The 288,358-nt window shown below is 43.7% G+C and overlaps 2 protein-coding genes and 1 pseudogene across 4 annotated transcripts; all 3 read left to right on the plus strand.

The window, feature by feature from the left end:
• Positions 1-29,785: 29,785 nt before the first annotated feature.
• On the plus strand, positions 29,786-40,454 carry LOC311133445 (histone-lysine N-methyltransferase SETMAR-like; annotated as a pseudogene). Its single transcript has 3 exons — positions 29,786-29,924; positions 34,874-34,920; positions 39,703-40,454. The product of its transcript is annotated as a histone-lysine N-methyltransferase SETMAR-like (transcript).
• Positions 40,455-65,527: 25,073 nt separating this feature from the next.
• On the plus strand, positions 65,528-217,836 carry LOC311134159 (inositol 1,4,5-trisphosphate-gated calcium channel ITPR1-like; the record flags this gene model as incomplete). Its single annotated transcript, XM_084167769.1, has 58 exons — positions 65,528-65,619; positions 72,421-72,491; positions 96,111-96,226; positions 96,755-96,841; positions 99,125-99,283; positions 100,891-100,989; positions 102,605-102,688; positions 102,802-102,948; positions 105,787-105,882; positions 108,172-108,216; positions 109,808-109,962; positions 116,909-117,008; positions 117,101-117,261; positions 117,563-117,704; positions 120,914-121,072; positions 121,214-121,386; positions 123,980-124,099; positions 124,351-124,545; positions 124,726-124,977; positions 125,068-125,209; positions 125,306-125,492; positions 125,677-125,867; positions 126,075-126,207; positions 126,453-126,507; positions 126,614-126,779; positions 126,996-127,160; positions 127,266-127,337; positions 127,486-127,623; positions 127,827-127,952; positions 128,066-128,266; positions 128,404-128,655; positions 128,854-128,979; positions 129,296-129,424; positions 130,846-130,966; positions 132,025-132,209; positions 135,765-135,913; positions 137,046-137,199; positions 146,770-146,817; positions 147,428-147,563; positions 152,753-152,940; positions 171,055-171,244; positions 171,495-171,769; positions 172,677-172,877; positions 177,717-177,827; positions 179,701-179,796; positions 179,910-180,047; positions 181,054-181,152; positions 181,794-181,986; positions 185,265-185,387; positions 193,810-193,985; positions 194,410-194,574; positions 194,666-194,855; positions 195,082-195,174; positions 198,935-199,083; positions 199,774-199,939; positions 207,854-208,014; positions 214,501-214,662; positions 216,365-217,836. 58 exons carry the CDS (start codon positions 65,528-65,530, stop codon positions 216,452-216,454), a joined length of 8,295 nt encoding a protein of 2,764 aa, XP_084023895.1. The 3' UTR covers positions 216,455-217,836.
• A 6,267-nt stretch (positions 217,837-224,103) lies between these two features.
• On the plus strand, positions 224,104-228,841 carry LOC311133172 (class E basic helix-loop-helix protein 40-like). Of its 2 annotated transcripts, none has more exons than XM_084166614.1 (5): positions 224,104-224,503; positions 224,633-224,696; positions 224,838-224,945; positions 225,686-225,809; positions 225,971-228,841. In XM_084166614.1, the coding sequence occupies exons 1-5, from the start codon at positions 224,427-224,429 to the stop codon at positions 226,825-226,827; spliced, it is 1,230 nt and encodes a 409-aa protein (XP_084022740.1). In that variant the 5' UTR covers positions 224,104-224,426; the 3' UTR covers positions 226,828-228,841. The 2 variants fall into 2 exon arrangements, with proteins under 2 accessions (XP_084022740.1, XP_084022741.1); XM_084166615.1 differs by having other exon boundaries at positions 224,437-224,524.
• The last annotated feature ends 59,517 nt before the right edge of the window (positions 228,842-288,358 follow it).

The following is a 288,358-nucleotide window of genomic DNA, read 5'->3' on the forward strand; positions in this document are numbered from 1 at the left end:
TGGCTCCCTAACTAACGTTATTTCATTCTCTGTTATAAACTCATTCTCAGACTCGGAGCTACTCCCGTTAAATTCAGCCATTTTTGGGATTTCCAAATTTTTCTCTCCTGCCAGTGACCCAAAAATGCCAAAATGGCGATTTACAGTTACAGTTAGCTGGCATTCTAAATCCTAGTGTTTCCATTCCCCTTTAATTCTAGGCATCATGCCCCTGTGTAAGCCATGCTTTTGGAGGAGTGTGGAAAAAGCTACATGGGTCAAAGTCAGGACAAGCATTTACTGAGAGTAGTTGTGATTTCATTGGGTTGGATTTTTCTTAAAATTCATGGTGCGATAGATAAACGCCCATGCACAGGTTGGCTGTGTCTGTGTTTCTGAAAATACAGTGAATCATTTTCATTTGTCAAATCTGACAGAATGGGGTTACCCCTAAAACCATGGCACCAAATGGAGATCAAATTTAAAGAGATTCATTTGGCAAGGCTCTGGAGCAATAACTGAAACCAGATTAAGCAATCCCAAATTACTGAAACATGAGCCTAATACTGTCTGTTGGCACAGTGTGTGGGAATGCAGCTGGAGATTTGTCATATTCATGTTCCAGCCCAGAGCATGTTCTAGGTGGCTGGTGTGTCCGTGCTGGTGTCTGGGCTCTTTTTACTGCTCCGCTGGAGTGTGAAGCTGGCAGCAGTGCAGCCGTCCAGAGCTGAGGTGACCTTCCGTTTCCCCCTGACTCCTGACTCACAGCCCAGCTATCAGCTCTCTCCCAACAGGTCCATTGCCTGCGGTGCCTGCTGAGAGAAATGAATCAAAAAGTTGATCTTTCTGCACAGCACGAGGAGAAAGCCAAGGCCTGCGCCAGGACCTGACATGTTCTATTAGACCAGCTCACTTAACAAAGGTAGCTCCTTCTTTAAGATGCAGGAATTAACTTACAATAGGCCCATATTTGTTCAGCAGCATTCAGTACATACTAAAGAGAAACTGAGTTCAAATGACGCATTTTGTCATAGAGGTACACCTCTACAAATGCTGACTTTGGCCAATGTATTATTATTTGCAAGGGAAGAAGGCTGCTTCTTTTTCTTCTTTTTTTTCTTTTTTTTCTAATATTTTCTTTTTCATTTTCTTACATAGTTTTTTTTATGGAATACCTTTATTGAGAGGTGTCTACTGTATGAATGTAGCCATAGCCAGGGTGGAGGAAGTCACAGCGAGCATGAGAAATCACTCAGCAACAACTGCTGTGGTTTTCTCAAAAATAAATTTTCAGCCAAGACAAAAGGTTATGCAAATACAATATTGTATGATTAACATAAAACACATTTTATTAAGCTCTTAGTCATTCCATTTGTTTTGGCCATAAAGTTAGCAATAAAAATGTCAGCTCAAATAATGGCTGGGATTTGCCATAAATTGAATAGTTGTGCCTTATGCTAAAAATAATGGAATCTTGAGCGACAGAGCAATTATACTCCTTTATATCTGAATGAGGCTTTTATGCATAACAGATATGAATCATGATTTCTGTCATAATCTAAATAATGTCAACGATTGTAAGCCAATAAAAGCAGGCACTGTGAATGAATCTTACTCGAGATCCATTGGAAAAGTTATTTTATATCTTTATTAGCATCCCAAAATGCCTCACTCTGAATAAACTAATGACGGCACATTACAAATTCCTAGACACACAATGTCACTTTTAACAGTAAAACTGGTGACATTTTCCTCCATTTAGTCGTAAGGTTCTCTTTCTCAAGTGGCCTGCCTGTCACCACCAGTGCAGGGGGGTTGTTACCATGGCAACATTGATTTATCTTTGTCTCCCCTTGGGGGTTTAGGCAGATTTTATTTACAGGCTGCTGATATTGTTGCTAAATAAGGCCAATAATGCTTATTGAATTACTGATGCATTGATATTGAACACAATTATCTTGTCCATGTGAAGAGTTTGTGAAGGAATGGGCTTTGATTTAATACTCATCAGATGGATATAGAGTGGAACACAGGAGACAGAGATGAAGGACTCACAACAAAAGACCCAGAAGCTCTGCAGAGCAAAGAGTTGTAGGCAGAGACAGCTAAATTGTCCCTCAAATTGCTGTGATAAGAGAGAACACTTTTCTGAGCATTGCACTGCAGTTTCCATGGAATCATTTAGGGGTCTTCCTGTGTCTACAGCTGGAAATGTGATGGTCACTACTCATGCTAGTGTAATGGAGGTGGTTCCAGACTGAAGTTGCATTTGCTTGTTTCCTTCATTTGTATGACATGATTTCATCCCCGACCCAGAGTGCAATGAGATGTCCTGCGGAGAGAGAACCTGTCAACTTGTCATCTCTACCCTCCCCCATCTCTCTCTCTCTCTCTCCTACTCCTCAATGTTCAATCTCTCTATCTCTCTCTTTCTCTCTCTACTCCTCAATCTCTCTCTCTTTCTTTCTTTCTCTCTCGCTCTCTCTCTCTCTCCCTCTCCCTCTCTCTGTCTCTTTAGACGTTGTAAAAGATAAAGGGGATAGAAAGTTAATATTTTCTCAAAAGCAGCTAATATAAATGAGCTTAATATAAATGACTGCTTATTTGTATGCCTAAAGTACATTCCCAGGGTAGAAGTGATCTAATCTGAGTGTTCTATATTCTCTTGGTTGTGTCTGTTGACTGATGTTGTTCTAGTTCTGCCCACTTATAGGTCTCTGCAGTGATGCACCCTTTGTTGTGTTGATTGGTGGTAAACTAGTTATTGAATTAAGAGCTCAGTGAAAGGACCCAATCTACTTTATTTCAGCATTGGTAATCATCTGTTCAATGCATAATAAATCGGGTGGACTGATTGTACTGTTGTTTTGTTTTCTCCCAGGGCCTCATTAAAAGATTCAGTTGGCTTGAAGTGCAGGGTGTGTTAGTCTCACTGTGAGAGTAGCTTTCAATTTATCAACTTTTCATCTATACACAGTTCTATTGCAAGTTTGGTTGGAATTAATTCCACTCCAACGAAGTGTGGTGAGGTGCAACTAAGCAAGACATGCAACAGTTTAAATGTGTTGTATCGATGGCACAATTAAGCAAAAAGGCCCAAAGAGGTGTGGTATATGGCCAATATACCACTGCTAAGGGCTGTTCTTAGGCACGACACAACGTGGTTACCAACGTAATTAGAACAATATAAACATTTTTTTCCCATACCCATGGTATATTATCTGATATACCACAGCTTTCAGCCAATCAGCATCCAGGACACAAACGACCCACTTTATAATATATATTAAACACAGATGAGAGTGTGACTGGTAAATCTGTGTGTACACAGGTTTCTACTTGGCTGTAAAACTGCCAGTTCTAGGAGGAAAAAGCTATCAATCCCCCTCCAATTATACCCTAGACTACCACTTCATAGACTGTCTTCCTCTCTTACTGCCCTGCAATATTTATGGGCCTGAGGATACGATCAAAGATGATCCCACTCCATCACTCTTCTGATGCCCTAATTTCTGAGAGAAATTGATCTCCCCATTGTGTGTGAAAGTGCAGTGGTGGAAAAAGTACCCAATTGTCATACCTTAATAGAAAATGACTAAAGTAAAAGTGATAGTCACACAGTGAAATCCTACTTGAGTAAAAGTCTGAAAGTATTTGGTTTTAAATATACTTAAGTATCAAAAGTAAATGTAATTGCTAAATATACTTAAGTATCAAAAGTAAAAGTATAAATCATTTCAAATTCCTTATATTAAGCAAACCAGAAGGCACCATTTTTTTTACGGATAGCCAGGTGCACGCTCCAACACTCAGACATAATTTACTAACGAAGCATGTGTTTGGTGAGTCCGCCAGATCAGAGGCAGTAGGGATGACCAGGTATGCTCTCTTGATAAGTGTGTGAATTAGACCATTTTCCTGTTCTGCTAAGCATTCAAAATGTAATTAGTAAAGTAAAGTACAAATACCCCCAAAAACGACTTAAGTAATACTTTCAAGAATTTTTACTTAAGTACTTTACACCACAGTGAAAGTGTGTGTGTTAGTGTGTACCTGAATGCATGTGCATATGTGTGTGTATGCACTTACAGGCCCTAGTTTTTGCAACCTTAGCCAATATCCTTACTACTGTCAGCATCTTTTTGCCTGATGTTATTTCACTTCTGAGTATTCTGAGCAATAAAAAAATGGGTCACAAAACATCTTATCATTTCTAATCCATGTATTTTAATGTAAACGTCTCTATGTGCTTACACTTTTAGATTAAGGTACTTTCTAACTGGACTTATAGCCCAAGGCACAACAATTAGGTAACTGTCAAGAGTTGCTGTAGGTAGGTGTGGTGTGGAATCAGGCGCAGGACGCAGAAGTTAAGTCCAAACAAAGACTTTAGTAGATCACACAAAATAATCCAAGAACAGCCCGGAGGCGAGAAAAGCGCGCACAGGCGTAAGCAAACGGGCGCACTAAACATGTGCGTAAATCTCTCCTAAAAACAACAAGGAGGCAAGCTACAAAATAGCGCACCAAAATAGGTAGCGCAGCAACACGACAAGGAAACAATTACACACAACACCTAACTAACAACAAGGAACTAAATAGGGTGCTTAATGAGACATAACACAAAACAGGTGTGACAAACAGACAAAACCAATCAAACAAGAAACATAGAACGGTGGCAGCTAGTACTCCGGAGACGACGACCGCCGAAACCTGCCCGAACAAGGAGGAGGGGCCGCCTCGGCCGAAACCGTGACAGTACCCCTCCCTTGACGCGCGGCACCAGCCGTGCGCCGCCCCCGGCCTCGGGGACGACCAGGAGGACGCGGAGCAGGGCGCGTAGGATGACCACGATGGAATTCGGTCAGCAGGGACGGATCCAGAATGTCCCTCCTCGGCACCCAGCACCGCTCCTCCGGACCGTACCCCTCCCACTCCACGAGATATTGGAGACCCCCCATCCGGCGTCTCGAATCCAGGATGGTCCGAACAGTGTACGCCGGAGCCCCCTCGATGTCCAACGGGGGCGGAGGAGTCTCCTCAATCTCAAAGTCCTGGAGTGAACCAGCTACCACCGGCCTGAGGAGAGACACATGGAACGAGGGGTTAATATTCTTGTAATCAATGGGCAGTTGTAACCTGTAACACACCTCGTTCAATCTCCTCAGGACTTTAAAAGGCCCCACAAACTGCCGACCCAGCTTCCGGCAGGGCAGGCAGAGGGGCAGGTTTCTGGTTGAGAGCCAGACTCGATCTCCAGGTGCGTACACTGGCCCCTCACTGCGGTGTAGGTCGGCGCTCGTCTTCTGTCGACGGATGGCTCGCTGCAGATGGACGTGTGCAGCGTTCCACGTCTCCTCCGAGCGCCGCACCCACTCATCCACAGCAGGGGCCTCGATCTGGCTCTCATGCCAAGGTGCTAGAACCGGCTGGTACCCTAACACACACTGGAAAGGGGTTAGTCTAGTGGAGGAGTGGCGGAGAGAGTTCTGTGCCATCTCGGCCCAGGGCACATATCTCGCCCACTCCTCCGGCCGGCCCTGACAATATGACCTCAGAAACCTACCCACATCCTGGTTGACTCGTTCGACCTGCCCATTACTCTCCGGGTGGTAACCCGAGGTAAGGCTCACCGAGACCCCCAACCGTTCCATAAAGGCTCTCCAGACTCTGGAGGTAAACTGGGGGCCTCGATCGGACACTATATCCTCGGGTACCCCGTAATGCCGGAAGACGTGAGTAAATGGAGCCTCAGCGGTCTGTAGGGCAGTAGGAAGACCCGGCATGGGAAGGAGACGACAGGCCTTCGAGAACCGATCCACAACGACCAGGATGGTGGTATTCCCTTGTGAGGAGGGAAGGTCGGTAACAAAATCCACCGAGAGGTGAGACCAGGGTCGTTGTGGAACGGGCAGGGGTTGTAATTTACCCCTGGGCAAGTGTCTGGGCGCCTTACACTGGGCACACACTGAGCAGGAGGAGACATAAACCCTCACATCCCTGGCTAACGTTGGCCACCAGTACTTCGTACTAAGGCAGTGCACTGTCCGGCCAATACCTGGATGTCCAGAGGAGGGTGACGTGTGAGCCCAATAAATCAGCCGATCCCGGACCTCGAGCGGGACGTACGTCCGACCCACCGGACACTGTGGAGGGCTAGGGTCGGTGCGTAATGCCCGCTCGATCTCCGCATCGACCTCCCACACCACCGGTGCCACCAGACAAGACTCCGGTAGTATGGGAATGGGCTCCACGCACCTCTCCTCCGTGTCATACCGCCGGGACAGGGCATCTGCCTTCCCGTTCTGGGACCCAGGGATGTAAGTGATCTTGAACACAAACCGGGCGAGAAACATAGTCCATCGAGCCTGGCGAGGATTCAGTCTCCTAGCTGCCCGAATGTATTCCAGGTTACGGTGGTCGGTCAGAATGAGGAAAGGGTGTTGAGCCCCCTCAAGCCAATGCCTCCACACCTTTAGGGCCTGTACTACGGCTAACAGCTCCCTGTCCCCTACGTCATAATTCCGCTCCGCCGGACTGAGCTTCTTAGAATAAAAGGCACAGGGGCGGAGCTTAGGTGGTGTGCCGGACCGTTGTGAAAGAACTGCCCCGATACCGGCCTCAGACGCGTCCACCTCTACTTGGAAGGGTAAAGCGGGATCCGGGTGCGCCAGCACCGGAGCCGAGGTAAACAGGTCCTTCAGTCTCCCAAAGGCCCTGTCCGCCTCAGCCGACCACTGCAAGCGCACCGGACCCCCCTTCAGAAGAGACGTTATGGGAGCTGCCACCTGTCCAAAACCCCGGATAAACCTCCGGTAGTAATTCGCAAAACCCAAGAACCGCTGCACCTCTTTAACTGTAGTTGGGGTTTGCCAATTACGCACGGCAGACACTCGGTCCACCTCCATTCTCACCCCTGACGCAGACAACTGGTAACCCAAAAAGGAAACTGACTCCTCATTTCTCGGCTTTGACATACAGGTCATGCTCCAACAGTCTCCTCAATACCCTGCGCACCAGGGCTACATGCTCGGCCCGAGTAGAACTGTACACAAGAATATAATCTATGTACACCACTACTCCCTGCGCCTGCATGTCCCGGAAAATCTCATCTACAAACGATTGGAAGACTGATGGAGCATTCATTAACCCATATGGCATGACGAGATACTCGTAATGGCCGGAGGTAGTACTAAATGCTGTCTTCCACTCATCGCCCTCCCTAATGCGCACCAAGCTATATGCGCTCCTGAGGTCCAATTTTGTGAAGAACCGTGCCCCGTGTAATGACTCCGTCATGGTCGCAATCAGCGGGAGTGGATAACTATATTTCACAGTCACCTGATTGAGACCGCGGTAATCAAAACACGGACGCAAACCTCCATCCTTTTTCTTCACAAAAAAGAAGCTCGAGGACGCGGGAGAAGTGGAAGGCCGTATGTATCCCTGTCTCAGAGACTCGGCAATGTAAGTCTCCATTGCCCTTTTCTCCTCCTGTGACAAAGGATACACATGGCTCCGCGGGAGCGCAGCTCCTATCTGGAGGTCTATCGCACAATCCCCCTGTCTATGAGGCGGCAACCGTGCCGCTCTGGTCTTACTAAACACGAGTGCCAAATCCTCATAACAGGCGGAATGTGCAGTGCTGGCATCTGGTTCGGGCTCTCCACCGAGGTCGCCCCTACGGAAACACCCAGACATAGCCCCTCACACTGAGCAGACCACCCTTTAAGAGCCTTCTCTCGCCACGAAATCGTAGGATCATGGGTAATCAACCAGGGAAGCCCCAGTACCACCGGATACGCAGGAGAGTCGATCAGATAGAGTTGAATCGTCTCCTCATGACCCCCCTGCGTCATCATCCTAAGTGGCGCCGTGACCTCCCTAATCAACCCAGATCCTAACGGACGACTATCTAAGGCATGTACAGGGAAGGGCTTATCGACTGGAAGGAGGGGAATCCCTAACTTAACACAGAATTTACGATCTACAAAATTCCCAGCTGCGCCTGAATCGACTAGCGCCTTATGCTGGGAACGAGGTGCAACCTGTGGGAAACAAACAGGTAATGTAATGTGTACGACAGAAAGCTCTGGGTAAGTAGGGTGCCTACTCACCTGGGAGGACTCCCCAATGTGTGACCTGCCATCTCCTTCACCAGGGGACCCTCCCCAGCACCTAGCCGCGGTGTGCCCTCCGCGGCCACAGTTGGTGCAGGAGACTGCCCCCCTCGGGCTCCTTCCTCTCCTCCCTCTAGCGCCAGCACCTCCAAGCTCCATCGGGCTCGGCTCGGAGGCGCTGGAGGGTGGAATGGGAGGCCCCCACCTGGGACGTCCGCGGGTCGCGAGCAGGGTGTCCAGCCGAATGGCCATGTCCACCAACTGGTCAAATGTTAGTGTAGTATCCCTGCACGCTAACTCTCTGCGGACGTCCTCCCGAAGGCTACATCTAAAGTGGTCTATGAGGGCCCTCTCATTCCACCCTGCATCTGCCGCCAGAGTCCGGAACTCCAGCGCAAACTCTTGAGCGCTCCTCATCCCCTGTCGGAGGTAGAATAGACGCTCCCCCGCCGCCTTCCCCTCTGGTGGATGGTCGAAGACAGCACGGAAGCGGCGGGAGAACTCCGCATAGGTGACTGTGGCGGCGTCTATTCCCCTCCATTCGGCGTTGGCCCACTCCAACGCCTTGCCGGTGAGACAGGAGATGAGGGCGGAAACGCTCTCGTATCCCGAGGGCGCCGGGTGTATGGTGGCAAGGTAGAGCTCCACTTGTAATAGGAACCCCTGACACCCGGCAGCAGTGCCGTCGTACGCCCTCGGGAGCGAGAGCCGAATCCCACTGGGTTCCGGTAGTTGGACGGGCGGGCTGTCCGATGGTGATGGTGCGATAGGTGGGGGTGTGGGTACCCCGCTTGTCTCCCATCGATGGAGGGTGTTCATGACGCGGTCCAAGGCGTGCCCGATCTGGTTGATTCGATCCTCTTGACCACGAAGACGCTCCTCCATGATGTCGGTGGGTGCTCCTGCTGATTCCATATGTGGTGTGTAATTCTGTCAAGAGTTGCTGTAGGTAGGTGTGGTGTGGAATCAGGCGCAGGACGCAGAAGTTAAGTCCAAACAAAGACTTTAGTAGATCACACAAAATAATCCAAGAACAGCCCGGAGGCGAGAAAAGCGCGCACAGGCGTAAGCAAACGGGCGCACTAAACATGTGCGTAAATCTCTCCTAAAAACAACAAGGAGGCAAGCTACAAAATAGCGCACCAAAATAGGTAGCGCAGCAACACGACAAGGAAACAATTACACACAACACCTAACTAACAACAAGGAACTAAATAGGGTGCTTAATGAGACATAACACAAAACAGGTGTGACAAACAGACAAAACCAATCAAACAAGAAACATAGAACGGTGGCAGCTAGTACTCCGGAGACGACGACCGCCGAAACCTGCCCGAACAAGGAGGAGGGGCCGCCTCGGCCGAAACCGTGACAGTAACTCAAGAGTGAAGACATACAGTTGAAGTCGGAAGTTTACATACACTTAGGTTGGAGTCATTAAACTCGTTTTTCAACCACTCCACAAACTTCTTGTTAACAAACTATAGTTTTGGCAAGTCGGTTATGACATCTACTTTGTGCATGATACTAAGTAGATGGGCTCCCGAGTGGCGCAACGGTCTAAGGTACTGCATCTCAGTGCTTGAGGCGTCACTACAGACCTCCTGGTTCGATTCCAGGCTGTATCACAACCGTAAAAGTACAGTAAAACATAACCTGAAAGGCCGCTCAACAAGGAAGAAGCCACTGCTCCAAAACCGCCATAAAACAGCCAGACTACGGTTTGCAACTGCACATGGGGACAAAGATCGTACTTTTTGGAGAAATGTCCTCTGGTCTGATGAAACAAAAATAGAACTGTTTGGCCATAATGACCATTGTTATGTTTGGAGGAAAAAGGGGGTTGCTTGCAAGCCGAAGAACACCATCCCAACTGTGAAGCACGGGGGTGGCAGCATCATGCTGTGGGGGTGCTTTGCTGCAGGAGGGACTGGTGCACTTCACAAAATAGATGGCATCATGAGGAAGAAAGGTTATGTGGATATATTGAAGCAACATCTCAAGACATCAGTCAGGAAGTTAAAGCTTGGTCGCAAATGGGTCTTCCAAATGGACAATGACCCCAAGCATTCTTCCAAAGTTGTGGCAAAATGGCTTAAGGACAACAAAGTCAAGATATTGGAGTGGCCATCACAAAGCCATGACCTCAATCCTATAGAACATTTGTGGGCAGAACTGAAAAAGTGTGTGTGAGCAAGGAGGCCTACAAACTTGATTCAGTTACACCAGCTTTGTCAGGAGGGATAGGCCAAAATTCACCCAACTTATTGAGGGAAGCTTGTGGAAGGCTACCCGAAACGTTTGACCCAAGTTAAACAATTTAAAGGCAATGCTACCAAATACTAATTGAGTGTATGTAAACTTCTAACCCACTGGGAATGTGATGAAATAAATAAAAGCTGAAATAAATCATTCTCTCCACTATTATTCTGACATTTCACATTCTTAAAATAAAGTGGTGATCCTAACTGACCTAAGACAAGGAATTTCTGCTAGGATTAAATGTAAGGAATTGTGAAAAACTGAGTTTAAATGTATTTGGCTAAGGTGTATGTAAACTTCCGACTTCAACTGTACCTGACCGCCGAGGAAAAGTATTCACAGACACAATGCTGCAGTATAAAGGCCAGGTTACATGTTGAAGGTTGTAACTCTCTCCTTATAGAGATTATTTTATCATGTGTGAATATTGTCTCCTGTGAGGCTTTGCAGTTAATTTTTTGTTTATCTGAAAAACAGTTTAGCTTAATTACATTGATTTGAGCCAAGGGCCATGCTCATTATGTTTTCAATTTTAATATGGAACAAATGGTAATTGCATTGCTTGTGATAAAAACAGGTCAGAAGCGTTTCTCATTGTACTCCAAAACCGCCATAAAACAGCGTTTAGACTACGGTTTGCAACTGCACATGGGGACAAAGATCGTACTTTTTGGAGAAAGTCCTCTGCTCTGATGAAACAAAAATAGAACTGTTTGGCCATAATGACCATTGTTATGTTTGGAGGAAAAAGGGGGTTGCTTGCAAGCCGAAGAACACCATCCCAACTGTGAAGCACGGGGGTGGCAGCATCATGCTGTGGGGGTGCTTTGATGCAGGAGGGACTGGTGCACTTCACAAAATAGATGGCATCATGAGGAAGAAAGATTATGTGGATATATTGAAGCAACATCTCAAGACATCAGTCAGGAAGTTAAAGCTTGGTCGCATATGGTCTTCCAAATGGACAATGACCCCAAGCATACTTCCAAAGTTGTGGCAAAATGGCTTAAGGACAACAAAGTCAAGGTATTGGAGTGGCCATCACAAAGCCCTGACCTCAACCCAATAGAACATTTGTGGGCAGAACTGAAAAAGCGTGTGTGAGCAAGGAGGCCTACAAACTTGATTCAGTTACACCAGCTTTGTCAGGAGGAATGGGCCAAAATTCACCCAACTTATTGAGGGAAGCTTGTGGAAGGCTACCCGAAACGTTTGACCCAAGTTAAACAATTTAAAGGCAATGCTACCAAATACTAATTGTGTGTATGTAAACGTTTAACCCACTGGGAATGTGATTAAATAAATAAAAGCTTAAATAAATCATTCTCTCTACTATTATTCTGACATTTCACATTCTTAAAATAAAGTGGTGATCCTAACTGACCTAAGACAGGGAATTTTTACTAGGATTAAATGTCAGGAATTGTGAAAAACTGAGTTTAAATGTATTTGGCTAAGGTGTATGTAAACTTCCGACTTCAACTGTACCTGACCGCCGAGGAAAAGTATTCACAGACACAATGCTGCAGTATAAAGGCCAGGTTACATGTTGAATGTTGTAACTCTCTCCTTATAGAGATTATTTTATCATGTGTGAATATTGTCTCCTGTGAGGCTTTGCAGTTTCTTTTTTGTTTATCTGAAAAACAGTTTAGCTTAATTACAGTTTTACAGTACAGCATGTGATGACATTGAGAATATTCCACTTGAGTAATACTCTGTATATATTGCAAAGTTGCATATCATCATTCATTAATTATGTTCTAGACTAGACAGACATTGGTGCAAAAGATGATTAATGGAATATGATATCCTTAACTGGGTTTCCTAACCTATGTAAGTGTTGATAGTCCCCTCTGTGGACTGTGGTGAGATATTGATTCAGCAGACAGCATCTGTGGGTGCTCTTCATAGCCATGTGGCTAAGATAGAGCAGTTTTGTGAAAAGAGGTCATATCAGCAGGTGTACAATACATGTACAATACAGAGTACAGCAGGGTTGTTTCCCTTTGTTAGCAGACCAAGAGAACTGCCTATAAGATCTTGACCAATATGGTCTCAGAACAGTTCATTTTCTGTTGCATTCAGGAACAAGCATGTAACTCAAAATATCGTCTGTCAATTATCCAACACTCACTTGTTGATTGCTCACTGATCTGACGGTCTTCCATGAATGTCAGTTTCTCCACTGAGGGTTTCAGCACCATGGACAGCAGCCCTGAAGATTCCACATACTGTACGTTAGCTAAGTTGGGAGGGAGAAAGTGAAATAAAAAGAGAATCTCTCTGGGTGTTTTCACTGCAGAGCTCAGAAAAGTGGTATATTACTAATTGCTGTGCTCAAATAGCAGAGCCCTCTACCAGAGCGGTGATGTGCACCTATTTTGGTGTCTGGTGGGAATGTTATACCCCAAAAGCACTCAAAGCCACTTCTTATGCTCATATTTTTTTTCAGTACAGATACAAGGTTCCTAAAACAATAAAATCATTATTGTTAATTTATGGCTAAATATATGTTGTTCCTGGTATTTCAACTTCCACCACAGGAGTAGACTCTGCACTGAGCTCCTCCGAGGCAGGAAGTATCAGTGGGAAACTAAAAGGCCTGAACATGATTGTGGAAAAGCAGCTATTGACCCAGTGAGGCCTCTGTGCCGTGAAAGTACTTACCAGAAGAAAATCAATCCTCTGAACATCAAAATTATGTTTTAATAGGAAATCAAAACTTCTCAATCTTTACTGCAAATAAGTGAATTAGATCAATGTGACATTAATGATACACACTGCCCACCAGGGCCAGCTCCAGGCATAAGTGACATTAGCAGTCGCTTAGGGCCCCTGGCCGCTAGGGGGCCCCCAACCACCTTTTAGAAACTCAGTTGGGGTCTCAACTTACTATTGAGAGTAAGAATAGTGCAATTTAGAAATTTTGGTTGAGCATCATTCAGCAGTTTTTCTCTTGTTATGTCAGTCACTGACCGTCACTCAATTAGCCATAAACTTGTAGTAATCATGGTCGAATACCGTGTCCTGTGTCCTGACCTCCAACTGAGCAAGAGGATAAATACATTAGAGTATCTAGTTTGAGAAACAGGTTCCTCACAGGTCCTCAACTGGCAGCTTCATGAAATAGTACCTGTAAAACACCAGTCTCAACGTCAACAGTGAAGAGGCGACTCTGGGATGCTGACCTTCCAGGCAGAGTTGCAAAGAAAAAGCCACATCTCAGACTGCCGATCTTAATCTTTTATTTTTATTGGCCAGTCTGACATATTACTTTTTCTTTGCAACTCTGCCTAGAAGGTCAGCATCCCGGAGTCGCCTTTTCACTGTTGACTATTTAATGAAGCTGCCAGTTGAGGACCTGTGAGGCGTCTCCGGGAAACTAGACACTCTAATGTATTTGTCCTCTTGCTCAGTTGTGCACCGGGGCCTCCCACTCCTCTTTCTATTCTGGTTAGAGCCAGTTTACGCTGTTCTGTGAAGGGAGTAGTTGTACGAGATCTTCAGTTTCTTGGCAATTTCTCGCATGGAATAGCCTTCATTTCTCAGAACAAGAATAGACTGATGAGTTTCAGAAGAAAGTTATTTGTTTCTGGCCATTTTGAGCCTGTAATCGAACCCACAATTGCTGATGCTCCAGATACTCAACTAGTCTCAAGAAGGCCAGCTGTATTGCTTCTTTAATCAGCACAACAGTTTTCAGCTGTGCTAACATAATTGAAAAAAGGGTTTTCTAATTATCAATTAGCCTTGGATTAGCAAACACAACGTGCCATTGGAACACAGGACTGATGGTTTCTGATAATGGGCCTCTGTACGCCTATGTAGATATTCTGTTTCCAGCTACAATAGCCATTTACAACATTAACAATGTCTACACTGTATTTCTGATCAATTTGATGTTATTTTAATGGACAGAAAAATTGCTTTTCTTGAAATGTAGTGTAAATAATTTCTGGATCTTTCTTATATCTCTCAGATATAGGAAAGACACTGTAAATTACACATTCTGTTAACATCTGACTCCAGAGTCATCTGTTCTTGCAATTTGTAGTCTATGACATTTCAGATTTAGATAGGATAATTTATCACATAGTAGTTTGGATGTAGTGAACTACACTGCTCAAAAAAATAAAGGGAACACTTAAACAACACAATGTAACTCCAAGTCAATAACACTTCTGTGAAATCAAACTGTCCACTTAGGAAGCAACACTGATTGACAATACATTTCACATGCTGTTGTGCAAATGGAATAGACAACAGGTGGAAATTATAGGCAATTAGCAAGACACCCCCAATAAAGAAGTGGTTCTGCAGGTGGTGACAACAGACCACTTCTCAGTTCCTATGCTTCCTGGCTGATGTTTTGGTCACTTTTGAATGCTGGCGGTGCTTTCACTCTAGTGGTAGCATGAGACGGAGTCTACAACCCACACAAGTGGCTCAGGTAGTGCAGCTCATCCAGGATGGCACATCAATGCGAGCTGTGGCAAGAAGGATTGCAGTGTCTGTCAGCGTAGTGTCCAGAGCATGGAGGCGCTACCAGGAGACAGGCCAGTACATCAGGAGACGTGGAGGAGGCCGTAGGAGGGCAACAACCCAGCAGCAGGACCGCTACCTCCGCCTTTGTGCGGAGGAGCAGGAGGAGCACTGCCAGAGCCCTGCAAAATGACCTCCAGCAGGCCACAAATGTGCATGTGTCTGCTCAAACGGTCAGAAACAGACTCCATGAGGGTGGTATGAGGGCCCGACGTCCACAGGTGGGGGTTGTGCTTACAGCCCAACACCGTGCAGGACGTCTGGCATTTGCCAGAGAACACCAAAATTGGCAAATTCGCCACTGGCGCCCTGTGCTCTTCACAGATGAAAGCAGGTTCACACTGAGCACATGTGACAGACGTGACAGAGTCTGGAGACGCCGTGGAGAACGCTCTGCTGCCTGCAACATCCTCCAGCATGACCGGTTTGGCGGTGGGTCAGTCATGGTGTGGGGTGGCATTTCTTTGGGGGGCCGCACAGCCCTCCATGTGCTCGCCAGAGGTAGCCTGACTGCCATTAGGTACCGAGATGAGATCCTCAGACCCCTTGTGAGACCATATGCTGGTGCGGTTGGCCCTGGGTTCCTCCTAATGCAAGACAATGCTAGACCTCATGTGGCTGGAGTGTGTCAGCAGTTCCTGCAAGAGGAAGGCATTGATGCTATGGACTGGCCCGCCCATTCCCCAGACCTGAATCCAATTGAGCACATCTGGGACATCATGTCTCGCTCCATCCACCAACGCCACGTTGGACCACAGACTGTCCAGGAGTTGCGGATGCTTTAGTCCAGGTCTGGGAGGAGATCCCTCAGGAGACCATCCGCCACCTCATCAGGAGCATGCCCAGGCATTGTAGGGAGGTCATACAGGCACGTGGAGGCCACACACACTACTGAGCCTCATTTTGACTTGTTTTAAGGACATTACATCAAAGTTGGATCAGCCTGTAGTGTGGTTTTCCACTTTAATTTTGAGGGTGACTCCAAATCCAGACCTCCATGGGTTGATCAATTTGATTTCCATTGATAATTTTTGTGTGATTTTGTTGTCAGCACATTAAACTATGTAAAGAAAAAAGTATTTAATAAGATTTTCATTTTTTCAGATCTAGGATGTGTTGTTTAAGTGTTACCTTTATTTTTTTGAGCAGTGTACTTTTTCAAAGTAACTTTAGTTAAGTAAACTAGACAATATTTTTCTCAAGTAGAAAATATAGATTTTTTTTATTTTTTTATAATTAAAGAGCAGCAGTAAAATAAAATAACAGTAGGGAGGCTATATACAGGGGGTACTGGTACAGAGTCAATGTGTGTGGGCACAGGTTAGTCGAGGTAAGTGAGGTAATATGTACATGTGGGTAGAGTTAAAATGACTATGCATAGATAATAAACAGAGTAGCAGCAGCGTAAAAGATAGTCCCGGTAGCCATGATTAGCTGTTCAGGAGTCTTATGGCTTGGGGGTAGAAGCTGTTAAGAAGCCTTTTGGATCTAGACTTGGTGCTCCAGTCCCGCTTGCCGTGCGGTAGCAGAGAAAACAGTCTATGACTAGGGTGGCTGGAGTCTTTGACAATTTTGAGGGCCTTCCTCTGACACCGCATGGTATTGAGGTCCTGGATGGCAGGAAGCTTGGCCCCAGTGATGTACTGGGCCGTACGCACTACCCTCTGTAGTGACTTGCGGTCGGAGGCCGAGCAGTTGCCATACCAGACGGTGATGCAACCAGTCAGGATGCTCTCGATGGTGCAGCTGTATAACTTTTTGAGGATCTGAGGACCCATGCAAATCTTTTCAGTCTCCTGAGGGGGAATAGGCTTTGTCGTGCCCTCTTCATGACTGTCTTGGTGTTTTTGGACCATGATAGTTTGTTGGTGATGTGGACACCAAGGAACTTGAAGCTCTCAACCTGTTCCACTACAGCCTCGTCAATGAGAATGGGGGCGTGCTCAGTCCTCTTTATTTTTCCTGTAGTCCACAATCCTCTCCTTTGTTTTGATCACGTTGAGGGAGAGGTTGTTATCCTGGCACCACACGGCCAGGACTCTGACCTCCTCCCTATAGGCTGTCTCGTTGTTGTTGGTGATCAGGCCCACCACTGTTGTGTCGTCGGCAAACTTAATAATGGTGTTGGAGTCGTGCCTGGCCATGCAGTCATGGGTGAACAGGGAGTACAGGAGGGGACTGAGCACGCACACCAGAGGGGCCCCCGTGTTGAGGATCAGCGTGGCAGATGTGTTGTTACCTACCCTTACCACCTGGGGGCGGCCAGTCAGGAAGTCCAGGATCCAGTTGCAGAGGGAGGTGTTTAGTTCCAGGGTCCTTAGCTTAGTGATGAGCTTTGAGGGCACTATGGTGTTGAACGCTGAGCTGTAGTCAATGAATAGCATTCTCGCGTAGGTGTTCCTCTTATCCAGGTGGGAAAGGGTAGTGTGGAGTGCAATAGAGACTTCATCATCTGTGGATCTGTTGGGGCGGTATGCAAATTGGAGTGGGTCTAGGGTTTCTGGGATAATGGTCAATCCACCGCATTCGCCTATGTCGCACTTCCGCATCTGCGGTGAAAGGTCATCTAGCTAGAGCGCTGTTTGTCAGACCATGAGACATCCCGAAAATCGTCCTTCTCACAAAATCGTCTGTAGGGTCTGAATGGTTTTACAAACTATGATGACCCCTCTATGGAAAGATGAGACTCTCAAGAACACGATGGTGTTATCCATTTTCCTCTACTACCCCACAATCGTCTTGGGACTCGTCTGAAGTTGGTACAGCCGATCTGCCTAAAACAAATTAATAATGGATTTCTCTGTGATGGTGTACATTCAATGGATTTATTAAAATAGATGTCAACCCACATCGGCCCACCTCTACTCCACTCCTAACCTTGCCAGCATGTGCACGGGAGCTATAAAAGGCTTATCCCGGTAAGAATGTGTTAAAAATGGGACTGTATGAATTGGGCTCTAAAAAACATTGGCAGATTTTTTTGGGGCAGGCAACATACCGCAGGGTCTGTCTGTAAAGGGTATCATAGACAGTAGCTAGGTTAACATCCAATTGGCGACAGATTTTCTAAAATCCGCATAAAGAAAATATGCGCATTTTCCCACCAGTGGTGTGTTTCCACCAAACTGACTTGTTGCAGATAAAGAATCAACTCTACCGATTGTTTGGTCACAAAAACTGTTGCATTAAATAGTAAATGTGCCTAGTCTGGTCTCGACACATGCGCTCTAGCCAACAGCTGGCAGATACAGTGTGGGTAGGCTTTGCAGGTAGGCTAGTCTACATGATGAGATTATCATGGATAAGAGCGAGAATACTTTTATTTGTCAAACGTCAGTCAAGCATCGATCATCATGTCACCAGAATAAGACCCTCAACATGTATTGTAAAGGAACATCAAGCTCATACCGTGCACTTCACCACCCTGTGAAGTTCATCATAAGTTATTTAATCTGTAGCCTAATAAACTGCATGGTTTCCCGAGTCATAGTGGGAGGACCACACAACATGTCATCATGTGACTCCAAGTTTACTTCGATATGATGGTTATTATATCAATATATGCACATAAAGGCCTTTTCACCGCCATTTCGCGCATAAAAAGATCCCACCATATCCAACGAACAAATTATCTGTCTGCATTTATAACATTTTACCGAAACTTCCTGTTTCCATCACAGCTGTCGTGATTTTTTTATATATGGTATTACTTTACTCGCATAATAGCTGTGGATGGAAAAGTGGTTGCAGAGGTTAAATAGCAAGCTTCTACAGGGTCTGTAGTCAGTTACATTTTGTCCTGGGTCTGTGTTTTACCAGGTGATTGAGGTGAAGAGAGCCACTGGTGGGATGTCACTCTTTCCTTGACATCACCGCTGCTCTATCCCCGAGAAATGACAAATATCACCATTTGTCACCGCCACTTTTTATGACTTCAGTGCATCAATCTGGCTATAAAATGTGTCTGGAAAACATCTAAACATCATAATAACAAGTCATAGTTATCTTTTCAACTGCCAGTGATTTAGAGATGTCAGTGTTACTGTAAACAGAAATAAGACTACGGAGAGCAAAACAGTTGCTATAGGGCTCCATTATGGGGGAAACCATAGAACCTCTCTAAGGTATTTAACATCATGTTCAGTTGAGAATGCTGCTATACAAGACTTTATTCAAAGGATTGACTCCATTGCCATCCCACCTTGACGTTAGTAAGCAAAGTCAATATTTATTTAAAACAATGTTAAGGTCAAACACTTCAAAATGAGGAAATAGACTATTTTGTCTCCATAACTCAGCAAGCCTCTGGTAAGACAGTGCAGAGAGGTTACTATATCTGTAACATGGATTTTGAACCATAGCATGTCACTTCAGTGGAGAGGGAGGGAAAGTTTGTCAATGTGTCATGCTACAGTATCTCTACATCTGAAATGTGTTTACCCACATGAAAAAATAGCACAGATTACTATAGAATACTATAGTACTTACTATAGAATTCTATAGAATTCTGTAGTAAACTGTAGAATACTATACTATACTCTGTAGTATCCCCCTCAATCGTGTAGTGCTTACTATATAATTTTGTAGTATACTGTAGTATACTGTAGAATACTACACTACCCTCAATCATGTGTAGTACTTACTATAACATTTTGTAGTATACTGTAGAATACTACAGTAATGTCCACAAAAACACTACAGTGTCCGCAAAAACACAACCATTTTTTAAACTATAGTAATACTACAGTATTTAATTTACATATACCCCACCCATTCCTATCACCCATATCCCAGCTCCTGGCTCCATGGCAAACAGATGCTTTTAAAAGGAGCCCCATTCTCCAAAAGAATGGCAAATCGCCATTGAAGGCAGGATGCCAGTGACAGACCACAGAGGCAAATAATAATCAAAGGCCTATCAACCTCCATCACCTCAGAGAAAATCAAAGAGGAACTACAAAATCAAGGAGTTGCCACACAAAGAATCAACAGGATCACCAGCAGGAGGACCGAACAACCTACTACCTTTGACAGGGTCCACCTAGCCCGGCCTGCTACTTTAAAAAAATTGTTATTCATGGTTTCTTTCATTACATGGTAGAAAAAACCCATACCCCTGTCCATGTTACACAATGTTTTAACTGCCAGCTTTTTAAACATACTGCACAGAATTGCACTTACCCCACCAAGTGTGTGAGATATTGAGGAGAACACTCACACAAAATGTGCACCAAAGAAAAGCATGATGCCAAACCTACCTACCTGGCCTTGGTAGGCCCCAATCAAGCCTCTCAGTCCAGCCTCAGCCCCAGCCCCAAAACCAGGCCCGACCTGTCCAGAGGGCACTGACCCAATGCGCTGACCTCCAGAATGAACTCCTTGGCCTATGCAAGGATCCCCGAGCTGACTAGGTGAAAAATCTGTCGATGTGCCCTTGAGCAAGGCACTTAACCCTAATTGCTCCTGTAAGTCGCTCTGGATAAGAGCGTCTGCAAAAAAAAAAAAGAGAAAATAAAAAAAGAGATGACTCCCTGTACAGATCAATCTTGAAGAGTCTGGAGAAGCACCTCAATATTTTGCACTTTACTGCCTGAGCACATATTTTTTAACAGATTCGAAACACTTTTAACCGTTCCTAATTCCTAATTTTTTATATTTTACACATTAATGTCAGGGAACTCCGGGCCAACAGAGAACTTTCAACAGCTTTTAACTGAGAAAGATGTCCATGCTGCTTCTGTTAATGAAATGTTTTTATCACCCAACGTGGACTTCTCTTTACAAGGATTTGATATCCTTAGGAGGGACCCAGGGTCACAGGGGAGGAGTGGCTCTCCTGATTAAGAGTTCTCTCTCCTTCAATGAAACCTCCATTATATTAATACCAAATCAATTAAAGCTAAACTAATTCATCATAACCAGAGTCAGGTTGACCAACAGAACAAGCCTGACACCAGCCTCCATCTACTGCCCTCCTGGAATCATCCCCTCCCCCCATCTCTTCCACCACCTCCTCCAGCAAGACAAAGTCATCATTATGGGAGATTTCAATGCCAAACACCTTTCTTTCAACAGCAAATCTACCAACCCGGCAGGGATAAGGACCCCACTCCATCCTGGATCAGAATGACCTTGTCTCAACATCAAATAACTTCACTGACACACTGGACCTCTGTTTCTACACCCACAAGCTTGCTGTCAAGGGAACCATGTTCTTGGTATGTGGAGATGTAGAAAGTAACCACTCACCAATACTCACTTCTCTCTCCCTCCATACCCAACCTGCAAGAAAAATTAAGAAATATGATTACGAAACAGCGAACTGGCAAAAATATAGAGACATAGTATCCACCAACAACTCTGACCTACCCCCCCGTGACCCTGAACCCACCTCCCTGGACCAGAGAGCGGTGGAGCTGTGCCAGATTATCTTTGCTGCCAGAGAGTCTTCTGTCAAACCCCAAAGCCAGTGCAAATGTCCCAAATCTCTTCCCCCTCACCTCATCCAGCTGAAACGGAAGGCATGTAGAGAGTACATGAAGTACAGATCTGAGGAGACAAAAATAAGAGTTAACCACTAGGACAGATTGTATTAAAAAAAACTAAACACAGATCCAAACCCAAAAACCTTCTGGCAAAAAGTGGAAATGTTAAAGCAAACAAGTAAACACGATGGGAAGATTGTGAAAAAGGGCAGTTAAAGGTCTAACTTATAGTATTTAAAGACCACCCACTGATCTACAGCAAGTCCATTCCTGTCCTCCAGACCCCCTAATTGACCTAGAGTGGAAGGCAATTGTTGACCGCCAAGTTAACATCCCCACCTCCCTATAAAGTCGAGCATCCCCACCTGATCTTAGCCATCCTCTCCTGACACTGGTCTCCCTACCTGAGCTAAAAGCACATCTCAAAAAGTGCAAGGTAAAGGCTGATGGAGAGGATACCATTGACAACCGATTGCTTAAAGAATCACCTCCATTCCTTAGTCAAATCTCTGACCTGCTCACCCTCTGCCTTCACACAGGCCATTTCCCCAAACCCTGGAAATCAGCCTTGGTTACCATGATCCCCAAACCCAACAAAGACCCCCATCAACCAGCCAATTATCCTCCTAAACGGTCTAGGCAAGCTCCTGGAGAGGGTCTTGGCCGACAGGCTTCAGAAACATTTTGATCAGTGGTGGTCGGTGACGTTTAAGATGAGGGAGGATGATAATTTATTTTATGAGAATGGCCTTATTTCTATGACAATATTGGATGACTGTCATTCACATTCCATTCACCCAGCTCAATATAACTTTGATAGGTTTAGGCTACTATATGATACTCTAATTTTCATTGTACCCATCATGAGGTTGCTACAACCTAGCCTATGAATGAAAATGTACAACGTAGGTGCACAGATAAGAGAATTTTGAGTAATCAAGGTGACAGACAGTGACATATTCATTACCGCCTTGCACACTCTTGCCTGCATCTAGCTGATCTAGGGTGTAATCATTAGTCAAACAGTTGCAAATGAGAGTTTCTATTGGACAAATTAATGTTTATCCCTGTTTCGTTCCGTTTGCTTCCGTTTGCGAAATGTTTTTCTTCAGAATCGGCAGAATGAATACACCACTGATAACACGCAAACAGTTAACTTTCATAATAGCCACATAAAAACAGCATGATCACTTTGCTCGTTGTATATATAATTCCTTATCGCAACTATCTACGCGCTCCCCTCCTCTCACCATTTCCCTTCGCTTGTGCACATCAGTGCACACTCATCAGCTGTCTGTGACCAGGTGAAAAAAACTTTCCAAGCCAAACCTTCATATCATGACCGCTAACCACTACACACAGCCTACATCATTGTCACATCATAGTCAACTAGAACTACTAGAACTAAAGCGTTAGTAAACCCGCTACAATCATGCAGTACAGTGTGCGAAAGCATTTTAGCAGTTACATCGGCGGGCCCCAGTGGCAATAAATTAATAAAACCAAAAGCTTACCTGTAGCTCAGTTGGTAGAGCATGGCGCTTGCAATGCCAGGGTTGTGGGTTCGTTTCCCACGGGGGGCCAGTATGAAAAAATTAATGCACTCACTAACTGTAAGTCGCTCTGGTTAAGAGCGTCTGCTAAATTACTAAAATGTAAAATGATAATGTGCAGGAAAAAAGGAGGTGCAGACCCCAGAACAGCCATCAGAGTATACCAAAGCTATATCAGGCCCCTGTTCGAGTATGCTGCCCCAGCCTGGTGCAATGCTGCTCCCAGACAAATATCTAAGTTCCAGACAGTCCAAAATCAGGCTCCCTAAACACACAAATAATCAATACTCACACAAACTGGCAGGGCTAATGACCACAGAGGAGGGGATGGCTGTTCTTGGTCGGCTGAAAATACATATTTGAAACCGATGATTCAAGAGGAACAACAAAACCCTCCAAGAATTGTATCAAGTTTTAACAAATTCATCCAATTATTGTGTTATTACCATTTCATAACTTTTATCCACTTTTAAAACTCATTTTACACCTACTGGTATTTTATCCATAACATTTTAAGTGGATTAAACACATTTTTACCCCCTAGAGTGTAAGTCTGGGGGGCGGGTTCTACTAAGCTAACATATTAAATTGTTTTAAGATGGTCATACCAAGGATCATTAAGCTATTTGATTCTGAATTATAGGACCCCTTTAGGTATAACAAAAATATCTTAGAAATATATATATATTTGATGTAACTTTGAATTTAGCTTTGAATTTGGCCTTACTGCCCATAGAAACACATTGAATAACAGATTCATACTTGGAAAAGCAGATAGTCAAAAAATACATCTAAAGGAAATTTGTTTTGAAGTGTCTGTCCTGTATCTAAGCGATATAAGAAAGATCAGGAAATTATTTGTTAGTTTTTTTTTTACCCATATTTAACACCTTTTTTAGGCACTAAGCTACTTCCATATATATGTCCATATTTTTTTTTACTGGTACTGGGCTACCTTCAGACGTGTCTTGAAGCAAAACAACCGACATGTTAAGTGTTCGGGAGAGTCTCACCTTTCCATAGAGGGGTGATATTAGTTTGTAGCCCAAACTGTTTGGACACTACAGACAGAAGTTGGTAGATAGGCAGTACCGACTTCAGACGAGTCCCATGGGGTTGGTAGAACATCAACAGTTGTGAGGCAAAAACAACTGACATGTACGTGTTTGTAAGAGTCTCATCTTTCCACAGAGGAGTCATGATAGCATGTAGTCCAAACCGTTCGGACGCAACATACGTTTTCATGAGAAGACAAACACCGGTGTACTACTAAGCAATATGGAATTGTTTTAAGAATGTCATACCAAGGATCATTTTGCTGTTTGATTTTGAGTTTTAAGACCCCTTATGATCCCCCAACCCAAACGCTTAACCTAAACCGGGTCCGTATCCTATTCCCTACACCCCAAACCTAAACCCTTACCCTAATCCGGGTTCGTAATCCCTATCCTATCCCTCCCACCTCTTTTTATTTGTATCTTATTTGTTTTTCTTCTTTAGGCTACATTTAATTATCCGATAAAGTCTGTTTTAACTAAAATCAAGTCACAGAAGACAAAAGGAGAACTCCAACCCCCCTCCCCCTTGTCCCTTGCCAAACCTCACTCTCCACTGGACAGACACTGAGAAGAGGGGTAGAAAAGGGCAGGAAGCCCTGAGTTATCCCTACAAGGCCCAAGTCTCTTTACTTTACTTACTCCAAGTTATAGAAAAGAGCAGAAGCAGTTTAGCAGTGAATTCGATCCGTTCAGACTCCAGTCCTACCTACCTACAGGTTATGGAAAATGTCATTTTTTTTGTATTTGACCAGTAGGTTTTCTCATGGAGAAAGACCCCACTTCTATGTCAAAGATAATACAACAAAAACACTATAGTAAATACAGTAACGTCTGCAAAACACTACAGTAATTACTATAGAATATGTACAGTATATACTATAGTTTTTTAAACTATAGTAATAATACTGTATTTATATTATAGTAAACTGTCAATACTACAGTATACTACAGTCATGTCTGCAAAAGAGCAGTAAGAGCGTCTCCTAAATGACTAAAATGTAAATGTAAGTCCGCAAAAACACTACAGTGAATACTATAGTATATACTGTGCCTTCGGGAAGTATTCAGACCCCTTGACTTTTTCACATTTTGTTATGTTACAGCCTTATTCTAAAATGTATTAAATAAATAAAAATCCTTAGTAATCTACACACAATACCCCATAATGACAAAGTTTTTCAGCGGCAGGGACTGGGAGACTAGTCAGGATCGGGGCAAAGATGAACGGAGCAAAGTACAGAGAGATCCTTGATGAAAACCTGCTCCAAAGTGCTCAGGACCTCAGACTGGGGCGAAGGTTCACTTTCCAACAGGACAATGACCCTAAGCACACAGCCAAGACAACGCAGGAGTGGCTTCGGGACAAGTCTCTGAATGTCATTGAGTGGCCCAGCTAGGACCCGGACTTGAACCCGATCGAACATCTCTGGAGAGACCTGAAAATAGCTGTGCAGCAACGCTCCCCATCCAACCTGACAGAGCTTGAGAGGATCTGCAGAGAATAATGGGAGAAACTCCCCAAATACAGGTGTGCCAAGCTTGTAGCGTCATACCCAAGAAGACTTGAGGCTGTAATCGCTGCCAAAGGTGCTTCAACAAAGTACTGAGTAAATATTTGTAATAAATTAGCAAACATTTCTAAAAACCTGTTTATGCTTTGTCATTATGGGGTATTGTGTGTAGATTGATGAGGGAAAAAACAATGAAATCAATTTTAGAATAAGACTAACCTAACAAAATGTGAAAGGGTCAAGGGGTCTGAATACTTTCCGAAGGTACTGTAAATATATTAATACTACAGTATTTATATCATAGTATACTATAGTACTTTTTCATGTGGGTACTTATACTTTCTTTGTTTCTTTGTTTTCTTTTTTTAGCTTTACTTTCCCCATTTTTGCTTGTTTGGCAACCTCCCTAATGTTTTTTCCAGAAGCTGTGTCCCTCTTTGTTTCATTGGCAGTAGGTCCATGGCCTTTGATGAACTATGAGAACCATGATGGCAGGCCCCTTTGAGAGGCCTGGGGAATTGGCACGGGGAGAGTCCTAGTAATCAAGCCCACTCAGGCTAACGAAGGGAGACGGGGGGAGCATTTGAAATGTTCTTTGTTCTCCAAAGTCAAATTAGACAGTGAGCAGCATGCCACCAAGCAACTTTCCTTTCTAGCTGAGAGCAGCATCACTGGCAATTTGAAGAGAAGCCAATAAACACAGGAGCAGAGAGAGCACTGGGGTGTTGTTGATAGTTTCCCCAAAGGACGTGGTCTATCATGCTTTTGGTTCATTGGCTGTCCAACCAATTGTCTTCTGTGTTGTTGTCTTCTCATTAAATCCAAAAGACAAAGTAGTTAATTAAAGATCCCCCAACAAGCTCTGTCATTAAGAGAACAGGAGGAAAGGGATGTGCTTCATGAGAGCCACACATTGTCAAGTCATATTAATCATGTAGAGACCCTCATTGAGAAAAACAAGCTGGTACTTCTGGTACATTTTGGAACCGTTTTCCAACTGGGAAATCCAATCAAAAACACATTCCCTCTTACGCATATTTTTCTTCCTCTTTTGTATTGGATAGCAAACTTCCATTGGTAAATGTAATATATTTGTGTAGACTTTGTTTGAGTTTACAGCACTGGGGGAATCCAGAGAGACACTTCAAGCTGTGTGTGGGTAGAATGTAATATAGTCTAGCTAAATCCTATTTAATCCTGTACTGTTTGCTTATTTTCAGCAGACAGGGAGGCAGGGGCACGCAGTAAGAGGACAAAGTGCTGATGGGAGATGTCATTTTTAATATATTTGTATTTTCCTGACTGGACAGACTTGCGCTCATCGATACATTAATCATCATTGCATGACAGCCATCAATACTCTACCCGGAGCTCTACCCATATCTAAAGTTAGTTTCCCTAAAAGATAAATGTTGTTGTTGAGCATCCAGTGTCCTCTTTAATGCCCTAACTGCAATACTTCTGCTTACAGTAGAATCCAGTAGAATTCAAAATGACAAAATGAGTTTTTGCACAAGGACATTGTAAAGGAAAGAGGATAGGGGGTATTCTCAGAGGAAGATGACAAAGGGTCAGTTGTGTGTGCAGCTGAAATGCCAGCCAGCAATGTGACCTCTACCCATCTGCTTCCTTCCGCCACCTGAGAATAAGCCTCTGTATCTATTACTGTATATATGAGAACATGAAAACAACATCATACCATATTACAGGTTGAGCTGAAAACTGCCAAAATGTCCCCTGACAATAAATCACTTTCTAACAAAACATCTGACTAGAAATATGAAATGTGCATCCTGCCCAACATCTATGCCTTTATACAAAAAGCTAACTTGAAGGAAATCCTGATGACGACGTTGTTTGTTTGAAGGACAGTATCCTCCCAGCAATATCACACGATATTGGTAAGGAAAGGATAGTGACTGAGGGAGATCCACACATGAAAAAATACAACTGTTTACTATAGAATACTACATTACTTACTATAGAATTCTGTAGTAAACTGTAGTATATTGTAGAATACTATAGTAAAAACTACAGTATTATTGGCAACAACAAAAAAAACACTGTAGTAAATAGTACAGTAATGTCAGCAAAAACACTGCAGTCCGCAAAAGCACTACACTTTTATTTTACTATAGTAAATACTACAGTATATAATTTGCATATGCCCATTCCTCTCCCCATGTCCCAATTTGTGCCACCCATAAGTGAAAAACCTACATGCCAAGTAGAGACCATATTTTGTTACATACAGGTTACCGAGTGGCGCAGCGGTCTAAGGCACTGCATCTCAGTGCTTGAGGCGTCACTACAGACCCCCTGGTTCGATTCCAGACTGTATCACAACCGGCCAATAGGGCGGCGCACAATTGGCCCATCGTCGTCCTGGCTTGGCCGGTGTAGGCTGTCATTGTAAATAAGAATTTGTTCTTAACTGACTTGCCTAGTTAAATAAAGGTTAATAGAAAAGAGCAGAAGCTCTGAACTATCCGTTCAGACCCCAGTCTTACCTACCTACAGGTTGTGAAACATTTGCTCTTTTAGTATTTCTCCAGTAGGTTTCCTCACGGAGAAAGCCTCCACTTCTATGTCAAAGATAATAAAACAGAAACACTATAGTAAATACTACAATAATATCTGCAAAAACACTACTGTAAATACTACAGTATATTGCAGTCTGCAAAAAACTACAGTAAATACTACAGTATACTACAATATGCAAAAACACTACATTGATTACTGTAGTATATACCACAGTTTTCTTTTACTTCAGTATTTATACTATAGTTAACAGTAAATACTACAGTATACTCCAATATACTACAATAAATACTACATTTTAGTCTGCAAAAACACTACAGTATATACTATAATATTTTTTAGTATGGTATGGTTTCCTTCTCCATTTCCTTTCCCCTCCCCATGGGTCTAAGGAACAGATGGAGCACGGTGCTTCCAAAGCCCCATCATTACAGGATGGATTATGTCACTGGCAGGAGGCTTCCATTGTTGTCCATTTGGTGTATCGTTATCTCCAAGGTAACAGGGGTGGCTTCCAAAGCTACATTGTGCCAGGCGTCCCCCTGTTGGAGTGGAAGAGAGGGTCCTCGCTCCATACTCACGGGTGTGAAAGGCTGCTGTCCACCTCACTCTCTAGCTGGGTTCCACTTCCAACAATGCTTGTTTGTGCTCTTATGATGTGGGAACCAAAGGACACTGTCACCTCATATGGCCATGTTTTTTATTTGGTCTACACTACCTGAATTCTAATGTCTCATACACACACACACACACACACACACACACACACACACACACACACACACACACACACACACACACACCCACACACACACACACTTTTCTTTTTATCATGAGTCAGTGATTCATTACATGATGTTCTGGCTGTAAGTGGTTCTCTTTGTAAAGTCTCATAGTGCCACCTACTGCAAAAATTGCAGAAGTGCGACTGTGTTCTTTTGCTAGAAGGCCGCTAGGCGGCGACATTGTAAAACATTCATCATAGACTCTCAGTAAGTCTCTCTTCTTGGACTGTTGTAGTGCCCTTTCTATGTTGACATTGGGCGTGTTCAAGCGGATGTTGGACACCGCCTTTCAAAGTGTGTTGCATTATGGGTATAAAAATGGTCTGACTTGTGACAACATGTCAACTGCATGACCTTTACAACACAATGTGATCAAAGGTCATGAACTTTTGACTGCAGTCGACTGGACAGTTCTGCAGTTTCTACTCACCAACTGCAACTTGAAGTCGGAACCAAAGCATTGTGGAAGACAACCTTCTTCTGTTTTTTTGGAAGCAAAAGGCACTACATGCTCATAAATGGTTGATGTTGCCACCAATCATTGGTTATTATCAATGCATGTTTACTGTTTTGGGTGGATGACTATTTAGAGTTTAAATACGTCTTTATCCTTACTTTTTTTTTTATCCCAGCCCCTGTCCCCTATGAGGCCTTTTGCCTTTTGGTAGGCCGTCATTGTAAATAAGAATTTGTTCTTAACTGACTTGCCTAGTTAAATAAAATAAAATAAAATCTAATTACATGTGATCCAAATGTCTAACATAAATAAATGAAATATCCTACTTGTGACAATGTATTTATCTAGATGTTACTGTAATGTTGTGTCCCATGTAATAGCCTACAATGTGTCTTGTCTGTCATATTGTTGTCATCAAACAAATTCAATTTAGGAGGGACTTAAGGGTAGGCCTTGTCAAAGAGGTGTTGCTTTAGGTGGGACTGAAAGATGGTGATGGACTCAGAGTCACAGATGGCTGGAGGGAGGGAGTACCAGAGCCTAGGAGCAAACCTGGAGAAGGCCCTGTCGCCGAAGCTCTGGAGCATCGACCTGGGGATGACAAGGTTGCCTGCTGTGGTGGAACAGAGTGCGTGTGTTGGTTGGTAGGTGAGAAGAAGGTCTGAGAGGTAAAGGGGGAGGGGCAAGGTGGTGAAGGTGCTTTGTAGGTCAGAAGGAGGATTTTGTAATCAATGCGTTGGGAGACAGAGAGCCAGGGAAGTTCACACATGACAGGAGCCGGGCTGCAGAGTTTTGAACCATTTGGAGCTTATGGAGGGAGCTTGAGTTGATCCCAAGAGTAGTGAGTTGCAGTAGTCAAGACGGGAGGAGATTAATGCATGTATGAGCGTTTCAGTGGCAGGACGGGAGAGGGAGGAGCTGACATTGGCAATGTTGCGGAGGTGAAGAATGAGGATTTGACAGTCTGTCTTATGTGGTGGTCAAAGGAGAGGGTGGAGTCCAGGATGACACCAAGGTTGTGTTTGTGGGGGAGGGAGAGACAGTGGTGTCGTCAATGGTGAGGGTGAGGTTGCCAGCTTTGGTGAGGGTGGATTTGGTGCCTATGAGGAGGAGTTCCGTTCTTTCACTGAGTTTGAGGAAGTTTTTTTGCATTCATGTTTTTATTGCAGAGGCAGGATTCAATGTGGGTCAGAGGTGGGTTGAGGAGGGATTTGGTGCTGATGTAGAACTGGGTGTCATCGGCATAGCAGTGAAAGGGGATGCAACTGTGATGGGGATCATATTTCGGACTTCCTTGAGTGCCCTGCTAGGGTGAAAGAGGTTGAGGTGTCAAGGATCAGGGTTGCACAGCAGATCTCTTATGTGGAGACGGTGAAGAGAGTTGAAGGGGCAACAGACCACAGTGCTGAAGAAGATATGGCGGTGGATGCACCACAACCAGTTGCAAATGTTTTCCGTCAATCAAGTGATCTGGATACACTCATTGTGAAGAAGGTGGATTTTGTAGCATTTATAGCCACAGTTATTAATTGTATTGCACGTGTCCAAGAAGTCCAAGAAGCTGAACATCATTATACTGTATCTGCAACCAAGAGGTTTATGGGGCTCCAAGACTTCACGGCAAAAGCACTGCAAAGACTACTGACGCCAGAAAATGTCCCGCCCTCACAGGATCCTTCTGAGTCTGTGTAGGGACCTGATTAGAGTTTTGGATTTTAACAGAAAAGCAGGTTGATTTTGTTTTAGTTAAAATTTATTTTTTATAGTTTGTATGAATCTTTTTTTTACTCCACATTATTTCCTTTTTGGGATATTTAATATCCACCCGCACAGTAGGTGGCAGAATGCACATCCAATTGTTGCGAACGCCATTATACCAAAGAAGAAGAAGACGAAGACTTGCTGTCAGTGCATATGTACCGCCTCAACTTTACTTGTCGACTTCCATCTACAGTCGGCTACTTTTGCTTACCACTCAAACACGCCCATGATGTTCATACATACAGTACCAGTCAAATGTTTGGACACACCTACTCATTCAAGGGTTTTTCTTCATTCTTACTATTTTCAACATTGTAGAATAATAGTGAAGACAACAACACTATGAAATAACACATATGGAATCATGCAGTAAACAAAAAAGTGTTAAACAAATCAAAATATATTTTAGATTTTAGATTCTTCAAAGTAGCCACCCTTTGCCTTGATGACAGCTTTGCACACTCTTAGCATTCTCTCAACCAGCTTCACCTGGAATGCTTTTCCAACAGTCTTGAAGGAGTTCCCACATATGCTGAGCACTTGGCTGCTTTTCCTTCACTCTGCGGTCCAACTCATCCCAAAGCATCTCAATTGGGTTGAGGTCAGGTGATTGTGGAGGCCAGGTCAACTGATGCAGCACTCCATCACTCTCCTTCTTGGTCAAATAGCCCTTACACAGCCTGGAGGTGTGTTGGGTCATTGTCCTGTTGAAAACAAATTATAGTCCCACTAAGCGCAAACCAGATGGGATGGCGTATCTCTGCAGAATGCTGTGGAAGCCATGCTGGTTCAGTGTGCCTTGAATTCTATATAAATCACAGACAGTGTCAGCAGCAAAGCACCCCCACACCATAACACCTCCTCCTCCATGCTTCAAGGTGGGAGCCACACATGTGGAGATCATCCGTTCACCTACTCTGCATTTCACAAAGACACGGCAGTTGGAACCAATAATCTCCAATTTGGACTCATCAGACCAAAGGACAGATTTCCACCGGTCTAATGTCCATTGCTCTTGTTTCTTGGCCCATGTAAGTCTCTTCTTATTATTGGTGTCCTTTACGTTTACATTTTAGTCATTTAGCAGACGCTTTAGTAGTGGTTTCTTTGCAGCAATTCGACCATGAAGGCCTGATTCACACAGTCTCCTCTGAACAGTTGATGTTGAGTTGTGTCTGTTACTTGAACTCTGTGAATCATTTATTTGGGCTGCAATTTCTGAGGTGCAGTTAACTCTAATGAACTTATCCTCTGCAGCAGAGGTAACTCTGGGTCTTCCTTTCCTGTGGCGGTCCTCATGAGAGCCAGGTTCATCATAGCGCTTGATGGTTTTTGCAACTGCACTTGAAGAAACTTTCAAAGTTCTTGACATTTTCCGGATTGACTGACCTTCATGTCTTAAAGTAATGATGGACTGTCGTTTCTCTTTGCTTATTTGAACTGTCCTTGCCATAATATGGACTTGGTCTTTTACCAAATAGGGCTATCTTCTGTATACCACCCCTACCTTGTCACAACACAACTGATTGGCTCAAACGCATTAAGGAAAGATATTCCACAAATTAACTTTTAAGAAGGCGCACCTGTTAATTGAAATGCATTCCAGGTGACTACCTCATGAAGCTGGTTGAGAGAATGCCAAGAGTGTGCAAAGCTGTCATCAAGGCAAAGGGTGGCTGCTTTGAAGAATCTCAAAAATAACATATATTTTGATTTGTTTAACATTCTTTTGGTTACTACATGATTCCATATGTGTTATTTCATATTTTTGATGTCTTCACTATTATTCTACAATGTAGAAAATAGTAAAAATAAAGAAAAACCCTGGAATGAGTAGGTGTGTCCAAAGTAGGTTTCCATCCAATTGCCAACAGATATTCATGTGAATATCCTAAAATCTGCATAAATAAAATAGGCGCATTTTACCAGAGATGTGTTTCCATCAAATTTATGTGTTGCGGATAGAAGTCTGTGCGTGATGACATAGTGCACATCAAAATATATTTGACGGTTAAATTCCTATGTACCGAATAAAAAATACAAATACATTTTCTTTAACTCTACAGATGGTTTTCTCACAAAAAATGTGGTGTTACAGTGGCTTGCGAAAGTATTCACCCCCCTTGGCATTTTTCCTATTTTGTTGCCTTACAACCTGGAATTAAAATGGATTTTGGGGTTTTTTGTATCATTTGATTTACACAACATGCCTACCACTTTGAAGATGGTACATCTTTTTTTGTGTGAAACAAACAAGAAATAAGACAAAAAAAACAGAAAACTGGAGCGTGTATAACTATTAACCCCCCGAAAGTCAATACTTTGTAGAGCCACCCTTTGCAGTAATTACAGCTGCAAGTCTCTAGGGGTATGTCTCTATAAGCTTGGCACATCTAGCCACTGGGATTTTTGCCCATTCTTCAAGGCAAAACTGCTCCAGCTCCTTCAAGTTGGATGGGTTCCGCTGGTGTACAGCACTCTTTAATTCATACTACGGATTCTGAATTGGATTGAGGTCTGGGCTTTGACTAGGCCATTCCAAGACATTTAAATGTTTCCCCTTTCCCCTTAAACCACTTGAGTGTTGCTTTAGCAGTATGCTTAGGGTCATTGTCCTGCTGGAGGGTGAACCTCTGTCCCAGTCACAAATCTCTGGAAGACTGAAACAGTTTTCCCTCAATAATTTCTCTGTATTTAGTGCCATCCATCATTCCTTCAATTCAGACCAGTTTCCCAGTCCCTGCCAATGAAAAACATTGTTCTCGGGTGATGAGAGGTGTTGGGTTTGCGCCAGACATAGCATTTTCCTTGATGGCCAAAAAGCTCAATTTTAGTCTCATCTGACCAGAGTACCTTCTTCCATATGTTTGGGGAATCTCCCACATGCCTTTTGGCAAACACCAAATGTATTTGCTTATTTTTTCTTTAAGCAATGGCTTTTTTTCTGTCCACTGTTCCGTAAAGCCCAGCTCTGTGGAGTGTACAGTTTAAAGTGGTCCTATGGACAGATACTCCAATCTCTGCTGTGGAGCTTTGCAGCTCCTTCAGGGTTATCTTTGGTCTCTTTGTTGCCTGGTCCGTGAGTTTTGGTGGGCGGCCCTCTCTTGGCAGGTTTGTTGTGGTGCCATATTCTTTCCATTTTTTAATAATGAATTTAATGGTGCTCCATGGGATGTTCAAAGTTTCTGATATTTTGTTTATAACCCAACCCTGATTTGTACTTCTCCACAACTTTGTCTCTGACCTGTTTGGAGAGCTCCTTGGTCTTCATAGTGCCACTTGCTTGGTGGTGCCCCTTGCTTAGTGGTGTTGCAGGCTCTGGGGTCTTTCAGAACAGGTGTATATATACTGAGATCATGTGACAGATCACGTGACACTTAGATTGCACACAGGTGGACTTTATTTAACTAATTATATGACTTCTGAAGATAATTGGTTGTACCAGATTTTATTCAGGGGCTTTATAGTAAAGGGGTTGATTACATATACTGTAAACGCAGCACTTTCCCGTTATTTTTTCTGTAGATTTTTTTTTAACACTTAATTGTTTTTATTTCACTTCACCAATTTGCACTATTTTGTGTATATCCATTACATGAAATCCAAATAAAAATCCATTTAAATTACAGGTTGTAATGCAACAAAATATGAAAAACGCCAAGGGAAATGAATACTTTTGCAAGGCACTGTATATAGCGAGTGTGCCTACTCTGGCACGTGGGCTCTAGCCAATAACTCGCATATACAGTGTGGGCATAGCCTACATACATGATATTATTATGGACAAAATCGAGATTATTTTTATTTGTATTCCAGTTTTACTAAAGGGTAATGTCAGCAAAGAACAATATCCTGCATTTCAGGTAATTCACTTTATTGTAGCTAGCTAGTTGGTAGCTGACTGGTTAGCCCATACCAGCAAGCAGAAACAATAACCTGTACGTTTGTCACATCTATAATTGTTTATATGGATAAAGCATAGCTGCTTGGCCTATGCTGCATTGTGATAGGCTACTAAAACTATTGGTACTTCTTGCATTGGTACGTGTAAACAATTTTCTGTGATGCGAGCAAGGTTGAAGTAAATGAAAAAGCAGTTTTCTTTCTATTCAAGCGGAATAACAAAGGTGCAGCAAGTAGAATTAGCTTCTTCTTCGCAATAAAACAAAAGTCATAAATCTCTACAATCAAGGACCTGTTAAAAAATAAATGATCTGCTGCCCTTCCACAACAATTTAAATACCAGATAAAGTTAAAACCATTGAGGCCACAGTACACATAACAAACAATAATTCCCCTTTGTAATGATTTCTCAATTAATCTCACACACAGGCTGCCAAAATAAAGGAAACACACTTGTGTAAATGAGGGATACAACCAGTGGAGGCTGCTAAGGGGAGGATGGCTCATAATAATGGTTGGAATAGCGCAAATGGAATGGCATCAAACACATGGAAACTATTCCACTGATTCCGCTCCAGACATTACCACGCGCCCGTCCTCCCCAATTAAGGTGCCACCAACCTCCTGTGGATACAACGTATATTGAAAGCATGTGCTTCCACACAGGTGTGGTTCCTGAGTTAATTAAGCAATTAACATCCCATCATGCTTACGGTCATGGATAAAAATGCCCAGTTGCCCATTATTCTGGCTATCATGGCTAGAAGAAGAGATCTCAGTGAGTCTCAAAGGTTGATGTCCACGCCCCCGCATAAATCTAATTAGCATATTTTAAAAATTCCCATACAAATCTGTCAGTTTAAACTAGAGATACACTACATGACCAAAAGTATGTAAACACTTGCTCGTCGAACATCTCATTCCAAAATCATGGGCATTAATATGGAGTTGGTACCACCTTTGCTGCTATAACAGCCTCCACTCTTCTGGGAAGGCTTTCCATTAGATGTAGGAACATTGCTGCGGGGACTTGCTTCCATTCAGCCACAAGAGCATTAGTGAGGTCGGGCACTGATGTTGGGCAATTAGGCCTGGCTCGCAGTCGGCGTTCCAATTCATCCCAAAGGTGTTCGATGGGGTTGAGGTCAGGGCTCTGTGCAAGCCAGTCAAGTTCTTCCACACAGATCTCGATAAACCATTTCTGTATGGACCTTGCTTTGTGCACGGGGGCATTGTCATTCTGAAACAGGAAAGGGCCTTCCCCAAACTGTTGCCACAAAGTTGGAAGCACAGAATCGTCTAGAATGTAATTGTATGTTGTAGTGTTAAGATTTCCCTTCACTGGAACTAAGGGGCCTAGCCCGAACCTTGAAAAACAGCCCCAGACCATTATTCCTCCTCCACCAAACTTTACAGTTGCCACTATGCATTGGGGCAGGTAGCGTTCTCCTGGCATCCGCCAAACCCAGATTCGTCCGTCAGACTGCCAGATGGTGAAGCTTGATTCATCACTCCAGAGAACACGTTTCCAGTGCTCCAGAGTCCAATGGCGGTGAGTTTTACGCCACTCCAGCCGGCACTTGGCTTTGCGCATGGTTATCTTTGGTTTGTGTGTGGCTGCCCGGTCATGGAAACCCATTTCATGAAGCTCCCAAAGAACAGTTCTTGTTGCTCCCAGAGGCAGTTTGGAACTCAGTAGTGAGTGTTGCAACCGAGGACAGACGTTTTTTATACCCTACACACTTCAGCATTTGCTGGTCCCGTTCTGTGAACTTGTGTGGCCTCGCACTTCCCAATTGAGCCTTTGATGCTCCTAGACGTTTCCACTTCACAATAACAGCATTTACAGTTGACCGGGGCAGCTCTAGCACGGCAGAAATGTGACGAACTGACTTGTTGGAAAGGTGGCATCCTATGACGGTGCCACGTTGAAAGTCACTGAGCTCTTCAGTAAGGCCATTCTACTGCTTTTATATATATTTTTTATACTTCAAGGGGTCTTAAACTTCAAAGTCAAATAGCAAAATGATCCTTGGTATGCCCTTCTTAAAACAATTCCATATAGTTTAGTAGAACCCCCCGCTCCAGATTCTGGAGTGGCACCTTGGACGGCATTTTCCACCACCATCAACAAAACACCAAATGATGCAATTTCTCGTGGAATAATGGTGTCGCATCCCTCCAATAGAGTTCCAGACACTTGTAGAATCTATGCCAAGGCGCATTGAAGCTGTTCTGTGTCACACCCTGGCTCTGGGACTCTATATGTTGAGCCAGGGTGTGTTCTTTCTGTTGTGTTTATTTCTATGTTGGCCAGAGTGACTCCCAATCAGAGGCAACGAGTGTCAGCTGTCGTTGGTTGTCTCTGATTGGGAGCCATATTTAAACTGTCTGTTTTCCCTTTGTGTTTGTGGGTTCTTGTTCCGTGTTGGTCATTGTTACCGTGGACTTCACGAGTCGTTTCTTGTTTATTATCACTAAAGATAATAAAGTTTAAACATGTTCGTTCATCACGCTGCGCCTTGGTCTATTCCCTACGACGATCGTGACAGAAGAACCCACCTTACAAGGACCAAGCAGCGTGTCCAGGGGCAGATCTTGGACTGGACATGGGAGGAAGCGCCGGGAAAGGAGATGGAGAGGTTGGCGATGGCCCAGGTGGGCAAATCGTGGTCCTGGGAGGACATACTCGGGGGCAAGGGACCTTGGGCTAGGATTAAGGCCCTGGCGAGAGAGGAGCAGCGGCGTCAGCAGTGTCATCGTCGGACGGACGAGAGGCAACCCCAAAAAATGTTTAGGGGGGGGCACACGGCATGGGCGGCTGGGCAGCAGGAGGCTGCCACAGGGCGATTTGGAGAGGAGGCCACCGGGTTAGGGGGGCCAAAAGGCAGGTTGGCGGAGCCTGGATGGAGAGCGGAACCAACTTCCCGTACTCAGGCATGGCAGCATGGGACGGGGCAGGTTCCGCGGTATGCGGAGCGGCGTACTGTGCCACGAGCGGTCCGTCATAGTCCTGTACGTCCTGTGCGAGCACCCCGCACGTGTCATGCGAAGGGGGGTATGCAGCCAGGACGGAGTGTGCCGGCTCAACGCTCGTGGTCTCCAATGCCTCTCCGCGGTCCCGGATATCCTGCTCCAGTGTCACGTGCTGTTATGCCAGTACGGGTACACAGCCCTGTACGTCCTGTGCGGATGCCTCACACAGAGTGTGTGAGGGTAGGCATTCAGCCAGGACGGGTTGTGGCCACTCTTCACTCCAGGTCTCCTATCCGTCTCCACAGCCCGGTTCGGCCTGTCCCTGCTCCACGCACCAAGCCTACGGTGTGCGTCGCCAGCCCGGTCCGGCCTGTCCCTACTCCACGCACCAAGCCAGGGGTGCGAGTCGTCAGCCCGGTCCGGCCTGTTCCTACTCCACGCACCAAGCCAGGGGTGCGCATCGTCAACCCGGTCCGGCCCGTTCCGGCTCCACGCACCAAGCCAGGGGTGCGCGTCGCCAGCCCGGCCCGGCTTGTTCCTGCTACTCGCACTAAGCCAGGGGTGCGAGTCGTCAGCCTGGTAAGGCCCGTTCCTCCTCCACGCACCAAGCCAGGGGTGCGCGTCGTCAGCCTGGTAAGGCCCGTTCCTCCTCCACGCACCAAGCCAGGGGTGCGCGTCGTCAGTCCAGCACAACCCGTGCCTGGGTCACCGGTGCCTGGTAAGGTACCGGTCAACTGCTCCACTACGGAGCTGAAGCTAACCGCTCCTGCTGCGTCCAGTTCAGCTCCAGCCAGCGGGGCCAGACTGGACCAGGGGCGCTATGGGGGGTTTATTGGAGGGTGGTGGGCAAGGCCGGAGCCAGAACCGCCGCCGAGGAGAAATGCCCACCCAGCCCTCCCCTGTTTTGTTCAAGTTGAGGCGCGGTCGCAGTCCGCGCCTTTAGTGGGGGGGGGGGTACTGTCACACCCTGGCTCTGGGACTCTATATGTTGAGCCAGGGTGTGTTCTTTCTGTTGTGTTTATTTCTATGTTGGCCAGAGTGACTCCCAATCAGAGGCAACGAGTGTCAGCTGTCGTTGGTTGTCTCTGATTGGGAGCCATATTTAAACTGTCTGTTTTCCCTTTGTGTTTGTGGGTTCTTGTTCCGTGTTGGTCATTGTTACCGTGGACTTCACGAGTCGTTTCTTGTTTTGTTTATTGTTGTCTATTATCACTAAAGATAATAAAGTTTAAACATGTTCGTTCATCACGCTGCGCCTTGGTCTATTCCCTACGACGATCGTGACATTCTGGAGGGTTATGGTGGACACTATGTTGGTGTTTCCTATATTTTGGCAGTGACCTGTAGATCCTCATTCAGGCTGTCTAAACTATTTTCTGCCAGCTGGTGGCAGCACAATATCATCTCTTGACATCATTTAGACATTCTGGATGAAATAGAGAGAATCCAAAATAGGCTCACTTCTAAAGCTGCGGAACTGCCCCACTTTACAATTTTCTTACACGTCTTTCTCTTTGAGGATTTGCACCACTGCTTACTAAAAGAAGCATAGCTATGCTGGATTGGATGCTATTAGGGATTTAAAAAAAACATAACTTCTATGTGGGATTGAAGATGATTTTACTCTGTAACTATCTCCTCTAACCAAGTTAAATCCTCCAGCGCCAATACCTTGACTGGTTGTTATTATTCTTTTTTTATTGGTCTGATTACCTTTGTGTCTTATAAAACTTCAGTCCCCTTTTCATCTGTCTCTTTGGTTTCAGTATTCTCCAGAGAACGTCCAGGGGCCAGGATGTGACATAGACCCCAGTGTGGTGATTCTTCCACGCCCACTCCTGCCTGACAGAGAGCTGCTCCTGCCTGCAGACATACGGACAGACATACGACAGCCATTGCTGTCTCCAGGACCAGAGGGATACAGAACATTTTTACGCAGGCCTGTGTTTGAGTGTAATGCCTTGTGTGGCTGTAGTGAGGCCTGGAGCTCAACTTGTGTGTCTACCCCACAGAGGACAGGGGCTTGGGGGTGCAAGCACTGGAGCCCATCCACTGTGGGACCTTTGTGTGTGAGTACGCTGGGAAAGTGATCGGCTTTGAGGAGGCCAGGCGCAGAGAGCTTGCTCAGGGGCCTGAGGATAACAACTACATCATTGCTGTGCGGGAGTATGCTGGAAAGGGACCAGTCAGTGACAACTTTGTGGACCCTGCTGTGGTTGGGAATGTGGGGCGTTTTCTGAACCACTCCTGCCAGCCCAACCTGTTCATGGTGCCTGTCCGGGTGCACTCCCTGGTGCCCAGTCTGGCCCTGTTCGCTGGCAGGGACATCACCCCTCAGGAGCTCACATTCGACTATTCAGGGGGCTATAGCAATACACCCTCTGTGGAGAGGTTGGTTCAGAGTGACCCTGGGACAGAGGCCAGTGGGACAGATACCCTCCAGAGGAAAACATGCCACTGTGGTACCTAGAACTGTGCCCAATTCCTGCCACTGGACATATCTGTTCTCAACAATTAGATAGAGGATTGTGTTTATTTATATAATGTCTATAACTTGATGTTTTGTAACTTAAAGTGATCATGTTGTACTGGAAACAAGATACATTTTGCACTTTTATTTTGGTCGAATCCAACTCTCCCATTCTAATGTACTTGTTATTTTATTAAATGTAAATCCTGCACCCAGTGTGTCAGTTCTGTGCTAACAGCATCATCCATAATTGAAGATAAAGATGGATCTGTATGACACATCAGTTGCTCCACCTACACAGTCTGCTGGTGTAGTCATCCGGTGCGTACCAGTGAGGCATCCATCTGGATTAAAGGGGCAATCTGGGATTGCTCCATTTTGTACTCATATAACCATTGATTCTTGAGTAATATAACTTATAAATGCCTCATGAGCTTAGTTCAACTTTCGTACCCCATCAGAACCCAAAATATACGCTTGTTATACTGTAATTCTAAACAAGCACTGCTTCAAAACATGGTTAAAATCTCATCGATGGTCAGTCCTTGCATCCATAGCTCTGTCTATGAATTTGAGAGTGGTTACATTTTTCCAGCCCATCCCTCAGCTGTTTACCAGAACGGTGACCGCTTTGTTGTTTTTCAAATCCTGGATTGACCCTTTTATGATGACCCCCACTGTTCTGTCAGACTGCCCACTATCTCACTGTCCCCAACTCCTCTGTTGGATGGCATCACTGATCTCATATAGAGATCCAGCATTTCTGTCACAAAGTATAAACTCCATTTGTGTTGAGCAGACCAGCTAAAAGCTCTCTCTGTCAGAGAGTACTTGTGCTATGTGGGGCACGTCCCACCAGACCTAGCTATCAAAACACTTCAGTTCCCAAGTCTCATCGTGCCCTGCCTGGCCTATAAGCCCTCGCCCGACATCTCACCGACAGCATATTAATCTACCAGATCTTTATATCAACTGTCTGATATTGACTACAGTAAATGACGGGTCTGGCTTTTTAGTGGTATGTATTATACCAGGGTTTCCCAATTATTATTATTTTTGCCATAGCACTACACAGCTGATTCAAATAATCAAAGCTTGATGATTAGTTGGTCATTTGAGTCAGCTGTGTAGTGTTAAGGGGGGAAAAAAAATTGCACCCAGGGGTGGCCCCAGGACCGAGTTTGGGAAACCCTGTATTATACAAATCATGTGTGCTCATAGATTGGCTGAAAATGTTGTATGCAAAGACATTTCTGTGTCAATAGAGATTATCCCCACATCCATTTAACCTTCAAAGATATAGAGCATAGAAGTCATGGGTATCTTGTCTTCATCCCTCAACTTTAATATTCTCTCTGTATTATTTCAACACAGTGCCCCCCTTGAAGGTATCTTCAGCTTTTCATTGGAGCCAAATCTCCAGAGCTGTGAGCCATTAAGAAGGGCTGGAGGGTATTTCAATATAGTAACGGGTCTTATTCCCCTGCCACGGGAGGGGCCACTGTGTCCCGCTTTACTGTGACCATACTTAAATGAGGCCTCTCTCCTCTCAAATTGCCCCACTTCGAGTCTAGACCCGCTTTCATACCAGCTGCTTATTAATATCTACATCTGGGTTAATTAGTACAGATACCGTGGCGTGTTCCGTCCAGAAATGAGACCAGCGCTCCAGTCACATTGTGGGGCGTGGGGAGAGCAGCGCGGCTCAACCGCTGGGTGCACTCATTTTACTTCACCCAGGGCAAAGTGTGGGCGGAATTGGCACATTTTAGACCATCCTATTCGTCCTAAAGTGAAATCCCTGCCCAGCTGGGGCACAAGCAAGGCGAGCTTAAAGAACGCACCCATCCTCTCTAGCATGGTGGGGAGATGGAAGGCCTCAGCCAGTGTCAGAGAGAGAGATGAACTATAAAGGATGTTATGCATCAACCTACATTTTCTCAGCTCCATGATGAGGGTTCTCTTTGCTCTATATGTTTAGTTTGTTATGTTTGGTTCTGGTTGACCATGGCAACGCTTCTGCTGCCATCCCACTCCTATCAGAGGTGGCACAGTATATCAAACACCTGTGACCACTGACATTTGTCTTTAATCAAGGTAGAGGTCAGGTTGGTCTGTGACAGCAGGTGACAGCAATTCTTTCATGAGGAAGCATTTTTCTTTCACCTGAGTAACTCTGTGTCCAAGTGTTCCAGCCAAGGTCGAAGTAGAGACCAAATCCTGTTTGTAATACATGATTTATGTAGTTTTGTGAGTAAGCAAGCGACCCCTTAAATCCCTATGGCAACAGAATGTGTGTACAGTAGGTGATTGGACAGCAGGGTTGTGTGCATGGTGCAGGGCAGGCAGGCAGTTTTCCTCACACACTGTTCAGGACTGGAGCTGGAACTGAGTGCCTCATTCCCAGGACAGTCACCTAGCAACCAGCACTTAACCACATGAGGTGAACTTCCTTCTGGTGATTACAGTGGGCAGCTGCTACAGCACAGCCTTGGTCACAGTCACACTAGTCGCAACACTTAAGATGGACAGATATTGATTGTAGACTAGAGTATGATATGCTGTCCATCTATGCTAGGACTACAACATGAGTAATACCTGTACCATTTCTTTTTTACCTCAAGAAAAATGTGTACTGGCAAATGTTTTGCTCAATATGTCTTCTAAAATTAGTGCGTCATAGCCTTGAACTTTTTCTTGTCCTAGAGACATATACAGTGTTAGATACTGGATATTGATTGATCTAGTTCATCATGAATCATTTTGAGAGTTTAGGTCATTATTATTTCAAATGAGAAAGATTATCAAAATAATAACTTGACTGGCCATAGTAAGCTCCATACGTATAATCAGTGGAACATTGAAGCCAGTATGGTGGTGCTTTCTTTTGTGTGTGTCCACTGACACAATCTATCAACCTGCAGCTCTAGGCTACAACTTAACTGGGCATTACAGTGCCTGTTCCACTGTGATGCTAGGTACATAAAAGGCTGCTAATACCATTTTAACATGATAGAGACAACAAGTAGTGGGAGTATAGAGTCTATTTCAGAATGACTGACTAGTGTAGAAATAAGGTCTGGCAGCCTGTCATTACCGAAGTGGAGCACCTCTCTAATGAGGGAACAGATGTCATTGCCACCGAACTTGGGGCCAAAAAGAAAAAATCCAGTCAACACGGATAAAAGAGATCTGTTGGGGCCACATCTCATTTCAAGGAAATTGTTCCAATAGTGTTATGGCTTTTTCAGGGCTTTAGAGTTGTTTTGTAGCTTTTTCTATTGAGACATTTGACAATATTGTGTATCATTGAACCAAACCCCCTACCTGAACCTGCAAACCCATTGGTGTTTTCTTTCTAAGCTGTAACAATCCTATTACCAATGTTCTCTCTCACCACTATAGTCAGTGACAATCTCTGATAATACAACATGTTTGGTGATTCAATGGAACATCGTTGTCTGATTTTTGCACACATTAATTTGAGTTGAATTGTCATCTGTTTATTCATGGGAACATATGAACAGTGGGACAGTATGGCAGATACGTACATGTGTAGTATGTATAAACATGGAAGTGAAAGCATGTCAGTGAAGCTGTAGCTCTGTCCAAAGGGATTACCTGCTGTTAAAGGGGATTACTGAAAGGGGGTTAAAGGGGGTTCTGTGGGTTAAATAGGTGAGTTCATCATCACCCTTGCATGGCTCTCTGGACGTTCTCCTTGTTCAAGGGAGGGGCTCCTTGGTACAGTCTTCACACTCTTGAAATGTGGATCATTAAATGTAATTGAATCGAACACCACCTGGTAGACAATTTGTTCTGGTACATCTCTATTATGCTGAAATTAAGAGATTAGTTAGTGTTTTGGTCTACAAAACGCTGCATTATGAATGGATGGTATGACAATACATATTATGAGCAGAATGAATATCCTGTGATATCAAGCATGTAATCATCCCTCCTTGAAGTGATGGGTTTTGTATTTCCTTTGACCAAAGATGCAACTAAATTCTAAATTCCTGCAACGAATAATGTGTAGAAAAAGATATGAACATCATTTTTCACACTTTGAGAGCAGCAATAGAAGTAATAGCACCAACCACTAGGCCTAATTAGAATGTCTCTGTAGCTGGTTTAATAAGCACATTTCCATAGGGATAGCAAGGCCATTATAATGGCATAATTGTATTTTATTTTTAGTGAGGAAGAACTCTACCCTGTAGGGCACAGCACCAGTTCCTGTTCTTTTGACAGCAGGACCCAAATGAAACTGAAACCTAGACACACTACTTTGAAGAGAGGAGAGGGCAGTGATCTTCATGAGAAAATGCTGTGTCAATAGACATTTTGTCTGTCTGAAGGCTGCTGTCCTACGACACACTAGCCAACAGCATTTGAAACATCAGATTTTATCAATGGGTGCATTCTACTTAATCTGGCATTTATTTTTACATTTCCGGCTTGGTTGATGGGATGCAAATGAAAGGAGGACAGGGAGGAGAGGAAGTTGCTTTTAGAGTGCTCAGTACTCCCATGCAAGCAAGGCTTCTACTGTACTGTAGAGGGGGGCACTTCTGAGATAAATAAACCAACCAGCCATGAGTGTTCTTCCTCTCTGTCTCACTGGGATCTGATCCACAAATGGAAGGATATATAGTGGGTTACTGACCTTGAAACGAGATACACTTTGAAAAACAGAACGCTTGACCCAGCTTTCATATACAGTAACTTACTGTAGAACAGTGGTCACCAACCTTTTCTGCGTCAAGATCACTTTCTGAGTCAAAATCTACTGCTTAATTAAAAATAAAGCATGGCTTAAAATAGATAAGCTTATGCACATTAAACAATTTAAAACAGTTCTGTAGCAATGAGGTTTGTGCAGTGGGCTATAGGCCAAATAGATTATACAGTGCCTTCAGAAAGTATTCAGACCCCTTGACTTTTTCCACATTTTGTTACGTTACAGCCTTATTCTAATATGGATTTTTTTTTAACTAATCCTTAGCAATCTACACACAATACCCCATAATGACAAAGTAAAAACCGGTTTTTAAATATATTTGCAAATGTATACAAAATAAAAAACAGAAATACCTTATTTACATAAGTATTCAGACCCTTTGCTATGAGACTCGAAATTGAGCTCAGGTGCATCCTGTTTCCATTGATCATCCTTGAGATGTTTCTACAACTTGATTGGAGTCCACCTGTGGTAAATTCTATTGATTGGACATGATTTGGAAAGGCACACACCTGTCTATATAAGGTCCCACAGTTGACAGTGCATATCAGAGAAAAAACCAAGACATGAGGTCGAAGGAATTGTCAATAGAGCTCAGAGAAATGATTGTGTCGAGGCACAGATCTGGGGAAGGGTACCAAAGAAATTCTGCAACATTGAAGGTCCCCATCATTCTTAAATGGAAGAAGTTTGGAACCCCGAAGACTCTTCCTAGAGCTGGCCTCCCGGGAGGTGACCAAGAACCCGATGGTCACTCTAACAGAGCTCTAGAGTTCCTCTGTGTAGATGGGAGAACCTTCCAGAAGGACAACCATCTCTGCAGCGCTCCACCAATTAGGCCTTTATGGTAGAGTGGCCAGACGGAAGCCACTCCTCAGTAAAAGGAACATGACAGCCCACCTGGAGTTTGCCAAAAGGCACCTAAAGACTCTCAGACCATGAGAAACAAGATTCTCTGGTCTGATGAAACCAAGATTGAACACTTTGGCCTGAATGCCAAGCGTCACGTCTGGAGGAAACCTGGCACCATCCCTACGTTGAAGCATGGTGGTGGCAGCATCATGCTGTGGGGATGTTTTTCAGCAGCAGGGACTGGGAGACTAGTCAGGATCGAGGAAAAGATGAACGGAGCAAAGTATAGAGAGATCCTTGATGAAAACCTGCTCCAGAGTGCTCAGGACCTCACACTGGGCCGAAAGTTCACCTTCCAGCAGGGCAACGACCCTAAGCACACAGCCAAGACAACACAGGAGTGGCTTCGGGACAAGTCTCTGAATGTCCTTGAGTGGCCCAGCCAGAGCCCGGACTTGAACCCGATCGAACATCTCTGGAGAGACCTTAAAATAGCTTTGCAGCGACGCTCCCCATCCAACCTGATAGAGAGAGGATCTGCAGAGAAGAATGGGAGAAACTCCCCAAATACAGGTGTCCCAAGCTTGTAGCGTCAAGAAGACTCAATGTTGTAATCGCTGCCAAAGGTGCTTCCACAAAGTACTGTGTAAAGGGTCTGAATACTTGTGTAAATGTGATATTTCAGTTTTTTTGTTGTAATAAATTTGCAAAAATTTCAAAACCTGTTTTTGCTTTGTCATTATGGTGTATTGTGTGTAGATTGATGAGGGAAAAAACAATTTAATTAATTTTAGAATAAGGCTGTAACGTAACAAAGTGTGGAAAATGTCAAGGGGTCTGAATACTTTCTGAATGCACTGTAACTGCATATTGGCAATGCTTGAATTGCCCTGTCAATGTTGTTCTTCTCAGACCATTTTGAAATTATATTTGAAAAAATCAGGTATATGGTCACACAGGTAATACACTATATATACAAAAGTATATGGACACCCCTTCAAATGAGTGGATTTGGCTATTTCATTCACACCGTTGCTGACAGGTGTTTAAAATCGAGTACACCGCCATGCAATCTCCATAGACAAACACTGGCAGTAGAATGGCCTTACTGAAGAGCTCATCATCTGTCCTCGGTTTCAACACTCACTACCGAGTTCCAAGCAACATCAGCAAGAACTGTTCGTCGGGAGCTTCGTGAAATGGGTTTCCATGGCCGAGCAGCCACACACAAGCTTAAGATCACCATGCGCAATGCCAAGCGTCGGCTGGTGTGGTGTATGAATGAACAGAGTATTTGTGTTCTGATTACTATATTTATACTCAATATGCTCTAACTTAATGCTTGAGTTTTTAGTCATTTGGCCTTTTGTGGCATGCAGTTCTAATTTGTAAGTCGCTCTGGATAAGAGCGTCTGCTAAATGACTTAAATGTAAATGTAAATGTAAAGCTCAACGCCATTGGACTCTGGAGCAGTGGAAATGCATTCTCTGGAGTGATGAATCACGCTTCACCATCTGGCAGTCTGACGGACAAATCTGGATTTGGCGGATGCCAGGAGAACGCTACCTGCCCCAATGTATAGTGCCAACTGTAAAGTTTGGTGGAGGAGGAATGATGGTCTGGGGCAGTTTTTTATAGTTCGGGCTAGGCCTCTTAGTTCCACTTAAGGGAAATCTTATCAATACAGCATATAATGACATTGTCAATGATTCTGTGCTTCCAACTCTGTGGCAACAGTTTGGGGAAGGCTCTTTCCTGTTTCAGCATGACAATACCCCCTTGCACAAAGCGAGGTCCATACATAAATGGTTTATCGAGATCTGTGTGGAAGAACTTGACTGGCCTGCATAGAGCCCCGACCTCAACCCCATCGAACACCTTTAGGATGAATTGGAACGCCGACTGCGAGCTAGGCCTAATCGCCTAACATCAGGGCTCGACCTCACTAATGCGCTTGTGGCTGAATGGAAGTGAGTCCCCGCAGCATGTTCTAACATCTAGTGGAATGCCTTCCCAGAAGAGTGGAGGCAGTTATAGCAGCAAAGGGGGGACCAACTCCATATTAATGCTCATGATTTTGGAATGAGATGTTCAATGAGCAGGTGTCCACATACTTTTGGTCATGTAGTGTATCATTTGTTGTATTATTTGTGAGGCACAGCTGAATTAGCATAGTAATGTTTTTTTGTTTTTTTGCTGGACTGATGGCCTGCATCTGATGGTCAATTTAAGGCGAGGGAGCAGCGATGAGGCAGCCTTACACCCGACTCACCGTCCCTCCGTTCACCCTCCTTCCGCTGAGAAAAGGGGGACACTGATTTTTTTGCTGTATTCGTTGAGTCTCTCTTTAAGTCTTACAGTATCAACTTTGCTGTGCGTTCGAGGTTTCTTTTTAAAGTCTATGGCTCGAGGAAACTGTACAGACACGATCTGAGCTATCTGATTGGCCAGCGGTAGGCCTATAGGTGCGCTTGATTTGCTCTCTGGGCCTGCTGGGTAGGTGGAGTTCTACCTTCAGACACATGAAATGGTTAAAAATTGGAAAACTTTGCCATCCCGGCGCTAGGGCTGCTGAGTGCAAGTGCACTTATTGGCAACAGCGCAAAACACATTTTAAGAAAAAGGAACGCAAGGCTTTTTTCGTTGGGTTTTTTACAGAAATGTTTGATGATTGACTAGGAATGCATTGGATCAATTATGATCGACTGGTTGGTGAACACTGCTGTAGAAGAAGGGAGCATAGTGTTAACCCATAAGAGTCTAAGCCCTGTCTAAGCCGGGAGTGGAGGGGGGGGGGGGGGTGTATGGAATTGATTTAAGGTCATACCAAGGATCGTTTTGCTATTTGATTTGGAATTTTAAGACCCCTTGAAGTATCCCAAAAATATATAAAACTATGATTTGATGAAAACCCACACAAAAGCATTGCATAACATTCACTACATGGAGGGGGAGGGGACAATGCTAATAGTACGGGTAGCCATTTGATTAGCTGTTGGGGGTAGAAGCTGTTAAGAAGCCTTTTGGACCTAGACTTGGCGCTCCGGTACCGCTTGCTGTGCGGTAGCAGAGTGAACAGTCTATGACTAGGGTGGCTGGAGTCTTTGACAATTTTGAGGGCCTTCCTCTGACACCGCCTGGTATAGAGGTCCTGGATGGCAGGAAGCTTGGCCCCAGTGATGTACTGGGCTGTACGGAATACCCTCTGTTGTGCCTTGCGGTCGGAGGCCGAGCAGTTGCCATACCTGACGGTGATGCAAGCAGTCAGGATGCTCTCGATGGTGCAGTTGTATAACTTTTTGAGGATCTGAGGACCCATGCAAATCTTTTCAGTCTCCAGAGGGGGAATAGGCTTTGTCGTGCCCTCTTCACGACTGTCTTGGTGTGTTTGGACCATGATAGTTTGTTGTTGATGTGGACACCAAGGAACTTGAAGCTCTCAACCTGCTCCACTACAGCCCCGTTGATGAGAATGGGGGCGTGCCCGGTCCTCTTTTACCTGTAGTTCACAATCATCTCCTTTGTCTTGATCACGTTGAGGGAGAGGTTGTTATCCTGACACCACACGGCCAGGTCTCTGACCTCCTCCCTATAGGCTGTCTCATCGTTGTCGATCAGGCCTACCACTGTTGTGTCGTCTGCAAACTTAATGATGGTGTTGGAGTCGTGCCTGGCCATGCAGTCATGGGTGAACAGGGAGTACAGGAGGGGACAGAGCACGCACCCCTGAGGGGCCCCCGTGTTGAAGATTAGCTTGGCAGATGTGTTGTTACCTACCCTTACCACCTGCGGGGCGGCCCGTCAGGAAGTCTAGGATCCAGTTGCAGAGGAAGGTGTTTAGTCCCAGGGTCCTTAGCTTAGTGATGAGCTTTGAGGGCACTACGGTGTTGAACGCTGAGCTGTAGTCAATTAATAGTATTCTCACATAGGTGTTCCTTTTGTCCATGTGGGAAAGGGCAGTGTGGAGTGCAATAGAGATTGCATAATCTGTGGATCTGTTGGGGTGGTATGCAAATTGGAGGGGTTCTAGGGTTTCTGGGATAATGGTGTTGATGTGACCCATGACCAGCCTTTCAAAGCACTTCATGGCTACAGATGTGAGTGCTACGGGTCGGTAGTCATTTAGGCAGGTTACCTTAGTGTCCTTTGGCACAGGGATTATGGTGGTATGCATGAAACATGTTGGCAGCCAGGGACAGGCTGAAAATGTCAGTGAAGACACTTGCCAGCTGGTCAGCGCATGCTCGGAGTACACGTCCTGGTAATCCTTCTGGCCCTGCAGCCTTGTGAATGTTGACCTGTTTAAAGGTCTTACTCACATTGGCTACGGAGAGCGTGATCACACAGTCGTGCATGCTTCAGTGTTGCTTAACTCGATGCGAGCATAGAAGTACTTTAGCTCGTCTGGTAGGCTCGTGTCACTGGGCAGCTTGCGGCTGTGCTTCCCTTTGAAGTCTGTAATAGTTTGCAAGCTCTGCCACATTTCTTAAAGCGTCCGGGTTAGAGTCCCGCTCCTTGAAAGCGGCAGCTCTACCTTTTAGCTCAGTGCGGATGGTTGGGATATGTACGAACGGTCACTGTGGGGACGACATCATCGATGCACTTATTGATGAAGCCAGTGACTGATGTGGTGTACTCCTCAATGCCATTTTGAACATATACCCGGAACATATTTCAGTCTGTGCTAGCAAAACACAGTGTTGCCAACTAATTTTCAGGGGAAGTTGCTAGAAGCAGGTAGATTTGTTGCTAAAAGTTGCTAAATCTCGTTGTGATGTCATTGTGTGATGACGTCATTACGTAAAACTGCATCATTACGTAGAATACACAATAACGTTACTCAAATTGACTGGCCATCTCGGCGACAAATATGATTTGACATTTGTTAGTTTAGATTAGTTTGTTTATTATCACATATTTTTAAATTTGTAAAAGTAATATAAACACAACACATTTGATATGATCAGATTTTTTTTTTTAAACATAACACATTGAATTATTGAACAATTACATTTTATTTATTTTCTTATTAACTAGTAAACCTAAACAATTATAGTTTTAAGCAGTGTATTTGTAGTAAGTTAACATGCTACCTAACTGATCTACAATTATAGGTACAAGCTAATAACAAGGTATATGTGTTATCTTATTGAACAAGCAATTTAACTCAAATAATGATGTGTGCACTAGGCATATCGCTCCATCTCGCTCCAGGTTGTTGTGCTGCTTGGCTGGCCTGCTGCTGCCTGTGCACAAGCTGAGCGCCTGCTGCTGACGTCACTCACAATGCACTTTTGCAGCCAGGCACGTGTGTTGTGACTGAGTGTGTGACAGAGAAAATCGTTTTTGTGTCATTTAGAGGGAAAATGCGTGCATTTTAGCATTTGAGTCAATTTTCAAAGGTTGCTAAAAGTTCCAAATATATTTTTTTAAAGTAGCTCAATTTGTTGCTAGGTGGTGTTTGAAAAAGAAGTTGCCAGGGTAGTCTGAAAAGTTGCTATATCTAGCAACAAAATTACTAAGTTGGCATCACTGGGAAAACAGTGCTGTAGCTTTGTCACGTTCGTTTAAAGAGGGGTCGGACCAAGGCACAGCGTGATATGCGTACATGTTTATTAACGATAAACACACGACAAAACAACAAAGGAAACGAAACGTGAAGTCCAAAGGTACAACACAACAAACCTTACACGGAACAAGAACCCACAACTAGACAGGGCCAAAAGGCTGCCTAAGTATGATTCCCAATCAGAGACAACGAGCAACAGCTACCTCTGATTGGGAACCACACCGGCCAACATAGAAATACAAATCTAGAATATTCACACCCTGACCAAACTAGCTAGAGTTCTGTAGGCCAGGGCGTGACAGTACCCCCCCCCCCCCCCAAAGGTGCGGACTCCGGCCGCACAAACCTGACTGAATAGGGGAGGGTCCGGGTGGGCTTCCAGCCTCGGTGGCGGCTCCGGCGTGGAGCCGCTGCCCGGAGCTGGCTTGGGCACCGGTGGGGCGGACTGCTCTGGCTCCAGAGTGGAGCTGCTGACCGGAGCTGGATCAGGCACCGGTGGAGCGGACTGCTCTGGCTCCAGAGTGGAGCCGCTGACCGGTGCCGGACCAGGCACCGGTGGAACGGGCACGGGCCGTGCCGGACTGGCAACGCGCACCATTGGCTTGGTGCGAGGAGCAGGAACAGGCCGGGCTGGACTGGCGACGCGCACCACCGGCTTGGTGCGAGGAGCAGGAACAGGCCGGGCCGGACTGGGAACACACACCACTGGCTTGGTGCGAGGAGCAGGAACAAGCCGGGCCGGACTAGGAACACGCACCACTGGCTTGGTGCGAGGAGCAGGAACAGTCCGGGCCGGACTGGGAACGCACACCACTGGCTTGGTGCGGGGAGCAGGTACGGGGCGTACCGGACTGGGAACCGGCGCTGGAGGTCTATGACTGTCTCCGTCCTTTACACTCCGCACCCCGTCCTCCTCCAGTGAGGACTCCTCCTTGAGCCCCCACGAGTGCAGTGGTCGGGGTTCCTCTGTGTCGCTCCCCGACCACCCTTTTAGCCCCCCCCCCAAAAAAAAATATTGGGGCTGTCTCTCCTTCTCCACCCTGATCCCTTTCAGGGCCTCCATCTGCCTTGCCAGATCCTCTCTTATCTCCCGCCAAGTCCATACTCTCTGCTCCTCCACCTGTGTCCAGGGTGTCTGCTGCTCCTGGGCACGCTGCTTGGTCCTCGTTTGGTGGGTTCTTCTGTCACGTTCGTTTAAAGAGGGGTCGGACCAAGGCGCAGCGTGATATGCGTACATGTTTATTAATGATAAACACACGACAAAACAACAAAGGAAACGAAACGTGAAGTCCAAAGGTACAACACAACAAACCTTACACGAAACAAGAACCCACAACTGGACAGTGCCAAAAGGCTGCCTAAGTATGATTCCCAATCAGAGACAATGAGCAACAGCTGCCTCTGATTGGGAACCACACCGGCCAACATAGAAATACAAATCTAGAATATTCACAACCTGACCAAACTAGCTAGAGTTCTGTAGGCCAGGGCGTGACAAGCTTAGTATCTGCGTCATCTGACCACTTCTTTATTGATCGAGTCACTGGTGCTTCCTGCTTTAGTTTTTGCTTGTATGGAGGAATCAGGAGGATAGAGTTATGGTCAGATTTGCCAAATGGAGGGTGAGGGAGAGCTTTGTACGCGTCTCTGTGTGTGGAGTAAAGGTGGTCTAGAGTTTTATTTCCTCTGGTTGCACATTTAACATGCTGGTAGAAATTAGGTAAAACGGATTTAAGTTTCCCTGCATTAAAGTCCCCGGCCACTAGGAGCGCTACCTCTGGATGAGTGTTTTCCTGTTTGCTTATGGCCTTATACAGCTCATTGAGTGCGGTCTCAGTGCCAGCATTGGTTTGTGGTGGTAAATAGACAGCTACGAAAAATATAGATGAAAACTCTCTTGGTAAATAGTGTGGTCTACAGCTTGTCGTGAGATACTCTACCTCAGGCAAGCAAAACCTTGAGACTTCCTTAATATTAGATTTCGTGCACCAGCTGTTGTTTACAAATATACACATACCGCCACCCCTTGTCTTACCGGAGGCAGCTGTTCTATCTTGCCGATGCAGCGTATATCCCGCCAGTTGTATGTTATCCATGTCATCTTTCAGCCACAACTCGGTCAAACATAAGATATTACAGTGTTTAATGTCCCGTTGGTAGGATATCTGTGATCGTATTTAGTCTATTTTGTTATCCAATGATGGCACGTTGGCTAATAGGACTGATGGAAGAGGCAGATTAGCCATTCGCCGTCGGATCCTTACAAGGCACCCCGACCTACGTCCCTGATATCTCTGTCTCTTTCTCATGCGAATGACGGGGATTTGGGCCTTGTCGGGTGTCTGAAGAAAATCCTTCGCGTCCGACTGGTTAAAGAAAAAATCTTCGTCCAGTATGAAGTGAGTAATCGCTGTCCTGATATCCAGAAGCTCTTTTCGGTCATAAGAGAAGGTGGCAGAAACATTATGTACAAAATAAGTTACAAATAACACGAAAAAACACACACAATAGTACAATTAGTTAGGAGCCCGTAAAATGGCAGCCATCTCCTCCGGCGCCATTCTCTCTCTTCAGATGAGTGTTATGAGGCCTGTGGACGTCCTAGAGCAAATCAACTGACATGAATGTGCTTGTGAGAGTCTCACCTTTACACAGAGGGGCCAAACCGTTTGGATGCTATAGACGATTTTGTGAGAAGACCAATTTTCGGGATGGCTCATGGTCTAACAAACACCGCTGTAGCTCTGTCACCTTTCACTGCAGATGCAGAAGTGTTACATAGGCGGATGTGGTTGATTGAGACGCATCCAATGCAAAAAAATAGATACAGTGCATTCGGAAAGTATTCAGACCCCTTGACTTTTTCCACATTTTGTGACGTTACATACAGCCTTATTCTAAAATTGATTCAATTGTTTTTTTTCCTCATCAATCTGCACACAATACCCCATAATGACAAAGCAAAAACAGGTTTTTAGAAAATGTTGCTAATCTATAAAAAAAAAAAAAAATGAAATATCACATTTACATTAATATTCAGACCCCTTACTCAGTACTTTGTTGAAGCACCTTTGGCAGCGATTACAGTCTCGAGTCTTCTTGGGTATAACGCTACAAGCTTGGCACACCTGCATTTGGGGAGTTTCTCTCATTCCTCTCTGCAGATCCTCTCAAGATCTGTCAGGTTGGATGGGGAGCGTTGCTGCACAGCTATTTTCAGGTCTCTCCAGAGATGTTCGAACGGGTTCAAGTCTGGGCTCTGGCTGGGCCACTCAAGGACATTCAGAGACTTGTCCCGAAGATACTCCTGAGTTGTCTTGGCTGTGAGCTTAGGGTCGTTGTCCTGTTGGAAGGTTAACCTTTGTCCCAGTCTGAGGTCCTGAGTGCTCTGGAGCAGGTTTTTATCAAGGATCTCTCTGTACTGTGCTCTGTTAATCTTTCCCTCGATCCTGACTAGTCTCCCAGTCCCTGCTGCTGAAAAACATCCCCACAGCATGATGCTGCCTCCATCATAATTCATTGTAGGGATGGTGCCAGGTTTCCTCCAGACATGACGCTTGGCATTTAGGCCAAAGAGTTCACCGTTTACTGAGGAGTGTCTTCTGTCTGGCCACTCTACCATAAAGGCCTGATTGGTGGAGTGCTGCAGAGATGGTTGTCCTTCTGGAAGGTTCTCCCATCTCCACAGAATAGCTCTAGAGCTCTGTCAGAGTGACCATCAGGTTCTTGGTCACCTCCCTGACCAAGGCCCTTCTCCCCCGATTGCTCAGTTTGCCGGGCGGCCAGCTCTAGGAAGACTTCTTCTATTTAAGAATGTTGGCAGCCACTGTGTTCTTGGGGACCTTCAATTAATTTGTAAACATTTCTAGAAACGTAATTCCACTTTGACATTATGGGATAATGGGTGTAGGCCAGTGACACAAAATCAAAATTGTATCTATTTTAAATTCAGGCTGTAGCACAACAAAATGTGGAAAAAGTCAACAGTGTGATTGAATCACTGTATTCATAATGCAATAGCTGCACAGATAATCCCAGATTTTGTAATTGAGTTTTCCCCCGCTATAATTTTTTTAGAAATCAATACTAAGATAAGATTAAAGACTGGGCCCACACAGAAGTAGCAACCCTGAGACTCTGACATGGCTTGTGAATCAAGAAAACCATCTATGTTTACACCCACACAACATTGGCAGAGGAATGGCGTCAGGCCGGAAAAATCAGACACACACATTGGTTTTGAAACCGCAAACACACACACACACACACTCACACACACATACAAACATTCACAAACACATTTACATTTTACATTTGAGTCATTTAGCAGACTGCACAGTCACTCAAATCTCTGATACACACACCCACACATGGGCAATGCATTTTGTCATCCTACTTTCTGTTTAACCTTCCGTACATGAAGTAGTTTTTTTAGTTTTTTCTATGTGAGAACAGAAAGGAATGGAAATGCTATCAGAAACAGACACATGTCCCAAAGGCCATATCCACAACAAGCCAGACTGTCAGTGTCTATGTTGTCACAATTGCTCGGCTACCTGTCTATGAACCGCTGTTTGGTCTCAATTAGTTGTTTTCATTTAGATGTGTAGGCCTACTGTGGGAAGAATACGCCTCCCTACTGAGCACAAACTGGTTGAATCAACATTGTTTCAACATAATTTGTCAATGTTGTGACAATACATTGGATTTGCAAAAAGTAATCAAAATCAAATCAAATCAAATTGTATTCGTCACATGCGCCGAATACAACAGGTGCAGACCTTATCGTGAAATGCTCACTTACAAGCCCTTAACCAACAATGCAGTTTTAAGACAAATAAAAGTTATGAAAAGATTTACTAAATAAAATAAAAAACACAATAAAATAACAATAACAAGGCTATATACAAGGGGTACCGGTACCGAGTCATTGTGCAGGGGTACAGGTTAGTTGAGGTAATTGAGGTAATATGTAGGTAGGGGTAAAGTGACTATGCATAGATAATAAACTGCGAGTAGCAGCAGCGTAAAACAAAAAGGGGGGGGGGGGGGGGGTCAATGCAAATAGTCCAGGTACCCATTGATTAACTTTTCAGCAGTCTTATGGCTTGTGGGTAGAAGCTCTTAAGGAGCCTTTTGGACCTGGACTTGGCACTCCGGTACCGCTTGCCGTGTTGTAGCAGAGAGAACAGTCTATGACTAGGGTGGCTGGAGTCTTTGTCAATTTTTTGGGTCTTTCTCTGACACCGCCTGGTATAGAGGTCCTGTTGTTTTGAGGATGACATTTCAAACACAGAATTATATCATCATGGTAACCAATTTTCAACATAGATAAACCTTATGTAAAATATGTTGAATTTCTGCCTTTGAAACAACGTCAGATCTTCAACGTTATATCCATTATCAGAAAAAAATTAATAATAATATGCTGGGCAGCACCTCATGCTGGAGTGTTGATCTATCTAGCACTATCCATTTGGTCTCCCATTCAGGGTTTTAGCCAAGCCCTGTTTAGCTTTGATATTTGTCACTGACTACTACCAATGTGCTATCGTGAGAATGATTGTTGAGAGATCTTGTAATAACTAAATAGATTCACTGTTGCTATCGAAGTAATTCCAAAGGGAAGGTTTAACAGAACAAATGAAATGTAACCATACTTTATAAGTCATATACCGTATCATCAATGATACTATTTAGGTCTACAGCTATTGTTTCAATTCAACCCAGGGATCAACTAAAAATAAACAATACATATAGTCCCAGGGATTCAAGCTTTGGTTGAGGTTCAAATGTAATCTTCATGTTAATTAATAATTCATATGTTGGATTCACATCTACATCTCAACCAAAAATCTAAGTTAAGGAAAAGGACTAAATCAACTAGTCCTATTCTTTCATTTAGATTTTTGGTTGAGATGGAGACAAGTCCCCTGTAGCTCAGTTGGTAGAGCATGGCGCTGGCAACGCCAGGGTTGTGGGTTCGAAGAAGAAGATGAAGATGAAGATAAACACTTGACAAAACAACAAAAGCAACATAACGTGAAGTCCTGTGGGCTATACTCACAACAAGCCAACCCAGAACACAAACACGAGTCAAGATCCCACAACTAAGGTAGGCAACCAGGCTACCTAAGTATGATCCCCAATCAGAGACAACGAGCGACAGCTGCCTCTGATTGGGAATCACACCCGGCCAAACATAGAAATACACATACTAGATCCTAAACATAGAATCTAATAACATAGATCTCAAACTGAACTCACACCCTGACCCAACCAACAAGAGTTCTCTAGGTCAGGGCGTGACACAGATTTCCATGTTGAAATGACATGGTGTGCCCAGTGGGTCTGGATGAAACAGACACTACCAAATAGACCTATTCCTTGGTATGCGCATAACCATTGGACTCTGATTAGACAGAGAAAACAGACAATACTATGATTGCCTTGATATGAAGGCCTTACTGAACAACAACACTGCAATTGCTTCCTTGATTATTGGTGCTTAAAGCTGCAATATGTAACTTTTTGGGCAAACCTAAAGAATTCACATAGAAATCTGAGTTATTGATCTGACATTCTCATTGAAAGCAAAGATTCGGTCTTCTCACGAAAACGTGAGCGGTTTGACAAACTATTATGACCACTCTATGGAAAGGGGAGACTCTCATGAACACAATGGTGTTCTCCATTTTGCTCTACATCCCCCACAAGAGACACGGGACCCGTCTGAAGGTAACCAGTACCGGTTAAAGATTTTTCTGGAATTATGAAGGTAGTTTTGTGCCTATCCAAAAAAAGGGGTTAAAGAACAACAAATATTTCCTGAGCTTTCTTATATCTCCTAGATATAAGACAAACACTTCAAAACCTTGTTTCTTAAGATACATTTTTTGACTGTCTTTTTTGCGATTTATGAATATGTTATTCAATGCATTTCTCTGGGCTATAGTAGTAAAGGCCAAATTCAATATTTTATCAAATATATTTTTACATATCTTTTTTTATACCTACAATTAGAACTCAAATAGCTAAATGACTATGTTTTATAAAGGGATTATTTATGGAGCTACTAAATGCCTCCAAGAACTGGTGTTCTGCCACACCCATATTGCCTTCAGTTGCGATGCCCAGTAATAAATCCTACAATTTTGCAAACAAAGACCACCCTTTGAATACGGTCTGCATAATGTATTGAGTTTAACTCTGGGGGGGCTACCTCTCCATAACAATTTAGAAATCAGAGTGTTCATTTGTCTGAAAAAAGTGTTTAGGCAGAGACATGGTAGAGTTTGGAACAGATACAAAAATGTTGGAAAATATTCATTTTGATGCAATTAACACATCCAATTAGTGAAATTGGTAAATCACACCACCTATCTAGTTCTTCCACAGCCTTTTTAAGTAATGGCACATCATTTACTTTATAGGTGTTAGCCATTTCTGTGGGAATTTGCAATCCTCCAGGGTTGATTTAAGATTGATAATGGAAAGCAAGTACAGTAGTGGTTAGATTGACTCACTCACAGCTTAGACTTTTAAGAATTAAAGAACCTCTCAATGACTAAGGTACACTTGCCAGGAATAAATCTAACTGTATTGACATAGAGACAATAGCAATTTATGAAAGTGCCACTCAGCCACTCAGTTTGGTAGTGTTGTAGGCATAGAAGAATATGAAGTGAAACCCAGATGGTACTCAGTATACATAACAAACTGAAAACTCATGATGATTTTTGTCAGACGTAATTGACTTTATATTGAACTGAAGTCTGGACTCTGGATACTAGTAGGGAAGGAAGAGAAAATGCATATTGGAAAACATAGTGGTGTAAGGAATTTTTCACAGGGATGTAATCCGTTGTAGGCACAGAGTATTTGTGTTGACAGACAGCAATGAGCTGAGACTAAGCTCTCACATGGGGATCATGTCCAACTCCTGTATGATTTACAAAGGTCAGTCAAGTCATGAGAAATACTTAAGGGGGAAATGATAATAGGTGGACCAAGTGTGACCAACTTTGATTATTTCTGCGATGACTAATACATTTGTATTATGCAGTGTAGCAACTCGAGTACACTCTGCAGTGTACGAAGAGACAGCAGCTACTTGGGTCCCTTCAGGACTATTACTCTTATCATGCCTACAACTGTATCAAAGAGACGTTGTGTTGCATGACACTCCAAATGAATTTGGTGGAGGTTAACAGCATTAATACATGAGTCACACTGATCAAAGTGACGCTACAGTAAGGTCTACCACAAAGGGTTTAAATTACCTTCGAAGCATCAGCTACAACGTTTATATATCGTAGCGATCTGCCAACATTTACATCTCAAAGGCTTCTCAAAGGCCTCCTTATTGTGCACTAAGCGAAAGCAGAGTGTGAGGTGGGTGAATGTAGGAGGGAACTGCTCTCATATGGTAATAGATTCACTTGCACTCTCACAGATGCTGGACCTTAATCATTATCCCTTTAGAACCTACAGTTTTCAAATTAGCATGCTCTATGAACAAGATTTGAAGATACTGAGCCGTGTGTGTGTACGCATGTGTGTGTGCGTGCATGCGTGAGTGCATGCACGCGTGTGTGTGCGTGTTTGTGCTTAAATACATGGTAATATTATAGTAATGGAAATATCACAGGCCAGATGAGAAAAGGGACCTAAGTGGTGTGATAGTTCATTCTATGTCAAAATGCTGACGTAAACAACAAATACACCTTACCCTGAAGACATCAATATTAAGAAAACTTGAAGGACAATTTTAAAAGCTTTTCAACTGATATTTTTTGTGGGCTACTGAATTCCAGTGGGAGGTAAAACAATCTCAAACAGTGATATTTGCTGTTTATTAAGTAATCTCAAAGTTATTTTTATTAGAAAATCAACAGGTGTTTAAGTGGGGTCTGGAAACAGTCAGGGGAACACTTCAATTAATTAAATTCATCTGGGAAGTGTTTTAGTGGCTTCAATGTTGCATGGATGCTATTTAATGTTTAAGCCGGAGTACATTGATGAGTCTGTGTTCCAATTCCAGCAGTAAAAAAAATTGGAAAGACAAGATTTTAATGGGGCAAATGAAAATAAACTAGATCACTCACACTAGGTCAGAGTTACAAAACTTCAAATCAAAGACATAGTTTATTTGCTAGTTGAAAGAGAGAGGACAGAAACTAAATGAGTGTACCATAACCAAATGTACGTTCATGTCTTTGGTTGTTGATGTTCATTGTCCACAATAGCTGAAGGTTCACTTCAAAACACATGATGTGAGTTGCAGCATGTGTACAATACAGTTTAATCTTCAGGATATTCCATCCAGGGCTAGCAATAATTATATTTTCCTGTGTGAACAACAGCCTAGAGGGAATAGACCATGCAGGCTCAATTGTTGAGGTGTCTGACCCGTCTGAGTCCTATTCAGAAAATCTAATTGATTGAAGAGTTTGTGACAGTGGTGTTTTTGACAGCAGGTTGTCCACCCAATGACTGGGGTTCTCTCATTTCCTTTCTAAGACTGACATGCACAGCATGAGGCCTCACTATAAGGGAGAGTGCATGTTTTGGACATTTCTGTTTTGGACATGGCAACCAAACTATTATACACAGTTATATCCTATAAAAAAGTTTATAATAGTAGGCCTAATACACTTTTAAGCAAAACATTATCAACACAGCAATAGTAAAACAGCTCTACACATAAGTCTATCACTATAGGCATATCATCAACTTCCAAACTTCAATATTGATATCAATATCATACAATGGATCCCAGTTCCATAGACTGGATAAGAGCAGGTCAATGGTGCATAAGTACATTTTTTTTCATTGAAACAACATTTCCCAAACATCACTGCTGCACTATATCTATATATATATCTATATCTCTATATATATATCTCTCTCTCTCTCTATATATATATATATATATTAGCGAAAGGGGCGTTTCTTCAAAGCGCATGTGGAGGGGGTAAGAAGCGGATTGCGGCTGAGGACAATTTCAGCTGTCAGAGACGCGGTGTTCTAACTGGAGTTTCAGCCGGCTATCATGGAATTAAATGAGGACATCGCCATAGAAATTCACGTTTGCTGATCCAGCCTGAATCGCTTCTATTTTCGTTGCATTCTTCCTTTTGTGAAGGTAAAGTCCTATGCACATCCTCATCCTGTAACCTAGTTTTGAGAGGAACATCTTCATCAAACATCAATTGTCAAGGAAGTACAGCACGGCTAACCCACAAGTTGTAGCCTACCTCGATATATCCTTAGTAGGCTACGGCTTCTAGTTTTTATTGCATTGCATTGCATTTCAAGTTCCCCAAAATGGGCATGTATCGTAGAATTTAACCTGACTGTTTTAGACTCAAAGTGACATGTCAGATGTGGGCAATACTGATACGATGTAACCAAGCGGTAAATGTGTAGTTTACGCGACTCCGTTGCATTTGACAGCTTCACTCAGGATGTAATAATGTAGCCTAGAAAGCAAGCAAAGACTGACAACGTAGCCTAACAATGTAATGACAATGTATCAATTTAGTAATTGTCAAACAAATCTAATGTTTGGGATTAGTGTTATTGTCAAACAAATCTAATGTTTGGGATTAGTGTTAGTGTAAATGTAGGATTAGTGTAATTTTTTATCTATATTGATTCATTTTGTTTCATCCTGATGATTCAGAAGCCTATCCCAGGCAATTGTTACCTACATCAATGACAGCATAGGTAAACAAACCATGCAAGAGTAAAATAGAATTGTCAGATGGTTGTTTCTGATGGAGTCAGTTAGACCTATTGCTACATTCTAGATGGCTACAGTATTTGCTTCTGTTTGGATGAGGTTTGAATTGGGGATGTTGATGAGGTGCACTGCCTCTATGTTTACAGGCAAGTGTTTCTCACTGGGGATTTGGGCAGGAATGATTATTACTAATGGATAGGCCTGCAGGCATTTGTAGGTTTTTCAAAGTGTTCCATAAAGATGAGTGAGCTTGTGAATGTAGAGTTTTAAAATAGGCCTATATTTTCTTTGAGTGTTTGTTCATGTAGCCTCTGTAGCCTATCACTCACTTACATTTACATTTACATTTTAGTCATTTAGCAGACACTCTTATCCAGAGCGACTTACAGTTAGTGAATGCATACATTTTTCATACACTTCCCGGCAACCTGCATGAGCTGTGTTGGTTGTTGAACACTATCATTTGAAACCATTTATGATCAAGTCAAATTGACCTAAAAAAAAAAATGATGTACAGGAGGACCTCTGCCCTGTGGCTACAGAGAATTTGAGTGTGTCACCATTTCCAATTAAATGACTACTGTAATGGACTATCATCCCATGCAAAAGCCCAGGGATATGTAAATGTTCAACAGATAATTAATGCCAAGACAATTTAGATTAGACCAGCTTTAGTTCAGAGGTTATATGGTGTCTTGTAGTGCATGGTATAAGAAAGTTCACCCATTAATTGAATCCAATGTGTTTTCTTGTTCAGGTTTGTTCATTTGTACGTAGCATCGAATTCCAAACTGTCAGTCAGGGGTTCTCAGCAGAAGTGGTACAGTGTCACTGCAATCAGTATGCAGTGGCTTTGGCCCTGTGCTTTGACCTGTTTTCCTCAGGGCCGCATTCATTGGTACACGCTGTTTCTATAATGATTTCAATCACTTTCTGACTGCACCCCTTTTGATTTGAACGAAACCTTCCATACATGTTTGCCCATGGTAGAAGTGGTCAGAAAGTTAGATTTTGGACCTGAATACTCAAACAATCAGGAGATAGAGACACCCAAAGTTTACCCATTTTACATACCCCACCCCACAATGAGACATCCATGTCTTCATCACGTCAAATATCTAAATACGTGTAAACTCAGATTCATCTCATTTTCACATGTTGTAGCTTAGACTTTATTTTACATCACCCGAGGTGTTTGTGTTATGCCCGCCGACGGTTGAGACACAGCATGCTCTTGGATACAGGGTGGGTGTCATTTCAATCATAGAAACAGAATTCAGAGAATGGACCTATCCCTTCAGACCACTGCAATTTAGCTGGTACTCAATTGAAATTGAAATTGAATTGAAATTGTAACTTCCAATTACTACCAAAAAGATGGCGGTCCACCCACCGTCGAATATCAACTTCAATAGGAATGTCTATTCTATTATCTATATTTCTATGATTTCAATAGGTTTCCTATGGAAGATTGTCCGTTTCATTTAAAACAATAGATATTCCCACTCAAGTCAACATTCTATCATGTGTGGACCTCCAACCAGTTTTGTGGTAGCACTTGAAAGTTTACATTTTAATTGTATTCGCATTTTAGTACGTTTATCAGCCACATGACACCCACCCTGTATTCAATAGTATGCTGTGTCTCAACCGATGTAAAATAGGGTCTAAGCTACATACACTGAGCGTACAAAACATTAAAGACACCTGCTCTTTCCATGACATAGACTGACCAGATTAATCCAAGTGAAAGCTATGATCCCTTATTGATGTCACTTGTTAAATCCACTTCAATCAGTGTAGATGAAGGGGAGGATACAGGTTAAAGAAGGATTTTTAAGCTTTGTGACAATTGAGACATGGATTGTGTATGTGTGCCATTCATAGGTTGAATGGGCAAGACAAAACATTTAAGAAGGGGTATGTTGGTAGGTGCCAGGCGCATCAGTTTGTGTGTGTCAAGAACTACAACGCTGCTGGGTTTTTCACACTCAACAGTTTCCCGTGTGTATCAAGAATGGTCCACCACCCAACGGACATCCAGCCAACTTGACACAACTGTTGGAAGTATTGGAGTCAACATGGGCCAACATCCCTGTGGGACGCTTTCGACACCTTGTAGTGTCCATGCCCGATGAATTGAGGCTGTTCTGAGGGCAAAAGGGGGTGAAATTCAATATTAGGAATGTGTTCCTAATGTTTTGTACACTCAGTGTATTTGAACATGAAAAAAATAGTTATTCACGTGTTTTTGAGTAATTGACGTTAAAGGATTTTTTCTATATCTAGCAATTATAAAATAGTTTGCCAACCCTTTTTGTGAGCTTTCAAATAATATAAAACTGAACCGTGATGAAGACATTGATGTCTCATGGTAGGGTCAAATTTGAGCACCTCTATCTCCTGAATGTTTTGGCATTCCGATCCAAAAAGTCACTTTCTGACCACTTCTACCATGGGCAAACATGTATGGAAGGTTTCGTTGGAATCAAAAGGGGTGCAGTCAGAAAGTGATTGAATTAATATGGAACGACCCTTATTCAATTATTGCTCTGTACGGTATTGTGTGTGAGAGACTTGGCTGTGTTGACGCTCTTCGCTAGCCTATGTCTACACACAAATACACACAGCATGCACCAAACTGTAATGTTTGATTGTTTAATATGTAAACATGGGCCATATCTTGGCATACAATAGCATTGCTTACTTCAAATTCTCCCAACTGTACAAATCCAACATCCCACAGGAATGACAGTCCTATCAAGTTCTGTTGATCCAGTCAAGTTCCAGACGTGCAAACTGCCTGAGTACATTCCTCTAGTCTATAATTCTACCTTGATTAAACAAGGTGGAATTGCTGAATAATTTCTAGATTAATAATTATTCCATGCTGGAGTTATTTAATTGCGCTACTATAAGACATCCTATAGGGGTAAATGTTTGTAATATGTGAATACGTATCCAATCGCAAACATGTTTGTGAACACTTTACCTTATGTTGCCATTATACCTATGTAACTACACATAGTTACTATAAGTAACAATGTTGTAGTTACACAGTAATAGTGGTATAGGTTATTTATTGCATAATATAACATGAAATATTATGTATTTATCAGGGTAAATGACTGTACATCTGTGTGGTTTATTTGTCATGCTAACTCTTGTCTGTTCCATCTTTTCCAGGCACAGTCCTGGGTGAGGCAACATGTCAGACAAGATGTCCAGTTTCCTCCACATAGGGGACATCTGCTCCCTCTATGCGGAGGGCTCTACCAGTGGATTTATCAGCACTTTAGGGTACGTCTGTCTTCCTACTGTTATACTGCTGCATATGAATCCAATCCCTCTCAACTTGAATTCTCATCAAAACCCCACTGATATTCATCACAAGCGTTCTCTATTATTGAATATGTGCATGCTCATAGACTCATGTCTGTCACAGTACAGTACACATCCAAGATCAGACACCGGTCTGTGCACATGTACGCATGCACATACACAGACAGATCCAGGTACCAGTGAAATTATTAACCTTATTGGTGTTTGAAGCCAGGGAGACAGCTGGAACTGCAGCCAAGGTGATAACGTAGAATAATGGAGGGGTTTATTTAACGGCTTAGTCTGAGTCATGGCTTTTACTTCACAAGCTTTAATTATGTTTGCTCCCCCAATGTTATTAGCTAAATAAACCTGTGCTAATTCCATTGTTATTAAAGAAACACAGTTTCATACTGGTTTCAGCTGACGTGGTGAAGTGTATAATAAGAACAGCTAGATTGCAGAATGCTTGTCATTCTGGTGATACTGTTCTATGCCCTTAGAACACGCTTTGATAAATGGCAAGGCAGAGAGTGTTTGGAACTGGAGTGTGAGAGGCAGAGAGGGGTCACATACACTTTTGGAGTCCAGCTGATGCAGTATAGCAGTGGAAAGTGAGGGTGTTATTAGCAAATAAGAGAGTGAGATGGAGGAAAAAGGGAAACAGTAGGAAAGGTGAGTGTCAGGAAAGAGAGGGATGGGGTTGAGCGAGGAACATGTTATACTGAACGGGATAGTGTCAATGGGACACGATGCAGGTGATGTCATATTGTGGGAGGTTTATAGGATGTGTTGGCTCTCTTTCTCTCCCAAGTTGTACCATTAGTAAACCCTGAAATGATGGGCCTAAGTGGCTTAAATTATTTTGCTTCCTGTGTTTGAATATAAATATTGAGAGCTTATGCAATGAACTTTAAAATAAAAAATGCTGATACCCATTTATCAGAGAGAATCAGAGAGTATTTTCACGCCTCAACTATCATCACGGCCACAGTTGAGGGTTGAGGGTTTAGGGAGATCATTGACTGAACCGTGACTGGATTCACAAAAGGCTGATGGACTTGACAACACTTCTGGAAGGTATTAAATTATTTCAGCCTCTAGTTCTCTGGCGTCAGAGCAGCTTGACTGCCTCCTGTTCCTCCTCCATTTTCTGCTCCTGCCTTTTTGTTGTTCTTTTCCCTCAGTGATAATGAACACGGCATCTGTGTTGCCCTTTCCAATCTTAGCCTCCTTGTTTAGCAATCTTAATCATACCTCGTCACTATCTGGCCCTTGAGTCCGTTTCTGCCGTAACATTGACTCTTAACAGCGTAATTAAACTGTGTTGCTCCTTGCTGAAACAAGCAACGTGTTGTAGCAAACAAGGCTTTAGTTGCCTAGACACTAGTGGTGGGGAGTCCACTCAAAATAATAGATTCCTCGATTCCTTGCCCGTCGACTCCCATTTCTGGGTGTCAAGCTAGGAATCGACTCCTAAGATTCAGTAGTTTTGCAATGGAGGAGACGAGTAGTTGCCGTAGGCTACTTCAGAGAACACAGCAAAGAAAGGGTGAGCTAGCGAGGGAGAGAGAGGGGAGGGGCACAGCCAGGCATAGGTAGGCAGTAGTGATGGGCATTCCGAGTCTTTTCGGTGAGCCGGCTCATTTGGCTCCGTTCACGTAAAAGAGTCGGCTCATTTGGAAAAGGGTTAGGGTGAGTTTAAATGCATTTTTTTTTTTTTACTTGTGACATTAATTTGACAATAGCTAGATCCCTTCTAGCGATGATCGTAAACTCATGGGTACACTCGCAATGGCTGCCTGGTATTGTGATGTAATAATTTCCATGATAATGTAGAATGTACATTCAAATGATGTTAACTGATGTGGCTCATGCAATGGAATATATGTTTTGTAATGTCAGTTAAATTGAATCAACAAATCACAGCCCATATTTTACTTCCTGCTTTGCTCCTATGGGAACACTCATTGTCTCAAATCAGATTGGGTCATTCTAATGCGACACGCAGTTGCCAGAAGCCATCTGTCTAACCAAACGTGGAACTCATCTCTAAAAATCGAGATTTTGCTCATCTGCCATTTATTTTTATTTTTTTATTCATCCTTTTTTTATTCTGAAAATTATAGTAATTTATTAAACTTTTATAGCACTTTTCATTAGACAGAATCTCAAAGCGCTTGTTAAGCAAAATAAACAAGTTATTTAAAAATAAGGATAGGCTACAACAGTAGCTAGATCAAGTCTGTTTGAAAGCCTCTTGAAGCCTCCAGCAGATGGACAGCCACAGTCATGAGAGGATCGGGAAGCGCATAGCTAGATGGTCACGCCATCAAAAAAATCACTCCACTCTCCGTAGCCATGACGCACTGGCTACAATGGCAAACCATGCTCGATCAGCTGAGCAAACTTGCCCCAGCTAGCAGCCTAGTGCTAGCTTGTTTGAATGGCCATTACGGTAGCTAGTTTGCCAGCTTGTTGATGAACTTGTACGACACCAAAGTTTTGGGACTGTTCTTAGAAATCAGCATGTATCTTACTTGCTACTTTGTAACATTTGGCCAACATGAGAACGTTTCAGTTAGAGCAGTCAGCTGTGCTGCAGAACTCCGCACACTAATCATGGCAGAACAAACTGCCTTATCATGAAAGCTAATTTGTGCTATTAGCTAGAATTTCACTACACTAACTAGCTAGCTAGCTAGAGGGAGTATTCAGCATTGAGTGTGTGAACTGACGTTTCATATGGATTGATTTGAGACTGGTTCAGCCAGTAAGCAGACACTAGCTAGCAAATTTCCATGCACATTTCGATTTTAATAAATCCAGATTCTAAAACCACAAAACACCTTAGCTAGGACTTGTATACTATTCCAGGTATTCCTTAAAGAGGTAGGGTTTCAAGTGTCTCTGGAAGGTGGTCATTGACTCCGCTGTCCTGGCGTCGTGGGGGAGCTTGTTCCACCATTGGGGTGCCAGGGCAGCGAATAGCTTTGACTGGGCTGAGCGGGAACTGTGCTACCGTAGAGGTAGGGGGGCTAGCAGGCCAGAGGTGGATGAACGTAGTGCCCTCGTTTGGGCCTGAAGGTAAGGAGGTGCCGTTCCCCTCACAGCTCCGTAGGCAAGCGCCATGGTCTTGTAGTAGATACGAGTCTCAACTGGAAGCCAGTGGAGTGTGCGGAGGAGTGGGGTGACATGAGAGAACTTGGGAAGGTTGAACACCAGACAGGCTGCAGCGTTCTGGATGAGTTGTAGGGGTTTAATGGCACAATGGCCAAACGGGAGATGACAAGTGCCTGGAATAGGACCTGTGCCGCTTTCTGTGTAAGGTAGGGTCGTACTCTACGAATGTTGTAGAGCATGAACCTGCAGGATTGGGTCACCGCTTTGATGTTAGCGGAGAACAACAGGGTGTTGTCCAGGGTCACGACAAGGTTCTATGCCATCATTGACTTGAATGGGGATGTCCGTTCTATTCATTATATTTCTATGGCAGCACATGCAGTCAGGAGCGGAGGAGAGGAGAAAATATGCATCTAAAAACGTTATTCGAACTGTTATTATGATGACCGCTGTCATTTGGCTGGTCATTACTGTCATCCAAAATTCCATGACTGTCACAGCCCTACTTGACAGTGCTCATTTGTCAAGTTGCCCACCTTGCACTGTTCTGCCTGGTAATCACTTTTTTTTATAGCAACAGCAGGCAGTAGGCTGTGATGCTGTTGGTTGTCTCTGTGTATCATACTGACCACTGAGAGACAGCTGTATAATGAGCCACCTGGTCTGCAGCTGGTTTAGAGAGGACTGTTCTGTTCACTACTGTACTGGGGGCCTATAGTCTTTGCTGGGCTGGCTTCATCCTGGAACACAAAGCAAGACTGAAGCCCTTTGCTGATTTTACATATCCATCATTACACCTCTTTACAGGCTCAATTCAAAGTTTATTGGCTGCGTACACCGATTTGCAGATGTTATCGCAGGTGCAGCGAAATGCTTTTGTTTCTAGCTGCAACAGTGCAGTAATCCCTAGCAATACAAAACAATACACACATAATCCAGAATGAGCAATCAGAAAGATCTCTGCATTCAAATCAATCAGAACAATCAGAACGATCTCTGCATTCAAATCTAGTTAAATTACATCTTGCAGGTGTCATTAATGCAGATAGGCCTGAATCTATCCATTATCAGCACAATGCAGTTCATCCATGTGATACATGGACAAGATATTAGTCATTTGATATGTAAAACAAATACAACTATCGTAACCCCATTCATTTCCCTTGGGGAGATACTTACAGTGTGTTTTTATCTAAACATAAGAATGTCCTACAGTACAATACATAACCTACACACTGCATGGGCTATAAAAGGAAAATGCTGACTGGACTGGATCCAGAACCCCATGGAGGTGTCATATTTATATTTCAGACTACCTGCCAAGCATCCTGTGTTTTGCAGCCAGTAGTAAATTTAACAGAGCTATTAAGAAATTGATTTTCATGGGTCTTATAACTGTGTAGTTACACTAATTACTACAGTAACAACATTGTGGTTACATATTATTTTATTAAGTGCTTTGTAATTGCAAAATAAGGGAGTTGAGCTTGTTTTGCTATTACACAAGTAGAATATGCCTCTTGTGTAATAAAAAAAAACCCACTCAACTTCATTATTATTAGTTACAAAAATATTAGCCTATGTAACATGTCAATACAATGTTGTGACTAGTGTAATTACAGCTACAGAGGACCACATAGAGGACCACATAGAGGACCTATGTGGTCCTCTGTAGCTCAGCTGGTAGAGCACGGTGCTTGTAACGCCAAGGTAGTGGGTTCGATCCCCGGGACCACCCATACACAAAAAAAATTATGCACGCATGACTGTAAGTCGCTTTGGATAAAAGCGTCTGCTAAATGGCATATTATATTATTATTATATTATTAAAATGTTAGATTCTAATAGTGTAAATGCTTCAGCAGATTTCTCCAAGAATGAGGATCAATACTAAGCCTAATTCTGATTCTTGCATTGCTGCACCAAAATAGGAATCAAACGGAGAGTGCTCGATGAATGCCAATCACAGATGTTCAGGTGTTCAGATTCAAGTGCCTCAATATTAATTCAGCTGTGTTGGTTTTCATAAGGTTCATAAGGCTCAATGGATTTAGATGTTTCGGAGTTAAGTGTGAATAGGCATGTAATAAGAACTATTATTAGTAATAATAAGGGAAAAAAACTGCTCTTGAAACCATGAGGTTTAACGGCCTAAAAGCTTTATTCATAGGCAAAGACCCAATCCTTTGATATTTCACCAGCTTCTCCCAAACCAAATATTTATTTTCATAATAACCCCTCAAATATACACATTTAAGCCAGGAATCTCAGCCGAAGCTGTTTTTGCTCTGTTTATTTTTAGCTTAGAAGGTTTGGCTTAGGTCTGAGTGAGCAGACTGGCGTAGTATTGCTGTGAATGCCCTTACAGCAGGTAGTGGGTGAAACAGCTCACATCCACTGTTTAGACGGTTTGATCTCAGGCCTTTGTGTCCTTATAGGTCTCAATGTGCAGCCTCCAGAGAGGGCAGCTGGATGCCTCTATTCTGCTTGGCCAAAGTTGGGCATACTGAGTTTGACGGCTCCCACAGCAATCTGCCCTCTACAACTCTTGACCAATATTCCTTTTGTTGATACGATGAAGTAGTGGTATTATGCACTGTGATGATGATTGGTGACACATGCAGGAATAGCCTGGATCAAAATGAATGTCATAATGATGAGTGAAAGAGACAGGTTTATAATAAAGATGAAGATTAAAGGGGCAATCTGCAGTTGCTACATCCATTTTTGCAATTATAAATTATGTATACCCATTGATTCTTAAAGAATATAACTTAAAGCTTAGTTCAACTGTCGTACCCCATCAGAACCCAATATATAAGCTTGTTTTACTCCAATGTTTGTAAACAATGTAAATGTAAACAAACACTGTATAGCCTCAAAACATAGTTAAAACTGTAATTTTAATGTCATGGATGAGTTGTCCATGGATGGTCAATCCTTGCATCCAGTCAGTCCTTGCGTTTGTTACCAAATATTGGTGAGCCTGTGCGCCAGTGGCAGCAGTGGCATCACCCAAGTGGGTACTGCACAAATGGTAGTGCTGGAGGAGCATGGAGAGGACGTTGGGCACAGTGAGGTGCGCTGCTGAGACTGCGGACCTATCTGTCTTTAACCACCTGGCTGTGACTGAGTTTCTCCCTCCTCCATCGATGTTTCTTCTACTCTGCTTCGCTCACCATCCAAAGTGCTTGAACTGAACAACCCTCCATGACCCATCCATCAGACTTCTGAACATGCTTGATTAGCTACCGAACACATTTATTGATTTACTTTGATTTCTTGGTGTGTACGCAATTCAGCTTTTAGCTGCCATGTATACTGAAATAAAACTTAACTCAACATCCATAGCTCTGTCTAAGAATTTGAATGTGGTTACATTTCTCCTGTCCTATCCCTCAGCCTTTTACCAAAACAGTGGTGGGGTGCCCAGCTTTGTTATTGTTTCATCTGCAAATTTCCCCTTTAAAGTATTGAGCGACTCAACATCATTGTTTGTACTGTGTGTATACACGTGCATCAGTAGCATCCACTGCTGAGAATGAAAATTGTGGCTGATGTTATCATTTGTCTGTTTCTGGAGGCTAGATTGATGTGTAGTCAGAGAGATGAATGTTCTGAGTGTTTGACAGCTGTCATTTCTCCTCCTGTCCCCAGGCTTGTGGATGACCGCTGTGTGGTACAGCCAGACACAGGGGACCTTAACAACCCACCCAAGAAGTTCCGAGGTAAGGACTATCACTCTGTTCAGTGTGCTGTTCAAATGCAAGCATTCAACCAATATTGTTGGATCAAACAATCAGCAAGTTAAGGCATTGCTTCATGTGACCTTTTTTCACTGTAGTGTGCTCTATCAGTCCAAATCAAATTATAATTTTATTTGTCACATGCTTTGTAAACAACAGGTGTAGACTAACAGTGAAATGCTTCCCAACAATGCAGAGATATTTTTATTTTATAATAGCAAAATATTAACACGGGGAATAAATATACAATGAGGAACGATAACTTGGCTATATACACAGGGTACCAGTACAGAGTGGATGTGCAGGGGTACGAGTTAACTGAGGTAGATATGTACATATAGGTAGGGATAAAGTGAATAGGCAACAGGATAGATAATAAACAGTAGGAGCAGCGTATGTGATGAGTCAAAGAGTTAGTTCGGGTAGCAATTTTTTTACTATTTCACTATCTATACTGAACAGAAATATAAACGCAACATGCAAAGTGTTGGTCCCATGTTTCATGAGCTGAAATATAAGATCCCCAAAATGTTCCATACTCACAAATAGCTCATTTCTCTCAAATGTTATGCACACATTTGTTTATATCCCTGTTAGTGAACATTTCTCCTTTGCCAAGATAATCCATCCACCTGACAGGTGTGGCATCTCAAGAAGCTGAATAAACAGCATGATCATTACACAGGTACACCTTGTGCTGGGGACAATAAAAGGCCTCTCTAAAATGTGCAGTTTTGTCACAATGCCACATATGTCTCAAGTTTTCAGGGAGCGTGCAATTAACATGCTAACTGCAGGAATGTCCACCAGAGCTGTTGCCAGAGAATGGAATATTAATGTCTCTACCATAAACCGCCTCCTACGTCGTTTTAGAGAATTTGGCAGTGCGTCCAACCGGCCTCACAACCGTAGACCACATGTAACCATGCCAGCCCAGGACCTCCACATCCGGTTTCTTCAGCTGCGGGATCGTCTGAAACCAGCCACCCAGACAGCTGATGAAACTGTGGGTTTGCACAACCGAATAATTTCTGAACAAACTGTCAGAAACCGTCTCAGGGAAGCTCATCTGCGTTCTCGTCGTCCTCACCAGGGTCTTGACCTGACTGCAGTTCGACGTCGATCGGACTTCAGTGGGCAAATGCTCACCTTTGATGACCACTGGCACGCTGGAGAAATGTGCTCTTCACGGATGAATCCCGGTTTCGACTGTACCAGCGTGTATGGTGTCATGTGGACGAACGGTTTGCTGATGTCAACGTTGTGAACAGAGTGCCCAATGGTGGCGGTGGGGTTATGGAATGGGCATGGCAGGCATAAGCTACGGACAATGAACACAATTGCATTTTATCAATGGCAATTTGAATGCACAGAGATACTATGACGAGATCCTGAGGCCCATTGTCGTGCCATTCATCCACCGCCATCACCTCATTTTTCAGCATGATAATGCACAGCCCCATGTCGCAAAGATCTGTACACAATTCCTGGAAGCTGAAAATGTCCCATTTCTTCCATGGCCTGCATACTTACCAGACATATCACCCGTTAAGCATGTTTGGGATCCTCTGGATAGACGTTTACGACAGCGTGTTCCAGTTCCCGCCAATATCCAGCAACTTCGCACAGCCATTGAAGAGGAGTGGGACAACATTCCACAGGCTACAATCAACAGCCTGATCAACTCTATGCGAATGAGATGTGTTGCTCTGCATGAGGCAAATGGTGGTCACACCAGATACTGACTGGTTTTCTGACCCAAGCCCCTACCTTATTTTTAAGGTATTTGTGACCAAACGATGCATATCTGTATTCTCAGTCATGTGACATCCATAGATTAGGGCCTAATGAATTTATTCAATTGACTGATTTCCTTATATGAACTGTAACTCAGTAAAATCCTTTAAATTGTTGCATGTTGCACTTATATTTTTGTTCAGTGTATTTATCAGTCTTATGGCTTGGGGCTAGAAGCTGTTAAGGTTCCTGTCGGTTCCAGATTTGGTGCACCGGTACATGCGGTAGCAGAGAGTCTATGACTTGGGTGTTTTTATGGCCTTCCTCTGACACCGCCTTGTATAGAGGTCCTGGATGGCAGGGAGCTCGGCCCCAGTGATGTACTGGGCCGTACGCGCTACCCTCTTTAGCGCCTTGCGGTCTGATGCCAAGTAGTTGCCATACCAACAAGTGATGCAGCCGGTCTAGGTGCTCTTAGCGGTGCAGCTGTATAACTTTTTGAGGATCTGAGGGCCCATGCTGAATCTTTTCAGCCTCCTGAGGGGGAAGAGGCATTGTCGTGACTTCTTCACAACTGTGTTGGAGTGTGTGGACCATGATCATTCCCTAGTGAAATGGACACCGAGGAACTTGAAGCTCTCGGCCCGTTCCATTACAGCCCTGTAGAAATGGATGGGAGTGTCCTCTGCCCTCTGTTTCCTGTAGTCCCCGATCAGCACCTTTGTCTTGCTGACGTTGAGGGAGAGGTTGTTGCCCTGGCACCACACTGCCAGGTCACTGACCTCCTCCTTATAGGCTGTCTCATCATCGTCGGTGCTCAGGCCAACCACTGTCATGTCGTCAGCAAACTTAATGATGGTGTTGGAGTTGTGCGCTGCCACGCAGTTGTGGGTGAACAGGGAGTATAGGAGGGGACTAAGCACGCACCCCAGAGGGGCCCCCGTGTTGAGGGTGAGCGTGGTTGATGTGTTGTTGCCTACCCTCACCACCTGGGGACGGCCCGTCAGGAAGTCCAGGATCCAGTTGCAGAGAGAGGTGTTCAGTCCCAGGGTCCTTAGCTTAGTGATGAGCTTGGAGGGCACTATGCTATTGAACGCTGCAATAGTCAATGAACAGCATTCTCACGTAGGTGTTCCTGTTGTCCAGGTGGGAGAGGGCAGTGTGGAGTGCAATAGTGTGGAGTGGATCTGTTGGGGCAGTATGTGAATTGGAGTGGGTCCAGGGTGTCTGGGATGGTGGTGTTAATATTAGCCTTTCAAACCATTTCTAGCTACAGATGTGAGTGCTACAGGGCGATAGTCATTTAGACAGGTTACCTTGGTGTTCTTGGGCACACTATGGTGGTCTGCTTTAAACGTAGGTATTACAGACTGGGTCAAGGAGAGGTTGAAAATGTTGCCAGATCGTCAGCGCATATTCTGGGTACGTGTCCTGGTAATTCGTCTGGCCCCACGGCCTTGTGAATGTTAACCTGTTTAAAGGTCTTACTCACATCGGGTACGGAGAGCGAGATCCCTAAGTCGCCTGGAACAGCCTGTGGTCTCATGCATAGTTACCGGAAGTGTGCATAGAAGGAATTTAGCTCGTCTTGTAGGCTCGCGTCACTGGGCAGCTCACATCTGGGTTTCCCTGTGTAATTCCGTGAAAGTTTGCAAGCCCTGCTACATCCTCCGAGCGTCAGAGCCGGCATAGTAGGATTCGATCTTAGTCCTGTATTGACGTTTTGACTGTTTGAAGGGTCATCGGAGGTCATAGCGGGATTTCTTATAATAGTCAGGATTAGTGTCCCACTCCTTGAACACGGTAGCTCTAACCTTTAGCTCAGTGTGGATGTTGCCTGTAATCTATGGCTTCTGGTTGGGATATATACAGTTGAAGTTGGAAGTTTACATACGCCTTAGCCAAATACATTTAAACTCAGTTTTTCACAATTCCTGACATTTAATCCTAGTAAAAATTCCCTGTCATAGGTCAGTTAGGATCACCATTTTATTTTAAGAATGTGAAATGTCAGAATAATAGTAGAGAGAATGATTTATTTCAGCTTTTATTTCTTTCATCACATTCCCAGTGGGTCAGAGGTTTACATACACTTTGCGACCAAGCTTTAACTTCCTGACTGATGTCTTGAGATGTTGCTTCAATATATCCACATAATTTACCTTCCTCATGATGCCATCTATTTAGTGAAGTGCACCAGTCCCTCCTGCAGCAAAGCACCCCCGCAGCATGATGCTGCCACCCTTGTGCTTCACGGTTGGGATGGTGTTCTTCGGCTTGCATCCACCTTTTTCCTCCAAATATAACGATGGTCATTATGGCCAAACAGTTCTATTTTTGTTTCATCAGAGCAGAGGACTTTTCCCCAAAAAGTACGATCTTTGTCCCCATGTGCAGTTGCAAACCGTAGTCTGGCTTTTTTTATGGTGGTTTTGGAACAGTGGCTTCTTCCTTGCTTGCAGCCTTTCAAGTTATGTCGATATAGGACTTGTTTTACTGTGGATATAGATAATTTTGTACCTGTTTCCTCCAGTATCTTCACAAGGTCCTTTGCTGTTGTTCTGGGATTGATTTGCACTTTTCGCACCAAATACGTTCATCTCTAGGAGACAGAATGCGTCTCCTTCCTGAGTGGTATGACGGCTGCGTGGTCCCATGGTGTTTATACTTGTGTATTATTGTTTGTACAGATGAACGTGGTACCTTCAGGCATTTGGAAATTGCTCCCAAGGATGAACCAGACTTGTGGAGGTCTACAAATATTTTTCTGAGGTCTTGGCTGATTTCTTTTGATTTTCCCATGATGTCAAGCAAAGAGGCACTGAGTTTGAAGGTAGGCCTTGAAATACATCCACAGGTACACCTCCAATTGACTCAAATGATGTCAATTAGCCTATCAGAAGCTTCTAAAGCCATGACATAATTTTCTGGAATTTTCCAAGCTGTTTAAAGGCACAGTCAACTTAGTGTATATAAACTTCTGACCCACTGGAATTGTGATACAGTGAATTATAAGTGAAATAATCTGTCTCTAAACAATTGTTGGAAAATTACTTGTGTCATGCACAAAGTAGATAATAATAATTGGTCATTTAGCAGACGCTCTTATCCAGAGCGACTTACAGGAGCAATTAGGGTTAAGTGCCTTGCTCAAGGGCACATCGACAGATGTTTCACCTAGTGGGCTCGGGGATTAGAACTAGCGACCTTTCGGTTACTGGCACAATGCTCTTAACCACTAAGCTACCTGCCGCCCATAGATGTCCTAACCGACTTGCCAAAACTATAGTTTGTTAACAAGACATTTGTGGAGTGGTTGAAAAACTAGTTTTAATGACTCCAACCTAAGTGTATGTAAACTTCCGACTTCAACTATACGTAAGGTCAATGTTGGGATGACTTCATCGATGCACTTATTAATGAAGCAGGTGACTGATGTGGTAAACTCCTCAATGTTATAGGATGAATCCAGGAACATATTCCAGTCTGTGCTATCGGAACAGTCTTATAGTGTAGCATCCGCTTCATCGGACCACTTCCGTATTGAGCACTGGTACTTTCGGTTTGAGTTTACAGACCACTTCCGTATTGAGCACTGGTACTTCCATTTTGAATTTTTGCTTGTAAGTAGGAATCAGGATGATAGAGTTATGGTCAGATTTGCCAAATGGTAGGCGAGGGAGAGCTTTGTATGCGTTTCTGTGTGTGGAGTAAAGGTGATCTAGAGTTATTTCGCTCTAGTTGCACAGGTGACATGCTGGAATAAATTGAGCACGCCCCCTGTGCTCTGATAACATTACACTGGACATGATGTCAGCCTGAAAAAGCTGTGTAGAGTCTCTTCTCTGAAGCCATCATTACATGGGGATTATAACTAAGTACTGTATGTTTAACCCAGTGGTTTGTACTCCATTTAACCATTAGATCAGTAGTTGACACTGAGGAGATGTAAAAGGTATTTTGAGACATGGAAATGTGACCCCTGCTCCTTTGTTATGAAATTTGAACTGGTGTCTTTGTGGAAATGAAGCTGTACTGAAGCTACTTAACCTTGCGTTCACCTGCCACCCTCAGCCCCTGACTGAAATGTGGCACTAGGCTACATAACAGTACAGTTAGTACACCACAATGTGTCACCTAGTGAGAGGCCTGTATCCTGTGTTGACTCTGAGGGGAAAGTATGTTTAACTCTGATGCCCTTTGTTCTTTTACCACTAAAACTCAATGTGAATTTTCCTCTATATTATTCTTATTATTTTATATGGCAGTGGCAGCATTTAGAAATTAAGATTTGTGCAAATGTATCATATGTCTTTGGACTGTAAAACATTCTGTGAAGCGATTGATGGCAAAGTGCCACATTTCTTATAGTTATTGAGGCTGACGTGTAGAACTAGCCAAATGCAGTCCATTTCCTGCAAATGTAAGCAGTATGGATTACGCTAGGACATCTCTCAGAGCTAAGTGTTCAGAGACTGTCTAGAAGTCTTAAACATGATTGTGTGTGAGTAAAATATACTATTTTCTGGCAGTTTCTCAAGGCATTCGGGATTCTTCTACTACAAGTTATGAGTCATGCTTTTGATCAATGTTTGACATTAATGAACACAGCCCAGGGGTTCTTGCATTAGATCAGATTGATCTTCATACATCTTTCATGACAAGTCTGATAGACTTCACTGTTAATTTACACATTTCCATCAACAGGTGAGCACTCAGTTAATATAGATTGATGCAGTAGTGTGGGTGATGCATCCCACTGGGTGTTAGACTCCAATGTGTTTCCAGGGTTTGGTTTTGCTCTCAGTAATGTTGTCTGTGAAGTCACAAAATGTTTGGTGGTTTTGAGGCCCATTTGTGATAGCCAAAAGCAACCCCTGGTGTCTTGGTTCCAATGCAAACCCTTCTTCCCAGCTTGCTGTTATTGGGGTTTGGATTTGAGCACGCTGAGGCAGTAACAAAAATAGTTTTTTTGTGATTTTGTTAACTTTGCTTTCACTGTAACTAGAGCTTCATATCTTCAGAGGCATCTTAATCCATGAACAACAACACTGTCCTCAAAGAAAACACTTTGGTACATCTACGAGTGTGTTTTGATGGCACTGCTGTTTTAAACCCTACCACATTTCATACTTGGATGTTCTGGAATTCACCTTTTATTGCTTTAACATGTCAAATGCTACGTGTTTGTTGTTTAATCATTCAACAACATCAAATAGTCGGGAGGACTCGGAACAATTACTGTGATTAGAGAAGTGAAAGTACATTGGGACTCGTGCCTTCACTGGGGTTCGTCATAAATTGCCATGGGTGCCAATCCTATTGCCATAGAAATGGCATATTGACCTTTCCCAGGTGGAGATTTCAACAGTGGATGAAGTATGCTACAAAATATCTAATTTTAGCGCATGTTGAACACATTGGCTTTGTGCGTAGCGCAAATGCTGAATTTCATAATTTATTGTATATTGGTAGACTACATAATAAGATAATAGACTACACTCTCATTTACAGTAGCACTTTGATTAAAACTACATTAGGTTATTTTGGAGAAAATTATATCTACCAGGCAGCTATGGATTTGTATGATTGGTTGGGGGATATATCAAGGTTCTGTTTTGAGCTTTATTCTCAGACGTGGCGAAAATATGTAACTAGTCACATTTTATGTCAACCTCCACTAACTCAAAACCATACAGCCTAGATGTTATTGGGACTTTAAGACTGATCAGTGATGTGTCAGACAGTAAAGCACGTGTAGTGTTTACAGTAGAAGCCTCCCTCCATCTCAAGGTCAGTGCAGCAGGATGATTCTGGCATCAGCAGGGAGGGCCATCTGGGAGTGGTTGTGAGACTCCTGCTGATGGGCTCCTGGAGGCGCTGGCTGCATACTGTCTCTGTCTCTGTCTCTAATGGAGCCCTTTTCAAATGAGCACAAGGCCTTGGCAGGCCTCCAGAGCAGACCTTTGTAAATCAATTTTTGAGTGAAATGACGTGATTGCCAATGTGAGTTACATTTACTCTAATCAAGGTCATGGACATTTAATTGACCTTTTTATCCCTGAAAATGATGAGCCCCACTTTACTTTATATAGCACTTCATTGTCACACAAATCACTCTCTATTTGTGACCGACCGGCTCGATTTGGTCTTATGTAGCAAAATGAAATGATGTTTTTTACATTGGATAACAGTAGAGACTCAGAGCTAGAAAATGATATATCATACAGTACAGTTGAGGAACAATGGGAAAGTAATTCTGCTTTGAAAGTTGATAAACTTGTAACCCCACTTTTGAGAAAATGGCCCTTGAATGTTTTGGTACACCTACTGGAGAGCTCTTCTTTGTCTACACCCATTCACCATCGTTCACACCCTCTTAAGCCCCACCCATCTCTTTAAGGATTCACGTGAGGCCATGTGCTATATAGAGTGAGTACGGTAGTGTACTAAACAACCAAAGATTTCAAGACTAAAGGCTGGTTTATACTACGTCTATCGACATGTCTGTAGACAGTTGTCGCAGTGACATCATGAACATTCTATTGTCGTCCGACATCTAACTTGTCGTTGTCGTTATGAAAAAGTATAAACACAAAAACAACAGGCTGCATGAAATCAGCAGCCTGGTGGTCCAAAACCCATCCATTTAAAAATGTCAATCTAGCAAACCACGCAACTAAAAGCAACTTTCTAAACAATGTTTTGGGTAGTTTCTAGCTTGTTAGCTAGCTAGATGATGCTGAGTTAGCTGGCTAGCCAATTCAAATAATGACCATATCATATAGCTGACAACGTCTTAACTTTAGCTAATTTGTATTCGCTATTACAGGAAAATAAACTCACAACAAGATCATTATTTACAAGTTAATGGCGAGTTAATTACAAAAAATGGCTTATAGCTGTGAGTGTGACGAAATAAAAGCAGGGCATTCTACCGGAGATTTTTAGAACTTGGACACTGTCTCGTTGGCCTAACGTTATATCCTAAATTGACTTTGGTGCAGGTCATGTTGTTCTTCACATTACCGTCTCTGGTAAACACACACTATATCAAATAAAATCTATGTTTATTTGTCACATGCACAGGATACAGAAGGTATAAACGGTACACTGAAACTGTCTTTTGTTTAGACATGTAGCTAGCTAGCTAGCTAGCTAGCTAAACAATGAACCATAATCCCAACTCATAACATTACTACCCTGCATGAATCTGCTGGTAGCTAAAGCTAACCAACTAGCTAGGTTCAATGTTAGCTAGCTAACACTAGGCTATAACTAGCAATGCAAATGGATCGGAGATCAAATAATATTACTACACAGATCATACACGTAACGTTTGCTAGCGAGCCACCTAGCTAATGTTAGCTAGCCAGCTAACAGTATGCTTTAACTTGCAATGAAAATGACTTACTGATATGAAAATGTAGCTAGCTAGACTCTCTTATCCATATACATAGCTGAACACATCTCCCTCTATGTCATGGATGCCATGGTTGCCCTTAGTTTGAAGATGTGATCCGGAGACAGGTGTTTTATACAACATCCTTCTTCTGTGTGTTCCCTCCGCATTATTTGCAATGAAACGCCAGAATTTTCTCCATTCCCTTAGCTTACTCTGCTTCCATCGGGCATTCCACTGATTTCAAAACTCGGTCCTCCAGAGAGTGGAGAGCATTAGCAACACTTATGCAGTTCTTTGCAATATCTTTAAAAATAGCTGCGTTAGAAAGGATGACCTACACATACCAAGCAGCTCATGTTATAGACAGAAGCGTGCTACATGGCAGACCAATCCAAACTCATCTCTTGGCATGTCATGGCTAGTGTGAAGGTTCCTGTCTTTTCCCGTGGCTAAACCAACTAGGCTCATAATTTTGCAATTGTATTCGTATTTACAGATGGCATCCAAGTTTGTTATTAAGGCTCATGAAAGTTCACATGTTCCAGAAGGCATTTCTGCCAAAAAACACATTTAGAAAAAAAATAACAAATACGTTTAAATGCCTCTCCTGTAAAGTAATGACGCTCGACATATGCCTAGTTTCCTGAAACTAGTCACATGTTATGTCAACCTTCAGGTTCAGTGGTGACAAAATGAAGAGGTACTGTGTAATGAAACACACTACAACTACTCTTGTACAGTGCATTCGGAAAGTATTCAGACCTCTTGACTTTTTCCACATTTTGTTACGTTACAACCGTATTCTGAAATTGATGAAATTACTTTTCCCCCCTCATAAATCTACACACAATACCCCATAATGACAAAGAAAAAAATTGTTTTTAGATTTTTTTGCAAATGTATAAAAAAATTAAAACAAAAATACCTTATTTACATAAGTATTCAGACCCTTTGCTTTGCTATGAGACTCGAAATTGAGCTCAGGTGCATCCTGTTTCCATTGATCATCCTTGAGATGTTTCTACAACTAGATTGACATGATTTGGAAAGGCACAAACCTATCTATATAAAGCCCCACAGTTGACAGTGCATGTCAGAGCAAAAACCAAGCCATGAGGTCGAAGGAATTGTCCGTAGAGCTTCGAGACAGGATTGTGTCGAGGCACAGATCTGGGGAGGGTACAAAAAAATTCTGCAACATTGAAGGTCCCCAAGAACTCAGTGGCCTCCATCATTCTTAAATGGAAGAAGTTTGGAACAACCAAGACTCTTCCTAGAGCTGGCCGCCCAGCCAAACTGAGCAATCAGGGGAGAAGGGCCTTTGTCAGGGAGGTGACCAAGAAACCGATGGTCACTTTTACAGAGCTCCAGAGTTCCTCTGTGGAGATGGGAGAGCGTTCCAGAAGGACAACCATCTCTGCAGCACTCCACCAATCAGGCCTTTATGGTAGATTGGCCAGACGGAAGCCACTCCTCAGTAAAAGGCACATGACAACATTCTTGGAGTTTACAAAAAGGCACCTAAATGGCTCTCAGACCGTGAGAAACAAGATTCTCTGGTCTGATGAAACCAAGATTGAACTCTTTGGCCTGAATGCCAAGCGTCACGTCTGGTGGAAACCTGGCACCATCCCTACGGTGAAGCATGGTGGTGGCAGCATCATGCTGTAGGGATGTTTTTCAGCGGCAGGGACTGGGAGACTAGTCAGGATCGAGGCAAAGATGAACGGAGCTAAGTACAGAGAGATCCTTGATGAAAACCTGCTCCAGAGCGCTCAGGACCTCAGACTGGGTCGAAGGTTCACCTTCCAACAGGACAACGACCCTAAGCACACAGCCAAGACAATGCAGGAGTGGCTTCGGGACAAGTCTTGGAATGTCCTTGAGTGGCCCGCCAGAGCCCGGACTTGAACCCGATTGAACATCTCTGGAGAGACCTGAAAATAGCTGTGCAGCTACGTTCCCCATCCAACCTGAAAGAGCTTGAGAGGATCTGCAGAGAAAAATGGGAGAAACTCCCCAAATACAGGTGTGCCAAGCTTGTAGAATCATACCCAAGAAGACTTGAGGCTGTAATCACTACCAAAGGTTCTTCAACAAAGTACTGAGTAAGGGGTCTGAATACTTATGTAAATGTGATATTTCAGTTTTTGCTTTGTCATTGTGGACTATTGTGTGTAGATTGATGAGGGGGGAAAAAACAATTGAATCAATTTTAGATTAAGGCTGTAACGTAACAAAATGTGGAAAAAGTCAAGGGGTCTGAATACTTTCCTAATGCACTCTCCATCTGGATTTCAAAGATCACCTGCACTGTAGCACAATGGAAGATGATTGAATGTAAAGAGTCAATTTATTGGTTAGTTTGAGGTTAGTTGTGTGTTTTGCTGTATGGATTGTTTTGTTTGTTTTTGGTGCAGGAGCTCAAGATAATTTGATGGACAGTGTCAACTCCTTCTTGTCAAGCAGCTGTCCAGTCTCCTGCTAGAGACTCAGCAGACTGCACCATCCATGCATCAGGTTTCAGGCCTCTAACAGGACTGACCCATATATGTCACTGCTTAGTATTGAGCTAAAAGAGGAATCAAAAGCTGGCAGCATTGTACCTTTCTATTGTCTTTGTAGAATCTTACTATATGTTTTTTGTGCTGCTGTTGTTAATTTTCTGGCCTTTCATTCTCTTTTTTGACTGAGAATAGGCCTTTATTACGTCCGTCTTTAGCCACGATTCAGTGTAGTGTTTCTGCTCAATGGCTTGCGTTGTCAAGATAGTGAGCTGTTTTTGTTGTGGTTTGCATGACTGTTGTTTCAGTACCCCTGCCATCCAGGACCTCTATACCAGGTGGTGTCAGAGGAAGGCCCTCAAAATTGTCAAAGACTCCAGCCACCCTAGTCATAGACTGTTCTCTCTGCTACCGCACGGCAAGCGGTACCGGAGTGCCAAGTCTAGGTCCAAAAGACTTCTCAACAGCTTCTACCCCCAAGCCATAAGACTCCTGAACAGCTAATCATGGCTACCCAGACTATTTGCACTGCCCCCCCCCCACCCCATCCTTTTTCCTTTTTACGCTGCTGCTACTCTGTTAATTATTTATGCATAGTCACTTTAACTCTACCCACATGTACATATTACCTCAACTACCTCAACTAGCCGGTGCCCCCGCACATTGACTCTGCAACGGTACCCCCCTGTATATATAGCCTCCCTACTGTCACTTTATTTTACTTCTGCTCTTTTTTTTCTCAACACTTTTTTTGTTGTTGTTTTATTTTTACTTTTTTTGTTAAAAATAAATGCACTGTTGGTTAAGGGCTGTAAGTCAGCATTTCACTGTAATGTCTGCACCTGTTGTATTCGGCGCATGTGACCAATACAATTTGATTTGATTTGATTTGAAATAGCCACAGTAGACATGAACAATATTGGACAATCGTCTATTGAATCATCTAGGCTTGGATGGATGAACCTTAGTTGCAGCAATGGGACTGACTAAAGTTATCTGGACTGATGTTGTTTTGGGCGGTTATACTGTAGGTCACAGGAGTTTTTGTCTGAGGGGTAGGCCTACAAGAGTGTTGGTAGACATTGGCTGCAGTGTCCATTCCTATATCCTTATTTGGCAATGCTGTCTAACTGGCGAAAAATGAAGAGGAAGGAAGAATTCTGCTTTTAGGAAAGAGAGCAAATCTCAGATGCACTTAATTAGGGACTAGGCTACCTACTTTAACTTTTTAGTTGTCTTGATCCTGCCCTCCCTGCTTGTTGGTTGCTCTAAACATCTGTCCTAAATGTTAATATTTTTTCTCTTTGTCGGAAATAGAGCACAAGGTCGGTCCTGCACTGGTGAACTGCTTCCCCCTCGACTTTTCCCACCATGTCCAGCTTTGTCTTGTGATTTTGTATTGTAATAATATGCTATGGTGTTTGATGAGATGCAAGACCAGGCGGTTCATTTTATTTTAGCAAGACCTGTGCAAAGTGTGTTCATGCCAGGAAAACCGTATGCTGATTTCCTGGAACCAAACCAGACCTTACATCTCTGACATACAGAAGCACACTCATTCAGGGAGCAGCACTCAGCGCTTGGTTGGAGATTGATTAATACTCAACTGTGATACTGTGAGAAGGACAGTACTAGTGTTTGTAGAGTGAGCTCATCCTTCTAGAAACTATCATCATTGGCCAGTGGAATGAGATAGCCATGTTTATGGAAGTTAACTCGGTGTACCATATCTCTTTTTGAAGGAGCAAAAGTTCAGGGGCATTATCTTGTGAATTTATAACTGACATATGCAAATTATAAGCAAAGCCCTGCTCTAGACCTTGTGACATGTCATTAACAAAAATTTGATTCTACATTCAATAGGTTCTCCCCACCAAAGCATGCTACCTAACAATACACTGTTTTAATCAATTCAAATTAATGCGCCTGAGAAAAGTGGGCACCCCACTTTGCAGGCAGCTGGTTACTGACACACTCACTGCATGGCTGCTCGACAGTTCCCTTCAGTTTTTTCTACTCAACTAGCTAGCTAAAGAAATAACTGAACTTTAGTTAGCGAAAAGATACAAAAAACGTGAAAAGACAGCTAGGTATAGGCCTACTGCTGTTGTTTTTTAAGTCTGATGACCCACAAGTGTCGAAACAAATGGGGAAAGATGAAAGCCTCATTCAGCAGGTACTCTTAGCTAGCTAGCTGTACCAGTTTTAGCTGGCTAGCTAGCATTTTTTCACTGTGCTTGCTAGCTCAGTAACATTATATTGAAGCCAGTCACTTAATAAAATCGGGAAAGAATCTGTTACCAAAGTACAGTTGTTCCTCGAGTGCTGAAGAACTTTTCAAGCTGTAATTTCTCCAAAATACGAAATAAACAACTGTTAAGCAGGCGTTTGTTTACTGCCATACTAGCTCTGGGCCTGGTTTCCCGATAGCGATGGACGAGTGTTTTAATCACATTTATTTATAAAGCCCTTTTTTTACATCAGCAGATGTCACAAAGTGCTTAAACAGAAACCCAGCCTCAAACCCCAAAAAGCAACTAATGCAGATGTAGAACCATGGTGGCTATGAAAAACTCCCTAGAAAGGCAGGAGCTTAGGAAGAAACCTAGAGAGGAACCAGGCTCTGAGGGGTGGCCAGTCCTCCTCTGGCTGTGATGGGTGGAGATTATAAGAGTACATGGCCATTAAGGCCAGATAGTTCTTCAAGATGTTCAAACGTTCATAGATGACCAACAGGGTCAAATAATAATCACAGTGGTTGTAGAGGGTGCAACAGGTCAGTACCTCCAGGAGTAAATGTCATTTGGCTTTCCATAGCCGAGCATTCAGAGGTCGAGACAGCAGGTGTGTGAGAGAGAGAGAGAGAGAGAGAGAGAGAGAGAGAGAGAGAGAGAGAGAGAGAGAGAGAGAGAGAGAGAGAGAGAGTTGAAACAGCAGGTCCGGGACAAGGTAGCACATCCGGTGAACAGGTCAGGGTTCCATAGCCGCAGGCAGAACAGTTGAAGCTGGAGCAGCAGCATGACCAGGTGGACTGTGGACAGCCAGGAGTCATCAGGCCAATTAGTCCTGAGGCATGGTCCTAGAGCTCAGGTCCTTCGGGAGTGGAGGGAGAGAGGGAGAATTAGTGGGAGCATACTTAAATTCACACAGGACACCAGATACGACAGGAGAATTACACCAGATGTAACAGACTGACCCTAGGGAAAGGGTGGTGGGGTTGGAAAGTAATAAAGGGGAATATATGAACAAAACAAAAAAGATATGTATGTATGTGTGTATATGTGTATATGTATGTATGTATGTACAGTGAGGGAAAAAAGTATTTGATCCCCTGCTGATTTTGTACGTTTGCCCACTGACAAAGAAATGATCAATCTATAATATTAATGGTATGTTTATTTGAACAGTGAGAGACAGAATAACAACAACAAAAATCCAGAAAAATGCATGTAAAATTTTTTATGAATTAATTTGCATTTTAAAGAGGGAAATAGGTATTTGACCCCTCTGCAAAACATTACTTAGTACTTGGTGGCAAAACCCTTGTTGGCAATCACAGAGGTCAGACGTTTCTTGTAGTTGGCCACCAGGTTTGCACACATTTTACATTTACATTTTAGTCATTTAGCAGACGCTCTTATCCAGAGCGACTTACAGGAGCAATTAGGGTTAAGTGCCTTGCTCAAGGGCACATTTACGTCATTTAGCAGACGCTCTTATCCAGAGCGACTCACAAATTGGTGCATTCACCCTATAGCCAGTGGGATAACCACTTTACACAACCACTTTACACATCTCAGGAGGGATTTTGTCCCACTCCTCTTTGCAGATCTTCTCTGGCCCCGTCCATCGTCCCTTTGATGCGGTGAAGTTATCCTGTCCCCTTAGCAGAAAAACACCCCCAAAGCATAATGTTTCCACCTCCATGTTTGACGGTGGGGATGGTGTTCTTGGGGTCATAGGCAGCATTCCTCCTCCTCCAAACACGGCGAGTTGAGTTGATGCCAAAGAGCTCCATTTTGGTCTCATCTGACCACAACACTTTCACCCAGTTCTCCTCTGAATCATTCAGATGTTCATTGGCAAACTTCAGACGGGCCTGTATATGTGCTTTCTTGAGCAGGGGGACCTTGCGGGCGCTGCAGGATTTCAGTCCTTCACGGCGTAGTGTGTTACCAATTGTTTTCTTGGTGACTATGGTCCCAGCTGCCTTGAGATCATTGACAAGATCCTCCCGTGTAGTTCTGGTCTGTTTCCTCACCATTCTCATGATCATTGCAACTCCACGAGGTGAGATCTTGCATGGAGCCCCAGGCCGAGGGAGATTGACAGTTATTTTGTGATTCTTCCATTTGCGAATACTCGCACCAACTGTTGTCACCTTTTCACCAAGCTGCTTGGCGATGGTCTTGTAGCCCATTCCAGCCTTGTGTAGGTCTACAATCTTGTCCCTGACATCCTTGGAGAGCTCTTTGGTCTTGGCCATGGTGGAGAGTTTGGAATCTGATTGATTGATTGCTTCTGTGGACAGGTGTCTTTTATACAGGTAACAAGCTGAGATTAGGAGCACTCCCTTTAAGAGTGTGCACCTAATCTTAGCTCGTTATTTGTATAAAAGACACCTGGGAGCCAGAAATCTTTCTGATTGAGAGGGGGTCAAATACTTATTTCCCTCATTAAAATGCAAATCAATTTATAAAATTTTTGACATGCGTTTTTCTGGATTTTTGTTGTTGTTATTCTGTCTCTCACTGTTAAAATAAACCTACCATTAAAATGATAGACTGATCATGTCTTTGTCAGTGGGCAAATGTACAAAATCAGCAGGGGATCAAATACTTTTTTCCCTCACTGTATATATATATATATATATATATATATATACACAGTGTGGAGAACAAGTATTTGATACACTGCCGATTTTGCAGGTTTTCCTACTTACAAAGCATGTAGAGGTCTGTAATTTTTATCATAGGTACACTTGAACTGTGAGAGACGGAATCTAAAACAAAAATTCAGAAAATCACATTATATGATTTTTAAGTAATTAATTTGCATTTTATTGCATGACATAAGTATTTGATCACCTACCAACCAGTAAGAATTCCGTCTCTCACAGACCTGTTAGTTTTTCTTTAAGAAGCCCTCCTGTTCTCCACTCATTACCTGTATTAACTGCTCCTGTTTGAACTCGTTATCTGTATAAAAGACACCTGTCCACACACTCAATCAAATAGACTCCAACCTCTCCACAATGACCAAGACCAGAGAGCTGTGTAAGGACATCATGGATAAAATTGTAGATAGCACAAGGCTGGGATGGGCTACAGGACAATAGGCAAGCAGCTTGGTGAGAAGGCAACAACTGTTGGCGCAATTATTAGAAAATGGAAGAAGTTCAAGATGACGGTCAATCAACCTCGGTCTGGGGCTCCATGCAAGATCTCACCTCGTGGGGCATCAATGATCATGAGGAAGGTGAGGGATCAGCCCAGAACTACACGGCAGGACCTGGTCAATGACCTGAAGAGAGCTGGGACCACAGTCTCAAAGAAAACCATTAGTAACACACTACGCCGTCATGGATTAAAATCCTGCAGCGCACGCAAGGTCCCCCTGCTCAAGCCAGCGCATGTCCAGGCCCGTCTGAAGTTTGCCAATGACCATCTGGATGATCCAGAGGAGGAATGGGAGAAGGTCATGTGGTCTGATGAGACAAAAATAGAGCTTTTTGGTCTAAACTCCACTCGCCGTGTTTGGAGGAAGAAGAAGGATGAGTACAATCCCAAGAACACCATCCCAACCGTGAAGCATGGAGGTGGAAACGTCATTCTTTGGGGATGCTTTTCTGCAAAGGGAACAGGACGACTGCACCGTATTGAGGAGAGGATGGATGGGGCCATGTATCGAGAGATCTTGGCCAACAACCTCCTTCCCTCAGTAAGAGCATTGAAGATGGGTCGTGGCTGGGTATTCCAGCATGACAACGACCCGAAACACACAGCCAGGGCCACTAAGGAGTGGCTCCGTAAGAAGCATCTCAAGGTCCTGGAGTGGCCTAGCCAGTCTCCAGACCTGAACCCAATAGAAAATCTTTGGAGGGAGCTGAAAGTCCGTATTGCCCAGCGACAGCCCCGAAACCTGAAGGATCTGGAGAAGGTCTGTATGGAGGAGTGGGCCAAAATCCCTGCTGCAGTGTGTGCAAACCTGGTCAAGACCTACAGGAAACGTATGATCTCTGTAATTGCAAACAAAGGTTTCTGTACCAAATATTAAGTTCTGCTTTTCTGATGTATCAAATACTTATGTCATGCAATAAAATGCAAATTAATTACTTAAAAATCATACAATGTGATTTTCTGGATTTTTGTATTAGATTCCGTCTCTCACAGTTGAAGTGTACCTATGATAAAAATTACAGACCTCTACATGCTTTGTAAGTAGGAAAACCTGCAAAATCGGCAGTGTATCAAATACTTTTTCTCCCCACTGTATATATATATATATATATATATATATATATATATATATATATATATACACACATACATATACACATATACATACACACACATACACATACATACACATACATATAAAAAAACATGGGGGATTGGAAGTGATGCAGACAATTACATTGATGGAAGTTACAATCTATCTGCAATATTAAGCTGATCTACCCCCTAAAAAAAACAAAAAAAAAACAGACTGACCCTAGCCCCCCGGCACATAGACTATTGCAGCATAGATACTGGAGGTTGAGACGGGGGGGGGGGGGGGGGGGGGGTCGGGGAACACTGATGCCCCGTCTGACGATACCCCCTGACAGGGCCAACCAGGCAGGACATAACCCCACCCACTTTGCCAAAGCACAGCCCCCACATCGCTAGAGGGATATCAACAGACCACCAACTTACTACCCTGAGACAACGCTGAGTATAGCCCACAAAGATCTCCTCCACCGCACGAGCCCGAGGGGGCGCAAAACCGGACAGGAAGATCACGTCAGTGACTCAACCCACTCAAGTGATGCACCCCTCCTAGGGACGGCATGGAAGAGCACTAGTAAGCCAGTGACTCAGCCCCCGTAATAGGGTCAGAGGCAGAAAATCCCAGTGGAGTGAGGGGAGCCGGCCAGGCAGAGACAGCAAGGGCGGTTCGTCGCTCCAGTTTCTTGCCGTTCACCTTCGCACCCCTGGGCCAGACTACACTCAATCATAGGACCTACTGAAGAGATGAGTCATCAGTAAAGACTTGAAGGTCGAGACCGAGTCTGCGTCACTCACATAGCCCTATTTTTAAAAACATTTCCAGGTCAAGGTTTGGCTTTTTCAGGAGATGCTTTATTACCCCACTTTTAGTGAGTTTGGTACACATCCGGAGGATAGGGAGCCATTTATTATGTTCAACATAGGAGGGCCAATCACAAGAAGGAGCTCTTTCAGTAGGTTAGTTGGAATAGGGTCCAGTATGCAGCTGGAAGGTTTAGAGGCTATGACTATTTTCGTGAATGTGTCGAGAGATACAGGATGAAAACCTTGAGTGTCTCCATTGATCCTATGTCCTGGCAATTCTGTGCAGACTCAGGATAACTGAGCTTTGGAGAAATACGCAGATTCAAAGAGGAGTCCGTAATTTGCTTTCTAATGATCATTATCTTTTTGTCGAAGAAGTTCATGAATTCATCACTGCTGAAGTGAAAGCCATCCTCTCTTGGGGAATGCTGCTTTTTAGTTAGTTTTGCGACGGTATAAATTGGGGGGGGGGGCTCGGGTATTTTCTGTATACCAGGGAGCTAATTTCTTGTGAGAAATGTCTTTTGTTTTTAGGGGTGCGACTGCATCTAGGGTATTACGAAAGGTTAAATTTAGGTCCCCAATTAGGTGGTTAACCGATTTTTATACTCTGACGTCCTTGAGTAGGTGGAGGGAGTCTGGAAGGGCATCTAGGGATCTTTGGGTTGTCCGAGAATTTATAGCGCGGCTTTTGATAATCCTTGGTTGGGGTCTGAGCCAAACATAATAAAATGGTGGTCTGATAGTCCAGGATTAGAGCCACAATATTTATTCCACGGGACAATACTAGATAAATAATAATAATATGCCATTTAGCAGACGCTTTTATTCAAAGCGACTTACAGTCATGCGTGCATACATTTTTTTTTTGGGGTATGGGTGGTCCCGGGGATCGAACCCACTACAGTTGGACAAAAACCAACTGAGTCGATGATGGCTCCGAAAGCCTTTTGGAGTGGGTCTGTGGACTTTTCCATGTGGATATTAAAGTAACCAAAAATTTGAATATTGTCTGCCATGACTACAAGGTCCGATAGGAATTCAGAAAACTCAGTGACGAACGCTGTATACGGCCCAGGAGGCCTGTAAACAGTAGCTATAAAAAGTGATTGAGTAGGCTGCATAGATTATCAACACCATTATCCCAGAAACCCTAGACCCACTCCAATTTGCATACCGCCCCAACAGATCCACAGATGATGCAATCTCTATTGCACTCCACACTGCCCTTTCCCACCTGGACAATAGGAACACCTACGTGAGAATGCTATTCATTGACTACAGCTCAGCATTCTACATCATAGTGCCCTCAATGCTCATCACTAAGCTAAGGATCCTGGGACTAAACACCTCCCTCTGCAACTGGATCCTGGACTTCCTGACCGGCCGCCCCCAGGTAGTAAGGGTAGGTAACAACACATCTGCCACGCTGATCCTCAACACGGGGGCCCCTCAGGGGTGCGTGCTCAGTCCCCTCCTGTACTCCCTGTTCACACATGACTGCATGGCCAGGCATGACTCCAACACCATCATTAAGTTTGCCGACGACACAACAGTGGTAGGCCTGATCACAGACAACGATGAGACAGCCTATAGGGAGGAGGTCAGAGACCTGGCCGTGTGTTGCCAGAAAAATAACCTCTCCCTCAACGTGACCAAGAGAAAGGAGATGATTATGGACTATAGGGGAAAAAAAGAGGAATGAGCACGCCCCCATTCTCATCGACTGGGCTGTAGTGGAACAGGTTGAGAGCTTCAAGTTCCTTGGTGTCCACATCACCAACGAACTATCATGGTCCAAACACACCAAGACAGTCGTGAAGAGGGCACGACAAAGCCTATTCCCCCTCAGGAGACTGAAAAGATTTGGCATGGGTCCTCAGATCCTCAAAATGTTCTACAGCTGCACCATTGAGAGCATCCTGACTGGTTGCATCACCGCTTGGTATGGCAACTGCTCGGCCTCCGACCGCAAGGCAGTACAGAGGGTAGTGCGTACGGCCCAGTACATCACTGGGGCCAAGCTTCCTGCCATCCAGGACCTCTATACCAGGCGGTGTCAGAGGAAGGCCTTCAAAATTGTCAAAGACTCCTGCCACCCTAGTCATAGACTGTTCTCTCTGCTACCGCACGGCAAGCGGTACCGGAGCGCCAAGTCTAGGTCCAAAAGGCTTCACAACAGCTTCTACCCCCAAGCCATAAGACTACTGAACAGCTAATCATGGCTACCCGGACTATTTGCACCCCCACCCCATCTTTTTACGCTGCTGCTACTCTGTTAATTATTTATGCATAGTCACTTTAACTCTACCCACATGTACATGTTACCTCAACTACCTCAACTAGCCGGTGCCCCCGCACATTGACTCTGCACCGGTACCCCCCTGTATATAGCGTCCTTACTGTTATTTTATTTCACTTCTGCTCTTTTCTTCTCAACACTTTTTTTTTTTTTTTTTTTTTTTAAACTTTTTTATTAAGGAATAAATGCATTGTTAGTTAAGGGCTGTAAGTAAGCATTTCACGGTAATGTCTACACCTGTTGTATTCAGCGCATGTGGCAAATACAATTTGATTTGATTTGATTTCATGACTAGAACCTCAAAAGACTAAAACACAGTAATTTTTGAATGTTGGGGAAATTGAAATTTGCTGTCGCAAATGTTAGCAACACCTCCACCTTTGTGGGATATGGTCACCCTTCAAGACTTTTGGAAAAGCATTCCAGGTGAAGCTGTTTGAGAGAATGCCAAGAGTGTGCAAAGCTGTCATCAAGACAAAGGGTGGCTTTTTAAGGAATCTCAGATATAAAATATAATTAGATTTGTTGAACACTTTTTTGGTTACTACATGATTCCATATGTGTTATTTCATAATTTTGATGTCTTCACTATTATTCTATAGTAATAGTAAAAATAAATAAAAATCCTTCGATGAGTAGGTGTTCTAGTGAACTACTTTGTTAAAGGCAATGTCAGAAGTTCCTTCTGGAACTGAAGCTCTAGTGTGCTGTGGGCATCTATTGCAAATTTCAAGGTTCCAGGGTTATTGGGATTCCAGAGAAATTACTCTGAGATTGGTCAGTAATGGATATGGATGTAGAACAATTGAGCTCTTGTGTGGTTCCTAACAGGCCTGGTCTGGCTACTGTTCCCCCTGCACAGTGAGAGGATAGCATTCTCTCGCAGGGTTTTACTGGCATTGCATTTGAAGTATAGCACAGTCTATTGAGGGCAATTCAAGTGATGACCTGAAGTGATGACATGACCAAGTGCTATGGCATCAGTATGTTTCAACCTTATGTTCCTCAGTGTCCTCATGGGGATTCAAAGTTTGTGTGGGATGGAGCAGTGTACTCATCTTCACCCCACCTCTCCAGCCTTTCACAGGCCTCATCACTCCTCCAGGTAGCCACAGCAACAGGACTGAGACTCCATGCAACATCTCAGTGTGTCTGAGCACTGTACAGAGGAAAAGTGTACCAGGCTAAATCCTAAGATCCCTGTTGAGTATTAATAGCCCTGTTAAGCTATTTAAAAGGACTGGTTTCCATGGAGCTTTAGCCCAGCGTTTTAAACCTCACTTCTTCCTCTCTGATGTGGGATTGGTACATTGCAACAGTAATTGCTTTGGTGTCATGTCTGACACTTAGTGTGTTTCGCTAGGAAATATTACCCACTGCTAGGACGACTCATTCCTGTCAGTGATAGACTGTCTCTGATTGTATTCATACACTTCTCAGAGAGCTGTGGATGAAAGGAGAAGGCAATGGTATTTGAAGAATGTTGCCTGTTGACCCGTTTATAATCTGATAATCACAGTCAGGCAGAGCATGCTGTAGTTAATGTGACTGTGACAATTATGTACTAAGTCTTACATATATATTAGTACATTATTATATTATTTAGTACAGTGGGCCTGCTGTGTAAAATACCATTTATTTGATCTAAACCAGCATTGTTTTAAGCATTTCAATGGCCTGTTTTATGTTGATTCCTGTCTCAGTTCCTCAGTGTTTGCCTTGTGGGTTGTGTACTACTGTACTCTGCCATTTCCTGTACAGTTTGCCAACTGTTGTTAAAAAAAGAAAAACCACAACCCTTCCTTCCTACTGTGTAACATTTGCATACACCCCTCCCCATTCTGTCCTCCTATCCTAATTCCCCTAACCTGGTCTTCTTCACTCCCTAAACCCACTTCCTCTCCCTCTCTCATTTACCTACCCCTCTCTCCTACTGTCCCTGGCTCTCTCCTCTCACCCTCCTCCTGTGCTTATCCATCCCACTCTTCCCTCTCCCCCACCATGCATCCCATGACAGCTAATCCTTGGACGCTGTGGCGTTCGTCGGACGAGTTTTGTGGTGGCGCTTGGTACTCACTGGAACGGCTATTTTTACACGTCACAGATAATCAGGTCCCCCATTGTGCCTCGCAGGTAGCCAGCCTCGGAACTGGAGGAGGAACTAGGGTTTTCTGTCAGGACTCCCCGTCATCCTGTTGTATTGATTTAGAGATAGTCATGCCCTTGTTATAGTGACAACTCCTCCATGCCCTTTTGGTAACTATTCCCACCGCTTTATTCATCATGCACTCGATGTTATGGATTTGATGATAAATCAGCACCTCTTTTCTCTGACTCCTTCTCTGTTCCTCTTTCCAGACTGCCTTTTCAAACTGTGCCCCATGAACAGGTACTCTGCACAGAAACAGTTCTGGAAGGCAGCAAAACCAGGGGGAAACAGCACCACTGACACAGTACTCCTGAACAAACTCCACGTGAGTACCCTCATCGCACTGGTTTCTATTCCTTGTTCTCTAACACAACTGCTTCCCATTCTGCCTACTGGTTCTAATCTGCATGCGTTGCCATGTTGTTGAGGTCGAGAAAATCATTACAAGTGAGACACTCACTTTTATTACACGCCATAAACCCAGATCGGTATTTCATAAAGAACTGCATCTTATTCTGAATGTGTTTTTGGAGCACTAAATCTAAAGACATGGACAGACCGGTAGGATTGTCGAGCGTCTCCCGGCCGAGAGTACTTCGCACCTCTGAACAGAGTGCTGGCCGTGATTTGCAAACCAAGTGCAAACCGATTCTACATGTAGAAACAAGCGAAAATGACGGCCGATAGTTACCAACGGTGGGTGGTCCCATTAAACACACCGCGTAGACAGCAAGCGAATGAACAGCGAATAACCGGCCCCGTACTGTGCAGACCGACAATTGGTCTGGTGAGTTTTCTCTTTCATTTGTGGCTATTGTATTGTCTGACATAATATTTTATCCCTATGTTTCAGCATGCTGCTGATCTGGAGAAGAAACAGAATGAATCTGAGAACCGAAAACTGCTAGGAACTGTAATCCAATACGGAAATGTCATTCAGGTATGACCAGGAAGAGTAGGGGTGATGTGGAGATTGAGTTTGGTAAAGCCATAACATGACAGTGTCATTAAGGTTAGTGAAGAGCCTGGAGCAGAGGCAATACAGCTCCTCCATAAATGCAGCCAATTATCATCCAGGCATTATCATTCTCTGCATATTTGACCAAAAGTCTACTACACAGAAGTTAGATGATCAGGTCACAGGGAAACAGGTCTAATGGACCACTAGAAGTAGATGTGCTCTATAGTAGGGGAGAGTGGGGTAAGTTGTGCCAAAGGGGTAAGATGAGCCACCCTTGTTTCTAGGAAACCATACAAAAAATTAATAATTTGACCAAATATTTAGGAAGAGGTCATCATTTCATGGAGTCTGTAAAGGAGCCATTATTGTGAAGGAGACATTATTGCATGGAACTCCGTTCCATCACCTATTGCTCAAATAAACAACAAACCTGGTTTCAAAAAACAGTTAAAGCAACACCTCACGGCACAACACCTCTCCCCTATTTGACCTAGATAGTTTGTGTGTATGTATTGATACGTAGGCTACGTGTGCCTTTAAAAAAAATGTATGTAGTTCTGTCCTTGAGCTGTTCTTGTCTATTAATGTTCTGTATTATGTCATGTTTCATGTTTTGTGTGGACCCCAGGAAGAGTAGCTGCTGCTTTTGCAACAGCGAATGGGGATCCTAATAAAATACCAAATACCAAACCACATGGAAAAAGTGGAAAGCAAGTCAAATGAATTTATTGTGTTAGAGGTTTAATGATGCTTGTATCTAAACCAAGGTAGATATATATATATATATATATATTTGTGTATTCTAATCATCAGTTGGGGTCTCTATAAGCTTCAATATGAGTTCCTAAACCTAGCATGAAAGTGTATCCTTGTAGCTGTGGGGGCTAATATAGTCAAAATGTTTGCCTTGGGGTAAGTTGAGCCGATGGAAGTTCAGCATATTGAAGTGTTTTCTTCCCAGGTGTAATGCAAGGCATTATCCTGGGATATGAGGTAACAACAGGGCCTGGAATATGTTAAAAGTGTTTAAAAAAGTACAAAGTGTTTGTTAGGTATTAAGCCTGTGTTAAAAGATGCTTAAAATTATTAAAATACAAAAAAGTGATTGTGTTGAATTGTCTTTGGGAAATAAAGATAGACATGGTTTAAGAAGGTAGTAGTAATATTTAATTCAGTACAGAAATGTTTAGGCGGCTTAACTTACCATGTCGCGCAGCTCAACCTACCACATACCCGGGGTAAGTTGTGCCAAGATACCACTTTGGGGGGGGGGGGGGGTGCACAACATCCTGAAATATATGTAGATATCTTTGTTAGAAAGAATACAATTTTTTCTTTGACGGAGTGATGCTGAATGTAATAATGGCTCAACTTACCCCACTCTTCCCTATGTCAGTTGGTGTCAAGTGACAGACCCATGGTATTAGTGATATCTATAATCTAAAAAGGCAAAACACCTGCATATATTTTAGGACAGCTATCTCCTGAACAATGGTGCTCATGCTTTCAGAACTGTATTTGAGGAAGTTGTACAGTAGGCCTATGGGGTTTATGAGTTTTAGGGGGGTGATGTCAGGAAAGGTATTGAGGGCAGTAGGGTACAGCTGTGCACCTCTGCCAGTGTTTGATATTTAACACGGTCTTACTACACTAGTAAGTGGTTAGCTACAGCACTTGAGAGCATGCATTGTAAATGCATAGATCTGTAATTGTCTGAGACATTTTGAACTACTAGTTTTTTCAGTCCCTGCTTTCTCCCTCAAAACAAACAATCACAATCAGAAAGGTTGGTTAAGGTCTAGTCTCACAGTACCAGTCGTCATTGAATACTTGTTTGAGGCGGCGAGGCTGGTTGAGGTCAATAGAGTAAACATGCCTGATTTATTTATTCAATGAAATTATGGAGCAAAGAAGGCCATGAGACATATATCTGAACAAGTGCCTTGGAGTATTATTTATATATATATATATATATATATATATATATATAATACTCCAAGGCACTTGTTCAGATATATGTATATATATTTAAAATAATTATCCAGGGGGAGAAAATGGGCCAGAAAGTGTGATATTTTCACATGGCACATTCCTTTGGGGATATCTAGGAATGGCCACTGTGCCAATATTTGACATCTAACTAAATCTCTCCCTGTAGATATACTCCATAATAGACTCAGACTGTGACATGCTTCTGTAAATTATTATGTTTACATGCACGTATGAGTTTGTAACTGTGTCTGTTGTTTGCCACTGTTCCAGCTGTTGCATTTGAAAAGCAATAAGTACCTGACGGTGAATAAGCGACTCCCTGCCCTGTTGGAGAAGAATGCTATGAGGGTGACGCTGGACTCTGCAGGCAACGAGGGCTCCTGGTTTTACATTCAGCCCTTCTACAAACTGCGCTCCCTGGGAGACAGTGTGAGTGTCTAGCCCAGGGTTGGCTGTAGTGTGGGTCAAAGGTCAGATAGGAAGTCTTGTCATGTCTCTATAGAACAACGGTAAAGCCCAGACAACAGCCTTTCCTCTCAAGAGCAAGACGTGATGCTCATTGATTGTTGTGATTCTTAGCTATCGGTAATGTTCTCTCCAGGTTTCAATTTCTTAATTGGTGGATATTTCTAGCATTTTAGCATTTAACCGTTCAGGCTAGCTGGTCAAAGTTGTATTGTCAGTAGGCATCTAGATAAAGAGTGATCAAGCCTACCAGGTAAAGATCTCACTGAAAATTCACCTGATGAGTCTGGCACACAAGATTCTTAAAGCTCCTGGCATCAGTGGCCACAGCAAAAATCATTACCACCAGGATCTCTCGGACAGCACTCCTCTGTTAACGCTTGATGCCGCTTAAGCATCAAGCGTTGGTGTAAAGAATTGACAAGTTGTACGATTACACTAATATATCATTACCTATTTTGACATTGTGATGGCCTTAGGGTGTGTACTAGTTCAATTGCAAGTAGGCTACAGTAGGTAAGTTCATCATCATTAGCTTTAGCCATTAGGGTATTTCTGGTTGAATGATTCCTGTGCTGATGAGATGGTCCAGTGTGCCACCTAGTGGTTGGTAGACAACATGGTCTGATGTGAACAAGTCGACCAATGTGTTATCATATTTGCCTGGTGTTACATAGCACCAGGCACTAGTTAAAACAACATTAAGAGGATAGTGGTTGTTGACAAGAATTAACTATGCAGTGGCAGTGCTCATATTAATATAATAGTTTAATATAATAGTTTGATTAAAACGTTTACATGCTTTGCAAGAAGACCGATTCCCCTAATAATCCTGTTTACATGGACACATCTGAAATCAGGCTACCTGATGGAACTCTGAAAATGCCAATCACCATTCAATATAAACGTTCTACCACTGTGAACATGTTATTTTTGGGAAGCATATTTGATTCTAAGTTCGAACATATAAAGTTTGTATGTGAAAACTACTTCTAAGATGCATACATTCAGTTATTCCGAACTCACTTCACTCGTGCAAAAGAGGGAGGCTCGCTCGGCTGGTGCTAGCACATGCGCAGCTCAAATACACCGCTGGAACGCCGATTAAGGTGTTTACATGTCCTAATAATTTCGGAAGAATGCTCAGAAAACCAGGTGTTTTAATCAGCGTATGCTTACTTAGATTTTGACTTCACGCCAATTAAGATAAGCAGAGTAAGGTGTTTAGATGACTATTGCATAATCAGCCTACTGCCATAATCAGTTTAATATTGAATTATTAGTGTGCATGTAGAAATATAATAATAATAATAAAATGCCATTTAGCAGACGCTTTTATCCAAAGCGACTTACAGTCATGCGTGCATACATTTTTGTGTATGGGTGGTCCATACTCAATGACACACAATCAGACTGTCTTTCTGTTTGTTGTGCCTCTGTGTCCATGTCTCTGTGTGTTTCTGTGTGTTCATGTGTGTTTGTGTGTGAGCATGTGTGGCGGTGAGATTCTGTGTAGTTGATTATACTCTGTGTGTATAATAATGCTATTGATTGCTCCCCGGTCTGTCTAGGTGGTGATTGGAGACAAGGTGGTCCTTAACCCTGTGAACGCTGGACAGCCCCTTCATGCCAGCAGCCATCAACTGGTGGACAACCCAGGATGCAATGAGGTAGAGTACATGTTTCATCTTGTGGAACAGAATCCATATTGGGAAAGTCTCTATTGTTTAATTAATCAAGGTGTCCCTGCACATTTCACTTCCTCGAGTAGTGCAGGTTTTAACCATGCTGAGAACTGTGCTTTGTAATTGTTCATTCTGTCCTCTCTAAGATGAGGAAACACATTCATTAGTTCCTGTCTTATTCTTGTTGCATACTGTATTTACTAATCATCCTTGCTATATGTGAAGATTGGAGTGTAAAACGGCCATATTGTCTCAAATTAATGAAGTGATGGTTATTTATGCTAGTCCCTACTCCACTCTTAAAGCTCAACAGCCGTAAAGACAAATGACTGCGATAAAGGGCAGTGTAAAAACATTAGGAACACCATCCTATTATTGAGTTGCACTCCCTTCTGCCCTCAGAACAGCCTGAATCCGTCAGGGCGTGGACTCTACAAGGTGTCAAAAGCGTTCCACAGGGATGCTGGCCCATGTTGACTCCAATGCTTCCCACAGTTGTGTTTAGTTGGCTGGATTTCCTTTGGTTGGTGGACCAGTCTTGAGACACACGGGAAACTATTGAGCTTGAAAAACCCAGCAGCATTGCAGTTCTTAAAATGCTCAAACCGGTGCTCCTGGCACCTACTACCATACCCCGTTCAAAGGCACTTACATTTGTTGTCTAGCCCATTCACCATCTGAATGGCACACAAACACAATCCATGTCTCAATTGTCTCAAGGCTTAAAAATCCTTCTTTAACCTGTCTCCTCCCCTTCATCTATACTGATTGAAGTAGATTTAACAAGTGACATCAATAAGGGATTATAGCTTTCACCTGGTTTCACCTGGTTAATCTGTCATGGAAAGAGCAGGTGTCCCTAATGTTTTGTACATTCAGTGCATAATTACTGTGCTCCTCCATACTTTTGTATATGTAGTGTATATGATATAGCCTGTCAAGATTATATGTTGCATGAATTCACAATGGAAATACAATGAAATTGAAGAATTACTGAATTATTACTCTCACAATTTCACACATTTTCAACATATAATTTCCCCATTCTCTAGGCTACGCTTGACAAGCAGTTCCCTCATTCCACCACTTGGCACTGTGCGTACACATGGTCATGGCTGTGCGTAAATTTACACACACTCTCAAGCAAAAGTTCCTATTTTTAAATCTCCCCGTTCAAAGACACTTAAATATGTTGTCTTGCCCATTCACCATCTGAATAACATATATACACAATCCATGTCTCAATTGTCTCAAGACTTAAAAATCCTTCTTTAACCTGTCTCCTCCCCTTCATATACACGGATTGAAGTAGATTTAACAAGTGACATCAATAAGGGATCATATCTTTCACCTGGCTTCACCTGGTTAATCTGTCATGGAAAGAGCAGGTGTTCCTAATGTTTTGTACATTCAGTGCATAATTACTGTGCTCCTCCATCCCTGCAAGCCTGTACAAACCCACATGCACAAAAACTTTTTGATGTCACTTTAAGACAAACTTGATGATGTGAATAAACGTCTTTATGTCAACCGTATAACCGAGAATTAAACCAAGTCTTTCCTGACACAACTCACACATGCTTATCCTTTTGTTTTTCAGGTGAACTCTGTAAACTGCAACACAAGTTGGAAAGTAGTTTTGTTCATGAAATGGAGTGACAACAAGGAAACCATTCTTAAAGGGGTAGGTACTCTGATTAGTTGATTGAAATGTATTGGACATAATAACACATTAAACAGGGTAGATGGCTCTCCTGCCCTCATTTTACGGACTGGTGTCTGTGTTTGTGTTGCCAGGGTGACGTTGTTCGGCTGTTCCATGCAGAGCAGGAGAAGTTCCTGACATGTGACGACTTCAAGAAGAAGGAGTACGTCTTTCTCAGGACTACAGGACGCCAGTCCGCCACCTCCGCCACAAGCAGCAAGGCCTTGTGGGAAGTGGAGGTGAGCATAGGACAATGAGATATTAGATACATGGTGTAATTCATGGTACACAATCACATATGACACTGATATTTAAGGACATGGTTACGCGATAACTTTGCATTGCCATGACATTCTGTAGGTTGTTCCAAAGCTAATTACCCTGAATAACTCCTGGGGCCTAATTTATCAATTTTGCGGAGAAACTATTCTAAAATACTACTTACAAACATAATTTAGAATGTTCATACGCAAAGAAAGTGTGATTTATCAAACAATCCTACGAGCATCATACGCACATCGGTAGGAGATCACCATTGATAAATACCAATATTGTTCTCAGCCTCAGTGCTCGTGCACAACCTTGGCTATTTTCATTACGAAACGCCCCTAATTAACCATATATGGTCAAAATCATCCCTTTAAAGCCTATGGGAAATATACAACACCCTGCCATGATATACAATGGTGCAACCAAAAAAAAGCTACGAAAAATTATACTTTTTCGATACTGAAATAGAGGTGTTAGTGTCAGAGGTTGAGTACAACCAAAAGGTTTTATTAGGCTCGCTCAGTTGTGGCTTGATCAGTAAAAATACAAACATACAGTAGCGACAAAGAGAGGACCATTAGGATAATTGAAGTTGCTTTAGCAATGGCAAATATACTTCAAATGAGTAGGCAACACTCACCGATAAGCCATCTATCCTCAACAGCTCCCTCCTGTAGGTGTATAGGCCAACATTGCTGTTCTGAAGAATGAGCGAGTTGTGCGTTCCACCTGGCCACCACATTCAGCAGTGTCTTTCGCGCATCACATAACCTATCACCTGCACATTAAGAGAGTGGAAGCCTTTTCCATAGTTGAACTCATTTTGGGATGGGGCTTTTATTGCTCTGTTGGTATTTGGGAGCCCATTGATTGCAATGAAACCCCTCTTGACTTTAAACTGTTGTGCGATGGTGTATGCATTCAAAACATTGGTTCATCGTGAGCTGTGAGATGCTGATCGGCAAGCTCCCTGCTGAAAAGTGCCTGTTCCCAAAAACCTGAGGGTCCTTGCAAAAATCCAATAAGATCTGTTGTGGGAAACGATATCTGATGAGCCAATCTGTACTTTCTGCAAAAAGATCCCACCTGTCACTAAAAACGTGCTCTCTGCGAAATTAATGTGCCGGTAATTAAACAAACTACTGTACTTTATATGGATTATTATCTTAACAAAATGCACTGATGTGGTCAAATTACACTACATGACCAAGAGTATGTGGACACCTGCTCGTCGAACATTCCAAAATCATGGGCATTAATATGGAGTTGGTCCACCCTTTGCTGCTATAACAGCCTCAACTCTTCTGGGAAGGCTTTCTACTAGATGTTGGAACATTGCTGCGGGGACATGCTTCCATTCAGCCACAAGAGCATTAGTGAGGTCGGGCACTGATGTTGGATGATTAGGCCTGGCTCGCAGTTGGAGTTCCAATTCATCCCAAAGGTGTTCGATGGGGTTGAGGTCAGGGCTCTGTGCAGGCCAGTCAAGTTCTTCCACACCGATCTCGATAAACCATTTGTGTATGGACCTCGCTTTGTGCAAAGGGGCACTGTCATGCTGAAACAGGAAAGGGCCTTCCCCAAACTGTTGCCACAAAGTTGGAAGCACAGAATCATCTAAAATGTAATTGTATGCTGTAGCGTTAAGATTTCCCTTCACTGGAACTAAACGACCTAGCCCGAACCATGAAAAACAGCCCCAGACCAATATTTCTCCTCCACCAAACTTTACAGTTGGCACTATGCATTCGGGCAGGTAGCGTTTTTCTGGCATCCGCCAAACCCAGATTCATCCGTTGGACTGCCAGATGGTGAAGCAGAACGCGTTTCCGCTGCTCCAGAGTCCAATTGCGGCGAGCTTTACACAACTCCAGCCGACGCTTGGTGTTAGGCTTGTGTGCAGCTGCTCGGCCATGGAAACCCTTTTCATGAAGCTCCCGACAAACAGTTATTGTGCTGACATTGCTTCCAGAGGCAGTTTGGAACTCGATAGTGAGTGTTGCAACCGAGGACAGATGATTTTTACGTGCTTCAGCACCCGGCGGTCCCGTTCTGTGAGCTTGTGTGGCCTACCACTTTGCGGCTGAGCCGTTGTTGCTCCTAGACTTTTCCATTTCACAGTAACATAACTTACAGTTGTCCGGGGCAGCTCTAGCAGTGCAGAAATTTGACTGTGCCACGTTGAAAGTCACTGAGCTCTTCAATAAGGCCATTCTTCTGCCAATGTTTGTCTATGGAGATTGCATGGCTGTGAGCTCGATGTTATACACCTGTCAGCAACGGTTGTGGCTAAAATAGCCGAATCCACTAAATTGAAGGGGTGTCCACATACTTTTGTATATGTCGTGTATATGATATAGCCTGTCAAGATACTATGTTGCATGAATTCACAATGGAAATACAATGAAATCGAAGAATGATTGAATTATTACTCTCACAATTTCACACATTTTCAACATATAATTTCCCCATTCTCTAGGTTACGCTTGACAAGCAGTTCCCTCATTCCACCACTTGGCACTGTGCGTACACATGGTCATGGCTGTGCGTAAATTTACACACACTCTCAAGCAAAAGTTCCTATTTTTTAATCTCACACTTTGTGTGGAAATGATCCCACGCATGGTTTACGCACATGTTTGTGCCTACGCATGATTGATAAATGAGGCCCCTGGGATGGAGAGAACCAGGTGAAACCATGTGGGTCGTCCTGCATCTTATAAGATGTTTTTACTTGTATGTTATCAGTCCAGACGTTGTCCAGACAGCTGTTTCTCATGCTGTCAGGTTTTTCATTCTTCTATCAGGTGGTCCACCATGACCCTTGTCGGGGCGGGGCTGGCTACTGGAACAGCCTGTTCAGGTTCAAACACCTTGCCACAGGATCATACCTGGCTGCTGAGGTGAGTCCTCTCACACCGACTGGAATCATATTACATGGTAGTCTACCAACCAAGCACTTGCATGGCTCAATTGATTCATACCTGGGAGCAGTGGCGATTTTTGCATGTAAATCTTGGTGGGGCAAACAAACAAAAAAAAGTTGGATGCATTCCAGCAAAGCCACAACACAACACTAAACAATACATTAATTGTTCTTTAACAGTGACAAATTGTGCCCACAAACTGTTAGGGCCTACATAAAGCTGTCCCAACAGCAGAGTCCAAACAGCAGTCCCAACATCTTACCACTGCTACACCTGGCGATCAGTGGAGCCTTGTCTGGCAGCGAAACAGTTCATTCAGCCTCATTTACTGCCTTTTAAAAAAACATAGCTGATATGGCTGACTTGCTTAAACAAATGTGGTTTCTAATGACAATTGATATGTACAAGCTATGGCATAAGGGGACGACAAGCGGAAAAGAGGCAATCCGTAATTTTGATTAAGACATTAATGAGCGAGCTAGGACGGACAGGCAATATAACTATTTGTTTAGCACTTTTGAAATATACAGCGACAGAATTCAGAACATGGTCCGTTTTTACAGGTGTTCTCCCTGTACACCAAGTCAGAACCGTAGGATAAATAAAGGGGGCATATAAGCAGGCTGCATGTGCACCACCAAGTCAGAACAGTGGCTGAAATTGAGAGGGGAAAATAGATCAAATTATTAGGGTGAGGCACATGGGCTACTAACAGTTTACTACACAACATACACTTAGTATTACTTTCTTAGCTACAGTATACATATCTCCCTGGCATATTACATCATTTATGCAGCAGCATACAATACCTTTTTGGACTCACCTTGTGCTGTGCTCACTTGAACAGGAAGGTGGCGCGATGGTCCTTCGTGGGGAAATTTTGTCATCAAAGTCTGGCATTCTCTGTATTTATGGTGCTTTCAAGATAACTGGGAACTCTGAAAAAAACAAAGTCGAATCATGATGACGTCAGTGATCTTCAGGTCGTAGCTCTAGTAAGAGGCCCGAGTTCCGGATTTACAATTCCGAGTTGGATGATCGTTCAAAACATATTTTCCCAGTCGGACCTAATTTTTTCCAGAGTTCCCAGTTGTCTTGAACTCACTAAAGTCAAGTTTTCGCAGTTCCGAGTTATGTTCTTTTGAGCGCGGCACAAATCATGCTTAATTGACAGCATGGTCAATGTTGAATGTTTATCATTTTAAATTTGGAAAGGAGACCCATATTCCCAGACTTGAGACCACACAGCCACTCCACTGAATAGCAGGCTAGTGATTGTTTTGCAATGCTTGCAGTTAGCCACTGATTCCTTCCAAATCACTCATTGTTGAATTTGCGATTTCCGACTTGTTGTGTAATGTTTATGGCAAATGGCCGATGAGCACCGATACGTTTTATCTATAATTTCTCTTCATTATATATTTTCATATGACAAGGATTAAAAAGGATTTGCCAGTAGATTGTCGACTTGATTCATGATGATGACTGCTAGCTAAGATTTTGAAAGTATGATGTTGACATGATCAGTCCAATCAAAGCTACTGTAGATATAACGTGATTTGAGGTCATTTTATCCGTGGCCAATGACCTTGAGCCTTCTTGGATGGGCACTTCTAATGTAACTCTATGGCAGCACCCATCCAGCTTGAATTTATGAGCTCTACCCGTAGACTTGGCGGTGACGTAGTGTCCCCATGAGTGACAGAACACTGAGCCAATCACGGCGCAACTAGAGAACATTACCAACACCTACGCTCAGTATTTTCCGCTGGCTGCCCCACCACCACAGAAAGCACTGAGCTAGGCTGAAACACCTGCATTTTGGAGCTGCCTTACTCAAGAAAGCAAAAAAAAGAGACCATGTTTGTATGCGGCTTTATTAATTTATATATTTTTTTACATTGTTACAAACTGATATGTGACACGTATTAATGCCAAAATAACATGCGAAACAGGCAAACCCCCCAAATTATTATTATTATTATGATTATATATATATTTTTCTTTGTGCAAAAAATGTGGGCCTCAAAACAGGTGGGGCTCTGGGGCCCTGAATGACGGGTCGCCACTGCCTGGGAGTATAATGTGTACAATCATCTTGCAGTGCTTCATTATGCGATCTGAAAGTCCTAACGACGTGTCTTGATTAAGTTTAAGTTGGACCTGATCTACTTTATATTCACTTATAAGAGGAATATGTATTGCCTCTTGCTTCCTCACATGTTGGAGTTAAGTATCCCATTCTGGTTCTTGATATTTTTTCAGGTGAATCCCGACTATGAGGAAGAATGTCCTGAGCCCAGATCCTCAGTAAGTCAACCAGAGACTCCTCTATGTCTGTGTTTCATGTCTGAGCTGTGTTTGCTCTGTCTGGCCCTATCTACTGCTGCTGATCTAAACTTTCAACTCTGTGGTGGATCTTGTTTTCCTCTCCAGGTGGTGGATTTTGTTCCCTTTAACTTCCAGGTACTGTGTCTGTCCTTGTGTGTTTCATCCTCTCAAATACTTCATTGATGAATTGAGGGATTCTTTAACTATGATTTAATAGCCAATTCACCCTCTTGAAGAGAACTAAACGAAATCTCTGTCTGACTTCCTTAATTCGGGTCTCTCCATTCAAGCCACTGTTTGTGTGTAGTGTGTTTGAGTAGTTCTTATGAAAACCATTCTCTATTACCATAACATTTGAAGCTATTTCTGTATATTCTGAAAGGAGAGTGTCTACTTGTAATAGGTTTACAAATGCAATGGCATTGGCAGTTGTGGTAGATCGCCACTGGATGTAATCATACCATATTCTCTGTGTATGTTACTGGAGCTCAGCCATAGATGGCAGTAGAACACCATCTATTACTCTGTGTGGAGTGTGTCTATGAAGGGGAATATGCCAAAGAACATGATCTTCTGGGGTAGAATCCAGGGTCTGTCTTCTTTCCATAGTTTGATTCAGTTTCCTTCACTTATTGTATTACATTCATAAAAACTCACTTATTATATAAGCCCTTAGCCTAGCCGAGTGGCACAGCGGTCTAAGGCACTGAGACGTCACTAGAGACATCACTACAGACCCGGGTTCGATCCCAGGCTGTATCACAACCGGCCGTGATCGGGAGTCCCATAGGGCGGCGCACAATTGGCCCAACGTCGTTAGGGGAGAGTTTGGCCGGGGGGGCTTTACAAGTAGGCCGTCATTGTAAATAAGAATTTGTTCTTAACTGACTTGCCTAGTTAAATAAAGGTTAAATAAAAGATGAGTGGTTCCCAAACTTTTTCCATCGGGGGGGGCCCTCCTTCCATCATTGGGGAACATCATGCAAATGTTTTTATTTATAGATTTATAGATCATGTAAATCTAGATGCATTCTGAATTGAATTAGCCTTTAGATCAGTCAACTTGACAGGATGAGTCAACAACACATTAGCTCTTCTAAAAGTGGAAAAGGTCTCTGAGTTGGCGTAACTCCCATCTCAATATAACTTCTTGCTCAGTCCTCTGAATGGTACTGATGAGTACAGCTAATACAAGGAGAGATGTGTGGGTGGGTGTATTTGTCTTGGGGGAAGGATGGAAAGAATAATGATTAACTTTCCTTACTGGACTGTAAAGCTGGAAATTAGAAAATCTCTTTGACTGCAGTAACCCAAACAATGTTGCAATGCTTTAACATCTTAATGTGATCCACTGATATAGCACTGATGAAGTTATTGTTGCCATGCATAAGTCTAACTACTGTATAAACCGATTAGAGGAAACATATCTGAAACATCTTCATGCCTCTCAGCCTCATCAGTGTTACACACAGTCAAAGTAATATCGCAGCATTATTGAAATGATGAACTGAACTGCTGTGTTGGGACTTCAATATGAACTAACAGTGTCCTCTCTATACTGTACCTCCAGTTGGACTCGGACCATGAGGCCCTGAGAGCGCGTTTGCGAACCCCCCAGGAAAGGGTCATGTACCAACTGGTGTCCGTTCCTGATGGCATGGACATCTCCTCCATCTTTGAGCTGGACCCTACCACCCTGAGAGGGGGGGACTCCCTAGTGCCCAGGTACACAGCCAAATATCACACCTATCCACACATGCTATACATGCTATGATCTGTCTTTAATCACATGTTCAAACAACCTGGTCTAAATAGCACAGGCAATGCTTGATGCAAATCTGTCTGGTGCCCTCTTTATCCCCACGTGATCACCCCCACAGGGACGATTTTGTCTCCTGTCTTGTGCCGTCAGGTTATTAGGGAGTGGTCCAGGGTTAGTTGGGGTCAGTGGAAGGAGTGGGCAGGACTCTGCTTCCTCCTGTAGCGGCCATGTTACAGGCTGCTGCTGCTGACAGTCACGTGTTGTTGACTGGATGGGGCACCCACCGTGACATATGAAACTGCTCTTCGCATCTTCATAGAGACAGAGAAGGGACCTCAGGGTTGTCTAATCATGCAGCCTAGTTAGTCTGAGAAACCAAAGAGCAGCTTTTACAGTTCAGAGAAGACCATTTCAGGGCTATTGTGGGATAGCAAAAGAAATGTCAAATTGTTTGTTCTTTGATCTGAATAGAAGGTTTGCAGGACAGCTTAGCTCAGTGGTGCACATGATGCAATTTTTTGTTTTCAAAGTGATTCATATTTCTAAGATATCTCACCATCTACCACAGAAATGTGCTGTTATGTGTTCACAAAATCAATCAGAACTCTGACCTTGCTGAGGTGATACCGGACATTGGCCATTCACTTTCTGTGTGTGTGTGTTGTAGGAGGGAGTCAAGTTTGTTTTCTACTAGCTAATAATAGTCAGGAAAGTCCCGGTATGATTTGAAGCAGGAAACCATGGTGATGGGGCAGACTGCAGCACTGCAGGCTAGTTGCAACATGTCTTGATCTAGCCACGTTCCCGTCCCCTAACTAAATACAGAAGCCAGATGTTGAATAGCCATCCATCCGCCCCCACACAGAAAACACACCATCATATTTCCCATGAAGTAAACTGCTCTTTCAGACGCCTACTTCCAAATACATCGGAATTATCAGGTCCTGTCCATATACTACTGCATGTATGGACATCAGACAATGTGATATTAAGGTGTGCTCGATCGAATGTATTTATAAAGCCCTTTTTGCATCAGCAGATGTCACAAAGTGTTTATAAAGAAATCCAGCCTAGAACCACATGTTTTCTCATGTTATATACTGCTAAATTAAAGGAAACACCAACATAAAGTGTCTTAATAGGACGTTGGGCCACCACGAGCCAGAACAGCTTCAATGCACCTTGACATAGATTCTGGAACTCTATTGACTGAGACACACACACACTAGTGTGAGTAAAGATGACTAGCTCTCTCATGTGCGCAACAAGGCATAGATTGCTGACATACCATATGTCTATATTTACCTTTGCTGGGTTCCTTCCTCTTCACCTTTACTGACTGTATCATGTGCAATGGGGGTGTTTGCTAAAATAACAATAGTGTGGTTGTTTCTGCCACCAGCATCACATCAGATAAGGCCAGCGCCTCTCCCCATAGTGTCAAAGCTTGCATTGTGTAACGTTGTCAGGTGCGTGCCTGCCTTCTGGCTACTATTGGCTGCAACCTCGCCCTCGGCTCCTCCTCCCATCCCTCCTTACCTGAAATAACCCATGTTTTCCAGGATACGGGCAGGCAGGCTGGGCTTTAGGTGTGAGTCATTAGAGTGAGCATGGTGGATGGTCTACACAAAGGTAAGCCTGTTAGTCTAATGGGTCATTACGCAACCAGGCCAAGAATACAGCCAGTGTCTGGTGTACTGTCTGTGCCTACGGCCAGAGAAGGTGGACACCAGAGTATGTGAGCGGAGCTGAAGGGAGCGAGGAGCGGAGAGTGCTCAATTTGACTGGAGCACGGAGCGAGATTCCCAAAGGCTGGAGTGTCGGCCTTCTCGCCCCCGCTCCAATTTCACTCCAATAGTGCTCCAGTAGTGCTCACTTCACCAGCTCAGGGCATGACCGGCCCAGCATGCATTTGCAGTCTACTTGTGTGCTGCTATAGCCCCTTGCTTAAGCTACTGTCATGAAGTTTGCTAAATATTTTCATAAAGAGATTGATAAAACACACAAGTGCAACATCAAGGTGACTTACAAAGATGAGGACCAAGAGCAAGGGAGGGAGTGCGGTGATGTAGTGTCCACAACTAAATAATCATTGTGGAATCTGAAAAGACACATATCCCGAAATCATGATGGTGTAGCCTACTTACTACGTGCACATGCTAAAAGAAAGGAACGAGGTGGGTAGCTAATTAAGTGTCATTTATCAACCAAAAATCACATCTCTTAAAAGTTTCTTTCATTTTTGTTCTATTATCTATACAATAGGCCATCAGTGATTTTGGCCCAATAGGCCTGGCATATTCCAACTTTCAAGGAGCTTTCTGTTTTCATTGGGTTAGGCATATATATATATATATATATATATATATATATATATATATATATATATACACACAGTGCCTTTGGAAAGTATTCAGACCCCTTGACCTTTTCCACATGTTGTTATGTTACAGCCTTGTTCTGAAATTGATGAAATTGTTTTTTTCCCTCATCAATCTACACACAATACCCCATAATGACAAAGCAAAAACAGGTTTTTAGACATTTTTGCTAATTTATTCCAAATTAAAAACGGAAATATTACATTTATGTAAGTTTTCAGACCCTTTACTCAGTACTCTGTTGAAGCACCTTTGGCAGCGATTACAGCATTGAGTCTTCTTGGGTATGACGCTACAAGCTTGGCACATCTGTATTTGGGGAGTTTCTCCCATTCTTCTCTGCTGATCCTCTCAAGCTCTGTCAGGTTGGATGGGGAGCATTGCTGCACAGCTATTTTCAGGTCTCTCCAGAGATGTTCGATCGGGTTCAAGTCCGGGCTCTGGCTGGGCCACTCAAGGACATTCAGAGACTTGTCCCGAAGCCACTCCTGCGTTGTCTTGGCTGTGTGCTTAGGGTCGCTGTCCTGTTGGAAGGTGATCCTTCGCCCCAGTCTGAGGTCCTGAGCGCTCTCTAGCAGGTTTTCATCAAGGATCTCTCTGTACTTTGCTCCATTCATATTTTCCTCGATCCTGAATAGTCTCCCAGTCCCTGTTGATGAAAAACATCCCCACAGCATGATGCTGCCACCACCATGCTTCACCGTAGGGATGGTGCCAGGTTTCCTCCAGATGTGGCGCTTGGCATTCAGGCCAAAGAGTTGAATCTTGGTTTCATCAGACCAGAGAATCTTGTTTCTCATGGTCTGAGAGTGCTTTAGGTGCCTTTTGGCAAACTCCAAGCGGGCTGTCATGTGCCTTTTACTGAGGAGTGGCTTCCATCTGGCCACTCTACCATAAAGGCCTGATTGGTGGAGTGCTGCAGAGATGGTTTTCCTTTTGGAAGGTTCTCCCATCTACACAGAGGAACTCTAAAGTTCTGTCAAAGTGACCATCGGGTTTTTGGTCACCTCCCTGACCAAGGCCCTTCTCTCCCGATTTCTCAGTTTGTCCGGGCGGCCAGCTCTAGGAAGAGTCTTGGTGGTTCCAAACTTCTTCCATTTAAGAATGATGGAGGCCACTGTGTTCTTGGGGACCTTCAATGCTGCAGACATTTTTTGATACTGTTCCCCAGATCTGTGCCGCACACAATCCTCTCAGAGCTCTACAGACAATTCCTTCGACCTCATGGCTTGGTTTTTGCTCTGACATGCACTGTCAACTGTGGGATCTTATATAGACAGGTGTGTGCCTTTCCAAATCATGTCCAATCAATTTAATTTACCAAAGATGGACTCCAATCAAGTTGAAGAAACATCTCAAGGATGATCAATGGAAACAGGATGCAGCTGAGCTCAATTTCGATTCTCATAGCAAAGGGTCTGAATACTTATGTAAATAAGGTATTTCTGTTATTTATTTTTAATACATTTGCAAAATTTACTAAAAACCTGTTTTTGCTTTGTCATTATGGGGTATTGTGTGTATATTTCTGAGGATCTTTTTTTATTTCATCAATTTTAGAATACGTTTGTAATGGAACAACATGTGTAAAAAGTCAAGGGGTCTGAGTACTTTCCGAAGGCACTGTATATAAGAAAAGCTCTGCATCCCTGCCCAGCCTGGCAAGAGTGGCCAAAAGGGTGTTTAGCATCCCCAGTAGCTCTGCAAGTGTGGAGAGGATATTCTCCGCTGCTGGCCTGCTCTCCCTGCACCATCACATGAGCCTGAAGCCACAGACTCTGGCCAAACTGTTGTTTCTAAAAATGAATTCAAAGGCACTGTAGACTGAGCTTAATTTGTATTTAATTCTAAGTAAGTCACAGGCTATATGTGCAATTTATAGACTATAATGATTTAACACAACAAAATGTTGTTTAAATGCTGCGCTCCTAATGTGCCTGACTCCCTACCAGCCTAGTGTGTCGTACTCGCAAATACTTCACAATGTATTTCTTTGTAGGCTATAGCCTTGAAATAATTGAAATAATTCATTTCTTATATGCTGTTTAATATGACATGTAGCATATTTGAAATTTTGAGCTTTTAATTAAAATCATATGGTTTGGTTTCAATACTTCAATACCAAATGGTAGGTCCAGGTAGTCACAAAAATAGATGGGTGTTGGTTAAATTGTGATTTCAATGAAAGGAGCGAATTTGAAGTAGAATTTTTCCCCCTGTGAGCGCAGAGCAGTTTTTAGCGGAGCGGTTGGAAACACCGCTCCATGAGCGATGTGCAGGATTTCCGACTGCTCAACTCCGCTCACATACTCTGGTGGACACACATAGAGCCCGACCAATATATTGTTTCACCAATATAATCAGGCCTTATTGGCATTTTACCGATATATAATTCCAACGTAATTCGATAAATAGGATGCAAAAACCTTCTACAGACCTAGCCTGGTTTCAAATCTGCATGTGCTTCAGGGAAGAGAACAGAGTAGCCAGAAGATTCCGACCCTACCGTTACGCTTGTTTACCCAGACCTGCACTGGGGTCGGAACGCCATCATGGTTAGATTAAGACACAGCAGAGCCGGCGCAAAATATGGGTCGGAAAAACTACCTCAATGCAGGGATGGGATATACCACTGTACTCCAAATGTTACCTTTATCCAAACTGATACACCGGGAAGATTGAAATACTGCTATTTTTTCCAGAAAACTGCCCTTTTCGTCCCCGTGCTAGGTAGCAGTAGCAACAGCACATCGTGTTGAACAACAAAGAAGCTGATTAGCTGGCACTGCTGTTTTGGCACACAAAACATAAAAGTATTTGTATTTTGGAACTAGATTTTCATACATCTTGTTTGAGGACGTTACAGCAAGTCATCACACCCACTAGCGGTGAGAGACCACTCTAAACATCATTACCATTATCATATATATATATATATATATGCTCATAGCGAGTGAGCGAGCATCGTTTGGGGGAGAGGCACACAGTGCTGTCTTCTCTCTTTTGTATTGGATAACTCCTCATGTTAGAGCAATGACAGTGTTGTTGTTATTGTAGGGGTCACTACTAGGGGGTCACTACTGTACTGACTCAGCCATCTATGACCATGCAGAGTGACCATGCATGCTTGTACAGTTGAAGTCGGAAGTTTACATACACTTAGGTTGGAGTCATTAAAACTTGTTTTTCAACCACTCCACAAATGTCTTGTTAACAATATATAGTTTTGGCAAGTCGGTTAGGACATCTACTTTGTGCATGACACAAGTAATTTTCCAACAATTGTTTAGAGACAGATTATTTCACTTATAATTCACTGTATCACAATTCCAGTGGGTCAGAAGTTTACATACACTAAGTTGACTGTGCCTTTAAACAGCTTGGAAAATTCCAGAAAATGATGTCATGGCTTTAGAAGCTTCTGATAGGCTAATTGACATCATTTGAGTCAATTGGAGGTGTACCTGTGGATGAATTTCAAGGCCTACCTTCAAACTAAGTGCCTCTTTGCTTGACATCATGGGAAAATCAAAGGAAATCAGCCAAGACCTCAGAAAAATATTTGTAGACCTCCACAAGTCTGGTTCATCATTGGGAGCAATTTCCAAATGCCTGAAGGTACCACGTTCATCTGTACAAACAATAGTATGCAAGTATAAACACCATGGGACCACGCAGCTGTCATACCGCTCAGGAAGGAGACGGTCTGATGAAACAAAAATAGCCCCAGATCGAGGGAGATTATCAGTGGTCTTGTATGTCTTCCATTTCCTAATAATTGCTCCCACAGTTGATTTCTTCAAACCAAGCTGCTTACCTATTGCAGATTCAGTCTTCCCAGCCTGGTGCAGGTCCACAATTTTGTTTCTGGTGTCCTTTGACAGCTCTTTGGTCTTGGCCATATTGGAGTTTGGAGTGTGACTGTTTGAGGTTGTGGACAGGTGTCTTTTATACTGATAACACGTTCAAACAGGTGCCATTAATACAGGTAACGAGTGGAGGACAGAGGAGCCTCTTAAAGAAGAAGTTACAGGTCTGTGAGAGCCAGAAATCTTGCTTGTTTGTAGGTGACCAAATACTTATTTTCCATCAAAAGAAAAAAAATCTCATTTTGTCTGTCATAGTTGACGTGTACCTATGATGAAAATTACAGGCCTCTCTCATCTTTTTAAGTGGGAGAACTTGCACAATTGGTGGCTGACTAAATACTTTTCCCCCCCACTGTAATAGGACAGCAATATTTGCCCATCCAAGTTGACAGAGCATAACAGAGTAAACACAGCTGGTATTCCCCAGTAATCCCAAATACTTCTGCAAACAATATAAATATTTAAATAAAGCTCACTTTTCTAGGCTACTGTAAGGTTGACACTGGAAAAAATAATCTGAAGAATTACAATCCACAAACATGATTTAGCATTATAAAAGGCCTCTTAGAAGAATTCTCATAGAGGTAACTAGTATAGTGGACTGTTGTTGTTTTCTGTATTGGTGCAGTCCTCTGAGTTGCTCTGTCCTGTTCCCTCAGGAACTCTTTCGTGAGGCTCCGGCACCTCTGCACCAACACATGGGTCCACAGTACCAACAACCCCATTGACAAGGAGGAGGAGAAGCCTGTCATGTTACGGGTGAGTGGTTGGGAAGGATACTAGTGTGTGACCTTTGGTCGGACTTGTAAAATCTATTTATTGAAAGTATGTTTTACACGTCGTTCTTTTAGATTGGCACATCAGCGGTTAAAGAAGACAAAGAGGCCTTTGCCATAGTGCCTGTCCCCCCAGCGGAAGTCAGAGACTTAGACTTGGCCAACGATGCCAGTAAAGTGTTGGCATCCATTGCTGGCAAACTGGAGAAGGGCACTATAACACAGAATGAGAGGAGGTAAAGTGTGTGTTTGAAACAGATGCCGGCAGTAACCTTTGACCTACTGTATTACATTGTCGTAAATATCTGGTAGATTGAAAGTAATTTAAGAAGATTGCTGTTAACATTTGGTAGAACTATTATTTTTCATGTTGAGAAGTGTCATCATTTAAGGTCCACCAGGTATTCCATAGTTTTTCTCTTTTTAGCTATTGTTGCTGGCTCCTCTCTCTGGAGAGGCTGGCTGTAGGAGTTGGTGTTATCTGGGATCCTGGTGGAACCATTCATTCCTCCTTGGCCCTGTATCTCTGGTCTCCAGGTTTGTCACTAAGCTTCTGGAGGACCTGGTCTTCTTTGTGTGTGACATCCCCAACACTGGCCAGGATGTACTGGAGATCATGGTCAACAAGCCCAACCGAGAGAGACAGAAACTCATGAGGGAGCAGAACATCCTCAAACAGGTACAGCTCATTGTACTCAGCTATTGTATGCAGTAATCATGTGCCTAAGAACCAGATTTATATTGTTAGCACTGAGCCAGTGTGCCCGAGGAGGAAGTCCGCTGTGTGCAGCTCACCCTGCACTAACATAAAGAACATGAGCACATCTACTGCTGCTAAGCTTCCCAGTAAAGCAATAAAAACAAGTAAGCATCCCAGAAGAAAAGTGCTCGAAATAGCCCACGTTAACATATGTAGTTTAAGGAACAAGGTTAATGAAATCAATAATTTGCTAGTAACAGATGACATTGATATTTTGACTATCTCTGAAACTCACTTAGATAATACCTTTGATGATACAGTGATAGCAAGGTTATAACATTTACAGAAAAGATAGAAATGCCAATGGTGGAGGTGTTGCTGTTTATATTCAGAACCACATTCCTGTGAAGATTAGAGAGGATCTCATGTTAAATACTCTCTCACCTAAAGCCCATTCTGGTGGGAAGCTGCTATAGACCACCAAGTGCTAACAGTCAGTATCTGGATAACATGTGTGAAATGCTTGATAATGTATGTGATATCAATAGAGAGGTATACATTCTGGGTGATTTAAATATTGACTGGCTTTCATCAGGCTGCCCACTAAAGAGAAAGCTTCAAACTGTAACCAGTGCCTGCAACCTGGTTCAGGTTATCAGTCAACCTACCAGGGTAGTTACAAACAATACAGGAATTAAATCATCAATATGTATTGATCATATCTTTACTAATGCTGCAGAAATTTGTTTGAAAGCAGTATCCATATCCATTGGATGTAGTGATCACAATATAGTAGCCATATCTAGGAAAACCAAATTCCAAAGGCTGGGCCTAATATTGTGTATACAGTCAGTTTTGTAGTGATTCCTATGTTGTTGATGTAAGGAATATATGTTGGTCCGTGGTGTGTAATGAGGAGCAAACAGACACTGCACTTGACACATTTATGAAATTGCTTATTCCAGTTACTAATAAGCATGCACCCATTAAGAAAATGACTGTAAAAACGGTTAAATCCCTGTGGATTGATGAGGAATTGAAAAATTGTATGGTTGAGAGGTGTGAGGCAAAAGGAATGGAAAATAAGTCTGGCTGCACAACCGATTGGCAAACTTATTGCAAATTGAGAAATCATGATACTAAACTGAATAAAAAGAAGAAGGAACTACACTATGAAACAAAGATAAATGACATAAAGAATGAAATTAAAATGCTTTGGATTACCTTAGATTACATTTTGGGAAAAAGGTAAACTCAGCTCCATCATTCATTGAATCAGATGGCTCATTCATCACCAACCCAACTGATATTTTCAACTACTTTAATTATTTTTCGGCAAGATTAGCAAACTTAGGAAAGACATGCCATCAACAATCGCTGACACTACACATCCAAGTATATCTGACCAAATTATGAAAGATAAGTATTGTAATTTTGAATTCCGTAAAGTGAGTGTGGAAGAGGTGAACAAATTATTGTTGTCTATCAACAATGACAAGCCACCGGGGTCTGACAACTTGGATGGAAAATTACTGAGAATAATAGCAGACGATATTGCCACTCCTATTTGCCATATTTTCAATTTAAGCCTACTAGAATGTGTGTGCCCTCAGGCCTGGAGGGAAGCAAAAGTCATTCCGCTACCTAAGAATAGTAAAGCCCCCTTTACTGGCTCAAATAGCCGACCAATCAGCCTGTTACCAACCCTTAGTAAACTATTGGAAAAAATGGTGTTTGACCAGATACAATGCTATTTTACATTAAACAAATTGACAACAAACTTTCAGCATGCTTATAGAGAAGGACATTCAACAAGCACAGCACTTACACAAATTACTGATGATTGACTGAGAGAAATTGATGATAAAATATTGTGGGGGCTGTTTTGTTAGACTTCAGTGTGGCTTTTTACATTATCGATCATAGTCTGCTACTGGAAAAACGTATGTGTTATGGCTTTACTCCACCTGCTATATTGTGGATACAGAGTTACCTGTCTAACAGAACACAGAGGGTGTTCTTTAATGGAAGCCTCTCCAACATAATCCAGGTAGAATCAGGAATTCCCCAGGGCAGCTGTCTAGGCCCATTACTATTTTCAATCTTTACTAATGACTTGCCGCTGGCTTTGAGTAAAGCCAGTGTCTATGTATATGGATGACTCAACACTATACATGTCAGCTACTACAGCGACTGAAATGACTGCAACACTTAACCAAAGTTGTAGTTAGTTTCAGAGTGGGTGGCAAGGAATAAGTTAGTCCTAAATATTTCTAAAACTAAAAGCATTGTATTTGGGACAAATCATTCACTAAACCCTATACCTCAACTATATCATGTAATAAATAATGTGGAAATTGAGCAAGTTGAGGTGACTAAACTGCTTGGAGTAACCCTGGATTGTAAACTGTCATGGTCAAAACATATTGATACAACAGTAGTTAAGATGGGGAGAAGTATGTCCATAATAAAGCGCTGCTCTACCTTTTTAACAGCACTATCAACAAGGCAGGTCCTACATGCTCTAGTTTTGTCACACCTGGACTACTGTACAGTCGTGTGGTCAGGTGCCACAAAAAAGGACTCAGACCAGGGCAGCACGGCTGGCCCTTGGATGTACACAGAGAGATAATATTAATAATATGCATGTCAATCTCTCCTGGCTCAAAGTGGAGGAGATATTGACTTAATCACTACTTGTATTTATGAGAGGTATTGACATGTTGAATGCACCGAGCTATCTGTTTGAACTAATGGTGCACAGCTCGGTCACCCATGCATACCCCACAAGACATGCCACCAGAGGTCTCTTCACAGTCCCCAAGTCAAGAACAGACTATGGGAGGCGCACAGTACTACATAGAGCCATGACTACATGGAACTCTATTCCAAATCAAGTAACTGATGCAAGTAGTAAAATTAGATTAAAAAAACTGATTAAAAAAACACCTTATGGAACAGCGGGGACTGTGAAGAAACACAAACATAGGCGCAGAAACATGCATATACGCACTATACACATACGTACACATGGATTTTGTACTGTAGATATGTGGTAGTACTCAGCAGTAGTATCATATACTTTGGGCCTGGGGTACTTATGAGGGTCAATGTTAAGTTGACCTCTCCACATTGTCAATTTGAGTGTCACAATTTAAATTATATATGAAATCCATATCCCTCTTTAGATTTTCAAACTTCTCCAAGCCCCGTTCACAGACAGTGGGGATGGTCCCATGCTGCGATTGGAAGAGCTTGGTGACCAGCGCCACGCCCCCTTCAGGCACATCTGCAGGCTCTGCTACCGGGTATTACGGCACTCCCAACAAGACTACAGGAAGAACCAGGTTGGTGGGCAGAACTGATTGATTGCATCGATCAACTCAGACACACAGATGCAGAAATGTGCTAGCTAAAAGGCTAAATGTACTTAACCTGTTAGTTGTATATTAGAATGTTCCTGACCCTCACTAACTCCTCCTCTACAGGAGTACATAGCCAAGCAGTTCCGCTTCATGCAGAAGCAGATAGGCTACGACGTTCTGGCTGAGGACACGATAACGGCCCTGCTCCACAACAACCGCAAGCTTCTGGAAAAACACATCACGGCCGCAGAGATCGACACCTTTGTCACCCTTGTCAGGAAGAACCGGGAACCCAGGTGAGACCAAGAGAACGGGGCGATAGGATGGGGGCATGCCATGGGCCTGATTCAGAAGGTCGTCTGTGGATGGAGGTTTGTTTGTACAGCACCAGCCAGGGAATGTAGTAGATGTAGATGTATTCAAATGTATGCATGAGGGTATCAGAGGATGGGATTGTGTTGGACCCTGGCACTGGAGGTAATTGCTGTCATTAGTGCTGTCAAGCTCCAGTCTTGTGCTGCTGGTGATATGAGAACCATGCTGATCCAAGGGTCTGGATAAAGGGGGCTTTTACTGGGGTCTGATGGAGCTGGGAGGGGGACTGGGACTGGAGCCTTCTGTTTCCAGCAGCACAGGGCTGTAGCAGGTCACTGAGCCTGAATAAGCCTACTCTGGGAGCCTGTAGTGTGGCTACTGGCTAGTGCACTGTTGTAGGCCCTGTAGTTTCAAGTTTCAATGTCACATGCACAAGTACAGTGAAATGCCTTTCTAAACCCAACAATGCAATAATCAAGAACAATGTATTACTAGAAAAAAAAATAGAATAAGAAATATGAAATACACAATGAAATAAGTAAGTAAGCATACTATATACAGGAAATATTTAAAAGTCAGTTCCAAAACCATATTTACATGTGCAGGGATACTGGAGTGATGGAGGTAGATATGTATAGGGGTAAGGGGACTAGGCAGCAGGATATAACATAAACAGAGTAGCAGCAGCTTGTATGTGAGTGGGTGTGCGGGTGTGTAGAGTCAGTATAAATGTATGTGCATATTATGTGTGAGTGAGAAAATTATGGAGTGAGTGTTTGTGTGTGTGTTGGAGGACAGTGTGTGTAGAGCCCTGTTAGTGTGCATAGAGAAAGTGCAAAGATTGAAATAAAAGGTAAATAAAGATAAAAGGTTAACTCATATAGTCTGTGTAGCTATTTTGTTAGCTATTTATCAGTCGTGTTTCTTGGGGATAGAAGCTGTTCAAGAGCCTGTTGGTGTCAGGCTTGATGCACCGGTACCTCTTGCCTTTGCGGCAGCAGAGAAAATAGTCTATGGCTTGGGTGGTTGGAGTCTTTGATGATTTTCAGGGCCTTCTTTTCACACCGCCTGATATAGAGGTCACTGGATGGCAGGGAGCTCGGCCCAGTGATGTACTGGGCTGTCCGCACAACTCTCTGTAGCGCCATGCGATCGAGGGCAATGCTATTGCCATACCAAGCTGTGATGCAGCCAGTCAATATGCTCACAATGGTACAGCTGTAGAACGTTTTGAGGATTTGAGGGCCCATGCCAAACTTTTTCAACCTCCTGGGGGAAAAGAGTCACTGTCACGCTTTCTTCACGACAGTGCATGTGTGTTTGGACCATATTAAGTGTTTAGTGATTTGGATACCGAGGAACTTGAAGCTGTCTACCTTTTCCGCCCACCCATTTCCTGTAGTCCACGATAAGCTCCTTGGTCTTGCTGACGTTGAGGGAGAGGTTGTTGCTCCGGCACCACACTGCCAGGTCACTGACCTCCTCCCTGTAGGCTGACTCATCGTCGCCAGTGATCAGGCCTAGCACCGTTGTTTCATGAGCGAACTTGATAATGATGTTGGAGTTGTTCGTGGGCACACAGTCGTGGGCGAACAAGGGAGTACAGGAGGGGACTAAACACACACCCTGTGGGGCCACTGTGTTAAGGGTCAGCGTGGCGGAGGAGATGTTGCCTACCCTCACCACCTGGGGTCGGCCCATCAGGAAGTCCAGGCTCCAGTTGCAGAGGGAGGTGTTCAGACCCAGAGTCCTAAGCTTGATGACGAGCTTGGAGGGGACAATGGTGTTGAACACTGAGCTGTAGTCAATGAACAACATTCTCACATAGGTTTTCCTCTTATCTAGGTGGATGAGGGCAGTGTGGAGAAATTGAGATTGTGTCGTCTATGGATCTGTTGGGGTGGTATGCAAATTGGAGTGGGTCTAGGGTGGCTGGGATGGTGGAGTTAATGTATACCATAACCAGCCTCTCTAAGCACTTCATGATTACAGAAGTGAGTGCTACAGGGCGTTTGTCATTGTGACATGAAGCCTTAGAGTTGCTGAGTACGTGCCCTGGAATACCATCGGGGCCCGCTGCCTTGCAGGTGTTGACCTGATTAAAGACCCTTCTCACGTCGGCCTCAGAGAGCGAGATCACCCAATCCTCTGGGTCTGTGACGGCCCTCACACCCGGCTCAATGTTGTTGTTGTCAAAGGTGCATTAAATGCATTGAGTTTATCTGGTAGAGAGGCATTGTTGGGCAGATCCCGGTTGGATCTTCCTTTGTAATCCGTAATGGACTGTAGCCCCTGCCACATGCAGCGGGCGGCGGCGCCTTTGTATTAAGATTCGACCTTATTCCTATATTGTCCTTTTGCTCATTTGATGACTCTGTGGAGGTCATAGTGGGACTACTTATTCCTGTCTTCGGCCGTAGCATCAGGGTTGTCTACGATAGCTCTGTGTGCGGAAGCCCTTTTCTTCAGTTTAGTGCCAACCTCTGTGTTAATCCAGTGCAGTGGTGTAGGCCTCCTCCCTGGCAGCTGGGCCTGTATGTTGACCATCCCCTTGTATTTGACCCTTATCTCCAGGTTTCTGGACTACCTGTCTGACCTGTGCGTGTCCATGAACAAGTCCATCCCAGTGACTCAGGAGCTCATCTGTAATGCCGTGCTGGACCCTTCCAACGCCGACATCCTCATCGAGACTAAGTAACCCCCCCCCTCCCTCCCCCCAATGTGATGATCATCACTTGTTTTAACCCTAGCACTAAAAACATGAGCGTGGGTGTGTGCATGTGTTTGAACATAATACTGATGCTTTCCAATTAGATTGGCTCAAATAGTGTTATTAGAAATGCTGTTGATTATGAAAACAAAGACTGATGTGTGTTTCATTATTCATTATTTTCTGCAGTTACTTTGCACTATGTTGACTGTCTGTTTTATTTGCCGCCGACCAGGCTAGTGCTGTCACGCTTTGAGATTGAGGCTGTAACAATGGGGGAGACTCCCATAGAGACGGAGGAGGACGAGGAGGAGGTGTGGCTCTTCTGGAGGGACAACTGCAAGGAGATCAGGAGCAAGAGTGTCAGAGAGCTGGCCCAGGATGCCAAGGAGGGCCAGAAGGAGGACCAGGAGGTGGTCAGCTACTACAGGTCAGGGATAAGTGCCTTAAAGGCTTCAGAATGAGTTAAAGTTGGATAGTGGGTGCTATGAAATGTTTGGATATACAGTATGTAAAAGCATATGGGACAGTTTGATTGTCTATGTACGTAGCCTGCTTTCAGACTAAAACCCTGTCCAGATGTTAAAGTATGCTCCTCTCCCCTCTGCAGGTACCAGCTGAATCTGTTTGCGCGGATGTGTCTGGACCGTCAGTACCTGGCCATCAATAAGATCTCTGGCCAGCTGGACGTGGACCTGATCCTGCGTTGCATGTCTGACGAGGACTTGCCCTACGACCTCAGGGCATCCTTCTGCCGCATGATGCTGCACATGCATGTGGACCGCGACCCCCAGGAACAGGTCACGCCAGTCAAGTACGCCCGCCTCTGGTCCGAGATCCCCTCCCAGATCGCCATCGACGAGTGAGTGGGGTTTACGGGTTATTAGAGTCCTATCAGAGATATTCTGCGTTACCTGAGCCTTTTCACAAGAATGTTCTCTCACTTTCTAAGCTACGACAATGATGGGACCACCAGAGATGAGATCAAAGAGAGGTTCTGCCTGACCATGGAGTTTGTGGAGAACTACCTGATGTCTGTGGTGTCTCAGAACATCCCCTTTGACGACAGAGAGAAAAACAAGCTCACCTTTGAGGTAGGTTTCCCTGGAAACATAACAAAGTGTCAAACAGAGAAAATGTATAATATGGAGAATTATCTCACCTCTGTTTTCACTTTTCTCTATTAAAAGGTAGTGAACCTGGCAAGGAACCTCATTTACTTTGGCTTCTACAACTTCAGTGACCTGCTGCGACTGACTAAGATCTTATTGAACATATTGGACTGTGTTCATGTCAGCACCATTTACCCCATTACCAAGCTGGAGAAGGGAGAGGAAAAACAAGGTGAACACCCGACTTCTTCCTGTCTGTCAATTGGTATTGGCTGTTACTGATGTACTGTAATTGAGGTGCGCTCTCTCGCTCTCAATACCCTTCCCTTATATGAGGAATCATGTTGGAGTTCATTAGGTTTGGTTAATGTGTTGTGTGTGAGTAAGCACCCCAGTTCAACTCTGAGGTGTGTGTGTATTTTTGTGTGTTTGTGTGGGCGTGTCCACAGGCAGTAATGTGATGAAGTCTATCCACGGGGTGGGGGAGCTGATGACCCAGGTGGTCCTCCGAGGGGGGGGCTTCCTCCCAGTCACCCCCACCCACCAGCCGGAGGAGGGTGTGGTCAAGACCCAGACAGAGCCGGAGAGGGAGGACATCATGGTGATGGACACCAAGCTCAAGATCATCGAGATCCTCCAGGTAACTCCTGCCCCTGTCATCTGGCCTTTCATATAGATTGTCCGTTGTTGTATCCAAATATCTTGGCTTTGATTTCCCATAGTATCAAATACAAATGTATACAAAATCTAGAATGAGGACATATTTTTCTCAGTATGATTATTCTTAGTGGTGAGCTCTAAAGCCTGTTGTTTTAACTAACTGATGTGCTCTGTTCCTGCCCACTAGTTCATTCTGAATGTGCGGCTGGACTACAGGATCTCCTGCCTGCTCTGTATCTTCAAGCGGGAGTTTGATGAGAGTAACCCTCAGGGTGATAATACACCATCTAGTGCTAGTCAGGATGGAAATAATATGACAGGTCAGCATACTGAAAACCGAAGCCTTGCCTTTTTGTCTTACTGCTTTTACCCTCAAGCTACAGACACTACAGAAATAACAGACACTACAGACATAACAGATGCCACATGTCCTTATACCCTTAGTATTTGTATTTTTAAAAAAAAATCTGATATTTATCAAGTTCGTTTGTGGTGTCGAAGGTTTCTGAAGTATAGCCTTCAAACGGGCTTCACAAGAATGTAAATGCTTCGTTTGTTTTGTTAGGTGCTCTAGATTTTGAGAACATAGAAGAGCAGGCAGAGGCAATCTTTGGAGGAAGGTAAACCTCTCATTTTAAAACAATGCAGTGTCAGTCTCCATAAAATGACTGTTTAATACTGGAATACTCAGTCCCCAGTGTCTGAGCCTGGTGTGTTGTTCTGCAGTGAGAAGATCACCCCTCTGGACCTGGATGACCATGGAGGGAGGACCTTCCTGAGGGTGCTACTGCACCTCACGATGCATGACTACCCTCCCCTGGTGTCAGGGGCCCTCCACCTGCTCTTCAGACACTTCAGCCAGAGACAGGAAGTCCTCATGGCCTTCAAACAGGTAGGCCTCCAACCAAACCCACAGGTCCCACAGCCACAAGAACACACAGGTCCACTGTATCATTTCTCCTCACACTCAAGAATCGTATCTTCAGTTAGAAAGTCATTAAATGAATGAGCATTAAAGTCATTTGATTACAAGGCAATTAAAGTCCTAGCTTGCTGTGAAGATTAAACTTAAGTCTAAACTGAGGTATATCCCTTCCTCTTCCCTTAGGTCCAGCTCTTGGTGACCAGCCAAGATGTGGATAACTACAAGCAGATCAAGTCAGACTTGGACCAGCTGCGCTCCATCGTGGAGAAGTCGGAGCTGTGGGTGTACAAGAGGCAGGGGGACGATGACGGAGGGGACGGACCCTCAGAGTCCGACCATAAAAAGAAGGTATTGCTTCAAAACTTCCCAACGGTTATAGTACATCTGAAGGCTTTTTTTGAATGCTTCATATGAATATGAACAAGCTCTCATTCGAACTCTGTCCATGTGCAGGGGGATTCAGGCAGCTCAGACAAAAAGAAGGAGGAAAGCAACAGCAGTTACAACTACAGGGTTATGAAGGAGGTACCATCTTCTTCTTCATTTTCTCTAATCTTTGAGTTGGCGGTGTAAGGAGTCATTGCCTTCACTCTTTTTTAAGATGCTGTCAGTCATTAGATATGTATAAGGCAGACAGTCTCTGAGCCCCTTCTCTCTTCCCCTGTGTGTTCAGATCCTGCTGCGGCTCAGTAAGCTGTGTGTCCAGGAGGGCGCATCAGGGAAGAAGAGTAAGAAGCAGCAGCAGAGACTACTGAGGAACATGGGGGCCCACAGTGTGGTGCTGGAGCTACTGCAGATCCCCTATGAGAAGGTACTGGAGAATATGATGGGTTAGACCTATACTCTCAACATATCCCTTTATAGACTGACCAAAAAGGCATGAAGCAAACACTAGAGCATTTATGCTATATAGTTGTACATAGGCTTGGTCAACAATTTCATTTGTGGAAGGTTTGAATGAAAACTGCAGCTCTTGGGTTGTGTGGCTGCCTGTACTTGTGATGAACACTCCAGGGCGAGGACGTCCGCATGCAGGAGATCATGAAGCTGGCTCATGAGTTCCTCCAGAACTTCTGTGCAGGGAATCAGCAGAACCAGATCCTGCTGCACAAGCACATCAACCTATTCCTCAACCCAGGGGTGAGTGGACCTTCCTGGGGAAAGGGTTAGGGCTGGGAGGGACCAGTGGTACTCCATCCTACCCATACCAATAAGTCCACTAGTTTGATGCTTCTATTTCTCGTTCTCTTCAGATTCTGGAGGCAGTCACCATGCAACACATTTTCATGAATAACTTCCAGCTGTGCAGTGAGATCAACGAGCGCGTGGTGCAGCACTTTATCCACTGCACCGAGACGCACGGCCGCCATGTCCAGTATCTCAAATTCCTTCAAACCATCGTCAAAGCCGAGAACAAGTTCATCAAGAAGTGTCAGGACACCGTCATGGCTGAGGTGGGATACCATAATAATTACAGGGCACACATGATTCTAATGCAAATGAAACTATGCATTTCCGTAATATAAACACGCAATATCTATATCATGTGTCAGCAGCATCTGATAAGTGTGTCTGTCTTCCTCCTGCTCAGCTGGTGAACTCGGGCGAGGATGTGCTGGTGTTCTACAATGACCGTGCGTCCTTCCAGACCCTGGTCACGATGATGCGGTCGGAGCGGGACCGTATGGATGAGAACAGCGCTCTGAGGTACCACATCCACCTGGTAGAGCTACTGGCTGTCTGCACCGAGGGAAAGAACGTCTACACTGAGATCAAGTGTAACTCTCTGCTGCCTCTGGACGACATAGTGAGGGTGGTCACCCACGAGGACTGCATCCCTGAGGTGAGTGATTGACCGAAGAGCTTAAAGGCAAACAGTGGTAGTCTATTGAATTGATAAAGACCCTGGTGTACATGTTGTATTCATGTGACTCATTTGAACATTTGCTTCTTGAAGCAAGTTAAATGGCCATTCTGGGCTCTTGAGATAGTTATGTACTTAGGCACCTATGAAGTTGTTAATTCCTAACTTTTTCTCCAGGTGAAGATAGCCTACATCAACTTCCTGAACCACTGCTATGTGGACACAGAGGTGGAGATGAAGGAGATCTACACTAGCAACCACATGTGGAAGCTCTTTGAGAACTTCCTGGTGGACATATGCAGGGTAAACAAACACGCATCACCTCTCTTCCATATCTGATGGCTAGTCAACAGACATGCAGGTGACATGTTACTGAGACCTTGTTGATAGACTACTGAGCATTCTACAGGGAGACTCTCAAAACAAAGTTAGCCTTGTATGTTCTCCTGGGAGTGTTCTGCTGAGAGGCAGTGTACGATCACAGCGTGGATTAATGATATTCTATCCTCCTTCCTGTGAGGATGCAGGAAGTGTGATCCAGTGAATGCTCACCCATTATCCACATCTGTCTGGTAAATGAGTCAGGCTAACCTTGGTTATCCATGTCTGCTGTCTGTAGGTGTGCAACAACACCAGTGACAGGAAGCATGCAGACACGGTTCTGGAGGGTTATGTGACAGAGACCGTCATGAGCATCGTCACCACCTTCTTCAGCTCGCCCTTCTCTGACCAGAGCACCAGTCTGCAGGTAACTATTACCATCATAATACACAACATGGCTAAATCTAAGCAGTTGAATGGTGGATATTCTACGCTGTTGGGTGAAATATGGTCATCAATCACTTTCTGTTGATAGTGATCTGTGTTAACTTATCGTTTTCTATTGTGCATTAATTAATTCCTCGTCTGTGTGGAAGAAACATTATCCCCAAAGGCTCTACACTGTCAGTTAACGTAATATACAACATTTTGCTTCAAATAGGTGGCACGTCAGTTGTATGTAAGTATGGGTAAAAATCCCACTGTGGTTGGTTTCCCATCCCCTGGGTGTGTTCCTTACCAGGAGTCATAGAGTAGCCAGACATTTCCTCACTGACTGGTCTTCACAGAACTGAGTCAGCACCTTCCAAGAATTATTCACAAATGCTGGTGTGCTCAAATGCTTTAGAATCCTCTCCTCAGTTCCTTCCTAGATCTTTAGGCTTCTTTTCGCAAGATACCTGGGATGTGGTTGCTGGGATGTGGTTGCAAACGTCACGTAACGGATGGCAATCACTCTGTAGCCTACTATAAATGGTTGGGATGTATGACGTGTGGAGGAGTGCCCCACTGCTTTTCTTGGAAGACTTGTCCACTTTTCTTGGAAGACTTGTTTTTCTGGGTTTTGCAATCACTCCTGGAGTTGTCTAGTAATACCAATTCCTGTAAGGAACTGGGTTTGTTGTTTAGACTTTATTAGGTTTAGTTTCTCTTGTAGTCATTTCCACATCCTTTCCAACCCCTTCCTCCACAATCCCACATCCCATTAGACTCAATACACCAATTGATGTGAACCGCCTAATGATATTCATTCCCTTCTCTCCCATGACAGGCAAGCATTTTGGGAAAGATAACTGAGGTATACAGTATGTTGTGCTGTAGTTTTGTGTGCAGCTGGTTCACAGGGTGTTGTTTGGTCCTGGTGGTAGCTGTGATACTGTATGTATTAGACACTGGTCTAGTAGGCCTGGTTGGGACGTGAGCTGATTCTGGTGATAACCAACAGGCGTACTAGAAGTGTTAGACCCTCTTACGTACTGTAGGTGTATGTTACAGCACCTTTACAGTACATACAGTTAAAGGTTAGAGGATTGTACGGGCAAACAGGAGAAAACGCTTTGAAACGTAAATAAACGTTCAGATAATACTTTCTCGGTTTCAAAGGTTTTCTCTGGTTTCTTCATGCTGAACATGACTCAGTTTGTGTCTGTTGGGGAAACTGGGTTCTAGGAATATGGTCTGTGATAAACCACAAAAGCCTTTGTTGATCACTGCTGGGGATTTTAGCTTTGGTTAATGTGCAGCCTCTGACTTGTCTTTTGACGTCTTTTCTCCTCTCATATCTACTGTCTTTACTTCCTGTCTGCCTGTCTCTCTCTCTCTCTCTCTCTCTCTCTCGCTTTCTCTTAGACTCGTCAGCCGGTGTTTGTACAGCTCCTGCAGGGGGTGTTCAGGGTATACCATTGTAACTGGCTCAACCCCACTCAGAAGGCCTCCGTTGAGGCCTGTATCAAGGTGCTGTCTGACGTGGGTAAGATACCTGCAATTGGCCTCAACCTGTTGCCCAAACACTGTCTTGTTTGCAATATTTGCATGGAGCTGACCCTGCAGATAGCACTACTGGGTGATCTGAAAAGTCATAGTCAATCGATCAATAATATAATAATACTTTTAGCAAATATGTTTATTTTCAATTCACAAACTGTAGAAACAATGATGATAGAAAGGTTCAGAACTTTTGTAAAACATCACAGTACAGTTGAAAAATATGTGGCAAATAGAAATCCAATATGGATGGTGTTAAGAGATAGATGGGAGGTGTTGAATGGAGCCGAAGGATGGGACTAATAACAACAACTAATAACAACAAGATAACTAGTGTAAGACATGCTGTGTCCATAATAAGGATATAGGTTATATATTGTGAGCTTTTGTGAAAGAGCACAGTTAGAAAGATATGGCATATAGAAGCATACCAGATGGACATCATGAAAATGATGGGAGGAAGTTCAGGAGTAAAAACAAACAAAATATAATTATTGACTGTGTCCATAAAATGTATATAGTTAGTATAAGCATGAAGTAGAGGCCTAAGCATTGTTGTTCTCTAGTTTATTCCAATTAGGGAGGGGATGGTGGGGTTGGAAAGTAATAAAGGTAAATATATATATATATTTTTTTTTAAAGGATATGTATGTATGTATGTATGTATGTGTATATATATGTGTATGTGTATATATATATATATATATATATATATATATATATATATATATATATATGCGAGAAAAATAATAATAATAACATATGGGGGATTGGAAGTGATGCAGACAATTACACTGATGGAAGTTTCAATCTATCTGCAATATTAAAGCTCATCTACCCCTAAAAAATAAATAAATACAAAATAAAATAATAAACACTGTCTTGATAAAGTCAGAGAAATACATCTTCTTTGTAGTCACAAGCCAAAGAGCTCATTTTATCTGTCATCTACAAGAAAAAAATAAACATCTTTCAAAAAGTTTTTAAACTATTGGAAACAAGCATCCCTCTTAGGTTTGTTTCCTACTATTTCATTTCACACAGCCAAGAGCAGAGCCATCGCGATCCCAGTGGACCTGGACAGCCAGGTGAACAACCTGTTTGTCAAGTCCAACAACGTGGTCACCAAGTCCATCCTGAGCTGGAGACTCTCCGCCAAGAACGCCCCCAGGAGGGACTCCAACACCACCGTGTCCGTTAGCTACAGAAACATTATAGAAAGGCTGCAGGTGAGGATTCAGGAATACAGTGCCTTCAGAAAGTATTCACACCCCTTGACTTTTTCCATATTTTGTTGTGTTACAGCCTCAATTTAAAATTGATTAAATTTATATTTTTGTCACTGGCCTACACACAATACCCCATAATGTCAAAGTGGAATTATGTTTTTAGAACATTTTACAAATTAATAAAAAATGAAAAGCTGAAATGTCTTGAGTCAATACAGTCAGAGAAAAAAGTATTTGATCCCCTGCTGATTTTGGACATTTGCCCACTGAGAAAGAAATGATCAGTCTATAATTTTTATGGTAGGTTTATTTGAACAGTGAGAGAACGAATAACAAAAAAAAAAAAACGCATTTAAAAAATGTTATAAATTGATATGCATTTTAATGAGGGAAATAAGTATTTGACCCCGTCTCAATCAGAAAGATTTCTGTCTCCCAGGTGTCTTTTATACAGGTAACGAGCTGAGATTAGGAGCACAATCTTAAAGGGAGTGCTCCTAATCTCAGTTTGTTACCTGTATAAAAGACACCTGTCCACAGAAGCAATCAATCAGATTCCAAACTCTCCACCATGGCCAAGACCAAAGAGCTCTCCAAGGATGTCAGGGCCAAGATTGTAGACCTACACAAGGCTGGAATGGGCTACAAGACCATCGTCAAGCAGCTTGGTGAGAAGGTGACAACAGTTGGTGTGATTATTCGCAAATGGAAGAAACACAAAATAACTGTCAATCTCCCTCGGCCTGGGGCTCCATGCAAGATCTCACCTTGTGGAGTTGCAATGATCATGAGAACGGTGAGGAATCAGCCCAGAACTGGGACCATAGTCACCAAGAAAACAATTGGTAACACACTACGCCGTGAAGGACTGAAATCCTGCAGCGCCAGCAAGGTCCCCCTGCTCAAGAAACCACATATACAGGCCCGTCCGAAGTTTGCCAATGAATATCTGAATGATTCATAGGAGAACTTGGTGAAACTGTTGTGGTCAGATGAGACCAAAATCGAGCTCTTTGGCATCAACTCCACTCATCGTGTTTGGAGGAGGAGGAATGCTGCCTATGACCCCAAGAACACCATCCCCACCGTCAAACATGGAGGTGGAAACATTATGCTTTGGGGGTGTTTTTCTGCTAAGGGGACAGGACAACTTCACCGCATCAAAGGGACGATGGACGGGGCCATGTACCGTCAAATCTTAGTTGAAAACCTCCTTCCCTCAGCCAGAGCATTGAAAATGGGTCGTGGATGGGTATTCCAGCATGACAATGACCCAAAACACATGGCCAAGGCAACAAAGGAGTGGCTAAAGAAGAAGCACATGAAGGTCATGGAGTGGCCTAGCCAGTCTCCAGACCTTAATCCCATAGAAAATCTGTGGAGGGAGCTGAAGGTTCGCGTTGCCAAACGTCAGCCTCGAAACCTTAATGACTTGGAGAAGATCTGCAAAGAGGAGTGGGACAAAATCCCTCCTGAGATGTGTGCAAACCTGGTGGCCAACTACAAGAAACGTCTGACCTCTGTGATTGCCAACAAGGGTTTTGCCACCAAGTACTAAGTCATGTTTTGCAGAGGGGTCAAATACTTATTTCCTTCATTAAAATGCAAATCAATTTATAACATTTTTGACATGCGTTTTTTCTGGATTTTTTTGTTGTTATTCTGTCTCTCATTGTTCAAATAAACCTACCATTAAAATTATAGACTGATCATGTCTTTGTCAGTGGGCAAACTTACAAAATCAGCAGGGGATCAAATACTTAATTTCCTCACTGTATGTATTCAACCCCTTTGTTATGGCAAGCCTAAATAGGTTCAGGAGCAGAAATTTGCTTAACAAGTCACATAATATGTTGCATGGAGTCACTCTGTGTGTAATAATAGTGTTTAACAATAATTTTTTTATGACTTTCTCCTCTCTGTACCCCACACACACAATTATCTTTAAGGTCCCTCAGTCGAGCAGTGAATTTCAAACACAGATTTAACCACAAAAACCAGCGAGGTTTTCCAATGCCTCGCAAAGAAGGGCACCTTCAGACATTGAATATCCCTTTGAGCATGGTGAAGTTATTAATTACACTTTGGAAGGTGTATCAATACACCCAGTCACTACAAAGATACAGGCGTCCTTCCTAACTCAGTTGCTGGAGAGGAAGGAAACTGCTCAGGGATTTCACCATGAGGCCAATGTTGACTTTAAAACAGTGTCAGAGTTTAATGGATGTGATAGGAGAAAACTGAGGATGGATCAACAACATTGTAGTTACTCCACAATACTGACCTAAATGACAGAGTGAAAAGAAGGAAGCCTGTATAGAATAAACATATTCCAAAACATGTATCCTGTTTGTAATAAGGCACTAAAGTAAAACTTCAAAAAATTTGGCAAAGCAATTAACTTTATGTCCTGAATACAAAACATTATGTTTGGGGCAAATCCAACACAACACATCACTGAGTACCGCACTTCATATTTTCAAGAATTGTGGTGGCTGCATCATGTTATGGGTATGATTGTCATCGGCAAGGGCTAGGGACTTTTTTCTAGGATGAAAATAAACGGAATAGAGCTAAGCACAGGCAAAATCCTAGAGGAAAACCTGGGAGACAAATTCACCTTTCACCAGGACAATAACCTAAAACACAAGGCCAAATATTCACTAGAGTTGCTTACCAAGATGACATTGAATGTTCCTGAGTGGCCTAGTTACAGTTTTGACTTAAATCGGCTTGAATAATTATGGCAAGAATTGAAAATAGCTGTGATGAATTGACCAGTTCCCAGAAACATAATTAATGGAACTGTATTAGTAAGGAATGACCTGTAATCCTCCAAGAACCTGTGGTCCTCTGTAGCTCAATTGGTAGAGCATGGTGCTTGTAACGCCAGGGTAGTGGGTTCGATCCCCGGGACCACCCATATGTAAAAATGTATGCACACATGACTGTAAGTCGCTTTGGATAAAAGCGTCTGCTAAATGGCATATTATTATATTATTAAAGAAAGCTAACGTAGTGTGTGTTGCAATTTCTTTGCACCCACCACACTGTATACAGTAACTCTACCAGAATCCCTCCCTCCTTCCCTCCTACACAAGACAATGTCTACATCAACACACAGTATGACGCAACCGCAGCAGTTTGCATATTTCCATTGAATTTATCATGACTCTGACTCATGGGGATATTGAGCGGGGGTGAGGGGAGTTGGATTGGACTGGTCTGTTTTGGAGGTTTTTGGTAAACCATGGTCTACTTCTGCTTTTATACATTTTCCCAGTGAGCAGTCTGAGACAATAAGGTCACAAAGTTCACCATACTGTTTTTCAGTTTTGTCAGCTTCCCTGTGCCCTGTTTGGGCGTGACTTCAACTGTAGGGGCTGGCATCCAGGCCCCAATCTCATACAGTTCAGTTGGGCTTAATCTAGACCTACCCCTAGTGTAACACTCAGTGTGCCAATGCTCTGAGTGTGCCTGTGCCCTGTCTGTGACATATCTCTGTTCTGTTACCTCTCTAACCATGCCTGTCCTCTGCATTGCTCTATATTTTAGGACATAGTGTCGGCTCTAGAGGACCGTCTGCGTCCTTTGGTCCAGGCTGAGCTGTCTGTCTTGGTGGACGTGCTGCATCGCCCAGAGCTACTCTTTCCTGAGAACACAGACGCCCGCAGGAAGTGTGAGAGCGGTGGCTTCATTTCCAAGTATGACTCCAGTACCCACCCACCCCCTTGACACGTTGACTAACAATGGAAGTGACTCTTGCCATGTCCAGTGATGAACCACAGTCTGCAATCTTCTTAGAAATGGAGCAATTTCTTTCCACAGCAGTTGTAAACCAAATGAGGTTTTAGCCACTAGAAAATGATCTAGCTGTGGTTTAACTAGGAATGCTGCACAGACTCCTGATACTGTCTCAGTGTTGAGGAATGCATTGCGTTAACTTGATGCAGCTCTTTCATACTATACCTGCTGTACTGTAACTAGAGTTGGGACACTTATCCCCTACAAGTGTACAGTAACAGAATCCGTCATTGAGCAGGGCGTGCTGCTCAAAACATGCTACTGTAGTGACCCAGGGCTTTGTTTTCACATGTCCTACCCTGAGCCTAATGGAGCTCTGGCTCCCTCACACAGGGCTCCCTCCCTCCCTGTTTTACACAGGCCAGGCCACTCCTGTGTCTGTTGTGTTTGATAAGGCCTGACATTGGATTACAGGGCATGAGGGCGGGCGTCTGGGCTCTTTGAACAGGTGACGGGTCAGGGATTAGCCTACTGTAAAGGACCGCAGGCAGGGGGGATTCATGTGTGGAGTAGCACGTGAGACACCACAAGTTCACACTGATTCAGGACAATGACTTACAGTTCAAAGGTAATACAATACAGTACAGTACTAACTGCAATATGTAGAATACAATGGGACCTTTATGGAAAGCCTGTATGCTGGGAAGAGATTGGGTCTAATGGTTTTCATTGAAGCGTTCAGCACTTGAGTCATACACATGATTGATCATTTGGACTGAAACGCTCCTATCAATGAATACAAGTAAAACACAGCACCTGATCTGAGCTGATTGACAGCACCTCTAAGACTCATGTGAGGTCAATCTCTACCCCAAACATTTATACCCAATAATGAATTAAGCCAATCAATTAGGATATGTCAAGCAGACATAATATGATCTCTTAACTACACAAGCTTAACAGTAAATACTGTAGGGGAGGCTCTCTGAAATCAGGGTTTGTTACCACTGAAGTGTTTTTTGGGGGGTGTACAGTTCTGTACAGTGCAGTATGTGTGATCCACCTCTCCTCCTGTCCCTGTCCTCTGCCCAGGCTGATTAAACACACCAAGCAGCTACTGGAGGAGAATGAGGAGCGGCTGTGTATCAAGGTGCTTCAGACTCTGAGGGAGATGATGACCAAAGACCGTGGCTATGGGGAGAAGGTAATGTGGCCCTCTTCACCACCTTCTCACAATACTCCCCTGGTTCTCTCTACACTGGGTTTTATCATGAGGAAAAACCGAGTGCTGCTGGGAGGCCTGGTATTCTGTAGCTCTTTACAGAGGTCAGTGCAGATGTCAGAGGTTAAGAGCAAAGATGGAGCTGGAGGTTGTTTTCCTATGCTGCCCTTTGCCTTCCCCTCAGATGATACTGGTAGTACATTATGTCTGTGATGGATGGGATGAGTCTTTTGGTTTGGTTTAAAACCTACAGTAGCAGCTGCCCTTCTGCAGGAATAAGATTCCAAGGGTGTGTGTATATGGTATCCTCAGTGCTATTCATAATCGCACACTCAGACACACAAATAAACCACAACGGATTAATGTCCATCTGAAAATGACTTGTCTATGTTTGGTGGTTGGGGACAGTTCCGGTATACATTAACCAGCATGCTGTAATTGAACTTAAACACTAATACACCATTAACACTAATACAGCATTTACTGTATGAGCTGTCAATGACTGTCTGTGCTAATCTCTGATTAATGGCCTTGGTTCTCTCTGCTTTCTGTTCTGTTGTTACAGACCAATCCATTGCTTTGAAATGCAGTAACCTGTGTGTTTTTACTAACTGACTGACTGACATGGTCTGTGTTTCTTACCAACTGTTTGTCTGGTTTCAGCTACCTCCCCTCCTCCTAACCCAGCTCTACTAACTCTGCCTGTGTACTCTTCTCTTCCAGCACATTGCCTTTGATGATGAGATGGATGTGGCTGAGGTTGATCATTTTCCTTCTTTCGTTTGGTTTCTGCCTCGTACTAGTCGTGTGGTGTAGATAGATGTGCCTGTGCTAGTAGTTTTGCTGTCTTGTTATGTGCTGCTGACTTCAGAGTAGCTGCTAGTTTCCGTGTGTGTTACTGTGCCACTAGCATGCTAAGCACTTTCTGGTGTCGCCCACTTGGCATACTCCTATGTGTCTGTATTATCGTCAGATCTGGGTTCAAAATACTCTGACTCAAATACACTTCCATGCATTTAACCCAGGTATTGGAAAATAGTATTTGAAACAAGTATTTGAAAATACTGTCAAATACAATTTGGCAGACTATTTGGTTTTTACAACTAACCATACAAATACTCAAATAAAAGTACTTGTTTTGGGCTGTGTATTTGAAAATAATCAAATACACCGAAAAAGTATTTTAAATGCCAGATGGTTCGTTCCAAGAAAAAAGTGCCTTTTGTGTCCCTTCGATATTTTAAGTAGTACTTGTGCACCAATATTGCAATTTAAAAGCCTGTTATATTAAATGAAGTGCCCTTTTTAATATAGACCACATGGAGAATTCAATAAATCTGATAGTTAATATGAAAAAGATTTGCTGAAGTGCCAAAATTCTACATTTTGACATGCCCCTCTGTGCACCCTCTGTGATTTCTAGGATTTTAACCCACTTAACCCCAAAATGTCTCCAAGTTTTCACCATCATTGTAAAGCCTTAATTATTTTGTTGCTTTGACAAAGTCATATCTGAAGAATTATTATTTATTTCATGTGATTAGTGATTAATTTACGTCTGTCCCTCATTTTACGGTAAACACTGTCACGTGAACTGAACTCTCGTTTTAATATGATGAAACTATTCCTTTTTTTTTTTTTTTTTACAAAAGAAACACTGAACATATAACAATCAAATCATAGTGTAGAAGCAGGTTTTCTGGTGTTTTGAGGTAGAAATGTGAGTGGGGTCGAGCATAACACATCAACCCTGTTACCGATAGATAGGCTACAGATGTTTTAACAATAAAAAAAAGTGTGTGAAGTTTGCATTCAATTGCCCCTCTCTGTTGTACACAACAAGCTTCCATTCACCCTGTCACAAGGGGATTTATGGATGATTTAAAATGAAATCGTCAACCCTGTTACTTTATTTGACACTTACTATAGTAATTTTTTTTATTTAACCTCTTGAGATGGAAAGTGTTTTTTATTAAGTTTAACATGTAAAAATTAGGTAAACAGGACATAAACATTAGGTGAAATCATTTTCTTTATTTTAAGTTAGACTACTCAAAAGGCACCCAATTAGTGGAACGACCCAGATACAGAAATGCACATGTATTTGAATGCAGGTCTGATTGTAGTCGTCTGCTTGAAGTTGAATTGCTGGTCTTTGTGTACATAGATCCACATGATCTATTATACGAGTCAGAACAGATGTAGCTGGTTAGTGAAACTGTTATTTCAGACTGGAATTGCATATTAGGAATCTGGTATTTTTGGAAACAGTGCACACAGACCATGATGGCAGACCACAAGGGGGGAGGGGAGGAGGTGTCAGGGTGTTGATCATACCCAGACTCTATTTGGATGGTGGTCAGAGGGACAGGGACGGGTGGTTCCCCCTAAATTCCCCACCACCATTACCACAGCAGGTGTGTGAGTATTTATACACATGGAGCTATCCCTTAAATGTAGTGGCAGAAACCAGATCATACCATCATCCATAGAGGGTAAGGGGGTTGGTGTGTGCAGGTGTGCTTGCAACTGTATATGTACATTCAGGACTGTGTTTGTATGTCTGTGTCTGCCCTAGAGGAAGTGGACCCTGCATATATCCTCTTTTTTACCTTTCATCTTGTACTTTATCCGTCTGTTAAGGGACTTTCAGAGAGGTTGGGGCCAGTGCCATATGGGAGGGGCTAACTTCTTACTTAGAAGTGTTTATAGTTCCTGGATGTTGCGCAACAGTTAATATTACCCTTATCAATGTCAAAGCACCAGACTACAGTACACCCCATTCTAAAGCATACATTGAGAGGGTATGGCATATAAGAGCACAGCTTTCAACCATAGATTGTATCGTTTTTTTAACCTTTGGAAAATATAATTTAGTATACGTTTCAGTATTACTGTAGTTAACGTTTTGGTCACAACAACATTATCTACTCACAACTTCAAGCACTTGATTTATTTTACAGTAAATGAGCACAAGAAAGTAATGAGTTACTTTAGGGTGTGAAACTTCATTTCTGAAAAAAGGAATGAAAACAAGAGGGAGATAATTGAATTGAGATAAGAAGAAAATGTGAACATAGATATCAGACTGAGTGGCTGTTTGTTCTTCACTGGTTGTCCTTTTCTTGTGGCAACAGGTCACACATCTTGCTGCTGTGATGACACACTGTGGTTTTTTACCCAGTAGATAAGGGAGTTTATCAAAATTGGGTTTGTTTTCAAATTCTTTGTGGATCTCTGTAATCTGAGAGAAATACAGTTGAAGTCGGAAGTTTACATACACTTAGGTTGGAGTCATTAAAACTCATTTTTCAACCACTCCACAAATTTCTTGTTAACAAACTATAGTTTTGGCAAGTCGGTTAGGACATCTACTTTGTGCATGACACAAGTAATTTTTCCAACAATTGTTTACAAACAGATTATTTTGCTTATAATTCACTGTATCACAATTCCAGTGGGTCAGAAGTTTACATACACTAAGTTGACTGTGCCTTTAAACAGCTTGGAAAATTCCAGACAATGATGTCATGACTTTAGAAGCTTCTGATAGGCTAATTGATATCATTTGAGTCAATTGGAGGTGTACCTGTGGATGTATTTCAAGGCCTACCTTCAAACCCAGTGCTTCTTTGCTTGACATCATGGGAAAATCAAAAGAAATCAGCCAAGACCTCAGAAAACAAATTGTAGACCTCCACAAATCTGGTTCATCCTTGGGAGCAATTTCCAAACGTCTGAATGTACCACGTTCATCTGTATAAACAATAGTACGCAAGTATAAACACCTTGGGACCACGCAGCCATCATACCGCTCAGGAAGGCGACACGTTTTGTCTCCTAGAAATGAATGTACTTTAATGCGAAAAGTGCAAATCAATCCCAGAAAAACAATAAAGGACCTTGTGAAGAAGCTGGAGGAAACAAGTATAAAGTATCTATATCCACAGTAAAACGAGTCCTATATCGATATAACCTGAAAGGCCGCTCAGCAAGGAAGAAGCCACTGCTCCAAAACCGCCATAAAAAAGCAACTGCACATGGGGACAAAGATCATACTTTATGGAGAAATGTCCTCTGGTCTGATGAAACAAAAATAGAACTGTTTGGCCATAATGACCATCGTTATGTTTGGAGGAAAAAGGGGTGCTTGCAAGCCGAAGAACACCATCCCAACCATGAAGCACGGAGGTGGCAGCATCATGCTGTGAGGGTGCTTTGCTGCAGGAGGGACTGGTGCACTTCACAAAATAGATGGCATCATGAGGAAGGTAGAGCACGGCGCTTGTAACGCCAAGGTAGTGGGTTCGATCCCCGGGACCACCCATACACAAAAATGTATGCACGCATGACTGTAAGTCGCTTTGGATAAAAGCGTCTGCTAAATGGCATATTATTATGAGGAAGGAAAATTATGTGGATATATTGAAGCAACATCTCAAGACATCAGTCAGGAAGTTAAAGCTTGGTTGCAAATGGGTCTACAAACCTGACTCAGTTACACCATGTCTGTCAGGAGGAATGGGCCAAAATTCACCCAACTTATTGTGGGAAGCTGGTGGAAGGCTACCTGAAACGTTTGATCCAAGTTAAACAATTTAAAGGCAATGCTACCAAATACTAATTGAGTATATGTAAACTTCTGACCAACTGGGAATGTTATGAAAGAAATAAAAGCTGAAATAAATCATTCTCTACTATTATTCTGACATTTCACATTCTTAAAATGAAGTGGTGATCCTAACTGACCTAAGATGGAATTTTTACTAGGATTAAATGTCAGGAATTGTGAAAAACATTGTTTAAATGTATTTGGCTATGTTGTATGTAAACTTCCGACTTCAACTGTATGTGTCTCTAATATGGTCATACATTTGGCAGGAGGTTAGGAAGTGTAGCTCAGTTTCCACCTCATTTTGTGGGCAGTGTGCACATAGCCTGTCTCTTGAGAGCCAGGTCTGCCTACGGTGGTCTTTCTCAATAGCAAGGCTATGCTCCCTGAGTCTGTACATAGTCAAAGCTTTCCTTAAGTTTGGGTCAGTCACAGTGGTCAGGTATTCTGCCACTGTGTACTCTCTGTTTAGGGCCAAATAGAATTCTAGTTTGCTCATTTTTTTTGTTAATTCTTTCCAATGTGTCAAGTAATTCTCTTTTTGTTTTCTCATGATTCGGTTGGGTCTAATTGTGTTGTTGTTGTTGTCCTGGGGCTCTGTGGGGTCTGTTTGTTTTTGTGAACAGAGCCCCAGGACCAGCTTACTTAGGGGACTGTTCTCCAAGTTCATCTCTCTGTAGGTGATGGCTTTGTTATGGAAGGTTTGGGAATCGCTTCATTTTAAGTGGTTATAGAATTGGATTTTCTGGATGTTGATAATTAGCAGGTATTGGCCTACTTCTGCTCTTCATGCATTATTTTGTGTTTTTCGTTGTACACTGAGGATATTTTTGCAGAATTCTGCATGCAGAGGCTCAATTTGGTGTTTGTCCCATTTTGAGAATTCTTGGTTGGTGAGTGGACCCCAGACCTCATAACCATAAAGGGCAATGGGTTCTATAACTGATTCAAGTATTTTTAGCCAGATCCTAATTGGTATGTCAAATGTTATGTTTCTTTTGATGGCATAGAAGGCCCTGTTCTCTCTCGTTCTCTCTCTCTCTCTCTCTCTCTCTCTCTCTCTCTCTCTCTCTCTCTCTCTCTCTCTCTCTCTCTCTCTCTCTCTCTCTCTCCATTCCTCCCTCTACTCCTCCTTCCCTCCCTCCATGTGGTATCCAGTGTTGGAAATCCCCAGCTGCTTCCCCTCCCAAAAACAATCCCTGACACTCCCTCCTAAAATGGGAGTGAACAGATAGACTGCTTCTTTGTTGCTTCAACGCCCCCTCCCCGTTATAGTGTCTGAAGAATGTACACACACACCCCACCCACACATCCGGCACGTGCATGGACCCAGGAGGGCCCTACTGTGGGATGCAGTGTCCCAGACCCCAGGCTGATCCAAAGCCCACACTTCCCCTCTGCGGCAGAAACAGCAGCAGCAGCAGCACTGAGCTGTCTGTCAGTTAGCCCTGTGTTAAGCCTGCTGCACTGCTCGGCATGCCAGCTCCTCTGTGGCGTCCCATCACTACAGGAGAGCTCTGCCATACAGTACAGTACTCTCCCTATTAATATGGGAAGCACAGGGTGCTGTAGGTCTGACCGTGTGTGTTGGTGTCGGTGTGTGTGCGTTTGTGTCGGGGGTGGGCGGGATAATGTAATAGGGTCAGCAGAAAGCAGAGATAATATGGCTTTAGGTTGCCGATATGTTGTGTGCTGACCTGTGGGAGGGGGAGGGTTATGCAATAGAGATTATTTCTATGCAGGAGAGAGCACGACAGTCTGTTTGTCTGCAGCATGTCTCTCTCTTGCTTCTTCGCCTCGCTGTGTGTGTCCGTGCCAGCAGATCTGTATCATCTCATTATCCCTGGCAAACTCTCTCTCTCCCTCTCTCTATTTATATCTCTCTACCAATCTTTTTCCTCCCTGTTAGTCTCTCCCTGTTCTCTCCTCTCATGGCCGTTCTGCATCCCACAGTGCTGGTGTCCTCTGCCTCAGCGTTTCCCTGCTTGTCCTCAGCTATACTCAGAGCTGCTGCAGTGTGAGTGAGGCAATTTCAGGGTACCCTGATTGTTTCTCTGATCCCCTCCAACAGGGGAAACTATAGGCATTTTTGCTGGCCATGCAGCTCTGTCCCAGGTTCCCTGCAGCCTGCCTTCGTCCTGCACGGTACTTGGGCTCCCGCCAGCTCTCAGGCAGCGGTTACGTAAGAGCTAGCAAATTTTTCCCCCCCTGAAATTCACTCTCCACTGATGTGTCCTTCAGAAGTAATTGGCAATAAAAGTGTGTCGAAGCTGTTTACTGAGAGACTGGCAGCGCCTCGTGTTGGGCGGCGCTGGGGCGGGCAAGGGAGTGGGGGAGGGCAGTGGAGCCAGGGTGGGGGGGAGGCACTGCACAGCCTGTTAACTGTTTCAGGCCTGCCACTGATGTAATGGTGTCAGACAAGAACAAAATAAATACATCATCTCTCTGTCCTCCCACCTTTATCCCCCTTTATCTCCTATGATTATCTTCCTCTGCTGTTGCTGGGGTGCCTATGACAGTCACTGTCACTAGGAGAGAGGCCAGGCAGGTTATATAATAAGGAGAAGGAAGGGGTGCTGTGATTCTGACTCCAGACCCATGAGGCACACCCTAAAATAAGTGCAGAGACAGGTGGAACCTCCATGGGGGAGTCGTCTCATCTTTCCACTGCTGAAATGTGGTGGTAACTTCCATAAAGATGACCTTATGTTTGGCCCTGTATCGCAGTGGAGTAGTGATTCACTATATAGTTGACGTCATACAGTCTGAGAAAACGTACAAGTGGAACCAATGTTGGCAGTCATGGGTCCAGCTGTGTCCAGGGCTGATGCCAGCAGTTCCATGGGAAAAGCATGGGTGACCCCAGCGTTCAGATCCCTGGGACACATGGAAGACAAATCAGGTCAGATAAGGCCCATAATGATTGTCATGCTCCACCACTGAAATGTTGACAGATAGGAAACCCACAGAAAAGTAATTTTATGATGTTGTGCCTTAATTGAATTAGACAAGTGAATCAGGGTTAAAACCTTTGAGCCTTGTTTGCATGCATCCTTTTTCCTGTGGAAATTGATGTTTTACGTAAACGGGCCAGATAAGGTGAGATTCTTGTCTAGTCTCACAATCACTCAGAGTCAGCGTGACTGCGTTACTGAGGCAGAGTCAACTCCACTGTGGTCTGTCTGTGTGTCTCTCTGCCATTTCACTTTGCACCATTTAAATGTATCACATCCGTCTGTCTGTCTCTCTTCCTAAAGGTCATTTTTAACAAGGTGTTCAGGCAAGTGTTTCATTTCAGCAGAAAATAAAATGTCTCTCTTTTCTTTTGGGGCATTTTGCCAAACATTGAGTATGAGCAACATCAAACAAGTCAGTGTCAGCTGAGGTTTTTTAATGTATTCATACATTTTTGTTTTTATTTGCATGTATTATTAGGCACTGTATCACTAATAGGCCTACTTGTAGTAGTCTGGTTTGTCCCTTGAAACTCCTTAGTCCTTCATTTTAGGACCTGCAATTTCTAATCTGCTCACATGAACAACTAAACAGTCAATTCATTGTCCTATGTCAAGGTGTTCATTTTGCTATGTAAGCAACTGTGAGAAAGCATGGGCAACCCCATGAAGGCATGTGAACACAGAGAGCGTATAATAGTGATGTTTGATTATATAACACAGACAAATGCTCCAACAGCATAGAGACTTCAGATAAGGGTGTGTTTGTTGTCCCCTTTCTTCTCCGTGGCTGGCTTTGAGTCATGCACTTTTATTGCTGTCGGGCACATGACGGGCCAACCGATCAACTGTAACCAGCCAGACATACAAGGAGGTCCTTGGTGAAGCGGGCATGGCCTTGCATTGATCTGTTTGCACTGTGAGGCAAGTGACCTGAGAGCTGCCTGAGGTTAATTTGCCCACTGACTGTGGTCTAACCCAGACCTTGACTAACCAGACCTTTTATCTATCTATCTATCTATCCAATCAGCTGGCCCCTCTGCCGGCTGAGCCTGAAGTCCCCGCTGCAGATGTGAGTTCAACACCCATATTGGCCTAGGCCTCATCACTCTAATATGGGTTGTTGTAAAATATAGATCAACTGAGTCATCCATCCTCCCCACTCATCTAGATGGAAAGTCAAATCCTTCCCCACGTCTTCCCCTTATCAGGGCCCACTCACCAAAACACAATGTTTCCCACTGTGGATTTTTAATTATGATGTGAACCGACCCATGTTTGTCCCGTTTCCCTCCCTCCATTCATCCCTCTGTAGGTTTTTGAGTGAAGTCCAGTTTCCTGACCTTCTTTCTGCTGGGTTTTGGAACAGTGTGCTGGGTGTTTTTACATGGCAGATGGGAACATGGGTTTACACTGTGTCAGTAGCGGTAGAAGCACACTGCACTGACTCCATTATGCCATCTAGAAAGGGCTGGGTTTTTCTCATGGTTTGAGTTGCGTTTTTTGCCCCTTGCAGCCGGTTGCTCCCTTATGTAATTAACATGGTTTCATTTGTGCTGCAACTGCAAAGTAACAAGGGTGTCACTCTGAGCCATACAGTTTTTCAGTTGAAATAACCCAATATCAAAGGTGTGAGCAGCAAAGTTTAAGCCTTGTTTTAAAATTGTTAACATAAAAGTTTAAAATGAGAAGTGATTATGAGATGGTAAAGTTAATGGGAGGGTTTTAAATAAATTGCCTTTTATTTCTGGCAGCAAGCCACCTTGTTATTGCATTTTTTCAGACTTCTCTAACAGGTGCTTAAAACTTTATTTTCACTAAGCCTTGCATGATTCAGTTGCTACCCCACATCCACCCCAACACACCACCCACCTTCCTATGTTAACTGCATGATGTCATTTGGCTCAGTTCCCTGCATGTAATGAAAGTGACTGATGTGCACAGTATTAACACCCCTCTTTTTTTTTCTCCCTAATTTACTTTTTAAAATGTCTTTGATTTACTTCTGCTAACTCACCTCACCCTCAGGAGCTTGATCCCAACCAGCCCCAGAAGCAACTGGAGGACCAGAGAAGGGTAGGTACAGTCAAGTACGGTCTGATCCCGTCCGTTCCGGTGTCCGCCACCCTGCTCTCTCTGGCCCACCACGGCTGGCTGTCCTGATGCACTGATGCACCACTCTGCCCTGCAGCCATTCTGTTTCCACAGCATGCCCACCTACTCACAGAGTTATCTCCCTACTAACTAACTGGCCACTGGGTGTGGGTGTCAATGGGTTTCAGGAGGAATATAGGGAAATTATATGTACTGTATATGAGTTGATCCATTCAGAGGCTCATGCAATACTGCAGTTTGGATGAATGATGGTGCAACAGTGTAAATATCTAGGTAACAGGAGGTTGGGCTGTAGTACACCCAAGGGAGGGTCCAGGTATGAGGCCTCTAAGCATCTGGGTGCTGTGAGATATGAGTTATGAGAGGGGTCAGTTCTTTGGGCTAGTGGATGTCCTTTGAACAGGCCCGCTCAGCAGGGCGATGGAGGGAGACTGTCTTTTGAGACTCACTGTATGAGGTGCCAGGCCCAATCAGAGTTGAGGTATTCTAAGCTGATAACACTGATGTTGGGAGTCCTTATCTCATGATGATGATGTAGGCTCCATCCTCTGACATCACCTCTCTCCAATAGGGTGAAGCTCTGAGGCAGATTCTGGTGAATCGTTACTATGGGAACATCAAGCCTGGGGCCAGAAGAGACAGTGTGACGACGTTCAGCAATGGTCCTGTCCCCCCTGGAACAGAAGGGAAACCTCGAGCAGGTACCTGTCTGTCTCTGTATCTCTGTCTCTCTGTATACGTTTGTCTGGACTGGCTGAGTATCTCAATACCTCAAAGTTTCAAATTAGGGTGATGAGTCATGGTTGGTCTCTTCTCCATGCCTGGAAGGAATGAGTTCCTTCCTGTTCACGCTCCTGCCTCAAATCAAATCAAATGTAATTTGTTGCATGCTTTGTAAACAACAAGTGTAGACTAACAGTGAAATGCTTACTTACGTGCCCTTCCCAACAATGCAGAGAGACATTTTGAAAAATTATAGAAAAAAATAATAAAACACAAGGAATAAATACACAATGAGTAATGATAACGTGGCTATATACACGGGGTACCAGTACCAAGTCTATGTGCAGGGGTACGAGGTTATTGAGGTAGATATGTACATATAGGTAGGGGTAAAGTGACTAGGCAACAGGATAGATAATAAACACTAGCAGCAGCATATGTGATGAGTCAAAAGAGTTAGTGCAAACAGGGTCAATACAGATAGTCCGGGTAGGTATTTGGTTTACTATTTAGCAGTCTTATGGCTTGGGAGTAGAAGCTGTTCAGGGTCCTGTTGATTCCAGCCTTGGTGCATCGGTACCACTTGCCGTGCGGTAGAGAGGACAGTCTATGACTTGGGTGGCTGGAGTCTTTGACAATTTTTATGGCCTTCCTCTGACACCACCTGGTATAGAGGTCCTGGATGGCACAGAGCCATGGTACGCACCTTGCGGTCGAATGCCAAGCAGTTGCTATACCAAGTGAGCCAGTCAAGATGCTCTCATTGGTGCAGCTGTATACCTTTTTGAGGATCTGAGGGCTCATGCCAAAGGCGTTGTCGTGCCTTCTTCACGACTGTGTTGTTGTGTGTGGACCATTTTATTTCCTTAGTGATGTGGACACCAAGGAACTTGAAGCTCTCGACCCGCTCCACTACAGCCCCGTCGATGTGGATGGGGGCGTGCTCGGCCCTCCGTTTCCTGTAGTCCCCGATCAGCTCCTTTGTCTTGCTGACATTGAGGGAGAGGTTGTTGTCCAGGCACAACACTGCCAGTTCACTGACCTCCTCCTTATAGGCTGTCTCATAGTCGTCGGTGCTCAGGCCGACCACTGTTGTGTCGTCATCAAATTGAATGACGGTGTTGGAGTCGTGCATGGCCACGTAGTTGTGGTTGAACAAGGATTATAGGAGAGGACTAAGCACGCAACCCTGAGGGGCCCCCTTGTTGAGGGTCAGCGTGGCGGATGTGTTGTTGCCTACCCTCACAACCTGGGGATGGCCCGTCAGGAAGTCCAGGATCCAGTTGCAGAGGGAGGAGTTCAATCCCAGGGTCATGAGCTTAGTGATGAGCTTGGAGGGCACTATGGTATTGAACGCTGAGCTGTAGTCGATGAACAACATTCTTATATAGGTGTTCCTCTTGTCCAGGTGGGAGAGGGCAGTGTGGAGTGCAATAGAGATTACGTAATCTGTGGATCTGTTGGGGCGATATGCGAATTGGAGTGAGTCCAGGGTGTCTGGGATGATGGTGTTGATGTGAGCCATGTCCAGCCTTTCAAAGCATTTCATGGCTACAGATGTGAGTGCTACGGGGTGATAGTCATTTAGATAGGTTACATTGGCATTCTTGGGCACAGAGACTATAGTAGTCTGCTTGAGACATATAGGTATTACAGACTGGTCAGGGAGAGGATGAAAATGTCAGTGAAGACACTTGCCAGCTGGTCAGTGTATGCTCTGAGTACGAGAACTGGTAATCCATCTGGCCCCCGTGGCCTTGTTAATGTTAACCTGTTTAAAGGTCTTACTCACATCGGCTATGGAGCGCGAGATCACACAGTCGTCCGGAACAGCTCGTGCTTTCATGCATGGTTCAGTGTTGCTTGCCTTGAAGCGAGCATAGAAGGCATTTAGCTCATCTGGTAGGCTGGCGTCACTTGGCAGTTCGCGGCTGTGTTTCCCTTTGTAATCCATGATAGTTTGCAGGCCCTGCCACATCCGATGAGCGTTATAGCCAGCGTAGTAGGATTCAATCTTAGTCCTGTATTTATGCTTTGCCTGTTTGACTACTCGTTGGAGGTCATAGTGGGATTTCTTAAAAGCGTCCGGATTAGTGTCCCGCTTCTTGAAAGCGGCAGCTTTAGCTCAGTGCGAATGTTGCCTTGTAATCCATGGCTTCTGTCGATGCACTTATTAATGAAGCCGGGGTGACTGATGTGTTAAACTCCTCAATGTTATCGGATGTATCCCAGACAATTCCAGTCTTTGCTAGCGAAACAGTCCAGTAGCTTAGCATCCACTTCAAAGGACCACTTCTGTATTTAGCGCGTCACTGGTATTTCCTGTTTGAGATTTTGCTTGTAAGCAGGAATCAGGAGTATAGTGTTGTGGTCAGATTTTCCAAAGGAAGCCTCGTGTGCATTTCTGTGTGTAGAGTAAAGGTTATCTAAAATGTTGTCGCCTCTAGTTGCACAGGTGACATGCTGGTAAAATGAGGTAAAACCAATTTCAGTTTCCCTTCTTTAAAATCACCGGCCACGAGAAGTGCTGCCTCATTTTCTTGTTAGCTTATGGCCCTATACAGCCCGTTGAGTGTGGTCTTAGTGCCAGCATCAGTTTGTGGTGGTAAATAGACATCTACAAAAAATAGGCATTCTAACTCAAGTGAGCAAAAACTCGAGACTTCCCTAACATTAGAGATTGCGCACCAGCTGTTGTTAACAAAGAGGAACACCCCTCCCCCCTCATCTTACCCGTGGCTGCCGACGGTCTGCCGACGGTCTTGACTATGTATGGAAAAGTCAGAGATATGTATTTTATCCATGTTCTTGTTCAGCCACGACTCCGTGAAACATAGAATATTACAGTTCTACAGGTCCCGTTGATAGGATAGTCTCGAACGGAGCTCGTCCAGGTTTTTTTCTAGTGACTGAAAACAGAACGGAGGGTAGATGCGGTTTATTTGCATGCCAACGTAGTCTAGTCAGGATGCCAGCTCATCTGCCTCTTTTGCGCAGTTGCTTCTTCTTTCGAGTCCCGGGGATTAGGGCCTGGTCCGGAGTAATCAGAACGTCCAGAGCTGCCGACTCGTTGACCGCTGTTCTGATCTCCAGAAGTTGTTTTCAGTCATAGGAAATGATGGCGGAGACATGTACAAAAAAAGTTCAGATCAGCGTAAAAAACACACCCAAAATAGGTCAGGAGCCCGTAAAACGGCTGCTATCAACTGCAGTGCCATCTTAATTATGCCTGCCTGCCCCTGTCCTCCATTAAGCCTTTAGACCCGGGCTCTGTCCCTCAGCATACGAACTCTCTCCTCTGGCTGAGCCGGGCCGTGCTGTTGCCAGGTTACCAGAGAGACGGGCTCTAGATTAGAATGGCCTGTGGAGTGTGGACACCTGCTCCCACATCCAGAGAGTGGCCCTCTGGGTAACATTATCACACATCTGCTTCCTCGTGTGGCTGGAGCAGGCATCATGACTGGATGAGGCTAGCTCGTTTTAGCTAGGAAATACAGCTATTTTCAAGAGACTGAATGATCATCACTATAGTTTTGGCATCCCAATTTTGGTTTAGTTTTCCATCAAGATTCATCTCATTAAATGATATAATAAGCAAATGTTGCAATGAATCAATGAACAGGAAAGAGACAGATGGATCTCTTCAATCTGCCCATCTGACAATCCTCTTGATGTATGTACATTGTAAAGTATTTTGTTTGTAATGTCTTTTTTGTTATGTGTCGGACCCCAGTAAGACTAGCTGTCGCCATTGGCATCAGCTAATGATCCTAATAAATAAAAATAAAAATTATCTTGAGTGGTGGAATAGTCGTTTTACTCTCATTTAGAGTGACAGGTTATCCTGTATACTGTGTCCTTCCTCCTTGTTCAGGCTCTTGATGGCTCTCTCCCTGTCCCTCTCTCCCTGTCCCTCTCTCCCTGTCCCTCTCTCCCTGTCTCTCTCTCCCTGTCCCTCTCTCCCTGTCTCTCTCTCCCTGTCCCTCTCTCCCTGTCTCTCTCTCCCTGTCCTTCTCTCCCTGTCTCTCTCTCCCTGTCCCTCTCTCCCTGTCCCTCTCTCCCTGTCCCTCTCTCCCTGTCTCTCTCTTTCCCTGTCTCTCTCTCCCTGTCCCTTTCTCCCTGTCCCTCTCTCCCTGTCCCTCTCTCCCTGTCCCTCTCTCCCTGTCTCTCTCTCCCTGTCTCTCTCTCCCTGTCCCTCTCTCCCTGTCCCTCTCTCCCTGTCTCTCTCTCCCTGTCTCTCTCTCCCTGTCCCTCTCTCCCTGCCTCTCTCTCACTGTCTCTCTCTCCCTGTCCCTCTCTCCCTGTCCCTCTCTCCCTGTCCCTCTCTCCCTGTCTCTCTCTCCCTGTCTCTCTCTCCCTGTCTCTCTCTCCCTGTCCCTCTCTCCCTGTCTCTCTCTCCCTGTCCCTCTCTCCCTGTCTCTCTCTCCCTGTCCCTCTCTCCCTGTCCCTCTCTCCCTGTCCCTCTCTCCCTGTCCCTCTCTCCCTGTCTCTCTCTCCCTGTCCCTCTCTCCCTGTCCCTTTCTCCCTGTCTCTCTCTCCCTATCTCTCTCTCCCTGCCTCTCTCTCCCTGCCTCTCTCTCCCTGCCTCTCTCTCCCTGCCTCTCTCTCCCTGTCTCGTTCTCCCTGTCCCGTTCTCCCTGTCTCTCTCTCCCTGTCCCTCTCTCCCTGTCCCTCTCTCCCTGTCCCGTTCTCCCTGTCACTTTCTCCCTGTCCCTCTCTCCCTGTCCCTCTTTCCCTGCCTCTCTCTCCCTGTCTCTCTCTTTCCCTGTCCCTTTCTCCCTGTCTCTCTCTCCCTGTCTCTCTCTCCCTGTCCCTCTCTCCCTGTCCCTCTCTCCCTGTCCCTATCTCCCTGTCCCTCTCTCCCTGTCCCTCTCTCCCTGTCCCTCTCTCCCTGTCCCTTTCTCCCTGTCTCTCTCTCCCTGTCCCTCTCTCCCTGTCCCTCTCTCCCTGTCCCTCTCTCCCTGTCCCTCTCTCCCTGTCCCTCTCTCCCTGTATCTCTCTCCCCGTCCCACTCTCCCCGTCCCACTCTCCCCATCCCACTCCTCCTGTCCCTCTTTCCCTGTCCCTCTCTCCCTCTCCCTGTCCCTTTCTCCTTGACCCTCTCTTTCTTCCTGACTCCTTGTCCCCCTCTGCTTGTCCCTCTCTTTCTGCCTCTCTCTCTGTCCCTCCCCAGTGGTGAGTTCAGGGGCGGCCGCGGCCCAAGGGGAGCTGACCCTGCATGAGGTCCAGTGCCGCCTGGATAAAGAAGGCGCATCCGACCTGGTAATCGACCTCATCATGAATGCCACCAGCGATCGTATCTTCCAGGAGAGCATCCTATTGGCCATCGCCCTGCTGGAAGGCGGTAACACGGTCATCCAGGTGAGAATGAACCTGTGCCAGCTGCGTAATGTAATATGAATAGAACATGCTAGAGAGGCGGTAGAGGGAAAGAGACTAGGCCCAGAGGAGGAGAGCAGGAAGTGGAGGCAGAGCTGGAACGAATGGTCTGTCTGCTCGGAGAGGTCCAGGCTCTGGGTAGCTCCCTAATGTGTCACCACAGAGTTTATAAACCCAGAGGCGCAACTTCGCAAGACTTCCATGAACGCTTGCAAAACAGGGTTTGGGGTTTGAGAAGTCAATGAGAAAAGTGAAAGATTCTTTAGTTGTTACTTTTTTCTAAATCTGAAGGCACAACCTAGATTAGTGCCAATGTTTTAAGTAGTTGACCATGTTATTATTACAACCTTGTGAAAGTGACAAACTGACACGTTTTAATTTTTGTCAAAAATAACTTTACATTAAAGGAGTGCCTTTGATTTGACAGCCTGCACATGCTCAGTCCGGCACGAGTCAACCGTTAGTCCTGATAACGTGTTTCTATGCAGGAGCTTAGCTAGCCAACTTCGCAATGGCATCACCTACAAGTGTGATCGAGATTTGTATTGGAGAAGTAGTTTTAGCCTATCTTCATACTGTACTGTCTTTGGTGTCACCACCTCCCCTCCTCTCAGCCAGTCAGCCAGGGGTTGCTACAGCAACACAGCCCTTCACTTCTCTAACCTCACAGCAAGATTGAGAGAGGAACAGGGGATGGTGGGGGGAGGAGGTGCTGCTGATTTGTAGGCCAATTACATTTCCCTGCTTTCCGCCCACGTTTGTGTGTGTGTGGGCTTGTATTTGCATAGTGGTTCTACCTGATTAGCGCTGGCTTGGCTTCCCACAGCACAGGCAATGTACTCAAAGGCACTCGCATGACTCCTGTTACATAATCACAGCATGTCCCTGGCTTATTAATACACAGGGCCTCAAAACATTCGGACTTGGCTTTAAACTGGGTCGCACTGTGCTGTCAGAACAAGGGAAGTGGAGCAGCCATGGGAGCCCCAATGTTGCAGACAGAGCAGACACCTGTAGAACAGCCATTCCCTAGGTAGTATTCCTCCATCCCACTGGCTACACTCACATAGATCCACATATTACAAGCATGCACACCCAGGGCAGGTGTTTTTATGTAGATCTATGGAGTGATAGAACGCCGGTGAGTTACTTGCCTTTCTCTTGTGCTAAGAGCAGTCAGCAGTGTGTGCCATGGGTGTATCTTCCTTTTGGCTTTGTGGCAATGCGTCCTTTTGAAGTTTGGGTTAATGTTTGCAAAGTCATCTGTGTCGTGTGTGTTTGGTGGTTGCTAACCCCATGCGAGAGTGTTAATTCTGAAGAGTTTCTCACTGCAGTGTGGGCGAGAGTTGAGCAGGGGAATTACTGCAATTACTCAGTGTGATACTTCTGTCGTAAGGGAATCAATCGCTGGTCCTCCTGCCTGCCTTTTTTTGTAGGTAAAGCGTATTAGTTTATAGAACAATTTTGTTGGAACTTATTTCCTCCCACTCTTAAACACCATTATGCTTTCCTGCACTCCCACTTGGGCCTTGGAAAAGCCCTCCCTTCAGGAAAGAATTGCAGGTAGCTGCCAGGGTAAGCGATTGGCAGGATAGTTTTATTTGGGGGGGGGGGGGGTTCTGTCATTGTAGTCAAGGAGCCTGCTCAACTTCAAACACTGCGTCTTGTTTCATAATGCCAGTTTGTTTTTTCCTTCTCGTTTTGCAGGGGACAAGTGAGCTTTGTTGCGGGGTCACATATGGTGCTGAGTCAATCTAAAACATATCAGCAGACGCATCACATTTCTGCCTCTTGCATAATGCTGGGCCCGCTGCCCCTCTTCTTGGACAGAAGGGCTCTTGTTGTCCAAATGAAAAGCAGGACAAAAACATGCCACAGATTTATCCATGCAGTTTGTTTGTTTGTTTGTTTTTGTGGTAATCTGGGGCCGTCACCAGGCCAACGGGATTTGCTTCGGGAAAGAGGGAGGGAGGGAAGGAGGGAGGGGTCGTATGAAGGGCCAAAGTGAAGGCAGCGTTGGGAGCTGAGCTGTAGCACTGAGCTGTGTGTGGCAGCCATGATGGGGAAAAGGGGAATTGTTTTAGTGAACATAAAGAGAAGTGGGCCAGGTCCTCTGCAGCCCTCTCCTCTGCATGCTTCCCCCGTCTGGGGACATTAACTCTCTTAACATGCCCACTGATTATATTCTCACCATACTAATGAAAGACTTTCCAATGAAGGCTCCTGCTTGAACATTACTCAGATTTCTGACAAGATGGCTGTCACTGACACGGCTTGTGTAATTGGGATTCATTCCCAGCTGTAATTATGGCTTTCATTGTTTGTAATCCATTTGACTCCCCTTTTAGAAATGTTGTGGGTAGTCAGTCACACCATTTTGTGAACATTAAACATGTTCTGTGAGATGGTGTTTGAACACATTGATGCCGTTCTCAAGCTTTCTCCTGGGATATCAAATCAAACATGGAAGAAGTGTCATAAGAAAGTCAGATTCCTGTTTTTGCAGGTCTCCAGATATAAGAGGACCCCACTTTTGTTTTATTACCCAGGCAGGCTAAGGCTGTAACATTGAGCCAACCAATGCCCAGGAGTAATAAAACAAAGGCTGTATGTTGGCTCTTGGTTGTCATCTGTATGGAGATACCCATCACTTATGGCTACTCCAGTCCAGAGCCTTATAGTCCTAATGTAAGTCTCTGCTCCATTACTGATCCAGGTCTCTCTTGAAAAATAGATGTTTATCTCAAAGAGACTAACCTGGTTAAATAAAGGTTAAAAAAATAAAAAAGTAGCCATCCAAATAGGTCAGACAGTAGTGACTAGTGCCAATTAGATTACAAAGCTGCTTGCTCTGTCTGGAAAGCTTTCTGGCCCATGCTGATGCTCACACTATTGGCTACTACAACACTGGCAGTGGGCAGAACAGCCTGCAGGCTATGGTGAGGTCATTGTAATGTTTCAAGGGATAACTTCATTCCTTCTCTGTAGAACCTGAAATTAGGTAATTGTTCAGTATTTGACTCTTTTTAATTTAGCCTGAATTGTTTGTCCTTTGCATGATGGAACATTGCCTTGAACAAGCTTCCTGGTTCACTATCAGATATTATCAGTGCTCAAACACCAAACCGCTTATGTTCTATTTTCATCTTCGTCTTGTGTGAGTGATATAAAAAAAATAAACTTCTTAGAAAATCCATCCCTTCAAGCCCGGAGCTTCTAGAGAAAAGTGTCAATATAAATGTCAGAGGGAGACAGGAGGCTGGAAACTGACATCTCATTTTGAGTCAGTCTGTCAGAGCCACATACTGTAAATGCTCTGCTTACAGGCTAGGAGGAGGGAGGAGTGAAGGGTCATTTTGTTTACTATACATGGGCATGCTACCAGATGGTTGAACTAATTGACAAATGGATGTGTGAACTCATTTCTGGACTGTATTCTGAGGATGTGTTTGGTTGCCTGTAATTAGAAGAACAATTATACAGTGTAATGATTGAACTTCCTTCTGACTGGCCTATCATTTCACAGAGCTGTCAGGTCACTCTGCGCACCTGTCTACTAAGCCTATCTCTGACAGAGCACGCAACACTGTTAACCTCTACGGGACCGGTGTCCCGTATACGGGACGGTTGAGCTAACATGCGCTAATGTGATTAGCATGACTGTTGTAAGTAACAGCAAACTTTTCAGGACATAGACATGTCATGTTAGACTTCAGTGCGGCTTTTGACATTATCGATCATAGTCTGCTGCTGGAAAAACATATGTATTATGGCTTTACACCCCCTGCTATAATGTGGATAAAGAGTTACTTGTCTAACAGAACACAGAGTGTGTTCTTTAATGGAAGCCTCTCAAACATAATCCAGGTAGAATCAGGAATTCCCCAGGGCAGCTGTCTAGGCCCCTTGCTTTTTTCCATCTTTACTAACGACATGCCACTGGCTTTGAGTAAAGCCAGTGTGTCTATGTATGCGGATGACTCAACACTATACACATCAGCTACTACAGCAACTGAAATAACTGCAACACTTAACAAAGAGTTGCAGTTAGTTTCGGAATGGGTGGAAAGGAATAAGTTAGTCCTGAATATTTCCAAACTAAAAGCATTGTATTTGGGTCAAATCATTCACTAAACCCTAAACCTCAACTACAACTGCAAGTTGAGGTGACTAAACTGCTTGGAGTAACCCTGGATTGTAGACTGTCATGGTCAAAGCATATTGATACAACAGTAGCTAAGATGGGGAGAAGTATGTCCATAATTAAGCGCTGCTCTTCCTTCTTAACAGCACTATCAACAAGGCAGGTCCTACAGGCCCTAGTTTTGTCGCACCTGGACTACTGTTCAGTCGTGTGGTCAGGTGCCACAAAGAGGGACTTGGGAAAATTGCAGTTGGCTCAGAACAGGGCAGCACGGCTAGCCCTTAAAAGTACACGGAGAGCTAACATTGATGACATGTATGTCAGTCTCTCCTGGCTCAGAGTGGAAGAGAGATTGACTTCATCACTGCTTGTTTTTGTGAGAGGTGTCGACAAGCTGAATGAACCGAGCTATCTGTTTGGAATACTGGCACACAGCTCAGACACCCATGCATACCCCACAAGACATGCCACCAGAGGTCTCTTCACAGTCCCCAAGTCCAGAACGGACTATTGGAGGCGCACAGTACTACATAGAGCCATGACTACATGGAACTCTATTCCACATCAGGTAACTGATGCAAGCAGTAGAATCAGATTTAAAAAACTGGTAAAAATACACCTTGTGGAACAGCGGGGACTGTGAAGAGACACACACACAGGCACATACACACATACATATATATACACTCACTCTACACACACGTACACATGGATGTTGTATTGTAAATATGTGAAAGTGGAGTAGTGGCCTTAGGGAACACACTAAATGTATTGGGTAAAGTGTTATGAAATATAATGTCATGTAATTTTTTTAATTGTATATAACTGCCTTAATGTTGCAGGACCCCAGGAAGAGTAGCTGCTGCATTGGCAGCAGCTAATGGGGATCCTTAATAAATACAAATACAAATGTCTTATATGGGCAGAAAGCTTAAATTCTTGTTAATCTAACTGCACTGTCCAATTTACAGTAGCTATTACAGTGAAAAAATACCATGCTATTGTTTGAGGAGAGTGCACAACAACAAAAAACGTATCACGGCAACTGGTTTGATACATTCACCTCTGAAGGTAAATAATGTACTTACATTCAGTAATCTTGCTCTGATTTGTCATCCTAAGGGTCCCAGAGATAAAATGTAACGTCTTTTTTTTTTATAAAACCATTTTTATATTCAAATGTAGGAACTGGGTTCTACAGTTTGAACCCTTGCGGTCTCTGTCTCCACACCCACCCCGCCCGGCCATCTAGATGTGTGAAAGTTAGTGCGTAAGCTAATGATCCATCATGTATGACATTCCTGGTAGTGTGTAAACTTACATTTTGTATTACCATATCATGTTTGTATGTTCTCTATAGTTATGTACATGAAAATGTATCAATTGACCAATTTGGCACATTTGGGCAGACTTGATACAAAATGGTACAGTATTGCAATGCTTCACTGGATCAATCTTAACCTTTGCACACACACGGCTGCCATCTAGTGGCCAGAATCTAAATTGCGCCTAAACTGCAATATTATATTGTGGCCTTTCTCTTGCATTTCAAAGATGATAGAACAAAACAAAAAAATTGAAAACGCATGTTTTATTGTTTGTATTATCTTTTACCAGATCTAATGTGTTATATTCTCCTACATTAATTTCACATTCCCTCAAACGTCAAAGTGTTTCCTTTCAAATGGTATCAATAATATGCATATCCTTGCTTCAGGTCCTGAGCTACAGGCAGTTAGATTTGGGGATGTCATTTTAGGCGGAAATTGGAAAAAAATGGTCAGATCCTTAAGAGGTTAAACATTTACTTAGTATTCAGACCCCTTGACTTTTTCCACATTTTGTTACATTACAGCCTTATTCTAAAATTGATTAAATTGTTTATTTTCCCCCTCATCAATCTACACACAATACCCCATAATGACAAAGCAAAAACAGATTTGTATAAATTCTAGCACATTTATATTTTTTAAAATACTGAAATAACATTTACATAAGTATTCAGACCCTTTACTCAGTATTTTGTTGAAGCACCTTTGGCAGCGATTACAGCCTTGAGTTTTCTTGGGTATGACGCTATAAGCTTGGCACATCTGTATTTGGGGAGTTTCTCCCATTCTTCTCTGCAGACCCTCTCAAGCTCTGTCATGTTGGATGGGGAGCGTCGCTTCACAGCTATTTTCAGGTCTCTCCAGAGATGTTCGATCGGGTTCAAGTCCGGGCTCTGGCTTGGCCGCTCAAGGACATTCAGAGACTTGTCCCAAAGCCACTCCTGCTTTGTCTTGGCTGTGTGCTTAGGGTCGTTGTCCTGTTGGAAGGTGAACCTTCGCCCCAGTCTGAGGTCCTGAGCGCTCTGGAGCAGGTTTTCATCAAGGATCTCTCTGTACTTAGCTCCGTTCATCTTTGCCTCGATCCAGACTAGTCTCCCAGTCCCTGCCACTGAAAAACATCCCCACAGCATTTTAAAATATTTATTTATTTATTTAACCTTTATTTAACCAAGGAAGCCAGTTGAGAATAAGTTCTCGTTTACAACTGCGACCTGGCCAAGATAAAGCAAAGCAGTGCGATTAAAAACAACAACAACACAGAGTTACATATGGGGTAAAACAAAACATAAAGTCAATAACACAATAGAAAATCTATATACAGTGTGTGCAAATGTAGTAGGTTAGGGAGGTAAGGCAATAAATAGGCCATAGTGCAAAATAGCTACAATTTAGTATTAACACTGGAATGATAGATGTGCAGAAGATGATGTGCAAATAGAGATACTGGGGCACAAATGAGCAAAATAAATAACAATATGGGGATGAGGTAGTTGGGTGGGCTAATTACAGATGGGCTGTGTACAGGTGCAGTGTTCGGTAAGCTGCTCTGACAACTGATGCGTTAAGTTAGTGAGGGAGATAAGAGTCTCCAGCTTCAGAGATTTTTGCAGTTCGTTCCAGTCATTGGCAGCAGAGAACTGGAAGGAATGGCGGCCAAAGGAGGTGTTGGCTTTGGGGATGACCAGTGAGATATACCTGCTGGAGCGCATACTACGGGTGGGTGTTGCTGTGGTGACCAATGAGCTAAGATAAGGTAGGGATTTGCCTAGCAGTGATTTATAGGTGACCTGGAGCCAGTGGGTTTGGCGACGAATATGTAGTGAGGGCCAGCCAACGAGAGCGTACAGGTCACAATGGTGGGTAGTATATGGGGCTTTGGTGACAAAACGGATGGCACTGTGATAGACTACATCCAATTTGCTGAGTAAAGTGTTGGAGGCTATTTTGTAAATGACATCGCCGAAGTCAAGGATCGGTAGGATAGTCAGTTTTACGAGGGCATGTTTGGCAGCATGAGTGAAGGAGGCTTTGTTGCAAAATAGGAAGCCGATTCTAGATTTAACTTTGGATTGGAGATGCTTAATGTGAGTCTGGAAGGAGAGTTTACGGTCTAACCAGACACCTAGGTATTTGTAGTTGTCCACATATTCTAAGTCAGACCCGCCGAGAGTAGTGATTCTAGTCGGGCGGGCGGGTGCAAGCAGCATTCGATTGAAGAGCATGCATTTAGTTTTACTAGCGTTTAAGAGCAGTTGGAGGCTACGGAAGGAGTGCTGTATGGCATTGAAGCTCGTTTGGAGGTTTGTTAACACAGTGTCCAATGAAGGGCCAGATGTATACAAAATGGTGTCGTCTGCATAGAGGTGGATCTGAGAGTCACCAGCAGCAAGAGCGACATCATTGATATACACAGAGAATAGTCAGCCCGAGAATTGAACCCTGTGGCACCCCCATAGAGACTGCCAGAGGTCCAGACCACAGGCCCTCCGATTTGACACATTGAACTCTATCTGAGAAGTAATTGGTGAACCAGCCGAGGCAGTCATTTGAGAAACCAAGGCTATTTAATCTACCAATAACAATGTGGTGATTGACGGAGTCGAAAGCCTTGGCCAGGTCGATGAAGACGGCTGCACAGTACTGTCTTTTATCGATCGTGGTTATAATATCGTTTAGGACATTGAGCGTGGCTGAGGTGCACCCATGACCAGCTCGGAAACCAGATTCCATAGCGGAGAAGGTACGGTGTGATTCGAAATGGTCGGTGATCTGTTTGTTAACTTGGCTTTCAAATACTTTCGAAAGGCAGGGCAGGATGGATATAGGTCTGAAACAGTTTGGATCTAGAGTGTCACCCCCTTTGAAGAGGGGGATGACCGCGGCAGCTTTCTAATCTCTGGGGATCTCAGACGATACGAAAGAGAGGTTGAACAGTCTGGTAATAGGGGTTGTGACAATTTTGGCGGCTAATTTTATAAAGAAAGGGTCCAGATTGTCTAGCCCAGCTGATTTGTAGGGGTCCAGATTTTGCAGCTCTTTCAGAACATTAGCTATCTGAATTTTGGTGAAGTAGAAGCGGGGAGGGGCAGATTATCGTAGATTTATCGGTAGTGACAGTGTTTCCTAGCCTCAGTGCAGTGGGCAGCTGGGAGGAGGTGGTCTTATTCTCCATGGACTTTACAGTGTCCCAAAACTTTTTGGAGTTAGTGCTACAGGATGCAAATTTCTGTTTGAAAAAGCTAGCCTTTGCTTTCCTAACTGATTGTGTATATTGGTTCCTGACTTCCCTGAAAAGTTGTATATCGCAGGGGCTGTTCGATGCTAATGCAGTACGCCACAGGATGTTTTTGTGCTGGTCAAGGGCAGTCAAGTCTAGGGTGAACCAGGGCCTATATCTGTTCTTAGTTCTGAATTTTTGGAATGGCGCATGCTTATTTAAGATGGAGAGGAAAGCACTTTTAAAGAACAACCAGGCATCCTCTACTGACGGAATGAGGTCAATATCCATCCAGGATACCCGGGCCAGGTCAATTTGAAAGGCCTGCTCGTTTTAGGGAGCGTTTGACAGTGATGAGGGGTGGTCGTTTGACCGCGGACCCATTACGGACGCAGGCGATGAGGCAGTGATCGCTGAGATCCTGGTTGAAGACAGCAGAGGTGTATTTAGAGGGAAAATTAGTCAGGATGATATCTATGAGGGTGCCCATGTTAACGGATTTAGGGTTGAACCTGGTAGGTTCCTTGATAATTTGTGTGAGATTGAGGGCATCTAGTTTAGATTGTAGAATGGCCGGGATGTTAAGCATGTCCCAGTTTAGTTCACCAAGCAATACGAACTCTGAGGATAGATGGGGGGCAATCAATTCACATATGGTGTCCAGTGCACAGCTGGGGGCTGAGGGGGGTCTGTAGCAAGTGGCAACAGTGAGAGACTTATTTCTGGAAAGGTGGATTTTTAGAAGTAGAAGCTCAAACTGTTTGGGCACAGACCTGGATAGTATGATAGAGCTCTGCAGGCATCTCTACAGTAGATTGCAACTCCGCCCCCTTTGGCAGTTCTATCTAGACGGAAAATGTTGTAGTTGGGAATGGACATTTCTGAATCTTTGGTGGCCTTCCTAAGCCAGGATTCAGACACTGCTAGAACATCAGGGTTGGCTGAGTGTGCTAACGCAGTGAATAACTCAAACTTAGGGAGGAGGCTTCTGATGTTAACATGCAAGAAACCAAGGCTTTTGCGGTTACAGAAGTCAACAAATGATAGCGCCTGGGGAGTAGGAGTGATACTGGGGGCTACAGGGCCTTGGTTAACCTCTACATCACCAGAGGAACAGAGGAGGAATAGAATAAGGATACGGCTAAAGGCTTTAAGAACTGGTCTTCTAGTGCGTTGGGTACAGAGAATAAAAGAGGCAGATTTACGGTCGTTGTAGAATAAATTCAGGGCAGTATGTACAGACAAGGATATGGAAGGATATGAGTACAGTGGAGGTAAACCAAAGCGTTGGGTAACGATGAAAGAGATAGCATCACTGGAGGCACCGATTGAGCCGGTCTCCACGTGTGTGGGGGGTGGGACAAAGGAGCTGTCTGAGGCAGGTTGAGTGGCACTGGGGGCTCTACAGTGAAAAAGTACAGTAAGAACTAACCGTGTAATTCGAGGGAGCTAAGACAACAGCTGGTAATGGTGACAAAAGTTTGAGCTGAGGCTAAACAGATAAACAGGATGGGGTACCGTATAAAGGAACAGTCCAGCAGGCATCAGCTGTGTAGCTGAGTGATCATAAGGTCCAGTGAACAGCAATAGGTGAGTCCGGGAGCAGTTCAGTTCAGTGGCTGCTACGGCACAGGCGAGTGGGAGGCACGGCAGTTGATTGCGTGTGCTAGCGGGCTGGGTCTAGCAGATGGATCTTCGTGGTCATTGCAACGGGAAGCCTGTTGAAACCACATCAGACGATTATGTCGGCAGACCAGTCATGATGGATCGGCGGGGCTCCGTGTCAATACTAGGAGGTCCCGTCCGGTTGACAGAGAGGTAGATAGCTATAGGAGATGGGCTCGAGGCTAGCTCAAGGCTAACTGGGGCTTGCTACTGGACAGCGGTGATTAGCCAACAACAACAACAGCCATTCGGTTGCAGCTAGCTAGTTGCGATGATCCAGTGTTAAGGTCCAGTGATTCAGTGATTCCGGCAGAAAATCCAATATGCTATGGCGAAGGTATAAAAAATTATAGAATCCGTTCCACATTGGGTGAGGCGGGTTGCAGGAAAGTATATTTAGTTAAAGGATGGAAAGTGAGATTGAGAAATATATACAAAAAATACAAAAAAAAACAGGCTATTTACATGAGGACACTACAGATGCTGCCACCACCAGGCTTCACTGTAGGAATGGTGCCAGGTTTCCTCTAGACGTTATGCTTGGCATTCAGGCCGAAGAGTTCAATCTTGGTTTCATCAGACCAGAGAATCTTGTTTCTCATGTTCTGAGAGTCTTTTTGTGCCTTTTGTCAAACTCGAAGCGGGCTGTCATGTGCCTTTTACTGAGGAGTGGCTTCCGTCTGGCCACTCTACCATAAAGTCCTGATTGGTGGAGTGCTGCAGAGATGGTTGTCCTTCTGGAAGGTTCTCCCATCTCCACAGAGGAACTCTAGAGCTCTGTCAGAGTGACCATCGGGTTCTTGGTCACCTCCATGACCAAGGCCCTTCTCCCCCGATTTCTCAGTTTGCCTGGGCGGCCTGCTCTAGGAAGAGTCTTGGTGGTTCCAAACCTTTTCCATTTAAGAATGATGGAGGCCACTGTGTTCTTGGCGACCTTCAATGCTGCAGAAATGTTTGGGTACCCTTCTCCAGATCTGTGCCTCGACACAATCCTGTCTCGGAGCTCTACGGACAATTCCTTCGATGTCATGGCTTGGTTTTTGCTCTGACATGCACTGTCAACTGTGGGACCTTATATAGACAGGTATGTACCTTTCCAAATCATGTCCAATCAATTGAATTTACCGCAGGTGGACTCTAATCAAGTTGTAGAAACATCTCAAAGATGATCAATGGAAACAGGATGCAACTGAGCTCAATTTCAAGTTAATTTTTATACATTTGCAAACATTTCTAAAAACCTGTTTTCGCTTTGTCATTATGGGGTATTGTGTGTAGATTGATGAGGATAAAAAAAATTAATAGAATAAGGCTGTAATGTAACAAAATGTGGAAAAAATAAAGAGGTCTGAATACTTTCCTAATGCACTGTATGTATATATGTATGTATATAAACTATGTATACAAAAGTATGTGGACACCCCTACAAATTAGTAAATCTGGCTATTTCAGCCACAGCCGTTGCTGACAGGTGTATAAAATCGAGTACACAGCTATGTAATTTCCATAAACAAACATTGGCAGTAGAATGGCCTTACTGAAAAGCTCAGTGACTTTCAACGTGGCACCATCATAGGATGCCACCTTTCCAACAAGTCAGTTCTTCAACCTTCTGCCCTGCTAGATCTGCCCCGGTCAACTGTAAGTGCTGTTATTGTGAAGTAGAAACATCTAGGAGCAACAACTGCTCAGTCGCGAAAAGGTATGCCACACAACCTCACAGAACGGGACTGCAGAGTGCGGAAGCGTGTAGCGTGATGAAATCGTCTGTCCTCGGTTGCAACACTGACTACCGAGTTCCAAACTGCCTCTTGAAGCAACATCAGCACAACAACTGTTTGTCTGGAGCTTCATGAAATGGGTTTCAATGGCCGAGCTTTACACAACTCCAGCCAAGTGTCGGTTGGAGTTGTGTAAAGCTCGCTACCATTGGACTCTGGAGCAGTGGAAACGCATTCTCTGGAGTGATGAATAACGCTTCACCATCTGGCAGTCCGACGGACAAATCTGGGTTTGGCGGATGCCAGGAGAAAGCTACCTGCCCCAAAGCATAGTGCCAACTGCTAAGTTTGGTGGAGGAGGAATAATGGTCTGGGGCTGTTTTTCATGGTTCGGGCTAGGCCCCTTAGTTCCAGTGAAGGGAAATGTTAACCCTACAGCATAAAATGCCATTCTAGATTATTCTGTTGTGGCAACAGTTTGGGGAAAGCCCTTTCCTGTTTCAGCATGACAATGCCCCCGTGCACAAAGCGAGGTTAGAGTCCACCTGTGGTAAATTCAATTGATTGGACATGATTTGGAAAAGTACATACCTGTCTATATAAGGTCCCACAGTTGCATGTCAGAGCAAAAACCAAGCCATGAGGTCGAAGGAATTGTCCGTAGAGCTCCGAGACAGGATTGTGTTGAGGCACAGATCTGGAGAAGGGTCCCAAAAAATGTCTGCAGCATTGAAGGTCCCCAAGAACACAGTGGCCTCCATCATTCTTAAATGGAAGAAGTTTGGAACCACCAAGACTCTTCCTAGAGCTAACCGCCAAGATTGTGCAAAGCTGTCATCAAGGCAAAAGGTGGCTATTTGAAGAATCACAAATATAAAATATATTTAGATTTGTTTAACACTTTTTTGGTTACTACATGATTCCATATGTGTTATTTCATAGTTTTGATGTCTTCACTATTATTCTACAATGTAGAAAATAGTAAAAATAAAGAAAAACCCTTGAATGAGTAGGTGTTCTAAAACTTTTGACCGGTAGTGTATGTATGTGTATATTCTTATGGGGTGGGATTCTTGGTCATTTGTCGGTCTGCCCTTTTTCGTTAGTTTCTTGAGTTACAACACTCTTCAGCAATCAGGGTATTTTCTCCACCTTCATAAACTGTTCTCTTATTAGTAATCAATGATCTCGCTTCTCACTACCACACAGTGTTCCAAGCACTCCTTAACTCCCCCCTACAGTTCCACCATGCTGATGGCAGTGGCTGGCAGGGGTTGTGATTAGATACTGGTTGGTTGGTTGGTTGATTTGTTTGTTTTTCTATCCTCTTATAATTATATGACCGGGCCTCTGTAGAACTCAGTGAAGTGAAGTGCCGCAGCTTGCTCCCTCCCAGCATGCTCCCCTCCCAGAGCGGGTCGCCGTGGTTACCGGCTGGGTGGGTACGGTACGGTGCCCCCCAGTGATTACAGCCACAGCAATTTTGCTTACTGAAGCTTTAGGAGAGAGGAGGCAAGGGAGAGAGAGGGAGCGAGGGAGCCAGTGATATAAATAGAGCTTACATAACTGCCCCTTGTTGATGCCAAGAGCCGGGACAGCAGTGAAGAGGAGGAACATAAAAAAGAGAAAGATAGGAATGCATAATGACCTTGTTTGTTGTAAAGAGAGACCTGGGGGCGGGGCCCAGCCTACTGTACGTGACGGTGAGCGCCAGGGTCGACAGGGGCCTCGGGGGCTTTTGATACAGAGGGCTTAGTGCACCCAGTGGGCCTTGCAGGCAGGGTCTAAGCTGCTGCAGAGCACAAGCTGGTGGTTTCCTGGAAGAATGAATCACCAGGTTGATGGTGCATGCCCAGGGCCCAGGGATAAATAAGCTTACCACCACAGCCATGCTGGTTATTAGAATCTAGAGGGCTAGAGTGCAGATGCAACAGGTGTGTGTGTGGCTCTGCTGCACTCTGCTTCAGATGGTAAAGGAAAAGGTTATTGTTCTACTCTGTTCTGTTTCCCCATCTATCCTAGCTGTGATGCATTGTGGGACATTCCCGCTGCAGGAAAGGTCACTGCCCTCATGCCATGGGCATGTATTGTACACATGAACAGTATCCTTGTTTGCCATCTGTCATGCATGTGGTAAAAGGCGGGCCACAGGCCTGTGGTTGGGTGAGGGAGGGGATTAAATGTCACTTGGCAATGCCCAAGTACTATTGAGTATCACCTAGTAATGGCACCTTAATGCCTAGGCCAGGGTTCCCCAACTGGCGGCCGGCGGGTGGTTTTATTTGTCCCACAAAGTTTTCAGAGCCAAAAAATATATATATTTTTTTCTTTATATATATATTTATATATTTTTTATGTTGGACATAAAAGACTGTAAAAAACACCAGGAAATCAGCTCCAAGTGATTTTAATTTAAGAAATCTCTTCCCAAGTATTCCCACACATAATAGAGAGACACGACACATGATCATATACAAATGTAAGCAAGGTTTGAAATGATTGTTTTAGTCAAACATTATATTTGTTTGGGCATCTTGTGGTTAATTTGCAATCTAAAAATGATTTGGAACTATACTACCAGTCAAAAGTTTGGACACACCTACTCATTCTTAATTTTTACAATTTTTTACATTGTAGAATAATAGTGAAGACATCAAAACTATGAAATACCACATATGGAAGCATGTAGTAACCAAAAAAGTGTTTAAACAAATCAAAATATATTTAATATTTGAAATTCTTCAAATAGCCACCCTTTGCCTTGATGACAGCTTTGCACACTCTTGGCATTCTCTCAACCAGCTTCATGAGGTAGTCACCTGGAATTCATTTCAATTAACAGGTGTGCCTACTTAAAAGTTAATTTGTGGAATTTATTTCCTTCTTAATGCGTTTGAGCCAATCAGTTGTGTTGTGACAAGGTAGGGGGGGTATACAGAAGATAGCCCTATTTGGTAAAAGACCAAGTCCATATTATGGCAAGAACAGCTCAAATAAGCAAAGAGAAACGACAGTCCATCATTACTTTAAGACATGAAGGTCAGTCAATTTGGAAAAGTGCAGTCGCAAAAACCATCAAGCGCTATGATGAAACTGGCTCTCATGAGGACCACCACAGGAATGGAAGACCCAGAGTTACCTCTGCTAAATAGGATAAGTTCATTAGAGTTACCACCCACAGAAATTGCAGCCCAAATAAATGCTTCACAGAGTTTAAGTCACAGGCACATCTCAACATCAACTGTTCAGAGGGTACTGTGTGAATCAGGCCTTCATGGTCGAATTGCTGCAAAGAAACCACTACTAAAGGACACCAATAATAAGAAGAGACCTGCTTGGGCCAAGAAACACGAGCAATGGACATTAGACTGGTGGAAATTTGTCCTTTGGTCTGGAGTCCAAATTTGAGATTTTTGGTTGCAACCGCCGTGTCTTTGTGAGACGCGGTGTGGTTGAACTGATTATCTCTGCATGTGTAGTTCCCACCGTAAAGCATGGAGGAGGAGGTGTTATGGTGTGGGGTGACACTGTCTGTGATTTATTTAGAATTCAAGGCACACTTAACCAGCATGGCTACCACAGCATTTTGCAGCAGTACACCATCCCATCTGGTTTGGGCTTAGTGGGACTATCATTTGTTTTTCAACAGGACAATGACCCAACACACCTCCAGGCTGTGTAAGGGCTATTTTACCAAGAAGGAGAGTGATGGAGTGCTGCATCAGATGACCTGGCCTCCACAATCCCCCGACCTCAACCCAATTGAGATGGTTTGGGATGAGTCGGACGGCAGAGTGAAGGAAAAGCAGCCAACAAGCGCTCAGCATATGTGGGAACTCCTTCAAGACTGCTGGAAAAGCATTCCAGGTGAAGCTGGTTGAGAGAATGCCAAGAGTGTGCAAAGCTGTCATCAAGGCAAAGGGTGGCTATTTGAAGAATCTCAAATATATTTTGATTTGTTTAACATTTTAGTCATTTAGCAGACACTCTTATCCAGAGTGACTTACAGTTAGTGAGTGCATACAATGTTTAATTTTTTACATTTGAACCTTTTTTAGTTTTTTATACTGGCCCCCCTGTGGGAAACAAACCCACAACCCTGGCGTTGCAAACACCATGCTCTACCAACTGAGCTACATCCCTGCCGGCCATTCCCTCCCCTACCCTGTACGACGCTGGGCCAATTGTGCGCCGCCCCATGGGTCTCCCGGTCGCGGCCGGCTACGACAGAGCCTGGTTTCGAACCAGGATCTCTAGTGGCACAGCTTGCACTGCGATGCAGTGCCTTAGACCACTGCGCCACTCGGGAGACAGTTTAACACTTTTTTTTGGTCACTACATGATTCCATATGTGTTTATTCATAGTATTGATGTCTTCACTATTATTCTACAATGTAGAAAATAATAAAAATAAAGAAAAACCCTGGAATGAGTAGGCGTGTCCAAACTTTTGACTGGTTCTGTATGTTTTTCCTTAGCCAGCTCTATTCCTGCTGCTGTTGTTGTTGTTGTTTTCTTGGACATTGTCATAAGGCAGTCAGGTGTTGACATAATTATTGTCATCCAAGCGATTGGAGATGAAATTACTTGTTTATGGTCACAGTCATGAGGGCTTCCCATTTGAACTGGGTAATGTTGTTATAAAGTTGCTTTCTGGCAGTTGTCCCCTCTGTGTGGCAATGGGTGGAGGTTTGCCTGCTTACATAACCACTGCTGATCACTATCAATGAATGACTCTGGTCTTGTCAACAAGATTGACTTAACTAGCATTCTTTCTTTTTACATTTTTGTTGTTTATTGGAAAGTTATTTTAAAGGGGTACAAAGTGCTTCAATTAACTTAAGTTGAACTTTGAGTGCTTACTCCCAGGTCACGGTTACTGGTGGAATTCTATGAGTACTGTTGAATGCATGCACAGTTTTACTATAATATTTCAGTTTTTCCTTCAACTTTTGTATACTGATGTTCCCTTATCTCTGACAGAGGGACTTCAATGAGTTGAGTCTCAACCTGGAAAGAAGGCTGGTTATGTAAGAGGTTTTCAAACTGCTCCAGAATTCATGCGATAACTCCCACCCGCCTCTGGTCTCCCCTCCCTCCCCCTCCCTCTTCCCTCTCACACCACGCACACACTTCGTGCCACTCTGGCGCTCAAAAAGCAGGGAAGGATTTTCCACCTCTTCTTTCCCTCCATTTTCCCCCTTTTTCTCTGATGTAACAGTGTTTGAGCTGAGGCTCGGTTGCAGTGGCTCCCTCCCTTCAACCACTCAGCTGATTACAAGCCTTATGTAAGGACTGGAGGGATAATGAGGGGAAAATGGGACCGGTTGATACTAGCTGGAAAAAGCAAAGTCCCACGCATGGAATAAAACGTTTTCAAATTAGGTTGCAAAAAAATACATTTGTTTTATAGGTTTTGCAGTGTTAGACTATAGACATAAAGTCCTAGACTTTCACTTGAAGAGTTTTGTTTTGGTGATATTACTAAAGTACTTGATGCTGAATTTGCTTAAAGCCACCGTTGTTTGAGTTGAAAAACCTCCTGTGATTGCTGTGTACCTGGCTGTGTTTGCTGTATGACTTTGTGTACAGTGCAGCCTGCCCTGCACGGTGCCAGTAGAGTTGTGCCCTTTGGGCAGAGAGCAGATTGTGTGAAAACAGGTGAGCACATGGAGGCACTCCAGGTTATTTCCTTGGCATAGGGCTGAGAGCTGAGGGTTATTTAACAGAGCTTCAGAGAGAGAGAGAGCCTCTGGGTGCATAGCAGCCAGACAGACAGACAGACAGACAGACGGAGAGACGTGGTCAAACTGCCAACAAACGGAACAACAAATATAACAGACCTTTGAGCTGTTTACCTTGTATCGCTTACAATGGGAAACATGTAGATTATCTGACAACATTATCATAATACCTCACTATGAATCCCTCTAGCTACCGCTTCCCATACAAACACAGAATGAACTCAAACAAAACCTCTTACATCCACATTTACTTGTTATTCTTGTCCGTGTCCAGAAATCCTTCTTCATGCGCCTGACGGGGGAAAACAAGTCGGAGATGTTCTTCAAGGTGTTCTATGAGAGGATGAAGCTAGCCCAGCAGGAGATCAAGGCCACTGTGACCGTCAACACCAGCGACCTGGGCAGCAAGAAGAAAGACGAGGAGCCCCCGGACAAGGACACGCCCACTGCTAAAGGAAAGAAAGGTCAGGGGTCAGGATAGCGGGCCTGGTGTGAACAACATCCTGTTCCTGTCTACTGAGACAGTCAATGCAGTGAATTTACTGCACTCAGAACATGTCACAAATCATACATCAGTCATTCACAAACAAGCTCACGTTCTGTGACAGCTACAGCTCTGCTCCTGTGTGCACTGTGCAGTGAGACTCTCCCATGTCTTACTCTGTTGCCCTTCGCTGTGTGTGTCTCTGAATTCTCCTGCTCCTCTCTCTACAGGAATGGAGGTGGCAGTGGTGTCTACGGTGGCGGTTACCATAGTGACGGAGGAGGTCAAGGAGCAACTTGTGGAGGCGTCCACGGTCACTAAGAAGGCGTTCACAAGGTACCGGCGCGAGGCCGAGGCAGAGGAGCACCTGGCTGCCTCTGAGGGTCAGGGCCCCGCCAGCACTCCAGACGACCAGGAAGGGGAGATGAGCGTCATTATCACCATCATGCAGCCCATCCTGCGCCTCATGCAGCTGCTGTGTGAAAACCACAACAGGGAGCTGCAGGTTGGTCAGCCACACCACCAGGGGGCACTAGTCTGGTTTACATTACACAATTTAGTAATAAAAGGGAGGCTCCGATGGTTGCTCAGGCCCCATGGCGCACTTACCGTTTCAGTGCTGGTAAATTTCCGTCACCAGATCTTTATACAGAAATGAAACCATATGGTGAAAATAGACATCCGTTGGAACAACGTGATGCAACTGTTTCCATATCTGGTAGCGCTCGGTCTGGTTTCACTATGAGGACGATTGTGTTTAGAAATGGGGACGTCCAATACCTCAGACAGACAGTGAACTTCCCCCAATAACATCCTCTGTGCAGTAAGGTCAAGGCTCCACATCATTGACAGATAGCTGGATGCTGAATCACCGTGGCTCGTAATCAGTTGTGCAGTGTATATGGCGTGGCTGGATTGATCCTGAGCCAAACACACAGCGGGCTAAGATAATCATGATTTAATCTCATTGAGATGTTTAGACTCACAAATTAAACATGCGTCTCATCATTAGATAAACCAGCCATTTAATTAAACTCTTAGGCAGAAAGCAACTGTAACAGGTAGCCTTTTTAACACAGCAAATGAAGCATTGATAATTGGTCATTTCTGATTATATTATACTCAAAAGCCAGTGGTCCTCTGTAGCTCAATTGGTAGAGCATGGCGCTTGTAACGCCAGGGTAGTGGGTTCGATCCCCGGGACCACCCATACGTAAAAATGTATGCACACATGACTATAAGTCGCTTTGGATAAAAGCGTCTGCTAAATAGCCTATTATTATTAGTTTTCAGTGGAATAAACCAATTTGTTCATAGAGAGATCTGAGCGCATTGTTCATATTGCCAATGTTTAGAAAGAACATATGAATTAGTGTGTCTCTAACTTTGAGTTGTGTGTCTCTTTCCTCCAGAACTTCCTACGGTGTCAGAACAACAAGAACAACTATAATCTGGTGTGTGAGACGCTGCAGTTCCTGGACTGTATCTGTGGCAGCACCACGGGAGGCCTGGGTCTACTGGGACTCTACATCAATGAGAAGAACGTAGGCCTCATCAACCAGACAGTAGAGAGCCTCACAGAGTACTGCCAGGGACCCTGCCATGAGAATCAGGTGGGCATACACACACACACACACACTCACAGACACACCGATTTTACAAATGTTGTGTTTTGAGGTTCCTCCTACTGTCTAGATCAAAAGTATTGTTTTATATGTGCACATGCTATCACGTTTCAGGAGAAGACCCAGATGCAGACAGTATCGAAGTAACAAACGTTTATTACAAAAACAGGGGGCAGGCAAACGACAGGTCAAGGGCATGCAGAGGTCGGTAACAGGAAACAGGAGACAAAGGGCTGTGAGACATGGGTTTGATCCTAGACACATGAAAAGTGGGATGTATACGGAGGGTACGGGGCAACAGAAGACGAACAGCAGAGGGGCTAATGATCTTGGAGATGGGGAAAGGGCCGATAAATCGGGGGGAAAGTTTGCAGGACTCCACCCGGAGGGGCAGATCTCGGGTGGACAGCCATACCTTCTGCCCGAGACGATACCGGGGAGCCGGGGTCCGGTGGCGAGCCGCTTGTTGTCGATACCTGGAGGTGGTCTTGAGAAGAGCCGACTGGGCTCTCCTCCAGGTACGACGACAGCGGCGGACAAACATTTGGGCCGAGGGTATGCCGACCTCTTCCTCTTGCTCCGGGAAGAGTGGGGGCTGTTAACCCATACTCAAAGGGCGAAAGACCCGTGGCAGAGCAGGGAAGGGTGTTGCGGGCATTTTTCGACCCACACTAGTTGCTGGCTCCAGGTGGTGGGGTTGGCGGAGACCAGGCAGCGCAGAGTCGTCTCCAGGTCTTGGTTGGCTCGCTCCGACTGGCCGTTGGACTGAGGGTGGAAACCGAAGGACAGGCTGGCCGACGACCCAATGAGTGTGCAGAACGGAGGACCCCGGTCGGAGACCATGTCCACTGGGAGTCCATGGATCCGGAAGACGTGCTGCACCATGAGCTGGGCCATCTCTTTGGCGGTGGTTAGCTTGGGGAGAGGAATGAAGTGTGTGGCTTTGTAAAACCGGTCCACAACTGTCAGGATGGCGGTGTTGCCATCAGACGGGGGAAGACCTGTGACAAAGTCCAGGGATATGTGAGACCAGGGACGGTGAGGAACAGGCATAAGTTGGAGGAGACCAGCCGGAGCTTGCAGAGGAGTCTTGTGCTGCGCACAGATCGTGCAGGCGGCGACGAACCAGGAGACGTCAGGAACCATGGTAGGCCACCAAAAGCGTTGTCGCACAAAGGCCGTGTGGCAAGCAAGCCTGGGGGAGTGGGCCCACTCCATAACCGAGGAGCGGACAGCGTCAGGAAAAAACATATGGTTATCTGCCCCCCCCCCCCCCCCCCCCCCCCCGGGGTTTGGCTGGGAACGCTGCGCCTCCCAGACCTGCTTCTCTATTCCCCAACTGAGTGCAGTCGCCAAGCACAAGGTGGGAAGGACGGTCTTGGATTCCGGGGGTGTAGGCGCGGGGCTGTAGCGGCGTGACAGCACATCTGGCTTGACATTCTTAGATCCCGGTCGGTATGAGAGGGAGAAGTTGAACCGGGTGAAAAGCAGGGCCCACCTAGCTTGCCTGGAATTGAGACGCTTGGCAGTGCAGAGATATTCCATGTCCTTGTGGTCTGTCCACACAATGAATGGATGTTCTGGCCCCTCCAGCCAGTGCCTTCACACCTCCAATGCCATCTTCACCACGAGAAGCTCACGATTCCCCACATCTTAATTCCTCTCCGTGGTGTTGAGGCAATGGGAGAAGAAGGTGCAGGGATGTAACTTGAGGTCCAGGGCGGAACGCTGGGACAGGACCGCCCCACTCTGACATCCGAAGCATCGGCCTCCACCACGAACTGACGGGACGGGTCAGGATGAACCAAGATGGGAGCAGTGGTGAAACAGTGTTTGAGGTCCCAGAACGCCCGGTCAGCAGCTGGGGACCATGTGAACGGAACCTTGGGAGAGGTGAGTGCAGACAGGGGGGAAGCCAGGGTGATGTAACCCCGGATAAAGCGGCAATAAAAGTTGGCGAATCCCAGGAAACATTGCAGCTGCACTCTGGACGTAGGCTGGGGCCAATCCACCACCGCTCTCACGTTCCCGGGATCCACCTGTACACTCCCTGCAGCGATGATGTAGCCCAGGAAGGGGATGGTAGAGCGATGGAATTCGTATTTCTCCGGTTTCACAAAAAGCTGGTTCTCCAGGAGGCGTTGGAGGACCTGTCGGACGTGGAGCATGTGTTCTTGGGTGGAGCGGGAGATGACAAGGATCTCATCGAGGTAGACGAAGACGAACCAGTTCAACATGTCGCGGAGAACATCCTTAACCAGGACCTGGAACACAGCTGGAACATTGGTAAGGCCAAATGGCATGACCAGATACTCGTAGTGACCGCTGGCTGTGTTGAAGGCAGTCTTCCACTCGTCCCCCTCCCAAATCCGCACCAGGTGGCAGGCGTTCCGTAGGTCCAGCTTGGAGAACACGTTGGCCCACTGGAGCAGCTCAAAGGCCGAGGAGATGAGTGGTAGTGGGTAGCGGTTCTTCACCGTGATGTCATTTCGTCCCCGAGGCGGAGTGGTGCCTGGGAGAAAGTTGATTCTGCAGTCGTAGGGTCAGTGCGGCGGAAGCAAAGTGGCCCGGGCCTTACTGAAAACCTCCCGGAGGTCCTGGCGGAGAGGTCCGAGGCAACTTCCGAGCCCCCAGGAAGACGTCCCGGGGCAGGCTGCGCTGACTTCAGGCAATGAGCCTGGCAGAACGGGCTCCAGCCCATGACGGTACCAGTTGACCAGTCAATAAAGGGGTTGTGTAGCTGGAGCCAAGAGAAACCCAATACCACGGGAATCTGAGGAGACTTAACTAGCAGGAAATGGATCTTCTCGCTGTGGTTCCCTGATACTCATAGTTTGATAAGGGTGGTATTGTGGGTGACCCGGCCTATAGAGCGCCCGTCCAGCGCGCTAACGTCCATGGGAATGGAGAGGGGCTGAGTGGGGATGCCCAGCTCGGTTGCCAGGGTAGCATCCATAAAGCTCTCATCGGCCCCAGAGTCGATGAGTACACAGAGAGATTTCGACTGGTTCCCCCACAGCAAGATGGCATGAAAGGGGGTGCGAGTAAGGGGAGAGGAAAAGTTATCCGTATGACCCACCAGAGTACTCGCTTTTACGGTGAGCCTGGTCTTTTCGTGGACAGGTGGTCACAAAATGACCAGTTGTTCCGCAATACAGGCAACTCTTGCTGTTCAGCTGGAGACAGCCTAGTTCTGCCTAGTTGCATCAGCTCGGGAAGAGGTGAATCGGCAGACTTCGGAGACTCTCGAGGGAACTCGGGTAGCATTGGGTTCTCTCTGCAACTGAGCTATCGGGGACTTCTGGGATTCCTCGGAGGTGAAGTGGAATCCTGGTTGGGGGGGGGGGGGTGCGATTGGAATCGGACTTCCTCTCCTTCCTTCGTTCCCAAAGTCGCCCATCGATCCGAATGGTCAAGGTGATGAGCGAGTTGATATCCGTCGGTAGTTCCCGGGCTGCAAGCTCGTCCTTTACTTCCTCTGATACTCCGTGCAGGAACATGTCGAACAGCGCTTCCGGGTTCCAGGCACACTCAGCTGCCAACGTGCGGAAATACACTGCATTGGCTGCCCGGAGTAACACTCCCTGACAATGGAGCGTCGAAAACCTTCTTTACCTCCTGCATGAACTCCTCCAGACTGAAGCATACGGCCGACTGTTGTTCCCACACTTCCGTAGCCCAGGCGAGAGCCCTCCCGGACATCAACCTGATGAGGTACGCTATCTTAGAGCTGTCCGAGGGGAAGGAGGAGGGCTGCAGCTCGATGATGAGCGAACACTGAGCGAGAAATGCCCGACAGGTTCCCGACTCTCCAGCGAAGTGTTCCGTGGGAGGTAAGCAGGGTTCTCGGGAAACCAGGGTGGCTGGGGAGAGCACGCTGCTAACAGCCGGGTTACTGAGGGGCTGGGAGGTTACAATCATGGTAGGCTGCCTAACAGACAACCCGCGGAATTGCTCCAGCAATGTGTTAAACACTCGGTCAAGGCGTTTGGCCAAGGTCTGGAACCCTTCCATGAGACCATGAAGAAACTCCTCGTTCCTTCCAATGGTGGCTCCTTGGGAGGAGATGACGTTGTGGACCTGGTCCGAGTCTGCTGGCTCAGTCATGGCCAGTTCTTACTATCACGTTTCAGGAGAAGACCCAGATGCAGACAGTGTCGAAGTAACAAACATTTATTACAAAAACAGGGGGCAGGCAAACGACAGGTCAAGGGCAGGCAGAGGTCAGTAATCCAGATCAGAGTCCAAAAGGGACAGAACGGTAGGCAGGCTCAGGGTTAGGGCAGGCAGAATGGTCAAAACTAGAAAACAGGCACTTGAGAAAGACAGGAGCAAGGGGGAAAACGATGGTAGGCTTGACGATACAAAACGAACTGGCAACAGATAAACACAGGTATATATACACTGGGGATAATGGGGAAGATGGGCCACACCTGGAGGGGGGTAGAGACAATCACAAAGACAGGTGAAACTGATCAGGGTGTGACACATGCAGTATCATGAAACGTTGTAGTCAAATTACCCAGTGATTGCATATAACTGATGGTTCTATTTCAGTAATTGCAGGGTTGGTCTTATTTGGCAGTGCTTTATTTGGCTTTTACATTCTCTTTACAAGCCCAGCTAGGTCCCAGTACACAGCTGCATACTTCTAGAAGGCTTTCCTTGCATGGCTTTTCTTTGCAGGATCATGTTAGACTAAACTAAACCCTTTGTAATATTGTTTTCTGGTAAATCTGCCAATATTTTGACTCAACCATCAACACAATGTCACATCAGTCCCAGAGAGGGATTCAAACGTTTCCTGTATGTATGTTTCTCTGTCAGAACTGCATCGCCACTCATGAATGCAACGGTATCGACATCATCATTGCTCTGATCCTCAACGACATCAACCCCCTGGGCAAGAAGAGGATGGACCTGGTGCTGGAGCTCAAGGTAAGGACACCCTGTCTTGGTTTAGTAGTCATGTTGCACCCTATATCGTTTTCCTTCATTATCCATTTGGCATATTTCTTTGTTCTGTATTTGTATTTGTATTTATTATGGATCCCACTTAGCTGCTGCCAAGGCAGCAGCTACTCTTCCTGGGGTCCAGCAAAATTAAGGCAGTTATACAATTCTAAAACATTACAATACATTCACAACAGATTTCACAACACATTAAGTGTGAGCCCTCAGGCCCCTACTCTACTACCACAAATCTACAACACAAAATCCATGTGTACGTATGTGTATAGTGCGTATGTTATTGTGTGTGTGTATGCATGTGTCTGTGCCTATGTTTGTGTTGCTTCACAGTCCCCTCTGTTTCCTAAAGTGTATTTTTATCAGTTTTTTAAATTAAATTTTACTGCTTGCTTGAGTTACTTGATGTGGAATAGAGTTTCATGTAGTCATGGCTCTATGTAGTACTGTGCGCCTCCCATAGCCTGTTCTGGACTTGGGGACTGTGAAGAAACCTCTGGTGGCATGTCTTGTGGGGTATGCATGGGTGTCCCAGCTGTGTGCCAGTAGTTCAAACAGACAGCTCGGTTCATTCAACATGTCAATACCTCTCACAAATACAAGTAGTGATGAAGTCAATCTCTCCTCCACTTTGAGCCAGGAGAGATTGACATATTATTAATGTTAGCTCTCTGTGTACATCCAAGGGCCAGCCGTGCTGCCCTGTTCTGAGCCAATTGCAATTTTCCTAAGTCCCTCTTTGTGGCACCTGACCACACGACTGAACAGTAGTCCAGGTGCGACAAAACTAGGGCCTGTAAGGACCTGCCTTGTTGATAGTGCTGTTAAAAAGGCAGAGTAGCGCTTTATTATGGAAAGACTTCTCCCCATCTTAGCTACTGTTGTATCAATATGTTTTCACCATGACAGTTTACAATCCAGGGTTACTCCAAGCAGTTTAGTCACCTCAACTTGCTCAATTTCTACATTATTTATTACAAGATATAGTTGAGGTATAGGGTTTAGTGAATGATTTGTCTCGAATACAATGCTTTTCGTTTTTGAAATAGTTAGCACTAACATATTCCTTGCCACCCATTCGGAAACTAACTGCAGCTCTTTGTTAAGTGTTGCAGTCTTTTCAGTTGCTGTAGTAGCTGACGTGTATAGTGTTGAGTCATCTGCATACATAGACACACTGGCTTTACTCAAAGCCAGTGGCATGTTGTTAGTAAAGATTGATAAAAGTAAGGGGCCTAGACAGCTGCCCTGAGGAATTCCTGATTCTACCTGGATTGTGTTGGAGAGGCTTCCATTAAAGAATACCCTCTGTGTTCTGTTAGACAGGTAACTCTTTATCCACAATATAGCAGGGGGTGTAAAGCCATAACACATACGTTTTTCCAGCAGCAGACTATGATCGATAATGTCAAAAGCCGCACTGAATTCTCACAAAACAGCCCCCCAAATATTTTTATCATCAATTTCTCTCAGCCAATCATCAGTAATTTGTGTAAGTGCTGTGCTTGTAGAATGTCCTTCCCTATAAGCGTGCTGAAAGTCTGTTGTCAATTTGTTTACTGTAAAATAGCATTGTATCTGGTCAAACACCATTTTTTCCAAAAGTTTACTAAGGGTTGGTAACAGGCTGATTGGTAGGCTATTTGAGCCAGTAAAGGGGGCATTACTATTCTTAGGTAGCGGAATAACCTTTGCTTCCCTCTGGGCCTGAGGGCACACACTTTCTAGTAGGCTTAAGTCTTCGTTTCAATGCATTTTTTTACCTTCAGTACTCATGACAACCTGAATGTTATCCATACTCCTGATGTTCTGTCTCCCTTGCCCCTCTCTCTTTCTGTTCCAGAATAATGCCTCCAAGCTCCTCTTGGCCATCATGGAGAGTCGCCATGACAGTGAGAACGCAGAGAGGATACTATACAACATGAGGCCCAAAGAACTGGTGAGTGGCATATACAGTGTTGGTTGCCAGATGCACATGCAGCACAGCATGGCACAGAGGACAATGTTAAGGCGAAGTTATCTGACGGTCTGGTTTGTGACGTTCATGTGCAGGTGGAGGTGATAAAGAAGGCCTACATGCAAGGGGAGGTGGAGCCAGAGGAGCCTGCTGAGGAAGATGAAGATGGTGAGGAAGAGCATGCAGCCTCTCCAAGAAACGTGGGCCATAACATCTACATCCTGGCTCATCAGGTACTGCAGATCACTGACTGGCTGCATGCAACTTTACACCCCCATACAGTACCCAAGCTGACAAGGTAAAAAATCTGTCATTCTGCCCCTGAGTAAGGCAGTTAACCCACTGTTCCCCGGGCTCCGATGACGTGGATGTCGATTAAGGCAGCCCGATTCAGAGGGGTTGGGTTAAATGAGGAAGACACATTTCAGTTGAATGCATTCAGTTGTACAACTGACTAGGTATCCCCCTTTCCTTTCCTTTACCCCTGTAACAGCTAAACAACCTATAGGCATATTACATCAGAGCACTACCCTCCTTGCTTCCACCGTAACCCCCCTAAGGCACAATACAGATCAATACAGCTCTATGCACGACTGTGTCTATTCACGTAGTTATGTGGGTGAACAACACCGACAGTTTCAGTTATGTAGGTGAAAATGTTGATCCCAAGTCATGATGCCCTGCAGGCTAGTGGGTGAACACTGAACAGAGTCTGCATCCTGTACTTGGAGCACAAAGACAAACAGTGGCATGTACTGTCAGACACTCCACTTATCTGCATCGCAGTGCTAGCTGTGCCACTAGAGATCCTGGTTCGAATCCAGGCTCTGTCGTAACCGACCGCGACCGGCCCAGCGTCGTCCAGGGTAGGGGAGGGAAAGGCCGGCAGGGATGTAGCTCAGTTGGTAGAGCATGGCGTTTGCAACGCCAGGGTTGTGGGTTCAATTCCCACGGGGGGCCAGTATGATTTTAAAAAATATATATAATAATAATAATAATAATAAATAATAATGTATGCTCTCAATAACTGTAAGTCGCTCTGGATAAGAGCGTCTGCTAAATGACTAAAATGTAAATGTAATGTCAGTGTCAGTCACCTGTACACACACCTAACACGTTCCATGAAGTTGGTGACTTAGAAAACCCTGATCGTCAATTTTGACCAATGTACAATGAAAATTCACAACTATAATGTGGTACTGACGACATAGGTACATTCATACAATGTTGTTGTTTCAGTTGGCCCGCCACAACAAGGAGCTGCAGGCTATGTTGAAGACCTATGGGGAGGGAGATGAAGCCCTGGAGTTCTATGCCAAGCACACAGCTCAGATTGAGGTCAGTCATTTTACTCATGATTCAGGAGAGTCAGCCATTGTGGCTCTGCCACTGCCAGTGTCCTCTCCCTGCACTGAAATTGAAGATGCATTTTGTCCACTGTGTTTTTACTATGTGATTTTCCGTTTTATTACCCCTGTGTTCACTATGGTGGATTGCAACATGTATTCTGGCAAAAATATGTTTTGACTTTTGTTACCCTACTCATGTGACAGTCATGTTATTTTTCTTGGCCTAATTTTCATACTGTCAGTATTTTGTTAGCATATGAATATGACTAGCAGCTTTGGTATGTTTGCACGTGTTCCACTGTGTGCTCAGCAAGGGGAAAGAATGCTGTCTGTTGACAATGCACAAAACCTCAAATGAGGAAGAGCTTATCAAATTAGTGTAAGGTGTTGCACAGTGCTTTTATACACACAGCCACTTATACACACTCTCTACTCCTCTTCAAGTGTATAACATTATTATAGCCAGAAAATGTATTAGCCATTTTTCCAAGGGGAAGAATAGGAACCGACATGCCACTATCTAACCATAAAGTTTGGGGCCTACCCAATACAGGGCCTAGAGTTGCCCGTACCCCCCCTGAGAGAGAAGGTCTGTGACAGGCAGCGTTGGCTGCATGTGGTTGTGTCCAGATTGTGCGGCTGGATCGCACCATGGAGCAGATAGTCTTCCCCGTGCCCAACATCTGTGAGTTCCTCACCAACGAGTCAAAGCTGCGGGTGTACTACACCACGGAGCGCGATGAGCAGGGCAGCAAGATCAACGACTTCTTCCTGCGCTCCGAGGACCTCTTCAACGAGATGAACTGGCAGAAGAAGCTGCGAGGTACTCAAGAGCCAACCACTGGTAACGCAAACACGGTTCCCTGTGCGTCCCTCTCCCTACCTCTCTATACTAGGTACCTGCTTTACATGCCCTCAGCCCTCCCTGACCCCTCCGGGTCCCTCAGGAGACACCCCAGGCTGGGTCGGGTTCTCCCTGCCTGGGCCAGAGACCCACCCTGAACCCTGGAGGGAAGGGAGGGAGGGGAGAGGGCATGTAAAGGTTGTACATTAAGTTAGAGCAGCTAACATAAAGTGGATAAAGGCTAAGATATTTACAGTGTAAGGTTGGAGTGAAATGTTTACATGACAGAGGGGGAATTGTTGAGAATGTGGGTGTGACTTACTGCCAGGTCTCATAAAGAATTGTGAAATTCTTGATTGACACATGTTCACGCCCCACACATACCACTGTTTTCACAAGCAGCTACAGTACTGTACATTTGTTTATGTTCCCACACATAATCACATGGGATATATTTGGATTGTTTACTACACTGAGTACATGCCATGGCCCTGTCTCGGAGGGAGAGAATAGATAGCTAGACAAGAGGCTGAGCTGCTCTGAGAATAGGGTGTAATGGGATTGGAGGTCAGTCTGGGTGGGTCTCTTCCATGGAGAGTCAGTCCAGGATCCAGCAGACCATCAGTACAGCAGCAGTCAATACTCCCTTCAGACACAACTGCTAGCCCCAGGCCCACAAGGGTTGAGGCAGCACAGACTGAGAGCGATCAGGAAGTCCCCTGGCATGAGCCATCTATAGGACTGCTGGAGAGTGTGGTGGAGGACAGGACCAGATTAGGCCTACTTGATGAATGGGATCCAGATGCCATGAGAGGGACTGGGGGATAGAGTGATTCAATAGAGTGAGAAGAAAGGATTTTTTGTGGAGGTAGAGGGTTAGACATTTAGAGAATAAGATTAGCGTTATCAGAATCTGTTTGCAGACAGTATAACACCCTAAGCCTCAAGGGAGGTTAAAAAAAGGGGAAAAAAAGTCCTACAGTAACTCTTGGTGTGATTGTTGATGCCCTCATCCCAAGTCCACCCGCCAAACATCCCCCATGTTACACATTCAGTAGGGCGTCTCCCTACTGATGCCTAGTTCCTGATTCCTCCATCCCCCCTCTCAGGCTGTGATCGCTGTATGACTGCACTCTTTGTTTCCTCAATGGGAGCGTGTTTCTGCCTGTCTGTCCCTCTGTGAGCCCTGTACTGTAGGAAGGGTCTGCACTCTGACACACGTGACACACGCCTCTGTCTTATCTGAATGAAACAGCAGCACAGGGACTGAGAGGCCATGTTGTTCCGTTAGTGCTAATCTCAAGTCATGAGTGCGGTGGCTTCTGTTTATAAAAGGCCCCACCCTCAGTTCCTCTTTTCAAATGAAAAAGCTGCCTCCAAAATAGCAGCGGCCACGCAACCGACCGACTCTCTGAGCAAAGACCATGTGGGCAGAAGGCGAGGCGAGCGTGGCTTATGTTGGCCGGGGAAGTGGTTGGCGGTCATGAGTGTCCAAGTTGGATGTTCAAATCCTTGGGTCAAGGGCTGGACAGTACTGAACACACTCCAAAATCAGCCCGTAGTATTTATGTACACCAAAAAAGCATGCTAATTGGCTTTGCACCCTTTCGATGTTTAGGTGAAGTTTTTGCTTTGCTGTTTAGTGTGTATTTGACCCTTGCAAATTGCCTATCTGACCCTACCCTTACGCTGTTTGAAAATAAACAGATTGTGAACCTTAGCCTGGACGTAATTCTAGTTTAATGTAGAACTAACCCTCAGTTTGAAAAACTGCTCTGGTGTGAAAATGTGTTAGCTTATGTAACCATTGTATGTAGTTCTATGTACTATCATCATCACACTTTGATTATTTGAATCAACTGTCTAGTGCAAAAACCAAAATGTGCACCCCTATTGGGTTGAATGCTTCAGCTGACACAAACAACGCAAACACTTCAGTCATTTCCTGGAACAGTTGCAGGATAGTGAAGACCTGTGCCACTGGGGTGTATTATTTGCTGCGAGAAAAACTGATAAGTGAATCGCCCAATCACCCATGATGTTTTGGTACCAGCTAACAGTAACCTTCATACAACTGTAACCAAATACAAAATTGCCACCCCTTCCCCCCTTTAAAAAATGTCATACTAGACATAATTCTAACCCCTAGTGGTATATGTCTTATATTTGAGATTTAGCTCTAGATGCAATTGTGATTGTTAAAAATGTCTAATGCACTGCATCGCAGTGCTAGAGGCATCACTACAGACCCGGGTTCGATCCCGGGCTGTATCACAACCGTCCGTGATCGGGAGTCCCATAGGGCGGCGCACATTTGGCCCAGCATCGTGAGGGTTTGGCTGGGGGGGGGGGGGCATTACTTCGCTCATCGCGCTCTACCGACTCCTTGTGGCGGGCCGGGCGCCTGCAGGCTGACCTTGGCCGTTAGTTGAACAGTGTTTCCTCCGACACATTGGTGCGGCTGGCTTCCGGGTGAAGCGGGTGGGTGTTAAGAAGCGCGGTTTGGCGGGTCATGTTTCGGAGGACGCATGACTCGACCTTCGCCTCCCGAGCCCGTTGGGGAGTTGCAGCGATGAGACAAGATCAGAATTAGGGAGAAAAAAAAGGGATACTTTGGGATTTCCCCCAGAGTCAGGTAAACTTGTAGATATCATTTGTATGTCTCTGTGTCCAGTATGAAGGGAAGTTGGAGGTAGTTTCGTGAGCAAATGGTAACTAGTGTTTGCGCAATGACGACTGGAAGTCTATGGGTATCTACTAGCAGATACCATAGACTTCCAGTCATTGTACTAACACTAGTTAGCAGTTGTGCTAGCGCTAGTTAGCAACTTCCTTCAAACTGCACGCAGAGACATAAAAATGTTATCCACGAGTTCATCTGACTCCGGAAGTATCCCTTTAAGAACCTCTGCATTGTGCAAAATAATAATAATAATAATAATAATAATAATAATAATAATAATAATAATTTATTACATTTGTAAAGTGCTTTTCATTATTCAGAATAATCTCAAAGTGCGTAAGTGGACAATCCTCCAATGAATGCTTTGTCAAATGTGTTTACATGTGCCATAGATACTGTATGTGCATCTCCTGTGATGTGTTCTGTGAATCTTGTATAAGTTTGGCGAGTGCAGCGGTATTGTGATGGTGGTGTAGTTGTAGTAGTGAATGCACTGCGTTGTTTTCTGGTGTAGAGGTGGTCCTATTGACTATGTATTGACCGTGTGTGTTGGCCCTCTTCGTCCCCTCTCCAGCCCAGCCCATTCTGTACTGGTGCTCCCGCAACATGTCCTTCTGGAGCAGCATCTCCTTCAACCTGGCCGTGCTCATGAACCTGCTGGTGGCCTTCTTCTACCCTCTGGAAGGAATCCGCGGAGGTCAGTGAGTTCTCTCCTCCTCCTTCTCCCCTACCTCCTCAATCGCTCTCTCGCTCAGCTAAATAATATGCAGGGTATCTGTGCCAAACGATGGCTGATCTCTGTATGTGTAGCTAGAGGTTCTCTGTTTAATTCTACAAGTGTGACTGTTACCAAACTGGATATTGGAGCGAATGTCAAGCACATACCATTAAAGCAGGGGAACTGCATTACAACGCACATTACACACAAACACTGTTTGGGAAGGTGAATGGAGCGTGAACTGGGTCACCACTGTTTTCAAACTGTTCTCTGAAAATATTGTGATTTCACTTTGCCAAACGGTACATTTCAACAGTAATTTATGCTTATTTAGTCACGCTCAGGATGACTTAGCTTACAGTTTGAAACAAGCATGTTTATAAAACTCTATTATGAGTGAATCAAGGTTATGTGACTACCTACTCCACACAATGTCTTTGAAATAATTATTTGGATATTAAAAACAATTCCTTTCATACATTTATGAAGGTAACCTTTACCTCTGATCTGTGATACAAGGCTGGATTCCTGTCTCATGCCTGTGGTTTTGGTGTAGCATCACACCATTCTAACTTATGTAAACCTCGATCACTGGCATCACTTATTAATGTCAGGTCCTCTGAATCAGGCCCTGACCTGATTATTGATATGGGGTTTGAGCTAAACATACACACACACACATTAACTTAATTAACCTGTTACCAGACTCCTGTCTTCACTCTGATGCTGACGAGTCTGCAGTCAGGATCCATTGCCATGTCTCTGTCTCTCAAGTTTCACATTTTATTGTCACATGCACAGAATACAGCAGGTGTAAAACAGTACAGTGAAATGCTTAACTTGTGAGCTCTTTCCCAATAATGTGCAATAAAGGTAGTAATATACACTACCATTCAAAAGTTTGGGGTCACTTAGAAATGTCCTTTTTCGAAAGAAAAGCAATTGTTTTGTCCATTAAAATAACATCAAATTGATCAGAAATACATTGTAGACATTGTTAATGTTGTAAATGGCAGATTTTTAATGGAATATCTACATAGGCGTACACAGGTCCATTATCAGCAACCATCAGTCCTGTGTTCCAATGGCATGTTGTGTTTGCTAATCCAAATTGATCATTTTAAAAGGCTAATTGATCATTAGAAAACCCTTTTGCAATTATGTTAGCACAGCTGAAAACTGTTGTGCTGATTAAAGAAGCAATAAAACTGGCCTTCTTGAGACTAGTTGAGTGTCTGGAGCATCAGCAATTGTGGGTTCGATTACAGGCTCAAAATGGCCAGAAACAAATTACTTTCTTCTGAAACTCGTCAGTCTATTCTTGTTCTGAGAAATGAAGGCTATTCCATACGAGAAATTGCCAAGAAACTGAAGATCTCGTACAACGTTGTGTACTACTCCCTTCACAGAACAGCGCAAACTGGCTCTAACCAGAATAGAAAGAGGAGTGGGAGGCCCCGGTGCACAACTGAGCAAGAGGACAAATACATTAGAGTGTCTAGTTTGAGAAAGGCGCCTCACAGGTCCTCAACTGGCAGCTTCATTAAATAGTACCCGCAAAACACCAGTCTCAACGTCAACAGTGACGAGGCGACTCCTGGATGCTGACCTTCTTGGCAGAGTTGCAAAGAAAAAGCCATATCTCAGACTGCCAAACTTAATATTTTCTTTTTATTGGCCAGTCTGAGATATGGCTTTTTCTTTGCAACTCTGCCTAGAAGGTCAGCATCCCGGTGTCGCCTCGTCACTGTTGACGTTGAGACTGGTGTTTTGCGGGTACTATTTAATGAAGCTGCCAGTTGAGGACCTGTGAGGCGCCTTTTCCCCAAACCTTTGAACGGTAGTGTAGATAAGAAATAAAACATATGAAATGTAACAGAAGAAAAAAAGAAAAACACGAGAATGCAGTTACAGTGGGGGAAAAAAGTATTTAGTCAGCCACCAATTGTGCAAGTTCTCCCACTTAAAAAGATGAGAGAGGCCTGTAATTTTCATCATAGGTACACGTCAACTATGACAGACAAAATGAGAAAAAAAATCCAGAAAATCACATTGTAGGATTTTTTATGAATTTATTTGCAGATTATGGTGGAAAATAAGTATTTGGTCAATAACAAAAGTTTCTCAATACTTTGTTATATACCCTTTGTTGGCAATGACACAGGTCAAACGTTTTCTGTAAGTCTTCACAAGGTTTTCACACACTGTTGGCCCATTTCTCCATGCAGATCTCCTCTAGAGCAATGATGTTTTGGGGCTGTTTAGGGGCAACACAGACTTTCAACTCCCTCCAAAGATTTTCTATGGGGTTGAGATCTGGAGACTGGCTAGGCCACTCCAGGATGCTTCTTACGAAGCCACTCCTTCGTTGCCCGGGCGGTGTGTTTGGGATCATTGTCATGCTGAAAGACCCAGCCACGTTTCATCTTCAATGCCCTTGCTGATGGAAGGAGGTTTTCACTCAAAATCTCACGATACATGGCCCCATTCATTCTTTCCTTTACACGGATCAGTCGTCCTGGTCCCTTTGCAGAATAACAGCCCCAAAGCATGATGTTTCCACCCCCATGCTTCACAGTAGGTGTGGTGTTCTTTGGATGCAACTCAGCATTCTTTGTCCTCCAAACACGACGAGTTGAGTTTTTACCAAAAAGTTCTATTTTGGTTTCATCTGACCATATGACATTCTCCCAATCCTCTTCTGGATCATCCAAATGCACTCTAGCAAACTTCAGACGGGCCTGGACATGTACTGGCTTAAGCAGGGGGACACATCTGGCACTGCAGGATTTGAGTCCCTGGCGGCGTAGTGTGTTACTGATGGTAGGCTTTGTTACTTTGGTCCCAGCTCTCTGCAGGTCATTCACTAGGTCCCCCCGTGTGGTTCTGGAATTTTTGCTCACCGTTCTTGTGATCATTTTGACCCCACGGGGTGAGATCTTGCGTGGAGCCCCAGATCGAGGGAGATTATCAGTGGTCTTGTATGTCTTCCATTTCCTAATAATTGCTCCCACAGTAGATTTCTTCAAACCAAGCTGCTTACCTATTGCAGATTCAGTCTTCCCAGCCTGGTGCAGGTCTACAATTTTGTTTCTGGTGTCCTTTGACAGGTCTTTGGTCTTGGCCATAGTGTAGTTTGGAGTGTGACTGTTTGAGGTTGTGGACAGGTGTCTTTTATATTGATAACAAGTTCAAACATGTGCCATTAATACAGGTAACGAGTGGAGGACAGAGGAGCCTCTTAAAGAAGAAGTTACAGGTATGTGAGAGCCAGAAATATTGCTTGTTTGTAGGTGACCAAATACTTATTTTCCACCATAATTTGCAAATAAATTCATTAAAAATCCTACAATGTGATTTTCTGGATTTTTTTCCTCAATTTGTCTGTCATAGTTGACGTGTACCTATGATGCAAATTTCAGGCCTCTCTCATCTTTTTAAGTGGGAGAACTTGCACAATTGGTGGCTGACTAAATATTTTTTTCCCCCACTGTATATACAGGTCTTATGTACAGGTCTTATATACAGGTCTTATATTAAGGTCAGTGCAGTGCCAGGATCGTTTTTACAATATGCAGGGGTACTGGAGGGATTGAGGAAGGAATGTACATGTAAACGGGTTAAAGTGGCAGGTAGCAGGATAAACACTAATGGTAATAATAATTGTATTATAATATTATAAAATTGGTAATTCGTGCTGTGTTTGTTTACTGTGTGTGCCTCCATGTGGTCTGGTCACCCTGAGCCTGGCAGGAAATATTACGCCCTGAACGCAGGGGGGGCTACCCTGCTATTTGGGCTACCCTGAAAAGTGACACCTACCCGATAAGGCCTGGGGTGTGTCCCTGTCAGCTCTTACAGAATTCCCAACACTCCCTCTCTTCAAATAACTACTGTTTGATAAGCAGCAACAAAGCAGAAGAAATTTGAATGTGCTTGAAAATCAATGTATCTGTGGAGCCGACTAGGTGAAAAATCTGTCGATGTGCCCTTGAGCAAGGCACTTAACCCTAATTGCTCCTGTAAGTCGCTCTGGATAAGAGCGTCTGCTAAATGACTAAAATGTAAATGAAATAAAGATAAAGAAAACAATGAATACACAATATAAGTAGCTCATTGAGGAAGATCTCAATTGCATCCTCTCTGTTTCTCCTTCTCAAAACCCATTGGATGAGAAAGCCAGAGGTCCCTCCCCTCTAACCTTCTCCTCCAATATGTTTTGAGAAGGAGACGAGGAGAGAGGATGCGAGAAGTGCATTTCACTGTGCCCCAGACCGTGACATTTGACCTTTCCTTAGGAACATAGCCACTCATCAGGCTTAGGTGTTGAACATTGGTCTTGTGCAAACTCACAAGGCATAAAGGAGCTGCTCTAGTGGTTGGCCCGGGCGGAGCTTAGAATTCAAGCTTTTAAATCCTATATTTTACCTTCACTGTATGCCAGTGTGCAGGGGGAAACTGCTGCCCCTGTGCAATATCAAGTATTGAATAAATTGTTGTTATTTTAGAGACATGTTCACTTAACTGCCTTTTCTCTCCAGCTCTCTCTCTCCATCTCTCTCTCTCTCTCTCTCTCTCTCTCTCTCCATCTCTCTCTCTCTCTCTCTCTCTCTCTCTCTCTCTCTCTCTCTCTCTCTCTCTCTCTCTCTCTCTCTCTCTCTCTCTCTCTCTCTCTCTCTCTCTCTCTCTCTGTGTCTCCCTCGCCATGCCTGACCGCAGTGTTAGTCTGTGGTGATGTGTAAAGCAAAGCCCCAGTCATTAAGGCCTTTATTGTTCCAGGGCAGAGTTGCAGAGAGAAGACCCACATTGTGACTCGCATAAACTTTACATTGTTCTGTCTGACTGGGGTCAAGCGGCGCAGTCCCTTTTGTTTTCAACTTCCTCAGAGAGAGAGAGAGAACCGAAAACACTTTTAGCTTAGAGCTAGAATACATTCATGTGGATTCCAGTGTCTTCAGAGAGATTAGCATCAGACTGTAGGGTTCAGCTCAGGACATGGGCAATGGGGGAAATTATGTCGGCTTAACGATGTAGCCAGCCATCATGTGCATAAAAGCTCGGCTTGCGAATCATTATTGCTCAGTAGTAAATCTTAAATGCACATACAATTAATTGGTCCATAATAATGTCTGTCCGGATGTATGCCAGCTCTGATGCTGCTCGTTGTTAATGTTCAATCCAGCTGCTTGTAAAAGGGAAGTGAACTTCATTGGCCTGGTAGACTTTTACGACTTTAAACAAAGCTTTTATTGAAAGACATTTTTGAGAGCATGAGAAATACATGCAAAGACTTGGGCATTCAGTATGCAGGTGTAGAGTTAGGTAAACAAGTAGGAATAATAAGAATAGCTAGGAGTGAGAAATGACTCACCTGTAAGACAGTGTGTATCTCTGAGAGGTGGCTTCTCTAAAGGTCCTGTACTTTACAGTATTGAGCCTTGCCCAGAGCTCAGCTGATGCACTCTCCTATAAAACAAGTCATAAAAAGCCTAGCAGTCATTCCATAGTGTGCTGCTCGTCCCAGTCTGCTCTAGACTTCCCAGGGAAGTGTTTGTCTAGAGAGGACCTGGTTGAGCTCTATGTTTTGTGGCTCCCCACTCTTCCGGAGGTGGGTCAGTGTGGCATGGCTGGCATAGCAGTTGCCTGTCGGGAGGGAGGGTATTTTGGCCTAATTTAGCCATGTTAACATATTAAACTCCTCTCTTGTCCACTCTGAGAATTTGCTTTGAAGTCTGTTCCCACAGACCTACCTGTTTGGCCTTTCAACCCAGGAAGACATGGTATCTGTTGATATCAGACACTGGGTGTAGAGGAGGAGTTGAGCAATGGCTGCATCCTGCTCTCATCCTGCTGTGCTGTGGTAGTGGAATCTTTTGGACTTTTTGGAGAGAAAGGAATGGGGTTTGGAGAGGAGTCCTGTGACGTCCATTCCTACCTCCGTGGCGGCTTGGCTGTGGAGTCCAGCTCCCTGGTGTGCTGGCAGCCGGCGGACCTGGGATCCCTCCCAGACCATCCCTCATGAATTTCTCAGGAGCCAGGGGTATTTTTAGCGGCCCCAGTTATGTAACGAGCACCTGTCATGTGATCTCTGCACGGAGAGGAGAAGAGAGGGGGCAGACAGGGAGGGAGTGGGAGGAAGCTCTAAACTCGCCTCTGGCTGGGGCCTGGAAGTGAATCCGGCAAAGACGACTGACCTCGTTTTCAGCTGAACACACACACACACACGCACACATGTACGTACGCACGCACACACACACACACACACACACACACATACAAACAGTTCACCGTCTGACTTTGTCCTTGTGTTGCACAGAACAGAGCTGGGACTAAGCCACGAAGTTAGTGCCAGGTAAGCTCATTATAAAGCTTCACTGAGCCACAACATTCTGATGTCACACTTTCTACAGTGGGGAAAAAAAGTATTTAGTCAGCCACCAATTGTGCATGTTCTCCCACTTAAAAAGATGAGAGAGGCCTGTAATTTTCATCATAGGTACACGTCAACTATGACAGACAAAATGAGAAAAAGAATTCCAGAAAATCACATTGTAGGATTTTTAATGAATTTATTTGCAAATTATAGTGGAAAATAAGTATTTGGTCAAGAACAAACGTTTCTCAATACTTTGTTATATACCCTTTGTTGGCAATGACACAGGTCAAACGTTTTCTGTAAGTCTTCACAAGGTTTTCACACACTGTTGCTGGTATTTTGGCCCATTCCTCCATGCAGATCTCCTCTAGAGCAGTGATGTTTTGGGGCTGTCGCTGGGCAACACAGACTTTCAACTCCCTCCAAAGATTTTCTATGGGGTTGAGATCTGGAGACTGGCTAGGCCACTCCAGGACCTTGAAATGCTTCTTACGAAGCCACTCCTTCGTTGCCCGGGCGGTGTGTTTGTGATCATTGTCATGCTGAAAGACCCAGCCATGTTTCATCTTCAATGCCCTTGCTGATGGAAGGAGGTTTTCACTCAAAATCTCACGATACATGGCCCCATTCATTCTTTCCTTTACACGGATCAGTCGTCCTGGTCCCTTTGCAGAAAAACAGCCCCAAAGCATGCTTCACAGTAGGTATGGTGATCTTTGGATGCAACTCAGCATTCTTTGTCCTCCAAACACGACGAGTTGAGTTTTTACCAAAAAGTTCTATTTTGGTTTCATCTGACCATATGACATTCTCCCAATCCTCTTCTGGATCATCCAAATGCACTCTAGCAAACTCCAGACGGGCCTGGACATGTACTGGCTTAAGCAGGGGGACACGTCTGGCACTGCAGGATTTGAGTCCCTGGCGGCGTAGTGTGTTACTGATGGTAGGCTTTGTTACTTTGGTCCCAGCTCTCTGCAGGTCATTCACTAGGTCCCCCCGTGTGGTTCTGGGATTTTTGCTCACCGTTCTTGTGATCATTTTGACCCCACGGGGTGAGATCTTGCGTGGAGCCCCAGATCGAGGGAGATTATCAGTGGTCTTGTATGTCTTCCATTTCCTAATAATTGCTCCCACAGTTGATTTCTTCAAACCAAGCTGCTTACCTATTGCAGATTCAGTCTTCCCAGCCTGGTGCAGGTCTACAATTTTGTTTCTGGTGTCCTTTGACAGCTCTTTGGTCTTGGCCATAGTGGAGTTTGGAGTGTGACTGTTTGAGGTTGTGGACAGGTGTCTTTTATACTGATAACAAGTTCAAACAGGTGCCATTAATACAGGTAACGAGTGGAGGACAGAGGAGCCTCTTAAAGAAGAAGTTACAGGTCTCTGAGAGCCAGAAATCTTGCTTGTTTGTAGGTGACCAAATACTTATTTTCCACCATAATTTGCAAATAAATTCATTAAAAATCCTACAATGTGATTTTCTGGAGAAAAAAAATAGTTGACGTGTACCTATGATGAAAATTACAGGCCTCTCTCATCTTTTTAAGTGGGAGAACTTGCACAATTGGTGGCTGACTAAATACTTTTTTTCCCCACTGTATATTATGTAACATTTAGTACTGTAATGTTTTAGAGCTCTGCCTCATCTCCCTGGGGAGAAGAATGTGCCTGAGCATGTCCAACAGGTGAAATTACTGCAGAAGGATATCCCGCACTGGAGGCCAAGAACATATTATTGTTTGCCTGTTAATAGCACCCAATGCTTTGCCATCTATCATTACAGCAGTTGGATGAGCCAGTGCTTGTAGTGTTGGCTGCTTTTCTCTTTTGATTCAACATTCAATGTAAACAAATCTTTAACTGGATCTACTTTTAAAAGTGATGTAATCTACAGTAAGCCTATGTGTTACTGTAGGAATATTCCAAGTAGGCATCTTACATGGACAACACTATCCATGTCCCATCCCTCCCACCTTTTAACCCTACTTCTTGCCTCTATCCTCTCCCCCTTCCTCTCTCCAGGTACCCTGGATGGTCACCTGTCAGCCCTGCTGTGGATCGCCATGCTGGTGTCCCTGGCCATCGTCATCATCCTGCCCCAGCCCCACGGCGTCCGGGTCCTCATCGCCTCCACCATCCTCCGCCTCATCTTCTCTGTGGGCCTGGAGCCAACCCTCTTCCTCCTAGGGGCCTTCAACGTAAGTGTGTCTGCAAGTGTGTGTGACTGGGTGGGTTTCTGGTCACTGGGTCCTGTTGGATGCTTCCGGTTTCTGCCGACCTCGCTCAGAAGTTTCTTTAATGCGTGTGAGTGTGTGCCTCTGTGACTGGGTGGGTTTCTGGTCGCTGGGTCCTTGCTTTTATGCCTGCTACGTTAGGTTACAGTAGCCCCTGTGCCCTCAAACTGATGTCAACTTTACTGGGTGCAAGTCTACCTCTTGTTGACCTCTATCTATGCCAGTCTCTCTGTAAGTTTGTTGTGTTGCCTGGTTGTGTCTGCTATGTCTGGTTGTTTCTGAATATCTCTACTTTGCTTTTGCAGATACCAGTATTTACCTTTTAAATTAACCTGGCAAAGTTGCTGCTCTTTGACTCAATCCCTCCATGTTTTCCACTGTTCCTCAGGTGGGCAATAAGATGATATTCTTGATGAGTTTTGTGGGGAACAGAGGGACGTTCACGCGGGGCTACAAGGCCATGATCATGGATGTAGAGTTCCTCTACCACCTCCTCTACCTGATCATCTGTAGTCTGGGCGTCTTCGTCCATGTCTTCTTCTACAGTCTGCTGGTAAGAACTGGACTCACTCACTCACTCACTCAATCACTCACCCCCCCCCCGCCTCCCACTAAGGTGTGTTTTTCTCTTGTCTCTCCTGCAGCTCTTTGACCTGGTGTACAGGGAGGAGACGCTGCTGAATGTGATCAAGAGTGTAACCCGTAATGGCCGCTCCATCCTGCTGACAGCCGTGCTGGCTCTCATCCTGGTCTACCTCTTCTCCATCGTGGGCTACATCTTCTTCCAGGATGACTTTCTCCTTAACATTGACAGGATACCTAATAAAACACTTGGTAAGGTCAAAGAGCAGGCGCTCCCTATGTCACTTAAAATTCCCAAACAGAATGGCTTCCTCTGTCTATCCTCCCCACGCTGATTGTCACATTTAAAACTTGCACCAGATTTCCTGCTGTGAATTAAGTCTGTAAGGCCTAATATGGTCCCTCGTTTGCAATAGACAATATTGAGACAAAAAAGGCACAAGAGTTTCTCCTGACCCTTTGTTTTCCTGTTTGGCAGAGAGTGGGGCCAGTATGGTGGGAGAGTTCCTGTCAGCAGGAGTGTGTCGGAAGGACAGCGGGGAGAACTGCTCCACGGAAGCTGTTGTGGATGGTATGTGCTCAAGAGAAAATGAAATGTGTGTGCGTGGGCTTCTATGTCCTCCTCCAGAGGAGACGCTTCCCAGAGTTACACTGAGACGTAAATGTGTGCGGCCGGGCAGTCATGGGATTAGGCCTGCTTAGGGAAGGGCATGAGTACTCGAACGGACATCAAAACTCGATCTTTAACCAGAGATCTTTTTTTTTTCCATAACATGTCTTATTTATTTAATAACTCTTGTCAAAATTAAACGTGTTATATTGAGATAGAGCGGGGTTAACTAACACATTACGACTTCTTTAATTAAGATTTTTAAATATTTAAGATTGAAAAATATAAATGGCAAATATTTGATGGCAAGTGCTTCTGATTGGCTGTGTGAGGGCTGTTTAAGGCTCATAGCGAGAAGTGGGCACTATCAGCATGCCGCCAAATGCAGCGAGGTTTGGAAGTATTTTGATCAAACTGATGAAACCGGACCCATGTGCAATGCAAACTATGCAATATCAATCTCTCATATCACAGCACAACTAGCTCCATGAGAAATCATATGCTTATTAAGCACAAAGAAACGTTCAAAGAAGGGGGCCAAGCAGCAGCAATCTCACATCACTTCTTTTGCCACTGCAAAGCGCCGCTGTGATCCCTTACTTAACCTACCTTTTACATAGTCCTTTTGATTCCAAACATAAGGCTTCTACAAGCAAGCGCCACAGCTGAGGTTACTGCCTTTTTGAAGATTGTGTTCCACGATATAATATAACCAGTTGATATTACGGTTTCAATAAATGTATCTTAAATGGCACTTGTTTTTTTTATTGACTCAATATATATGTGACCGACCGGCTCGATTCGTTGATAGGTAGCAACATTTGAAATTGTGTTTTTTACATTGGATAAAAATAGAGACTCAGAGCTAGAAAATGGTATATCATACACTACAGTTGAGGAACAATGGGAAAGTAATTCTGCTTTGAAAGTTGATAAACTTGTAACGTCACTTTTTAGAAAATGGCCCTTGTTTGTTTTGGTACCTACTGGAGAGCTCTTCTTTGTCTACACCCATTCAGCATCGTTCACACCCTTTTAAGCTTTAGCCCCCACCCATCTCTTTAAGTATTCACATGTGAGGCTATGTACTAAACAACCACAGATTTCAAGACTAAAGGCTGGTTTATACTACGGGTGTGTTCGTACATTTTATATGGAGTGCTAGAGTGTGCTCTGGGCGTTCGTAAAACTCAGAGCGTTGTCAGATTGGCCGTTTTTAAATTCTGAGCGTTTCGCTCTCTGAGCGTTCAGAGCGCACACTGGACGCTCTGGCCAAAAAGTAGAGTTGATCCAAGCATTCTGACCTAACAACAGCAGTCAAGCACCCAAGCTAACTGGCTAACGTTGGCTAGCTACTTCCAGACACAAATGAGAGAGCAGCTCACTCTGACCATTTTACTCGCCCTAGCAGAGCTGGTTAAGCTGTTTTTATGTTATCCAGAGCGTTGGTGACTGCAACTGTGCTGCTGGCAACAATTTAATTACGTTTTTTTGCCAACGTTTACTGACACCGGCCATATTCAACGAGTGTTGAGCGTTTGTAAATTTGTCAGTTAATCTGCGCTCTGGCACACTCAGACGAGAGTGCTCTGAAATTGGAGTAGATAGCCAGAGCGAATTTACCAGCTACGTCTATCGACAGTTGTCACAGTGACATCATAAACATTCTATTGAAATAGTTACTTGCATAGTGGAGTATTTTGTTTAGACATGTAGCTAGCTAGCTAAATAATGAGCCATAATCCCAACTCATAACGTTACTACCCTGCATGAATCTGCAGGTAGCTAACCAACCAGGTTCAATGTTAGCTAGCTAACATTAGGCTAAAACTAGTAATGCAAATGGCTCTGAGATACAAATAATATTACTACACAGATCATACACGTAACGTTAGCTAGCTAGCCAGCCAGCTAACGTTAGCTAGCTAGCTAACAGTACACTTTAACTCGAAATGAAAACGACTTTCTGACTAAATTAGAAACGTGTAATATCTGAAAATGTAGCTAGCTAGACTCTCTTACCCGTATACATGGATGGACGCTTCTCCCTCTCTGTCACGGATGCCATGGTTGCCCTTAGTTTGAAGGTGTAACCCAGAGACAGGTGTTTTATACAACAGCCTTCTGTGTGTTCTCTTTTCGCCTCCGTCTGCATATTTGCAATCAAATGCCAGAATTTTCTCCATCTCCTTAGCTATCATACTCTAATTCCACTGATTTCAAAACTCGGTCCTCCAGAAAGTGGAGAGCAACACTTATGCAGTTCTACTACGTGATATCTTTCAAAAAAGCAGAGTTAGAAAGGATTACCTACACATACTGACCAGCTCATATTATAGACAGAAGTGTGCTACATGGCAGACCAATCTGAACTCATCTCTCGACATGTCCAGCCCACTCATTATCTCAACCAATCATGGCTAGCGGGAAGGTTGCTGTCTTTTTCCATGGCTAAACAAACTATGCTCGTAATTTAACCATTTTATTCATATTTACAGATGGCATACAAATGTGTTATTAAGGCACATGAAAGTTCACATGTTCCAGAAGGCATTTCTGCCAAAAAACGCATTTTGCTTAAAAAAAAGGTTTACGTTCAAATGGCGCTCCTGTGAAGCAGTGACGCGCGACATATGCCTAGTTTCCTGAAACGAGTCACATATGGGGACATTTTTGCAATTAGGATTTGTTATCTGTAATGGTTATGATAAATTAGGCATTGTTGTGCACAGTTGGCATATAATTTAGATAAATGGCATGTAGCCTAGCAGTTAGGAGTGCTGGGCCAGTATCCAAAAGGTTGCTGGTTCGAATCCCCGAGCCTACTAGGTGAAAAATCTGTCTGTGCCCTTGAGCAAGGCACTTAACCCTAATTGTTCCTGTAAGTTGCTCTGGATAAGAGCATCGACTAAAATGTAAATGTAGATAAATGCACACATCTTTTTTTTCAGTGCAGGCCGTGTGTTCTAAAAATAGTATATTTTTCTCAATTTGAGTACTCTGAAAAATTAATAATGCGAGCACTTAAACATTCAACACATTTAAAATGCCAATCCCTAGCCTGGGCTAGCCTGGGCCTGGCCGGGCTAGGGGAAGCACACAGGGACTTAGGCCCTGCCGTGTGTGTCTGATGCTGGAGGACCAGGTTCCAGAGGAAGGGAAGGGGAGGAGAGGTCAGGGGTTAATTGCCATCAGGCACAGGGCAGGTCGACGGGTTTGCTCTGAGAGGGTGCAGGGGGCAGCAAGTTGGGATCCAGGCATTCTAACGGACCTTGTAAGACTTCTTTAGAAAAAGCTCCCAAATCAAAGACGACCTACATGCTGCCTTAATGTGCTCAGACAACCTTGTATGAACCTTGTCAGGCTCTGGGGCATCTGGGTTCAGACCTCATGTAGGCTTTCGCCACCATCACCACCACCCAAATTAATGATGCTAGTCTGGTGACTTGTTGTTTTGTGAGAACAGTTTGGTAGGGTCACATTGGTATTGTCAGTGGTTCCTGTGCTGGGAAGAGGCTGGTATTGGGAGGGTTGTTTTACAAGTTTATTTTGAGTGAAATGTTTTGTTTGCACAACATTTTCCTAATTAAGACAGAATTTGCTATGAGGTCTGGTATATGAGAAATGTGGATGTGAATTAGAGGATGTGGATAAAAAGGTTTTGTGAATTTGTTGTGGATATACACTATGTGCAATACATGTCCCTGATGTCCCTCTGTAGCTGCCATAGCCACCCAGCCGTCGGCGGTAGTGATCGAGGACAAGGAGCGGTCATGTGACTCTCTGCTCATGTGTATTGTCACTGTCTTGAGTCACGGCCTGAGGAGTGGAGGTGGTGTGGGGGACGTCCTGCGGAAGCCATCCAAAGAGGTACACAAATGCCCATGTTGAACACAACACCTAGGGCTGGCAATTATAGGATAATTGTGTAACTGACAATTATGGACAATAACCGTGAAGTAATAATAATAATAATAATAATAATCGTCTTATTACATTCATTTTAGGAGAAGTGTGGATTCAACTTTATATTGAAGTAGATATACTAGTTTCCCCAATAGCAGTTTTTACATGAAGTGGGTAAAGTTGGTAATTGTTTTACGAGCAGAACGGTACGGTCGGGAGGAGAAGCTTCATTTCCAAAGGTTCCAAGCGGTCAAAACCATTGGTGTTTAAGACAGGGGTGTCACCAAAGCTGTGTTGTATTCGTAGCTTGTTTTCAAAGATACATTACAAGCTCAAAACATTTTTCAACAAAAATGACAATTATGACAGTAATTGTGACCATTTGCATGACAAATAATCGTTACCCAAAATTCCATAATCGTCACAGCCCTAACAACACCAAAACAATTTACATGTCCCACAGGTCCAGACTTGGGAAGAAACAACATTTTAGCTTCACTACAATCTCAATCTCAATTATTGCTATTGCTAATCAACAGGGGACAATTTTGCTGCAGTCATGTTTCTTAGCTGCAGTCGTCTTTGATAGTTGACTAGTTGAAATGTTTTGGTGTGTGTTATCAAATGGTTTTCTATCTTCTGTGTCTTTGGTAGGAGCCTCTGTTTGCTGGCAGGGTGATCTACGACCTGCTCTTCTTCTTCCTGGTCATCATCATCGTCCTCAACCTCATCTTCGGAGTCATCATCGACACCTTCGCCGACCTCAGGAGTGAAAAGCAAAAAAAAGAGGAAGTCCTGAAGACGACATGCTTCATCTGCGGTGAGTGGCCCTACCTGGACCTGGCTCGGTTCTTCTGGCCTGTGTCCAAAGCTAGTGATCAGTGGGCTGACGCTCGGCATGAGACTGTCTGCTAAGCTACCATTTGAGCTAGGGTTGGAATGACTAGTGGTTGTGGTCTGTAGAGTCAGAAGCAGTGCTATTTCACATTAGGCTTGCAGTGCAGTGAGCGTTGGAGGAGGATGAACAGACACTGCAGATGAGTGGTCTCAACCTGCACTTTAAGTCTGTCTGAGGCTGTTAATGTTGCATGCCTCACAGCTGGCCGGTGGAAGAATGGGGGCTGTTTTGCTCAGCAGTGTAAACAACACAACGCCTCCTCTTCCCAGAACCTGAATGGTTAGTCATGGCTGATGTGGAGGAGTAACTTCCTCCTGTTGCCAATGCAGGTTCTTGACCATGTTGGTGTGCTGTGCAATGCAATGGCAATGTACTGGATCACATCACCATACACAAGCTATAACTGTAGCCTTAGTTACTGTAGCCTATCCATTTTAGACATTTTCCATTCAATGTTAGATATTGCAAGCATGATTGTAACTGGTTGGTGTTATGACATAAAGATGGATTAAAAGCACATCAGAGTAATACTATAGGATGATTCCAAGCCAGTGGGAGCAGAAAATATGTTTGTCATCTCAGATTGTTCTGGCAATTCTCAAATAGGAACTTCATTAGGAGGAAGGATGTTTAACATGCTTTTTACATTTGTATCACAAACCATTTTTGGGAGAAAATCATTATGAAATTGGCCATCTTAGGCCCTTTTTAGACCTATACATACATGCCTCCTGTAAGACCCTATTATCTGTGAACCGTACATGATACAGACATAAAACATCTTGGTGCATTATACTCCTTATAGTGTTCTCTCAAATATGGAATATGCCTAGATTCTGAAATACACATTTTCACATTCATTTATTCAACATTAAAAATATTAATATCTCAAAACTACAATTTTTTATTTAGCTTATTTTTAGACATATTGTTTGTAACAATATACTCTTCAAACAACTACAATTTCCAGAGTGGTACTTTTATCATATGATTCATTTTATACATAGAAATTGACATGATATGTCATTAACCAATCACAGACCTCCTTTAGGATTGCACATTCAGCAAGTCACCAGCAGAGGGAGTTCCCTTTGAATCCATTTTCCCATTCACTGTGTTGGTGGTGCTCAAATAATTGATCATACTTTTTTTTATTTAATTTTTAATTTACAACACATACAACATATAACGCTAAATTGATCATACCTTCAGAATTAGCAGAGAGCCCATTCTGGAAACGTGATGTACTTGTAGATTTATATAGTTCCAAACAATATGGGCTCTATTTTCGGCTGCCATTAAGCCAGCGCAATGGTCAAACACACACTAATTTGCAACTGACCTGTTAAAGCTGGCACTCTTCTATTTCCCTAGTGCCAGGATTGGTAATTTACCAGTCTTAAATGAGCTCGCTTGTTCTGAGGTGGGAGGGTTGGAAATATCTGAGGTGTGTCCTTACAAATGTGCGCCAAAGTGCCAATTTCAGGAAGCACTGGTGAGGATATTTAAGACCAACCAAAAGCTAGTCTTAGCAGGTAAAACGGTTGGTTATGGCATGGATTTTGACAGCGGAAGCGCAGCCAATCCAGCCGTGATGCACAGTGCCCATATACACATGGAACAAGAGTCGTAAACCTTGTATTTAGAAACATAAAAAACTAATGTTTTTTCCCATTTTCTTTCATTTAATTAAAAACCAAGCATAGCTTCCCCTCTCAATGAAGGCAGTTTTTTTTTGTCCTGCCAAATGCATTCGCCAAGTAGTCAAGACTATCAATAAAGGGTTTGGCTTGTGAGACTGCTTTGAAATACATCTTAATCACCAACGCTTGATTAAAATATCAAGTCTGGGAGCATCCCCTTTTTATCTATGTAGGCTATTGTACATTATTTTAGCCAGCTCCTGTTGTTATTTTGGATGTGCATAAAAAACCCTCCAAGTAGGTTATATGCCCATCATGAAACGAGAGTTGATATGATCCGGTGACACTCATATTTAGAAACATTTGTTATTTCCCTGTAACAATTGCTTGTTTTCTGTTTAATTTGATTAAAAAAAGAAGCCCTTATAGGCTACCCTTACCCTACTATAACAAAAGCTGGTTCAACAGCAATGCATCTGGTATCTTTCTTATCCTGGCCATGCATTAGCATAGTAGCCCATCCATAAAAGGTTTCTAAATGGTCTACTCGTGAGGCTTTTGCCGTCATGCTTTTGCATTGTTCACTATTCACATAGGCCTACCTGCAGTGCATAGGTGACTCCATTCATCTTGTATCATCCCTATTTCCAAAGATGCGCTTCTCCAAACATATTCAAATGATTCAGTCCTATAACACCATATCAACGGTAGGCCTAGGCTATATCTTGCTTATTGATAAAGTGCCTCACACATACGGGAGCCTAGTATTTTTTATTTGAGAAGTGTGATGCGTAAAGGACTATACTAGTTGAAGCCAATTACATCAACGTTGACTGTCAACACTCCAAACATATTCAGCAAACACTGGATGATTTTGTTTTACTGTTGCTATTACTCGTTACTGTAGCCTATGCTCGTTTATAAACTGTATCAATCCACAATGGACTAGGAAGATAATATTCTGTACCCCAAGACGAATTGGAGTTGATGACAACGCAAATATTGTCAACAACATACAGAACTTGAGACAATGGAATACAGTATTAAAGGGATATTTCAAAAATGTTAAACTTCATATTCATCATCTCCAGCACCACCCCAACATCAACATATGTAACCCACCACCTGGATTCGGTCCTGTTATTTTTTTTACATTGGATAAAAGTAGAGACTCAGAGCTAGAAAATGGTATATCATACTCTGCAGTTGAGGAACATTGGAAAAGTATTTATGCTTCGAAAGTTGATAAACTTGTAACCCCACTTTTGAGAAAATGGCCTTTGAATGTTTTGGTATGCCTACAGGAGAGCTCTTCTTTGTCTACACCCATTCAGCATCTTTCACACCCTCTTAAGCCTTAGCCCCACCCATCTCTTTAAGGATTCACATGTGAGGCCATGTGCTAAACAGAGTGAGTATAGTACTAAACAACGAACGATTTCAAGACTAAAAGTGGTAAAAGTAGTAGCCTACAATAAGGAAACTCCAGGTAAAAATACACTTTTCTAGTACCGTATTTTCCGCACTATAAGGCGCACCGGAGTATAAGCCGCAGCAGCTAAATTGAATGATATTGAATTATGTGTACATATATAAGCCGCACTGGACTATAAGCCGCAGGTGTTTTAATGTTTAATTACCATATGTAAGGGTTCGTGCACAGAGGGGATTGTCAGGAAAGAGACAAACTGTCTCGCTCTCGTAATGTCTGTCTGTCTTGCTCTCGTTCTGTCTCTCGTTCTGTCTCTCGTACCACTCTCGGTTCCACTTTTGCGCGCTACCGGTCTCACTCTTTTCCGGCCTCCAGCTTTTCCTGCTGGAGCCCGCCGCTTAAAGGTGGGGGGCGCGGACCGGTCATAGAGCCCATAGAGTTAAAGTTGGTGGACTGTAACCTGTAAAATCCATAGATTTAGGAGGTCTTCTAGTGACCGTTAGCTGTAAAAATCCATAGATTAGCCGCACCGTTATATAAGCCGCAGGGTCGAAAAATTGGAAAAAAGGCGCGGCTTATAGTCCGAAAATTACGGTACTTGGCCTATATCCTAATCTGACTTTGGTGCAGGTCATGTTGTTCATCACATTACTGTCTCTGGTAAACACACACTATATCAAATAAAATATATGTTTATTTGTCACATGTACAGGATACAGAAGGTGTAAATGATACAGTGAAATGGTTACTTACATATTTGCATAGTAGCAATATCAAAAACAGAAAGTGTCAAGATAAAAATATTTTATACATTTTTTATAATTATTAGATATCGCTTACCCAGACACACTTGTCTAAATTGATGGATTATGTGAAAGAAATGTCTAGACATGTACACATGTTCATTAAATACAATAGATGGCCTTAATCACCCCCAGACACTCCTGGCTAACTTGATGGATCATGTAATCATCTGGCGAAGTGGAGTTTTTTGTTTAGACATGTAGCTAGCTAGCTAGCTAAACAATGAACCGGCATAATCCCAACTCATACTGCTACCAATACAAACAGATTGTCATACAGCTGCTGTAGTATGAATCTGCAGGTAGCTAAAGCTAACCAACTAGGTTAAATGTTAGCTAGCTAACATTAGGCTATAATTAGCAATGCAAATAGATTTCTGATTCAAATAATATTACTACACAGATCATACACGTAACATTAGCGGAACGTTAGCTAGCGATCCAGCAAGCTAACGTTCGCTAGCTAGCGAACAGTACGCTTTACCTTGCAATGAAAACGACCTTCTGACAAAATTAGAAACATATAATATCTGAAAATGTAGCTGGACTCTTACCCGTATACATGGATGAAAGTTTCACAGCAGAATGGAACCATTTAACTTAATTTTGTTTGTAGCTATATCTTGTTTGTCCAGCGTTGTGTCAAGTCACTCCGGTTAACACTGACTGTGTCGTGTCCAGAAAGTAGCCCATCACAACTTTTTCCAACTGATTTGTCATTAGTACCTGCTAAATTCAGGGCATCAATGTTGTTGAGAAAAGTAGCAAAACTTTTGTAGTTCACGATGGCTAACGTTATATCTTTCAAAAAAGCTGCGGTAGAAAGGATTATCAACACATACTGAACAGCTCACATTATAGACAGAAGCATGCTACATCGCAGACCAATCCAAAGTCATCTCCCGGCATGTCCAGCACATCCATTATCTCAGCCAATCATGGCTAGCAGGAAGGTTCCTGTCTTTTTCCGTGGCTAAACCAACTAGGCTCGTAATTTTATAATTTTATTCGTATTTACAGATGGAATACAAGTTTGTTAGTAAGGCACAAGAAAGTTCAGATGTTCCAGAAGGCATTGCTGCAAAGACATTCAAATGCCTCTCTTGTGAAGTAGTGACTTGTGACATACGCCTAGCTTCCTGAAACGGGTCACACGTTTCTATGTTTTGTAGTAAAAAAGATAGAGGAAGATCAGTATTTCCAATGACATCATCGGTGTGCATCATGTGATTTTAACCAATTATGAGTAGGCATTGCCTACCAATTGCCTACTAATTGGTTAATAATGTCATTGGAAACACTTATCTTCCTCTTATCTTTTTTATTACAAAACATAGAAACGCACCATTTGCACATATGTTGATGTTGGGGTGGTGCTGGAGATGATGAATATGAAGTTGAATTTTTTATATATTTCCCTTTAAGCCATGAATTGATTGATTTGGCCAGTGAGTGGCCAAGCCCTCGACACACCTATAATTTATTTATTCATCAAAACCCAGCCCTTTCGTGCCACCACCAGCTATTGCACTCATAATTCCCGCAGTGAAAATGGCAAGAATATTTCTGAAACACCCCCAGACCTATAGCGCTACCGCCAGCCCTAAGATTGACCATTGCTTTTGACCATTGGTTTGTTAAAATAGAACCCTGTGTCTTAAAATTTACTAAATCAAAAAGTGTAGTTTGGAGATATTAATATGTTTTCATGTTTAATAAATTAATGTGATTTTTTTTTTCAATTGATACATAATCCATATTTTAGAGCACACTATAATGAGTACAGTGGGGAAAAAAAGTATTTAGTCAGCCACCAATTGTGCAAGTTCTCCCACTTAAAAAGATGAGAGAGGCCTGTAATTTTCATCATAGGTACACGTCAACTATGACAGACAAAATGAGGGGAAAAAATCCAGAAAATCACATTGTAGGATTTTTAATGAATTTATTTGCAAATTATGGTGGAAAATAAGTATTTGGTCAATAACAAACGTTTCTCAATACTTTGTTATATACCCTTTGTTGGCAATGACACAGGTCAAACGTTTTCGGTAAGTCTTCACAAGGTTTTCACACACTGTTGCTGGTATTTTGGCCCATTCCTCCATGCAGATCTCCTCTAGAGCAGTGATGTTTTGGGGCTGTCGCTGGGCAACACAGACTTTCAACTCCCTCCAAAGATTTTCTATGGGGTTGAGATCTGGAGACTGGCTAGGCCACTCCAGGATGCTTCTTACGAAGCCACTCCTTTCATTGCCCGGGCGGTGTGTTTGGGATCATTGTCATGCTGAAAGACCCAGCCACGTTTCATCTTCAATGCCCTTGCTGATGGAAGGAGGTTTTCACTCAAAATCTCACGATACATGGCCCCATTCATTCTTTCCTTTACACGGATCAGTCGTCCTGGTCCCTTTGCAGAAAAACAGCCCCAAAGCATGATGTTTCCACCCCCATGCTTCACAGTAGGTATGGTGTTCTTTGGATGCAACTCAGCATTCTTTGTCCTCCAAACACGACGAGTTGAGTTTTTACCAAAAAGTTCTATTTTGGTTTCATCTGACCATATGACATTCTCCCAATCCTCTTCTGGATCATCCAAATGCACTCTAGCAAACTTCAGACGGGCCTGGACATGTACTGGCTTAAGCAGGGGGACACGTCTGGCACTGCAGGATTTGAGTCCCTGGCGGCGTAGTGTGTTACTGATGGTAGGCTTTGTTACTTTGGTCCCAGCTCTCTGCAGGTCATTCACTAGGTCCGCCCGTGTGGTTCTGGGATTTTTGCTCACCGTTCGTGTGATCATTTTGACCCCACGGGGTGAGATCTTGCGTGGAGCCCCAGATCGAGGGAGATTATTAGTGGTCTTGTATGTCTTCCATTTCCTAATAATTGCTCCCACAGTTGATTTCTTCAAACCAAGCTGCTTACCTATTGCAGATTCAGTCTTCCCAGCCTGGTGCAGGTCTACAATTGTGTTTCTGGTGTCCTTTGACAGCTCTTTGGTATTGGCCATAGTGGAGTTTGGAGTGTGACTGTTTGAGGTTGTGAACAGGTGTCTTTTATACTGATAACAAGTTCAAACAGGTGCCATTAATACAGGTAACGAGTGGAGGACAGAGGAGCCTCTTAAATAAGAAGTTACAGGTCTGTGAGAGCCAGAAATCTTGCTTGTTTGTAGGTGACCAAATACTTATTTTCCACCATAATTTGCAAATATATTCATTAAAAATCCTACAATGTGATTTTCTGGATTTTTTTTTCTCAATTTGTCTGTCATAGTTGACGTGTACCTATGATGAAAATTACAGGCCTCTCTCATCTTTTTAAGTGGGAGAACTTGCACAATTGGTGGCTGACTAAATACTTTTTTCCCCACTGTATATTGACACCAAGATTTTGTCTGTATCATGTATGGTTCACAGATCATAGAGTCTTACATGAGGCCTAAAATGTACACTTTCATCATGATTTTCTCAAAAATGGTTTGTGATGCAAATGTAAAAAGCATTTCAAACATCCATCCTCCAGATGAAGATCCTATGTGAGAATTGCCAGAACAATCTGAGATACCATCTGATGCAATCTGAGCTTGGAATCACCATTTGCAGGCGCTTTTATGTAGAAAGCGACCTACAGTCATGTGTGCAAACATTATATGTATGGTTGGCCCCGTAGGATAAAGGGGCATGTAAAAAAACGAGTTTATGTGAGACGTTGAGAACCTGTTGAGCGTTAAAACCCTTGTCCTATTCTATTCTCCTTCTGAAGTGCTTCCCCGTGCTATTGTTGTGCAGTCAGTCATTCCAACTGAGGTCATGACAATCACCAGATTCATAATGATTGACTCATTATTGCCACACATGCATTGTTTGTTTACAGATGAAGAATGCCGTAACTGCCATGCATTTGTGTCTGCATGTTTGACAATTTAGTTTTTTGTGTGTCCCCTCGTGTGCAGGCCTGGAAAGGGACAAGTTTGACAACAAGACAGTGACATTTGAAGAGCACATCAAGGTGGAGCACAACATGTGGCACTACCTGTTCTTCATAGTGCTGGTGAAGGTGAAGGACTCCACAGAGTACACGGGACCAGAGAGCTACGTTGCTGAGATGATCAGGGTACGACTAGACTACTATGCATATTAAAGTACCAGCCAGCTTATTACTAAGGAGATTCTTGATTATACACATCAAGATAGGCAGGGATGTGGTCATAAATAGATATTGAACAGGGAGTTGGCAGTTCTGCATCACTTCATCAGAGAGGCTCACATATCTGAGCTTTGATCAAATGTGTGCTGAGAATGCAGGTTAGCTCCTACACTATACTAGATAAAGAGATATATTTTCTCATGCAGTAAAATATCTCTGTCCCATGGTGAGAATAAATCTAAAAACATCTTCGGAAACAGAAAACCACAAGCACCAATACATTGTAGACTTTTGCGCTGTGAGGTCTTGTGAGGAGTCATCTGATTTGGGATCAACTAACCCCCTCTTAGCCTTAGACCCTACTGAGCCAAACAGAGCTTTTCAGGGACACATTGTGGCCCACAGGAGGATTTAAGGTGACCTCTACTAGAGAGAGGGCACATGGTGTGTTAGAATCCACTGACCCGTCAGCTGACCCAGTCAACCACAACTGGACCCATGCAACACATTTGATCATGTGGGGCCTCTTGCTCTGGATTGGGAGCTAAATTAGGTGTCTGAAGCACGGCTCTCTGCAGAGCTCAGACATGGTAATTTACTGCAAGAAGCTGAGTTTAGAGAACTCACAGCTTAGATGTTAGCCCTCCAGCATCAAGAAGTTGATGCACGTCTGCATGCAGGCTCTGGGCTATCAATGGATCAACACTTTTACCAAAAACTAAGTTAAGAGCTTGTATGTGTGTATATGTGTGGATATATGTGTTTATATATATAGATATATGTATAAAAAAAAGACATCAAATACATATTTTTGTTATGTGAACACTGTGTAAAAAAGTGCCATGCATGTACAGTGCATTCAGGAAGTATTCAGAACCCTTATCTTTTTCCACATTTTGTTACGTTACAGCCTTATTCTAAAATTAATTAAATACAAAAATGTCCTCATCAATCTACACACAATATATCATAATGACAAAGCAAAAACAGGTATAATAAAAAATGAAAAACATAAATACCTTATTTACATAAGTATTCAGACACTTTGCTATGAGACTCGAAATTGAGCTCAGGTGCATCCTGTTTCCATTGATCATCCTTGATTTCTACAACTTCATTGGAGTCCACCTGTGGTAAATTCAATTGATTGGACATGATTTGGAAAGGCACAGACCTGTCTACATAAGGTCCCACATTTGACAGTGCATGTCAGAGCAAAAACCAAGCAGAGGTCGAAGGAATTGTCCGTAGAGCTCTGAGACAGCAATTACAGCCTCAAGTCTTCTTGGGTATGACGCTACAAGCTTGGCACACCTGTATTTGGGGAGTTTCTCCCATTCTTCTCTGCAGATCCTCTCAAGCTCTGTCTGGTTGGATGTGGAGCATCGCTGCAAAGCTATTTCAGGTCTCTCCAGAGATGTTCGATCGGGTTCAAGTCTGAGGTCTGGATGGGCCACTCCTGCGTTGTCTTGGATGTGTGCTTAGGGTCGTTGTCCTGTTGGAAGGTGAACCTTCGCCCCAGTCTGAGGTCCTGGGTGCTCTCGAGCTAGTTTTTATCAAGGATCTCTTTGTACTTTGCTCCTTTCAATTTTCCCTCGATCCTGACTAGTCTCCCAGTCCCTCCCGCTGAAAAACATCCCAAGGGCATGATGCTGCCACTGCCATGCTTCACCATAGGGATGGTGCCAGGTTTCCTCCAGACGTGACGCTTGGCATTCAGGCCAAAGAGTTCAATCTTGGTTTCATCAGACCAGAGAATCTTGTTTCTCATGGTCTGAGAGTCCTTTAGGTGCCTTTTGGCAAACTCCAAGCGGGCTGTCATGTGTCTTTAACTGAGAAGTGGCTTCCGTCTGGACACTCTACCATAAAGGCCTGATTGGTGGAGTGCTGCAGAGATGGTTGTCATTCTGGAAGGTTCTCCTATCTCCACAGAGGAACTCGGGAGCTCTGTCAGAGTGACCATCGGGTTCTTGGTCACCTCCATGACCAGGGCCCTTCTCCCCCGATTGCTCAGTCTGGCCGGGCTGCCAGCTCTAGGAAGAGTCTTGCTGGTTCCAAACTTCTTCCATTTAAGAATGATGGAGGCCACTGTGTTCTTGGGGACCTTCAATGCTGCAGACATGTTTTGGTACCCTTCCCCAGATCTGTACCTCGACACAATCCTGTCTTGGAGCTCTACGGACAATTCCTTCCACCTCATGGCTTGGATTATGCTCTGACATTAATTGTCAACTGTGGGACCTTAAATAGACAGGTGTGTTCCTTTACAAATCATGTCCAATCAATTGAATTGACCACAGGTGGACTCCAATCAAGTTGTAGAAACATCTCAAGGATTATCAATGGAAACAGGATGCACCTGAGCTAAATTTCGAGTCTCATAACAAAAGGTCTGAATACTTATACTTTTATTATTAATACATTTGCAAAAAATTCTAAAAACCTGTTTTTGCTTTGTCATTATTCGGTATTGTGTGTAGATTGATGAGAAAAAACTAACAATTTAATCAATTTTAGAATAAGGCTGTAACATAACAAAATGTTGAAAAAGTCAAGGGGTCTGAATACTTTCCGAATGCACTGTAAGTCAAACGTATATGTAAAATGTGTGTAGCAAAAAAGCTGTAAAAAACAAAAGTTATTGTTGTCCTCCGAAGAGGGGGATGGGTTCATAAAAAAATACACAATTTTGAGTTTATAATCTGAGAAGTGGAGGAATCGGTCACATCCCTATTAGTTAGTCTCCTATTATGTCCTATGAACGCAACACATTAGATCTTTCTTCTTCATTTGACATGGTAGGGGAAAAGGCTCCCTATGTTGGTGTAATAGGCTTAATATTGTATAATAGTTCTATTGATACATTTCCCCTTCTTTCTTGCCTGGTTACCCTAACAAGCATAACAGTGTCTCATGATGATTCTGCCTATAGTGGTGAAGACACCTCATATGCATAGAGGGGATTTGAGAGATCAGGGGGTGTAGATAGAAGTCTGACAATGACTGGGATTGACGTCAATTGCAGAAAGCTTTGGCTGAAGTGTCAGGTTGAAGGCTTACATTTATAGTGCTTGACTTGGGTATGCCAGAATCTGTTGCCCTCATTATTATTGCGGCCCATGCTCGCTGCTCCAAGATGCATCCACATCGTGATTTGAACTTTGAATCGCATTGATAAGAGAATGCTTTAGAGGCATTTCAGAAGAAGGGCAGTGAGAAGGAGCTTTCCCGTTGTGTTTTGCACATTGTTTCTATTTGTTTGTTAGGTTTATTTTGAAATGTGATCTGTTTCTTTAATTTGTATGGAAGAGTAGTAGATGTGGTGGGTTGTCAGTATGTCAGGTGGCCTGTGGCTTGCCTGTGACGTTTCTGTTGCTGTCAAAACCACACAGCATCCTGTTTCTCTGTCATGGGCCTTGTGGTTTTAATAATGGAAAATGAATTTCCGTCATTTCCATTGAGCTACTGTGAAGATGAATTTAATGTCAGCGGTGACAGCGGTCTGAGACTTACTGGAAGTGTTTTCACTTGTAAACACTGAGAAAGGAAAATGGGTTTTGGGGGGCTGGGGGTTGGGCTGTCAAACTGACTCTTGACACAGAGGGCAAAGGGCAGGATTATCAATCTTGCTGTACTGTACATCTCTGCTCCTCTCTCATCCAAGATAAGCCGGGCACTTTGATTAGAAATGGATTTCAGACAAACAATGTTGACACGATTTTACTAATGTCATTATGTCTGAGCTGTACAGTCTTGGACCCCCTTGAAGGGTCTGTTTCTACATTCAGCAATACACTAGCAGAGGAATCTAGTATACTGTGTCGGTGCATCTCTAGTCTATTATAGTAGGTAGATGTCCAATACAGAGTATGCATGTACATGATCAAATGCGGGAAAGCAGCATTGTGCTGCGAGGGGGGTGGGGCGTTGAGCATGCACACAGCTCTCCTTTCCTCCTCTCAGAATGAGTACATGTCTCTGTGTGATTCCCCTGTCCTGCTGTTTGTCTGACCTAGGACCAGCCTGTGGCCCATGCAGCCGCCACTCTCGCCCCCGCATCTCAGACTACACCACTGAAACCCAGGGACTTTTGCAGCCATGCAGCTGTGCTCACAACAGACACAGGCTACAGTGCAGGTGCTCCCCAGCACGCTCCTATTCAAGCACACAGTCTACTGTTCGGTCTGTAGTTAAGCTAACTGTAATGCTATTTTGTAGGGTCTGGGAGTGCACATACATGTAGCTAAATGGGTGACTGTTTTTTAATGGTGTGTGTCTACACGTGTGTTTTGGTTGAAGGGAACTCCAGACAGACCTATTCACACAGCCTCCGATTATTTGAGGGCAGGTTCAGACAGTGCACAATAACATTGATATGTAGTGGCCCAGTGCTGGAGGAGATAGAGGGTTGAAAGAATGTGCTCAGAGTGGCCCTTTGCTGCTCGCCTGGATGAACGCAGCAACCCTTTCACTGTCTCAAGGCTCTGAAGTGACTGGCCGTCACACTTACTGTACTCTCCACGCGTAAACGTTTGTGCACTGTGTGCACTGGGCAGACCTTGTACAGAACGTTTTCTCTTTTCTATTTTTAGAAGCCGTCAGTTTATTCATGTGATTCCACTCTGGTAGAGCAGATTAGCATAATAAATTAATTGAGAGGTATTGACTGATTGATAGCTGTAGTGTTTTGATGTGTACTGTAGGCTGTAGGAGGAGGAGGAGCATGGAAACTTTTTACAAATATGAGGAAAGAGGCAAAGAGTCATAAATCACTGTAGATGACTTGAGATGTTTCCTTACCTCAACTATTTAGATATGAAACTAATCACTGGTGACATTTTGAAAATTCAAGTCATTCTCATTGTGTCACTTTAGGGCTGTGTTGTGTTAAACTCAACATTGCCACCGACGAGGAAGTTTGCATGCAACAATATACCATATTAATGAAATGGGGAACTCTGCCTTATATTGCTAGTTAAGTCTGAGTAAATGTTCCTCTATTCGGCCCTCACACATTCAACATGACTGTGTTATTGTATAATTAGACCATCATTTTTTTAAAGGAAGTTGTCTCGGTGAGTTTGAACTCCCTGGTATGGAAAGTCCCCAACATTAATTCTATTACATTTTATTATAGGCTTGATAAGTGCACACACACAGACAAACAAAGAGGGATTTATTTGAGAGAAACACAAATCAAAGAGGCATCTGTTTGCCAAGTGGAGCCTCAGCTAACTAATACATTTGATGTCATTCTGACTTACACTAATGTGTAAGGCTTTGTCAAAGAAAATCAAAGGGTATTAGCATGTTATTGATGAAATTTTATGAAATAAGTGTTCACCAGAAATGTAATTACACTGAACAAAAATATAAATGCAACATGCAAAGTATTGGTCCCATGTTTCATGAGCTGAAATGATCCCACAATTTTTCCATACGCACAAAAAACATATTTCTCGTACATTTTTTTGCACAAATTTGTTTACATCCCTGTTAGTGAGTATTTCTCCTTTGCCAAGATAATCCATCCACCTGACGGGTGTGGCATATCAACAAGCTGATTAAACAGCATGATCATTACACAGGTGCCCCTTGTGCTGGGGACAGTAAAAAGCCACTCTAAAATGTCCAACACAATGCCACAGATTTGAGGGAGCGTGCAATTGGCATGCTGACTGCAGGAATGTCCACCAGAGCTGTTGCCAGAGAATTGAATGTTCATTTCTCTACCATAAGCCGCATCCAATGTCATTTTAGAGAATTTGGCAGTAAGTCCAACCGGCCTATATAGCGTCGTGTGGGCGAGCGGTTTGCTGAGTCAACGTTGTGAACAGAGTGCCCCATGGTGGCGGTGGGGTTACGGTATGGGCAGGCATAAGCTACGGACAACGAACACAATTGCATTTTATCGATGGGTATTTGAATGCACAGAAATACTTTGACAAGATCCTGAGGCCTATTGTGAGGCCCATTTTTAAAGGTATCTGTGAACAACAGATTCATATCTGTATTCGCAGTCATGTGAAATCCATAGATCAGAGCCTAATGCATTTATTTCAATTGACTGATTTCCTCATATGAACTGTAACTCAATAAAAAATTTGAAATTGTTGCATGTTGCATTTTATATTTTTGTTCAGTATACATTAAATGAATGACAAAATGTGATGAAAATATAAATTTTTCCCCTGAACAAGCAATTGTAAAGATGTTTTATTGATGTTTAAATTGTAGGTTATTTGATAAATGTTGGACAGTACATTAAATATATATGCTAACGCTTTACAATATTTACTTTTTCAAAGTGTATGGACACAGTAAAGTGTTACCAAATGTTTTCTATACATTATATTTTATAATCATGATTAGAGACCAGAATTCTAATGTATTGCGCTTCAACAAATGTTCTAGTCATGCTTGAATAACATCTCTTCTCCCTCTGCTCACCAGGAGCACAACCTTGACTGGTTTCCACGGATGCGGGCCATGTCCCTGGTCTGTAGCGATGCGGACGGGGAGCAAAATGAAATCAGGAGCCTGCAGGAGAAACTGGAGTCTACCATGAAGCTGATCTCCAACCTCTCTGGACAACTGACTGAGCTCAAGGAGCAGGTGAGTCGACCCTTTTGCCTGTGACTAGATGATGGTCTGTATAGATATTGCTATGAAAATATTACATTATTTCGATATTTTTCGATATTTTGTGTAGCTTTTGGTCTGTTTGATGGCAACTCTTTGCCTTGTAGGTGTAGAGCTTACTGAAAGCAGAAGACAATGACTCATAGTTCACAATGCTGCAGCTCATGTGGCCTTCAACCTGATCTTATTTACGTCATTAAGCAAAGATTAGTTCCACAATGACTTTGCTCACACTGTATTGTGGACATCCTAGTCAGAGCTAGAGCACTGCTTCTTTAAATGCAGTAATTATATTTATGTACATGAATCTGGTAGACTTGATATGCCCATGGTCAGATTACAGTAAATTAGCAAAATGATAATGATGATCTTAACACCTTTTATTTCCTATTAACATATCAAACATATTATTATAATGACAATTATTATAATGACAATGACTATCATTAATTATAAAACCTTTATTAGTTGTGTTCGGTTCAAGAAAATGTTTCTTGTAAACAAAATAGTATTTAAAATTAGAAGTGTCTATGAGGAAGTGGGTGTTATCTAGACTCTGACCCAGACAGAAGGAAATGGTTGTTCTGTGGCTAAAAGGTTTGGATTCGGGCACAAACACAATTTTCTCTTGATTATTCATTACTAAATATCTCCATAAATAGATGTTTGGATCTGAATTGGTTGATGTCTACTTGGTTTTGCACGTCCTTTCACACGTACACAAACATAGACCAAAATAGGAAAATTAACTTTTGGAGTTTAGTTGACAGACAAATTCAGACTAAACTGTGCTTTTAGATTAGACTGTTTTAGTCTTATTTTCCCAGAAGTCAGGGCAGTGCCTCCTCCCCCCTCCCTTGCCTGGAAGGGTCTTAAGCATGCTCCATAGCACTCAAAAGTGGCACAAACAAGAAAATTGTTTCAAAAACAACTGGCCCAAACAAGAGCTTCATCTGTTACATAATTCCAACGAAAATTGATTTAATTAGTTTGCTGTGGCACAAATAAAGAGTCACATTCTACTGTAACTGAGTTTAGCCAGTGGCCACCCCCATAGCTCTCTCACAAAATGTAATGCTGCTCTTTCTAGCACTTCCCAACATCTAATAATGAATTCCTTTATAATGCTCATCTCATGACCAACAGCGTTTGTGAGGGTATTTTTATTGCCTTTGCCATTGTATGTTTGCAATATTAAGATTGCGAAAACTTTTTTAGGAAACTCGTTTTGTTTGTTTTAATACTTCAATTGATTTAAAACTGATTGTCCCTATTGTCATGAAAGCCAACATATTTCATTATTACTCATGAGCCTGACTTGAAAGTAAAAATGTATTTTACTGGAGTTTCACTGCTGGTTGTTTGCTTACTGTGGTTTACATGTTGTTAGACTAGATTACATTCTGAAAGGGTAGAAGGATACGTTTCAGATGGAACACTGAAACCCTCCTGTTAAAACCAAAAGCTCTCAGTTCATTGCTGTGCAGCATTTGCAGGCACGGAGAGTTTTTACTTTATCTGAACAAGAAACTCAGCATCAGCTTATTTGTAGGTTAGTGTCAGACACAGACAACCTTTACCTCACCAGTAGATGTGACAGAGCAGCAGAGGTACAGATACAGAAAATTAGAGTTGAGCAAATAACCCAGCACCTGTCCCGTGTGTTGTCCTCTAGATGACAGAGCAAAGGAAGCAGAAACAGAGAATTGGACTGTTGGGTCATCCTCAGCATCCTCAACACGCCAACCCCCAGCAACCTGCGTGAAGCTGAGGCACGGAAGCCCCCAACCCAGCCACAAGACCCAGGAAGACCCACTTCTACTCCTGCTTTGTGTTTGCATAGGGAACAGAGTGCAGAATCTTCACTTAGTGGTCCCTCCCGCATATATACTGTAGCTACTGAGTGTGAGTGTGAAGCGTAATACTAGGGAACACACTGACATAGCTAGTCATATAATTGTGATGTGTAGGTTAGCCCACAAAGGTATAACTCAAATCAGAACACTCACCACACCCAGACACCCCATCCTTTTCCCAGGCCAGTTGGGATTGGTGCCAAATGTTTTCTATGTAGAAACTCAAGTTAATTCTCATTACATGGCCTGTACTGGGTGAACTTGAAATACAGCAGCGCTGTACCGGACACAGGGAGATGTAGTCCAACGTGAAGATGGCACTGAGAGACATGGAAAGAAACATATTTTTGTATTTACTACTGGTATAGCAAGTAGTATTTAATGTCTTATTTTTGTAACTTGTGCAATATCACTACTTAAATATGCAATATGAATTTAAGTTGTTCTTTAAGTCATTCCTTATTTAATAGGGACAGATTTTTTTTTCAAATGGGAGCTTTATTTTTTATTATTTTGCTTCAAATTAAATCGGGACCTGTTGTTAGACTTCACATATGGAAATTATTCCATGTAGAATAGCAGTTGGTTGGACAGATGAAGTTACATGTATTGTTCTGGCCTTTCTGATTGTACTTGTTTTAATACTTTCAGTATGTTGCATAAAAAGTATTTAATGCGCTTAATAGAGATAGTATATTATCTGAGAGCAAGGTCTTGTTTTCAGTTTCCTTTCTGCAAATAAGATTGTGACCTATCTTCTTGTTTTATGATATTTGCTCTCTTATATAACTGGGATAGTGGGATGTTTAGGATTCTTCATCCAAACAAATGTAATATGTTAAAATATGACCATGCTGTCATGATTTGTTCATCTTTCCACATTGTATTGCACTAAATATTATTATCGTCCAGGTTTGTCATCTTTTAATTATACACCTATCATGTGTGCCATTTGTCCCTTTAAGACGTATATTTGGCTACTGATTTACTACTTGTGACAAAGTCACTGTGTTTTTCTTTGTTTTATCGTTCAGCACAGCTGTTGAGTTCTCAATTCTGCTGTTTAATACTTTGTTCAAATCATTTCTTGTTTTTGTTTTTTTTACATTGTCGCTTAAGCCATTGTTGTTGTATAGGGACCTACGTTTTCAGAAAGGTAATAGGGAATTTAAAAGCAGTGTTACTGAAAATGAATGTTCAAAGGACTAATTGAAAATAGTTAAGTACTGTCAGAATTGTAAAATAATGTAGAATGATTTAATACAATATATGTAATTCTCCTTTACATCCACCATTGAATCTTGTCACTACACAATAGGCTACTGGGCTACCATATAGGAATAGTTGTGGTTGAGACAAATCACAGATGCTGCCTACATCTGCTTTTTATTCATGAGGCCAATAGGCCTTTTTCTACATTTTACAGTGACTCAATTCTGTATAGGAAGTGTACTCCGTTTAACCTCAAGTTACAGTGTAATGGGTTTATTTGCATGGTTAGTTGTTTTTATCTGTGGGTGGACTACTTTGAAATGTTCGAGAAAACGAGCAAGTCAGCTTTGTAGTTAGCAGAGAGCCCAACGGCCTTCAATCTTTTCACAATTAAAATTAATTTATAATAGTTAAGATGAATATTATGGATGTCATTATTGAATTTATAAATATGTGTCCATATATGCACAGCTCGTCAGTGTTTTGAAGAGGTATTGACTTTAGCTTGATAATCAGTTACTTTGGATCAAATGTTGAAGGAAAGCTGTAGTCCAGTTTTGTAGTCCATTGCAAAATCCAGCTGCAAAGGTCAGAGAGGTAACATAATTCCCCGCAGTTTTTTCACCTACTTCTACAGTGTTTGTTTCTGTTATAGAAAATATTACTTAATTTGTATTCAACTCTTTGTAAGTATTGTCACAAATATTGAGGAATTTATACACAGTATACAGTTCCAGTCAAATACTGGCACCCTTGCACTTTTTCAAGGGAGGTCAATGGAGCGGAATGTTCGTTTTTTTCAAAAACTGGTTGTATGGCTACTTTTAACCCTGTAGGCACCTGCAATTTACTACAGGTGAGATAAATTAGTAAACGAGAATCACTTGCCTCTAACCAAATGAATTAGAATTGTGAATAATGTAGTCCAGTCCATTTTTGTGAAGAGTCTTAATTTCAGTTTAGATTTTTTTTCTTCTTCTTGGTCCTGTGCGGCTGTAAATCAAACAAATACACGTCTGAACACAATCTTTTCACCTTTTTTATTTCTTAATTTAAAAAGATATATCAATTGTGAATTGTGCCAGGGTGCCAAGTACTTTGACTGCATCTGTATGTGGGCACTCTGGTGCACAGACAAGCACAAATCAAAAGAGAAAGTGAAAATTTAGCCATTCAGAGAGAAATAGCATGTTAAATGAATGATAAATGGACTAGTGCGTGTCTGTAGACTCGAAAACATAAGCTTGTTTACAGAAAAGCCAACCTCAGTCACAAAATGAGAGTGTAATTGGCTTGAATTAAAATGGTGCTTCAAGCTTAATTAGGGGACTTTCCTGCAGGATTCCCCACATACCTAGGGGTTATTGAACTTGTGACTAAATATGTAGGATATATATTTATTTACAGTGCATTCGGAAAGTATTCAGACCCCTTGACCTTTTCCACATTTTGTTACGTTACAGCCTTATTCTAATATGGATTAAGTTGTTTTTCCCCCCCTCATCAATCTACACAAAATACCCCATAATGACAAAGCAAAAACAGGTTTTTATACATTTTTGCAAATGTATTACAAATAAAAAACAGAAATATCACATTTACATAAGTATTCAGACCCTTTACTCAGTGCTTTGATGAAGCACCTTTTGGTATCAATTACAGCCCGAGTCTTCTTGGGTATGATGCTACAAGCTTGGCACACCTGTATTTGGGGAGTTTCTCCCATTCTTCTCTGCAGATTCTCTCGAGCTCTGTCAGGTTGGATGGGGAGCGTTGCTGCACAGCTATTTTCAGGTCTCTCCAGCGATGTTCGATCGGGTTAAAGTCCATGCTCTGGCTGGGCCACTCAAGGACATTCAGAGACTTGTCCCGAAGCCACTCATGTGTTGTCTTGGCTGTGTGCTTAGGGTCGTTGTCCTGTTGGAAGGTGAACCTTCGCCCCAGTCTGAGGTCCTGAGCGCTCTGGAGCAGGTTTTCATCAAGGATCTCTCTGTACTTTGCTCCGTTCATCTTTCCCTCAATCCTGACAAGTCTCTCAGTCCCTGCCGCTGAAAAACATCCCCACTGCATGCTGCTGCCACCACCATGCTTCACCGTAGGGATGGTATTGGCCAGGTGATGAGCTGTGCCTGGTTTCCTCCGGACGTGACACTTGGCATTCAGGCCAAAGAATTCAATCTTGGTTTCATCAGAACAGAGAATCTTGTTTCTCATAGTCTGAGAGTCCTTTAGGTGCCTTTTGGCAAACTCCAAGCGGGCTGTCATGTGCCTTTTACAGAGATGGTTGTCCTTCTGGAAGGTTCTCCCATCTTCACAGAGGAACTCTGGACTCTGGAGCTCTGTCAGAGTGACCATTGGGTTCTTGGTCACCTCCCTGACCAAGGCCCTTCTCCCCCGATTGCTCAGTTTGGTAGGGCGGCCAGCTCTAGGAAGTTTTGGGGACCTTCAATGATGCAGAAATTTTTTTGTACCCTTCCCCAGATCTGTGCCTCGACACAATCCTGTCTCTGAGCTCTACGGACAATTCCTTTGACCTCATGGCTTGGTTTTTGCTCTGACATGCACTGTCAACTGTGGAAACTTCTATAGGCAGGTGAGTGCCTTTCCAAATCATGTCCAATCATCAATTAAATTTAACAATCAAGTTGTAGAAACATCTCAAGGATGATCAATGGAAACAGGATGCACCTGAGCTCAATTTCGAGTCTCAAAGCAAAGGGTCTGAATACTTATGTAAATAAGGTATATCTGTTTTTGTTTTTTTATACATTTGCAAAAATTGCTAAAAAACTGTTTTTGCTTTGTCATTATGGGGTGTTGTGTGTAGATGGATGAGGAAAAAAAATATTTGAATCCATTTTAGAATAAGACTGTAACGTAACAAAATGTGGAAAAAGTCAGTGGTCTGAATCCTTTCCGAATGCACTGTATCCTGGTTTAGAAGATCCGACATCGAGAAATATGGAGCAAACCAGGTCTGTAATTTGGAGTCTAATAGCCCATTAAAAATGTGCAATGGTATATTATTATATTTTATATTATTAAATTCCATTGATCATCCTTGAGATGTTTCTACAACTTGATTGGACTCCACCTGTGGTAAATTCAATTGATTGGACATGATTTGGAAAGGCACACACCTGTCTATATAAGGTCCCACAGTTGACAGTGCATATCAGAGCAAAAACCAAGCCATGAGGTCGAAGGAATTGTCCGTAGAGCTCCGAGACAGGATTGTGTCGAGGCACAGATCTGGGGAACAGTACCAAAACATTTTGCAGCATTGAAGGTCCTCAAGAACACAGTGGCCTCCATCATTCTTAAATGGAAGAAGTTTGGAACCACCAAGACTCTTCCTAGAGCTGGCCGCCAGGCCAAACTGAGCAATTGGGGGAGAAGGGCCTTAGTCACTCTGACAGAGCTCCAGAGTTCCTCTGTCGAGATGGGAGAACCTTCCAGAAGGAAAATAATCTCTGTAGCACTCCGCCAATCAGGCCTTTATGGTAGAGTGGCCAGATGGAAGCCACTCCTCAGTAAAAGGCACATGACAGCCTGCTTGGAGTTTGCCAAAAGGCACATAAAAGACTCTCAGACCATGAGAAGCAAGATTCTCTTGTCTGATGAAACCAAGATTGAACTCTTTGGCCTGAATGCCAAGCGTCACGTCTGGAGGAAACCTGGCACCATCCCTACGGTGAAGCATGGTGGTGGCAGCATCATGCTGTGGGGATGTTTTTCAGCGGCAGGGACTGGGAGACTTGTCAGTATCGAGGGAAAGATGAACGGAGCAAAGTACTGAGAGATCCTTGATGAAAACCTGCTCCAGAGTGCTCAGGACATCAGACTGGGGCGAAGGTTCACTTTCCAACAGACAACTACCCTAAGCACACAGCCAAGACAACGCAGGAGTGGCTTCGGGACAAGTCTCTGAATGTCCTTGAGTGGCCCAGCCAGAGCCCGGACTTGAACGCGATCAAACATCTCTGAAGAGACCTGAAAATAGCTGTGCAGCGACGCTCCCCATCCAACCTGACAGAGCTTGAGAGGATCTGCAGAGAAGAATGGGAGAAACTCCCCAAATACAGGTGTGCCAAGCTTGTAGTGTCATACCCAAGAAGACTCGAGGCTGTAATCGCTGCCAAAGGTGCTTCAACAAAGTACTGAGTAAAGGGTCTGAATACTTATGTAAATATGATATTCCTGGTTTTTATTTGTAATACATTTGCAAACATTTCTAAAAACCTATTTTTGCTATCTATCGTGTATGACGGCAGGGATCAGGGCTTCGTTCAGTAAGTTTTTACATTCTGGAACATTCAATTGAACGGAAACGATGCTGTACTGAATGACCAGTTGAAAAACTGGGAGGTTGTGGGTTGGGAAACGCTGTCAGAATGGCCACTGCTCTTTAAATACGTCACTCTTTGCTTCAAGCCACATCTCGCCACACCTCGCCACACCCACCAAACTGGAGAAAACGTACCTCATTCTGCACAATAACTTTTTGGGAAATGTGACGTTCAGCACAAACTGTTCCGCAACGTACAAAACTTTCAAGCGAACTGAACTCACCTCTGGTCTCGGTTCGCGCAGCCATGAGGAGCTCAACGTGACACCTTGGTGCAGCCGGCAACAACAAACCGATCTGAGGCATCAAGACTCATCCCTCCTCAGGTGTACACGCAAATGGGTAGTGTGTGGACACCATGTCCTTTCTGAGCCTATTGGCACATGCAAGAATACAGAACATCGTGGAGAAAATAAAACAGGAAATGTGCCACCAAATAATTATTCCCATGTGGCATTACATTTGTATTATTATTATATAATAGAATACAATATTGACTGTACTATTAGGTTGGGTGGAATGGTTTATTGGGGATTTTTGTCATGGACATATAGGCCTATATAGGCTTTATCTAAACCTACAATTGAAAACCTACTAAACATAATACAGCGTAAACAAAAAAAATACTAATTTCACATGAAGTTAATAAAAGATTCACATAAGTTTTTAAGTTTAACCTTCACACTCACACAAGTGAGTTCTTAAATCCCATTCCTTACTAGTTTTGTGTGTATTGGGTATATGTTGTGAAATTGTTAGATATTACTTGTTAGATATTACTGCACTGTTGAAGCTAGAAGCACAAGCATTTCGCTACACCCGCTAAAACATCTGCTAAACACGTGTATGTGACAAATACAATTTGATTTGAAGTTGGATATGAGGCTACACCAGAATGGAAACTTGTGTTCTTCCCTGCAAATTACTTTCTGTGGATATTTTCTCAATTGTAATACAATTAAGAAGAATTAGAAGGGCTGACCTACTTTCTTTACATTTTTTAAAATAAGATTTAAAAAATAGAGGAGTATTTTTGTTCACTCATACAGGTACAATAAAGGCCTAGTTCACATATTTATATTTATTTATTTGTTATTTATTTGTTATTTTTATGTATCAGGGGGTGGCTCAGCACCCCTACTTACATTTTACATTTTAGTCATTTAGCAGACACTCTTATCCAGAGCGACTTACAGTTAGTGAGTGCATACATTTTCATACTGTGGCTATGCACTTTCCTATTTCCCACTGTCCTATAATAAGTTATAAACCTTCCTGATATAGAGTTGCACCCCCTTTGCCCTCAATTAGTCGGGGCATGGACTCTACAAGGAGTCGAAAGCGTTCCACAGGGATGCTGGCCCATGTTGACTCCAATGCTTTTGTCTTGCCCATTCACCCTCTGAATGGCACACATACACAATCAATGTGTCAATTTTCTCAAGGCTTAAAAATTCTTATTTAACCTGTCTCCTCCATTTCATCTACACTGACTGAAATGGATTTAACACGTGACATCAATAAGAGAGCAAAGCTTTAACCTGGATTCACCTGGTCAGTATATGTAATGGAAAGAGCAACCTGGTTCCAATTATTTTGTACACTCAGTGTATAGGCCTATGTCATTATTCTGCATATGGAAGTTGTACATGAAAGTACAGTTGGCAGAATGTACAACATGCCAGTAGCCTTCATAATGAACAAACCGATCGGGCTTGAATGTGTATGGAAGGAATTCTGCCCTACTCTCTATCTAGTAAACATAGTCGACCTGCACGTTCCGCCTAGAGTTTTTTTATAGTCTCGTGGCGTAGCTGTAGCATGGTGGTACACGTGACACAGCCAATGATGCATAAACCCCGCCCGCTAGAATAAGAGGGAGGGCCATTCTCGTGCAGATCGTACAGAAAGGGGATCGGTTGGAAGCGCCGTCCAACACGTGAGGCTCATGTGACGGAGGTAGCTCAGCTCTCCAACCGAGAGACGGTCTTGTCACAGGGTTTATTTAACACGTAGACCAAACCCTCCTCTATCACACATTTACCCGGGAGTAGAGCTTCGGAACTATTGCTGTGCTTGGATCTCAGAGTGACAACATCACATTGACAGTCTGCAAAGCAATAGCCTGTTGAAAGATGATTATTTATAGAAAAAGTGTTAACTATTGAAAAGAAGAACATAACAATAATAGCAAGAAGAAGAAGAAAAATATTTATTTCTTAAATTACAATATTTGCTGACTATTGAAACACAACTGAAGAAGCCTATTTTTAAGGTTGAATTGTTTGAAGACCAATATTTGGATTTAATAAAGACGCAAAATGGAGAGGATTACAAGTGCACAACCTCCTCCTTGTATGGCAAAACACCAGTTGCTGGAGATGGCAGACATGCAAGAGTAAGTCCCCAGAAACAGCTGGTAATGTATGCATTATAACATTGTAAAACAACCTGGTATTGTTGTGTAAATAAATAAATAACTTTAAACATGACTTCTTATCAATATGTTCTTCCCATTGCCCTATAGAATGGATTTCCCAATGTACGTGTACAAACCCCGAAGGGGGTTGAAGCGCGGGGAAGACAGTAAGGTATGCTACAGTTCTTTACTTTAAACATTTTGTTCATTTAGTTTAAAACAACATGTTCATCGTTGGTAATTCATTAATTATTATTCCATTTTGAATATATGTTACACATAGACTAACAAATGTATGCATGTTTTCCCATAGGAGACATACAAGTTACCCCACCGATTGATTGAGAAGAAAAGACGTGACAGAATCAATGAATGCATTGCCCAACTGAAGGATTTATTGCCAGAACATCTCAAACTTGCAGTGAGTACGAATTTCATGTGTACTGACTGTGTAATAGCAATGCAAAAGGTCTAGCGCCACCTGGTTCATGTTTGATTTGTTTGGCCGAATCAATGCCTTGATTAGTCTGACATTTAATTCAAACATTTTACCTGTTATGACAAAGGAAACGTATTATTCGATTTTTTTTCATAATTGTCCCCCACGATGAAATCGGGGAGGGGACTGTGGATCTGTCTCCGTCTGTCGGTTCGTTCGTTCATATGTTAGTCAGACGCGATGTCTCAGACAGCACTGGGCCGATGTTGACAAAACTTGTGTGAATTATGCGTTTTGACATAGAGATCCGGCATTTACAAAATTACACTGATTGATTGGCTCAAGGCGGGAGCTATAGTAATGAACTGAAATCTGCATCATTTGTGGGGTAGACATGTTTACTGTTGCCGTTTGTAAATTTGTTTTATTATTATTATTATATCAATAATTGTTCATATTATCATACTGAAAAGTTTGGCTAATTATAATTAATTGATTTAACTGCCTACACATATTGCCCCAAACTCTTTAAAAACAATACATATTACATAAATAGTACATTCATCAACTATGCCTTTAAGTTATATTTATTGCATTGTGTTGGAATGTTGGTGTGTGCGGATTCCCTGCCTTCCCCCCTGTTGTGGTTTGTCCTTTATTCAGCTGCTGAAAGTGTTACATAAGAAAGATCAACATGCTTATGGAAGGTCTTCCTGTTTTAGACTTTGGGCCATTTGGAGAAAGCTGTGGTGTTGGAACTCACTCTGAAGCATGTGAAAGCCCTAAGCACTCTCCTGGAACAGCAGCAGCAGAAGATCATTGCATTGCAGAATGGCATTCAAATCAGTAAGTTTGATACAATGTTTCAGTTTATTATGGACTACACCCTATTCTCCCCGATCAATAGTATTATTTATTATTGACAGACCATACCATTGAGACGGTTGGTTTCATTGCCAAAACTGTATTATTATTGAATATATCTGATATGACTTTGTTTTTCACAGGTGATCAGAGCAGTGTTAGCTCAGAGAACAGTGAGGAGATCTTCCGCTCTGGCTTCCACGCCTGTGCTAAGGAGGTCCTTCAGTACCTGGCTAACCAGGAGAGCAGCAGAGACCACTTGAGCCCCTCCCACATGATCAGCCACCTCCACAAAGTAGCATCAGAGGTGCTCCAGGGTCCACCCAGACCCCGGCCAGAAGAGTCTACACACAAACCTGTCGAAAGCATGGAGAAGCCTGCTGGTCATCCACCTAAGGGCAACGAGGGTCACGCCAAGAACTTTGTATCTGTCATTCAAAGGACATACCCCCACGGACATGGGGAGCAGAGTGGCAGTGACACAGACACTGACAGCGGCTATGGAGGGGAACACGAGAAACGGGACCCCAAAGGCCAACGCACAAGCTGCTACGGCAAGGAGGGGGAGCTCAAGTATGCTGGGGCTGAGAGGATGGCAGGAGGTGGCATCAAGCAGGAGGGTGACGAGCCCCAGGCCAAGAGGTTAAGAGCTGACTCCTCAGAGGACGAGTCTTCCTCTGGACAGGTGGTCAGCAGCCACGGCAGCTATATGAGCTTCTCCCAACACCAGACCCCACTCTGCATGCCCTTCTACCTCATTCCCCAAATGGCTGCAGCATGGCCCATGCTGGAGAAGTGCTGGTACCAAGGGGGCATGCCCCTTTTGTACCCAGGCATGAGTGGCTCTGCAGCCAGCTTGTCTCCAGAGAAACTACCCCAAAACCTGGTAATGTCTCCCAGGCCAGGATCCCCGGCACACCACCAGACACCTATGGATTCACCAGCTCTCTTCCAAGCTTTAAAGCAAGTCCCCCCCATGAACTTGGAATCCAAAGACTGATAAACTTTTGTGTTTGCACCCTGCTCTATGAATATTTGGTGTTGAATAAATTGCCTGCTGGAAGGCATCCAGGGAAGGGAAGACAAAGACGAGAGCACCAGCAGCAGCTGTTTCACCCCTCAGCCCGCATTCTCCCTTTGAGAGCAAACAGCAACTGTCACACACAAACTCAGTGGCCACCGCCCTCCAAGCCAGCACCCATACACTGAGAGGAGCCTTGGAGACAGTCAGCACTGAAGCTCAGTCCCTATGGAGGCTCAAATATGACCTGTTGCAAAGTTCTGAGAAACTGTAAAGAGGTCTACACAAGGACATGACAAAAGTGTTTGAGAGTGGGACTTACTGTGGGGATGGTTTCTCTGCACTTGTGTTTAATCTCAGCGTTAAACCCAGTATATGATGCGCAGACAGCACAGCCCCCAGCCATTCGGACCTGCCCTTTGCACACATCGGTCTGTAATGAATGTAAGAATTTAAACAAAACCCCTGTAGATGCTGCTTGAGTTTCTACGTGTTGTAGACCTGTGACTGGAGGATGAAACTGAAACTGAAACAAACCGTCCTTTAGACTAGAACGCTACAAAATACGTCTCTGGTTTATGTTGACCTGGGTTGTCACAAAATCCATTGCTCCCTCTTCACCCACCAAGTGTACCTTGCAGCTACATGTATTTGTATTCTTTAAACAAGTCAGGATGGTGTCACCAGACCTGATATGCGTCACTCATGATGTAAATACAGAAGTTCTTTTTTTGTTTTGAGTTTGTAACTCGCTACCATTCGTGCAAGTAGTTCGTGAGGTAATGTCTTGTAATTATTTTGTTTATACTACTTGTACATATCTATTTTTGATACATGACCTACAGAGTGTATTTTCATTGTGACTTGAGGGAGTGCATTTTAGATGGCCATTTTGCTGTATGCCAAGAGAATGTGTACATTTTACATTTTAGTCATTTAGCAGACGCTCTTATCCAGAGCGACTTACAGTTAGTGAGTGCATACATTTTCATACTGGCCCCCCGTGGGAAACGAACCCACAACCCTGGCGTTGCAAGCGCCATGCTCTACCAACTGAGCTACAGTGGACCTAGCATTGTGCTAGACCTGATTTGCATCATGCTCATTATTAATTTCTGGTCTGGTCAATTTCTGTCCTGATCTTAGTTTATGCTGTTGCCTTTACTTGTTTATAGCAGACAACAATTAGGGCGGATGTCTAACTGTATTTGTAATAATTATTGCGTCTGAAACAAAGAGAGGAGAGTGAATGTAACGTTAAGGCAACATTTTAGTTTTATATAGGATGAGGTACTTGGATTTGTATTTTAGGATCTAACAGACGGTTGCTTGTTGTACATATTTTGTCTAGTATTGTTGACATCAATTTTAAAAGATAATAATAAAGTTATTTGCTTCTGTTTAAGAAAAGTTTTTCAACAGAATTGGCGGAATGAATACACCCTTGATCACGTTAACACAGTTCACTTTCATAGAAGCTATGTTGTATTCCTTCTCGCATCTATGCACTCTCCTCTTACCTTATCCCTTTCGCTTGTGGACTTCAATGCACAACACATCAGCTGTATGTGACCAGGCGAAAAAACCTTTCCAAGCCAAACCATATCATAACCGCTACACACAGCCTACATCATTGTCACCATATTAGCTAAAGTAACGTCATAGTCAACATAACGCGTTAGTAAACCCACTACAATCATGCAGTAACGTTAGTGTACAGTCAGTAAGCAGTTCAGTAAGCAGTTTAGCAGTTACACCGGTGGCAATAAATTAGTAAAACCAAAAGCTTAGCTTTACTTGGAAGGGTTCCAGTGTTTGTGTTGGATAGTCATAGGCAGCAAGCTAACATAGCAACCCTCTGTTTGAGACGGGTGTTTGGGTAGGCTAAACTAGCTAGCTAGCTGCAAAGTTCGTTTTTCTTTTAAAGGACGAAATCTCTCTCTCTTGCTTCTCCTTAAATTTTGAATAAATTAATTTGTTCAAAACCTTTCAACTATTGTCTTTCTCTCTTCTTGAGTCAACTACTCACCACATTTTATGCACTGCAGTACTAGCAAGCTGTAGATATGCTTTCAGTACTAGATCATTCTCTGATCCTTTGACTGGGTGGAAGTTGTCATAATTTTGTATTGAAGTCAATGTACCCAGAGGAGCATGGAAGCTAGCTGTCCTCCGGCTACACCATGGTGCTACCCTACAGAGTGCAGTTGAGGCTACTGTAGACCTTCATTGCAAAACAGTGTGTTTTAATCAATTATTTGGTGACTTAAATATATTTAGTATAGTTTTATCTACAAATGATAACTTTTTTAATGTTTTACTATTTTTGTTTTTATAAAATTCACTGAGGAGGATGGTCCTCCCCTTCCTCCTCTGAGGAGCCTCCACTGTTCTCATCATAACAACACATCCATACATGATAGTAACTCACTTACACAACCCATAAGGCAGCAGTGCCAGTGTAGACCTAAATCAAGAGGACATTAATTCAAGCAGTTTGCTGTAAACAACTAAACAGTATCATGTTCCAAACAACACAAACAACTTTATTATTAAGGGATTCAATATCAGACAGATAGGGTATTATTCAATAATATTTTTGAGTGATTGTAAATTTTATCAGTTACAGTAAAAGTTCCCTGATAACGTTTTACATAGCCTATTCGTCAGAAAATAAGAGCCAACGAACAGAACCAATAGGCCTATACCTATTTTAGGTCTTTATCTCACAAATCCTATAGCCTACAGTTTTTTACAGCCTGTCTATTCCTAAAAGCAAAAAGACAGGAAACACAGCCTCCCTCAAATAATCTCAGCGGAGCGTAACGCATAGCCTATCTTCCAGCACCAAACTGGACGACAATGTGCATAACAAGTGTGATGTATCTATAACAGGGGTGTTCTACTTTTTCTTGCCCAGGGAACCCCGCCCAGGCAAACCAGCAACCCAGGGAACCCCATCATATGTTAGCAAAAAAATATAAAAAATCTTGGCAATAATAATTTTTAATTGAAAATATTTGGTAGATGGATCGTTTAAAAAAAAACTATTGTTTAGCTGGTTAAACAAAGGTTAGCCATGTGTCCGCAAAAATGTATGTCCAAGTCAATGAAGCTTACCAGCAGCCTGCAGCACATGCCATGACTGGTAGGGTACTAGGGGGTAACTAGCCCCCTGGGGTAACTACCCCAACCCGTAATTGACCTTAAGACCACAAGATGTCACCAAATTATTTCCCCAACACTTTCCCTGGCTGCCACTGCTCTTGCTCAACAAAAAATGTAATCTGTGTCATCACAACCTTTTGAGATATTTTAACAAAATAATTTCGCGGTAAATGGATCTAATTTTTTTGAAATTTTGAAAAAGTTGTAGATATATTCCAATGAAGTTAGATCTATAATTGTTTTTTAAATATATTGTAGAAAAGCCTTCAGATAAATAAATCATTTGTTTAGAGAGAAAATGTTAGATCATTTTTGAGTAAACTAGTAATATGTTGGATTAGTGTGTTGGGGCAATTTTTAAGAGAGACCTTTTCAATTGGCATTTCTCCCCCTGTTTTCAGTCACAGGTGGGGACTGGATTAGGTGTGAGCAGTGCAGGAGGTGGACTCATGAGTTTATTTATTTGTGACCTATGTACAAATTAGAATCATGCAATAGCAGAGCATAAGATAGTTGCTACATCAATGTTACACTGAGTTAATTAGTGAAGTTATTGTTATTAAATGTTATAGTCCAATGTTATTAGTTATATTTCATTCCAATATTATATTCCAATGATTTTTGTTTTTTAATGAATTAAAAACAACTATTGGAAACCTTTTGCTCCTGAATGTCATTTTAAAGACTGCTGGGATTTTTAATCTTGCATTATTCAAATAATATTTAGTGCAATTATACATAATGGATTGTATGGAAAAGGAACAACAAAAAAAGAACACAGAAAATTAATGTGCAGGTGAGTTAAAAAGAGGGACTATCTCCTCATAGTGCAGATATTAATATTATATTATTATATAATATTATATTAATGATGAAATGTGCAAAACCATTCCCCTCTCCCCCCCATATTGTATTTAAATAATTAAAATAAGACAACTAGACTTAGCTTTAAGTATTACTTACTAAAGAATTTCTAAATAAAATGGATTAAATTGATTTTAACACACTTGTGTGAAACCCTATGCCATAATCTTCTACCGGGGTAACTGGCACCCCCGGGGGCCAGTTAAGGTGCAAACTGTAGCCATTTATTTCCCTTTATAGTTAATTCACCCAAGCATGACAATTTATTTCTTCAAACGTTGCTAGTTACCCCCTAATACACTACTCGATGCGGGTGCTTTAAAAAAAAAATCTTATGTCAGATACTCCAGTGAGTCGCAACTACCTCCAGTACCCCAGTTTGAATAGCCTACCCCTGATCTATATGAATGTTTTTAGACATTATAGGCTGTTATACTTGTAGTCTAATTGCATCGGCAGCACGACTTTACAGTGCACATACACTGTAGTGGTCAATCTGAATAGTGAAATAGGCTAAAAGGACCGTAGGCTATCCCAAAAGCCCCTGCTATGAAAGTAGCGCCGCCGCACTGTGAACATGAGGCATGCAACTGGCGGTCAATCGTGTGCCAAAAACTGTACATGGGCGTGGCAGCAAGAAAGATGCACCTTCCATGGCCTAGTTGCCTGAAATGGTAAATTCAACATTTATAATATTAACATTATTCAATATACTGTATATAGTCTGTAATTATTTATTTGACAGGGACAATGCACATCAATTAACATTTCAGTAGTTCAGTAGTTCAGTAGTTTTCATCTGTAGTCCCTGGGTAGATTTATAAAAACATTTAGCATCACAAACATTTCACATAAAATACATATACATATAAAATACAATATTACAAACAACCAAAAACAGTACAAACAACAACAAACAATTAATGAGTGGCTATATTAAAGCTAGAATCCTTAATTGAAACAATAACAAAGTGGGAGTCCCCGCCTCTGTTTTGTCAAAAAGCTGAGGGACCGGCCTGGAAAAATTTAATTACTCTTGAATTCATAGACAGAGCTATGGATACAAAGATTAACGATCCATGATATATATATATACATTTTTTTTTTAATGTAACATTGTTTACAAACATTGGAATAAAACAAGCTTATATTTTGGGTTCTGATGGCATATGACAGTTGAACTAAGCTCATGAGGCATTTACTGTATAAGTTATATTCTTCAAGAATCAATGGGTAAGCATATATTATTAACTTATAAGTCCAAAAATGGATGTAGCAATAAATAAATCTAGCTTTAAAACTGTATTGGCCTAAGTGCATATTGCCTAATAGGCTAAATAATAGGGACCAAATAAAATACCCGAAAACTGATATAACATAATCTATAATAATTTAAATACAGAAATGTCAGTACTTTTGTCTTATAATACTTTGACAAAATGAAAACAATCATCCATACTACCCTTGGCCTGGCTGGTCAGACAGTAGCCTACCCCCTGAGAATGAGAAATGAAACGAGGCTCTAACGCTGTGTTCATAACCAAGTGGGAAGGTGGTAATTTCAAGTTCTGATGTAGTAAATATCAGTTGGATGCATTCACATGCTTTGAAATCGTTGAGCAATGCTGATTGGCTAATGGCAAACAAGCTGAGTCAACCATAAACTTAAAGCACAGCCATCATACTCGCAAACAAATTATAGGGTTCAAAAAACATATTAATAGATTACTTTTAATAAATCATGTTTTGTTGTTGCATTTAACTGATGAAAATGCTGTTATTGAGGTCATTTGTTTAGTAGGTGACTTCAGAGGTCAGCATGTGGGAGAAGTCGGAGCTCGGGGATGATAGACGAGTTTCCCACTAGTAATTCCCAGTTTGACGGGCCTTCAAGTGGATTTTCCTCAGTCGATGTTGTAAATACCACCTTCCCACTTGGTTATGAACGCAGGGTAAATTAGGAGAGCCAAAGCAACCCTTGAAGTCAGGCAAATGTTTTTTCTAAATCACAGTAATGGACCGCCATCTTGTGGTGAAAAACAAGACCTACATGTAATATTGTCTGAGTCTCGCTAGGAAGGGAAGGTAAAGAAGTAGATTGAGACCACTGAGGTAGATACGATTGAGACGCATACGTTATGGCCATATGACAGCTCGTAGCCTATTACCTGACAGTCTTTTTGCACTTTTGCTTGTCGAACTTAACAGCTGTCTGGAGGCAGATAGAACACAGTAGCTAGCTATCTAGTAACCATAGAATTGACTGGTCTTGCTGCTAGATACTATATAGAAGGGACCTTTGCCTCCTTTGATTTGCTAAGGGAAACCTATAATTTTCCTAGAAGTAACTTTTTCAGATACCTACAGATTAGAGACTATGCTAGAAAACATCTTCCTACATTTGGAAATGCTAAACCTTCCATGTTTGACGGATGCATAAAAATGTGCCACCTCAGGCAAACAGATACAGTGGATATCAGTGGATAGATAAAGTCTACACACCCCTGTTAAAATGCCAGGTTTTTGTGATGTAAAAGAATGAGACAAAGATAAATCATGTCAGAACTTTTTCCACTGTTAATGTGACCTATAATTTGAACAATTCAATTGAAAAACAAACTGAAATCTTTGAGGGGGAAAAATGAAAAATAAAAACCTTACAATAACCTGGTTGCATAAGTGTGCACACCCTCTTATAACTGGGGATGTGGCTGTGTTCAGAATTAACCAATCACATTCAAACTCATGTTAAATAGAAGTCATTACACACCTGCCATCATTTAAAGTGACTCTGATTAATCACAAATAAAGTTCAGCTGTTCTAGTAGGATTTTCCTGACATTTTCTTAGTTTAATCTCAGAGCAAAAGCCATGGTCCGCAGAGAGCTTCCAAAGCATCAGAGGGATCTCATTGTTGAAAGATATCAGTCAGGAGAAGGGTACAAAATAATTTCCAAAGCATTACATATACCATGGAACACAGTGAAGACAGTCATCATCAAGTGGAAAAAATATGGCACAACAGAGACATTACCAAGAACAGGATGTCCCTCCAAAATGTATGAAAAGATGAGAAGAAAACTGGTCAGGGAGGCTTCCAAGAGGCCTACAGCAACATTAAAGGAACTGCAGGAATGTCTGGCAAGTACTGGCTGTGTGCTACATGTGACAACAATCTCCTGTATTCTTCATATGAATGGGCTATGGGGTATGGTGGCAAGACGGAAGCCTTTTCTTACAAAGAAAAACATCCAAGCCCGGCTGAAGTTTGCAAAAACAAACATCAAGTCCCCTAAAAGCACGTGGGAAAATGTGTTATGGTCTGATGAAACCAAGGTTGAACTTTTTGGCCATAATTCCAAAAGGTATGTTTGGCGCAAAAACAACACTGCACATCACCCAAAGAACACCATACCCACAGTGAAGCATGGTGGTGGCAGCATCATGCTTTGGGGCTGTTTTTCTTCAGCTGGAACCGGGGCCTTAGTCAGGGTGGAGGGAATTATGAACAGTTCCAAATACCAGGCAATACATTTCTGTAGCAGATTGGGTAGATGGCTTGCAGTATCTACACCTGCTCAATTAACTCCAGACATTGTCTTATACAATTCAAGATCTTACACAGATTACACTATTCGAAAACTAAGCTGCATAGGATATTTCCTGATACCTCCCCGATGTGTGATAAATGTCATGCTGCGGAGGGTACAGTACTCCACTGCTTTGCCCTATAATCTAACCTGCATGGTTATTGGTGTGGCATTTTTAGGATCCTCTCTGAAGTTCTGGAGACGTTAATTGACCCAGACCCTCTTCTGATCATCCTGGGAGTCTCAGAAACCCTAAACAGATTAACCAAGCGCCAACAACAACTAATCTCTGGTTCTAGTTAAAAAAAAGTAGGGAGATGGAAAGATTGATTGATCGGTTGATTGATTGATAGGATAGCCTGAACAGCCTTGAACGGTTCAAGAGTTACTATTACTGTTGGTGGGTTATTACATGCTAATTTGAATTGTTATAGTTTATAACGTTTTGAAAATTGGCCAAGGAGCTGGACATTTTTGAATAGCTACCACTATATTCCTATGGTTCTCCTTCAAACCCATGTTAATTAATGTAAATTTTAAATGGTTATAGTTCAAAAAGTAATAATAATAATAATATGCCATTTAGCAGACGCTTTTATCCAAAGCGACTTACAGTCATGCGTGCATACATTTTTGTGTATGGGTAGTCCCGGGGATCGAACCCACTACCTTGGCGTTACAAGCGCCGTGCTCTACCAGCTGAGCTACAGAGGTATTTATTGTATCAAAAAGCTTTTGATAAGCAATCTAAGTAGGCTCAGTCTTTACAACTCAATGTTGGTTTGGAGTTAAACAGTGAAAGAGGAGTAGCGTGACCACATTTTCCCGATGTAAGTCTATGGCCCTTTTACCGCAATTGAAACACATTGGGAGCTCATTTAAATATTGTTGTACTACAAAAAGTATAGGTGCTATGAAAATATTGTCTCAAGCAATCTAAGTTGGGGCTTTCTGCACATTTAAAAGTTGGTTTCGTGTTTATGGCTTATACTGTTCAAATCTAATTTCTAACAGGTGTAGACCTTACTGTGAAATGAATACTTACAAGCCCTTAACCAACAATGCAGATTTCTTTGCATTGTAAGAAAATCTTTGCATTTAAAAAATAAAAATAAAAGAAAGTAGCAGCAGCGTGAAAAAGGGGGTCAATGAAAATAATCTGTCTTTTAATTATCTGTTGAGCAGTCTTATACTGGGCCTTATGCACTACCCTCTGTAGCGCCTTGCGGTCGGATGCTGAGCAGTTGCCATACCAAGTGGTGATGCAACCAGTCAGGATGCTCTCGACGGTGCAGCTGTAGAACGTTTTGAGGATCTGAGGACCTATGCCAAATCTTTTCAGACTCCTGAGGGGGAATAGAGGTTGGCGGGCCCTCTTCACGACTGTCTTGGTGTGTTTGGACCGTGATAGTTTGTTAGTGATGTGGACGCCAAGGAACTTGAAGCTCTCGACCCGCTCCACTACAGCCCCGTCAATGTGAATGGTGGAGTGCTCGGCCACCCTTTTCCTGTAGTCCACGATCAGCTCTTTTGTCTTGCTCACTTTGAGGGAGAGGTTATTTTCCTGGCACCACACTGCCAGGTCTCTGACCTCCTCCCTGTAGGCTGTCTCATCATTGTTGGTGATCAGGCCTACCACCGTTGTGTCGTCAGCAAATTTAATGATGGTATTGGAGTTGTACATGGCCATGTAGTCGTGGGTGAACAGCGAATACAGGAGAGAACTAAGCACACCCCCTGAGGGGCCCCCATGTTGAGGATCAGTGTGGCAGATGTGTTGTTAACTACCCTTACATCCTGGGGGCGGCCCGTCAGGAAGTCCAGGATCCAGTTGCAGAGGGAGGTGTTTAATCCCAGGGTCCTTAGCTTAGTGAAGAGCTTTGAGGGCACTATGGTGTTGAACGCTGAGCTGTAGTCAACGAACAGCATTCTCACGTAGGTGTTCCTTTTGTCCAGGTGGAAAAGGGCAGTGTGGAGTGCAAAAGAGATTGCGTCATATGTGGATCTGTTGGGGCGGTATGCAAATTGTAGTGGGTCTAGGGTTACTGGGATGATGGTGTTGATGTGAGCCATGACTAGCCTTTCAAAGCACTTCATTGCTACATGCGTGATTGCTACGGGGACAGGGACTATGGTCTGCTTGAAACTCAGGACACGTTGAAAATGTCTGTGAAGACACTTACCAGTTTGTAAGCGCATGCTCTGAGTACGCATCCTGGTTTTCCATCTTACCCTGCGGCCTTGTGGATGTTGACCTGTTTAAAGGTCTTACTAATATTGGCTACGGAGAGCGTGATCACACAGTCGTTCGGAACAGCTGTTGCTCTCATGCATGATTCAGTGTTGCTTGCCTCGAAGCGAGCATAGAAGGCATTTAGCTCGTCTGGTAGGCTTGCGTCACTGGGCAGCTCGAGGCTGGGTTTCCCTTTGTAATCCGTAATAGTTTGCAAGCCCTGCCACATTACATTACATTACATTTACATTTGAGTCATTTAGCAGACGCTCTTATCCAGAGCGACTTACCGTTTTTTTAGTGAGTGCATACATTTTTCATACTGCCACATCCGACTAGCGTCAGAGCTGGTGTAGTAGGATTCAATCTTAGTCCTGTATTGACGCTTTGCCTGTTTGATGGTTCATCGGACGGCATAGCGGGATTTCTTATAAGCATCCGGATTAGTGTCCCGCTCCTTGAAAGCGGCATCTCTAGCCTTTAGCTCAGTGAGGATGTTGCCTGTAATCCATGTCTTCTGGTTGGGATATGTACGTACGGTCACTGTGGGGAAGACGTTGTTGATGCACTTATTGATGGTGCCGGTGACTGTTGTGGTATACTCCTCAATGCCATCGGATGAATCCCGGAACATATTTCAGTCTGTGCTAGCAAAACAGTCCTGTAGCTTAGCATGCATGTCATCAGACCACTTCCGTGTTGAGCGAGTCACTGGTACTTCCTGCTTGAGTTTTTGCTTGTATGCAGGAATCAGGAGGATATAATTATGGTCAGATTTGCCAACTGGAGGGCGAGGGAGAGCTTTGTACACGTCTCTGTGTGAGTAGTAAAGGTGGTCTAAAGTTTTTTTTCCCTCTGGTTGCACATGTGACATGCTGGTAGAAATGAGGTAAAACGGATGTAAGTGTTCCTGCATTAAAGTCCCTGGCCACTAAGAGCGCCACTTCTGGGTGAGCATTCTTGTTTGCTTATGGCCTTATACAGCTCGTTGAGTGCAGTCTTAGTGTCTGAATCAGTTTGTGGTGGTAAATAGATAGCTACGAAAAATATAGATGAAACTCTCTTGGTAAATATTATAGTCTACAGCTTATCATGACGTACTCTACTTCAGGCGAGCAAAACCTTGAGACCTCCCTAATATTAGAGATCGCGCACCACTCGTCTTACCGGAGGTTGCTGTTCTGATGTCCAGAAGCTCTTTTCGGTCATAAGAGACAGTGGCAGAAACATTATGTACAAAAGAAGTTACAAACAACGCGAAAAAACTAACAGAATAGCACAATTGGTTAGGAGACCGTAAAACGGCAGCCATCTCCTCTGGTGCCATTACTTACAGAATTGTGGCGTTTGCTCTGATATGCAAATGTATGCAAATGTCAACTTTATGCAAATATGTTTGTAGTACAAAAACTACAAATAGTATCAAAAAGATTTTTTCAAGCAACCTGAAGACGGTCTGTCTGCACTTTCTAAAGATGGTTTAGTGTTAATAGCTTAAGCGGTATAAGAACTAGAGCGAGTGGAATAATAACAATCAAAATAATAATGAGTATGTAAGACATCTAGAGTGGTCTTGCCTTCAGCAAGAACATTAACTATTGATTTTCTGGTTAATTAAGAAAGCTACACTTAGATATGGGTTTTTGGTTGTTGAGTCAATTAGACCATGCCCATTTTAAGCGTATCTTTCCAAAGAATAGGAAATTATTTCACAATATTTAAGGAAGTTAGCTGGCTAACTCATTGATCCTGCTTTGTAGTATACCCCTCTGGCCACCTGGTCAAATGACACACATTCCCTTTTAGTGCAGGAAGGAGTTTGTATTTGGGAGGGCAATGGCACTATCTTGCAAAAATGTTACACCAACAGATTTAGAGGGGTGGCCCATGTCTGCACCAATGGGAACTGTAGGAATTAACTCTAGTAGGACAAAAGTCAAATGACAGTAGCCACACAACCCCAGAACCTCAGCCACCATTTCCATCAGTATAAGGTCTGTACAAACGCTTGAGTAAATAATAATAATAATAATATAATAATAATAATATGCCATTTAGCAGACGCTTTTATCCAAAGCGACTTACAGTCATGCGTGCATACATTTTTGTGTATGGGTGGTCCCGGGGATCGAACCCACTACCTTGGCGTTACAAGCGCCGTGCTCTACCAGCTGAGCTACAGAGGCAGATATTAGTGGGATTTCAAGAATGCACAGAAAACAGCATGGCAGAAGATTTGTATGGCTGGAGTTGTACTCCCTGTCCAGTCTGCAGCTATCCTTCATACTGTTGGCTATTGGGTGGGTGAGAGTGCAGCTTTGTCCAGCTCCAGATCACATTTCCAGGTCACCTGACCACAGCTACATTTAAAAGCTTGCTTGCTTGTTATTTGAAAGTTGGACAAATTAAATAATGGATTTAACATTATAATATACAGTATGTGACATAGAATAGTGTTATTATGGCTAAAGTTAGCCAGTCATGTTGCTGATGTTGCTAGCAAGGTGATGACATTGCAGAGCCCCTGTACTTTCTGCTAGCATTGCATTAGCAAACAGTGAATCAGCTGAGATGGTAGAGCAACCAACAACATAGCTAAGCATCACAAGCATCATAAACATGTTTCAATCATTTGTGGCAATTAAAGGTTGAGTAAGTTAGAATTTTGTTCACAAATGTACCAACATTTCTTTATATGTAAATAGTTTATGATTAGTGAATGCCATAATGTAGTTATTTTGTTAGATACTTCTCCCCATTAGCAGGCCTATCAATACACTTGGCTACTTATTCATTGCAGCTGCAGTGGTGATTGTGAAAGTAGGGAGAAGCGAGTTTTATGTTTTGTAAAAGTGTTGAATAAAAACAGTGTTGAATAGAAACTTAAAACATGAACTCACTCATAAAAACAGCTCTTTACTGTATTCTTTAAACACCTTGCACTCGTGGAAATTGGCCTATATGGATAGGGCCAAATTGAAATGTTTCTAACAGAAGAACTATAAAAAGCATATACATGACCATGGTAGCAATTGAAAGAAAATACTTTGGAGATTATGGGGAAATTATCAGACCAAAGGTCAGGGCACAACAGTTCACCTTACACAACACTGAATACAAACATTACACAGTTGATTTTATGTGCATTTTACATTTACTATACTTTTCACATGTACAGCATTTGTCAATAACAAAATGTGTAAATACTTTGGATACATTCAGTAACATAATAATGTTCATTGACATTTTGGAGTAGGTGCAAGATAAGAAGAAACAATTACAAGGGTTTGAGTTTGAGTTAATTTTTTTACAGGGACAGTGCACATTAATCAACGTTTCAGTAAAAGTGCCGGTTTTAGCCAGCCGGCTAATTTTCAACCGCAGTCCCTGGGCAGGTTATTAAAAACAATTACAATATAGACAATAACAACATAGAACAAGACATAGCATACAGACATAGCAACATAGGACAAACAAGACGTAGCATACAGACCGAGCAACATAGAACAAAAAGCAGCAAGACAAAATTCATAAAAGCAACAAAGTGTTTCCACACCTCACAAGTTACAGACAACAGACATGGAAAGCGACAACACACAGCTAGGGACCATGTTCACAAATCTGATTAACCTTTAGCCATGTCTTCAAGCATTTTGTGAAAGTGTGATATGTGGTGCAGTTATGTGTGTCTGATGGCAGTGTATTCCAGACATGGGAAGCTCTCACAGAAAAAGCGGATTTACTAAAGGTGCTTTTCCTTAGGGGAACTACACAGTCACCTCTCATGGCAGACCTTGTGGATCTGCTGCCATATGTTTGGGTTTTCTGTTTAACAAAAATACTGAGTGGAGGGGGAGCCAAGCCATTTAGGATCTTGAATACAAGACATGCATCGGTGTATTGCACAAGATTTTCCCAACTCAGGAGCTCATGCTTTCTAAGGATGTGACAGTGATGATGGCTATTGGGCTTCCTATCAAGCACTTTGAGAGCCTGTTTGTAGACAGACTGAATAGGTCTTACTGTTGTACAGCAAGCTTGGGCCCAACTAGTCAAGCAGTATGTTAAGTGGGGGAGTATCATAGATTTGAAGTACAGTTTTGCTACCTCTGTAGTCAAACAATTTCGTATAAATCGGAAATTAGCTAGGTTGAATTTGGTTATTTGAATTACCTTTTTCACATGCTTTTTAAAAGAGAGGTTGGAATCAAGTATGATGCCAAGGTACTTAAAATCAGATACCCCCTGGAGCTTCTCCCCTGACACATAGACTTCTGGCTCAGTAGCATCTGTTGCCCCCTTTGTGAAGAACATGCAAACAGTTTTTTTCACATTGAGATGCAAACACGAGTCACTGAGCCACTTTGTAACCTGGACCATTACAGTAGTGAGTTCTTGTGCAGCTTGTTGTTTGCTCTTTGCATGCACATATATCACTGTATCATCTGCATACATTTGAACTTCAGACCCAGTACAGACAGAAGGCAGATCATTAATGTACAGGCTGAACAGGAGGGGCCCCAGTATTGACCCTTGGGGCACACCCACATCATAGCTAAGAGTGGGCGACAGCTCATTGCTCACTCTGACACACTGAGTTCTGCCTTCAAGGTATGATTTCATCCATCTCAAGGCATCGGGGGAAAAGTTGAACTTGGACAATTTTGTGATGAGAATCTCATGGTTAACAGTATCAAAAGCCTTCCTTAGGTCCAGAAACACAGCCCCAACAACGCCCCCTTTGTCCATCTTGGACTTCACATTTTCCAGAAAAAAGCAGTTGGCCATTTCTGTGGAGTGTTTCGCTCTGAAGCCAAACTGCATGGAATGTAATGTGAAGGGGCTGTTGTTGAGGTGGGCAATCAGTTGTTCTGCTACACACTTTTCAACAATCTTTGACACCACAGGTAGTATACTAATGGGCCTGTAGTTACTCACATCAGCAGGGTCGCCTGATTTAAAGATGGCCGTTATTATGGCCGACTTCCATACCCTTGGAAACACCCCGAGACCACTAGATGTGTTGGTTACCTTAGTAATGGGGCCAATGAGTGACTCTTTGTAGTTTTTAAGAAAGGTAGAGTCCATCCCAAACACATCTTTGGCTTTAGAGTTCTTTAGTGAGCTAATCACCTTGTCTACCTTTGACTCAGAAACCTCCCTTATGATGAAGACAGGTTGAGCATCATTTACTAGCACTGAGCCCAAGAAACCAGTGGAGGGGTTCTGTGTCAGTACCCTGACAGAGTCAATAAAGTAGGAATTGAAGGCTATTGCTATTTCGACTGCATCCTGTGTTAGATTGTTATTCACCATGATTTCTAGTCTTTTTGCAGTGTTACTATGGTCTTTCCCTGTTAACTTTTTTAGATTCTCCCAGATCAGTTTAGAATTTCCCTTTGCTTCACCAATTATGTTAATAAAAAAAGTTTGCCTTGGCCTGTCTGATTTCTTTCATCACCTTATTTCTCAACATGGTAAACCTACGTCTGTCATGCTCTAATTTGGATCTTAGGGCTATTTTTAGATAATAATCTCGTTCTTTCATCAATTTCCAGATTTCTCCATTTAGCCAAGGAAGAGTGCTCTTTTGGCCAGGTTTGGATTTGATTTTCTTTAGGAAACCATTTAATGTAGTCTGGATTGTGGATAGAAAAACTTGACTATCAGCTTCCACGTCTGCATAGGACAAGAGATCATTCCAGTTAATTCCCTTAATTGCATTTTCAAAATAGCTTAATTCACTCTTAGGTATTCTTAGTTGATCAGGCTTTCTAACAGTAGAGAGGTTAAACCTGCTCTTAGACAGCTTTCTGGCTATAAGTGTCAGATTATGATCAGATAGCCCAGTAACCATATTGAATGATTTAGTCACTCTCTCTGGTTTATTACTGAACACCAAATCAATCTGTGTTTTAGAGCAACAAGTCACCCTGGTTGGCCCTTTAACTAGCTGTGTAAGGTCAAAGGTATTAGTGATCCGTTTGAGGGTTTTCCTACAACACTTGTCTTCATAATTAATGTTAAAATCTCCCCTTAAGATGACCTCTTTCCCAAAATCACATTCCCTAAGCATGCTATTAAACTGATCAAAAAACACACTTTTGGTGGAAGGTGGCCTATACATTCCAATGAGGGTAAAAGACATTTGGGGAGACAGTGTAATGTTCAGGCCAATACATTCTAGTTCATTATCACATGACCACTCAATTTGTTTACATCGGATTTGTTCTTTAATATAAATCATCACACCCCCTCCTCTTCCTTCAGTCCTGTCTCTCCTGAAAACATTGTAGCCAGGCACAATCAAAGCAGCAGATGGAGAGTTTCTATGGAGCCATGTCTCTGAGAGGCAGAGAAAGTCAAGGTTGGAGTCTGTGAGTAGATGTTGAATTTGATCACTTTTTGGAATGACACTACAAATGTTCAAGTGCCCCCCTAGTAGTCCCTTGGGCTTAGCTCGTGGGTCCCAGATGACTCGAGAGTGATTGACACATTGAAAAAAATTAAATTTTCTGTGTTTTCTGACGGCTGGGTTTAGGCCGTTTTGTTTCGTTTTGATTAGGGGCAGTTCGGTAGCGCAATTAACAATCCCTCCCGCCTGCACTGGATGCGGGAAACTAATTAAAACAGCTTGCATACCAGAAGCAGAGTCAGGGATCGCATATAGCGACTTTGGTATGTTTGAAGAGTCAAAATCCATCCTGGAGCCGGGTGAGTCGAGAGGTCTAACTGGTGTCTCCAAGTGGCCACACACCTTTCCATACTGTGCACAGTTCCTTAGTAATTCAATGTACTTTTATGACCAAAAGAAATAGCCTTCATCTATAAGGTGCTCTCCTAGCTTTGGAACTAAAGCAAGCACACTTGTAGTTTTTTTGTTTGGAACATAGCCCTGTGTCCCCAACATCACACAATTACTGTTGTTGTTTACGCAATCCAAAAACATTCCATTATAAATCGCAATCTGGGTCAGACGTGCATCATTTGAAAGCTTCTTCTATTGATAAAATGGCTAGCTAAATTATCAAATGTGGTCCTTTGTTGCTCAGTTGGTAGAGCATGGTGCTTGTAAAGCCAGGGTAGTGGGTTCGAATCCCAGGACCACCCATATGTAAAATGTGTGCACACGACCGTAAGTCGCTTTGGATAAGAGTGTCTGCTAAATGGCATATATTATTATTATATTAAAATATGATCTTACAGTGTTAGGCTTTCAAAAGGCACTTCAGACAAACAGACAGACATTTTAGTGTGCACAGAATGGAGTCATGAGTGCATTCTGTGACGTGGTGAGTTTGGACCCAGGAGCAGAGAGGAGACCAGACGAGGAATCAGTGGTTAAGGATAAACATAAATACTTTACTGAGAAACGGTAACAGAAGGATCACAATAACACTGGGAAAACTACAAACACTACGTCTCGAAAACTCACTCAGGAGACAAATGACATGGCAAACAAATCAAGCTTCTGAAAAGGAAAACAGAAACCACACCTTAACAGGGAAATCATAATGAGTAATAGGACACACCTGAGTGTCATTAATATCTCTAGGACGGTCTCTGCCGCCCTCTGGTGACAGGTGGAACCATGACAGTATCCCCCCTTCTAGGAGCGTCTCCAGCCTCGCAGCCAGGGCAACCACCACATAGTTGGTTGAAGTCGAACCCGAACTGACACTCGAACAGCGACATTCCAACGGACGAGTTCGGCAGTGTGTTATGAGCATATTCCGCCCAGACAAGGAACTTGCTCCAGTTGATGGCCTGAGTGGAGATGAAACAGCGGAGGAACTTCTCCAGCTCCTGGTTGGCTCGCTCAGTTTGCCCATCTGACTGTGGGTGGAACCCCGAGGAAAGACTCACCAACGGCCCCAACAGGGAGCAGAAGGCTTTCGAATACCGTGCGACAAACTGGGGCCCACAATCTGAGACAATGTCCTGGGGAAGTCCGTGTAGTCGAAAGACATGGGTAATCATGAGATAGCTGTCTCCTTCGCCGAGGGCAACTTGGGTAAGGCGATGAAATGGGCTGCCTTGGAGAACCGATCGACGACCACCAGGATAGTGGTAAGCCCTTAGGATGGAGTTAACGCTGTGATAAAGTCTACGGACAGGTGGGACCAGGGCCAGCTGGGGATGAGCAGAGGTTGGAGCAACCCAGCCGGTCGCTGTCGTGAGGACTTGCTTTGGGCACAGGTGGAACAAGTCGCAACGAAGGATCTCACATCCTCAAACATATTGGGCCACCAGAATTTCTGCCTCAGGAACTCCAGTGTCCGATTAACCCCTGGATGCCCAGTTAATTTAGAGGAGTGTCGCCATTGTAGTACTCGAGAACGGGCTGATCGCGGAATATAAAGTCTGTTAGTGGGACCTCCACCGGGGTCAGGTTCTCGGGTCTGGACTTGTCGTACCAGGGTCTCAATACTTCATACCACAGGAGCCACAATGCGGGAGCTGGTGATGATGGGCTCGGAGTCCCTCTCCTTGTTAGAGACATTGTTTTGACTGGACACGGCGTCTGCTTTCTGATTCTTGGATCCCGAGCAATAGGCTAGAGTGAAGTTGAACCTGTTAAAAAACAGAGCCCACCTAGCCTGGAGAGCGTTCAACCTCTTGGCTTCTTGAATGGAGACCAAGTTCTTATGGTCCATCCAGATCACGAAAGGATGAGGTGCCCCCTCCAACCAGTGTCCCCACATGAGGGCCCACTTGACTGCCAAGAGCTCCCGGTTGCCTACATCATCGTTGCGTTCCGCTGGCGAGAACCACTTGGAAAGAATGGCACATGGGTGCAGTCTCTTGTCCCACTCGTTCCGCTGTGAAAGGACTGCCCCTGCTCCGGTGTCCGAGGTATCCACCTCTACCATGAAGGGACGAGTAGGATCAGGATGAACGAGGATGGGTCCGGAGGTGAAACGTCCCTTGAGCTCCACGAATACCCTGTCAGCCTTGGGGTCCAGCAAAAACGGGTCTGGGTCTTGTGGGTTAACACTGTGAGAGGCGCTGTCACCGCACCAAAGTTGCGTATAAAACGCCTGTAAAAATTGGCAAACCCGAGGAACCGCTGGACTTGTTTGAGTGAGGCGGGACGGGGCCAGTCGTTGATTGCCTTAACCTTAACGGGGTCCATTTGAATGCCAGCGGTAGAGATAATGTGGCCTAGGAAAGAGACTTGGGATGCATGGAACTCACACTTCTCTATCTTTACGTATAGTTGACTCTGCAGGAGGCGTCTCAGGACTTGGCGGATGTGCAGGATATGTTCCGGAAGGGTCTTGGAGAAGATCAGGATGTCGTCGAGGTAAACAAAGACGAACCGATTCAACATATCCCTAAGAGTGTCATTAACCAATACTTGGAAGACTGCCGGTGAGTTCGATAATCCGAATGGCATGACTAAATACTCATAGTGGCCTCTAAGGGCGTTAAAGGCAGTTTTCATTAATCTCCCGCCCTGATTCTCACCAGATTTTAAGCATTGCGGAGGTCCAGTTTAGTGAAGAATTGGGCACCTTTGGCCAGCTGTAAGGCGGCGGACATCAGGGGTAGGGGGTAACGATTCTTAATCATAATCCTGTTCAGCCCTCGGTAATCGATGCAGGGACGCAGACCTCCATCCCTCTTTCCCACAAAGAAGAAGCCTGCACCAGCTGGGGATGTTGAGGAGTGAATGAAACCTGCCTCCAGCGACTCCTGGATGTAAATGTCCATGACTGCTGCTTCAGGGGTCGAGAGGGAGTAAAGACAGCCCCGGGGAGGGGTAGAGCCGGGTAGGAGTTCTATGGCACAGTTGTATGGATGATGAGGAGGGAGGGTGGTGGCTTGCCTCTTACTGAAGGCCTCCTGAAGGTCGAAGTATTCGGGAGGGAGAGCGGGGAAGTCTTGGTCTTCAATGGAAGCAGGGGGACGCGGCAAGGCTCTTGGTGGGGGTCTTAGACATTTAGTCTGGCAGTTCTTACCCCAGTCTAGTAGGTGTCCCGTGGACCAGGAGAATAGTGGGTTATGTAGCGCTAGCCAGGGGTACCCTAGGATAAGGGGGTTCTCGGGAGCAGTGATCAAAAGAAAACTAAGAGTCTCTGAGTGGTTCACCCCAACCTGCAGTAGAATGGTCTTGGTCTGATTTTCCACCTGGCCGGAGCCAATGGGGCATCCATCGAGGGCTTGAATCTGCAGAGGGATGGGACATTTCACGCAGGGGATTTGTAATTCTCTGGCGAAGTCTTGATCAAATTATCCGCAGCCCCGAAGTTCACGAAGATTGAATCTGGTGCTGACGGTTGTCCCAGTTGAGGGTTGCGGGTAGTGACAGATGGTGACTGGGTAGCCGGGTTGAAACTGCACAGCTCGTCAGGATCCCCCCTTGTCCTGGCGAGCCCTGGTGTTTCCCGTCAGCTCTGGGCATGTAGCACGGAGATAGCCGAGACCTCCCCAGTAGAGGCAGCAGCCTTCGTGCATGCGCCTGTCACGTTCCTGTGGGATCAGACGTGTGCGTCCCAGCTGCATGGGCTCCTCAATTCTGGGCTTGGGGGGCTTGGGGTCTTTCCCCTTGGCGGATGTTGAACAGTCGGCTAGCCGCTTCTCATCCGCCGACTGGGTGGTGGAAGACTCGTCGCAGCTCGGCAGTGAAGGCTAATATGGAGCTGCAAGATGGTGGCTGCTGTTCCCACACCACCGTTGCCCACGCCATGGCCTTGCCCGAGAGTAGAGAGATGATGTTGGCGATCATGGCCCGATCGGTGTGGAACAAGGAGAACTGTAGCTTAAACACCAGAGAGCACTGAGTGAGGAACCCCTTGCATCCTCCCGGGTGGCCGTCATACCGCTCGGGGGCTGGGATCTTGGGTTCCTGGTGCAGGTTCCCTGGAGGAACTACGGCGACGCCTGTAGCACTGGATGATCAGACTTGGGCATTGGCTCCTCCTGGGTTGGGGTTGGACTGTGGTTGGAGGGAATCGGTAAGTGCCCAGAGGGTCTCTGATATTTGGGAGAGTTGTTCTTGCTGCCACCCCAGCAGTGCTCCTTGGTGGGTTAGAACATTCTTGATCTGGGTGATCTATGCTGGGTCCATGTTGGAGGCAGAAACTTGCCGTGACGTGGTGAGGTTGGACCCAGGAGCAGAGAAGAGACCAGATGAGGAGTCAGTGGTTAAGGATAAACGTACATACTTTACTGAGAAACGGTAACAGAAGGATCACAGTAACACTGGGAAAACAACAAACACTACGTCTCAAAAACTCCCTCAGGAGACAAACGCACACAGCAAACAAATCAAGCTTCTGCAAAGGAAAACAGAAACCACACCTCTTTTAACAGGGAAATCATAATGAGTAATAGGACACACCTGAGTGTCATTAATGTCTGTAGGACGGACTCTGCCGCCCTCTGGTGACAGGTGGAACTATGACACATTCAAGTGCGTGTTCTGCAGCTAATTGTCTTCACAATACTACAAACATATGTTAATTCTGTTCAGAACAACCCAGGGTTTAACGCATGTCATCCTTGTAACTGTGGATCAAACATAGCGATCCTAAACATTGATACTGTAAATGACATGAGTTTTCAAATATGGAAACATGAAGTGCACATTTAGACTCATTGGTCTGTGGTTTTGTTGTATGCCATCAGAGCAGTATTTATTATATTCCTCAAAGTCTCATCTTTCAGAACACATCGACTCCTCTCGATTTACAGCATTACTCAGACAACAAAACATTTGCAGAAGTAGCCCAATTAGTGGGAGGGATGGGAGCATCTTCTTGTCGCGCGTGGTGCTCGAGTTTATAAAGTCTGTCAGTCAAAACCAATACAGCGCTGTGAAGCGGAGAACCTGAGCTCTGACGTCATGTATAGCATGTTACTGTACAGCCACTGTGTTCCAATTTAGGCGCTTATCAATGACAAAATCTGCCATTTTCAACCAGTATATGGGATGACAGGGTGGAGTGGAAAGGGCTACCAGTCTCTATCTGGTCATGGTTTTAAAAGTTATGAAATCTCATGTAGGCTAGTATCAAACTTTGCTGTGGGGTCGTGGAAGCTGTAGGCACAGGGCTTCTGAATCAATTGCACCTACCAACAACAACGTAAGACGAATAAAAGAAAAATAGGAACGATGAATTGGCTTTTCTACAGAAATGTTTGTTGATTGACTAGGAATGCCTTTAGTGGATCGCAATCGACCGGTTCGTGACCACTGCTTTAACACAAGCTAGCAAGCACACACATTTTCTTCAGGAAATGTACTTCTCTAGTTATTTTTTATTTTTTTCTCAAAGTTAGCTGGCTAACTCATTGATCCTGCTTTGTAGTATACCCCCCAGGAAGCCACCGTAATACAACCAGATGTTATAGGCTTAGGCCTAATTTTGGGGGGAACTTGGTTGAACCTTAACAGTGTGTTACAGTTTCTTCCTCTTTTAGTTCTCACATCTGAATATACAAACTCTTCAGCTATTGATTATTTTGATAAGCTCATGTGGTGGAATGTTTTCTTGATGACATTTTAAGTATTTTTGTGTGTTCTACAATTCTAGCATAGTAGACAAGACAAACCAGTTTTCACAATTTCTGGTATATCATACAAATAAATAAATCACAACATGTTTTTGGACTCATTCTGCAGTTTTTACCTGATTCATTAGAATACTATTGAAAAATTATGTTGAAATGTTTTATTCCTAAAACATAAGTTGAAAATAATGCTGTCACTGCTTCCTGTTGACAAGAACTTTTGACAAATAGCTCAATGTCAAAACACTGTTTTGGAGTGTCCAAATCAATAATCAATGTGCATAAACAGTTTGTGATATACGGAAAACATAAAATGTACTACCTACACATATATCAGACCAAGTGCCAGGATAAATTGACTAAGGTGGCAGTTGAAATCAGCGAGGGGGCAAAAACACTGTGTCTGCATCTGGGTCTCGCCCAGATGAGGGGCTGTAGAGTTTTAAGTGCCTTCTGCTAAATCTCTTTAATTTCTAAAGAAATATAGCTTTCCATGCAAGAAGATGGTCACACATACAGATAAGCTGAACATTGATTTTTACTTTTGACCCAAGTCATTTACTTATTTGTCTTGGGACACCATTCAACTCTGTAGAATCACATGTTATTTAATGCACTTTTGTAAATATGCTTTAATATTGAAAATTGCGAAAGAGAAAGTGTTAGTTTAGTGATGTAAATATGAGAAGGATTGAAGGGTAACCAGAAACACAGTAGTCCTCAAGATTTTGTTCAGGAGGAACATATTCTCAGTGCTTTTTGAGTGTCTCACTCTCATGGGTTAGCCTAATCTTGAATATCAAGTCCACAGAGTGTCATCTAATTCAATTGATCAGAAAGCCAGCCAGTGTTACTTATTGAGGAGATTATGGCAGATAGGCATTGTGAGGAGAATGACACTATCAGTCTCCCTCATCTGTTGTCTGAGACTGTATGTTTAACATGGATGCCTTATCTCTAAGTTTTAGCTTGAATAATGATGTATTTCGTGAAGCCTTACTGATCCAAGGAAAATGCTGCAAGCCTCAAGATGTCACCTGTCTTACTTTGACATGCTGATATATTAAGGAGTCATCATCAGTTACTAACTGCGAATAGACAACAATTTCTGGAAATGTTCTCAAATCATGACCTTATGACACACTTATGAGCTGCAAAATCTGGACCCCTACAAATCATCTGGGCTAGACAATCTGGACGCTTTCTTTCTAAAAATAGCCGCTGAAATTGTCGCATCCCCTATTACTAGCCCGTTCAACCTCTCTTTCGTAACGTCTGAGATCCCCAGAGATTGGAAAGCTGCCGCGGTCATCCCCCTCTTCAAAGGGGGTGACACTCTAGATCCAAACTGTTACAGACCTATATCCATCCTGCCCTGCCTTTCGAAAGTTAACAAACAGATCACCGACCATTTCGAATCACACCGTACCTTCTCCGCTATGCAATCCGGTTTCCGAGCTGGTCATGGGTGCACCTCAGCCACGATCAAGGTCCTAAACGATATTATAACCGCGATCGATAATAGACAGTACTGTGCAGCCGTCTTCATCGACCTGGCCAAGGCTTTCGACTCTGTCAACCACCGCGTTCTTATTGGCAGACTAAATAGCCTTGGTTTCTCAAATGACTGCCTCGCCTGGTTCACCAACTACTTCTCAGATAGAGTTCAATGTGTCAATTCGGAGGGCCTGTTGTCTGGACCTATGGCAGTCTCTATGGGGGTGCCACAGGATTCAATTCTTGGGCCTACTCTTTTCTCTGTGTATATCAATGATGTCGCTCTTGCTGCTGGTGACTCTCAGATCCACCTCTACGCAGACGACACCATTTTGTATACATCTGGCCCTTCTTTGGACACTGTGTTAACAAACCTCCAAACGAGCTTCAATGCCATACAACACTCCTTCCGTAGCCTCCAACTGCTCTTAAACACTAGTCAAACTAAATGCATGCTCTTCAATCGAACGCTGCTGGCACCCGCCCACCCGACAAGAATCACTACTCTCGACGGGTCTGACCCAGAGTATGTGGACAACTACAAATACCTAGGTGTCTGGTTAGACTGTAAACTCTCCTTAAGCATCTCCAATCCAAAGTTAAATCTAGAATCGGTGTCACGCCCTGACTCAGGGGACGCTTATATGTTGAGTCAGGGTGTGTATATTCCTTGTTGTGCTTGTTCTATGTATGAGGATCTAGTATGTCTAGTTCTATGTTGGCCGGTGTGGTTCCCAATCAGAGGCAGCTGTCGCTCGTTGTCTCTGATTGGGGACCATACTTAAGCAGCCTATTGGCACTGTCTAGTTGTGGGATCTTGTTCCTGGTAAGGTTAGTTGTGAATTCTACCTTAGGGCTTCACGTTTCATTTCCTTTGTTGTTTTGTTGTATGTTTGTTAAGTTCAATAAACATGTACGCATATCACGCTGCGCCTTGGTCTGACCCGTCATTCAACGAACGTGACAATCAGCTTCCTATTTCGCAACAAAGCCTCCTTCACTCATGCTGCCAAACATGCCCTCGTAAAACTGACTATCCTACCGATCCTTGACTTCGGCCATGTCATTTACAAAATAGCCTCCAACACTCTACTCAGCAAATTGGATGTAGTCTATCACAGTGCCATCCGTTTTGTCACCAAAGCCCCATATACTACACACCACTGTGACCTGTACGCTCTTGTTGGCTGGTCCTCACTACATATTCGTTGCCAAACCCACTGGCTCCAGGTCATCTATAAATCACTGCTAGGCAAATCCCCGCCTTATCTTAGCTCATTGGTCACCATAGCAACACCCACCCGTAGTATGCGCTCCAGCAGGTATATCTCACTGGTCATCCCCAAAGCCAACACCTCCTTTGGCCCCCATTTCTTCCAGTTCTCTGCTGCCAATGACTGGAACGAACTGCAAAAATCTCTTAAACTGGAGACTCTTATCTCACTCACTAACTTTAAGCATCAGTTGTCAGAGCACCTTACCGATCACTGCACCTGTACACAGCCCATCTGAAATTAGCCCACCCAACTACCTCATCCCCATATTGTTATTTATTTTGCTCATTTGCACCCCAGTATCTCTATTTGCACATCATCTCTTGCACATCTATAATTCCAGTGTTAATACTAATTGTAATTATTTTGCACTATGGCCTATTTATTGCCTTACCTCCATAACTTGCTACATTTGCACACACTGTATATATATTTTCTGTTGTATTTTTAACTTTATGTTTTGTTTTACCCCATATGTAACTCTGTGTTGTTGTTTTTATCGCACTGCTTTGCTTTATCTTGGCCAGGTCGCAGTTGTAAATGAGAACTTGTTCTCAACTGGCTTACCTGGTTAAATAAAGGTGAAATAAAAAATATTGATTTTATTCTGTCCCTTGAATAAACATGAATAGATGGTTCACTGCACCCAAATCAATGTGAAGAGCTTTTAACACTAAAATACCACTGCATTGCTGCTTGTACAGTACTAGGTCTTCTGCACCTCATCTAGTTTGCTTGAGGATGTCCTCAGTACCTCACATTCTTTGTTCATCTGTTTGCTGTCCTAGACATTTGAAGAGTGACACCATATGGAATAAAAAACTTTGCCGTTTCCCCCCGTCATGTGAATTTGTATCTGTGTGCAAAACCGATAGATTCAACTGCAGAATTTGTAAATAAGAAGTTAAGATTTGTAAAGCATTTTTTCTGTGACTGCTTAATAAAAATATATATATTCTATTTACTTCTCTGCATGGTGGAAGCACCGGGAAAGCATTAGCAGATAAAAAGCTCTGCTGATGTTGGTGGTCATTAGATTTCTTTCCACAAGATGGAAGCAAAGTGCTGTGGACGCTGATAGGAGAGGGAACAAGTCAGGGTACCATAGCCTACATGTGCAGGCTACTTTCCTCTCCTCCTCTTGAACTATTATCTAAGCATTAGAAACGTTTTTAGTCCTCAACTTCTTTACACTTTTTTCTAAACAAAACATTTGGTTGTTTTCTCAGCACAATATTTTGGAGCAGCCTGTTGGATGAATCTCATGCTTTCTGTGGGCCATCTTGATCAACATGATCACTCACCCCACAGTTGAAATTCTGTTGAAAACATTGGTATTGTGGTCTCTGGATCACACTGGATAATCAACACAACCTGATTCCTTTAATGGCTATCAGCATGATCCCTACATTTTCAACACTCCATCTCTTAAAGATCCAAATGTGTATTTGTTGGTCAGACAGACTTTACAGGTGTTCCGTGGTAAATGTATGTGCGTAGGTATAGCAGACACATTTTGATTTTAAGGTTAGCCTTTGTAACAGGCTTTCACCTCGCAATCTCACATATTGGCTCTACACAACCTAAACATCCTGTCTTAGCTGATAGTTACGTGGCTGCATATTTCAATGAAAGGCTACAGCAACCTGTGGAGTTCATAATGCACTTTTAACATCTTCAGCTTTTCATGGCAGAAAATCACTGTCATATACATTATTGAAATTAACTCCCAGAGCTAATAATGGGAATAAGAGGACAAGTGCAGCAGGTTGCAGGGCAAACTAGGAGGTAATAAAGTGAGTCCTGTTCTCACAGCTGTAAAATACAGACCCCTCAGAGAGAAGCCTAGAGTAGTCCAGTCTGCTAACAGACCTGCCTTAATTAATCTCATTTCTTAAAAACTGCTTTTTAATGAACAGCTGCTGGGTTTTATTGTACGTGTGAGCAGTACTTAATGTGTGGATTCAGGTGTTTGGTGACGAGGTCCATGTGTGTGTGTGTGTGTGTGTGTGTGTGTTTGTGTGTACCTGCCTGCGACGGTACGTGTGTGTGTGAACTTTACGATTATAACGAACACACTGAATGACGTCCATTGGTAAGTCCAGTTGAAAATGATGCGTTCCTTTTCGTCAGCAAAGGCCCACATACCACCTGAACTGCAGGGAACATTTGATAAACGTCTTTAGGTTAGGACTAGAAGTGGGCTGAACCAGGTAGTTTAAATCAAATCAAATCAAATTGTATTTGTCACATGCGCCGAATGCAACAGGTGTAGACCTTACAGTGAAATGCTTACTTACAAGCCATTAACCAACTATGCAGTTTTAAGAAAAATAAGTGTTAAGTAAAAAATAGATAAGTAAAAAAACAGTATTGAGGCTATATACAGGGGGTACCGGTTCAGAGTCAATGTGCGGGGGCACAGGTTAGTCGAGGTTAGTCAAGGTTTACAGGTACTTTATCACAGGCGATGTGTTCCAGTGGAGAGATAGTAGCTATTGGGCAGGACTCTGACGGATGGCCTCTGTTATAATGAGAGAACAGACCTGGTATAAATCAGCTCTGCATGGGGCTGCCTGCCATGGCTATCATGTCCCCACATAATGAGAAAACATGAGCAATTCATCATGCAATGAATGAGAAGACACTCAGGGTTTAGAGGCCTTATCACTTAACCCCATCCTTAAAAGACAGGGAATCTTTGTTTAAATACACAGGTTTCTGTGAATCATGTTTTGGATAAGAGGGAAGTCAGTCACATCTCCTATCCTTTATGAATGGGCAAACTTGGCCTATAAACCTAGAACATGACCAGGAGATGAGAGTTTGATGCTTTTCCCAATTCATACACCATTGCATTTCCGGGTTAAGCCTACTGTCCGTAAATTGTCCGCTTTTCAGTAGAATAATTGTCATAGCCTAAGTCTGCTGTCTCCTGACATACAGTGGGGAAAAAAGTATTTAGTCAGCCACCAATTGTGCAAGTTCTCCCACTTAAAAAGATGAGAGAGGCCTGTAATTTTCATCATAGGTACACGTCAACTATGACAAACAAATTGAGGAAAAAAAATCCAGAAAATCACATTGTAGGATTTTTTATGAATTTATTTGCAAATTATGGTGGAAAATAAGTATTTGGTCACCTACAAACAAGCAAGATTTCTGGCTCTCACATACCTGTAACTTCTTCTTTAAGAGGCTCCTCTGTCCTCCACTCGTTACCTGTAATAATGGCACCTGTTTGAACTTGTTATCAGTATAAAAGACACCTGTCCACAACCTCAAACAGTCACACTCCAAACTACACCATGGCCAAGACCAAAGAGCTGTCAAAGGACACCAGAAACAAAATTGTAGACCTGCACCAGGCTGGGAAGACTGAATTTGCAATAGGTAAGCAGCTTGGTTTGAAGAAATCAACTGTGGGAGCAATTATTAGGAAATGGAAGACATACAAGACCACTGATAATCTCCCTCGATCTGGGGCTCCACGCAAGATCTCACCCCGTGGGGTCAAAATGATCACAAAAATCCCAGAACCACACGGGGGGACCTAGTGAATGACCTGCAGAGAGCTGGGACCAAAGTAACAAAGGCTACCATCAGTAACACACTACGCCGCCAGGGACTCAAATCCTGCAGTGCCAGATGTGTCCCCCTGCTTAAGCCAGTACATGTCCAGGCCCCTCTGAAGTTTGCTAGAGTGCATTTGGATCCAGAAGAGGATTGGGAGAATGTCATATGGTCAGATGAAACCAAAATATAACTTTTTGATAAAAACTCAACTCGTCGTGTTTGGAGGACAAAGAATGCTGAGTTGCATCCAAAGAACACCATACCTACTGTGAAGCATGGGGGTGGAAACATCATGCTTTGGGGCTGTTTTTCTGCAAAGGGACCAGGACGACTGATCCGTGTAAAGGAAAGAATGAATGGGGCCATGTATCATGAGATTTTGAGTGAAAACCTCCTTCCATCAGCAAGGGCATTGAAGATGAAACGTGGCTGGGTCTTTCAGCATGACAATGATCCCAAACACACCGCCCGGGCAACGAAGGAGTGGCTTCGTAAGAAGCATTTCAAGGTCCTGGAGTGGCCTAGCCAGTCTCCAGATCTCAACCCCATAGAACATTTTTGGAGGGAGTTGAAAGTCTGTGTTGCCCAGCGACAGCCCCAAAACATCACTGCTCTAGAGGAGATCTGCATGGAGGAATGGGCCAAAATACCAGCAACAGTGTGTGAAAACCTTGTGAAGACTTACAGAAAACGTTTGACCTGTGTCATTGTCAGAACGCTGAGTGTGGATGTGGTGCAGGGAATCAAGCGCAGGAACAAGGGTGTTCGTCAACAGACTTTAGTAATCCAAAATAGTAACTCCAAACAGGTGAATAGCCAACCCAACCGGGAGGCATGAACAAATTACGCACACACACAACAGTGCGTAAAACAAGAAAAGGCGCACGCAGTGCGGACTCTCGACACAAACAACACGAGAGAGAAAAACCATCAACAGCAACAGCTGACATAACAATCACACATAACACCTGCCCCAACACACGATAACTAAATAGGAAACAAAATCAAACACTAACAAGGGACAGGTGTACAAACAGACAAAACCAAACAAACATGAAACATCGAACGGTGGCAGCTAGTACTCCGGGGACGACGACCGCCGAAGCCTGCCCGAACAAGGAGGAGGAGCAGCCACGGCCGAAACCGTGACAGTACCCCCCCCCTTGACGCCCGGCTCCAGCCGTGCGCCGATCCCGGCCTCGGGGACGACCAGGACGACGCGGAGCAGGGCGCGTAGGATGACCCCGATGGAACTCGGTCAGCAGGGACTGGTCTAATATGTCCCTCCTCGGCACCCAGCACCGCTCCTCCGGGCCGTACCCCTCCCACTCCACGAGATATTGGAGACCCCCCATCCGGCGTCTCGAATCAAGGATGGACCTCACAGTGTACGCCGGAGCCCCCTCGATGTCCAACGGGGGCGGAGGAGTCTCTTCTATCTCATAGTCCTGGAGTGGACCAGCTACCACCGGCCTGAGGAGAGACACATGGAACGAGGGGTTAATATTCCTGTAATCAATAGGCAGTTCTAACCTGTAACACACCTCGTTCAACCTCCTCAGGACTTTGAATGGCCCCACAAACCGCCGACCCAGCTTCCGGCAGGGCAGGCGGAGGGGCAGGTTTCTGGTCGAGAGCCAGAATCGATCTCCAGGTGCGTACACAGGCCCCTCACTGCGGTGGAGATCGGCGCTCGTCTTATGCCGACGGATGGCCCGCTGCAGATGAACGTGGGCAGCGTTCCATGTCTCCTCCGAGCGCCGCACCCACTCATCCACCGCAGGGGCCTCGATCTGGCTCTCGTGCCAAGGTGCCAGAACCGGCTGGTACCCTAACACACACTGGAAAGGGGTTAGTTGGGTGGAGGAGTGGCGGAGAGAGTTCTGTGCCATCTCGGCCCAAGGAACGTATCTCGCCCACTCCTCCGGCCGGCCCTGGCAATAAGACCTCAGAAACCTACCCACATCCTGGTTAACACGTTCAACCTGCCCATTACTCTCCGGGTGGTAACCCGAGGTAAGGCTCACCGAAACCCCCAACCGTTCCATAAACGCTCTCCACACTCTGGAGGTGAACTGGGGGCCTCGATCAGACACTATATCCTCGGGTACCCCGTAATGCCGGAAGACATGGGTAAACAGAGCCTCAGCGGTCTGTAGGGCAGTAGGTAGACCCGGCATGGGAAGGAGACGACAGGCCTTCGAGAACTGATCCACAACGACCAGGATGGTAGTATTCCCCTGTGAGGGGGGAAGGTCTGTAACAAAATCCACCGAGAGGTGGGACCAGGGTCGTTGTGGAACGGGCAGGGGTTGTAGCTTACCCCTGGGCAAATGTCTGGGCGCCTTACACTGGTCACACCGAACCGGAAAAGACATAAATCCTCACATCCCTGGCTAACGTTGGCCACCAGTACTTAGTGCTAAGGCAGTGAACTGTCCGGCCGATACCTGGATGTCCAGAGGAGGGGGACGTATGAGCCCAATAAATGAGGCGATCGCGTACCTCGAGCGGAACGTACGTCTGACCCACTGGACACTGTGGAGGACTTGGGTCGGTGCGTAACGCCCGCTCGATCTCGGCATCGACCTCCCATACCACCGGTGCAACCAGACAAGACTTTGGTAGTATGGGAGTGGGCTCAACGGACCTCTCCTCCGTGTCATACCGCCGAGACAGGGCATCTGCCTTCCCGTTCTGGGACCCAGGGATGTAAGTGATTTTAAACACAAACCGGGCTAGAAACATAGTCCAGCGGGCCTGGCGAGGATTCAGTCTCCTAGCTGCCCGGATGTATTCCAGGTTACGGTGGTCAGTTAGAATGAGGAAAGGGTGTTGAGCCCCCTCAAGCCAATGCCTCCACACCTTTAGGGCCTGTACCACGGCTAACAGCTCCCTGTCCCCTATGTCATAATTCCGCTCCGCCGGACTGAGCTTCTTAGAATAAAAAGCACAGGGGCGGAGTTTAGGTGGTGTGCCAGACCGTTGTGAGAGAATGGCCCCAATACCGGCCTCGGACGCGTCTACCTCTACCTGGAAAGGTAAAGCGGGATCCGGATGCGCCAACACCGGCGCTGAGGTAAACAGGTCCTTCAGTTTCCCAAAAGCCCTGTCCGCCTCAGCTGACCACCGCAAGCGCACCGGACCCCCCTTCAACAGAGACGTTATGGGAGCTGCCACCTGTCCAAAACCCCGGATAAACCTCCGGTAATAATTCGCAAAACCCAAGAACTGTTGCACCTCTTTCACAGTGGTTGGGGTTTGCCAATTACGCACAGCTGACACCCGGTCAACCTCCATCTTCACCCCTGACGCAGACAACTGATAACCCAAAAAGGAGACCGACTTCTGAAAGAACAGACATTTCTCTGCCTTGACATATAGGTCATGCTCCAACAGCCTCCTCAACACTCGGCGCACCAGGGCTACATGCTCTGCTCGGGTAGAACTGTACACCAGAATATCGTCTATGTACACGACTACTCCCTGTCCCTGCATGTCCCGGAAAATCTCATCGACGAAGGATTGGAAGACTGAGGGAGCATTCATTAACCCATATGGCATGACGAGATACTCGTAATGTCCGGAGGTCGTGCTAAACGCTGTCTTCCATTCATCGCCCTCTCTAATGCGCACCAAGTTATATGCGCTCCTGAGATCCAATTTTGTGAAGAACTGAGCACCGTGTAATGACTCCGTCATAGTCGCAATCAGAGGGAGTGGATAGCTGTACTTCACCGTAATCTGATTGAGACCGCGGTAATCAATACACGGGCGCAGACCTCCATCTTTTTTCTTCACAAAAAAGAAGCTCGAGGAAGCGGGTGAAGTGGAGGCCCGTATGTATCCCTGTCTCAGAGACTCGGCGATGTAAGTTTCCATTGCCTTCCTCTCCTCTTGAGACAAGGGATACACATGGCTCCGCGGGAGGGCTGCTCCTGACTGGAGATCTATCGCACAATCCCCCTGTCTATGAGGCGGCAGCTGCGCCGCCCTAGTCTTACTAAACACCAGTTTCAAATCCTCATACTCGGGGGGAATATGCAGTGCTGGCATTAGATTCGGACTTTCCACCAAGGTCGCCCCTATGGAAACACCCAGACACAGCCCCTCACACTGAGCAGACCACCCTTTAAGAGCTTTCTCTCGCCACGAAATAGTAGGGTCATGGGTAATCAACCAGGGAAGCCCCAGCACCACCGGATACGCAGGAGAGTCAATCAGATAGAGCTGAATCGTCTCCTCATGACCCCCCTGCGCCACCATCTTAAGGGGCGCTGTGACCTCCCTAATCAACCCAGATCCTAACGGACGGCTATCTAGGGCATGTACAGGGAAAGGCTTATCAACGGGAAGGAGAGGAATCCCTAACTCTACACAGAACTGGCGATCTACAAAATTCCCAGCTGCGCCTGAATCTACTAGTGCCTTATGCTGGGAACGAGGTGCAACCTGTGGAAAACAAACAGGCAAGGTTATGTGAACGACAGAAAGCTCTGGGTAAGTAGGGCGCCTACTCACCTGGGGGGACTCCCCAATGCGTGGCCTGCCTTCCCCCCCACCGGGGGACCCTCCCCAACACCTAGCCGCGGTGTGCCCTCCACGGCCACAGTTAGTGCAGGGAACGGCCCCCCTCGGGTTCCTACTCCTCCGTTCTCTAGCGCCAGCACCCCCGAGCTCCATAGGGCTCGGCTCGGAGGTGCTGGAGGGTGAAATGGGTGACCCCCACCCGGGACGTCCACGGGTGGCGAGCAGGGTGTCCAGCCGAATGGCCATGTCGACCAGTTGGTCAAACGACAACGTGGTATCCCTGCACGCCAACTCTCTCTGGACGTCCTCCCGGAGGCTGCAGCGGAAGTGGTCTATGAGGGCCCGCTCATTCCACCCTGCATCTGCCGCTAGAGTCCGGAACTCCAGAGCAAAATCCTGGGCGCTCCTCATCCCCTGTCGGAGGTAGAACAGACGCTCCCCCGCCGCCTTCCCTTCTGGTGGATGGTCAAACACGGCACGGAAGCGGCGGGAGAACTCCGCATAGGTAATGGTAGCGGCGTCCATTCTCCTCCATTCGGTGTTGGCCCACTCCAACGCCTTGCCGGTGAGACAGGAGATGAGGGCGGAGACGCTCTCGTGTCCCGAGGGCGCCGGGTGTACGGTGGCGAGGTAGAGCTCCACTTGCAGCAGGAACCCTTGACACCCGGCAGCGGAGCCGTCGTACGCCCTCGGGAGCGAGAGCCGAATCCCACTGGTTTCCGGAAGGTGGACAGGAGGACTGACCGATGGGGATGGTCCGGTAGGTGGGGGCGTGGGTACCCCGCTGCTTTCCCATCGGTGGAGAGTGTTCATCACCCGATCCAGGGCGTGACCGATCTGGTTGATCCTGTCCTCCTGCCCATGAAGACGGTCCTCCATGATCTCTGTTGGCGCGGTTGCTCCTGCTGATTCCATGGTGTGATGTGTGATTCTGTCAGAACGCTGAGTGTGGATGTGGTGCAGGGAATCAAGCGCAGGAACAAGGGTGTTCGTCAACAGACTTTAGTAATCCAAAATAGTAACTCCAAACAGGTGAATAGCCAACCCAACCGGGAGGCATGAACAAATTACGCACACACACAACAGTGCGTAAAACAAGAAAAGGCGCACGCAGTGCGGACTCTCGACACAAACAACACGAGAGAGAAAAACCATCAACAGCAACAGCTGACATAACAATCACACATAACACCTGCCCTAACACACGATAACTAAATAGGAAACAAAATCAAACACTAACAAGGGACAGGTGTACAAACAGACAAAACCAAACAAACATGAAACATCGAACGGTGGCAGCTAGTACTCCGGGGACGACGACCGCCGAAGCCTGCCCGAACAAGGAGGAGGAGCAGCCTCGGCCGAAACCGTGACAGTCATTGCCAACAAAGGGTATATAACAAAGTATTGAGAAACTTTTGTTATTGACCAAATACTTATTTTCCACCATAATTTGCAAATAAATTCATTACAATGTGATTTTCTGGATTTTGTTTTCTCATTTTGTCTGTCATAGTTGACGTGTACCTATGATGAAAATTACAGGCCTCTCTCATCTTTTTAAGTGGGAGAACTTGCACAATTGGTGGCTGACTAAATACTTTTTTCCCCCACTGTAGTTGAGTTCCCTCTCCCCAAAGTACCCTGTACAATATCATTTGACACTTATATGAGACAGTAATATGGGAAGCTTTACTTCACTCAGCCTCCAGACAGTGTAGCATACGTATATCACAGCTTTTTATTTTGCCTTCTGATTCATTTTACTCCTAGTCTGTGCAATTCTGTGAAAAGGAGAGGTCAGTCTCACAACTCTAACCTAAGTGCTCAAATTCCCTGTGAATCGTCTCTTCGTCTTTTTAGTGAGAAAAGCTTTTATTTTATTTTACCAAGACAGACACGGTGTCCCAATTTGATGCACTTAAAACATGGAGCTGAATTCTCCCCTGTGAGGACAGACCATCAGACAATTCCCCCTCTGTGTCTCTTCTTCCCTCTGAAGCATTTACAGCAACAGTATCCATCTATCTCTTTCCCTTTTATCTGTCATAAACACATCTCTCTCTCGCTCTCACTTTCTCTCTCGCTCTGGTTTTGTGGGTACTCACTTGCAAATACCTAGCTTACTATAAATTGCACAATGCTCACATTGCATAGTGCAGTCCATCAAATCTCTATGAAATGATAAGTTTGAGGCCCCCACACTATGTTTGAGGGTTTACGTTCTCTGGCACCTGTATGTCCAGATTGTACCTGACTTGGTCCACTGATGGAGCAGCTGCATTCAGCTACGTAGAGCATAGCAGGTGGAGCTTGAAGTGGTGCCGTTTAAAAAGCAGCTGGAATGGAAACAGTGGGACTCTACTCGTCATGTTTTTCGTTCATTTGGAAAAATAGTGGGGGTGTGATGTTTCATCAGACTCATGTTTTCTCTTGAAGACACAGCCAAACCACACTATGAGAGAGCAGGGAATCCTCCCAAGGGAAGGGAGCATTACAACCTTCACAATTGATTACAAGTTCATTTTTAGGTCACTTCTTGAAAGGAAAAAAAATTGAGGAGGGTGGTGCATGGAACAAGAAAAGTAGTTAACCTTTCCTCTAAAAAACTACTGATCAAGATCGATCAATCCTAAAAATTCCTAGAATGTGATGTTTTGGAAGAAGTGATGTGCAGTGTGAACCCTCAGTTTTTCTCTGCGGGCATAGTATTTTATGCAATTCATATTTTTATTTTTTGGGGGGGGATTCATAGCTGTCTTTGTGGGAAAAGTGTATCAGTGACGTAAAATTATTATAATTATTATAAAAGCCTATCTTATACCCCACTGTAATTGATCTCACACAACAAACCATATAACATGTGATTTCGCATTACAGACCAAATAGTCTTGTGGGCCTACGTAAATCCATGACTCTTGCATTCAACATGCGACTCACATAGACCTACCGATAATAAAACATAGCCCTATGAGACTAGAACATAAGGCCCTGATATAACAGTAATAATCACAATAGGCTTGGCAACCTCTCACTGGCTCAGGGACCAGGAGATAGTAGACTGGGATAGGCAGCCACAAATGGAACTACTGTATTTAAGAGTAAGAGAGCTGAGAGCTTATATAATATAATATATATATATAATAATATGCCATTTAGCAGACGCTTTTATCCAAAGCCACTTACAGTCATGTACGCATACATTTTTACGTATGGGTGGTCCCGGGGATCGAACCCACTACCCTGGCGTTACAAGCGCCATGCTCTACCAATTGAGCTACAGAGGACCATATTGACTCAAAACGAATGTACTTTTTTAATTACTCTGCCATTTTTAAAGTTATGTCACCCCCATCCTTGACTTTTCCTAAATAAGTATATATAATACATTATCGTTGTTAGAATCTTAATATCACAAACAGAATTTGTGTTATAATCAGTTTTTTAAGAGGACGTCCTTTTTTCCCCCGTGCCCATCAGGCTTGTGCAGTTGATAATAACCCAACGAAACTACACCTAAACTACATAGAAAATAATTTCACACATATAATAAAAGTTAGCCTAAAGACAAGATTAAATTGACAATAGTCTGATGGGTTAGAATAGTATTAATTGTTAAATTGTATATGAAGAATCTGATGAACAGCGCGCCTTGGAGTTCACACAGAGGCAGGGAAACCAAACGTGGCAAAAAGTGACTTTTGCTATTTCTTCTACAGAGTCACAAGCAGGTAAGATGTTTTAATGTCTATATAGAATCAGAAAGAGCAGATTCTGCAGTTTCCAAATCACCTATCCTTGCCAAACAACTCTTAAAAATTACATTTTTAAGAGTTTTGTTGGTAGCTAGCTACTCACTGTACGTACCTTTGCTACATTTGACAGAAATGATATCAGTTTGGGGCTGCTCTAATTATGAGGTAATTTGTGCCAGGATCCAATAGGCAGTGATTGCCTCTGTTTTACGAGTAGCAAATAACTTGTTCAAGAGTTGTTAAATTATAGTTTTGGTATTAGAGGTTTCAAATCCCAACCCTGACAGGCATCTGCAAACACCTCATTCATGTCCCGACATGGGCCGTAATTTGGGGCTAATCGCTATGTGAGGAATGCCACATGATTAATATGGAGCCGCATGGCACACACACATCCTCTTTACTGCTCTACACCCCATAAAAGACATATGGTTGCATGCACATTCACCGTGCAACAGACAGGCCTAATGTGGTTCCTATTTGAACCATTGTGCTGACTAGTGCATAGGCTAATGAATACATGACTTACATTAGTTTTACATGGGGTAGATTTATTGTTAGTGACTAACTGAAAACATAGTTTGTGAGAACCAAAAGAGCTGACTCTGAATTTCTTCACTAGACAGACATTTTCCTTTTTTGTTTTTGCCAGTTTTGGAGAGAAAGCTGCTGAGATGTCCAAATGCAATAATTCCATTTGGACTTAGAAAAGTGTAATCTTTTCAGGGCCATTTTGTTATCCATAGTTATTTCAGATATCTCCTTACGTGCATGCATTTACTCTTCCACCTCCTCTGCTTCGGAGACTCTCTGCCCCTCAAATTCCATTAAAACTCATAACTTTAGCTCCAGGGGCTCTGATCAAATGGGAAAGGTAATGCATTTTCCTGCTTTTTCATAGTTCCAATGTACCTCATATTTACATATAGATTGAGTATTTCTCAGCGAGTCTGCATTTAAAGCAGATTCACTGTAGTCCGTTTTATTGGACAATGGATTTATGTATATTTAACGAAAGGGTGATGTAGGGAGTGTACTTCTTTGAACATTGGTGTACACATGGTGTGTTGGACCAAATAATAATGCAGGCTCATGGATGTCTCAACTGCTGAAGTGATTCTAGAACTTTATTAAGTGTGATGTTGTCAATCTTGGATGTGTGCCACAATTACTTTCATGTCCTTTCTGGAATAGCTGATTTTAGATTTTTGTATCATCTTAATTCCAAGAGAGTGAATCTTATTTTTTTGTCATCAGTTTCCTGTATCCTACACGTATAGAAAACTAAAATAGAGAGCCAATAACCACCCAGAGGGTTATCTAATAAAAATAAAAATATCAGGTTGTCCACCTCTGTCTAGAGCTTCTTGGAGACAATCTCTTGATCAGAAGGAGCCAAGGACAAAGACATCAGAGGAAATCATGAGTCACACACAGTAAATCCATGTTTGCAGTGTTTTGCTTTATAATACACCTCCCTAATTACAGGTCCTAGCTGCTATCTTGACTTTCCTCCTATGTTGGCTGCCAAGGCACCTCCAGTGCTCTGATGTCACCGTCCAATCTCCCTAGATGTTTGATGTATGTGTTTCTGATGGGGATCATCAAAAGAAACCCTGGAGGGGGAAATAAAACCACTGGCTCCATTATCCTGCTATAAAGAATGTTGTTGACATAATGAGTCAGTCATTGTGTGTGTGTGTGTGTGAGCGCGCGCTTGCATGCAGCTAGTCAGAGCAGGATCCATTAGGTCAGTCATCCCGGCTCAGGTCACCATCCATTCACACATTGGCAATGCAGCCACATTCTTTAAAGAGGATGCTCTCTCCACCCTCCTTCCCTCCCACACCATCTCCATCTCTCTCTGTCTTGGCTGAGTCGACCACGCAGACCCGTTCCCACTTCCACTCCTACTGATATTGTGCTCTAAGGACAAGACAATGAAAAAAAAATGATTGTCACCAACTCTCTGGCTGAGAAATGTGGTGTGTAGTCCATTACAATAAGAGTACTTGCTGCTCGGAGCATTCCTTGTAGAGAGCTGTGGAATCTCTGTCATTGTTTGGGTATTGTATCAGGTAAGCATGTGAGAAGAATCTGAAGGGGCCTTATGCGTTTCTTTCTTTGCCAGTCGCCGTGGCTACAGGTTGACAATGGGCTGGTGAATTGATAGGCTGACAGGAGAAATGGTGTGGATGAGGCTGGAATGTTGAAAAATAATTAACAATATAGAGGGAGGCCTGTGAGAAGATGTGCAAAATAATGTAGTGCAAACAATGACGCATCCCTCTAACACAAAATTATTAAACGTCATCCTTGCAATTGTATTGTCTCGTTCAGAAACAGTTAGGCCTACGCCATGTTTTTTTTAGCAGTCTTAGACACAATTAGCAGAAGAAACCAACATTTGTAGTAAATGTGTCGTTAGGCCTAATTCTCAAATGAAAATGTTTTTTTGTTGTAATTTTACCCCCTTTTTCTCCCCAATTTCGTCTCATCCCTGCAACTCCCCAACGGGCTCAGGAGGCGAAGGTCGGGTCATGTGTCCTCCGAAACATGACCCGCCAAACTGCGCTTCTTAACACCCGTCCGCAAGCCGCACCAATGTGTCGGAGGGAACACCGTTCAACTGATGACCGAGGTCAGCCTGCAGGCACCCAGCCCGCCACAAGGACTCCCTAGAGCGCGATGTGCCAAGTAAAGCCCCCTCTGCCAAACCCTCCCCTAACCCGGGGCCAATTGTGTGCCGCCCTATGGGACTCCCGATCACGGCCGGTTGTGACACAGCCCAGGAACGAACCTGGGTCTTTAGTGATGCCTCTAGCACTGCGATGCAGTGCCTTAGACCGCTGCGCCACTCAGGAGGCCGCAAACCGCACTTCTTAACTTCTTCACACCCGCTCGCTTAACACGGAAGCCAGCTGCACCAATGTGTTGGAGGAAACACTGTTCAACTGACGACATAAGTCAGCCTGCAGGCGCCCGGCCCGCCACAAGGAGTCGCTAGAGCACGATGAGCCAAGTAAAGCCCCCCGGCCAAACCTTCCCCTAACCCGGACGACGCTGGGCCAATTGTGCGCCGCCCTATGGGACTCCCGGTCACGGCCGGTTGTGACACAGCCTGGGATCGAACCCCAAGCTGTAGCGATGCCGCAAAACACTGTGATGCAGTGCCTTAGACCACTGCACCACTCGGGAGGCTAGAAATGTGTTTTCATGTGCTATGTGACAACGCTTTGTGAAGACCTGGACCACCTGTTATGGCTCAGACATTGCTGTCTTTTCATCCATTATTGCATGTAAAGCAGTCACACTGAGCCTGACTCCCAGAAATGGTTAAAACTCTCAATCTCTTCATCTCCCTGTGAGAGACTTCTTGATTTAGGCCTGGAATCACCTCAATGAAATTGACACATGTTCCCTCGAGGGCAGAAACCTTGCTGTGGTTGCAGAGCCAAGCCGTTCAGGTCCAGCCTTTGATTATTCCAAAGCCTCATCAGTCAGGTAGTTGTAAACGTTAGTGAGCTCCAACCAAATCACCTCATATTCCAGTTATTTCAACAGCCTTCCATGCCAGGTCACATCCTGTGGCTATTGTAGAGCCTGCTCTTTACCATAAGGGGCTGATTCTGTCACGATCGTTGAGAGACGGGTCAGACCAAGGTGCAGCGTGGAATGCGAACATGTTTATTAAACTGGATAAACACTCGACAAAAACAACAAAAAGGCAACGTAACGTGACACTCACTATGGCTAAAACACATACAAGCCAAACAGGAGTACGAACAAGATCCCACAACCCAGGCAGGAAAACTGGCTCCCTAAGTATGATCCCCAATCAGAGACAACGAGCGACAGCTGCCTCTGATTGGGAATCATACCCGGCCAAACATAGAAATATAACAACTAGACTCTAAACATAGATATACAACAACATAGAACTAAACATGCACACCCTGACCAAACTAACTAGAGTTCTAGAGGTCAGGGCGTGACAGATTCAGACTTGGGAAATCTATACCTTTTTTAATCATTTCGATTTAAGCACTTCTCAGTATTTGGTATTCAGATTTTACCGTATGCAGGTGCGCAACAAACTCTTTGGGTGTGGCTCCCATATGCGCACTGAATAAATGTAATTCAACTGCCGAAAACCCTCCCACTTGTTCTCATGGAGTTTTCATTCAATAGGGTTTTCAGTACATTTATCTAAAGCCTTCCATTTAAATGCAGTGCACCTTTAATTAGAATTTTCTCAACAGACTCACTAGAATATATCAAGAGAAAGGGTTCTGAGTGTTAGGGATGAATTAAGAAAGCCATCAAAATATGCATATTCATCTCTGTTTAGTAGATTTATAAAATACTCTGATTATTTAGGGTTAGGAAAGTATTTATGACTCTACCTACTTCATAAAAAGAGAGCCTTTACACACAATATATATTGGTGAATCAAAAATACCATGGTTTGATTCATCCTGAAAGTTGCCATATTCAGTTGTTCAATCCATGAAATATTGGTAGGGTAGAAAAGTGTTCAATAGTGGTTGAACAATAGACATTAACTGTAAATCTACCTTAATCCTCACTGTGATGACAACGGTCCAGTTGTCGTGAACAGTGCACCAGGCTCCAGGTTTAAACTGCCATGTTTTGTTTCGTTCCATAGTTATTCAAATAGCCAACATGTTCCAAATTATTGCACAACTGACAGCGTTTACAGAGGAAACCAATGAAGGTAGGCTAAATCAAACAATGGAATGGAATGAAAGGAAATGTAGGGTAGGCAGACAGGAACTAACTCTAAATTGGCAGTAAATATGTGTGGTTATTACTTACGGTTAGCTAAAGTGCTTAATTTGTAAATCGGGAGGTGCCGGAACAAAAAGTGAGCGCTAGAGGGGGGGTGACCTGGGGAGTTCTGAGGTACCGGAACGCATGAGAAGAAAAATCACCTTTATAATAAAGCATTTGATGTATATCATCGCATTTGCGTAGTGGCATAGAGCAGTAGAGTAGAGGCACTTACAGAAGTTGCCCACAAGGAGAACATTTTTAGTAGCCTAGGGTCCGGGAAAATGTTGGCCTTTTAAAAACGCATTTCATGCAATTCTACCTCATTTTACTGGAGACTTTGGCAGAATATTTTTTAATACTGCACAAATGATCGAAATGGCAGGCTACTTTGACAATGACAAACTAACCTAGGCCTAGGTGTGTGGAGACACATATTGTAGGCTACAATATGAGGAGGAAATTATAGTTCTAAAAATACTTCCCAGTTTCACTGACTCACTCACTTGCTGGTGATTGTCAATGCACTCGTGCCAAAAGCCTATCTCTCTCTCTTTTGTAAAACAACATTTGGAAGAAGATCAAATATTTTCGTAGTCTACAGCATAGTCTTCTCTTTTCAGCAGGAGTCATTGCTTTCCAACCTGTTTTCCCTCGATTGTATTGGAAATATTGTGAAAGGCCTGTTTTGTCTGCGTGCTGTTTTTTCACCTGACAGATTTGCCGGGCGTTCCCGATTGTAGGCTATTCCTTGTTATTGGGCTACAATCCACAGCTAGGATATTTTTTAAAAGAAGCTATTGATCCTCTGTGGCTAAATTATAGGGCCTCTCATGGTGTAGTAGGCTATTCTGAAATTTCATTTCTTTCTGAACAGACAGCAGTATTTCTATAACTACGGCAAATGTATTTCAATTTATCAGGGATGCAGCTGTTTGTCCAGAACCCTTCGCGCAGCTATGATTCTATAAGGAAATACATGATGAAGTGCAACGCTGGAGAGATGAGAGTTGCAGGCTCATGTCTATCAGAGCAGATAGGGAGAGAGATCATAGAAAGTGAATCTCTTTCTAGTTATGTGAGAGATACTGGCGCGCTTCTCACACAGCCACGGGTTGGTCTCAAACATAGGTTACAATGTTGCGCAAACCATAAACCCAACCCAAATCAACTCATAGAATATTAGGCCCAGGCTGAAAATCTACTTTTTCACATTACGTTTTTTTGTGGGGGCAGGAGAATTAACGAAGAGGCAACTCGAATGAACTTTTATCGCTTTTATTTTGAATTTTTACATTGCAAAAAGTGAATATTATTTTTCATGCCATGAGGGGTACCGGATCTGACCAAATAGGTTCCGGAACAAAACAGTCCAAAACGGAGAGGTGCACTGTTTAGCTACAATAGCAGCTAATAATATTTAACATAATAGGAAATTGTAGGAAACAGGAAAAGTCTGGGACATACATAATTAAAACATTCTAGTGCGCACAAAGGTTACATTTGGTGCGACTGTCATTCTGCTCAGATTTGACTTGCATTTTGCATCTCCGAGATTCATCCCTGAAAGTGATAAGGTCATACAATTACATTCTGCATAATGGCACAGCATTTCATACTTCATATTTCACTGTGGGAAAGGGGCATAAATACCTGTCATGTTGATATGCTTTACAGTTTCCAGCCATATGACTGATTTCACATTTGTCTCCAGCGATCATAAGGTTAAATAGATCTAAAACAATTGTAATTTATATTTACAATCCCCTTATCCAAACAGATTTACTCACTACCTAGCTCTTATCAATATATAAATGACAGTGCATGGAGAATGGTGTTGTTACTTGGGGGAAAAAAGAAAGGAGATGTTTTTACATTTGGAACCGACAGGTTGCTCAAGCTTATTCATAGTTTCCTCTTGTGTAAAGGTGGTGGAATTATTTTGGAATTAAGTCAAGGTCAGAATGCGGCGTATCTGTAGACACACATCTGCCACACTTCCATTTCTGTGATCTCCACCCCAAACGAATACCTGGCTGACGCATGCATTTCCCCATGCTTAAATTCAAGATCAGAATACACGTAGAGAGAAAAGTGCATAAAGAGGGAATAAGTTCAATTTTATGCGCACATAACTCGGGTCTGAATCCCCCCATAAGAGAAATGAATAACACTCATACTGTATATTCCACTTATGTTGAGAGAGGGACATTTTTCCCTTTGCTGACTGCATATGTAGTCATTGTTACTACAGATACTTGCAGTTGCTTGATTGAAATTAGACATTGAAACTGTATTTCCCAGTGGAGAAAATACATTATCAGCAACACTATCAATTAAACGGCATCAACCAACCTGTTATAGTGTTGCTCCTATGAGCTACACTTTCCCCAAGGGGTGGTTTCTGTGAATTTCAATAACGAGTAGCTGTAGGTTTTCTGATGGGAAACAGCTGTTTTTCATCTCTTTGTCCTCGTTCCTCAGACCACAGTGGAATAGGAAAATACTACTTTGGCGACAGTCTCAAGCACCTTTCTCCCTCTGAGTACACACAACGGTCGTTTAATCTGTCATATTGAGTCTGGCTCTGCCCAAAGGAAGAGAGGTGTGCTCAGTGACAGTGAACTCATAGCTATTCTAAACAGACAGATATTGAGTTTCATTGAGTGTGTTCTTTTCCCCTCACCTCATACTCACATTCATGCTTTCCATCGTGTTTTGTGTGAGTTAAATGGTCCATTCATTTAAGTGATGGCAGAGGTTTCCAAGCTGCAATTTTTCTTTGGCATGTTAAAGTTGAGACTTTTCCAAAGCACACTTTCCAGTCATTAATTCTGTGGTCAAAGTGTTGCATGAAGGATTGCCTATTCAACTGCCTCCATCAGTTAATGAATAATTAGAGTACTACTTCAACAAGATTTGAAAGTGTAGGATAAGTTATATCTACAATATGAAAAGTGTGTGCTGTACACACAATCTAAGTAATGTTTGTGGATGACTTACTTCCCAAAGGGTTAGGTGTGTCTTGCTGTGTAGGTGTACCTGTGAAGATTGACATCAAATAAAATAAAATGTTATTGGTCACAATCACATATTTAGCAGATGTTATTGCAGGTGTAGCTAAATGCTTGTGTTCCTAGCTCCAACAGTGCAGTAATACCTAACAATGCACAACAATACACACAAATCTAAAAAGTAAAATAATGAAATTAAGAAATTAAGAAATATTAGGATGTTTTCACTTTGTCAGTATGGGATATTGTGTGTAGATTGATGAGAAAAAAAATAATTTCATCCATTTTTGGAATAAGGCTGTAACGTAACAAAATGTGGAAAAAGTAAAGGGGTCTGAAAACTTTCCGAATGCACTGTATATACTGAACAAAAATATAAATGCAACATGTAAAGTGATGGTCCTATGTTTCATGAGCTTAAATAAAAGATCCCAGAGATTTTACATATGCACAAAAAGCTTATTTCTCTCAAATGTTGTGCACACATTTGTTTACATCCCTGTTAGTGAGCATTTCTCCTTTGCCAAGATAATCCATTCACCTGACAGGTATGGCATATCAAGAAGCTTATTAAACAGCATGGTCATTTCACAGGTGCACCTTGTGCTGGGGACAATAAAAGGCCACTCTAAAATGTGCAGTTTTGTCACACAACACAATGCCACAGATGTCAAGTTTTGAAGGAGCGTGCAATTGGCATGCTGAGTGCAGGAAAGTCCAACAGAGCTGTTGCCAGAGAATGGAATGTTAATTTCTCTACCCATAATCCACTTCCAACGTCGTTTTAGAGAATTTGGCAATCACGCAGATCACGTGTAACCATGCCAGGCCAGCCTAGGACCTCCACATCCGACTTCTTCACCTGCGGGATCATCTAACAGCCACCTGGACAGCTGATAAAACTATGGGTTTGCATAACCGAAGGATTTCTGCACAAACTGTTAGAAACCGTCTCAGGGAAGCTCATCTGCGTGCTCATCATCCTCACCAGGGTCTTGACCTGACTGCAGTTCGGCGTAGTAACCGACTTCAGTGGGCAAATGGTCACCTTCGATGGCCACTGGCAAGCTGGAGTAGTGTGCTCTTCACAGATTAATCACGGTTTCAACTGTACCGGGCATATGGCGTCGTGTGGGTGAGCGGTTTGCTGATGTCAACATTGTGAACAGAGTTCCCCATGGTAGAGGTGGGGTTATGGTTAATTTGAATGCACAGAGATACTGTGACAAGATCCTGAGGCCCATTGTCGTGTCATTCATCCTCCACCATCACCTCATGTTTTAGCATGATAATGCACGGCCCCATGTTGTAACGATCTGTACACAATTCCTGGAAGCTGAAAATGTCCCAGTTTTTCCATGGCCTGCACACTCACCAGACATGGCTCCCATTGAGCATGTTTGGGATGCTCTGGATTGACCTGTACGACAACGTGTTCCAGTTCCCGCCAAAATCTAGAAACTTCGTACAGCCATTGAAGAGGAGTGTGACAACATTCCACAGGCCACAATCAACAGCCTGCATGAGGCAAATGGTGGTTACACCAGATACTGACTGGTTTTCTGATCCACGCCCCTACCTTTTTTTAAGGTACCTGTGACCAACAGATGCATGTCTATAATCCCAGTCATGTGAAATCCATAGATTAGGGCCTAATGAAATTAATTCAATTGACTGATTTTCCTGTGAAATTGTTGCATGTTGCTTTTAGATTTTTGTTCAGTGTATGTAATGGGATGGATAGAATATATAGTATCTCTGTAGAATCCGTAGGAGAGAATGGTATACAGTGCATTTCCGGAAGTATGATTTGAGAGTATGGTCTGACGGTCCTTTAGGTGCCTTTTGGCAAACTCCAAGTGGGCTGTCATGTGCCTTTTACTGAGGAGTGGCTTCCGTCTGGCCACTCTACCATAAAGTCCTGATTAGTGGAGTGCTGCAGAGATGGTTGTCCTTCTGGAAGGTTCTCTCATCTCCACAGAGGAACTCTGGAGCTCTGTCAGAGTGGCCAAGGCCCTTCTCCCCCGATTGCTCAGTTTGGCCGGGCGGCCAGCTCTAGGAAGAGTCTTGGTGGTTCCAAACTTCTTCCAATTAAGAGTGATGGAGGCCACAATGTTTTTGGAGACCTTCAATGCTGCAGAAATGTTTTGGTACACTTCCCCAGATCTGTGCCTCGACAAAATCCTGTCTCGGAGCTCTACGGACAATTCCTTCGACCTCATGGCTTGGTTTTTGCTCTGACATGCACTGTCAAATCAAATCAAATCAATGTGTATTTGTCTCATACACGTGTTTAGCAGATGTTATTGCGGGTGTAGGGAAATGCTTGTGCTTCTAGCGCCGACAGTGCAGTAATATCTAACAAGTAATATCTAACAATTTCACAACATACAGTTGAAGTCGGAAGTTTATATACACCTTAGCCAAATACATTTAAACTCAGATTTTCACAATTCCTGACATTTAATCCAAGAAAGAATTCCCTGTTTTAGGTCAGTTAGGATCACCACTTTATTTTAAGAATGTGAAATGTCAGAATAATAGTAGAGAGAATGATTTATTTCAGCTTTAATTTCTTTCATCACATTCCCAGTGGGTCAGATGTTTACATACACTCAATTAGTATTTGGTAGCATTGCCTTTAAATTGTTTAACTTGGGTCAAATGTTTTGGGTAGCCTTCCACAAGCTTCCCACAATAAGTTGGGAAATTTTGGCCCATTCCTCCTGACAGAGCTGGTGTAACTGAGTCAGGTTTGTAGGCATCCTTGCTTGCACACGCTTTTTCAGTTTTCCTGCACAAATGTTCTATAGGATTGAGGTCAGGGCTTTGTGATGGCTACCCCAATACCTTGACTCTGTTGTCCTTAAGCCATTTTGCCACAACTTTGGAAGAATGCTTGGGGTCATTGTCCATTTGGAAGACCCATTTGCAACCAAACTTTAACTTCCTGTCTTGAGATGTTGCTTCAATACATCCACATAATTTTCCTTCCTCATGATGCCATCTATTTTGTGAAGGACACCAGTCCCTCCTGCAGCAAAGCACCCTCACAGCATGCTGCTGCCACCCCCGTGCTTCACGGTTGGGATGGTGTTCTTCGGCTTGCAAGAGTCCCTTTTTTCCTCCAAACATAACGATGGTCATTATGGCCAAACAGTTATATTTTTGTTTCATCAGACCAGAGGACATTTCTCCAAAAAGTACGATCTTTGTCCCCATGTGCAGTTGCAAACCGTAGTCTAGCTTTTTTTATGGTGGTTTTGGAGCAGTGGCTTCTTCCTTGCTGAGCAGCCTTTCAGGTTATGTTGATATAGGACTCGTTTTACTGTGGATATAGATACTTTTGTACCCGTTTCCTCCAGCATCTTCACAAGGTCCTTTGCTGTTGTTCTGGGATTGATTTGCACTTTTCGCACCAAAGTACGTTCATCTCTAGCAGACAGAACGCGTCTCCTTCCTGAGCGGTATGACGGCTGCGTGGTCCCATGGTGTTTATACTTGCGTACTATTGTTTGTACAGATGAAAGTGGTACCTTCAGGCGTTTGGAAATTGCTCCCAAGGATGAACCAGACTTGTGGAGGTATACAATATTTATTCTGAGTTCTTGGCTGATTTCTTTTGATTTTCCCATGATGTCATGCAAAGTGGCACAGAGTTTGAAGGTAGGCCTTGAAATAAATCCACAGGTACACCACCAATTGACTCAAATGATGTCAGTTAGCCTATCAGAAGCTTCTAAAGCCATGACATCATTTTCTGGAATTTTCCAAGCTGTTTAAAGGCACAGTCAACTTAGTGTATGTAAACTTCTGACCCACTGGAAATGTGACCGACTTGCCAAAACTATAGTTTGTTAACAAGTAATTTGTGGAGTGGTTGAAAAATGAGTTTTAATGACTCCAACCTAAGTGTATGTAAACTTCCGACTTCAAATGTATACCCAATACACACATATCTAATTAAGGCATGAATTAAGTAAAAATGTAAATGTAAATGTTAAGAATATATACATATATGGACGAGCGATGTCAGAGCGGCATGGACTAAGATACAGTAGAATCGTATAGTATACAGTATATACATATGAGATGAGTAATACAAGATATGTAAACATTATTAATGTGGCTAGTGTTCCATTTCTTAAAGTGGCCAGTGATTTCTAGTCTATGTCTATTGGCAGCAGCCTCTAATGTGCAAGTGATGGCTGTTTAACAGTCTGATGGCCTTGAGATACAAGCTGTTTTTCAGTCTCTCGGTCCCAGGTTTGATACACCTGTACTGACCTTGCCTTTTGGATGATAGCGGGATGAACAGGCAGTGGCTCGGGTGGTTGATGTCCTTGATGATCTTTTTGGCCTTCCTGTGACATCGGGTGCTGTAGGTGTCCTGGAGGACGGGTAGTTTGCCCCCGGTAATGCGTTGGTCAGACCGCACCACTCTCTGGAGAGCCTTGCGGTTGTGGGCGGTGCATTGCCGTACCAGGCGGTCAACTGTGGGACCTTATGTAGACAGGTGTGTGCCTTTCCAAATCATGTCCAATCAAATGAATTCACCAAAGGTGGACTCCAATCAAGTTGTAGAAACAGCTCAAGGATGATCAATGGAAACAGGACGCACCTGAGCTCAATTTCGAGTCTCATAGCAAAGGGTCTGAATACTTATGTAAATAAGGTTTTTCTGTTTTTTATTTTTTATAGATTTGCTAACATTTCTAAAAACCTGCTTTCACATTGTCATTATGGGGTATTGTGTGTAGATTGATAATGAAAAAAATGCATTTAATCCATTTTAGAAAAAGGCTGTAACATAAAAAAATGTGGAAAAAGTCAAGGGGTCTGATTACTTTCCGAATACACTGAACTGTGCAGACATGTGACCTGTCCAGTGGTTGTCATAGCAAGGGCTGGGACATCAGTGTTTATGGGGTGTGTGTGTGCCCGGCCTACGTGTCTTTCAACAGAAGGGATACAGTAACCGTGATGAAGCATGACAGGAATTCTATTGTCTAGGCACTAAGCACACACAGCCTGAGGGCAACACATGTATTTCTGTGGAGGAGTGTGAACCTAGTGCCAGGCCACACAGGGTACAGCTCTCTATCCCCAGCCCCGGGGATAAATGGGTAAACAAAGTGCTGTCCTCTGATGATAACAGAGCCGAAGCCAGCTACAGGACCTCTGATGGACAGTGTTACTGTATGCACCAGCAGCTCTCAACACACCGCCTTGTACAGTATCAGAAACATTAACCAACCACTGTAAACATGTCAATGTGATTACAACATTATGTAAAGTCAACAAATGAATTCATTTCCGATTAGAAATAGTTTAAAATTGCATATTGAAGGCTTATATTTCGATAGATAATATGCAAAGCATAGAGATATTTTACCAAGCAACTGTTTTATTTACCCCCTTAGATATCTAAATGATTTAATCATACTTCTCCATCTGACAGAGGAGAATGATTCACCCCTCTTCTCTGAACCTCATTCTCCACTAACCAGAGGTGGATGGCATCAAAAATAATTATTGTCAGATACACCTCCAAAGGGCTAATGTTAAGTAAACCTTGAGAAGGAAATTATTATCTGTTCTTAGAGCAGTTGTATTTCCCTTGGAATGGTTCTCAGACAAGACCAGTTCCTATTGACTTTCCCATTTCAACAGCTGAGATATATAGTATTTACTGAATTATCACTGTGCAGGGTATCACACATTTATGAAGACAGGGCAAATGTGTGACATTGGTTTTGCCTGTTGTCATTTCGTAGGCTTGACATGTGGAATGTTTAGTGTGACCATAACGGTTTATCAGGGCTTATCACTTTCTCATTATGACATGGTTTGTCTGCTGTCTGCGCTGGTGGTGGTCTCTTTCACAGGAAACCTGTTGTGGCTCTGCCATTGTCTTCCTCATCCTCAGCCTTCACCCTGAGACACAGCATTTGTCCTCTTTGTCCTCTTAACATAACAGGGTTCATCTCACACCGCCACTCTCCACTAATCTGCATGGGTGATTCTCCTCAGAGTGCGCTGCCATTTTTGTTCCCTCCGCTACTGCCTCTTGAGAGTGAGAGGTTCCATGCATTCCTGGAGTGGTTGGCCATTGAGGCTGTCTATTCAGGCCATCGTGTCCAGCTCTCTCTGGGCTGATGGATGGCCTGTCTGGGTTTATCTGAGCAGGACGGACGGTGCGCTGGATGGGGCCCGGAGATTGTCACTCCTGACTAGGTTATCAGGGTCCTACTTATAGAGCTGTCATCCTCTCAGAGCAGGGTTCCCAGGCACCTCGTCCACCCCCTGTCCTGTCCTGTTCTGTCACACCACCACACCACCCGCCCAAGGCCTCGGCCTGCCTGCCTGCCATCCAGGGGAAGACCTTATTGTCTATCTCAAACAACTCCACCTCTGGGAGTTAGATTCCCTGTTGTTAGGAGCACTCTGTTGCCATGTTGTGTTAGTAACCAGCTCCAGACTATGTGTGGGGGACACATGGTGGATGTAGGGACATTAGCCAAGCTTTGACTGTGGATTAATTGTCTTTCTTATTAATCAAGTCAAATCACATGTTTTATTTGTCACATGCTTCGTAAACAGGTGTGGACTAACAATGAAATGCTTACTTACGTGCCCTTCCCAACAATGCAGAGAGAAAGAAAATATAGAAATAATAGAAAAGTAAAACACATAATAATAAAAGTAATAATAGATACACAATGATTAACGATAACTTGGCTATATACAAGTGGTACCTGTACTGAGTCGATGTGCAGGGGTACGAGGTAATTGAGGTAGATATGTACATATAACTTCAGTCGTGGTCAAAGGTTTTGAGAATGACACAAGTATTGGTCTTCACAAAGTTTGCTGCTTCAGTGTTTTTCGATATTTTTGTCAGATGTTACTATGGTATACTGAAGTATAATTACAATCATTCCATACGTGTCAAAGGCTTTTATTGACAATTACATTAAGTTTATGCAGAGTCAATATTTGCAGTGTTGACCCTTCTTTTTCAAGACCTCTGCAATCCGCCCTGGCATGCTGTCAATTAACTTCTGGGCCACATCCTGACTGATGGCAGCCCATTCTTGCATAATCAATGCTTGGAGTTTGTCAGAATTTGTGGGTTTTTGTTTGTACACCCGCCTCTTGAGGATTGACCACAAGTTCTCAATGGGATTAAGGTCTGGGGAGTTTTCTGGCCATGGACCCAAAATATCGATGTTTTGTTCCCCGAGACACTTAGTTATCACTTTTGCCTTATGGCAAGGTGCACCATCATGCTGGAAAAGGCATTGTTCGTCACCAAACTGTTCTTGGATGGTTGGGAGAAGTTGCTCTCGGAGGATGTGTTGGTACCATTCTTTATTCATGGTTGTGTTCTTAGGCAAAATTGTGAGTGAGCCCACTCCCTTGACTGAGAAGCAACCCCACACATGAATGGTCTCAGGATGCTTTACTGTTGGCATGACACAGGACTGATAGTAGCGCTCACCTTGTCTTCTCCAGACAAGCTTTTTTCCGAATGCCCCAAGCAATCGTAAAGGGGATTCATCAGAGAAAATGACTTTACCCCAGTCCTCAGCAGTCCAATCCCTGTACCTTTTGCAGAATATCAGTCCGTCCCTTTTTTTTTCCCTGGAGAGAAGTGGCTTCCTCGCTGCCCTTCTTGACACCAGGCCATCCTCCAAAAGTCTTCGCCTCACTGTGTGTGCAGATGCACTCACACCTGCCTGCTGCCATTCCTGAGCAAGCTCTGCACTGGTGGTGCCCCGATCCCGCAGTTGAATTAACTTTAGGAGACGGTCCTGGCACTTGCTGGACTTTCTTGGCGCCCTGAAGCCTTTTTCACAACAATTGAACCTCTCTCCTTGAAGTTCTTGATGATCGATAAATGGTTGATTTAGGTACAATCTTACTAGCAGCAATATCCTTGCCTGTGAAGCCCTTTTTGTGCAAAGCAATGATGACGGCACATGTTTCCTTGCAGGTAACCATGGTTAACAGAGGAAGAACAATGATTTCAAGCACCACCCTCATTTTAAAGCTTCCAGTCTGTTATTCTAACTCAACACTCTCACCTATGTTAACGAGAGAATCACTGACATAATGACAGCTGGTCCTTTTGTGGCAGGGCTGAAATGCAGTGGAAATGTTTTTTTGGGGATTAAGTTCATTTTCATGGCAAAGAGGGACTTTGCAATTAATTGCAATTCATCTGATAACTCTTCATAACATTATGGAGTATATGCAAATTGCCATTATAAAAACTGAGGCAGCAGACTTTGTGAAAATAAATGTTTGTGTTATTCTCAAAACTTTTGACCATGACAGTAGTGTCGTGACGTGACCTAACATTAATCTGATGACTGTTATTTTTCAAATTAACTAACTATGTTTAATTGTTACCTGATTCAATTAATCACGTAACAATTAACTCATTAGGATTAGGAGCACCATGGTTGTTTAAAGGTTGTTTAAAGAGTTACCATCTCCCGAATTAAACTCTAGACGGTATATACAGTGGGGAAAAAAAGTATTTAGTCAGCTACCAATTGTGCAAGTTTTCCCACTTAAAAATATGAGAGAGGCCTGTAATTTTCATCATAGGTACACGTCAACTATGACAGACAAATTGAGCATTTTTTTTCCAGAAAATCATATTGTATGATTTTTAATGAATTTATTTGCAAATTATGGTGGAAAATAAGTATTTGGTCACCTACAAACAAGCAAGATTTCTGGCTCTCACAGACCTGTAACTTCTTCTTTAAGAGCCTCCTCTGTCCTCCACTCGTTACCTGTTTTAATGGCACCTGTTTGAACTTGTTATCAGTATAAAAGACACCTGTCCACAACCTCAAACAGTCACACTCCAAACTCCACTATGGCCAAGACCAAAGAGCTGTCAAAGGACACCAGAAACAAAATTGTAGACCTGCACCAGGCTGGGAAGACTGAATATGCAATAGGTAAGCAGCTTGGTTTGAAGAAATCAACTGTGGGAGCAATTATTAGGAAATGGAAGACATACAAGACCACTGATAATCTCCCTCGATCTGGGGCTCCACGCAAGATCTCACCCCGTGGGGTCAAAATGATCACAAGAACAGTGAGCAAAAATCCCAGAACCACACGGGGGGACCTAGTGAATGACCTGCAGAGAGCTGGGACAAAAGTAACAAAGCCTACCATCAGTAACACACTACGCCGCCAGGGACTCAAATCCTGCAGTGCCAGACGTGTCCCCCTGCTTAAGCCAGTACATGTCCAGGCCCGTCTGAAGTTTGCTAGAGTGCATTTGGATGATCCAGAAAAGGATTGGGAGAATGTCATATGGTCAGATGAAACCAAAATAGTAAAAACTCAACTTGTCGTGTTTGGAGGACAAAGAATTCTGAGTTGCATCCAAAGAACACCATACCTACTGTGAAGCATGGGGGTGGAAACATCATGCTTTGGGGCTGTTTTTCTGCAAAGGGACCAGAACGACTGATCCGTGTAAAGGAAAGAATGAATGGGGCCATGTATCGTGAGATTTTGAGTGAAAACCTCCTTCCACCAGCAAGGGCATTGAAGATGAAACGTGGCTGGGTCTTTCAGCATGACAATGATCCCAAACACACCGCCCGGGCAACGAAGGAGTGGCTTCGTAAGAAGCATTTCAAGGTCCTGGAGTGGCCTAGCCAGTCTCCAGATCTCAACCCCATAGAAAATCTTTGGAGGGAGTTGAAAGTCTGTGTTGCCCAGCGACAGCCCCAAAACATCACTGCTCTAGAGGAGATCTGCATGGAGGAATGGGCCAAAATACCAGCAACAGTGTGTGAAAACCTTGTGAAGACTTACAGAAAAGGTTTGACCTGTGTCATTGCCAACAAAGGGTATACAGTGATCCCTCGCCACTTCGCGGTTCACTTATCGCGGATTCGCTATTTCGCGGATTTTCATAATGCATTTTTTTTTTTTTGGTGCATTGTGCTCTGCATTCTGATTCGCTAAAAACTCACTCCCGCTTCTTGTATCAAAACATGCTACGAATTGTGCTATCATTTTGTCGTCTCGTGCAGTTATGTGTACGTACATAAAACAGCTTGGCAAATTTACATTAAGTTGGCCAAATTATCTTGTAATTTCGAACATCTCCTAAACCCATAATGTCGACGAAACGGCCTGGACCGACAAAAGCACCTGCGGATGGGCCCAAACGGCGGAAGATGCTACCTATCTCAGATAAAGTTAAACTTCTGGACATGCTAAGGGAAGGTAAAAGCTATGCAGCCGTTGCTCGCCATTACGGAATCAATGAATCTTCCGTTCGTTACATAAAGAAGGAGGAAAAAAACATAAGGACGACAGCAGCAGTCAATGAGGAGGAAGGACTAACGCTTGGTCGCTTAGCAACCATGGTGCGAATGGCCACTGAACTTAAGCGAGTAGCTGAGGAATGGGACCCTTTGATGAGCCGTTCATTACAGTTCTCCAACGTAATCGATGGTGGCATGTCGGTGTACAAGGATCTTTTTGCAAAGAAGAAAAAAGAGCGACAACAGCTGCCTATCACTATGTTCTTCTCCCGAACAAACACACCTGCACCGCGGGCTTCAGAAGAAGAGAACACTGCAGAGCGCAGTCAGGATGCAGCGGCCCAGTCTGAAGAGCAGTGAAACGGCCTACACGTGAGTCACTGTATTTGTATACATGTAATAGTTGCTAATTGTAAAAAAAAAAAAGTTTTCTATTTCGCGGATTTCACTTATCGCGGGTCATTTTCGGAACGTAACCCCCGCGATAAACGAGGGATTACTGTATAACAAAGTATTGAGAAACTTTTGTTATTGACCAAATACTTATTTTCCACCATAATTTGCAAATAAATTCATTAAAAATCCTACAATGTGATTTTCTGGATTTTTTTTCTCAATTTGTCTGTCATAGTTGACGTGTACCTATGATGAAAATTACAGGCCTCTCTCATCTTTTTAAGTGGGAGAACATGCACAATTGGTGGCTGACTAAATACTTTTTTCCCCCACTGTATATCTATTACATTGATAACAGTCACTTATTAATCATTACCTCATATCATATCATCATTCTGAATGTCGTATACTCCTTCCATCTGCAAAAAAAACAAGCCTTACTGATGATTCCGTACCATACAACTTGGTTTAATCATTTGTTTACTAGCTAACTAAATGATAACACAGGATACACACACACGGTATAGGTTATTGATTAGAAACTTAATCCGATGATAACAGATCCCTAGTGGACTAACATCAATATGACTGCTTGTTTACCAAAAGAGGGAGGAGTAGAGAGAGAGAAAGAAAGAGAGAAACAATATTTATACATTTGGAAACTACTCTCACAGTAATCATAATACTTTGCACATGAACCGCCGCCCATTTGTAGTAAGAAATAATGAATGTATTTACGTGTGAATGCCTTTCTTCGTCGTTTATCTCTGCTGGACTCAAACCTTCTTGGGAAGGATTCGGTTGGGCCTTCTCACAATGTACTTCTTCTTAGTTGTCCGTGGTTTCAATGACTCGTCATGTAGTCTGAAGCAGAACTAAAGGGTGGTGTTCCCTTTCACTCATTCTGGAAGACTGGTCCTCTGAAGACAGGCTAATCAGCCGTGTCGATGATCCCCAGTGGGATGATGAGAGAAGTGTAGTAGACAATGGTTTAATGAGAGTAATAGGATGGTCCTACTTTAATTCACTTTTCTAGACACCGTACTTAGAACAGCTAATCAGCCGTAGCAGTGATTTTTAGAGAGGTGACTTTATTGTCTTCACCTTGTGTTGATTTTCAGGGTTCTAACCACTATAGACATGAGCTGCAGCTCGAGTCTTCCTGGTCTGATATGTTCATTCTTAACTCATCCTTTTATACACTCTGGTTAAAAGGGGCGTTCCGTCATGCGGACACGCTCTCTGAGCTCCCTCGTGGCGTGGCTAATTACTTGTGCAAAGCATTCTCAAAACTATGATCTTGTTAGAAAACTAAAATTGCATTCCTATCTTAACAAAAATACTCTCATCATTCTTCATATTTCACATACAACATAAAATATGAAACTGTAGGGAAGATTCTCTCCTGACCCTACAGTATTCCTCAGTTGCATCCTGTTTCCATTGATCATTCTTGAGATGTTTCTACAACTTGATTGGAATCCACCTGTAGTAAATTAAATTGATTGGACGTGATTTGGAAAGGCACACACCTGTCTATATAAGGTCCCACAGTTGACATGTCAAACTGCATGTCAAAGCAAAAACCAAGCCATGAGGTCGAGGGAATTGTCAGTAGAGCTCCAAGACAGGATTGTATTGAGGCACAGATCTGGTGAAGGGTACCAAAACTTTTCTGCAGCACTGAAGATCCCAAGAACACAGTGGCCTCCATCATTCTTAAATGGAAGAAGTTTGGAACCACCAAGACTCTTCCTAGAGCTGGCCGCCCAGCCAAACTGAGCAATCGGGGGAGAAAGGCCTTGGTCAGGGAGGTGATCAAGAACCCAATGGTCACTCTGAAAGAGCTGCAGAGTTCCTCTGTGGAGATGGGAAAACCTTCCAGAAGGACAACCATCTCTGTAGCACTCCACCAATCAGGCCTTTATGGTAGAGTGGTCAGACGGAAGCCACTCCTCAGTAAAAGGCACATGACAGCTTGGAGTTTGCCAAAAGGCACCTAAAGGACTCTTTGGCTTTAACTCTTTGGCCTGAATGCCAAGTGTCACGTCTGGAGGAAAACTGGCACCATCCCTACAGTGAAGCATGGTGGTGGCAGCATCATGCTGTGGGGATGTTTTTCAGTGACACAGACTGGAAGACTAGTCAGGACCGAGGGAAAGATGAACGGAGCAAAGTACAGAGAGATCCTTGATGAAAACCTGCAGCAGAGCGCCCAGGACCTCAGACTGGGACGAAGGTTCACCTTCCAACAGGACAACAACCCTAAGCACAAAGCCAAAACAACGCAGTAGTGGCTTCGGGACAAGTCTCTGAATGTCCTTGAGTGGCCCAGCCAGAGCCGGGACTTGAACCCCATCAAACATCTCTGGAGAAACCTGAAAATAGCTGTGCAGCGACACTCCCCATCCAACCTGACAGAGCTTGAGAGGATCTGCAGAGAACAATGGGAGGAACTCCCCAAATACTGGTGTGCCAAGCTTGTAGCGTCATACCCAAGAAGACTGTAATCGCTGCCAAAGGCGCTTCAACAAAGTACTGAGTAAGGGTCTGAATACTTATGTATATGTGATATTTCAGGGTTTTTTACAAATATAAATTTGCAAAAATGTCTAAAAACTTGTTTTTGCTTTGTCATTATGGGGTATTGTGTGTAGATTGATGAGGGGAAAACGATTAAGTCAATTTGAGAAAAGTCTGTAACGTAACAAAATGTGGAAAAAGTCAAGGGGTCTGAATACTTTCCGAATGCACTGTGTCCACGTTCAGGGAACATCTTTACACATTTCCCTTGTATGCCTCTTATTATCATCATGTTTGATTTGATAACGGAGCATTAAGCGTCAACATAATATAATCAATCTGAGGAAGAATTTGGCTTGCTCTGAGTAAAAGTAAAGCCTATTGCAGCATACAGTAACTGGGCATTCTGAAAGTGATGTGAATCAATAAAATCTCCTGCACAGAGGCCCATCACCATTACATGGCCCTGCATTCATTCTAGATGGTAGTCACATGAAAGTGATGTCAATATTTTGCCTAATAATCTATTATATTATTTGGTTATCTCAGTTTTCATTTAAAAACAAATGTATCCTTGCTTCGCTTGTTTATAACATTAGACTATTTATATTAAACTATTAAGGTTTTGGTGGTCACAGAGAGACATATAAACATTTTCATTCTATGTTTAGCAAGAGATTTGCTGTGTGTAAAGTGACATGGGAGGGCAAACGTGATCTAACGCCACACTTAGCTGTTCTATGAGTGATCTGAGGCAGGTGTTAGGTTATGAAGTGCAACTTTAATAAAGACGGTTTTGGGAAATGGGTCGGAAATTTAAAGATGTTCTTATGAAGGTCCCAATGATGAACTTAACCTTAAAGGGATACTTCTGTGTTTTGACAATGAGGCCCTTTATCTACTTCCCCAGAGTCAGATGAACTCGTGGATAGTCTCTGTTTCCAGTATGAAGGAAGTTAGAGGTAGTTTTGGGAGCCAACGCTAACTAGCATTAGCGCAATGACTGGAAGTCTATGGGTTTCTATTAGCATGCAAGTAGATACCCATAGACTTCCAGACATTGCGCTACCTCTTACTTCCTTCATACTGGAAAAGGAGACATACAAATGGTATCCACAAGGTCATATGACTCTGGGGAAGTAAATAAAGGGCCTCATTGCCAAAATCCCGAAGTATCCCTTTAAGGCTAAGTTCATCATGCTCAAGTGGCTATTTTGCTCACATGTAAATGAGTGCATATGGGGCCTCCCAAGTGGTACAGCGGTCTAAGGCACTGATCAGTGTTAGAGGCGTCACTACAAATCCCGGTTCAATCCCGAGCTGTGTCGCAGCCGGCCGCGACCGGGAGACCCATGAGGCGGCGCACAATTGGCCCAGCGAGGGTTTGGCCGGTTGGGATGTCCCATCGCGCTCTAGTGACTCCTTGTGGGGGCTGGCTTCGGTCGCCAGCTGTACGGTGTTTCTTCCGATACATTGCTGCGGCTGGCTTCCGGGTTAATAAGCTTGGCGGGGTCATGTTTTAGAGGACACATGGCTCTCGACCTTCCCCTCTCCCGAGTCCGCATGGGAGTTGCAGCGATGGGACAAGACTGTAACTACCAAAAGGGGTAAAAAATATTTGTTCTAATAAATAAATACAATTGTGCATATGGATGAGTCAGGCATGGCAGAGATAAACATAGGGATCACTGCATTTAAACACAACCGCTGTGCCATTAATCATTGTGCCAGGTGACTTCAAAAGGCTTGTTTAGTACAGTACATATCCAATATGCATGAGCATCGGTAATTCAGGTGCTGCAAAGTGGACCTCTTAAATGCTTCATTGTTGCTTTCCAATAATAGCATCTTCCATTGAAAGCAACTAAATCATTATGGCAGTATGGTTACACTTGAGTTAGTCCCACTTCATTTTATTAGTCCTATTCAGTGTTGTCTGCTCTCTGCCAGTTGGTTGTACTAAGCTTCTGCCAGATACAGCATAGTATGGTGAGGATACAGTACAGTAAGCCTGTGACACATTACAAAGCAGACCCTGGTAACTGTTCAAAAACCCTATCCCACATACAGTCTGACTGATATGTTAGTCAGGGTGTCAATGCACTATATTTGTGAGAGAGATGGAGTCCAGGACAGAGTTTGCGTCTGAACTATTGCCTCCTCTTTGGCAATGTTCTCTATCTAACCTGATTCATACAGTATGCTTTCAATAGTGTGTCATCTCTGAAGGGGAGAGATTCATGAGGGCTCTCTCTGGTCCTGGGCTACTGAAAGATCTAGAGAGAAGGAATTATCCACTTCCTGTAATCATCACAAGAGGAAAGTGGAGATGTTACACAAAACATCATTGGGACAAAACTTTTCCATACACCAGTACTGTAACTTCCTGCTCTGCTTTGGCAGAGAATGTATGTCAGGGTGGAGGTGGAGCTAGAATGATTGAGAGTAGGAAAGTGTAAGTATATGGGGCAGAAGTACAGTATGTACACTGGGAGAGACAGGGCTGCTCATAGTTTAAAGATGCTCTGTGTTTTCCAGGAAGAGTAGTTATTACTGGGTTAGTACAGTGTGAAGAATGTAATTGTGCCTTTTTTAGTTTAATTGGAATAGCTGTTTTCATTTAGCTGAGAGTTGAGTGATGCCTGCTGGACCGTAGGTTCCCTGTGCTCCTGTGCATACTGCTCCGACTGAACAGGGACATGACGTCATTATAACAGTTAGCTAAACCTTTTATAATATAGGCCCACTATAATACAGTAACATCTAGAAACCACACAGTTAATGCATTTACTATGCTCTAATTTCTGGGTGTGCTGTGTATGGAAGTCTGAATTGTTTGCTGGGCTAATTGTGATTGTGTGCTCTAGTTTAGTCCATTTTATCTTTGTACAGGTGAAAACCCGTAACAGACGTGGACAGTTGGTCATGGGCCTGCTGATTCTATAACCATCTTCAATAGCATTAATGTGCCATTGGTGCCCATGTAATTGTTACCGTAATTGAATTTATGAAAAAGCAATATCTCCTGTTGATGTATGATATCTCTCTTCGGCAGTTCAATATTGCACATCATTTTGATATACTGGACCATTCTACAATAAGCAGCTGTGTCATTGGAGGAGAATTGCCCTGGGGTAAATCAGTGGATATTAAGCCTGAGAGTTAGTTTGAGGTCATACCAAACCCAGTCACAATGAAAAGGGCTTCTTTAGAAGAATGTGACTTAGTGATTATGATAAATATAACTGTGTATCACTTTATTTTTCTCATCATAGAAACAATTAGTAGTATCTCAGTGTTGCTTGTGTGAATTTTGTATTAAAAAAGGTCTATAGTACGTTGATGAGGCTCTTATCAAATATATTTTACTTCTTATAAAGACATTCAAATCAAGTTAATGCCTTTGCCTCTTTGGTGTCAGAAAGACCACTTCAATCTGGCAGGGGGCAAAGTGCAAACCTTCC

This window comes from Coregonus lavaretus (assembly GCF_964263955.1).
Source record: "Coregonus lavaretus genome assembly, chromosome: 8".
In the NCBI taxonomy this organism is placed as follows: Eukaryota; Metazoa; Chordata; class Actinopteri; order Salmoniformes; family Salmonidae; genus Coregonus; species Coregonus lavaretus.

What these genes read in the sequence shown, in the direction of transcription:
- LOC311133172 (XM_084166614.1), top strand. Translation starts at nt 224,427, where the DNA reads ATGGAGAGGATTACAAGTGCACAACCTCCTCCTTGTATGGCAAAACAC. An exon ending in GAGATGGCAGACATGCAAGA is followed by an intron (nt 224,504 to 224,632) that starts GTAAGTCCCCAG and finishes ATTGCCCTATAG; the next exon opens with AATGGATTTCCCAATGTACG. An exon ending in AGCGCGGGGAAGACAGTAAG is followed by an intron (nt 224,697 to 224,837) that starts GTATGCTACAGT and finishes GTTTTCCCATAG; the next exon opens with GAGACATACAAGTTACCCCA.